Genomic DNA, 288358 nt, shown 5'->3' with positions numbered 1-288358 from the left:
TACAATTAATATTTTAAAAATTAATTGTAACATCTTAATATAAAATAAAATATAATGGTAACAAAATGCGGACACATTATAATTGCATTTATACAAAAATAACTTTGATAACAATTATATATTATTCTATTTATTGAAAAGAAAAGCAGAAAGTTTTTAAATCACAAAGAAAGGGAGAAAATATTTTACAAATATAACAATTTATCAAAAATTTTAAGAAAAAATTTCAAACTTTAATTGTGAAAACTTAAAATTGGTACACACATATAAGACTTATAAAAAGAATGTTCATTAATTAAATATTTCATGAAGTGGCATTTATGTATCATGTCTTAATAATTAGAGATTTCATTTATTGGTGATATTATTGAACAGATGGACTGAGATATGCTATTGTGTAAATAAGATATTCATAAAATCTGAAAATCATCGAAGTTTATTCCAATAGCAAAGAGCATTTAAACAGCAAAACAAATTTAAAAAAAATAATTATATTTTGCAAATAATTTAGTTTATAATGAAAACAATATTTTCCTTCCAAAAATTTTTTTGACTTATTTGTTTTGCATTTTAAAGTATGTAGAAAATTAAAATGAAAAAAAAAAAATCTTTAAAAAATACTAACTATAGAAAAGAAAAGTAATAAATAAGAAAAAAGAATTATGAAAGCCAAAACATAACACAAGTTTCAAAATGATATTCTAATTTAATTTTACAGTATAGTATATATTGTCATGTAGGTACTCTAGTGTGGAACTCAATGATACACACAAGATGTAGAGCTAAACCAATTTATTAACTTAACTCAGAACTCAGAACACAGTGACTGACAAATCTTTTGCTTTTATACTAGCAGGGAAAGTTCTAGAATACTTTTCTGGAGACAGTAAGAAAAGCCCAGAACACTTGTCTGGTAAACTAAAGAAATGTCCAGAATCTTCTGGAACATGAAATAAAGGAAAACATAAAATCAAGGAATTAAATATTTACACACACTGTGAATCGCATTGTCTCTAGCGGGATTCGAACTTACGTAAGAGAGAGTGTTATGGCCATTTGGCCATGGAGAGTCGACTGCCTCTTTTCAATGCGGCAATATATTTATGAAAAGATAAAAGTGCCATTATTGCAAAAATATTTCAATCTGCAGTAACAACATTAACCTAATAAATTAAGAGCTAAAAATACGTGCATCAACCTCATTCCAAACAATTATTTTTTTTTAAATTTTTCAGATAATGCCCTAGAGTCTCAAAATAGCAATGTGGATTCTCAATGTCAGATACTCAGGAAAGAAAATAAGAGAACTAATTTTATAGAAATAAACATAAAGACAGGCTTCTGAGGTTAGGAGCATGAGCACAAAAGGAATCTAAGGTTTTCCAAAATAGAAATGCTTTCATTTTCCTTTTTTTTTTTTTTTTTTTTTTCTCTCCCATCTGGATATATAGATATTACCGTGCAAGCTTCACTTCAACCTTTTTACTTTAGTTTTAGGTTTAGTTTACTTTAGTATTACAGTTTTGCTTTAATTTTAGATAGCAAATGCCAACATAGTAAAAAAAAAATGTTTTTCATTGTATTTATGTTGTAATGACTAATTACCTAATAGGATGTCATTTGAAACTAAATAAATCACCCATATGTATATCATCACAGTTGATCTTGGTCCTGTAAAGGAATTTGTAAAATTTGATCCAATTGTCAAACAACATTTGGATCATTATGCATATAAAAACACTTTTTTTTTTTTTTAATTTCACAGAAACACAATATCAGCTGCCTTCTACATTAGTTAAAAAAGTTATTAATATTATTAAGCAAATAATAAATTTTGTTCAATTAACTGTGCATTCCATAACTTTATTAGAATTGCATGGCATGAGTCATGAAGAAACAAATAACTATTATTTCAAAATATGTTTACATAGATGTTTATGAAAGTGACAAGAGAGAACAAGAATGAAAGAATAAATGGGTTATAAGCAAAAATTAAAAAAATATATATTAGGAAAGGAAGAGTAAGATTCGAGGAAGAGACATAACAATGGAGATTATACAAGAAGTTTATATAAAGGTATGAAAATACTTATCCTGCACAACAACAACATCCAAGGTTCTGAAGAAGATAAAATTTGAATTCAGTTCCTGGAGACATTTTGAAAAATCAACTTTCCTTTCAAATTCAAATTTTGGGACTAAATAAAGAATGTGAAATATTTTTGAAATTTCTGTGATATTATGAGATAAATTAAAAGTAAATGACAACATATCTTACTCTAAAACCATTGTCGAAATGAGATCTGAATGAGGCCTCGAATGTGTAAAATATGAAGTATCACAATTTTTTAGATATCTTTGAGAGCATTTTAGTGATATTATCATTTGCTCTTTCTTTGTAAACTGTAATTGGCAATAGCTTTTCATTAACGATCAGAATGTATGGTGACTTTTAATTCAAGTTAGAACTGATGTAGAATTCCTTTTTTGTAAATATAATTCAATTCATGCACTTTTTATGACTAAATTGTGTATTTTTTAAAACAATTTTAATATATATTACACTATAATCTGCTATTGAGAAGAAAGTAATTAATCTTTTACTGATATTTAAGAACAGTTGTAATTAAATGAGAATGATCTTTTTAAGTGTTACAAGAACTCATAAACAACTTTTGAAGAAATTACAGATAATATTGATTTATTTAAAGAAATAATATTTGTTTTCGAGTTTTGTTATTCTGGACCACAATAGAGAAATTTTAAAATATCTATTTAAAAATAATTTATTTTACTTGTACCGAAATTTTCTTTATCGTTTCGAAAATATCAATTAACACTACATCTTCAGAAAGATTTTTTCCAAGACAGAAAATAATAAAATACTTTAGATCTTACATTAATCAAGAAAAATTTACCTCCTAAGCCATTTTATCCAAAAAATCTTAAATAACTAATAAATTAAACTATGATGATTATATGGAAATACTATATGATATATGATTAATACTATATGATTATGGCATTCATGGAATTTTCCCATAAAAGATTTTGAGAAAATGAATAAAAAAACACACAAAATGTCCTTATTTACGTAAATTTATACAACTATGATTTTAATTTATTTATTAGATACTATTTCTGTGCTTAAAATATCAGCCTCATAAAAAATTTAATTATTTAAAATGTTCATGTATTCCTCAAGTCTTAATAATATCAATGCCATGAACAAGAAAATGTAATAAGTTATTGTTTTGTTACATTAAATTTGTTTCAAGGCCCCATAAGTGAAATTTTCACAACACTCTGTTTTTGTTAGTGTCGGCAACAACTAACTTCTAATATATATAATTGCCTTTCATGTTATATTTGAAAAATAAAAAGCAATCTAACTAACTACTATTAATCAAAACGAATTTTACTAAAGCTTGTCAAATAAATGTAACACAACACTACAGCAAATTCAGATACACAAAACATGTGTATGACAGCAAGTTGTTTCTATGCAGATCAACATCTAATAGCAGTTGTATCACATTCACTCATGAAAAAGTATAATGTTCATACATAAAGTTTTCGAGTTCGAGTCTGCTTTCATATAATTTATCCCATACTTCTAATCTAATCATTCTAGTACCACGGCCATCAGTTTTTTGTTGTTTAATCCTTGTTCTTGTACTTTGAAACAACTTTTTATCTTATTATTTACAAAATGAATCAGTCTTATGGAAAACAAAGAAAACTTTAACTTATTACATGAAAAAAAAAATACATAAATTATTACTGAAGATTAACAAAAACATTAATTACCATAATTGTCAGTTCGAATTTTCAGTCACAGTAACCGTACAACAACCCAAGTGTCTATCTAACACTAATCTTGATACCCTCCCCAAAAAATAGCACTAGGAATACCAAATTAAGATAGCAAAAATTAGAAAGAACATATTTTGAATTAGGAGCTTCATTTAATTCAGAATCAATATCATGAATAATGATTATTATTCATTTATCTGACATTCCAATATATAAGAGAATGTTGGATAATGAGACTCTACAGAGCCTGTATTAATAATAAAAAAAACATTTCCACTATATAATACAGTTAAAACTGTATCTTTTCTCGAAACTGTGCATTATTTATATTAACATCCCATTTTTAAAGTACAGGAGCTATTTTGAAATGCCCTAGACCTCATAATTCTAAAATGTGGTTAGATGACAAGGATGATGTACAAGCTAGAACCTCTTCGCTAAACTTTTACATCATACTAACATTCCAAATTGCTCAAGCAGATTTAAAGTCCTCCAGAACTGCTTACCTCATTTCTATAGATTAGAGGGTTTCAACACCGAAATACTCTGGCTCCAAACCTTAACCATCAAGTCAAATGATCACTGAATTAATCAGTGAAACTAATAAAATATTGAATAAAATGCAATTTGCTTTTCTAATGTTGTTAGTTTACATTAAATAAAATTAAAAACCTTTATTAAACTTGTATATAACCTGTATTATACATTAAACTTGTATTTCTATATATAATTAAATTCATTAAAAAATAATTACCTTAACAATGAAAGCTGTTGCTTAATAATAAAATGCTGGCATCATTTCCATGAAATCAAACGTGATTTGAAAGTGAAAATTTAATTTCTCTGATGAAATACAGTCGATTAAAAAAGTACAAGAGCAAAATACCATATAACAGGATTTTATTATAATATATATCTTAAAAATATAAAAGAAAAAAGAAAGTACATTGCATATTCAAAATTGCATATATTAAAAATATAAATGAAAAAGTATATTGCATATTCAAAAACACAAATCATAGTCACTAAAACAATATTCATATATAAATACAACTATTATTACAATTTATAGTAAAAGAAATCAAGACTTTATAACCTCTTGTAGGTCATTAGATACGAACTCGATTAATTTAGCACAAATTAATTTGCTGCTTTTTACTCACTCTTTGATCAGATATTTCCTTAACTCCAGTAAGTTAGAAATATTGTGTCCATCGATTTTTTTTTTTTTTTTTTTTGCTGCAAATAAATCCACACATGTTTAAAGAATTTGAGATCTTGACTATAGGCAAGAGTCTTAATGACACCAGAACAGGATCCATAATTTGCAGATATCAGCAGTATGTTTTTGGTCATTATTCTAGTAGAACATAAAAAATTTTGAGATTCCCAAATTGGTCACACTCTATTGTAAAGTGCTATTGAGAATGTCAAGGTAGACATATTTATTCATTGTACCTTTATAATGTCTAAGTTCCCCACATCAGAGCTTGCTATGCAACCACAGACTAATTGAATGCTATATCCATATTTTACAATAGATTGAAAAAATTTCATACATAAGGTTGCATTTGGCGTGCACCAACCAAACTGTATCTTTGTCATTCAATCCGGAAATGTTATATTTGCCTTCATTTACCAAAAATGATTTTCCCAAAATTCTGTTGACTGTTTTATATATATTTTAACACATGCCAATCTAGCTTTTTGATTTGTTTTGCTAATGTAGGGCTTTCTATGAGGCATTTTGTCATGATACTTATCATTTCTTAAAATATTTATGACAGTTTATGTATTTCCAGAACCTACTTTTACATTTCAGAGTCAATTTTACAGAGGCATGATCTTTGCTTATTTTCAACACCATTTGTTTTCTTGAACCAATGAATAATATTAAAAATAGTAGACTTACTGATGTTCAAGATTTGTTTTATACAAAAAATTTATTTTCCCTATAACTTATTATCAGTGTGCGCAGATCAACCAAAATATTAGTCAATGTTCCATATGCAACCTTTTTTATGGATACTTTAAAATTATAATCTAAAAGAGTGGTAGTAAATTAAATTTTGTTGGTGCTCTCTAAATTTCTTAAATGCTCATTTCAAAAGTGCCCAGTATTTTTTTGACACTTGCTTGCCCTCAAATACTATTTTAAAGGTTAAATCAAGATTTAATATTAACAAAATTTAATAGTAGATTAAATTTTAGAATATTAATTCTAAAATAGTCAATTTTCTTTATGTAGTCTACAGGGTATTACAGAATTCGAAAGACAAATTCAGAGGATTGATAGCAGGAGGATAAAGAATACCATACAACATAGGGTCCCAAACGACGTTTAGTACGTGAAAATCGCAAAAACATAGGGAGTCGGACAACTGTTGGAAACTGTAAAAAATAAATAATAATAAAAAAAATAACAAATGGTGTTTCAACAATGAATTTTTTTTTTAAGTGAAAGTACATTTTAAAAAGTTTTTTTGCATGTTGGTAACATGCGGATTTGATGATTTAGGAGGTCGTAAATTATTGAAAACGGAAAAGTAGTTTAGAACCCGTATTATCAAAAACATTAAAACTTGAAGAAAAATAAAAGCTTTAAAATGTAAGGAATTTTATATAAGCGTGTAGTGAGAGAACTGGGGAGTTTGAAAGATATTCAAGCTAAACTAAAATGGGAACCAGAAAACATCGCACCAACATCAGTACCGATATTCGCAGACAGCATTGTCAAATTCGAAAGACAAATTCAGAGCAAACATAATAGGTATTAAGTAGATGAAAAATTACCATAAAACATAGGGTCGCAGGTAATATTTATTCAGTGAAAATCTCAAATCAGACGCTGAAAAGATAATGAGTCTGGCGAAGAGAATAGCCATATGAATGCGAGGATTAGGAACAAGTTAATCGAAAATAAGCCTTCTCGTATGTAAATTTTTCATGCGTTCGAGAAAAATAAAAGCAGCGAGTAGGTATTCATTAATGAGCATTGCAGAATTGATGGTCGTTAAACTTCCTTCGCAAACAACAAGTCAGATATCACAAATATAACTAAAATGTGCTGGTGCTCTATCATGCATTAATCACATTTTCTGGCGTACAATTGTCGGTGTTTGCTACAGTAAATACGGTGGAACATGCTGGAAAGAAACGAGGTACCTTGTGCCGCTGAGGCTTTCAGGCAGAAGATACGGTACAAATAGATTTCCCAGATGTTAATATCAAACTTGTGTTGTACGTTCGACGATGTGGGAATATTCGAATGACCAAATGTTCACTTTGTTCGTGTTGAAGACACCTTCTTTTGTAAATCAGGCTTCATCCGAGAATAAAACTCTAATAGAAAAGTGTGCATCATCCGGAGTGGCATCAAGCATCCAGAGAGCGAACTCCACCCAATTTGCGATTTTCATTGAAAAGCATGATCTGCGACCTAATGTTTTCTGGTTCTTTTTAATCTACTTAATGCCTATTATCCTTGCTCTGAATTTGTCTTCCGAATTTGACAACTCTCTCTACGAAAATCGGTACTGATGTTGCAGCGATGTTTTCTGGTTCCCAGTTCAGTTTTTCAAGGATATCTTTAAAACTCCCCAGTTCTCACACTACACGCTTATATAAAATTCCTGACATTGGAAACTTGGAAAGAAGGCTGTCAGTTCAGGCGCCGTCCTCGTTATCTGACCGCGACTAAGCATTACGAGGTCCGTCCCAAAATAGCCTTAGCGTTGCTTTAAAATGGGACGTTAATATAATTATACTAAATTAAAACTATGAGACTCTTGCGATTTAATTTCTCTGACATCCATTTTTAGAAAAAAATATGGTTATATTGCATTCTAATTTATAGTATATAGATAGAAACACAGATTGTGTCATGGTAAATGAACAAGCGCATGCACTATATCAGAAGCTATGTAAAATGAATGTCGAAACAAAAGTCTTATAAAAGAAACTTTTTAGAAATAAATAATAAATAAAAAATATTCGATCTTTTCGCCAAATATCGATTTTTCAGCATAGTCCCCTACCTAAAATATTTGTTAAATAAGGATTGCAAAAACGAGCAGGAATTCAGAGGTTGTTTCGAATCCGAGGAAAATATGTGCGCGTGCTTAACAAAATTTGCTATAGTTCGGAAGCGAACAATATAGAATGCGGAAAAGATACAATGATGTTGTTTCTTAAGAAGGCGTTAGAATATATTTTGTAAATATATGTACAAATTCATTATTTTATGTAAGATATGAAAAATGCTCTTATGAAAAATGGATTGTTTAAACATTAGATCTCCCATGTATTTATTTTTCAAAATATATTTAAGCTTAAAAAACTAATGCATTTTAATAAGAAACAATTATATCTTGAATATGAATTCCCCTATCTTCATTTTTAGGCATGCGTTCTTATGGTTAAGTAATTTTTAATTAAAAATTAGTGCAAGCTAATATTACTCCCAAAAAATGAGTTTTATTCCCTCAGTTGCATGCATTAGTTTTTCTTAACCCCTTCGTATAAATAACGAGTCTGACTCGTGTATGAAATTACTAAATTTTAAATTTGCAATTAAGTGAAAATATTAAGTAATTTAAGATGCAATAATCACTTGAAAACGCATCATTACCTCATATGCCCTTATATTATTCTTGGGATTAAAATAAAAATTGTCGAGATCTGCCATCTAATAAAGAAATAAGTAAAAGCGTATGTCAAGGGGTTAATGTGCTGTATATAAATATTCTATGAATAACTATTTTAGTCATCAAGACATCTTTAACCAGTCTATTAAAAATTTAGAAGCATCTGAAATTATATAGTTTTTGCCACGAATAGCAATTGAAAGAAAAAAAAAAACAACAACAAACTATAGTTCTCCAATTACATAATCATAATATTGAATGTAGAGTCTGAAGAAGTTAGGTAGTAATTTATTTAACAAATTTAGTGCATACTTGGATAAACTCTTTTAATGTAGCTAAAAAGCTACCATACCACATTTTTTTTATCAACAATTGCCGTCGGTAATATTTTTTAATGTAATAATTGCACACTGACAAATTAGATTGGAAAAGAAAACAAATATTTTACTGTTAAATAAACTTAATTTACAGTTATGCAATTTATTTACTCCATGATTTATAATGAATTCACATAATTTGGCTACAGAAAAGTAACTCTTTTTAGCACGCATATGCATTAGAGTGTCAAAAGAAAATAGTGTTTTATTAAATTTAGTTTAACCGTTAACTAGATTATAGTCAGACAATTTTCATAGTGAAATGAATAAAATAAATTTACCAATTCGTTACCGAGGAAGAAACAATTAGATGAATAAGATGGTGATTGATTTTAGAACCTGAATTCGGATGATGAATAATGGAAAACAACTCTATCGTCCTCTTCATGACTAATATAAAAGCATTTTCTCTAATAATTTCACTGACAGGTAATCGAAGTGTTCGATGAAAACGACCCCCCCCCCCAATTTATAAAATCTTAGCCGAAGGACAAAGATTAGTCAGGAAAAATATGACGTCTTATTCACTAGCATGCTTATTAATTATTCTGCTAAATAAAATAAAAATTATATACTAAATGAAAATTTAAGTATTTAAATCAGATGACTGAGAATTTGGACGTAACATCAACCGCCGCATTGAATTCTCAGACGACTGGTCAAAATTTTTTTGGCAAAATACGACATGGCTTGTATCTTATTCACATGCCGCCTTGTCGGTTATATTGCAAAAACTAGTGCAAATTAAAAGCTTGATAAATGACATTTGAATCAAATGTCTGAAAATCTGTGGATATAGTCTTCGACATTCATAATATTCAATTAAGAGTTGGCCACCCCCAAAATTGTCGGCAGAATGCGATATCTTATTCACTTATCAGATATACTGCCAAAACTAGTGCAAATTGTAAACTAAATGAAAGACATTTCAATCAAATGTCTGAAACTTAACTCTTCGACACTCACCTCATTGAGTTCATAGCCGGCCGAACAAAAATTACCAGCAAAATGAGCATATCACCTTATCGATAGCTTATTTACTTGTTACCTTATCGGTTATATTGCCAAAAGTAGTACAAATTATAAGGTGAATGAACGACATATGACTTAGATGTCCGAAAATTTGCGAACTTAATGTATTTAACATCCAGTTCTTAGTCGGTCTAGCAAAAAGTGTCCGCAAAATACGGGATATTATTGACCTACCACCCTATCGATTATTTTGCCAAATATAATGAAAACACTTTAGCCGTTTCTTGGATATTTCGACTGTTTACAATAAATTAACTTTGAAGTGTTTTTAAATAACCATATTCGATAATGCGCCTCTCTCTACAACCGTCCTGAAGCGGTAAACACTTTTGCCGACAAAACTCTCAATCGCTCGCCGACGGGGGGGGGGGGGGCAAGAGGCTACCGATTGCCCCCCTGATATCGCTGCCTCTGTCCTGATGTATTCCTTGTTTGTTACGTAGAAACCTTTTTGTTAAGGATCAAAAACCCTCGATATTCTACGTATGAATATTTACATCGTTTGGGGAAAAATGATTGGAATGGTTAATTTGTTAGTGACCAAAATCTTCGTTATTAGAGAGAGCGCTTCTATAAGCACGCCACTCTTCTGTTATTATTGTAGTCCCAGGAAGAACATATTCATCTAAATTCTCAGCATTGTTTTAGCATTTCTATTGGTTACAGTCACAAGAAACGACTTTTTACTTGGCCCGCTCGATACCTCCAAATACCATTGCCCTGTAGTTACCCGACCTCTATTATACTTTCTTTTCTTAAAGACTTTTGTCTAACTCGATGATTTTTGGCCTTCCATCTTCAGTCAGGCCACCCTGCCTGTCATTATTACTTATTATGTAACGTACTATTATGTCTCTTATTTTTTCACTATATTCTCCGACTGTTTTTCTGCTGATATCTGTCTCATACGCCATATCTGAAAATATGCCACGTTTAATATATTTGTATATAATAATGACAACTTGTTTTAGGCTATGTTTAAAGCCATTAATAAAGGAATCCGATCTAATCGATCGGGAAGCGTTGCAAGGTTTCTTACAGTTCCAAGTAAACCCATCAACATATTTGTTTGTTTCACGAGAACCAAACGTGGATTACAAACGCATCGCTTGAACCTCATTTCATTTGCCAATAAACTAGCACGGGCCAGGAAAATAATCTGACTATTTGCATTAAAAAAAACATTTATATTATTTTCATTGATTTTATATAAATATATATATGTTCTTTTGCGTATCTTTCGTCTTCTTTTATAATTTGAACTTGTGAAACTTTTACCATTTTTTGGGAGGTAATTTTTTTTTCCAATGCGGGTTTAAAACTGCCACATACCTTTTAATTCGCCGGTCCGATGGAAAGTAAAAGAAATATTTATTTTATATCCATCTTCTTTTCTACTTTGTTAAATATCATTATTTTTTCTTTTTTTCAAAGGACTGATGATCTTTTTACTTTTTCTATTTTTGTTCTACAAAACATAAATCGACAAAAATATCAAGCACTGTCAGCTTTCAATCGGTAAAGTGTTAAAAGCGGAAGTTCTTTGTTAGTTATTGCTATAGACTGGCGCCAACAAGCGTTATCTCTTTTTCGGAAGCAAACATATGTGAATCCATTACAGATGAATTAAATCTCACATGTGGCAGACTGCGCATTTTAAACTCCAGACAGCGGCTTTTCTTATGACGCGCGTTTTAATATTTTTGATTGCGTATGGAAAGAATACGGGCATATAGCATCATTGTGAATAGTGGTGAAAGTATTAAAAGTATAGCGTAGTTAGGCTAGTGCTTGTTTGGGTTATTCGTAAAATATTTCAACCCCAAAATGTCTACTAAAAAACGTAAAGTTGATTTGGAGTGCCGTGCTTTTAATAATGAATGGTCCTGAAAATATTTTTTTTTACAGTTGTTAAAGATAAACCAGTGTGTCTCATCTGCAATGAAACTCTAGCAGTCTTCAAAGAATATAACATTTGTCGTCAATTTACATCTAAGCATAAGAATTCCAATTACGATGAAATGTCCGAATCAGAAAGAAAAAAAAAAGTTGAAAGTCTTTTTAAAAGATAATCAGGCCAACAAAATGTTTTCAAGAAGGTAAACACTATCCAAGAAGCAGCTACACATGCAAGTTACATTGTAGTATACAATATTGCTAAAAATAATAAAGCTCTGAGTGATGGGGAGTTTGTTAAACAATGCATGTTCCAAGTTTGTGATGTTTTATGTCCAGACAAGAAAAATAATTTTGAGACTGTAAGCTTATCTCGAAAAACGGTGACTTCTAGAATCGAAACCATCGATAAAAATTTGACATCACAATTATAGTCAAAGATGGGTTACTTTAAATTTTGCTTTATACATAACTATGGATGAAAGCACTGATATAAATGATACTGCTCAATTAGTATTGTTTATAAGAGGTGTCGATGAGAACTTTGAAATTACTGAGGAACTGGCGTGCATGCGTTCTTTAAAGGGAACTACAACGGGACGTGATATTTTTCGTGAATTTCAGGAAGGGCTTTTAATTATGAAAGTGCCTATAACAAATATATGTAATATTAGGACCGATGGAGCACCAAAAATGACAGGGAAAAAATCCGGATCTCTTGGACTCTTTAATCAAAACTATCCCGGGAACAATGTTGTTTTTCTACATTGTGTTATACATCAAGATGCTCTGTGTAAATCTGCATTGAATATGACACCAATGTTTGATGCAGTCGTGAAGCTTGTAAACAATATTCGATCCCGTAGGATTACTCACAGGCAATTTCGAGATTGTCTTCAGTCCGTGCAATCTGAATACTCTGATGTACTGTATTACACGAAAGTAAGGTAGTGCAAGACGTGTTTCCGAGCGAGTTTGGCAGCTGAAAGACGAAATTGCATCGTTCTTCCATGAGAAACAGTGTTCTGCGGAGTGCGCAATGTTAGAAGATACAGAAAGTCTTCCGGACTTTGAATTTTTCACAGAACTTCTTTGTCATATGAACAACTTGAATGTCAAGATGCAAGGGAAAAATCAATTTATCGACGATATCTGGGCCCATCTCAAAGCTTTTAAACTAAAACAATCTGTTTGCTGGGCAACTAGCTAAGAACGACTTTTCTCATTTCTCGAGGTTAAATTCAATACCCTCAGTAAATAAAGAAAAGCTTAAGAATTATGAAGACTGTTTAAAAAAACTGCATTTTGAGTTCGAGCCTAGATTTCAAGATTTCAGTGCCATTCAAACAGAATTGGATATTTTTTCCATGCCTTTAAACGTAAATTGTGAAGCAGTGAGCTCAGCTATGCAGCTTGAATTAATTGAGTTGCAATCTAACAATCATCTCAAGCAGTTGTTTCTAAATATGCAAAAGTTAGAGTTTTACAAATCTTTATGGAAAGTAAATTTTCCAAATTTAATATCTCACGCGAAGAAAATCAGAGCTATGTTTGCTTCATCTTATATATGTGAACAAGTGTTTTCATCTATGAACCTTAGAAAGAATAATTTCAGCAGTAGACTGGCAGATGAGCATTTAGCCTCGTTCCTTAGAATCAGTACATCTCACTTCGAACCTCAATATAAGGAACTTTTAAAAATAAAATAGAATTTCATTCATCTCTTTAACATATTTAAATTGTAGTACTTGTATATTGTTTTTCTAATTTTCAAAAATTTATCTTGGCCCACCACTTTTTTTTTTTTTTCGATTTTTGGTTCGCTAATGAAAAAGTTTGCCCATCCCTGCCCTAGATCATCAAATCCGCATGTTACCAGCATAAAAAAAGAAAAGAAAAAAAAATTAAGAATGTGCTTTCACTTAAACAACAATTATAGTTAAAACTCCATTTATTATTTTTTTAATTAATTTTTTACAGTTTCCAACAATTCTCGGACTCTATATTTTTGCGATTTTCACCTACTAAACGTTGTTTGGGACCCTATGTTGTATGGTGATTCTTTATCTTCTTGATGCCTATTATCCCTCCTATGATTTTGTCGGTCGAATTCGGCAACACCCTGTATATCAAATATTAAAGCATTTCATAATTAATTTTGTTTTTGTTTTAATGAGACTATATTCTTATAAATAGTTTTGCATGTTATGCATGCCATATGTTCCGATACTTTGAATAATTGAACATGTTAGACAAGTATTTTTAAAAAATTCTTATAACAAGATTAAAAATAATCTCGAGAATTATTTAACAGCAATAAATAAAATGTGTAGTTTTTAAAAATTATTTATAAATTCATTCTGCCAAATATTATTAAATATCAGTTGAAGGGAAAATTTATATATTAAGTGACAAACCGCTGATTATACGAAGAACAGAATGACACACAACCGCGAAAAAGGTATGAAACTGAACACAAATCTATCAAAATAAAAAAATGCTTTGGAGTAATTCCTATTAACAGAAGGGAGGCTATACATATATTTTCGAATTTCAGAGGTTTCAGCATTACTAATCTGTTGGAATACATAAAGGGAAAAAAATAAATAAATAAATAAAATTATATATATATATATATATATATAAAGCAATTTTTGCCAACACTTCTTTTTTTTCTCCATAAAATCTATTTCCGCAAACCCGTTTTCGGATCCTGGTCCCGGAACTCATCGGTCTTTTCAAGACCTGCCAAAACCGTTCACTTAGTCACTAGAGGTCTTCGGAACCGTCGCTGAGTGAACGCATAACGAGACATCCTTATTCAAATTTAAATTAGGAAGGTAAGAAATTTTCAATTTCCTATTAGCATTATGTAAAAAAATTACTTTTTTATTTATCTTCCATAAAATGCTGAAAACTTATTTCCGCATATCTATTATAAAATAAGAATTTAATATCATTAAAAAAGATATTACAGTTTTTAATTTCGATTCCGGTTGGCGATATCTTAATAGATATTCTAAATATCTCTAAGGGAAAAATAATTATATTTTAGTCATCTTCCATAAAATGCTGCATGATTAATTCACTATTGAATGATAGAAAACAGAGAAATAATGTCAGACAAAGAAGTAATTAAAATAAAATTAATCGATTATAAATATGTAAACAAACTGTATTGGAACAAGCAAAAATATTGTTCAATATCTTTAATTATATACAGTAAAGCATTATTAATTATTAATAAGACATTATTATTTTAATATTTATAACAAATTTAAGCAATATTAAAATACTTTATATGTGAGTTTCTTTTTTAAAAAAATATTGAGATCTATATTGATGTTGCTTTTCACAGTGCTAAACAACTGGAAATCAGATGGCACCTAAGAAAAGAAAATCGGATTCATCCAGGTATTTAATGTCATTCTGTTTGCATTATTTCAATTTAATATTGATATAAATATTTTGTATGGGCAACAAAGTACCATTTATACATCTTTCAAGGGACTGATGTAAAACATCATAATAAAAAATGGTATAGTTAAAAATTTCAATGAATAATTTTGATTACTACAAATTTAATACAATTAAAGTATATTTATGTGGGAATAATGATTTTTAAGTTATTCTTAGAACTAGCATATTACTATATAATATTAAAAACGATAATTATTTAACTCTTTAAAACGCCCCCTTTTTTAGTCATGGTATATTAAAATATTTTAGGACTAATATTGGTTTAAGAAAAGTAATTCATTTAGCTTAATAGATAAATTTAATTTGCTTAATTAATTATTTTGGTTAATTAATCATTAGGACACACCATTTTGTGTGAGATAAACAATTAAAGCTTCTAAATTTTTATTTTATTGAAAAATCTGTCAGAACTTTTGCCAACCTATATAATTTGACACAAATATTGATGAATTAGTGGTAAGCATGTTTCCCACACCACCAGAAAGGGTTAAAGTTATACAATTATCATAAAAGCGAGAAAAAGCAATATTTATAGTATATTTTGTGTCTTAATTACACATTTCTTTTTTTATATAAAGTTTTGTGCATGCATGTAGGCATTCAATTAAAAAAATTTCTTTAACATGTTGAAGAAATTGATTAAATATGTAACTAATGTTGTAAATATTAAACAGAACATTTAGAATCAAACAGCGTTCATTGCACCATTTTTACAAAATAAATAAGTTCAGTTTTTCAGTGGAGTTTATAAAATCTGTGCAGGAAGATGGAATAATTTTTCATTCTCTCTCTCACCTCTAATTCGTGCCAAATAAATTGACTTCTATTAATTCATTAAAAATTCCAACACCCCATGAATTAAGAAGTAATGATTGAGACAAAAAATGTGCAAATTTTAAGAATAGGAAATCTGACAAAGTTGATTATTTGAAATAAGAAAAATAAAGTAGTTTTCTATTACATTGCTTATCAATGAATCCGGACTGTGATGGAATATCAAAAACAAGAAATTTATAAACAATATTTTATGGTCTATATTTTCTATTTTCCACATCAATCTCCAGGCACAAAAATATCAACTTTGATATGTAGTATCAAAATTATTAATCTCTACCAGTTTTTGGGCTTAATTAGTTAACGGGAGGAATACATTCTTAATTTTCTTCATTATTCAACACAAAACACATTATAAAGTAAATGTTACTACAGTAGAATACTCCTGCTAGCTTGATTTCATAACCTCCTAAATATCATCTGATGATAAAAAGAAATTTTGAAAATATATGACTTGAAATTCAATTAAAAAAATCAGTTTTAATATATATATATATATATATATGTATGTATATTCAAGTCAAAAAAATTTACTAAAAAAAGATTATAATTGAAACAAAATATATTTAAAATAGTTACTTATAAGGTAAAAGATGAAAAGTCTTCATGCTATAGCGCAATAAATTTTGTTACACAAGCTTTGAAAAAGGTCATCCAAATCACAGTGGGATTGAGGTATTGGTGGCATTATTACATACAACTTTGATAATTTTTTTTCACAAATTTATGCATGTAATGAATTCATAAGCTATTTGTTTCGGTGTTTGTCCTTGTCTGGCCAAGAATGTGAAGTTTATATTGCATTAAAGGAAGCTGCAGTATTTATTAGAATTTTTCTAACATTTAATCTGACATTGTTTTCAAAATAAGATTCAATGGAATTAATCTCTTCATTAGTATATTAATTCAAATTTTCACTATTGTAACGAATGAAGAATTAATCACTGTTGTCTTTAAATTTTAAGGGCAGATAATTTTTTAATAAATAAATATGATGAAACAAAAAGACTGCAATAGAATTTTTGCGATTATTTATGATTTTAAAATGTATCTATGTAAATAAAAGAGAAGCTTTTAAATAGTTTGAACAGTTTAGAGTTGGAATAGACTGAACACATTTTTCTCAAACATTGCTTATAAATATTATGAAGCATAAGGACATTATTTATTAGAGAAGATTTAGGAAAAATTGATGAAATGGTTAATTTTTATGAGTTAAAAATATTGTTACCATACATGGTACAGATTAATTTATCTTTAGTCTCGTCTTTCCATTTTAATGAAAATATTTTATGTTTCAAAACTGTTTATTTGCCTATGAGATGCTACTCACAATACTTTATTAAATTTTGTTTCATTCTTAAAAATTATCAATGATTTCTGTAAAAATTAATTTTAGCAGGTTTTAAGGTACCAGGCTTTGGTATTGCCCTTATTTTTATAACACACTATGAAATTTAAAATTCAATATTTTGAATAATAATAGAATATTTTTCTCTGGCTTTTAACAATGAAAAAAAAACCCTATGAAACTGAGTATTTGATGAAACAGTGAAAGCAATTTGAATTTCATTATAACAATGAAATATATTAATCCTCTTGCTGTGTATCCCGAGATTTCCATGGTCAACGTAGAAGTAGCAAAATTTGCGCAACCGATGATTTTCATGGTTTTGAGCCTATTTTTATTTAAAGAATTACACAGCAAGACAATTAATGAAAATGTAGAAAAAATATACATTTTTAAAGGAAAGCTAAAAATCTGGGGGAAATTTGCCAAAATAAGTAGGTAATATTAATTTTTTTTTATTTAAGTGTTAAAAGCAGTTTTCTATAATTATCAAAAAATCTGTTAGAAACCTAAATACTCATGGCATTCTCCACCTTGCACAGAAGATATGTATAGCATAAAAACATTCGCTGTTTTGTTCATTTAATAAAAAATGTTGCAAGAAACTTTTTTGATATACTTTCTGTGGGAGCGAGGCTTACATTGTCTTATGTTATTAAATATAAACAATGCCAGTCTTGTGACAGAGCGGATTTGAATTAAACATAGTTTTGAATGCAAGTAATTTAGTAAATAAATTTTTATAAAAATTCAAAGAAAACATGAATATGAATGTAAAATATAGAAGAATTTTATACTGATATAAATTAAAACTTATTTTATGCTACCCGACATACCTAGTGTTATTAGAAATTATATAATTTCATGAAATTTTTAGTGAAGTAACAAACATCTGATTGCAATCTTTCCCCTTCAGTTTCTTGATTTGAGGAAAATTTAGCAAAACCAATGTTACAATTATCACACATTAAATCAATTCTCTATAGTTATATAGCATATATTTTATATTGGAGAAAAAATATATTTATACTCTGTTCCACCCTAACTTGGCAGTAGAGTATATTCTAGGCATGCCGAATCACAGTCGTTGTCAGGGGAACTGGGTTACTGTAAACTACATTGTTACTAGAAATGCAGATTGCTGGCGAAACTTTATCTCGCAAATTTTTCGCCAAATAGTAAATATTTATTTACTTTATTATCATTTTAAATCAGAGAATTAATTTTTTTCCTTATTTTGTCCAATATTATTGATACATTATTTTAATAAATTATTAAAATTATTTCATTTCGTTTCACCGTTTTCCAAAAGAAAATCCCAAATCTTTCAGTATTCTGTAAAGCATAATTCGGCTAATGTTTTTCGAAAAGATATCTGTATCATCGTTCACATCTTTTAAAACTTTATCTAATGTTGGGATCTCATTTCTCCGAAAAAAAGCATGGATTTTTCGTCAAATACAGGATAATGTAAAATCATCATATTAAATATGATGATTTTACATTATCCTGTATTTGACGAAAAATCCATGCTTTAAGTCTTTCCATGGTTACTTAAAGGACTGGATGCCTTTATTTCTTTTCTCAAACGGAAAACTGTTCTTAGCGAAACACTTGTAAGATGCGAAACTTTATCGACGATTTGGTTCATAGAATCTTGAGGGTTTTCTTCTCGGAATCGAGAATAAATATTTAATATGTTTCTGCGTGCTGCACTTTTTGTTGGTTTCAATCGGCGTGCACAGAGCAGTCTGTGATAACACTTTTTCAGACATTTTAGCAGTGAATAGAAATGATGAATTGAATAAATATTCAACAATCGAAACTAATAACTACTAATGTGATTAACAGTATCAAAAATATCAGCTGGTAAAAAAGCAAGAATAAAAATGTACGAGTTTTGATAATAACGGTTGTGAACTGAATGAAGCAAAGTTGGCGGAAACGTACAAGAAACACGCGCCAAATATTTGACCTTGATGACCAGTTCTAGTCAAAGTGGAATTCATTATGTCAATCGCTTGGTTTTATTCGTTCGCTTTATTTACAAAATACTTAACAGATAAGCACTTTTAACTTGAGAATAATTTTAAATAATTTCTAATAAAAAAAGGATTTCTGTAATTTATGATATTATTTGATAAATTTCTACGCATTTTTGCTATTTTAAAGTCAAAATGGATGGGGAACTCTTTTCCAACGCGGAGCGTCACATTTTCTGCCTTTTACAATATTGCCAAGTTACGGTGAAATAGAGTATGGTATTATCAGTCCACAGTATATTAATATACATACAAATACAGTACCAGACTGGGTCAGAAAATAGTTGTTATGAAAAATCAAATGAACAACAACAAAAAAAAAAAAAGTAAGTACTGAGGTTATTGCTGGAAAATAGGTATTAGTAACAGGTGCTTTAAAAAAAATAACATTTAAAGTCTGTTGAAATGAAAAAATAATAGTTCAATGATGATCAGCTACTTCTTTTATGAATCCAAAAGGTGATAATAGAGTTAATATGCTTAATTAAAACAACCACATTCTTATTTTTATAAAATGGCACAAAGAAACAGAGAGGTATAATATTTATAAAAATATTTTATGTTGCTGGTATCTTAAATTTTATTATAATTATGAAATGTAATTTTATAAAAAGACCACTATTCTAGTTCATTGAATTTCTCAAACCATATTCTGTTTGACATTAAATACGAAAAATAGGAACAATCTCGTTTAATTTATTCCAGGTGAAAGCCACAAGTGCAAATGAAAAAACTTAAAATATATGAAATACTAAATGGATTTATTTTCTCAGTGAAAATTCTAATAACTTATAAAAAGTGGTATTTTTGTTAAAATGTAATCTAACATAAAAAGGCTATGTAAAAGAAAAAGAATAACTGAACATTATATGCGTAACATTTAATATAAAAATATCATTCTTGAAAACAGTTGATAAAACCATCATGTCTTCATTGATAAACTCAAATGCAAAGCACAATGATTTTCAATAATTCTTCAACAGGAGAGAACCCACTAACCTCTTGTTATTGAATCAACTATGTACTAAAAAGCTTGAGGAAATGATTTTCTTTTTATGCACAATAATACAAGGGCACACAAAACTCAGCAAATAGAAAATATTTCAGATATCAAGCAGATTTCTCAAATAACTATACTACTAATAATAATACAGCTAAATAACAGAAATGTGCACCTTTTTCTGAGGCTCCACCACATTTGAAGTCATAGCTAAGTCAAGAATGACATTTATTGCCACAAGGTATGAGTAAGAATCTCATTTCCAAAATGCAGCTGCGCAAAGTTGCTACAATCTTTATCATTTGGATGATTTGATTTTTTAAAAAAAATTTATAAAGGACACAAACAGATGAGATTGAGTTAAAAGACTTTCTGTCCTGTTCTATATTTAAGCTTCAATTTTTTTAGAGCAGATACTGAGTAAAAAATAGATTATCATGTATACATTTTTTATCAACTTTATTTCCAAACTTTCTCTTTTTCTATGATGAATTCAGATTCGATATTAATATTCAATAGTACTATTCATGATAAAAAAATTGTTATAATGAACATCAATATAAGAAAGGCATGTTTGTCATTTCTATACATGGTTAGTATACCAAATATTACTAAATATTTCATTATCATAACATATTTTTGTTTAATAATAGTTATATGTGTAACTGCATAAGTAGTAATGCTTCCTAAAATTTAATAATATTTCACTTCGATTTGCTTTTTTAAATTACCTCTATTATTGCTGATGTGCTTCAAATACTGAAATTTAAATATCACACAAAATCAAATTTCATAATCATTGATTTTTTTCATATAAAAATTTTTTAGATTTTAATAGTTAGTAAATAATAATTTCTTATATAAATTTAATCATTTTTATTATTGTATTATATAAGAAAGTTATAAACTTGATCATTTTTATTTTTATTATTGTTTATTATCAGTGATAGCAACAAAAGTTTTTTTTAATAATTCCTAAAACAGAGAACAGAAAGAAAGAAAAAATCACTTTATTACTGATAATAGCAATGAATGATATAATACACACAAACAAACTAAACTGCTTAGATTTTTAAATGACTCTTGAAAAACAACATACAGGAAAACATGCGATTTATGATAATTAAATCTTAAGTACAAATGCTATTTTTTTCCAAAATATGATTTTTAAAGGAAAATTTTAAATTTCTTCTATAATGAATTTAAGTATTCTATTATCCAGTCCGATGCACATTCTATACGAATTTATGGATTAATTAGAGCTATATAAGAAATACTAAATAATATAAAATGTGCATTTTTTTATAGGAATCAATCAAAAAATGTGAAAAGGACGAGAAAATTCAAGGAAAAATCTTCGGAAGTAAAAACTTCTGGTAAGTTCAAAAAAATTTATTATTATTTTAATGTCCTAATTTTCATCTAAAAATTAACAATTTGCTTATAATATTCAATCTAATTTAACACAACTTTATCTTTTTTAAATATTTTTTTTTTTAGTTAAGTGATATTTAGATGATATTAAATCAATAAACTAGAATTAGTGTGTAAAATATTTAAAAAAATATAAACTATTTAAAAGTTATTAACATCAAAATACATTTATACTTGAATTAATAAATAGTTTTAAAGAATTCTATAATTAACATCATATTGGAAGAGGAATATTTGTTTCTATTAACCTAATACTAGGTGTATAATTTAACAATAAAAATAACTTGTATTAATTTATTTTATACCATGAAATACTTTTCGAGTATTCGAATTATTTAAGAGGAAATTGAACTAAAGTATTACCATATCATCTAAGATTAATATAACAATACTTGATAATTTAAAATTTTTTGAAAATTTTACTTAAAAAAATCATTTTGAATTTTAGTGAAATAATCAACAACTGTAACTTACGGTTTAACTTAAAATCTATATGCAGAACTTAAGACTTCATGATTCATATATAAGAAAATATATTTGTTAACCCATTCCTATTAAAATATTAACACATTTCTCTAATTACAGATATTTTTAAATAATACTTGCACTTCTTTGAATCCTTCATTTTTTTTTCATAAATATATTTTTTAACACGGTTTAAAAACAAAAGATTCAATGCATAATTTCCACACACACACACACACACACAAAAAAAAAAAAAAAAACCCGCGCTAAAATGACACCTAAATTTTTGAGTAAACAGTTAAAGTAGCAGTTAATTTCAAAGTTTGAGCTTTATATTCCTGCAGGGCCAATAAATTCTAGTATTATGATAAAGTTTGTCCTTTTGTTATAACTACAGACATCTACTTTATTTAAAAATTCTTTTGCAGAAAACTCGACCTCTTATTTTCAATGAAGATTTCAGAGTTAATTTCAATTTTCGTTTTAATAATTGTTTCGTGGAAATAAAATTTCTTAAAAATAAATTTTTTAAATAAAAGAAAGCCATTAAATAGAGAACTAATAAAATAGATCTCGTATGATAAACAAGAAACTTAAAATTTACAAAAACTTAACAAATTTAAAATTACAACAAACTCAAAATTTATTAGTTATCCGAAGGGCTCCAATAGCTTACATTGTCAGATACGAGAATAAATGTTCACCATTTTCTTTAGTCAAGTTAACTTATAAAAAAAACCAAAACAAGCTTAAATTACAAAAGCTTTTGCCGCTCAAAACAAAACTAAAAGAAAATAATACTATGCTAGTTAAGTGGCTACATATATAGGTGATTGTACTTAACATACTTCAACCTTTTGATTACACAAATTTTATCAAAACAATTTTTTAACTATGCTAAAATTTAACCTTAAAGTCCATTAACGTTCCCTTAAAAGTCAATTTTTGAAAGCTCAAAGTCCTTAAATCTCAAACGGCAACTTTTTAGCTCGCCCACTTCTGGCAATTATCTCCTTTAATATCTCTTGAAGAATTGTAGGGATTTATTTTCCCTGTGTGACATCTGTCTTTTTAGGACTTACTTCGGATTCTGGTTCTATTTCTAATGAATATAAGAGTTGAATCAGTCTTAGAACCTCTTCATTCGATGCCCTAACTTTAACTAGTCTGACGTTATTATCCCCCCCCCCCTGGATACAACATGACTATTCGTCCCAAAGGCCAAAATACTCTCTTCTTATCTTCGTTTTCGATTAAAACTATGTCAACAACTTTTAATTCAAAAGATGAATTTTCATTTGTTTGCTTGAGAATGAAATATCCAAGATATTCTACTCTAAAACGTTTTCTCAACTCTTCTCGAAGTTTTTGCTGATATCGTAATGTTCTTGTTAAATTTATCTTGTCTGTATGGTCAAGGTCTGGCACACCAACTTCTGGAATTTCTTGCAGGAACATTGCAGGGAGTATTGGTTTTAACTCTTTTGAATCTTCCGATGCATCAGTTGACGGTCCCGAATTAACTATAACTTCACATTCGCAAAGTAAACTCAGTATCTCTTCATAAGTTAGTGAGGCATTCTTCAAGACTTTTCTTAGTATTTTCTTAACGATTTCTATTAAACGTTCCCAGAAACCACCCCACCAGCAAGCAGAGGGTGGATTGAACTTCCACGCAATTCTTCTATTAGCTGCTTCACTTTCAATCATTTTCCAATCAATAGCTTTAAGAAGATTATTAGGTCCTGTGCAGTTCATGCCATTATGGCTATAAATTACTTGAGGACGTCCACATCTTTCAATGAATCTTTGTAAACTTAAGAGAAAGCAATCAGTAAATAGAGAAGTTATCAGTTCCAGATAAATAGCTCCGAATACAGTGCAGGTATATAAAACAAACAACGCTTTTGTCCCATCTTTAAGAAGAAGAGGGCCTGTTAAGTCTACTCCTACGACTCTGTCTTCTGGGAATGTCACAGAAACTGTTCTCATTGCTTTCGCGCTGTGTCATCTACAAACAATGCATCTAGAAATAGCTCATCTTATTGTTTTTCTTTCGTTTATGACCCAACATTTCTATCATAGATTCGTTAATAGTGGATGAAGTCCCACATGATGTAAAATCAATTGATGTTCTAGGATGATTAATTTAACTAATTTATGTATATTTAGAAATAAAATTGGATACTTAAAGTTTTCTAAATCTTTCTTCTCTGTCAATTTTGTCTTGACTCGCAAAATTCTTCTTTCATCTTTAAACATACATGGATTAACTTTTTGATATCCTTAGATGAAAAAAAGTCTAGTTGTATCAGTTTTATTATTCAATTTTATGCTCTTTCTAGCTCACGAACCTTAAGCTCTACATGTTCTCTTTTCTTTCGTGACTTTTCTACGAACCTGTACATCCACCCGATCATTCTTAAAATTTTGGTGTACTTTGAAAAGTAGCTGAAAACTCTTGAAGAAAATTCATTGACATGACTTAATACCGTTACTATTGCCTTGCGCCTTTCAGAATCAACAATCTTTGTCATCAGTTGGAGTAGAATGAGGCCATTCTTTTTCCGACAACTTCAGATACTGATGACCCTTCCACCAACGAGATTCTATTAGTTTCTTCACTGAACAAACTCTTGATGGCACGCCAGCAGAATTCTCAGTGCCTGGTACATGTCGCCACCTTGTTCGGTGTTTAAGATTTCTTATTTCTTTAACTCGATTTTTTACAAACACAGTCCATGCATCGTCGTGACTTATCCAATACAACACTGAAGTTGTCCAATAATATTCTTCAATGCCTTTGATACTTAGAGCCATTTTTACCATATGAGTAAGACGTACACCTATTTTACATGCCTTTAATTCTAGTTTAGGAATTGACATTGCTTTCAGAGGCGCGATTCTTGCTTTTGCAAGCACCAATTGCACTAAAACTTGATTTTCACTTTCACTCCTCAAGAAAATGACTGTTAAATAAGACAATTTAGATGGATCAGAGAGTGTATGAAGGCTAATCGATATACAGTTGTCCATTGACATATATCTTGGAATTTCTACCGATTTCAAACGATGAAGATCTTTGGACCACTTCATAAACTTTTCAGTTACATCTTTTGACAGCCCATCATCCCAACCGAGTTTTGAATTGCAACTTTCCTCAAGAAGTAATTTTGGATAAAATGTTATAGGACAACAAAACCCAGTTGGATCAAAAATTCTTTGTGCAAGAGAAAGTAACTTTCTTCGAGTAAATGGTTCCCTCACTTCAATACTTAAATCAAACTTCACAAAATAAAGTGTCATTTTTACGATTCCACAGCATTCCTAAGACATGAGATGTTCTGGAATTGAGGCATTGAAATCGGTAAATTCCTAATTCAAATTTAGCATTTGCCATAGCTTGTGTAGAAACTTCTATAAAATGCTAAATTTCACTTTCTGCGTCTGATGAACTGACACAGTTATCAACAGAAAACGATCTTAATAACTTTTCTGCGATTTTTTTACGTTCTTTACATGTGTTCTCCAGATGATGCCGAATGACTGCTTCAAGAATAAAAGGACTGTAGGTATTTCCGAAAACTACTCTGCGGTGTCTAAAAACTTGAATTTCTTTACTTGAACTATAATTTCACTACAGAAATAAAAAATAATCCTGTTATTCTTCGGAAATGCTTATCTGTAAAAAAGCCCTTTTTATGTCAGATATAACACCAATTCTTTTTTCTCTCTCCCTTACTAACAATGACGGTATCAATTCTTAGGTGTTAGGTCCTTTTTGAAGGTAATCATTGAGTGAAGGAAAGCCTGTCTTTCCATTTAATGCGTCGAAAACTGGTCTGACCTTAGTTGTTGAATTTTCCTTAAAAATCCCTCTGTGTGGCAAGTAGCAACCAGAATTAGCCAGTTCTTCAAGTGGCACCTTTTCAGTTATATCTTCTTTTAACCACTCCTCGAACACCATATTTTATGCATCATGTTTTCGTTTTAATTTTAATTTAGTTGTTGTCTTTCTAGTCTTCTGTTAGCCATATCTCTACACTCAGTAAGAATTTTGTAATGCACCCATGGTAATTTCACTTCATATCTTCCCTCGTCATATTTTCTTAAATTTGCCATAAAATGATCGTTTAGTGATCTAATCAATTTCACTTCTCAATTTCCATTCAAAGGGATCTTTAATGCCAATGGCTTCTAATTATCAGAGGTTTCAGATTTCTTGATTGTGAATTAAGAGGGAAGTAACTACAGCAGCAATAGAATTTTCACTACTAGTTGTTTGCAATTTTCCCATTAAAACTCATCCGAGCAATGTTTCCATAGCAAAAATGCCTGTTCTTAATTTCTGTATTTTTTTAATATAATTATTTCCAGCAAAGTCTGAGCCTATCAAAAGATCAGTCTGCGAGTTGACACAATCAACATCTGTGATATGAATTCCCTTTTCAGCTAATTTTGATATCCATGATCCTTTCTGTAGACTAGATATAGATCCACAAATATTAGGCTGATCTAAAACAGGAATTTTACAGCTAAAACCGATAAGCAAATTCTCAACATTGATTTTCTATCAGATTTCATATCAGATTTTCTTCCTCCAAACACAACGAGTGTTAATTTTCTATGAGCTTCTGATTCTAGTCCTAAGGATTCTACTGTTGATTTTAAAACTAAAACATAGGAATATTCGGATCTAGTATCGATCAAAGTTAGTAGATGAAGTTTCTTCCCTTCATGTTGAATAGCAACCACTAAAGTTTGAAGCAAAACCCTTCCTGAAGTACATGTTGATGAAAGAGTGCTACTTTCGTAATATTCTTGTTTCCACTCGACAGCGACTTTCGATTTCTTTTTAAATTCTGGACAACAAACAATGTTATACTTTCTACCACAAAATATGCATTGGACTTTGCTTTTACAATTTTTAGCTAGTTACAATTTTGTTTTCAAACTCGCAAACCAACAATTTTTATCTCTCATAATTTTCAATTTCAGGAAATAAGAGAAATTTCAGAATAAATTAACATGGACTAATTTAAGATAAAAAAATTGGAAATTAATAAAGATTTAAATTAAATTTAGAGATACCGTTACAATTTTCACTCCACGCAAGCTGCAAGCTGTTGATGTTTGTCGGGGCCCTTCGAAACACAGCCCTATCTTGTGCCCAAGGAAGAATTTAACATTTAAATGCATATTAAAAATGATACCTAAGTTTCCTTTATCTTTACATAATATAAAAATTTATTTCAACAAGGAGACTAGAGATATAAATAGACAGCTATGAGTTTTACTTTAAAAATATTATATAAACTTAGATGACCAACAATAATAACAAAAATATTAATAAAATATGTAACGTAACGTTGCCTGCAGAAGTTCAGCTGATAGTTTTTACTCGATGAGAATTGTCTCTAGGTATGTTTGTATGCGAAATCGTTTAATTATAGGAAATTTGATTCGCGAAAAGTATCAATTTAGGAATGGAATAGTGGGCTAGAGAATTGAACATATACAATAATAAAATATCAACATAATTATGATTTTATATAGAATACTTGGACATGAAAATAATGAACATGAGAATGAAAATACTCTTGTAATAAGCATTAATACTTCAATAAATGGTATAAAAATGCTTTTACGTAAGTATGAAAAGAAAAGCATTTGTCTCACTTAGTAACTAACTAGCATTTTTAATGGGTGATATTCAAAGGCCTAAAATAAGAACATCAAGAAAGGGAATGTAATTCTTCTCTTTCACTTTCCGTTTAGAAATATTTATTTCTATCAGAATAACCGGTTAAAAAAAACCCCAGAAAGAGATAGATATTAATCGGGAGGTTGACCGTATATTAACGCCTCAATAAGACTACTATGCTTTAATACTTGTTGTGATGGCACTTATCACATCGTCATCATAAAGAAAAAGAGCGTCCTTTCTAGGAATTAAATTGCCACCTTACTATATGAAATTTATTTAGCTAAATTATAATAAATAAATCCACCGAAAGTATCGACAGAAAGATGTTCATGATTGTAGGGGACACAACTTTATAAAATGTCAAATCTTTTTTTGCCTTTTCTTTTGTTTAATTGGCAAGCATCAGAATGCTTGAAAAAAAGAGCAACATCTTGGGAGAATATAATTTTAGACAGTATTCAGATTTTCCATTTTTTGAGTGCCTAAATGCCCAAATTACTCATGAGCATTTTGTGAAACTTTCCTCTTAAGAGAAAAAAGTATAATTATTTTAAACAGTTTTTGTTTTCTAGCTACAAATACATCATCAATATTTTTAAATTTAAAGTTATTCAAATTTTGTAAATTTTGATAATGTTTTATTTCTTCCAACTCCAATAAATGCACATAATGCTGGAGATATTGAGTGGTAGGATGCCTTAATAAATACCAACTTCAAAATTAGCTGTTCCCTTTAAGTATTTAATTTCATAATCAAACGTATTTAGTTTGAAACACCAAAAAAATAACTTTCCCCTGAAATATTTAACATTTTAAAGCTAAACAAGGGCAGCTTGATCAGTATGAATTATAAATTTTTCCCCATGTAAATAGTATTAAAATTTATAAAGAGCATTTACTATTGCTAAACATAACAACTCAGTTACGTAATAATTTTTATAAGGGTGTAAAATTCTTGAATGATAAGATAACAGGATTTAATTTACCAGAACTATCAGGCTGTTTTAGAACAGCTCCAATGGCTACTTGAGATGCATCACAGAAAATTAAAAATTAGGTTTATATAACTGTAGCACCGATTTAGTTATTAATTTATTTTTCAATAATTCAAAAACTTTTAAAGTATTCTTCAGTCTATTACATGGTCGATCTTTTTTTAAGAAGATTATTTAAGGGCTCTCAAAATCAAAAAAAAAAAAAAAAAAAAAAAAAAAATTAGCACAAGAAAATAATAAACTTATTTTACGCATCGACAGAACAAAAAACAAACAAAAAAAAACACCTTGAAATTGTTTTACTTTTTTTGGAGGTTGTAATTTTTTTATAGTCTTCCAATATCATGTTTATCAAGGGAAATGAATCTTTATTTGACTTCATATTAAAAAGAAATTAATTTTGCCTTCAGCAAATACACATTTACAAAATTTGAATTTAATGTTTTTTTCCCACATTCGAAAAAATCTGTTTTAAATTATCATAGTGTATTTGTAATGAATTAGAGAAAAACTACTATGGCATCAAAATAGTGACATGCAAAATTTAAAAATTTATATTTATTCGGAATTTTACGAATAGTACTATTAAATATCGCAGGTGCATTTTTAAAGCCAAATGGAATACTTGAAATTTGAATAAACCTACAGTAGTTACAAAGGCCAATTTTTGTTTATTTTATCCATGGAATTGTATGCGCCAATAACCAGATACTAGATCCAAACTTGAAAAAAAATTTAGCAGTACTTATTTCGTCTAATAAAGAATCTGTTCAAGGTAGAGGCTCTGCATCAGATTTAGAAAGAGAATTCATTTTACGATAATCAAGACAAAGACGATTTTTTTCTATTTTCATCTCTTTTACGTGCTAAAGTTACAGGAGATTACTTGTAGATTCTTTTATGAAACCTACCGTCAACAGTTGTTTTATCTGCTTATCTGTCTCAATTTTATCAGTAACAAAGGTTCTTTAAGTCCTGCGTGAAACTGGTAAATCAGGTGTTAAAAATATTCTAGGGAACTCTATTCTTATTCTGCAAAGATTATATTTATTTTTTGCAAAAACATGAGAATATTCTGATAAATAGATACTAATAACACAGAATTAGACAGTTTGTTTACAATCAGATATGAAAAAAAATTTCCTTTGAGGTATTCGCTACCTTACCTCATTATCATCAGTGTTGTTAGTATTTTCAATAAAATGCAAAGACACTGAATTATTATTAGTACTCAAGTTTGTAATAATTTTTTCATTTTGCAATATTTTATTATTATCACAATTTATAACTAATTTACATAAACTACAATCTGATGTCTCTACGATAATACATTGTAAAGGGTTTTCAAATATGTGTTACTTGACATTTTCATTTTTTTTTTATCAGTTAAATGAATATCACAGATTTGGGTTAACTGGAACGTTCCCGGAGCTTGTTTGATGCGAATTGGGTTTACATTTTCTGTCGGTAAATTAAGTTATTATTTTTTTTTTCATATTATTTGCAGATAGAGAGAGTGCATCCTATGTCAGTATCAATACTTACATTATGAAGTAAAGTATGATGGTTAGACACATTGCTCAAATTAGCTAGATGCAACAGATTAGAACAATGATTAGACTTGATAAAGACTAATAATTGTTCCCTTACTAGGCCAGTAAAAGTATTTTATTTCCATTTTGGGATTTTTTGAAGAGCTAAGAAAGAAATCTATGTATGGAGAAGCCGACTTAGCTGTTATGCGAAGATTAGTCTCAAATTTGGGTTATCGAAAACGACACACTTGGCCCAATGATAGAAATTAGAAATGCCTTGTCGAGTACAAATTCTACAGGAAGACGGTTGTTGGAAATATAAATTATGATGTTGGTGAAATCCTTGGTAACCCGAATCGTTTGAAGTGGCCTTGTTAAATTTTGATAGTTTCGCTAAAATAATATCGAGCTCGAGGTACAAAGGCAGATTGAAATCTATCAAAATTTTGCTAGGTATAAAGAATGTTATTTGTCTTGCTCTGATTAATGTTTCATTATTCCTGACAATCTTCCAATTCAGAAGGTTCTTCCATTTTTAAAACTTTAGCTGTAATTGTAAACCATTTTAAAGGAGTAGAATAGGATTTAATGATTACTAATTATTTTAATTGGATTGGAAGACTATCAGTGAGACCTTCCGGAATCAGTTCTGAATTAAGACGCAGCTATTGAGTCAAGTTTATGTTGGGAATTAAATCGGCAAAATTTTCTATATCCGATTAAATAAATCCGATTAAGTACAGAGTGGAAATCATCAAAATTATTAATACTTAAACAACACTTTATATAATGAGCTAATGCTGATTCTTTTAGAAATATGGAAGGAAATAAATTACAAGATCTCATTCTTTACAAACATAAAAAATGATTCATTGATAAGCATAATTTCGGTTGTTATTAAGGAATTCTATACTTAAAATGATGAAACATTGTTGCATAATATTTATTATTTTCATGAGATTTTATAAAATTCGACACAAAATTTGGAAATTCCGAGTTAATTTCTTATATTTTGGTATTTGTTTAATTCATATTTTAAGTTTTTTGAAAAATGTTTTTTTTTTTTATTATTTTTAGGAGGTCCGAAATCAAGAAAAATAAAGGTAAGCTAAAAGCATGTGCGCTTCTGAAATTTTTCTTTTGTCTTTTAAATGATTTTTTTGAAATTATAAGCTAATAAAATTAAAACTTTTACCTAATTGAATTAAAATTAAAATTACGAAATTTATTGTGACAAAGTGGTCACGAGCACCTCTACATCATAATTTTGAATAGCAATTATAATTTGTAAGTTTTAGGGAAAGATTAAAATTAATTTTACTAGTTTAGACGAGCGCATAAAGTTCTAACGTCATGAAAATTGGTATAATTATTTAATAAATTATTATGATATAATTATTTGAATAGAATCATAATATTTTGATTATTTATGGGGGAATAGAGAACTTTATTGCATTCAAGTTGCACGTGCCTTTCTACGGGGTCTGATTTAATTAACTATTTTTATTAATTATTTTTGAAAAAATCCAGAAAATTTCACGCGTGTAGCTAGCTCATCGTAGCTATCTGAGACCGAAACAGACATCATTTTGAAAATCTTTTATCCACCAGATTTTCAACAGAGTAGAGATTCTCAGTCTTTTTATAGACGGAAAATTAATATAAATACTATGAATAGCAGCCCGAAGTCTTTTTCTGGAGCTGGGAAGAGCAAAATCATATGCTAACAGTTGAAGTAACTCGGTAATTTTTCGAATAACTTAATTGAAGTTCTTTTAATAAATTCCGGAAATTTTTCCTACTAACGTATAAGGGCGCATTAATAATCTTCATCAGATGTTTATTTTTTTAAAATTTGAAACTTCTTAATGTTTGGGGCTGAAGTTGCCCCCCAGAAATTTGAGAGTCATTTGAATACATCAACACTGGATTTAAAATTGCTTTGTAAAGCAGATGCTTGAGCCTAACTAACTTATAGCCTCGATAACTTACTCCATGGAGCAATTAAGCTGTTGAATTTAACACGCATTACCGTAGCTTTGGTGAGGGCCGCTTTAATATGACTATTAAAGGCTAATTTTAAGTCTAAAACTAACCCTAGGCAATTATACTCTTCTACCCAGGGGAAAATTAGGATTGGGTTTAAGTCGGGCCTTTTCCATTTTTCTTAGAGAAAAGGAGGCACGTGCATTTATTAGAGCTGACTTTTATTTTCCAGCCGAAGATCCGGCACTGCAAAAGAGTCATGTATTGTTGTAGTTGTTTTGTGATTATTTGTGGACTCCTTTGCTTTGTTAGAATAGTGGTATCGTCTGCAAAAATTGTTTAGTGACTATTCCTAATTCTTGGTAAGTCGTTAACATAAATGTTAAAAGACATTGGAGAGAGCAAACTTCCTTGTGCAGGACCGCTCAGGATTGGTCAGGAAGTTGAAATTACGTTGTTTACTCGTACCCTGAAATTGCGAAAAGTTAGGCACGAGCGTAAAATTTTAACAAATTCTCACTTCCTCTGAAAAAAGAAAAAGGGGTGAAATCAACTTGATAATGTATATGATTAAAAAAAATGACATTAACAGATAGCGTATAAAATGAACCGATAAATGAATACTTTCTTTCAAAACAGAAAATTAATAGTTTTTTTTTAATATTATGATTTTTGACGATTAATGTAATATTCGAGATATACTTGATGCCAAAATGCTTCCATTGCATCATTTAAGAGCTGCTAATGTAAAACTCATTTCTTTCTCTAAAGTAATCATATAAATGCATTTCTGACATTTTTTCATAAAGACCACTAGTTTCTTTTGTGGTTCGGCTTCAGAATAATAATCCATCGTATCGATTTTATATTATAAAGTCTGAATTTTGAGAAATCTTAATAAAAAGACGAAGAATTTAGATGAAAACGTTAATAAAGTAAAAGTTTTCATATTTATACATTATTAATTTAGCTGACTTATTTTGTGATTTTCGTCAAATACTAATGTTAATTTTATTTGTACAGGAAGAAAACCTCGATGAAGTACAGAAAGTAACTTCAAGGTATTTGGTTATATATTTTATGATAACATTTTACTCAAATGGTTAGATTTGTGTAATTTAACGGTATTTTCTGTTTACTTATTTATTGCCTGTCTGATTATGTTATATTCTGTACTGACGTTTGAAATACTTGAATAACGAAATTTTACATTATTTAATGTAATTTTTCTCTTATCAAATCGGAGAAAATAATTTCTTTTTTACATTCTAGTGTTCAGATATCGTTAATTTTTCTAGTTAAACTTCTAATACTAGAAATAATAATAAGTTTATATACGCTCAGAAGTCATTAGATGAAAATTAAAATGAATTTATCAAATTTTAACGATTTAAAGAATACTCAGCATCAACATTTTAATGAAGCATAATATTTCTTTTTCAATAGTTGTAAAGTCACATATTTTTTTCAAAATTTTATTTTTCCTAAGTTTAATTATGTCCTCCAAGGATAACATCAGGAACAGTAGAAAAATTGTAGTAATCTGTTATTAAATGCAAAAAAGGCAGGAGAGAAGTATTTTCTGAAATAAATAAAGCATAGACAGATTTAAAGTAGATAGAAAATGCACTCGAATTTAAAGGACTTTTTAAAAAATGACATTTTTATAAATTTGAACTTTTTTTTAAATATAAAGGTTTTATTTTAAAGAAAATCTTATTTTTAAAAATTTTCAAATTTATGAAATATAATTAATTGTTCATTTTTTGGCAAATTCAACTCAAATTTAATTTCAGTTGCTTAAGTCCGTCTCACTTTCTTAGAACAGCACATTTTTTAATTTAAACTTAAAGATAAAACTAATATTTAAAAAGATCAAATAATAGCATCATACAAATTTTTATAGTGAACGGAATGTCACTTCACTTCCGGAAGGGAATAATCCAGGGCCTTCTCAACAAGGAATTTCAAGTGAACGTGACGATAGTAAGTAGACATTTTTTCGCTTATTTCTTTTTCTATTTTCCTTCATATAGCCTCAGTAATTTTCCTTAATATAGCTTCAGTTCTATATATTAATCAATGTAACACAAATATCTTTAGGCTACTTTTAATTAAATTTTTTCAGCGACATTTTTAAAAGAATGGCTAGAGCATCGCATAAGATAAAATGTTATACATGCAAATGGCATTAAAGCTTTAATTTTTGTAGAGTTAATGAGACCAGGATTTCTTTTTTATTAGTCAATACCAAGAATTTAAAAGCTATAAAATAACTAATCACAAATTCTAGAATCATATTTTACTGCAGAAATCTGAAAATGTATTACCATGAGTAATTTAGAACTAATTCTATTGAAGAGTAACTCTTAATGAATTTCTTTACTCCAAGGAACACTTAATAAATTAGAGAATATTCGAATGTCCATAACATTCCCATTTAACATTATAATTCTTCTTGAATTTTCAGTAATAAAATATTCATTTTTCTTTATCCTCGCAATCATCATTCTTGTGCATCTTCAGGGTACTGTAATTTGTCTTGCTATGGTGTGCAGCAAATATTTCTATATAATTAAATTTTGCTTATTTTAATAATTTTGGATAATTTAATAATTAGTTAAGATAATCCACACTTGGTAAGCGATTGAAGAAAAAAAAATTATGAAGTGTAAAGATAAAACTGTTGTATGAAATTTTTTCGTGTTTGCTTTAAAGAAAAATTTCATTGTGCGATATTTTCAATTAATTATTTTCCATCAATTATTTTTCATTTTGTTATTTACTTTTAAATTAAATACCATCGAAAAAATTTTCTTCAGTGGATAAACGCTTAAAACATCGTTTCTAATATTTGTAGTATCTTTTTCTGTTATAACTTTATGATAGAACCAGCAGAAGTGGTCTCCCCAAAACTTTCTCGCGCACTCTCTAATGAAGGTGTTATCCCAGAAAACACCTTGCATAGCATCGTCGTACAATAGTTACGTAATATCTTTGACATGAATTTATCATGTTTACTGAATCTATTTTGTCATCTTAGACGAGTTATTTCGCGACTAATCCCTGGTATGCGGATAACCGTATATGAAAATCGAATTTGTGTTCCAGATGCGTTTTTCCCAACCAATTGAAACCAAAATGTGACACAAAATTACACTTGTAGTCTTGAAATCACATATCAAGTTTGATATATTGAAGCGTTTTTGGGTATCGTTTTTAAATATTTCTAAAAGGACAGACCGGTAGACGGTCACCCCTTTTGGATTTGGCTCACAATTTAATAAATATCTAGACTATAGATTTTAATTTTATGTTTCAAATCTGATGTTATTTAACGAAAATGTGTTTTTCGAACTCATGGAGGTCTAAAATGTTTAGATTCGTCAGAATCTCGAGTTCGAATTTTTTGACGATTACTATACATACATTCTACGTATACGAGAAAGAAAAAACGGTTGCAATGTTAATGAACATGTATTACAGAAGAAAATAGGGACTGAGAGAAAAAGGAGGCAATTAAGAAATTTTCTCCCTTTAAAAAGGTGGATATAATGTTTTTTCTAGATTTTCTTCCTGGTGACAGAAAAATCTAAACAGGAAAAATGCGTTTGAATATTGACGGATTTAAATATCATGCGTACGGTTAAATAATACTAATTAAATTTATATTGTGAAAAAGTTGTGGATCAAATTTATGTTACGCAGCCCCTATACATAAAACGCCGTTGCAGATGGCAAACACTGAAGTGTTAACACTTAGAAAGACGAAAAATGTATCCTTAAAAATCAATACAATAAATCAAAAGCTATTATTCAAATTGAAATTGGTTTAGTTTAGTTTTAATATTTAAAACTAAAATAAGGGATTCAAGTCTTTGATAAATTATTCTTGATTTACATTAGAATAAATTTATTAAAAAGTGTAACTTACAAATTTAGGTTACTATGTAAAATACCTTATATTTAAAAGCTGAAATTTCGCGTCGCTATCATTTGTAGGATGTTAGAAAATATTATGATGACATAGTCTATCTAAAAATATAAATAGCATATGTTTACACAAAATATTTTGAACGAGTTAACAGTTTTTAAAATAGTGATTAGCACCTTATGTAATTAATCCTATCGTCATTGTTGTTAAAAGGCATTTATTAATACATCAACCAATAAAACTGAAAGAAGAAATTAACGTGCTATAAAAATGGCAAACCTGTTCAGATATTTTAGCTGACAGTTTGAAATGATTGGAAGTTACTCGGAAACGCTCAAATAACACGTCATCCAATAAAACTGAAGGAAGCGATTAACGTGCTATATAAAAATGACAAACTTATTCAGATATTTCAACTTATAATTTCAGATGATTGGAAACATTTAAACACGTTTTATGTTCACAACACCTACATTTTAGTATTTTTGACCCCCTCCCCTTTATTATATTTTGTATTAAAAGCAAGCGTGCTGAAAACATAATTTGGTCTTACATCAAGCGATAAAATTCTGAATTATCAAAAGTTACATGGAAAAATTGTAGATAAAAATGTTCAGTGGAGGATGATCGATGAAAAGGATATAACATGAAATCTTTGATTTAACAAAAGATAAATTCTCAGAAAATTTATGAAACGTTGATATAAGGGCATGAATAAAATGAATACTTCTTTAGTAATAAATCGATCATTTCATAGAGGGAAGTGGAGATTGTAAGAGCGATGCAAGCTTAGAGTGACAGTCGACCTTATGCGGTGAATAAAACATCGAACGTCTGCAGTCTTTAGTAATTTACGAACGCGAATTCCCTCCACGGCTAATAATTGACGAATTGAATAAAGGAAAAATCCCCGCACCTTCCTTCATCTAACAGGTTCCTGATCTAATTGCTTCAACATTTTAAACATTTTAGTATCTTTAATTAAACTGCATATAAATTATTTTAAGGATATATATATATATTTTCTTTTTGCGCAATTTATACACTTTTAATTCTCTTAATTAAAGTATATATATATATATATATATATATATATATATATATATATATATATATATATATATATATATATATATATATATATATATATATATATATATATATATATATATCACCTTTACAGTTCCAGGAAGCTCAAAAGAACCAAACTTAAAGATACAAAAAACCACTGAGAAACCAATAAGTAAGAGGAAAAGATCGGTAAGTCAAATGCATGTACATTACTGGATTTTTTTTCTTTGGCATGAATTTTTAAAAGATTGTTGATTAATACTTGTCTTTAATTGATTGCAATAAAACTAGAATCACAAATTTACGTTGTAACGTCGGCGAACAGATTTTTTCTTTTTTTGGCAAGGAAAATAAGAATTACTTTATACACAAGTAATAAATAATATCTTAATTTAATAACCCGGACCATAACTAAAGGTTATCTAACCTTGTTGCCGTCTATTATCATCTAGATGAAATTATTTCATAAGTGTAATTTTTGGGGAGTAAAAGAAATGTCAAACTAATTCTAGTAAAGATCTAAAATGTTTGAGGCTTTTGAACACTTTATTTTATAAAATATGCCGAATCGACGTCATCACGGGAGCGGAAAATCGGAGAACATTTAATTAATTTATTTTTTGAATTCAGATTTACAGTGCACGGGAGACGTTGTGCATGGTCATCGGAGATAGATTCAATGATCCTTCAAGACTTAATTGCACTAATTAGTGAAAGTAGAAAGTCTGGTGAAAGGAAATTTTAACTAGTTGTCTTCAATAAGTTGTAGCTTGAGACCGCGATAACCATACAGGCACACGAATACGTGATGGTAATAGAGAGCAGACATTCTCAAAATTCGTCACGAATGCGAAAACTTAATGAAAATTTACATGGCATGAATAGTAATTTTTTCTACATCGAACTCGGTCTAATTTTCTTCCGGTCGAAATGGATCAAAAGGAAATTAGGTGCATTGGAAATTCACGCAGATAATTAATTAGGTGCTCTCAGAGGTGCATGGGTTGCTTCGCTGTTTACTGAGAGGTTATGGCACCCAATTTATCGAAGGTAGCGATCATGAAAGACTGGGCATGAAGAATAAACCGAAAATGGAATGGTGTGAATTGCCATCACTTGAAAAGATCCATAATTCTTTTAAAACAGTGATACTATCAAATATAAGCAGTGCGGAAAATTAAATGTAATAAATGCAACAGTATTAACATTCCTTCTTTACTGTGGTAAAATTTAGTAATGTATTAAATCACAAGAGCCGAAATTAAATGCCTCCAGAACTACTTGCCTTATTGGGACTTTAAAAATGTAGTGGTCAAATAAAATTTCGAATAATGAACTGTATGAATTTCGATAATGAACTTTTTATGAAGCACAAAATCAGTTCCATAACTGAATATATAAACTTTACTTTCTTCTAAGTGCTGATGAATACTGTTTGAGGTATTTGAACTCTCAGATACATTTTAGTAGCTCTTATCAAAGGAGCAATTTGTGATGCAAGACACAATAGTTTCAACTTGTTACCCGAATATTTTCGAGTATTAACATTTTTTGACAATTTATATAACATATTTAATTTGTGTTTCACGCAAAAATATGATTAATTATTAATTCATTTTTTTAAGGTTAAACCGAAAAAATCTCCAGAAAGAAAGAAATTGCCGCGCCGACTAACTGATATGTACAAGAGGTAACTGATATTGTTAAAATATTTTAATATTTTGGTATATTTTATTTATTGCTGACATATATTATATTGATGTTGCATATATTATATTAATAATTCGATGATGTGTTACTCAACATGAAATGAAACATGCATGCATATTCAAATTTTGGAATGCATAACACCTTTTTCCTCCAACGAAAATAAGAAATGCGTTATCTTCTTTACAGTTGCCACATATCGGATAATATTTTTCTGATTTTTGATGTTTTATTCTGTTTCATACAACTATAATCATTAATTGTTGCTTGTCTCTCTTAATATAATGTTAGATAAGGTTTATTATCAAAAAATTCAAACCTTAAAAACCGATTACTTTTAGCATATTTCTTTTCAAATTAAAAATTTCGCAACAAGCATGGCACAGAATCCATGGCTGTTACTAAATGAAAAACCCACTTTATGCTTATCTGTATAAATAGTAAAATTATGGGCTCCAAATTGTAGGATTCTCATCTACAGAAGGTGTTTACACATATTTAGATCTGTTTTTGGGTCATATTATTAATGTTTAAATTGGAAGAACATTTTTTAAAATGTTCAATTTGATAGTCATTTTTTATTCTGACACTTTGAATGTCATTGCAATATAGAAGTGGAATTTCTGAGTTAAATATCGCACTTAAAACTTTTTCTTGACAATACAAGAAGCGAATTTTAACATTTTTCTCCATTCTGCTTGTTTCTAATTTTGCATTGTTAGAAACCTGTGCCATAATCATAAATCCCTTGCTGAAATTTTTTTTTTCGTTAATGGAGCCAGGTTGATACATTCTGTTTCTTCATTTACAATTCTATAAAAAGATGTTTTTTTGCTGCAGCCGTTTAGTTATTTAGTTCCATTTATCTCCGGTAAAATAGTTTTCATACAGGGTTTTACTAATTTTTTTGCGTTGAGCAGTATACCTCAGCAAAAGGCGATAAAAGTTAATTTTTGTGCTTTTTTTTAAAATTGTAAATCATGACTTATTATTTTATTTATGGTTTCTTCAGATGTACTTAAAGATTTTGTAAACGGTATCTGCGATGGCGGAGTTTAACTGGTTACCATCGATTTTGTTTAATAAATATTTGAAGCAGTACTACTTTTTTCAAACTTTCGTTTGGAGCCTTCTTTTCATGTAGAAGTAGTGACTGACGATTCTTCCATTTTTTTTAAATTAATAATATTACGTATTTTACTCACAATGATTTTAATACTAAGCATTTCACAGCATTTAATAATCATAGAATATGAATATTTCTCGTCGGAAAACTTAATAACCTATCCTTGAATTCAGAACATATTTATATTCGCATTTTCAAAGAAAAATAAATCTAAAAGTAGGAGACGATATTTCTCGTTTCAAATAATAATTTATAGTCAGAAATCTGTACTACCTAATATTCGCTTTTTAAAAATTTTCTTGTCCCATCGTTTAAAAAATGTGTAAATACCCACTATATTTTCTCTGATGAGGTGAACTATATCTACTTTCTCTTACTGACTCTATTTATTTTCATTCTCTGAGTAAGGCATAACGAGAATTTCAAAAGGCGTGAATCCCGCTACGCATACAATTCTGAGAAACACAAAGGTGGGAGAATTTAAGAATGTTAATGTAATCTCCATGTTTCATAATGCTCGTAGTAGAGCGAATAAGCACTTCTTTTCATCAGCGCATCAATCCTGGATTATCAAATAAGAAAAGTTGTCAACTTTCTCCGGGCTTCGTATAATTGGGGTAGGGGTCCCTGAAAATTTCGATATTTCCTGAGTATATTAGTTATATGTTTTCATTCAAATTACAAAGGCCATGCATTCGAAATGTTTTAACTTCAACTCAAGTAACGATTGAAATGCTAAAACATTATTTTAAAGTTTCTAAAGAATTATATTTTGCAAGTTTTATGTTGTGCTGTTTGGAAACATAAGAAACATTGCTTTATATTTTTAAATTGTTTGATTCCATTATTTAAAATAATTTAGATAGTGCTCAAAATTAGAATTTTACTATTTTCTTAAAAAGTTATTTTTATTTGAAATTTGAAATTTTGTATATGAGAAGTACTGAAACCAATTCTCTCAAAAGGGCCGTGTAATTAAATATTTCTTCAATTTATTACAAGTTTCTACATATAACTTTTTACAAAGATAATTTAGATTAATAAAAAATATTTAGGTTGGAAGTTCGAGATTGGAATAGGGTCCCTGTGATCTGTATTGTCTAAGGACAAGTAGAAGTTTTAATCTCTCCCCAAGCGCATGTTTCTTCATGGAGTCTCTTTTCTGACGAATTATATTTTTCAATATCTAGCGAATTCTATATATATATATATATATATATATATATATATATATATATATATATATATATATATATATATATATATATATATATATATATATATATATATATATATATATATATATATATATATATATATAATCTTGTTATTGCAAAATATTAATATGAAATGCGCAATTTTGTTGAAATTGACATCTTTTTTTTTTTAAATTACTCCATTATTCTGTATTACAATTTGGACAATTAAAGCATTTCCTTTTGGAATGATTTTTTCTGCCTGGTTGTTGTTAGATTTTGGTTGCTGCACCGCGTCATACGTAATTCTGAAGATAAAAACTACTTCAACGGATTCTGTGCAAAGTTTTTTTCATTTGGATAGATCACAAAAGCAAACTATTTTTTCTATAAAAATTGATCAGTTAAACATAGTTATTTGACCTATTATCAGAGCCTGACTAAGGCAGGGGCATACGGGGCAGTTGCCCTAAGCCTCCACATCAGAAGGGTGCCCCCAAATCGAATACAAAGTTTATTTTACGTTTCCTTCTTTCATGTACTTTTTTTTTCACAAAATATCAGTACAGTAAAAAATCTGTCAGTTTTATGTTAGCTTCTTCATTAATCCATAATATGAACATACACAAAAAATCCATATTTCATAGATTATTCTATACTTATGGATTTATTACGAAAATCTATACTTCGTAAATTTAGAGGGATCGACCCAAATCAGTTTTTGGCCGTGGCCCCTATTAGGCTAAGTAGAACCCTGACTATCATAAATCATGTGAAAATACATAACTTTAAAGGAAAAATCAGTTTTTGTGAAAACGTATTTCATTATTTCTCCAAGAAAGTTGGGCAATTAGAGCACTTCTTTTGCTGTTGTTGTTGCTACACCGTGCAATATGTAATTCTGAGCTGAGAATGACAACCTACATTAACGAATACTATACAAAATCGGAATTTTTTTAGAGGATACTAAATTTTTTGTATCGAAATTTATTATTGAATTCTACTTATTTTCATTATCATGAATCATGTGAGAAACAGTATTGCCGGTAGAGAAATCGGTCCAAATTTCTCGACTAAATGCAAATGTTTGCTTATCCACTCTACGTGTAGGTTCAGTTGAAAAGATGAAATATACCGAGTGTTTAAACAATGCTGAATTTTTCAAACTTGGATTCATAAACTTGGATTCATCACAGTACGTGTCAGAATTACACATGCTTAAATCTTTGTTATGGCGCTGAAAATGAGCTCAACAACTTTGTTTCACTATAGATTTTTAAAACGGAGCAATATGTTTACAGTATCGGATTTGGAAAATTAGAATCTTTATGCGAAGGGGAATAAAGTTCTTCCATGTGAATGGTTTTAAAATATAAAGCAACTTTTTCTCTTTTATTTACCAGATTACCGATTCCAATTCGTCTAGTCGAGGTAGAACAAGAGGATTCACCTGGTAAGTGTTTTTGTCCTCTTTCTATACGTAATTCATTCTTATATATATATATATATGAAATGAAATTTAATATATTTTTTTAATTATTTAAACATAAATTTAAAACTTATTTTTGATCTTCTTCATAGGACAACCGCCAAGAAAACGATTCGTGAAACAATTTATAAATTTTCCAGGTTTGTTGATATTTTTTAAAACAATTCAGATGATTCGAAATTATTACTAAAGTTAAAATTTTATTGGAATTAATTTTTCTGATTTAAAATTTAGTGACTGCTCATATTAAAAATATTATATCACTGCTGATGAGAAAATATAAAATTTTGAAATCTCTTAATAACAATAAATTATCTATTCAAAATGTAAATGATGGCATCCATCGCGTTATATGCAGTGTCTGAAAATGGACAATAATTATTTGTATGTTTATTGTTTGCAAATATATTTATTTTCCGATGAATTATATAGAATTTCTATCAAGGATTTATCTAACCTAAATAAATATATATATTTTTTTAAATTTAGCAACATATTTACTTAAAGTTACTTAAATGATTAGCAATATCCACAGGAGATTGCTGGAGAAATGATACTTGAAACAATAATCCTCGTTTGGCTTCTTGCTACGTCTGTGTTATGCAGACATGTGACATGCTAGGTCATTAATCATCTAGTCGAGAAAGAAGTTAAACGAAATATTAAATAATACTTTCCAGAATTAAAGTTTAAAATTCGGAATTCGAAGTGTATTGAGTCCCATTAGAATTACCTCCGAGGCAAATTTCATATATTTAAACTTGGAAAAAATTCCCCTGGACACCGTTTCAACGCTTTCGAATTGACTATTATAAACGAAGTTTTTTCGTTTCTTGTGATATACATGATGGTGCTTATCTTTCGCTTATTAGTTTGTGTACCTGGCACTTCTACGATTTAAAAATTAGTATTAAAATTATAGGATTATAAAAAAATCAGTATTTTCTTTTTGTCAATATCTTTTTAAAAGCATTTTTTAAAGATATATATATATATATTTTTTTTACAATTACGAAGGTCAGATTTCTTTTCAACCTCTGATAAACCATGAAAAAGTATAGAACAAGATGAAAGGAATTGCAAAATTTTGTATACAGTCACATTTATTATTCGACTAATCGCAATACAAACATTTACCATATCGATGGGTCAGGTTTATCATGCCTTCTTCAAATACAACTAGATTTCAAATTTTCAGACTTACAAGAAAAAACTATGATTAATTAATTAATAAGCACTAAGTCAGTTACAATCAATGCATTCATTGCATAAATTATAAAACATTTTTGCATTTATTTATTGTTTATATTAAATTATATAATGTATGAAATATTGTTTTGGAGATTATGTGTTAATTTTTTGTATCTCATTATTTGTTCAATCGGCATTTTAATGAGTCTGAAAAAATAATTCTTTTATCATTTATAGAAATTCCTGAAAGAAGCGTTTCCGAACAGGTAAGCTGCACGCTTCTACGTTTTCTGAAATTTTCCTTTTTTTTCTTTTAAATGATTTTATAAATAATTAGCCAATAACATTTAAGTTTTGTAGTTGATTGAATTATAAATTAAATTACGAAATATTTTTCTGGTGATCATGCACAGCTTTTTTTTTTAATTATTAACTTTTGAGCTCATGAAAACGGCCCAAAATTATTGATGAACAGATAGAATTGTAGAGAGGTGTCATATTCGGAATTAAAATATTCTTTATTTTCCAAAAATTCTAAACGGGAAAAATATAGCTGAATGCTTTCTTCAAGGATTTAAAGGGATTAAGGCTCTCTGACAGTGAAACTTTTATTCCAGATCCGGATTAGATTGCGCAGACAGTTAATCAAAATTCTGATAATTAGAGAAATGTATTTAATTTAAAAGACAATTGATGGAAATAAAATTATATTCTTATTACTATGAAATAAGAAAATAAGCTTCATCTTAAAGTTTAGGTATTTGTAGTTTCTGAATAAATAGTGGATATAAATTTATTAAATAAATGCATTAAGTTTAAAATAGATATTTTTTTGGATGAAGTTTTGAATAATACATATATTTTACTATTTAATCATGTTTGATGACATTAAAAGGCGAAGTGCGCGTGTAATCTTGCAAGTTATTTTTAAAAATAAATATGCCATTTCATTGTTTGGCTCATGTTCTTTTTTCATTTGATCTGCTCTTATAATTTCATGTTTTTTTATCTCTAAATAAGCTGCTGTATGTCAATTTTTTTTTCTTTTGTGCATCCTTATAATGCGTAAAAATTCTCAACATATCCGTAAATACGAGCCTTAGCACATTGAGGAAATTTCGAATGGCGAGCTAGGGAAATGGAGGCGGTCATTCTCCTTCAAGTCAGAAAATTACCATCCAAATATTTGCTCATCGAAAATCAACCATTCATTTTTAACCGAATCGACGTCATCGCGGTAGCGGAAAATCGGAGAACATTTTATTTATTTATTTATTGAATTCAGATAAACGATAGACGTTGTGCATGGTCATCGGAGATAGATTCAATGGTCCTTCAAGACTTAATTGCACTAAATAAAAATTATTTTAGTTTCATTCGTCTTCATTCAGCGTTCATTTGTGTTAATTTCTGATAGTTTATACCTTACTATATTTCAGTTGACTTTTCTTATTTACGTATTTTTAATTTGAGACTTGAAAAAATTCATTTAATTCTATCAAACAAGGTTTATTTCCTGAAACTTTTATGGTAAAATAAATGCATGTTAATTTCGTTTCTAAACAATTTATTGAAGATAAGACATTTTCAAAGCATGATCGTTCATTTTATGAATCGCATTATAAAAACATTTTCTATACTTGAGATATTTTTGTCACAACAGGAAGAAAGATATCTTAGAAGAACAGGTGCTAATTGTAAGAGAGACACACACACGCACAAATGCAAAACCTACTGACTCGATCTGTTTAATTTGCGAAGTATCTCTATATTTGGAGCAAAAACCAAATAAACTTTTTTTTTGTACTATAGAGTAACTGAGAATAATATTTTATTAACTTTGAAAAATAATGCTTAACTTGTTATAGTAAAATTTTCGGTATCTACATTTTAGTAATTTAAGTAACCTTTTTTTTTTTTCATTTTCCATCGAATCCTAATATTAAAATTTATTTATACAGAATCCATCTACTCGAGGAGATGAATCTACTGATGTACCAGCTTTAAGGTATTTGGTTATGTTTTATGATATCATTTTACTCATTTACTGATATAAGTTAAATGAATTTTTAAACTTTTATATCGAGATAAAATAATCATCTGTAAAAACTCTTAGAATGTAATAGTTAGATTATTCTAATTTAATTGTATTTCCTCTTTACTTATTTATTACTGGTCTAATTATGTCATATTTTATATAGAAATTTGACATACTCGAATTATCAAATTTTCCATTATTTGATGTCATTTCTCTAATATCAAATTGAAGAAAATAATTCTTTTTTATATTCTAGTGATCAGATATTATTAAAATTTTAATACTAAAAAATACAAAAAATACATTCAGAAGATACTCAATAAAAGTTGAAATCAGTTTTTGAAAATTATTGTCTTTGAAAGATCAGATTTCATATCAAAGATAATAAGGTGTGGTTAATTTTTCCCATGAAAACATTGAAATTTAAATATCAAAATTCATCAAATTAAAGAATATTCAACATTAATTTTTTAATGAATCAGAAAATTTCTTTTTGAATAGATGTAAAACCATATTTAGTTCCAAAAATTTTTATTTTTCCCAAGTTTAATTAAGTCCTGCAGGGACAACATCAAGAAAAGTAGAAAAATTTTAGTTATTCTTTATTAAACACAGAAATGCCAGAAAGAAGTATTTTCTTTAATAAGTAAAGAATAGACAGATTTAAAATAGATAGAAAATGCACTCGGATGCAAAGAACTTTTTGAAAAATGACATGCACACATAAAAATCACATTCAAAATGTGAACTCTGTCTTTTAAATATAAAGGTTTTATTTTAAAGAAAACCTTATTTTCAATAATTTTCAAAATGATGAAATATACGTTATTTTTCATTTTTCGGTAAATTCAATTCAACTTTTATTTCGGAGGCTTAAGTTCGTTTTACTTTCTTAGAACAGCACATTTTTTCCATTAAAATTAAAGATGAAATTAATATTTAAGCAGATCAAATAATTGCATAATACAAATTTTTATAGTGAAGGAAATATCACTTCACTTCCGGAAGGGAATAATCCAGGGCCTTCTCAACAAGGAATTTCAAGTGAACATGATGATAGTAAGTAGACATTTTGTCGCTTATTTCTATTTCTATTTTCCTTAATATAGCCTCAGTAAGCTATTAATCAATGTTACACGGCCATCTAGAGGCTTTTTTTATTCCAATTTTTTCCATAGACATTTTGCTGTTTAGAGTTTTAGTTTAAAGCGTTGCATACAATAAACTGTTATACATGCAAATGACATTATGTTTTTAATTTTTGTTGAGTTTATGACACCAGAATTTCGTTTTTGTTAGTCAATACTAAAAGTTTAAAAATTATCAAATAACTAATCACAAATTCTAGAATCATATTTTACTGCAGAAATCTGAAAATGTATTACCATGAGTAATTTAGAACTAATTCTATTGAAGAGTAACTCTTAATGAATTTCTTTACTCCAAGGAACACTTAATAAATTACAGAAAATTCGAATGTCCATAACATTCCCATTTGACATTATAATTCTTCTTGAATTTTCAGTAATAAAATATTCAGTTTTCTTTATCCTCGCAATCATCATTCTTGTGCATCTTCAGGGTACTGTAATTTGTCTTGCTATGGTGTGCAGCAAATATTTCTATATAATTAAATTTTGCTTATTTTAATAATTTTGGATAAGTTAATAATTAGTTAAGATAATCCACACTTGGTAAGCGATTGAAGAAAAAAAAAATTATGAAGTGTAAAGATAAAACTGTTGTATGAAATTTTTTCGTGTTTGCTTTAAAGAAAAATTTCATTGTGCGATATTTTCAATTAATTATTTTCCATCAATTATTTTTCATTTTGTTATTTACTTTTAAATTAAATACCATCGAAAAAATTTTCTTCAGTGGATAAACGCTTAAAACATCGTTTCTAATATTTGTAGTATCTTTTTCTGTTATAACTTTATGATAGAACCAGCAGAAGTGGTCTCCCCAAAACTTTCTCGCGCACTCTCTAATGAAGGTGTTATCCCAGAAAACACCTTGCATAGCATCGTCGTACAATAGTTACGTAATATCTTTGACATGAATTTATCATGTTTACTGAATCTATTTTGTCATCTTAGACGAGTTATTTCGCGACTAATCCCTGGTATGCGGATAACCGTATATGAAAATCGAATTTGTGTTCCAGATGCGTTTTTCCCAACCAATTGAAACCAAAATGTGACACAAAATTACACTTGTAGTCTTGAAATCACATATCAAGTTTGATATATTGAAGCGTTTTTGGGTATCGTTTTTAAATATTTCTAAAAGGACAGACCGGTAGACGGTCACCCCTTTTGGATTTGGCTCACAATTTAATAAATATCTAGACTATAGATTTTAATTTTATGTTTCAAATCTGATGTTATTTAACGAAAATGTGTTTTTCGAACTCATGGAGGTCTAAAATGTTTAGATTCGTCAGAATCTCGAGTTCGAATTTTTTGACGATTACTATACATACATTCTACGTATACGAGAAAGAAAAAACGGTTGCAATGTTAATGAACATGTATTACAGAAGAAAATAGGGACTGAGAGAAAAAGGAGGCAATTAAGAAATTTTCTCCCTTTAAAAAGGTGGATATAATGTTTTTTCTAGATTTTCTTCCTGGTGACAGAAAAATCTAAACAGGAAAAATGCGTTTGAATATTGACGGATTTAAATATCATGCGTACGATTAAATAATACTAATTAAATTTATATTGTGAAAAAGTTGTGGATCAAATTTATGTTACGCAGCCCCTATACATAAAACGCCGTTGCAGATGGCAAACACTGAAGTGTTAACACTTAGAAAGACGAAAAATGTATCCTTAAAAATCAATACAATAAATCAAAAGCTATTATTCAAATTGAAATTGGTTTAGTTTAGTTTTAATATTTAAAACTAAAATAAGGGATTCAAGTCTTTGATAAATTATTCTTGATTTACATTAGAATAAATTTATTAAAAAGTGTAACTTACAAATTTAGGTTACTATGTAAAATACCTTATATTTAAAAGCTGAAATTTCGCGTCGCTATAATTTGTAGGATGTTAGAAAATATTATGATGACATAGTCTATCTAAAAATATAAATAGCATATGTTTACACAAAATATTTTGAACGAGTTAACAGTTTTTAAAATAGTGATTAGCACCTTATGTAATTAATCCTATCGTCATTGTTGTTAAAAGGCATTTATTAATACATCAACCAATAAAACTGAAAGAAGAAATTAACGTGCTATAAAAATGGCAAACCTGTTCAGATATTTTAGCTGACAGTTTGAAATGATTGGAAGTTACTCGGAAAAGCTCAAATAACACGTCATCCAATAAAACTGAAGGAAGCGATTAACGTGCTATATAAAAATGACAAACTTATTCAGATATTTCAACTTATAATTTCAGATGATTGGAAACATTTAAACACGTTTTATGTTCACAACACCTACATTTTAGTATTTTTGACCCCCTCCCCTTTATTATATTTTGTATTAAAAGCAAGCGTGCTGAAAACATAATTTGGTCTTACATCAAGCGATAAAATTCTGAATTATCAAAAGTTACATGGAAAAATTGTAGATAAAAATGTTCAGTGGAGGATGATCGATGAAAAGGATATAACATGAAATCTTTGATTTAACAAAAGATAAATTCTCAGAAAATTTATGAAACGTTGATATAAGGGCATGAATAAAATGAATACTTCTTTAGTAATAAATCGATCATTTCATAGAGGGAAGTGGAGATTGTAAGAGCGATGCAAGCTTAGAGTGACAGTCGACCTTATGCGGTGAATAAAACATCGAACGTCTGCAGTCTTTAGTAATTTACGAACGCGAATTCCCTCCACGGCTAATAATTGACGAATTGAATAAAGGAAAAATCCCCGCACCTTCCTTCATCTAACAGGTTCCTGATCTAATTGCTTCAACATTTTAAACATTTTAGTATCTTTAATTAAACTGCATATAAATTATTTTAAGGATATATATATATATTTTCTTTTTGCGCAATTTATACACTTTTAATTCTCTTAATTAAAGTATATATATATATATATATATATATATATATATATTTCACCTTTACAGTTCCGGGAAGCTCAAAAGAACCAAACTTAAAGATACAAAAAACCACTGAGAAACCAATAAGTAAGAGGAAAAGATCGGTAAGTCAAATGCATGTACATTACTGGATTTTTTTTTCTTTGGCATGAATTTTTAAAAGATTGTTGATTAATACTTGTCTTTAATTGATTGCAATAAAACTAGAATCACAAATTTACGTTGTAACGTCGGCGAACAGATTTTTTCTTTTTTAGGCAAGGAAAATAAGAATTACTTTATACACAAGTAATAAATAATATCTTAATTTAATAACCCGGACCATAACTAAAGGTTATCTAACCTTGTTGCCGTCTATTATCATCTAGATGAAATTATTTCATAAGTGTAATTTTTGGGGAGTAAAAGAAATGTCAAACTAATTCTAGTAAAGATCTAAAATGTTTGAGACTTTTGAACACTTTATTTTATAAAATATGCCGAATCGACGTCATCACGGGAGCGGAAAATCGGAGAACATTTAATTAATTTATTTTTTGAATTCAGATTTACAGTGCACGGAAGACGTTGTGCATGGTCATCGGAGATAGATTCAATGATCCTTCAAGACTTAATTGCATTAATTAGTGAAAGTAGAAAGTCTGGTGAAAGGAAATTTTAACTAGTTGTCTTCAATAAGTTGTAGCTTGGGACCGCGATAACCATACAGGCACACGAATACGTGATGGTAATAGAGAGCAGACATTCTCAGAATTCGTCACAAATGCGAAAACTTAATGAAAATTTACATGGCATGAATAGTAATTTTTTCTACATCGAACTCGGTCTAATTTTCTTCCGGTCGAAATGGATCAAAAGGAAATTAGGTGCATTGGAAATTCACGCAGATAATTAATTAGGTGCTCTCAGAGGTGCATAGGTTGCTTCGCTGTTTACTGAGAGGTTATGGCACCCAATTTATCGAAGGTAGCGATCATGAAAGACTGGGCATGAAGAATAAACCGAAAATGGAATGGTGTGAATTGCCATCACTTGAAAAGATCCATAATTCTTTTAAAACAGTGATACTATCAAATATAAGCAGTGCGGACAATTAAATGTAATTAATGCAACAGTATTAACATTCCTTCTTTACTGTGGTAAAATTTAGTAATGTATTAAATCACAAGAGCCGAAATTAAATGCGTCCAGAACTACTTGCCTTATTGGGACTCTAAAAATGTAGTGGTCAAATAAAATTTCGAATAATGAACTGTATGAATTTCGATAATGAACTTTTTATGAAGCACAAAATCAGTTCCATAACTGAATATATAAACTTTACTTTCTTCTAAGTGCTGATGAATACTGTTTGAGGTATTTAAACTCTCAGATACATTTTAGTAGCTCTTATCAAAGGAGCAATTTGTGATGCAAGACACAATAGTTTCAACTTGTTACCCGAATATTTTCGAGTATTAACATTTTTTGACAATTTATATAACATATTTAATTTGTGTTTCACGCAAAAATATGATTAATTATTAATTCATTTTTTTAAGGTTAAACCGAAAAAATCTCCAGAAAGAAAGAAATTGCCGCGCCGACTAACTGATATGTACAAGAGGTAACTGATATTGTTAAAATATTTTAATATTTTGGTATATTTTATTTATTGCTGACATATATTATATTGATGTTGCATATATTATATTAATAATTCGATGATGTGTTACTCAACATGAAATGAAACATGCATGCATATTCAAATTTTGGAATGCATAACAGCTTTTTCCTCCAACGAAAATAAGAAATGCGTTATCTTCTTTACAGTTGCCACATATCGGATAATATTTTTCTGATTTTTGATGTTTTATTCTGTTTCATACAACTATAATAATTAATTGTTGCTTGTCTCTCTTAATATAATGTTAGATAAGGTTTATTATCAAAAAATTCAAACCTTAAAAACCGATTACTTTTAGCATATTTCTTTTCAAATTAAAAATTTCGCAACAAGCATGGCACAGAATCCATGGCTGTTACTAAATGAAAAACCCACTTTATGCTTATCTGTATAAATAGTAAAATTATGGGCTCCAAATTGTAAGATTCTCATCTACAGAAGGTGTTTACACATATTTAGATCTGTTTTTGGGTCATATTATTAATGTTTAAATTGGAAGAACATTTTTTAAAATGTTCAATTTGATAGTCATTTTTTATTCTGACACTTTGAATGTCATTGCAATATAGAAGTGGAATTTCGGAGTTAAATATCGCACTTAAAACTTTTTCTTAACAATACAAGAAGCGAATTTTAACATTTTTCTCCACTCTGCTTGTTTCTAATTTTGCATTGTTAGAAAACTGTGCCATAATCATAAATCCCTTGCTGAAATTTTTTTTTCGTTAATGGAGCCAGGTTGATACATTCTGTTTCTTCATTTACAATTCTATAAAAAGATGTTTTTTTGCTGCAGCCGTTTAGTTAAGTCCTAGACTTAGTCAGAGATCGCGATGTATTTCCATTTATCTCCGGTAAAATAGTTTTCATACAGGGTTTTACTAATTTTTTTGCGTTGAGCAGTATACCTCAGCAAAAGGCGATAAAAGTTAATTTTTGTGCTCTTTTTTAAAATTGTAAATCATGACTTATTATTTTATTTATGGTTTCTTCAGATGTACTTAAAGATTTTGTAAACGGTATCTGCGATGGCGGAGTTTAACTGGTTACCATCGATTTTGTTTAATAAATATTTGAAGCAGTACTACTTTTTTCAAACTTTCGTTTGGAGCCTTCTTTTCATGTAGAAGTAGTGACTGACGATTCTTCCATTTTTTTTAAATTAATAATATTACGTATTTTACTCACAATGATTTTAATACTAAGCATTTCACAGCATTTAATAATCACAGAATATGAATATTTCTCGTCGGAAAACTTAATAACCTATCCTTGAATTCAGAACATATTTATATTCGCATTTTCAAAGAAAAATAAATCTAAAAGTAGGAGACGATATTTCTCGTTTCAAATAATAATTTATAGTCAGAAATCTGTACTACCTAATATTCGCTTTTTAAAAATTTTCTTGTCCCATTGTTTAAAAAATGTGTAAATAACCACTATATTTTCTCTGATGAGGTGAACTATATCTACTTTCTCTTACTGACTCTATTTATTTTCATTCTCTGAGTAAGGCATGACGAGAATTTCAAAAGGCGTGAATCCCGCTACGCATACAATTCTGAGAAACACAAAGGTGGGAGAATTTAAGAATGTTAATGTAATCTCCATGTTTCATAATGCTCGTAGTAGAGCGAATAAGCACTTCTTTTCATCAGCGCATCAATCCTGGATTATCAAATAAGAAAAGTTGTCAACTTTCTCCGGGCTTCGTATAATTGGGGTAGGGGTCCCTGAAAATTTCGATATTTCCTGAGTATATTAGTTATATGTTTTCATTCAAATTACAAAGGCCATGCATTCGAAATGTTTTAACTTCAACTCAAGTAACGATTGAAATGCTAAAACATTATTTTAAAGTTTCTAATGAATTATATTTTGCAAGTTTTATGTTGTGCTGTTTGGAAACATAAGAAACATTGCTTTATATTTTTAAATTGTTTGATTCCATTATTTAAAATAATTTAGATAGTGCTCAAAATTAGAATTTTACTATTTTCTTAAAAAGTTATTTTTATTTGAAATTTTGTATATGAGAAGTACTGAAACCAATTCTCTCAAAAGGGTCGTGTAATTAAATATTTCTTCAATTTATTACAAGTTTCTACATATAACTTTTTACAAAGATAATTTAGATTAATAAAAAATATTTAGGTTGGAAGTTCGAGATTGGAATAGGGTCCCTGTGATCTGTATTGTCTAAGGACAAGTAGAAGTTTTAATCTCTCCCCAAGCGCATGTTTCTTCATGGAGTCTCTTTTCTGACGAATTATATTTTTCAATATCTAGCGAATTCTATATATATATATATATATATATATATATATATATATATATATATATATATATATAATCTTGTTATTGCAAAATATTAATATGAAATGCGCAATTTTGTTGAAATTGACATCTTTTTTTTTTAAATTACTCCATTATTCTGTATTACAATTTGGACAATTAAAGCATTTCCTTTTGGAATGATTTTTTCTGCCTGGTTGTTGTTAGATTTTGGTTGCTGCACCGCGTCATACGTAATTCTGAAGATAAAAACTACTTAAACGGATTCTGTGCAAAGTTTTTTTCATTTGGATAGATCACAAAAGCAAACTATTTTTTCTATAAAAATTGATCAGTTAAACATAGTTATTTGCACTATTATCAGAGCCTGACTAAGGCAGGGGCAGTTGCCCTAAGCCTCCACATCAGAAGGGTGCCCCCAAATCGAATACAAAGTTTATTTTACGTTTCCTTCTTTCATGTACTTTTTTTTTTCACAAAATATCAGTACAGTAAAAAATCTGTCAGTTTTATGTTAGCTTCTTCATTAATCCATATTTCATAGATTATTCTATACTTATGGATTTATTACGAAAATCTATACTTCGTAAATTTAGAGGGATCGGCCCAAATCAGTTTTTGGCCGTGGCCCCTATTAGGCTAAGTAGAACCCTGACTATCATAAATCATGTGAAAATACATAACTTTAAAGGAAAAATCAGTTTTTGTGAAAACGTATTTCATTATTTCTCCAAGAAAGTTGGGCAATTAGAGCACTTCTTTTGCTGTTGTTGTTGCTACACCGTGCAATATGTAATTCTGAGCTGAGAATGACAACCTACATTAACGAATACTATACAAAATCGGAATTTTTTTAGAGGATACTAAATTTTTTGTATCGAAATTTATTATTGAATTCTACTTATTTTCATTATCATGAATCATGTGAGAAACAGTATTGCCGGTAGAGAAATCGGTCCAAATTTCTCGACTAAATGCAAATGTTTGCTTATCCACTCTACGTGTAGGTTCAGTTGAAAAGATGAAATATACCGAGTGTTTAAACAATGCTGAATTTTTCAAACTTGGATTCATAAACTTGGATTCATCACAGTACGTGTCAGAATTACACATGCTTAAATCTTTGTTATGGCGCTGAAAATGAGCTCAACTACTTTGTTTCACCATAGATTTTTAAAACGGAGCAATATGTTTACAGTATCGGGTTTGGAAAATTAGAATCTTTATGCGAAGGGGAATAAAGTTCTTCCATGTGAATGGTTTTAAAATACAAAGCAACTTTTTCTCTTTTATTTACCAGATTACCGATTCCAATTCGTCTAGTCGAGGTAGAAAAAGAGGATTCATCTGGTAAGTGTTTTTGTCCTCTTTCTATACGTAATTCATTCTTTATATATATATATATATATATATATATATATATATATATATATATATATATATATATATATATATATATATATATATATATATATATATATATATATATATATGAAATGAAATTTAATATATATTTTAATTATTTAAACATAAATTTAAAACTTATTTTTGATCTTCTTCATAGGACAACCGCCAAGAAAACGATTCGTGAAACAATTTATAAATTTTCCAGGTTTGTTGATATTTTTTAAAACAATTCAGATGATTCGAAATTATTATTAAAGTTAAAATTTTATTGGAATTAATTTTTCTGATTTAAAATTTAGTGACTGCTCATATTAAAAATATTAAATCACTGCTGATGAGAAAATATAAAATTTTGAAATCTCTTAATAACAATAAATTATCTATTCAAAATGTAAATGATGGCATCCATCACGTTATATGCAGTGTCTGAAAATGGACAATAATTATTTGTATGTTTATTGTTTGCAAATATATTTATTTTCCTATGAATTATATAGAATTTCTATCAAGGATTTATCCAACCTAAATAAATAGATTTTTTTTTAGAATTTAGCAACATATTTACTTAAAGTTATTTAAATGATTAACAATATCCACAGGAAATTGCTGGAGAAATGATACTTGAAACAATAATCCTCATTTGGCTTCTTGCTACATCTGTGTTATGCAGATATGTGACATGCTAGGTCATTAATCATCTAGTCGAGAAAGAAGTTAAACGAAATATTAAATAATACATTCCAGAATTAAAGTTTAAAATTCGGAATTCGAAGTGTATTGAGTCCCATTAGAATTACCTCCGAGGCAAATTTCATATATTTAAACTTGAAAAAATTCCCCTGGACACCGCTTTCGAATTGACTTTTATAAACAAAGTTTTTTCGTTTCTTGTGATATACATGATGGTGCTTATCTTTCGCTTATTAGTTTGTGTACCTCGCGCTTCTACGATTTAAAAATTAGTATTAAAATTATAGGATTATAAAAAAATTAGTATTTTCTTTTTGTCAATATCTTTTTAAAAGCATTTTTTAAAGATATATATATATATATTTTTACAATTACGAAGGTCGGATTTCTTTTCCACCTCTGATAAACCATGAAAAAGTATAGAATAAGATGAAAGGAATTGCAAAATTTTGTATACAGTCACATTTATTATTCGCCTAATCGCAATACAAACATTTGCCATATCGATGGGTGAGGTTTATCATGCCTTCTTGAAATACAACTAGATTTCAAATTTTCAGACTTACAAGAAAAAACTATGATTAATTAATTAATAAGCACTAAGTCAGTTACAATCAATGCATTCATTGCATAAATTATAAAACATTTTTGCATATATTTATTGTTTATATTAAATTATATAATGTATGAAAAATTGTTTTGAAGATTATGTGTTAATTTTTTGTATCTCATTATTTGTTCAATCGGCATTTTAATGAGTCTGAAAAAATAATTCTTTTATCATTTATAGAAATTCCTGAAAGAAGCGTTTCCGAACAGGTAAGCTGCACGCTTCTACGTTTTCTGAAATTTTCCTTTTTTTTTCTTTTAAATGATTTTATAAATAATTACCAATAACATTTAAGTTTTTTTAGTTGATTGAATTATAAATTAAATTACGAAATATTTTTCTGGTGATCATGCACAGCTTTTTTTTAATTATTATTATTAATTTTTGAGCTCATGAAAACGGCCCAAAATTATTGATGAACATGATAGAATTGTAGAAAGGTGTCATATTCGGAATTAAAATATTCTTTATTTTCCAAAAGTTCTAAACGGGAAAAATATAGCTGAATGCTTTCTTCAAGGATTTAAAGGGATTAAGGCTCTCTGACAGTGAAACTTTTATTCCAGATCCGGATTAGATTGCGTAGACAGTTAATCAAAATTCTGATAATTAGAGAAATATATTTAATTTAGAAGACAATTGATGCAAATAAAATTATATTCTTATTACTATGAAATAAGAAAATAAGCTTTATCTTAAAGTTTAGGTATTTGTATTTTCTGAATAAATAGTGGATATAAATTTATTAAATAAATGCATTAAGTTTAAAATAGATATTTTTTTGGATGAAGTTTTGAATAATACATATATTTTACTATTTAATCATGTTTGATGACATTAAAATTCGAAGTGCGCGTGTAATCTTGCAAGTTATTTTTAAAAATAAATATGCCATTTCATTGTTTGGCTCATGTTCTTTTTTCATTTGATCTGCTCTTATAATTTCATGTTTTTTTATCTCTAAATATGCTGCTGTATGTCAATTTTTTTTTCTTTTGTGCATCCTTATAATGCGTAAAAATTCTCAACATATCCGTAAATACGAGCCTTAGCACATTGAGGAAATTTCGAATGGCGAGCTAGGGAAATGGAGGCGGTCATTCTCCTTCAAGTCAGAAAATTACCATCCAAATATTTGCTCATCGAAAATCAACCATTCATTTTTAACCGAATCGACGTCATCGCGGTAGCGGAAAATCGGAGAACATTTTATTTATTTATTTATTGAATTCAGATAAACGATAAACGTTGTGCATGGTCATCGGAGATAGATTCAATGATCCTTCAAGACTTAATTGCACTAAATAAAAATTATTTTAGTTTCATTCGTCTTCATTCAGCGTTCATTTGTGTTAATTTCTGATAGTTTATACCTTACTATATTTCAGTTGACTTTTCTTATTTACGTATTTTTAATTTGAGACTTGAAAAAATTCATTTAATTCTATCAAACAAGGTTTATTTCCTGAAACTTTTATGGTAAAATAAATGCATGTTAATTTCGTTTCTAAACAATTTATTGAAGATAAGACATTTTCAAAGCATGATCGTTCATTTTATGAATCGCATTATAAAAACATTTTCTATACTTGAGATATTTTTGTCACAACAGGAAGAAAGATATCTTAGAAGAACAGGTGCTAATTGTAAGAGAGACACACACACGCACAAATGCAAAACCTACTGACTCGATCTGTTTAATTTGCCAAGTATCTCTATATTTGGAGCAAAAACCAAATAAACTTTTTTTTTGTACTATAGAGTAACCCAGAATAATATTTTATTAACTTTGAAAATAATGCTTAACTTGTTATAGTAAAATTTTCGGTATCTACATTTTAGTAATTTAAGTAACCTTTTTTTTTTTTTTTTTTTCATTTTCCATCGAATCCTAATATTAAAATTTATTTATACAGAATCCATCTACTCGAGGAGATGAATCTACTGATGTACCAGCTTTAAGGTATTTGGTTATGTTTTATGATATCATTTTACTCATTTACTGATATAAGTTAAATGAATTTTTAAACTTTTATATCGAGATAAAATAATCATCTGTAAAAACTCTTAGAATGCAATAGTTAGATTATTCTAATTTAATTGTATTTCCTCTTTACTTATTTATTACTGGTCTAATTATGCCATATTTTATATAGAAATTTGACATACTCGAATTATCAAATTTTCCATCATTTGATGTCATTTCTCTAATATCAAATTGAAGAAAATAATTCTTTTTTATATTCTAGTGATCAGATATTATTAAAATTTTAATACTAAAAAATACAAAAAATACATTCAGAAGATACTCAATGAAAGTTGAAATCAGTTTTTGAAAATTATTGTCTTTGAAAGATCAGATTTCATATCAAAGATAATAAGGTGTGGTTAATTTTTCCCATGAAAACATTGAAATTTAAATATCAAAATTCATCAAATTAAAGAATATTCAACATTAATTTTTTAATGAATCAGAAAATTTCTTTTTGAATAGATGTAAACCATATTTAGTTCCAAAAATTTTTATTTTTCCCAAGTTTAATTAAGTCCTGCAGGGACAACATCAAGAAAAGTAGAAAAATTTTAGTTATTCTTTATTAAACACAGAAATGCCAGAAAGAAGTATTTTCTTTAATAAGTAAAGAATAGACAGATTTAAAATAGATAGAAAATGCACTCGGATGCAAAGAACTTTTTGAAAAATGACATGCACACATAAAAATCACATTCAAAATGTGAACTCTTTCTTTTAAATATAAAGGTTTTATTTTAAAGAAAACCTTATTTTCAATAATTTTCAAATTGATGAAATATATGTTATTTTTCATTTTTCGGTAAATTCAATTCAACTTTTATTTCGGAGGCTTAAGTTCGTTTTACTTTCTTAGAACAGCACATTTTTTCCATTAAAATTAAAGATGAAATTGATATTTAAGCAGATCAAATAATTGCATAATACAAATTTTTATAGTGAAGGAAATATCACTTCACTTCCGGAAGGGAATAATCCAGGGCCTTCTCAACAAGGAATTTCAAGTGAACATGATGATAGTAAGTAGACATTTTGTCGCTTATTTCTATTTCTATTTTCCTTAATATAGCCTCAGTAAGCTATTAATCAATGTTACACGGCCATCTATAGGCTGTTTTTATTCCAATTTTTTCCATAGACATTTTGCTGTTTAGAGTTTTAGTTTAAAGCGTTGCATACAATAAACTGTTATACATGCAAATGACATTATGTTTTTAATTTTTGTTGAGTTTATGACACCAGAATTTCGTTTTTGTTAGTCAATACTAAAAGTTTAAAAATTATCAAATAACTAATCAAAAATTCTAGAGTCATATTTTACTTCAAAAATCTGAAAATGCATTACCATGAATAATCTACAACTAATTAATTAAAGAGTAACTATAAATAATTTTTTATCACAAGAAGCTCTCAATAAATTAGAAAATTATTCGAATGTGTACGCGATTAAGGAATATCCATATCATTCATATTTAAAATTAAAATTCTTTCTGAATTTTCGGAAATAAAATATTAATTTTCTTTTTCCTCAAAATGATAAAAGAAAGTCATTCTGTCTAGTTTGGGCACAGTGGCACAACTTGCATTTTGATCTTCTGGGAACTGTTTTTTGTCTCTATGCTCTACAGGAAAAATTTGTGTATAATAAAACTTTGTTCTTTTTATAGATTTTTATATTTTAATAATTAGTTGCGATAGTGTACAGCTGGTAAGCGACAGTAGAATAAAAAAAAATAAGGAAGATTGAATTAAATGCTACAAAATATATCTTTCGCAGCAGAAACACTTTTAAATTCCCCTTTTAAATACATACAGTATGTTTTTTCCTGTAAATGTATGATAGGAAAAAAAAAAAAAAATAGAAATGCACTGCCCATGCGCTGTAGAAGAATCTGGACTGATAGATAAGGCTCTCTATCAAAAAGATTTTTTTTTCTCCTCTGAAAACACAGAAATGAAGATCTTTTGTATTTGCAGGCTTGATTTGCATCAAGCAAATATCAGAAGCAGTAATCAGGACTCATGGATACATTTGATTCGGCTATGTCATAGACACGACAAAAAAAAAAAAAAAGAAAGATCCTATAGACTGAGAGCTTTATAAGAAAACATACTCTTGAATGGGAACGGATTTACATATCATGGGCAAGAATAAATACATTAGTAAATAAATTCATATCCAGAACAGGCTAGAATAAATTTTTTTTGCAAAATTATACAGTTACAAAGAGTTGGAAAGTCATAAAACACAAAAGATTTAACATTTAGAATAAAATGAAAAGTGGTCACTCTTATATCCGAAACAATAAATTAAAAACTGTTATTTAGATTAAAATTTTGTTTGTTAATTTTTAAAATTTACGTAGTGCGTTCAGGGATTTGTCAAAATATCCTGAATAAATATTTTAGAAAATTATTTAATAAAATTTATTTATGAATTTAACTTCATTTGTAAATGCATTATAAAGGGTATCCCAGAATTTAAGCAAGATTTCAATTTCCGTTAATTTTGCCACCATTAGTGCAGTAAAGTTTTGTACACCCTACTAAAAACATTTTACAGCTGATAGTTTATGAGTAATAAAAATAGAGCGGTACTCTATAAACAACGTGCTAATGCAAGATTTGAATTAAATAAAGAACTCGGTTTTTTTTTCTTTTAATTGTTATATTTGAATTGAATCGCAATGTACACATGATAGAGCTACGTATGGAATAACACATAAGAGAAATGGTCTTCGAAGCATAACTTGCACGTGGCACTCTTTTGTCGAAATTTTTCATCACCATTTTACATAAATGTGGCTGAATTTCGTTCATGTATGGTTGAATTATCTCCTTTAATGCACGCATGCCTGTGGTCTTGTTGAGATAGAGCTTTTACTTCAAATTACCGCTTAAAAAGAAATCCATTGGTGTTAAATAACACGATCTAGGGAGGCAATTCTGAAATGTTCAAATTGTGCGCACCAGACTCTCTTTATTTTTGAAATATTATTCAACAATGAAAACTCGTTGTTCCATCGTGTAACACTCCATTTTTAGTAACCCTAAACTGTCAGCTGTCAAAGGACTTTTTAATAGAGTTGCTAACGCCTTACTGCACAAATGGTGGAAAATTGAATTCTCGAGTTAATTTTGGGACAACCTTTATTTGAAATCAGAAACTGCGAGTCATTATATATATGTTCAGAAATTTCATGACATCAAAATTATCAAAGGAATAAGATATGCACAGCTTAAGTTTTATGCAATATCTTGTGAACGACGGTCTTGTTTATAAAATAGTAATATCACCTTCTGCAATAGATCCCTGTTCCCATTGATGTTAAAAGGCATTTAATAATACAATTCCTAACAAACATGAGAACGAATATATACATTTAACAAAATAATTAGGTAATATATCAAGATCATCAATGACATAATATAAGATAATTTCCTCTTCTGAAAGTGTTTTAATAATAATATTTGTCTAGCCATTTTAAACGGGAAAAAAAATCATTTGTAAGTTTATGCTATTTAAAATACTATTTTATTAAAGTTACGGTTATATGTGATATTTTTTTTAATTTTTTTTGGCATATTTAGAACAATAATCAAAGATGAAATACCTATAGGCATAAAATTCAACAACTCTTTTTTAACTGTTTAAACACAAAATTTTAACATATGTTTGCTTTTCTCCATAGGACAGCAACGTGATAAAGTACTCCGAAGATTTGTTAAGCGCTACAGAAAACTTCCAGATTCGTTGCTGTTTTTTAAAACAATTGATTCGAAATTATCACTAAAATTACAATTGAATTATTATTACTTTTTCACATTTAAAGATTAAAAGTTAGCAAAACTTTATTCGTAATTTACAAATCTAGAATCGCAGCCGATGAAATTTTTTAATAACATTAAAATGAGCATTCAAAATACGAAAGAATTTGCCCATTATCCTATGTTTGATACAAAGAAAAAAAATTTATTCGTACATTCGAAACTTTATAAAAATAATATTAAAAATGGAAAAAAAAATATTGTGCAGTAATTTTTTTGCACTAACTTTTAACTTCATATGATTTAGATACATGTTTTACCAAAGCATTAAATCCCTAAATTCAGTAGAACTGGTGTTTGAAAGTTATCAGAATTCTAGTATCTCTTACAGTTGGTTTACTTCATAATTTCTTACTTTTCATAAAGCTGGAACTACAACTTAATTGTAATTCATCATACTTCATGTACTTCATTCTACTATCTCCTGAAGTCGACTTTCGTTAATTTTAAATAGAAAATCCTCGTAAATAGTAAACCACTAGACTATTTTTTTTGTGAACATATGTATCACAGAATTCTTGAAAGAAATTGTTCTTCAGTTACAATAATTTAATAGAAAATTATACTTACTTTTATCATTCAGACTACATGCTATACTCTCATTACATTTGTAAGTTCTATATTGAATATTTGGTAAATTCCAGATTGATGTTAAAAAATATAAGTTCTCAAATTGATTCGCATTGAAACTAATCTTTCCCTCGTAAGAAATATAGTTTTAAATTCGCCATTAGAAATGCTGTTCTTTTTTCACAAGATATGAAATCCTGAAAATTTTTCCAAACAATACGCGATTAAAAAGGAATCAAGATGAGTACCTGGAAATGAACTCAATTTGAAAGAAAATATCGTTTCAAATTGCATTATCCCTTCTCAAAACATTTTTAAAGTGAATTCTCACTATTACTTAATGAATTTCTGCCATGTTTCTAATAGTGTGTAAACAATCATTCAAAAAGAATTTTTCTTTGAATACAAAGAAATCTGTTAATGACATTTCTGAAATGAGTATTATTGATATTTTGAGTTCGAAATTTTGAAAACAATATAATCATTTTATTTAATTTTCTCCTTTATCCGGAATGGTGACACAGTATTCATTTAAATTCAAACATTTAAAAATTATCCTACTATACTATTTGATCAGTTTTAACAATGAATTTAACTAGAGAAGACATGAAAGAGTTGTCTGGACAGTAACAAATTAAAGAAAAATCAATTAAATACCTAGTTTTCAAGTAGATTTCTCCTTTATCATAAATTGGTAAAAGTGAAAATAATATAAAAGTATTTCTTCTTCTTGCGTACAGCCGACCACCCCGCCACCACTGAACGTAGCAGTATCGACAGGATAATATAAATGTACTGTGTTCTAAATGGAATTTATTACTTCATCTGTTTCAATTTATCTGTTTTTAATATATTTAAAATGCTCTGTTCTTTTTCAAATTGCCTTTTGTTAGTCCTTATAAATAAACTTGCAAATTGTTAACCAATTTACTCATTTTCAGTTCCCGACGTATCTGTTCCTGAAGAAGAGAAAGAAGATGATGAATAATAGAAAAAGTAGTTAAAATTTATAAAGATGTTTTTGACTTCATGTTTGAAGAAATACTCTGTTTACAACATTTTTTTATAAATAAATAAACATTATTAAGAGAAAATATGCGCTGGATGGAGTGATTTATTTTTCAATCAAGAAAGAGTAGAAAATTTTCATTTATATTCTATATTCGTTCGATATGTATATTCCGACAGTTTATAAAATTAAAGATGTTTATAAGTATTTAATACTTCAGATAATTTAATCTGAACATTACATTATGCAGTTGAGTAGCATTTCTGATAAAGTTGGTTTCGGTTTCGATTTTGGAACTCTTGCTTTCGGATTAGGTTTAATAATTCCTGTCAGTGTATTTTGTTGTGCAAATTGTGATTTATATTTGAAAGTAGCATTTCTGACAAAGTTGATTTCGGTTTCATTTTGGAATTCACAGTGGAATTATTATTAAAGGTGTCATAATTTCAATTTGAAAGTTTTTCCTGTGATTGCTAAATTAGCGGTACAAAAAGGTATAATTTGCGAGAGGTTGAATGTAAATATTATTTTCACGTATATCAACCATGCCGTTGAGTACTAAATTAAAGAAAGAGGAGTTGCGGATTATCGCGGAAGAGTTAGGGCTTTCCGTTCCTGATAATGTTAAAGTAATTCAGTCTAGGGAGATAATTGAGAAAAGAGAAGTGTTTAAAACACAAACTAAAGTAGTCCAAGGCTTAGTAGATCAAGTAATAGCCGATACTCAGTCAAAGATAGTGTAAAAAAAATGAAAAAGAAAAAATAGAAAATGAATTGAAGTTAGAACTAGAAAAGTTAAAATTGTGTCAAATAGAGAAAGAAATCGAGTTAGCAAATGCTAAAAAAGTAGGAATGACGAATATTTTACGAGCGGTTATTACGTAACCAATATCATAAAGTCACAAATACCAGTGATCAATACTTTTCAAAGAGGGGTGTGATTCAAATCCTTGATACAATCTTACTGGTGATATTTCGATTACAGATTTTGGATCACGATAGAAAGTAACAATCGATACGATATCACTGAAATTTACAAGAGCGGCGACTTCACTGGAAAGTATCAATCGATACGATCTGTCCAATGGAAGCTCTCGAACAAAACAGGAAAGGAGAAATCTGAATGGATTGAAAAGTGAACGGACCGGAATTATTGGAATTATCATATCATTAAATTGCACATCACTGAAATTTATCGGCAAGGTGACTTCACAGGAAAGTGTGATGTCGCCGTTCCACTTCATGAGAATAACCTTAACTTTCCGATATTCACATTTGATGATGCACTATTCCATACAAATCCTTTTTAATTGCTTGTGACTTGACTTTGCATATATTCCGTTTACTGCTGGCGCCATCTATTAGTAGAATATAGAACTAAAGTAAACAATATAAAGAAATGACATATATATTAAATTCAAATTTTTCAGAAAATGGTTTACTCCAATAAAGAAATTGAATGAATAGTTTTGAAAAAAATCAAATTTAAGAAGTAAGCTGAAATAGATAAATTAATTCAATCACACGTTATTTAAATTAGTAAATTAAGTATTAATTACAATTAATAAATTTTATATTTAATATTAAGTAATAATTTTTAATTAATAATATGATTGAAATAACAGATATTTGGAACAAATATTTAAAAATAACAATAGCAAAATTATTTGTTATTCAAAAAATCGTGGATTATGCATCTCTATAAAAAAGAATCATTAAATAATATTCAAAGTACTGAAATCGTAGATTCGAGTTCATCAACTATTGAATGAGAAAGCTTAATAAAGTGTATCAAAACATTAACCATTCCCGTACCTTGTAAATCGGAATCCTTTAATTTATTTTTCAACTCTTTGGAAAAAGAATTCCAAAACAAAAATGTTTCAGAAAATTTGAAAGCAGAAATTCTGTTAAATATTTTGGGTGAAAAAGTTAGTAATGTGCTAGTTTATATTAATCAAGAAGATTTAAATGATTATAAGAAAATTAAGACTTTACTTTTAAAAGAATTTGAGCGCACCCCTCAGGAATGTTTAAATAATTTTAAAAAAGCTCAAAAATTCCCATCGGAGAGTTTTGTTCAATTTGCATTCAGATTAAGTGCATCTTTTGACTACTATTGTCAGTTGCACAAAGTGAAGGATTTCCAATCTCTATGCGAGCTTATAGTTTCCGATAGAATTTTCGAAACTCTCGATCGAGAATTAATGACTCACATTGCGGTAAAACAAGGTGAAAATTATTTTAAACCCCATGAGCTCGGCAGGGAGTGTGACATTTTCTTATCATCGAAAAGTAAATGTAAAAGTGAGATAAATAGTAAGATCGCAGCAGGGGAAACAAAAAGCTTTATGTGAAATAAATCGCAAAAATTTCTAAATTGGCGTTCTGATAAAACCGTTTCTAAAGTGTTCGTGTCAGAAATAAAAAAAAATTAAGGCTTGTTATGTGTATGAATAGTGCCAATCATCCTCTTTATAGCTGTTCCCAGTTTAAGAAACTTTCTGTATGGGAAAGAGTTGATGTAGTGAAACGGAATGATTTGTGTTTCCGTTGCTTGTTACCCCATAAAATTCGTGATTGTCGCTCTGATAGAAATTGTTTTTCCGGCAAATCTCATAATCGAATGTTACATTTTAAGCGCGAGGGAAATAATAATTCTAGTTCACCGTCTGAAAGTATTGCGATTCGTGAACCCATCCCTAACGAGGATGTAGTACAGAGCCAAACGGTAAAAGAAACAGCGGCCAATACCCAGTCTAAGATAGTTGCGACGAGTTTTCAAAAGAGCCAAAGCAAAAACGTCCTTCTTAGTTCTGTTCGTGCATTGGTTAAAAATAAATATTCAGAGTTTGTGGAGGTTCGATGTTTATTGGATGTAGGAAGTTAGTCTTGTTTGTGTACGAAAGCTTGCGTAGAACGACTTCAGTTAAGATTGGAAAGAATAAATACTGTTGCATCATGTGTGAATGACGCTACTATGATGGTTAATAATTGTGTCAGAACAACTGTTGCAAATAATGATAGGAGCTTTGAGCGAGAATGGTCGATGTTAGTGGTCAACAAAATTACTGATGTTACCCCCAACAAGGTAATTAATGTAAGTATGGAGGTATTAGGGCTTCCATCCCTGGCTGATCCTAGTTTTAATATCCCAGGAAAGATATACTTACTTTTAGGAGCTGAAGTATTTATAAATTGTTGAGACCTGGACAATTCCGTGATTTGAATTCATCATTGTTGTTGCAGAATACAGTTTTCGGGTATGTTGTCAGTGGTAGTGTAGATGAGCTGAAAGAGAACAAAGTTCATTGTGGATAGATTTTAGATGTTGATTTGAATCGTACTATGAGAAAATTTTAGGAAATTAAAAATGTAAATAATGAGGTCACTAAGAGTCAGGAGGCCTTTTTGTGCGAGGAGCATTTTGTGAAAACCCATAGGAGGAATGAGGAGGGTCGGTATGTGCTTACAATGCCTTTGAAAGAGGACACCTCTTGCTTGGGACATTCAAAGGACATTGCGGTAAAAAGACTTAATTCGTTGTGGAATCGTCTGTCGAAGGATTCAGATTACTTGCCGTTATATTTAGATTTTATGAGAGAATACGAGGAGTTAGGTCACATGGAGAATGTTGATGAGACAACTGAACCATCTTCCTCTTATTATATACCACACTATGGAATCCTTCGTCCAGAAAAGCCGACCACTAAACCTCGTGTAGTTTTTAATGCATCGTCTCCTACAACTAACGGCATTAGCTTAAATGACATTCTGATGAAAGAAGTTATTGAGGACGTATTCACGACCATTACTGGTTTTCGGCGACACAAATTTGCCTTTCCCGCCGATATAGAAAAGATATATCGGCAAATACTCATTGAATCAGATCAATGCGATCTTCTGAGAATTCTATGGAAAACAAATTTTGACGCTGAGCCTACCACGTATAAGTTGAAAACTGTAACTTATGGGACGTCTTGCGCTCCCTTTCTTGCCATAAGAACTCTTAAACAATTGGCCATAGATGAAAATTCCAGATTTCTCTTGGCGTTTGAAATTCTACTGCATGACACTTACATGGATGACATAGTTAGTGGCTCTTCAACGCTAGAGGGTGCCAAGGAGTTACAGCGTCAACTTATTGAAGTTATGCAGGCAGCAGCACTGAAATTACATAAGTGGCATACCAATTTTGGGAATGAATCAAGGTCATCAGAAGATAGTTATAAATTTGATAAAGAAGAGGGAACAAAAACATTGGGAGTTTTATGGAACTCTCAGGAAGATTGTTTTGCTTTTCGAGTAGCTGTCAAGCCGAAACAGTTGTATACTAAAAGAGAAGTATTGTCAACTATTGCCCTAATATTTGACCCACTTGGCCTTCTGGGTCCGGTCATAGCTAAAGCCAAAATGATCATGCAAGAACTATGGCGTATAAACATTAATTGGAATGATGTTCTGCCTGACTCAGAATATCGAGAATGGCAACGTTTTTTAATTGCTCTCAAAGCCTAAATGAAATTCTGATTATAAAACGAGTAGTCTTTGACCAGCCAACGAGTGTAGAGCTTCATGGATTTGCAGACGCTTCAGAACGCTGGTATGGAGCAGTGGCGTATTGCAAATCAAGTGATGCACAAGGAAATACTATGATTAAATTAGTTGCTAGTAAATCCAGAGTAGCACCGATTAAAAGCTTGACGATTCCCAGGCTAGAATTGAACGCCGCAGTCTTGTTATCAAAACTTATGAAAAAAGTGATGGCAGCAATCAAAACGACAAAGACTAGTGTCTACTATTGGTCGGATTCTACTACTGTGCTTGCGTGGCTCCAGAAACAACCAATAGATTTAAAACAGTTCGTCCAAAGCATAGTAGCGACGATTCAAGAAAATACAAGTACTAAACAGTGGCATCATGTATCCTCAGAGCAAAATCCAGCTGACATCTTATCTCGAGGTATAGACCCCTAGAAACTTGTGACTTATGGTGGAATGGACCTGAATTTCTTGCTGATCATAACTACCCTAATCATCCAGTTCTTGTATCAGAAACTAATGAAGAGTTCAATGCTGAAATTAAGAACAATTCTAAAAACTTTAAAATTTTTAATATTACTGAAGGACATTTAATGTATGAATTAATTAAGCTTAGTAATAATTATATGTCTATTTTGCGTGTTCTTAGTTACATTTTTAGGTTTAGTGACAACGCCCGAAATCCACTTGGGCGTACTACAGGTCCTCTAAGCAGCAGTGAGTTGAAAAAAGCTGAGAATTTCTTGGTTAAAGGGGTGCAGCAGTAAGAATTTGCTGCAGATATTCAAAACCTGCAACTCAAAGGATTCGTTTCTCCAAACAGTAAGTTAAAACGCCTCAACCCGATTTTGGATTATGGTATTTTGAGGGTTGGAGCTGGCTAGAAAATTCAAATTTAAGTTTTGTATCAAAACATCCGTCAATCTTGCCAAAAGATAATAAATTTACTATGATTATTTTAGACTATTATCACAAGAAGCATTTGCATGTTGGTGCTTCGAATTTATTATGTATTGTTCTAGAAAAGTTTTGGCCACTAAGTGGTCGCACAATTTGTCATAAGGTAATTCTTGTGCACTGTATTGAAAATTGTCGTTTTTATTAGTTATCTTTTTAGAAGTATTTTTTAACAGTGCAATGTTTAATATTTTATTGTAATTTCTACTTTAAAATTTTATCTTTTGTGATGTGATAATAAACGTTTAGTTAAATGTTTAAAACATATCAACGGGGGGGGGGAGAGAATGTTCGCGCGCTTTTCTCCATCCCGCCTGATCACGTGACTCAATATAGTCACGTGACGCAATGTGTTGATGTATGTTTCTCTGTTCTGTTGTAATAAATGTATGTGTCCAACATGGCGTGGTTTTTTTGAGGAGTAATATAGTAGAGATAATTAACAAAATGGATGTGGTGTGAGGAGTAAATAATATGGTCCGTCGATGTGTTGTGTGAGGAGTAAACATTATGAGCGAGGATAGAACCTGGGATCTTGTGGTCTTGTTACTTGGCTTCGGACCACAAGACAAAAGTAACTTCCCGTGTTTCGTAGCTGTTGTCTGGCTTATAAGCTATCACCACAGTACTCTGCCTCCAGTGAGTCGGAGGTGAGACGAACGAAATGGCTGTTGAGTGGTGATGTATTAGCTGTTGAGTCTAATGCGCCTGTACTCATTTGAGCAGAGCCAAGCGTTCTGGCGAGTGTGTGTGGGTGAGTGGTTACTGTTGCGTCAAGTGAGTCTGACGACTTAGTGTTGCTGCGTCAAGTGAATCTGACGACTTTTGGGTTGCTGTGGGTAGATGGTGCCACAACAGCTGTATGAAGGTTCATCGTCCGAGGTCACCAATGTAGCAGATTGTTATGAGCGAGGATAGAACCTGGGACCTTGTGGTTCGCAGCCGAGTAACAAGACAAAAGTAATCACCCGTGTTTCGTAGCTATTATCTGGCTTATAAGTTTTCACCACACTATCTATGGTTTGTTTATTTATTAAGAGTGTAAAAACCAAGCTGACTCTATAAGATACTCTTATATAATTCACATAGCACATAAAATTAGTTAACACAAATTTAATATATAAGTTAAATAATTTCCACTTTTGATTTTGGTATTAAGAAATCTTTAATAAATCCGATGAGTTAAATATGATATTATCTATATTTGTTGTTCCCATACAGATAACTGAAAATTGATATATAATGAGTAAATATATATATATAATGAGTTAAAACGTTTCTGAAGTCAATCGTATTAAAACATTCTACTGGCATTCATTCTACAGGCGCCATCTATTAGTAAAAGCAGAACAAAAGTGAACATTTTAAAGAAATTACATTTTTTTTATTTCAATTTTTTCAAAAAATACTTTACTTCAATAAATAAATGGTTTTGAAAAAAATCAAATTTAAAAGTTTAGCTCAAATTGATAAATTAAGTCAATCACACCTTACTTAAATTAATAAATTAAATATTAATTATAATTAATAAATTTTATTAATAATAATAATAAATGATTTTTAATTAAAAGTGTGATGAAAATAACAGTAATATGGAACAAATATTTAAAAAATAACAATAGCAAAAATATTGGTTATTCAAAAAATCGTGCATTATGTGTCTCTATCTTCTTGCATTACTTCTGCTTGAAAATTATCCAAAACTTTAAGTACACCTTTGGAGCTACCTTTAAAATTAAGATTTGGGAGAAATATATAGCTTAGTCTCAATCCAAAATGGAGAGACACAGGGAGGACTCAATGACTTCCGACTAGAGTACTGTGTGTCCACCATTAGAACACTTCCTGCCAAATGTCTATGTTTACGGCGAGCATTATAGAAACAGGTTTCGGTAAGAAAGAACCATTTTGAATAGGAGGAATCGGACGGAAGTCTGTTTTTTTTTTTCCCTCCTCCTTTTTTGGCGTCCATTTGAAGCGATAAAAAAAGTTGCTGATAATTCGTCTTCTCGTTTTAGCCACAGTGGCATGTGTCTTTATATTCAGTTAGCTTACCTCTTTTATATTATATTAACCTTTTCTTTGGTTAATCTTAACTGCATTTCATTATTTAATAATTATTTTTCTTGTCTTTTAAATTTCACATCCTTTAAAATGTCCTTTCAATTTAAGACGGGTGAGACTTTAAAAACTTCAGCACATGAATGAATACTTGAATTATTTTCAAATTCAAAATACTTTTACATATAAACTTTTTGAAGTTAATTATGCTTCAGAAAGATTGTACATATTGAAAATAGTTCACTATAGTTTTTATGTTAAATTAGATAGATCGGTCTGTAATCGATTACCTCCGGAGAATTTGATATTAATTATTTACATAAATTTAAAAATAATGAAATGAAGACGCTTAATTTTTTGTCGTGTGTGATTCTGCTTTAGATTTCTTACTTAAATATTTTCTTACTGTGCAATCGTTAGGCATACGAATTATTCAGTTCTTCCATTTGATTTGTGTTCTTCTTTGTATACATATGGCAGGAATATCAAGATTCCGAGTATTCATATAATTTTGAATTAAGTGAATCATTTTTTGAATTTGTTTTCAAAAATTAAATGTAAGAATATAAAATATCGCCAATGTGGAGCTAAACATGTTAGCGTAAGAAACTTGAATGTATACTTCTACCTACACGAATTGAACTCTTCCTACAGTAGCCTGTTTCTTTAGCTACCGCCATAAACATAGACATTTGGCGGGAAGTGTTCTCCTGCTGGACACACAGTACATACATTACGAACCTCTTGCAGTCAAATGGCACTTAAATTCTAAAGGAGTATCAACACCTTTGGATTCACTGATAAAGTAGAACATGCCAGCACCTAAAGGCAGCATGTTAATTACTGAAAGAGAATGCATATATCTACAAACTGCAGAAGGATTTCTATACTTAGCAGAAGGATCAAGTTAGATTTGGCGTTTGCTACTATCTACACCAGTCAGTTCATTCATTGCCCTAGAAAAGAATACTAGTCTGGTGGGCAACACATACCTCGTTATATTGCACTGATTAAATGGTTGGTTGGAGTTGGATTTTAATGACACAATTGCACTGATTAAAGAGGCCAAACTAACCTTAGAAAGGATAGGAAAGAATTAAGAAATGTTCTACGATTCAAATTGAGCTGATGACAAGGTTGATCATCTATCATTAAACGGTTACATTACAATACACGTAGGAGGCGCCAACTCACTGAGCAACAAGAAGCAAAGAACAACTCTTTTTACAGTAAAAGCAGAATATCAGTCGATATGTAATGCTGCCAAGGCTGTGATTTCAAAATGTTTTCCATAAAATTCTAGGTGAACATTTCACGGTGCTTCCTCAAACAATATTTGTCAACAAACAGGGTGAACAGTCTAAGCCAAAAAACCATATTACGTGAGAACAACATGAGCATATAGAACTGAAGCATTTTTTTTCTGCGTGAAATAAGAGGAAGTGTTATAAATATTTTCATATGAGCAATCAAATTCGAACTCAGCTGAAGAGTGTGAAGAAGACAGATATGCTGAAACAGAAACTTAGATTGAGTTTAAGAAAAATCTAATCTAGAGGAAATGTTGCAGTTTTAAATTTGTGTTTATATCCCTCCTTGGTATATTTCTTAAACTATATATTGTATGACAACATTTATTACTTTTTTGCTGCTGGCATCATTAATTCATATTATTGGCATTTTTCTTCCAAACGGTGTAGTGTGTGTCTTCGTTTTTTCGTCATTAAACGTTTTAATATTAAATACTCTTCTAGGCTCTTTTTCATTCTATTGAAATAAATGCCTTCAGGGGAGAGGTCCTAGAGGGCTCAATCTTGACCTGCTGAGAGATAATCGGCCATGTCATATAGCTGAAAACTATTTACTCAAACCTTCTTACGAAATTTTATTAAACCATATTTGCTTACCATATTTTTTTTCCACCTACGAGTTTTTAAAAAGGGTGGAATATTAATTGAACAAACACCATTACTCTACAAAAAGGACGTGGAGATTATCTAACGTTTCTGGGGGGTAAGGTACTAAAAATGCATACTCTAATAATGAGTTTTGACGACCAACAGAAGAAATACCTTTAATGCGCCTTATATACATAAGTATGAATGTATCAAATGAACTAGAATTGAAGTGAAAAAAATGGAATCCTCAAATATGTTAAATAATAGTAGCTCGGATACTTCAAAATGTTTAATATAAAATAACATATATATATTTTTTTATCTATGTTTAAAACTCTGCATAACTGTAAAATGTTATATGGTTACATTGAATGTTTTTAGGAAAGTAAATAAACTCATGTTTCCAACCAGTTGACTCTTTTTCAATACATACATTTAACAGTCTGGAATTAATTGGAAGTTAGTCATTTACTGTAATTTCCTCTACTTTTATTCGTTGAGAAATAATTTTTTTACGTTATTCGAGCAAACAATCAAAGAAACATAGATTTGACAATAATTTAAAAATTGAAGTCTTAGTAATTAACATGTATTTTCATATGACATATGCGCATGTACAAATACAATAATTAATAACACTAAAACAATTTTTAATATAATATTCCTCTTTATGTTTAATACAATTTTATGTTTAGTAGTTGAATTAAAAGTTAGCATGCTTACATTCACATGATATGGGATAGATTGTTCATCGATTTCTGACATGAATTTCCAATTATTTTATTTTCTTGCTTATGATATTCAATCTAAAGAAACGTATCAAATATAGGTACACAGATATCAACCCACTAAGTTTCATTTTATAACACATTTCCATTTGGCAACACAGACAGCTTGGAGTTTATCATTCTTAATATTATATACGTTATATATTTATTCTTTCTCTGCAAAGAAAAAGTTTGATGATGAATTCTTCAACTTTGAAAATTTCAATAATAATAAGTTTTGAGATAGTCCATAACTTTATCTTAATTATTTTTATGTTTTAAATGCAATTTTATAAGCATAAAGAGATTAACATATAGAATCAAGTTTTCTATTGACCTTAGTTGAATAATTGCGACAACATTCCCAAAACAGGTGTCATCCAATTAGACAACAACAACAACAAAAAAAGCAAAATTATTATTACTAATAATAATAAAGGCAAACAGATGTACATGAATATATTTATTTTATTATTATATCTCGTTCATAATGACTCAATTACACAATTTTGAGTCATACAACAAATTACTCTCTATAAAAATAAAGCAAAAATTTATTTTTATGTTGATAAATTTTTATCATTTGAAACAGATTTTTCCTAATGCAAAATAAATATAATGTTTTTAATTTAAACATTTTAAGAAGTAGAAAAAATAAATAAATAACAGGATGAGACCTATTATTTTCTCCCATCCAAAAGCACTTATAATTTTGTTGGTAATTTTTTTTAAAACTTAAATGGATCGTTTATTTTCAGCTTTATTCATTGTCAAAGAAATATAACATTTAATAGAAGTATTAATAATTTTTAAATTTCTTGTTAATTTTCTGAGAGAAATAATCGGCTACATGTTATAAATGTAAAAGAAAATATTGAATTATTAATTTGTTAAACAAATTATTGTAATAGAAACTCATTTGTTTTATTTAATTCACAGAATTATAGAAATTACAATATTTAAAACAGTATTTTTCAAAAGTCAATGATAAAAAATTATTTACTGATATATATAAAATGAAAATTTTTTCTTGCAAATTCTCCAAAAAGGAAGCGCATTTAATTTTAAATAGCAAACATACTGAAAAAAAAGGTAAGAAATATAATCTCAACGCCTTGTACCATGATGAGAACAACAATGTAGAATTGCAATCACATTTCTAAATTCTTCTAAATGAACTAGATGCGCTTTCAAATTATCGATTAACAGAATCAAATTCAATTGTACATTTTATTAACAGATCCTGCCATAAAGAAACTTGATGGTCTTAATCCATTAGATTTGAAAGCTTGCATTCCTCAAAGAATGATAAAAAGAGATCATTAAATTGGCCAATGTATGGAAAAACAAAGAAGGATGGTCTTCAGTATGAAGCATAAATTCTACTTCAACTAGGCTCATCTTCCAGAGTTGTTCTGTTTATAGCATTGAAGATTTTGATACACAAATTGTACAGATTGGTTTGGATTAAATATATAAAACCTTTTCTCCACCCTTTTAATTTAAGCTCATGCTTTTGAAATAGCCAAGGCAGCAGAAGTGTTAATATTGACTATTTTAAATATATTTGCATTCAGGCTAAAGTAAAAAAGAACAGAATGATTGCAATTAGATTATTAATTTCATTTTTTCACATAAATATTCCTTTAGGGGATAGTAAAATTTTAACCCTCGCCCCTTAAATGAAGAAAATTAATTAAAATAAAGGCTTATGTTTTTGAATAAGAAATCACTGTTTTTAAACTTGGAAAGTAATTCTTATTTTTGTTTCTGCCATAATTTTATGAATGTATTGTTATACTATAGATTAAATTTTCAGTCTAAAATGTAAGTCAATAATTTAATTTTGTTACAATTAATATTTTAAAAATTAATTGTAACATCTTAATATAAAATAAAATATAATGGTAACAAAATGCGGACACATTATAATTGCATTTATACAAAAATAACTTTGATAACAATTATATATTATTCTATTTATTGAAAAGAAAAGCAGAAAGTTTTTAAATCACAAAGAAAGGGAGAAAATATTTTACAAATATAACAATTTATCAAAAATTTTAAGAAAAAATTTCAAACTTTAATTGTGAAAACTTAAAATTGGTACACACATATAAGACTTATAAAAAGAATGTTCATTAATTAAATATTTCATGAAGTGGCATTTATGTATCATGTCTTAATAATTAGAGATTTCATTTATTGGTGATATTATTGAACAGATGGACTGAGATATGCTATTGTGTAAATAAGATATTCATAAAATCTGAAAATCATCGAAGTTTATTCCAATAGCAAAGAGCATTTAAACAGCAAAACAAATTTAAAAAAAATAATTATATTTTGCAAATAATTTAGTTTATAATGAAAACAATATTTTCCTTCCAAAAATTTTTTTGACTTATTTGTTTTGCATTTTAAAGTATGTAGAAAATTAAAATGAAAAAAAAAAAATCTTTAAAAAATACTAACTATAGAAAAGAAAAGTAATAAATAAGAAAAAAGAATTATGAAAGCCAAAACATAACACAAGTTTCAAAATGATATTCTAATTTAATTTTACAGTATAGTATATATTGTCATGTAGGTACTCTAGTGTGGAACTCAATGATACACACAAGATGTAGAGCTAAACCAATTTATTAACTTAACTCAGAACTCAGAACACAGTGACTGACAAATCTTTTGCTTTTATACTAGCAGGGAAAGTTCTAGAATACTTTTCTGGAGACAGTAAGAAAAGCCCAGAACACTTGTCTGGTAAACTAAAGAAATGTCCAGAATCTTCTGGAACATGAAATAAAGGAAAACATAAAATCAAGGAATTAAATATTTACACACACTGTGAATCGCATTGTCTCTAGCGGGATTCGAACTTACGTAAGAGAGAGTGTTATGGCCATTTGGCCATGGAGAGTCGACTGCCTCTTTTCAATGCGGCAATATATTTATGAAAAGATAAAAGTGCCATTATTGCAAAAATATTTCAATCTGCAGTAACAACATTAACCTAATAAATTAAGAGCTAAAAATACGTGCATCAACCTCATTCCAAACAATTATTTTTTTTTAAATTTTTCAGATAATGCCCTAGAGTCTCAAAATAGCAATGTGGATTCTCAATGTCAGATACTCAGGAAAGAAAATAAGAGAACTAATTTTATAGAAATAAACATAAAGACAGGCTTCTGAGGTTAGGAGCATGAGCACAAAAGGAATCTAAGGTTTTCCAAAATAGAAATGCTTTCATTTTCCTTTTTTTTTTTTTTTTTTTTTCTCTCCCATCTGGATATATAGATATTACCGTGCAAGCTTCACTTCAACCTTTTTACTTTAGTTTTAGGTTTAGTTTACTTTAGTATTACAGTTTTGCTTTAATTTTAGATAGCAAATGCCAACATAGTAAAAAAAAAATGTTTTTCATTGTATTTATGTTGTAATGACTAATTACCTAATAGGATGTCATTTGAAACTAAATAAATCACCCATATGTATATCATCACAGTTGATCTTGGTCCTGTAAAGGAATTTGTAAAATTTGATCCAATTGTCAAACAACATTTGGATCATTATGCATATAAAAACACTTTTTTTTTTTTTTTAATTTCACAGAAACACAATATCAGCTGCCTTCTACATTAGTTAAAAAAGTTATTAATATTATTAAGCAAATAATAAATTTTGTTCAATTAACTGTGCATTCCATAACTTTATTAGAATTGCATGGCATGAGTCATGAAGAAACAAATAACTATTATTTCAAAATATGTTTACATAGATGTTTATGAAAGTGACAAGAGAGAACAAGAATGAAAGAATAAATGGGTTATAAGTAGGGATTGCAATACCGGACCAAAATTTCAATACCGGTATTCGGTATTTTTTAGATCTTAATACCGGGATACCGGTTTTAATACCGGTATTAGAAATTTTAGAAAAAGAAAGAAAACAAGGTATTTCTTTGTTTTATTTGCCAGTTTTATAAGAGAGTGTAAATATCACAAAAAATGATATGGAACTTATAAATAACAGTATATAAAGAATCACAAAAAAGTAAAAGAACAACTTATTTATTTAAATCACAAAAAAAGTGTAAATATTACTATTTAGTCTGTGGTACTATTACAGATTTTTGAAATGTGATCTTAAAAAACATGATGCATCAATTGTACTGTCATTAAAGCTGAAAAGTAATTTTGCGTAAAAATTACCAGCTGTCGAAAACGCTCTTTCGGCATCTACGCCAGTTGGTGATACTGTTAGCAATACGCGATGTACTTTTTCCAAGTATTTACCTCTAAATCCCTCATCTTCAAATAAATCAATTTCTCGTCGGATGGTTTTGGATATAGCTGATTTCTATATTGTATTTTGGTTCGTTGAATTTTTTTTTTTTTTTTTATTTATCGCTAATTCTAATTTTTGTTCAAGAGACAATTCCTTTTCACTATCAACATTAGTGTCATCATAATCTTCGATAACTGAACCGAATTCTTCTGAATGTGGATAGGTTTGTGGGTAAAAAATTGTAAGAAAATTTACTATAAACTTAATCAGATTTGAATGGATTATTTTCTTTTCTTCTTTTTCATTTTCATTTTTAAAATCATTATAATTATGTAAATACCATAAGACATTTTCTATTTCGGTATGCCTTTCTTCTGTGCGATTTTTCAATGTAATATATAATTCTTCAGATAGTGATGTGTGCTGTTCTTTCAGTGACTGCAGCATGAAATTTATTGTTGCATTAGCTGTTAATAAATTAGAATCTCTCCGACATAATGCCTCAACAGCCAGTTTTATTCGAAGTAGAGCTGATATAGTTCTAGATATTAAGTCGAATTCACTGTCTGAAAAATTAATTTGCAGGTCTAAGTCGATTATTGCTTTTTGGATTGGATTTCTAAATTTCAAAAATCGTTCCATCATTAGGAGTAAACTGTTCCAACGTGTCTTAGAATCTATTATTAACATATATTCTGTTTTATTTTCAGTTAGTATATATTTTTGTAATATGGCATTTTTTGTAGGGGAAAGTTTAAATATCTTAACAATTTCTCGAACTTTATAAATTATAGGAAGCAATTCTTGATGGGTTAATATTTCATCCTCATTAGCAATATCAACTTCCACAATTACATTGTCATTATCTTCATTGTCAATATCACTCTCACTCTTGCTCTCTTCAATGTCGGAATCCGAAGTTTCTATATCCACAATATTTGGATTCTTTTGTTCTTTACTTTTTTGGTATAATACATCTATTACTCCTAATTGAATTCCATGAGCATAGCACAATTGCTGATTTGCACCCATCAACTTTCCAACTTTTTTCATAACTGTTGCTCCAATAGACGTTATGGATACAATATATTCTTTCAAGGATAGTCCATGTTTCGCTAATTTAGATTTAAGCAATTAATTAAGCCATTAATTAGCTAATTAATTTCGCCCGTTAGGGAGACATAAAAACAAAAACGTATACTATTTTGCTATGTTGGCGATTCCTGAACATATAGTGGAGACAATTTAAAAAATTTCTATTAAATACCGAAAAACCGAAAAACCGGTATTTAAACTTGTGAATACCGGTATTACGAAATTGTAAAATGGCTCAAAATACCGGTATTCGGTATCCCGGTATACCGGTATTGCAATCCCTAGTTATAAGCAAAAATTAAAAAAATATATATTAGGAAAGGAAGAGTAAGATTCGAGGAAGAGACATAACAATGGAGATTATACAAGAAGTTTATATAAAGGTATGAAAATACTTATCCTGCACAACAACAACATCCAAGGTTCTGAAGAAGATAAAATTTGAATTCAGTTCCTGGAGACATTTTGAAAAATCAACTTTCCTTTCAAATTCAAATTTTGGGACTAAATAAAGAATGTGAAATATTTTTGAAATTTCTGTGATATTATGAGATAAATTAAAAGTAAATGACAACATATCTTACTCTAAAACCATTGTCGAAATGAGATCTGAATGAGGCCTCGAATGTGTAAAATATGAAGTATCACAATTTTTTAGATATCTTTGAGAGCATTTTAGTGATATTATCATTTGCTCTTTCTTTGTAAACTGTAATTGGCAATAGCTTTTCATTAACGATCAGAATGTATGGTGACTTTTAATTCAAGTTAGAACTGATGTAGAATTCCTTTTTTGTAAATATAATTCAATTCATGCACTTTTTATGACTAAATTGTGTATTTTTTAAAACAATTTTAATATATATTACACTATAATCTGCTATTGAGAAGAAAGTAATTAATCTTTTACTGATATTTAAGAACAGTTGTAATTAAATGAGAATGATCTTTTTAAGTGTTACAAGAACTCATAAACAACTTTTGAAGAAATTACAGATAATATTGATTTATTTAAAGAAATAATATTTGTTTTCGAGTTTTGTTATTCTGGACCACAATAGAGAAATTTTAAAATATCTATTTAAAAATAATTTATTTTACTTGTACCGAAATTTTCTTTATCGTTTCGAAAATATCAATTAACACTACATCTTCAGAAAGATTTTTTCCAAGACAGAAAATAATAAAATACTTTAGATCTTACATTAATCAAGAAAAATTTACCTCCTAAGCCATTTTATCCAAAAAATCTTAAATAACTAATAAATTAAACTATGATGATTATATGGAAATACTATATGATATATGATTAATACTATATGATTATGGCATTCATGGAATTTTCCCATAAAAGATTTTGAGAAAATGAATAAAAAAACACACAAAATGTCCTTATTTACGTAAATTTATACAACTATGATTTTAATTTATTTATTAGATACTATTTCTGTGCTTAAAATATCAGCCTCATAAAAAATTTAATTATTTAAAATGTTCATGTATTCCTCAAGTCTTAATAATATCAATGCCATGAACAAGAAAATGTAATAAGTTATTGTTTTGTTACATTAAATTTGTTTCAAGGCCCCATAAGTGAAATTTTCACAACACTCTGTTTTTGTTAGTGTCGGCAACAACTAACTTCTAATATATATAATTGCCTTTCATGTTATATTTGAAAAATAAAAAGCAATCTAACTAACTACTATTAATCAAAACGAATTTTACTAAAGCTTGTCAAATAAATGTAACACAACACTACAGCAAATTCAGATACACAAAACATGTGTATGACAGCAAGTTGTTTCTATGCAGATCAACATCTAATAGCAGTTGTATCACATTCACTCATGAAAAAGTATAATGTTCATACATAAAGTTTTCGAGTTCGAGTCTGCTTTCATATAATTTATCCCATACTTCTAATCTAATCATTCTAGTACCACGGCCATCAGTTTTTTGTTGTTTAATCCTTGTTCTTGTACTTTGAAACAACTTTTTATCTTATTATTTACAAAATGAATCAGTCTTATGGAAAACAAAGAAAACTTTAACTTATTACATGAAAAAAAAATACATAAATTATTACTGAAGATTAACAAAAACATTAATTACCATAATTGTCAGTTCGAATTTTCAGTCACAGTAACCGTACAACAACCCAAGTGTCTATCTAACACTAATCTTGATACCCTCCCCAAAAAATAGCACTAGGAATACCAAATTAAGATAGCAAAAATTAGAAAGAACATATTTTGAATTAGGAGCTTCATTTAATTCAGAATCAATATCATGAATAATGATTATTATTCATTTATCTGACATTCCAATATATAAGAGAATGTTGGATAATGAGACTCTACAGAGCATGTATTAATAATAAAAAAAACATTTCCACTATATAATACAGTTAAAACTGTATCTTTTCTCGAAACTGTGCATTATTTATATTAACATCCCATTTTTAAAGTACAGGAGCTATTTTGAAATGCCCTAGACCTCATAATTCTAAAATGTGGTTAGATGACAAGGATGATGTACAAGCTAGAACCTCTTCGCTAAACTTTTACATCATACTAACATTCCAAATTGCTCAAGCAGATTTAAAGTCCTCCAGAACTGCTTACCTCATTTCTATAGATTAGAGGGTTTCAACACCGAAATACTCTGGCTCCAAACCTTAACCATCAAGTCAAATGATCACTGAATTAATCAGTGAAACTAATAAAATATTGAATAAAATGCAATTTGCTTTTCTAATGTTGTTAGTTTACATTAAATAAAATTAAAAACCTTTATTAAACTTGTATATAACCTGTATTATACATTAAACTTGTATTTCTATATATAATTAAATTCATTAAAAAATAATTACCTTAACAATGAAAGCTGTTGCTTAATAATAAAATGCTGGCATCATTTCCATGAAATCAAACGTGATTTGAAAGTGAAAATTTAATTTCTCTGATGAAATACAGTCGATTAAAAAAGTACAAGAGCAAAATACCATATAACAGGATTTTATTATAATATATATCTTAAAAATATAAAAGAAAAAAGAAAGTACATTGCATATTCAAAATTGCATATATTAAAAATATAAATGAAAAAGTATATTGCATATTCAAAAACACAAATCATAGTCACTAAAACAATATTCATATATAAATACAACTATTATTACAATTTATAGTAAAAGAAATCAAGACTTTATAACCTCTTGTAGGTCATTAGATACGAACTCGATTAATTTAGCACAAATTAATTTGCTGCTTTTTACTCACTCTTTGATCAGATATTTCCTTAACTCCAGTAAGTTAGAAATATTGTGTCCATCGATTTTTTTTTTTTTTTTTTTTTGCTGCAAATAAATCCACACATGTTTAAAGAATTTGAGATCTTGACTATAGGCAAGAGTCTTAATGACACCAGAACAGGATCCATAATTTGCAGATATCAGCAGTATGTTTTTGGTCATTATTCTAGTAGAACATAAAAAATTTTGAGATTCCCAAATTGGTCACACTCTATTGTAAAGTGCTATTGAGAATGTCAAGGTAGACATATTTATTCATTGTACCTTTATAATGTCTAAGTTCCCCACATCAGAGCTTGCTATGCAACCACAGACTAATTGAATGCTATATCCATATTTTACAATAGATTGAAAAAATTTCATACATAAGGTTGCATTTGGCGTGCACCAACCAAACTGTATCTTTGTCATTCAATCCGGAAATGTTATATTTGCCTTCATTTACCAAAAATGATTTTCCCAAAATTCTGTTGACTGTTTTATATATATTTTAACACATGCCAATCTAGCTTTTTGATTTGTTTTGCTAATGTAGGGCTTTCTATGAGGCATTTTGTCATGATACTTATCATTTCTTAAAATATTTATGACAGTTTATGTATTTCCAGAACCTACTTTTACATTTCAGAGTCAATTTTACAGAGGCATGATCTTTGCTTATTTTCAACACCATTTGTTTTCTTGAACCAATGAATAATATTAAAAATAGTAGACTTACTGATGTTCAAGATTTGTTTTATACAAAAAATTTATTTTCCCTATAACTTATTATCAGTGTGCGCAGATCAACCAAAATATTAGTCAATGTTCCATATGCAACCTTTTTTATGGATACTTTAAAATTATAATCTAAAAGAGTGGTAGTAAATTAAATTTTGTTGGTGCTCTCTAAATTTCTTAAATGCTCATTTCAAAAGTGCCCAGTATTTTTTTGACACTTGCTTGCCCTCAAATACTATTTTAAAGGTTAAATCAAGATTTAATATTAACAAAATTTAATAGTAGATTAAATTTTAGAATATTAATTCTAAAATAGTCAATTTTCTTTATGTAGTCTACAGGGTATTACAGAATTCGAAAGACAAATTCAGAGGATTGATAGCAGGAGGATAAAGAATACCATACAACATAGGGTCCCAAACGACGTTTAGTACGTGAAAATCGCAAAAACATAGGGAGTCGGACAACTGTTGGAAACTGTAAAAAATAAATAATAATAAAAAAAATAACAAATGGTGTTTCAACAATGAATTTTTTTTTTAAGTGAAAGTACATTTTAAAAAGTTTTTTTGCATGTTGGTAACATGCGGATTTGATGATTTAGGAGGTCGTAAATTATTGAAAACGGAAAAGTAGTTTAGAACCCGTATTATCAAAAACATTAAAACTTGAAGAAAAATAAAAGCTTTAAAATGTAAGGAATTTTATATAAGCGTGTAGTGAGAGAACTGGGGAGTTTGAAAGATATTCAAGCTAAACTAAAATGGGAACCAGAAAACATCGCACCAACATCAGTACCGATATTCGCAGACAGCATTGTCAAATTCGAAAGACAAATTCAGAGCAAACATAATAGGTATTAAGTAGATGAAAAATTACCATAAAACATAGGGTCGCAGGTAATATTTATTCAGTGAAAATCTCAAATCAGACGCTGAAAAGATAATGAGTCTGGCGAAGAGAATAGCCATATGAATGCGAGGATTAGGAACAAGTTAATCGAAAATAAGCCTTCTCGTATGTAAATTTTTCATGCGTTCGAGAAAAATAAAAGCAGCGAGTAGGTATTCATTAATGAGCATTGCAGAATTGATGGTCGTTAAACTTCCTTCGCAAACAACAAGTCAGATATCACAAATATAACTAAAATGTGCTGGTGCTCTATCATGCATTAATCACATTTTCTGGCGTACAATTGTCGGTGTTTGCTACAGTAAATACGGTGGAACATGCTGGAAAGAAACGAGGTACCTTGTGCCGCTGAGGCTTTCAGGCAGAAGATACGGTACAAATAGATTTCCCAGATGTTAATATCAAACTTGTGTTGTACGTTCGACGATGTGGGAATATTCGAATGACCAAATGTTCACTTTGTTCGTGTTGAAGACACCTTCTTTTGTAAATCAGGCTTCATCCGAGAATAAAACTCTAATAGAAAAGTGTGCATCATCCGGAGTGGCATCAAGCATCCAGAGAGCGAACTCCACCCAATTTGCGATTTTCATTGAAAAGCATGATCTGCGACCTAATGTTTTCTGGTTCTTTTTAATCTACTTAATGCCTATTATCCTTGCTCTGAATTTGTCTTCCGAATTTGACAACTCTCTCTACGAAAATCGGTACTGATGTTGCAGCGATGTTTTCTGGTTCCCAGTTCAGTTTTTCAAGGATATCTTTAAAACTCCCCAGTTCTCACACTACACGCTTATATAAAATTCCTGACATTGGAAACTTGGAAAGAAGGCTGTCAGTTCAGGCGCCGTCCTCGTTATCTGACCGCGACTAAGCATTACGAGGTCCGTCCCAAAATAGCCTTAGCGTTGCTTTAAAATGGGACGTTAATATAATTATACTAAATTAAAACTATGAGACTCTTGCGATTTAATTTCTCTGACATCCATTTTTAGAAAAAAATATGGTTATATTGCATTCTAATTTATAGTATATAGATAGAAACACAGATTGTGTCATGGTAAATGAACAAGCGCATGCACTATATCAGAAGCTATGTAAAATGAATGTCGAAACAAAAGTCTTATAAAAGAAACTTTTTAGAAATAAATAATAAATAAAAAATATTCGATCTTTTCGCCAAATATCGATTTTTCAGCATAGTCCCCTACCTAAAATATTTGTTAAATAAGGATTGCAAAAACGAGCAGGAATTCAGAGGTTGTTTCGAATCCGAGGAAAATATGTGCGCGTGCTTAACAAAATTTGCTATAGTTCGGAAGCGAACAATATAGAATGCGGAAAAGATACAATGATGTTGTTTCTTAAGAAGGCGTTAGAATATATTTTGTAAATATATGTACAAATTCATTATTTTATGTAAGATATGAAAAATGCTCTTATGAAAAATGGATTGTTTAAACATTAGATCTCCCATGTATTTATTTTTCAAAATATATTTAAGCTTAAAAAACTAATGCATTTTAATAAGAAACAATTATATCTTGAATATGAATTCCCCTATCTTCATTTTTAGGCATGCGTTCTTATGGTTAAGTAATTTTTAATTAAAAATTAGTGCAAGCTAATATTACTCCCAAAAAATGAGTTTTATTCCCTCAGTTGCATGCATTAGTTTTTCTTAACCCCTTCGTATAAATAACGAGTCTGACTCGTGTATGAAATTACTAAATTTTAAATTTGCAATTAAGTGAAAATATTAAGTAATTTAAGATGCAATAATCACTTGAAAACGCATCATTACCTCATATGCCCTTATATTATTCTTGGGATTAAAATAAAAATTGTCGAGATCTGCCATCTAATAAAGAAATAAGTAAAAGCGTATGTCAAGGGGTTAATGTGCTGTATATAAATATTCTATGAATAACTATTTTAGTCATCAAGACATCTTTAACCAGTCTATTAAAAATTTAGAAGCATCTGAAATTATATAGTTTTTGCCACGAATAGCAATTGAAAGAAAAAAAAAAACAACAACAAACTATAGTTCTCCAATTACATAATCATAATATTGAATGTAGAGTCTGAAGAAGTTAGGTAGTAATTTATTTAACAAATTTAGTGCATACTTGGATAAACTCTTTTAATGTAGCTAAAAAGCTACCATACCACATTTTTTTTATCAACAATTGCCGTCGGTAATATTTTTTAATGTAATAATTGCACACTGACAAATTAGATTGGAAAAGAAAACAAATATTTTACTGTTAAATAAACTTAATTTACAGTTATGCAATTTATTTACTCCATGATTTATAATGAATTCACATAATTTGGCTACAGAAAAGTAACTCTTTTTAGCACGCATATGCATTAGAGTGTCAAAAGAAAATAGTGTTTTATTAAATTTAGTTTAACCGTTAACTAGATTATAGTCAGACAATTTTCATAGTGAAATGAATAAAATAAATTTACCAATTCGTTACCGAGGAAGAAACAATTAGATGAATAAGATGGTGATTGATTTTAGAACCTGAATTCGGATGATGAATAATGGAAAACAACTCTATCGTCCTCTTCATGACTAATATAAAAGCATTTTCTCTAATAATTTCACTGACAGGTAATCGAAGTGTTCGATGAAAACGACCCCCCCCCCCAATTTATAAAATCTTAGCCGAAGGACAAAGATTAGTCAGGAAAAATATGACGTCTTATTCACTAGCATGCTTATTAATTATTCTGCTAAATAAAATAAAAATTATATACTAAATGAAAATTTAAGTATTTAAATCAGATGACTGAGAATTTGGACGTAACATCAACCGCCGCATTGAATTCTCAGACGACTGGTCAAAATTTTTTTGGCAAAATACGACATGGCTTGTATCTTATTCACATGCCGCCTTGTCGGTTATATTGCAAAAACTAGTGCAAATTAAAAGCTTGATAAATGACATTTGAATCAAATGTCTGAAAATCTGTGGATATAGTCTTCGACATTCATAATATTCAATTAAGAGTTGGCCACCCCCAAAATTGTCGGCAGAATGCGATATCTTATTCACTTATCAGATATACTGCCAAAACTAGTGCAAATTGTAAACTAAATGAAAGACATTTCAATCAAATGTCTGAAACTTAACTCTTCGACACTCACCTCATTGAGTTCATAGCCGGCCGAACAAAAATTACCAGCAAAATGAGCATATCACCTTATCGATAGCTTATTTACTTGTTACCTTATCGGTTATATTGCCAAAAGTAGTACAAATTATAAGGTGAATGAACGACATATGACTTAGATGTCCGAAAATTTGCGAACTTAATGTATTTAACATCCAGTTCTTAGTCGGTCTAGCAAAAAGTGTCCGCAAAATACGGGATATTATTGACCTACCACCCTATCGATTATTTTGCCAAATATAATGAAAACACTTTAGCCGTTTCTTGGATATTTCGACTGTTTACAATAAATTAACTTTGAAGTGTTTTTAAATAACCATATTCGATAATGCGCCTCTCTCTACAACCGTCCTGAAGCGGTAAACACTTTTGCCGACAAAACTCTCAATCGCTCGCCGACGGGGGGGGGGGGCAAGAGGCTACCGATTGCCCCCCTGATATCGCTGCCTCTGTCCTGATGTATTCCTTGTTTGTTACGTAGAAACCTTTTTGTTAAGGATCAAAAACCCTCGATATTCTACGTATGAATATTTACATCGTTTGGGGAAAAATGATTGGAATGGTTAATTTGTTAGTGACCAAAATCTTCGTTATTAGAGAGAGCGCTTCTATAAGCACGCCACTCTTCTGTTATTATTGTAGTCCCAGGAAGAACATATTCATCTAAATTCTCAGCATTGTTTTAGCATTTCTATTGGTTACAGTCACAAGAAACGACTTTTTACTTGGCCCGCTCGATACCTCCAAATACCATTGCCCTGTAGTTACCCGACCTCTATTATACTTTCTTTTCTTAAAGACTTTTGTCTAACTCGATGATTTTTGGCCTTCCATCTTCAGTCAGGCCACCCTGCCTGTCATTATTACTTATTATGTAACGTACTATTATGTCTCTTATTTTTTCACTATATTCTCCGACTGTTTTTCTGCTGATATCTGTCTCATACGCCATATCTGAAAATATGCCATGTTTAATATATTTGTATATAATAATGACAACTTGTTTTAGGCTATGTTTAAAGCCATTAATAAAGGAATCCGATCTAATCGATCGGGAAGCGTTGCAAGGTTTCTTACAGTTCCAAGTAAACCCATCAACATATTTGTTTGTTTCACGAGAACCAAACGTGGATTACAAACGCATCGCTTGAACCTCATTTCATTTGCCAATAAACTAGCACGGGCCAGGAAAATAATCTGACTATTTGCATTAAAAAAAACATTTATATTATTTTCATTGATTTTATATAAATATATATATGTTCTTTTGCGTATCTTTCGTCTTCTTTTATAATTTGAACTTGTGAAACTTTTACCATTTTTTGGGAGGTAATTTTTTTTTCCAATGCGGGTTTAAAACTGCCACATACCTTTTAATTCGCCGGTCCGATGGAAAGTAAAAGAAATATTTATTTTATATCCATCTTCTTTTCTACTTTGTTAAATATCATTATTTTTTCTTTTTTTCAAAGGACTGATGATCTTTTTACTTTTTCTATTTTTGTTCTACAAAACATAAATCGACAAAAATATCAAGCACTGTCAGCTTTCAATCGGTAAAGTGTTAAAAGCGGAAGTTCTTTGTTAGTTATTGCTATAGACTGGCGCCAACAAGCGTTATCTCTTTTTCGGAAGCAAACATATGTGAATCCATTACAGATGAATTAAATCTCACATGTGGCAGACTGCGCATTTTAAACTCCAGACAGCGGCTTTTCTTATGACGCGCGTTTTAATATTTTTGATTGCGTATGGAAAGAATACGGGCATATAGCATCATTGTGAATAGTGGTGAAAGTATTAAAAGTATAGCGTAGTTAGGCTAGTGCTTGTTTGGGTTATTCGTAAAATATTTCAACCCCAAAATGTCTACTAAAAAACGTAAAGTTGATTTGGAGTGCCGTGCTTTTAATAATGAATGGTCCTGAAAATATTTTTTTTTACAGTTGTTAAAGATAAACCAGTGTGTCTCATCTGCAATGAAACTCTAGCAGTCTTCAAAGAATATAACATTTGTCGTCAATTTACATCTAAGCATAAGAATTCCAATTACGATGAAATGTCCGAATCAGAAAGAAAAAAAAAAGTTGAAAGTCTTTTTAAAAGATAATCAGGCCAACAAAATGTTTTCAAGAAGGTAAACACTATCCAAGAAGCAGCTACACATGCAAGTTACATTGTAGTATACAATATTGCTAAAAATAATAAAGCTCTGAGTGATGGGGAGTTTGTTAAACAATGCATGTTCCAAGTTTGTGATGTTTTATGTCCAGACAAGAAAAATAATTTTGAGACTGTAAGCTTATCTCGAAAAACGGTGACTTCTAGAATCGAAACCATCGATAAAAATTTGACATCACAATTATAGTCAAAGATGGGTTACTTTAAATTTTGCTTTATACATAACTATGGATGAAAGCACTGATATAAATGATACTGCTCAATTAGTATTGTTTATAAGAGGTGTCGATGAGAACTTTGAAATTACTGAGGAACTGGCGTGCATGCGTTCTTTAAAGGGAACTACAACGGGACGTGATATTTTTCGTGAATTTCAGGAAGGGCTTTTAATTATGAAAGTGCCTATAACAAATATATGTAATATTAGGACCGATGGAGCACCAAAAATGACAGGGAAAAAATCCGGATCTCTTGGACTCTTTAATCAAAACTATCCCGGGAACAATGTTGTTTTTCTACATTGTGTTATACATCAAGATGCTCTGTGTAAATCTGCATTGAATATGACACCAATGTTTGATGCAGTCGTGAAGCTTGTAAACAATATTCGATCCCGTAGGATTACTCACAGGCAATTTCGAGATTGTCTTCAGTCCGTGCAATCTGAATACTCTGATGTACTGTATTACACGAAAGTAAGGTAGTGCAAGACGTGTTTCCGAGCGAGTTTGGCAGCTGAAAGACGAAATTGCATCGTTCTTCCATGAGAAACAGTGTTCTGCGGAGTGCGCAATGTTAGAAGATACAGAAAGTCTTCCGGACTTTGAATTTTTCACAGAACTTCTTTGTCATATGAACAACTTGAATGTCAAGATGCAAGGGAAAAATCAATTTATCGACGATATCTGGGCCCATCTCAAAGCTTTTAAACTAAAACAATCTGTTTGCTGGGCAACTAGCTAAGAACGACTTTTCTCATTTCTCGAGGTTAAATTCAATACCCTCAGTAAATAAAGAAAAGCTTAAGAATTATGAAGACTGTTTAAAAAAACTGCATTTTGAGTTCGAGCCTAGATTTCAAGATTTCAGTGCCATTCAAACAGAATTGGATATTTTTTCCATGCCTTTAAACGTAAATTGTGAAGCAGTGAGCTCAGCTATGCAGCTTGAATTAATTGAGTTGCAATCTAACAATCATCTCAAGCAGTTGTTTCTAAATATGCAAAAGTTAGAGTTTTACAAATCTTTATGGAAAGTAAATTTTCCAAATTTAATATCTCACGCGAAGAAAATCAGAGCTATGTTTGCTTCATCTTATATATGTGAACAAGTGTTTTCATCTATGAACCTTAGAAAGAATAATTTCAGCAGTAGACTGGCAGATGAGCATTTAGCCTCGTTCCTTAGAATCAGTACATCTCACTTCGAACCTCAATATAAGGAACTTTTAAAAATAAAATAGAATTTCATTCATCTCTTTAACATATTTAAATTGTAGTACTTGTATATTGTTTTTCTAATTTTCAAAAATTTATCTTGGCCCACCACTTTTTTTTTTTTTTCGATTTTTGGTTCGCTAATGAAAAAGTTTGCCCATCCCTGCCCTAGATCATCAAATCCGCATGTTACCAGCATAAAAAAAGAAAAGAAAAAAAAATTAAGAATGTGCTTTCACTTAAACAACAATTATAGTTAAAACTCCATTTATTATTTTTTTAATTAATTTTTTACAGTTTCCAACAATTCTCGGACTCTATATTTTTGCGATTTTCACCTACTAAACGTTGTTTGGGACCCTATGTTGTATGGTGATTCTTTATCTTCTTGATGCCTATTATCCCTCCTATGATTTTGTCGGTCGAATTCGGCAACACCCTGTATATCAAATATTAAAGCATTTCATAATTAATTTTGTTTTTGTTTTAATGAGACTATATTCTTATAAATAGTTTTGCATGTTATGCATGCCATATGTTCCGATACTTTGAATAATTGAACATGTTAGACAAGTATTTTTAAAAAATTCTTATAACAAGATTAAAAATAATCTCGAGAATTATTTAACAGCAATAAATAAAATGTGTAGTTTTTAAAAATTATTTATAAATTCATTCTGCCAAATATTATTAAATATCAGTTGAAGGGAAAATTTATATATTAAGTGACAAACCGCTGATTATACGAAGAACAGAATGACACACAACCGCGAAAAAGGTATGAAACTGAACACAAATCTATCAAAATAAAAAAATGCTTTGGAGTAATTCCTATTAACAGAAGGGAGGCTATACATATATTTTCGAATTTCAGAGGTTTCAGCATTACTAATCTGTTGGAATACATAAAGGGAAAAAAATAAATAAATAAATAAAATTATATATATATATATATATATATAAAGCAATTTTTGCCAACACTTCTTTTTTTTCTCCATAAAATTTATTTCCGCAAACCCGTTTTCGGATCCTGGTCCCGGAACTCATCGGTCTTTTCAAGACCTGCCAAAACCGTTCACTTAGTCACTAGAGGTCTTCGGAACCGTCGCTGAGTGAACGCATAACGAGACATCCTTATTCAAATTTAAATTAGGAAGGTAAGAAATTTTCAATTTCCTATTAGCATTATGTAAAAAAATTACTTTTTTATTTATCTTCCATAAAATGCTGAAAACTTATTTCCGCATATCTATTATAAAATAAGAATTTAATATCATTAAAAAAGATATTACAGTTTTTAATTTCGATTCCGGTTGGCGATATCTTAATAGATATTCTAAATATCTCTAAGGGAAAAATAATTATATTTTAGTCATCTTCCATAAAATGCTGCATGATTAATTCACTATTGAATGATAGAAAACAGAGAAATAATGTCAGACAAAGAAGTAATTAAAATAAAATTAATCGATTATAAATATGTAAACAAACTGTATTGGAACAAGCAAAAATATTGTTCAATATCTTTAATTATATACAGTAAAGCATTATTAATTATTAATAAGACATTATTATTTTAATATTTATAACAAATTTAAGCAATATTAAAATACTTTATATGTGAGTTTCTTTTTTAAAAAAATATTGAGATCTATATTGATGTTGCTTTTCACAGTGCTAAACAACTGGAAATCAGATGGCACCTAAGAAAAGAAAATCGGATTCATCCAGGTATTTAATGTCATTCTGTTTGCATTATTTCAATTTAATATTGATATAAATATTTTGTATGGGCAACAAAGTACCATTTATACATCTTTCAAGGGACTGATGTAAAACATCATAATAAAAAATGGTATAGTTAAAAATTTCAATGAATAATTTTGATTACTACAAATTTAATACAATTAAAGTATATTTATGTGGGAATAATGATTTTTAAGTTATTCTTAGAACTAGCATATTACTATATAATATTAAAAACGATAATTATTTAACTCTTTAAAACGCCCCCTTTTTTAGTCATGGTATATTAAAATATTTTAGGACTAATATTGGTTTAAGAAAAGTAATTCATTTAGCTTAATAGATAAATTTAATTTGCTTAATTAATTATTTTGGTTAATTAATCATTAGGACACACCATTTTGTGTGAGATAAACAATTAAAGCTTCTAAATTTTTATTTTATTGAAAAATCTGTCAGAACTTTTGCCAACCTATATAATTTGACACAAATATTGATGAATTAGTGGTAAGCATGTTTCCCACACCACCAGAAAGGGTTAAAGTTATACAATTATCATAAAAGCGAGAAAAAGCAATATTTATAGTATATTTTGTGTCTTAATTACACATTTCTTTTTTTATATAAAGTTTTGTGCATGCATGTAGGCATTCAATTAAAAAAATTTCTTTAACATGTTGAAGAAATTGATTAAATATGTAACTAATGTTGTAAATATTAAACAGAACATTTAGAATCAAACAGCGTTCATTGCACCATTTTTACAAAATAAATAAGTTCAGTTTTTCAGTGGAGTTTATAAAATCTGTGCAGGAAGATGGAATAATTTTTCATTCTCTCTCTCACCTCTAATTCGTGCCAAATAAATTGACTTCTATTAATTCATTAAAAATTCCAACACCCCATGAATTAAGAAGTAATGATTGAGACAAAAAATGTGCAAATTTTAAGAATAGGAAATCTGACAAAGTTGATTATTTGAAATAAGAAAAATAAAGTAGTTTTCTATTACATTGCTTATCAATGAATCCGGACTGTGATGGAATATCAAAAACAAGAAATTTATAAACAATATTTTATGGTCTATATTTTCTATTTTCCACATCAATCTCCAGGCACAAAAATATCAACTTTGATATGTAGTATCAAAATTATTAATCTCTACCAGTTTTTGGGCTTAATTAGTTAACGGGAGGAATACATTCTTAATTTTCTTCATTATTCAACACAAAACACATTATAAAGTAAATGTTACTACAGTAGAATACTCCTGCTAGCTTGATTTCATAACCTCCTAAATATCATCTGATGATAAAAAGAAATTTTGAAAATATATGACTTGAAATTCAATTAAAAAAATCAGTTTTAATATATATATATATATATATATGTATGTATATTCAAGTCAAAAAAATTTACTAAAAAAAGATTATAATTGAAACAAAATATATTTAAAATAGTTACTTATAAGGTAAAAGATGAAAAGTCTTCATGCTATAGCGCAATAAATTTTGTTACACAAGCTTTGAAAAAGGTCATCCAAATCACAGTGGGATTGAGGTATTGGTGGCATTATTACATACAACTTTGATAATTTTTTTTCACAAATTTATGCATGTAATGAATTCATAAGCTATTTGTTTCGGTGTTTGTCCTTGTCTGGCCAAGAATGTGAAGTTTATATTGCATTAAAGGAAGCTGCAGTATTTATTAGAATTTTTCTAACATTTAATCTGACATTGTTTTCAAAATAAGATTCAATGGAATTAATCTCTTCATTAGTATATTAATTCAAATTTTCACTATTGTAACGAATGAAGAATTAATCACTGTTGTCTTTAAATTTTAAGGGCAGATAATTTTTTAATAAATAAATATGATGAAACAAAAAGACTGCAATAGAATTTTTGCGATTATTTATGATTTTAAAATGTATCTATGTAAATAAAAGAGAAGCTTTTAAATAGTTTGAACAGTTTAGAGTTGGAATAGACTGAACACATTTTTCTCAAACATTGCTTATAAATATTATGAAGCATAAGGACATTATTTATTAGAGAAGATTTAGGAAAAATTGATGAAATGGTTAATTTTTATGAGTTAAAAATATTGTTACCATACATGGTACAGATTAATTTATCTTTAGTCTCGTCTTTCCATTTTAATGAAAATATTTTATGTTTCAAAACTGTTTATTTGCCTATGAGATGCTACTCACAATACTTTATTAAATTTTGTTTCATTCTTAAAAATTATCAATGATTTCTGTAAAAATTAATTTTAGCAGGTTTTAAGGTACCAGGCTTTGGTATTGCCCTTATTTTTATAACACACTATGAAATTTAAAATTCAATATTTTGAATAATAATAGAATATTTTTCTCTGGCTTTTAACAATGAAAAAAAACCCCTATGAAACTGAGTATTTGATGAAACAGTGAAAGCAATTTGAATTTCATTATAACAATGAAATATATTAATCCTCTTGCTGTGTATCCCGAGATTTCCATGGTCAACGTAGAAGTAGCAAAATTTGCGCAACCGATGATTTTCATGGTTTTGAGCCTATTTTTATTTAAAGAATTACACAGCAAGACAATTAATGAAAATGTAGAAAAAATATACATTTTTAAAGGAAAGCTAAAAATCTGGGGGAAATTTGCCAAAATAAGTAGGTAATATTAATTTTTTTTTATTTAAGTGTTAAAAGCAGTTTTCTATAATTATCAAAAAATCTGTTAGAAACCTAAATACTCATGGCATTCTCCACCTTGCACAGAAGATATGTATAGCATAAAAACATTCGCTGTTTTGTTCATTTAATAAAAAATGTTGCAAGAAACTTTTTTGATATACTTTCTGTGGGAGCGAGGCTTACATTGTCTTATGTTATTAAATATAAACAATGCCAGTCTTGTGACAGAGCGGATTTGAATTAAACATAGTTTTGAATGCAAGTAATTTAGTAAATAAATTTTTATAAAAATTCAAAGAAAACATGAATATGAATGTAAAATATAGAAGAATTTTATACTGATATAAATTAAAACTTATTTTATGCTACCCGACATACCTAGTGTTATTAGAAATTATATAATTTCATGAAATTTTTAGTGAAGTAACAAACATCTGATTGCAATCTTTCCCCTTCAGTTTCTTGATTTGAGGAAAATTTAGCAAAACCAATGTTACAATTATCACACATTAAATCAATTCTCTATAGTTATATAGCATATATTTTATATTGGAGAAAAAATATATTTATACTCTGTTCCACCCTAACTTGGCAGTAGAGTATATTCTAGGCATGCCGAATCACAGTCGTTGTCAGGGGAACTGGGTTACTGTAAACTACATTGTTACTAGAAATGCAGATTGCTGGCGAAACTTTATCTCGCAAATTTTTCGCCAAATAGTAAATATTTATTTACTTTATTATCATTTTAAATCAGAGAATTAATTTTTTTCCTTATTTTGTCCAATATTATTGATACATTATTTTAATAAATTATTAAAATTATTTCATTTCGTTTCACCGTTTTCCAAAAGAAAATCCCAAATCTTTCAGTATTCTGTAAAGCATAATTCGGCTAATGTTTTTCGAAAAGATATCTGTATCATCGTTCACATCTTTTAAAACTTTATCTAATGTTGGGATCTCATTTCTCCGAAAAAAAGCATGGATTTTTCGTCAAATACAGGATAATGTAAAATCATCATATTAAATATGATGATTTTACATTATCCTGTATTTGACGAAAAATCCATGCTTTAAGTCTTTCCATGGTTACTTAAAGGACTGGATGCCTTTATTTCTTTTCTCAAACGGAAAACTGTTCTTAGCGAAACACTTGTAAGATGCGAAACTTTATCGACGATTTGGTTCATAGAATCTTGAGGGTTTTCTTCTCGGAATCGAGAATAAATATTTAATATGTTTCTGCGTGCTGCACTTTTTGTTGGTTTCAATCGGCGTGCACAGAGCAGTCTGTGATAACACTTTTTCAGACATTTTAGCAGTGAATAGAAATGATGAATTGAATAAATATTCAACAATCGAAACTAATAACTACTAATGTGATTAACAGTATCAAAAATATCAGCTGGTAAAAAAGCAAGAATAAAAATGTACGAGTTTTGATAATAACGGTTGTGAACTGAATGAAGCAAAGTTGGCGGAAACGTACAAGAAACACGCGCCAAATATTTGACCTTGATGACCAGTTCTAGTCAAAGTGGAATTCATTATGTCAATCGCTTGGTTTTATTCGTTCGCTTTATTTACAAAATACTTAACAGATAAGCACTTTTAACTTGAGAATAATTTTAAATAATTTCTAATAAAAAAAGGATTTCTGTAATTTATGATATTATTTGATAAATTTCTACGCATTTTTGCTATTTTAAAGTCAAAATGGATGGGGAACTCTTTTCCAACGCGGAGCGTCACATTTTCTGCCTTTTACAATATTGCCAAGTTACGGTGAAATAGAGTATGGTATTATCAGTCCACAGTATATTAATATACATACAAATACAGTACCAGACTGGGTCAGAAAATAGTTGTTATGAAAAATCAAATGAACAACAACAAAAAAAAAAAAAGTAAGTACTGAGGTTATTGCTGGAAAATAGGTATTAGTAACAGGTGCTTTAAAAAAAATAACATTTAAAGTCTGTTGAAATGAAAAAATAATAGTTCAATGATGATCAGCTACTTCTTTTATGAATCCAAAAGGTGATAATAGAGTTAATATGCTTAATTAAAACAACCACATTCTTATTTTTATAAAATGGCACAAAGAAACAGAGAGGTATAATATTTATAAAAATATTTTATGTTGCTGGTATCTTAAATTTTATTATAATTATGAAATGTAATTTTATAAAAAGACCACTATTCTAGTTCATTGAATTTCTCAAACCATATTCTGTTTGACATTAAATACGAAAAATAGGAACAATCTCGTTTAATTTATTCCAGGTGAAAGCCACAAGTGCAAATGAAAAAACTTAAAATATATGAAATACTAAATGGATTTATTTTCTCAGTGAAAATTCTAATAACTTATAAAAAGTGGTATTTTTGTTAAAATGTAATCTAACATAAAAAGGCTATGTAAAAGAAAAAGAATAACTGAACATTATATGCGTAACATTTAATATAAAAATATCATTCTTGAAAACAGTTGATAAAACCATCATGTCTTCATTGATAAACTCAAATGCAAAGCACAATGATTTTCAATAATTCTTCAACAGGAGAGAACCCACTAACCTCTTGTTATTGAATCAACTATGTACTAAAAAGCTTGAGGAAATGATTTTCTTTTTATGCACAATAATACAAGGGCACACAAAACTCAGCAAATAGAAAATATTTCAGATATCAAGCAGATTTCTCAAATAACTATACTACTAATAATAATACAGCTAAATAACAGAAATGTGCACCTTTTTCTGAGGCTCCACCACATTTGAAGTCATAGCTAAGTCAAGAATGACATTTATTGCCACAAGGTATGAGTAAGAATCTCATTTCCAAAATGCAGCTGCGCAAAGTTGCTACAATCTTTATCATTTGGATGATTTGATTTTTTAAAAAAAATTTATAAAGGACACAAACAGATGAGATTGAGTTAAAAGACTTTCTGTCCTGTTCTATATTTAAGCTTCAATTTTTTTAGAGCAGATACTGAGTAAAAAATAGATTATCATGTATACATTTTTTATCAACTTTATTTCCAAACTTTCTCTTTTTCTATGATGAATTCAGATTCGATATTAATATTCAATAGTACTATTCATGATAAAAAAATTGTTATAATGAACATCAATATAAGAAAGGCATGTTTGTCATTTCTATACATGGTTAGTATACCAAATATTACTAAATATTTCATTATCATAACATATTTTTGTTTAATAATAGTTATATGTGTAACTGCATAAGTAGTAATGCTTCCTAAAATTTAATAATATTTCACTTTGATTTGCTTTTTTAAATTACCTCTATTATTGCTGATGTGCTTCAAATACTGAAATTTAAATATCACACAAAATCAAATTTCATAATCATTGATTTTTTTCATATAAAAAATTTTTAGATTTTAATAGTTAGTAAATAATAATTTCTTATATAAATTTAATCATTTTTATTATTGTATTATATAAGAAAGTTATAAACTTGATCATTTTTATTTTTATTATTGTTTATTATCAGTGATAGCAACAAAAGTTTTTTTTAATAATTCCTAAAACAGAGAACAGAAAGAAAGAAAAAATCACTTTATTACTGATAATAGCAATGAATGATATAATACACACAAACAAACTAAACTGCTTAGATTTTTAAATGACTCTTGAAAAACAACATACAGGAAAACATGCGATTTATGATAATTAAATCTTAAGTACAAATGCTATTTTTTTCCAAAATATGATTTTTAAAGGAAAATTTTAAATTTCTTCTATAATGAATTTAAGTATTCTATTATCCAGTCCGATGCACATTCTATATGAATTTATGGATTAATTAGAGCTATATAAGAAATACTAAATAATATAAAATGTGCATTTTTTTATAGGAATCAATCAAAAAATGTGAAAAGGACGAGAAAATTCAAGGAAAAATCTTCGGAAGTAAAAACTTCTGGTAAGTTCAAAAAAATTTATTATTATTTTAATGTCCTAATTTTCATCTAAAAATTAACAATTTGCTTATAATATTCAATCTAATTTAACACAACTTTATCTTTTTTAAATATTTTTTTTTTTAGTTAAGTGATATTTAGATGATATTAAATCAATAAACTAGAATTAGTGTGTAAAATATTTAAAAAAATATAAACTATTTAAAAGTTATTAACATCAAAATACATTTATACTTGAATTAATAAATAGTTTTAAAGAATTCTATAATTAACATCATATTGGAAGAGGAATATTTGTTTCTATTAACCTAATACTAGGTGTATAATTTAACAATAAAAATAACTTGTATTAATTTATTTTATACCATGAAATACTTTTCGAGTATTCGAATTATTTAAGAGGAAATTGAACTAAAGTATTACCATATCATCTAAGATTAATATAACAATACTTGATAATTTAAAATTTTTTGAAAATTTTACTTAAAAAAATCATTTTGAATTTTAGTGAAATAATCAACAACTGTAACTTACGGTTTAACTTAAAATCTATATGCAGAACTTAAGACTTCATGATTCATATATAAGAAAATATATTTGTTAACCCATTCCTATTAAAATATTAACACATTTCTCTAATTACAGATATTTTTAAATAATACTTGCACTTCTTTGAATCCTTCATTTTTTTTTCATAAATATATTTTTTAACACGGTTTAAAAACAAAAGATTCAATGCATAATTTCCACACACACACACACACACACAAAAAAAAAAAAAAAAAACCCGCGCTAAAATGACACCTAAATTTTTGAGTAAACAGTTAAAGTAGCAGTTAATTTCAAAGTTTGAGCTTTATATTCCTGCAGGGCCAATAAATTCTAGTATTATGATAAAGTTTGTCCTTTTGTTATAACTACAGACATCTACTTTATTTAAAAATTCTTTTGCAGAAAACTCGACCTCTTATTTTCAATGAAGATTTCAGAGTTAATTTCAATTTTCGTTTTAATAATTGTTTCGTGGAAATAAAATTTCTTAAAAATAAATTTTTTAAATAAAAGAAAGCCATTAAATAGAGAACTAATAAAATAGATCTCGTATGATAAACAAGAAACTTAAAATTTACAAAAACTTAACAAATTTAAAATTACAACAAACTCAAAATTTATTAGTTATCCGAAGGGCTCCAATAGCTTACATTGTCAGATACGAGAATAAATGTTCACCATTTTCTTTAGTCAAGTTAACTTATAAAAAAAACCAAAACAAGCTTAAATTACAAAAGCTTTTGCCGCTCAAAACAAAACTAAAAGAAAATAATACTATGCTAGTTAAGTGGCTACATATATAGGTGATTGTACTTAACATACTTCAACCTTTTGATTACACAAATTTTATCAAAACAATTTTTTAACTATGCTAAAATTTAACCTTAAAGTCCATTAACGTTCCCTTAAAAGTCAATTTTTGAAAGCTCAAAGTCCTTAAATCTCAAACGGCAACTTTTTAGCTCGCCCACTTCTGGCAATTATCTCCTTTAATATCTCTTGAAGAATTGTAGGGATTTATTTTCCCTGTGTGACATCTGTCTTTTTAGGACTTACTTCGGATTCTGGTTCTATTTCTAATGAATATAAGAGTTGAATCAGTCTTAGAACCTCTTCATTCGATGCCCTAACTTTAACTAGTCTGACGTTATTATCCCCCCCCCCCCTGGATACAACATGACTATTCGTCCCAAAGGCCAAAATACTCTCTTCTTATCTTCGTTTTCGATTAAAACTATGTCAACAACTTTTAATTCAAAAGATGAATTTTCATTTGTTTGCTTGAGAATGAAATATCCAAGATATTCTACTCTAAAACGTTTTCTCAACTCTTCTCGAAGTTTTTGCTGATATCGTAATGTTCTTGTTAAATTTATCTTGTCTGTATGGTCAAGGTCTGGCACACCAACTTCTGGAATTTCTTGCAGGAACATTGCAGGGAGTATTGGTTTTAACTCTTTTGAATCTTCCGATGCATCAGTTGACGGTCCCGAATTAACTATAACTTCACATTCGCAAAGTAAACTCAGTATCTCTTCATAAGTTAGTGAGGCATTCTTCAAGACTTTTCTTAGTATTTTCTTAACGATTTCTATTAAACGTTCCCAGAAACCACCCCACCAGCAAGCAGAGGGTGGATTGAACTTCCACGCAATTCTTCTATTAGCTGCTTCACTTTCAATCATTTTCCAATCAATAGCTTTAAGAAGATTATTAGGTCCTGTGCAGTTCATGCCATTATGGCTATAAATTACTTGAGGACGTCCACATCTTTCAATGAATCTTTGTAAACTTAAGAGAAAGCAATCAGTAAATAGAGAAGTTATCAGTTCCAGATAAATAGCTCCGAATACAGTGCAGGTATATAAAACAAACAACGCTTTTGTCCCATCTTTAAGAAGAAGAGGGCCTGTTAAGTCTACTCCTACGACTCTGTCTTCTGGGAATGTCACAGAAACTGTTCTCATTGCTTTCGCGCTGTGTCATCTACAAACAATGCATCTAGAAATAGCTCATCTTATTGTTTTTCTTTCGTTTATGACCCAACATTTCTATCATAGATTCGTTAATAGTGGATGAAGTCCCACATGATGTAAAATCAATTGATGTTCTAGGATGATTAATTTAACTAATTTATGTATATTTAGAAATAAAATTGGATACTTAAAGTTTTCTAAATCTTTCTTCTCTGTCAATTTTGTCTTGACTCGCAAAATTCTTCTTTCATCTTTAAACATACATGGATTAACTTTTTGATATCCTTAGATGAAAAAAAGTCTAGTTGTATCAGTTTTATTATTCAATTTTATGCTCTTTCTAGCTCACGAACCTTAAGCTCTACATGTTCTCTTTTCTTTCGTGACTTTTCTACGAACCTGTACATCCACCCGATCATTCTTAAAATTTTGGTGTACTTTGAAAAGTAGCTGAAAACTCTTGAAGAAAATTCATTGACATGACTTAATACCGTTACTATTGCCTTGCGCCTTTCAGAATCAACAATCTTTGTCATCAGTTGGAGTAGAATGAGGCCATTCTTTTTCCGACAACTTCAGATACTGATGACCCTTCCACCAACGAGATTCTATTAGTTTCTTCACTGAACAAACTCTTGATGGCACGCCAGCAGAATTCTCAGTGCCTGGTACATGTCGCCACCTTGTTCGGTGTTTAAGATTTCTTATTTCTTTAACTCGATTTTTTACAAACACAGTCCATGCATCGTCGTGACTTATCCAATACAACACTGAAGTTGTCCAATAATATTCTTCAATGCCTTTGATACTTAGAGCCATTTTTACCATATGAGTAAGACGTACACCTATTTTACATGCCTTTAATTCTAGTTTAGGAATTGACATTGCTTTCAGAGGCGCGATTCTTGCTTTTGCAAGCACCAATTGCACTAAAACTTGATTTTCACTTTCACTCCTCAAGAAAATGACTGTTAAATAAGACAATTTAGATGGATCAGAGAGTGTATGAAGGCTAATCGATATACAGTTGTCCATTGACATATATCTTGGAATTTCTACCGATTTCAAACGATGAAGATCTTTGGACCACTTCATAAACTTTTCAGTTACATCTTTTGACAGCCCATCATCCCAACCGAGTTTTGAATTGCAACTTTCCTCAAGAAGTAATTTTGGATAAAATGTTATAGGACAACAAAACCCAGTTGGATCAAAAATTCTTTGTGCAAGAGAAAGTAACTTTCTTCGAGTAAATGGTTCCCTCACTTCAATACTTAAATCAAACTTCACAAAATAAAGTGTCATTTTTACGATTCCACAGCATTCCTAAGACATGAGATGTTCTGGAATTGAGGCATTGAAATCGGTAAATTCCTAATTCAAATTTAGCATTTGCCATAGCTTGTGTAGAAACTTCTATAAAATGCTAAATTTCACTTTCTGCGTCTGATGAACTGACACAGTTATCAACAGAAAACGATCTTAATAACTTTTCTGCGATTTTTTTACGTTCTTTACATGTGTTCTCCAGATGATGCCGAATGACTGCTTCAAGAATAAAAGGACTGTAGGTATTTCCGAAAACTACTCTGCGGTGTCTAAAAACTTGAATTTCTTTACTTGAACTATAATTTCACTACAGAAATAAAAAATAATCCTGTTATTCTTCGGAAATGCTTATCTGTAAAAAAGCCCTTTTTATGTCAGATATAACACCAATTCTTTTTTCTCTCTCCCTTACTAACAATGACGGTATCAATTCTTAGGTGTTAGGTCCTTTTTGAAGGTAATCATTGAGTGAAGGAAAGCCTGTCTTTCCATTTAATGCGTCGAAAACTGGTCTGACCTTAGTTGTTGAATTTTCCTTAAAAATCCCTCTGTGTGGCAAGTAGCAACCAGAATTAGCCAGTTCTTCAAGTGGCACCTTTTCAGTTATATCTTCTTTTAACCACTCCTCGAACACCATATTTTATGCATCATGTTTTCGTTTTAATTTTAATTTAGTTGTTGTCTTTCTAGTCTTCTGTTAGCCATATCTCTACACTCAGTAAGAATTTTGTAATGCACCCATGGTAATTTCACTTCATATCTTCCCTCGTCATATTTTCTTAAATTTGCCATAAAATGATCGTTTAGTGATCTAATCAATTTCACTTCTCAATTTCCATTCAAAGGGATCTTTAATGCCAATGGCTTCTAATTATCAGAGGTTTCAGATTTCTTGATTGTGAATTAAGAGGGAAGTAACTACAGCAGCAATAGAATTTTCACTACTAGTTGTTTGCAATTTTCCCATTAAAACTCATCCGAGCAATGTTTCCATAGCAAAAATGCCTGTTCTTAATTTCTGTATTTTTTTAATATAATTATTTCCAGCAAAGTCTGAGCCTATCAAAAGATCAGTCTGCGAGTTGACACAATCAACATCTGTGATATGAATTCCCTTTTCAGCTAATTTTGATATCCATGATCCTTTCTGTAGACTAGATATAGATCCACAAATATTAGGCTGATCTAAAACAGGAATTTTACAGCTAAAACCGATAAGCAAATTCTCAACATTGATTTTCTATCAGATTTCATATCAGATTTTCTTCCTCCAAACACAACGAGTGTTAATTTTCTATGAGCTTCTGATTCTAGTCCTAAGGATTCTACTGTTGATTTTAAAACTAAAACATAGGAATATTCGGATCTAGTATCGATCAAAGTTAGTAGATGAAGTTTCTTCCCTTCATGTTGAATAGCAACCACTAAAGTTTGAAGCAAAACCCTTCCTGAAGTACATGTTGATGAAAGAGTGCTACTTTCGTAATATTCTTGTTTCCACTCGACAGCGACTTTCGATTTCTTTTTAAATTCTGGACAACAAACAATGTTATACTTTCTACCACAAAATATGCATTGGACTTTGCTTTTACAATTTTTAGCTAGTTACAATTTTGTTTTCAAACTCGCAAACCAACAATTTTTATCTCTCATAATTTTCAATTTCAGGAAATAAGAGAAATTTCAGAATAAATTAACATGGACTAATTTAAGATAAAAAAATTGGAAATTAATAAAGATTTAAATTAAATTTAGAGATACCGTTACAATTTTCACTCCACGCAAGCTGCAAGCTGTTGATGTTTGTCGGGGCCCTTCGAAACACAGCCCTATCTTGTGCCCAAGGAAGAATTTAACATTTAAATGCATATTAAAAATGATACCTAAGTTTCCTTTATCTTTACATAATATAAAAATTTATTTCAACAAGGAGACTAGAGATATAAATAGACAGCTATGAGTTTTACTTTAAAAATATTATATAAACTTAGATGACCAACAATAATAACAAAAATATTAATAAAATATGTAACGTAACGTTGCCTGCAGAAGTTCAGCTGATAGTTTTTACTCGATGAGAATTGTCTCTAGGTATGTTTGTATGCGAAATCGTTTAATTATAGGAAATTTGATTCGCGAAAAGTATCAATTTAGGAATGGAATAGTGGGCTAGAGAATTGAACATATACAATAATAAAATATCAACATAATTATGATTTTATATAGAATACTTGGACATGAAAATAATGAACATGAGAATGAAAATACTCTTGTAATAAGCATTAATACTTCAATAAATGGTATAAAAATGCTTTTACGTAAGTATGAAAAGAAAAGCATTTGTCTCACTTAGTAACTAACTAGCATTTTTAATGGGTGATATTCAAAGGCCTAAAATAAGAACATCAAGAAAGGGAATGTAATTCTTCTCTTTCACTTTCCGTTTAGAAATATTTATTTCTATCAGAATAACCGGTTAAAAAAAACCCCAGAAAGAGATAGATATTAATCGGGAGGTTGACCGTATATTAACGCCTCAATAAGACTACTATGCTTTAATACTTGTTGTGATGGCACTTATCACATCGTCATCATAAAGGAAAAGAGCGTCCTTTCTAGGAATTAAATTGCCACCTTACTATATGAAATTTATTTAGCTAAATTATAATAAATAAATCCACCGAAAGTATCGACAGAAAGATGTTCATGATTGTAGGGGACACAACTTTATAAAATGTCAAATCTTTTTTTGCCTTTTCTTTTGTTTAATTGGCAAGCATCAGAATGCTTGAAAAAAAGAGCAACATCTTGGGAGAATATAATTTTAGACAGTATTCAGATTTTCCATTTTTTGAGTGCCTAAATGCCCAAATTACTCATGAGCATTTTGTGAAACTTTCCTCTTAAGAGAAAAAAGTATAATTATTTTAAACAGTTTTTGTTTTCTAGCTACAAATACATCATCAATATTTTTAAATTTAAAGTTATTCAAATTTTGTAAATTTTGATAATGTTTTATTTCTTCCAACTCCAATAAATGCACATAATGCTGGAGATATTGAGTGGTAGGATGCCTTAATAAATACCAACTTCAAAATTAGCTGTTCCCTTTAAGTATTTAATTTCATAATCAAACGTATTTAGTTTGAAACACCAAAAAAATAACTTTCCCCTGAAATATTTAACATTTTAAAGCTAAACAAGGGCAGCTTGATCAGTATGAATTATAAATTTTTCCCCATGTAAATAGTATTAAAATTTATAAAGAGCATTTACTATTGCTAAACATAACAACTCAGTTACGTAATAATTTTTATAAGGGTGTAAAATTCTTGAATGATAAGATAACAGGATTTAATTTACCAGAACTATCAGGCTGTTTTAGAACAGCTCCAATGGCTACTTGAGATGCATCACAGAAAATTAAAAATTAGGTTTATATAACTGTAGCACCGATTTAGTTATTAATTTATTTTTCAATAATTCAAAAACTTTTAAAGTATTCTTCAGTCTATTACATGGTCGATCTTTTTTTAAGAAGATTATTTAAGGGCTCTCAAAATCAAAAAAAAAAAAAAAAAAAAATTAGCACAAGAAAATAATAAACTTATTTTACGCATCGACAGAACAAAAAACAAACAAAAAAAAACACCTTGAAATTGTTTTACTTTTTTTGGAGGTTGTAATTTTTTTATAGTCTTCCAATATCATGTTTATCAAGGGAAATGAATCTTTATTTGACTTCATATTAAAAAGAAATTAATTTTGCCTTCAGCAAATACACATTTACAAAATTTGAATTTAATGTTTTTTTCCCACATTCGAAAAAATCTGTTTTAAATTATCATAGTGTATTTGTAATGAATTAGAGAAAAACTACTATGGCATCAAAATAGTGACATGCAAAATTTAAAAATTTATATTTATTCGGAATTTTACGAATAGTACTATTAAATATCGCAGGTGCATTTTTAAAGCCAAATGGAATACTTGAAATTTGAATAAACCTACAGTAGTTACAAAGGCCAATTTTTGTTTATTTTATCCATGGAATTGTATGCGCCAATAACCAGATACTAGATCCAAACTTGAAAAAAAATTTAGCAGTACTTATTTCGTCTAATAAAGAATCTGTTCAAGGTAGAGGCTCTGCATCAGATTTAGAAAGAGAATTCATTTTACGATAATCAAGACAAAGACGATTTTTTTCTATTTTCATCTCTTTTACGTGCTAAAGTTACAGGAGATTACTTGTAGATTCTTTTATGAAACCTACCGTCAACAGTTGTTTTATCTGCTTATCTGTCTCAATTTTATCAGTAACAAAGGTTCTTTAAGTCCTGCGTGAAACTGGTAAATCAGGTGTTAAAAATATTCTAGGGAACTCTATTCTTATTCTGCAAAGATTATATTTATTTTTTGCAAAAACATGAGAATATTCTGATAAATAGATACTAATAACACAGAATTAGACAGTTTGTTTACAATCAGATATGAAAAAAAATTTCCTTTGAGGTATTCGCTACCTTACCTCATTATCATCAGTGTTGTTAGTATTTTCAATAAAATGCAAAGACACTGAATTATTATTAGTACTCAAGTTTGTAATAATTTTTTCATTTTGCAATATTTTATTATTATCACAATTTATAACTAATTTACATAAACTACAATCTGATGTCTCTACGATAATACATTGTAAAGGGTTTTCAAATATGTGTTACTTGACATTTTCATTTTTTTTTTATCAGTTAAATGAATATCACAGATTTGGGTTAACTGGAACGTTCCCGGAGCTTGTTTGATGCGAATTGGGTTTACATTTTCTGTCGGTAAATTAAGTTATTATTTTTTTTTTCATATTATTTGCAGATAGAGAGAGTGCATCCTATGTCAGTATCAATACTTACATTATGAAGTAAAGTATGATGGTTAGACACATTGCTCAAATTAGCTAGATGCAACAGATTAGAACAATGATTAGACTTGATAAAGACTAATAATTGTTCCCTTACTAGGCCAGTAAAAGTATTTTATTTCCATTTTGGGATTTTTTGAAGAGCTAAGAAAGAAATCTATGTATGGAGAAGCCGACTTAGCTGTTATGCGAAGATTAGTCTCAAATTTGGGTTATCGAAAACGACACACTTGGCCCAATGATAGAAATTAGAAATGCCTTGTCGAGTACAAATTCTACAGGAAGACGGTTGTTGGAAATATAAATTATGATGTTGGTGAAATCCTTGGTAACCCGAATCGTTTGAAGTGGCCTTGTTAAATTTTGATAGTTTCGCTAAAATAATATCGAGCTCGAGGTACAAAGGCAGATTGAAATCTATCAAAATTTTGCTAGGTATAAAGAATGTTATTTGTCTTGCTCTGATTAATGTTTCATTATTCCTGACAATCTTCCAATTCAGAAGGTTCTTCCATTTTTAAAACTTTAGCTGTAATTGTAAACCATTTTAAAGGAGTAGAATAGGATTTAATGATTACTAATTATTTTAATTGGATTGGAAGACTATCAGTGAGACCTTCCGGAATCAGTTCTGAATTAAGACGCAGCTATTGAGTCAAGTTTATGTTGGGAATTAAATCGGCAAAATTTTCTATATCCGATTAAATAAATCCGATTAAGTACAGAGTGGAAATCATCAAAATTATTAATACTTAAACAACACTTTATATAATGAGCTAATGCTGATTCTTTTAGAAATATGGAAGGAAATAAATTACAAGATCTCATTCTTTACAAACATAAAAAATGATTCATTGATAAGCATAATTTCGGTTGTTATTAAGGAATTCTATACTTAAAATGATGAAACATTGTTGCATAATATTTATTATTTTCATGAGATTTTATAAAATTCGACACAAAATTTGGAAATTCCGAGTTAATTTCTTATATTTTGGTATTTGTTTAATTCATATTTTAAGTTTTTTGAAAAATGTTTTTTTTTTTTATTATTTTTAGGAGGTCCGAAATCAAGAAAAATAAAGGTAAGCTAAAAGCATGTGCGCTTCTGAAATTTTTCTTTTGTCTTTTAAATGATTTTTTTGAAATTATAAGCTAATAAAATTAAAACTTTTACCTAATTGAATTAAAATTAAAATTACGAAATTTATTGTGACAAAGTGGTCACGAGCACCTCTACATCATAATTTTGAATAGCAATTATAATTTGTAAGTTTTAGGGAAAGATTAAAATTAATTTTACTAGTTTAGACGAGCGCATAAAGTTCTAACGTCATGAAAATTGGTATAATTATTTAATAAATTATTATGATATAATTATTTGAATAGAATCATAATATTTTGATTATTTATGGGGGAATAGAGAACTTTATTGCATTCAAGTTGCACGTGCCTTTCTACGGGGTCTGATTTAATTAACTATTTTTATTAATTATTTTTGAAAAAATCCAGAAAATTTCACGCGTGTAGCTAGCTCATCGTAGCTATCTGAGACCGAAACAGACATCATTTTGAAAATCTTTTATCCACCAGATTTTCAACAGAGTAGAGATTCTCAGTCTTTTTATAGACGGAAAATTAATATAAATACTATGAATAGCAGCCCGAAGTCTTTTTCTGGAGCTGGGAAGAGCAAAATCATATGCTAACAGTTGAAGTAACTCGGTAATTTTTCGAATAACTTAATTGAAGTTCTTTTAATAAATTCCGGAAATTTTTCCTACTAACGTATAAGGGCGCATTAATAATCTTCATCAGATGTTTATTTTTTTAAAATTTGAAACTTCTTAATGTTTGGGGCTGAAGTTGCCCCCCAGAAATTTGAGAGTCATTTGAATACATCAACACTGGATTTAAAATTGCTTTGTAAAGCAGATGCTTGAGCCTAACTAACTTATAGCCTCGATAACTTACTCCATGGAGCAATTAAGCTGTTGAATTTAACACGCATTACCGTAGCTTTGGTGAGGGCCGCTTTAATATGACTATTAAAGGCTAATTTTAAGTCTAAAACTAACCCTAGGCAATTATACTCTTCTACCCAGGGGAAAATTAGGATTGGGTTTAAGTCGGGCCTTTTCCATTTTTCTTAGAGAAAAGGAGGCACGTGCATTTATTAGAGCTGACTTTTATTTTCCAGCCGAAGATCCGGCACTGCAAAAGAGTCATGTATTGTTGTAGTTGTTTTGTGATTATTTGTGGACTCCTTTGCTTTGTTAGAATAGTGGTATCGTCTGCAAAAATTGTTTAGTGACTATTCCTAATTCTTGGTAAGTCGTTAACATAAATGTTAAAAGACATTGGAGAGAGCAAACTTCCTTGTGCAGGACCGCTCAGGATTGGTCAGGAAGTTGAAATTACGTTGTTTACTCGTACCCTGAAATTGCGAAAAGTTAGGCACGAGCGTAAAATTTTAACAAATTCTCACTTCCTCTGAAAAAAGAAAAAGGGGTGAAATCAACTTGATAATGTATATGATTAAAAAAAATGACATTAACAGATAGCGTATAAAATGAACCGATAAATGAATACTTTCTTTCAAAACAGAAAATTAATAGTTTTTTTTTAATATTATGATTTTTGACGATTAATGTAATATTCGAGATATACTTGATGCCAAAATGCTTCCATTGCATCATTTAAGAGCTGCTAATGTAAAACTCATTTCTTTCTCTAAAGTAATCATATAAATGCATTTCTGACATTTTTTCATAAAGACCACTAGTTTCTTTTGTGGTTCGGCTTCAGAATAATAATCCATCGTATCGATTTTATATTATAAAGTCTGAATTTTGAGAAATCTTAATAAAAAGACGAAGAATTTAGATGAAAACGTTAATAAAGTAAAAGTTTTCATATTTATACATTATTAATTTAGCTGACTTATTTTGTGATTTTCGTCAAATACTAATGTTAATTTTATTTGTACAGGAAGAAAACCTCGATGAAGTACAGAAAGTAACTTCAAGGTATTTGGTTATATATTTTATGATAACATTTTACTCAAATGGTTAGATTTGTGTAATTTAACGGTATTTTCTGTTTACTTATTTATTGCCTGTCTGATTATGTTATATTCTGTACTGACGTTTGAAATACTTGAATAACGAAATTTTACATTATTTAATGTAATTTTTCTCTTATCAAATCGGAGAAAATAATTTCTTTTTTACATTCTAGTGTTCAGATATCGTTAATTTTTCTAGTTAAACTTCTAATACTAGAAATAATAATAAGTTTATATACGCTCAGAAGTCATTAGATGAAAATTAAAATGAATTTATCAAATTTTAACGATTTAAAGAATACTCAGCATCAACATTTTAATGAAGCATAATATTTCTTTTTCAATAGTTGTAAAGTCACATATTTTTTTCAAAATTTTATTTTTCCTAAGTTTAATTATGTCCTCCAAGGATAACATCAGGAACAGTAGAAAAATTGTAGTAATCTGTTATTAAATGCAAAAAAGGCAGGAGAGAAGTATTTTCTGAAATAAATAAAGCATAGACAGATTTAAAGTAGATAGAAAATGCACTCGAATTTAAAGGACTTTTTAAAAAATGACATTTTTATAAATTTGAACTTTTTTTTAAATATAAAGGTTTTATTTTAAAGAAAATCTTATTTTTAAAAATTTTCAAATTTATGAAATATAATTAATTGTTCATTTTTTGGCAAATTCAACTCAAATTTAATTTCAGTTGCTTAAGTCCGTCTCACTTTCTTAGAACAGCACATTTTTTAATTTAAACTTAAAGATAAAACTAATATTTAAAAAGATCAAATAATAGCATCATACAAATTTTTATAGTGAACGGAATGTCACTTCACTTCCGGAAGGGAATAATCCAGGGCCTTCTCAACAAGGAATTTCAAGTGAACGTGACGATAGTAAGTAGACATTTTTTCGCTTATTTCTTTTTCTATTTTCCTTCATATAGCCTCAGTAATTTTCCTTAATATAGCTTCAGTTCTATATATTAATCAATGTAACACAAATATCTTTAGGCTACTTTTAATTAAATTTTTTCAGCGACATTTTTAAAAGAATGGCTAGAGCATCGCATAAGATAAAATGTTATACATGCAAATGGCATTAAAGCTTTAATTTTTGTAGAGTTAATGAGACCAGGATTTCTTTTTTATTAGTCAATACCAAGAATTTAAAAGCTATAAAATAACTAATCACAAATTCTAGAATCATATTTTACTGCAGAAATCTGAAAATGTATTACCATGAGTAATTTAGAACTAATTCTATTGAAGAGTAACTCTTAATGAATTTCTTTACTCCAAGGAACACTTAATAAATTAGAGAATATTCGAATGTCCATAACATTCCCATTTAACATTATAATTCTTCTTGAATTTTCAGTAATAAAATATTCATTTTTCTTTATCCTCGCAATCATCATTCTTGTGCATCTTCAGGGTACTGTAATTTGTCTTGCTATGGTGTGCAGCAAATATTTCTATATAATTAAATTTTGCTTATTTTAATAATTTTGGATAATTTAATAATTAGTTAAGATAATCCACACTTGGTAAGCGATTGAAGAAAAAAAAATTATGAAGTGTAAAGATAAAACTGTTGTATGAAATTTTTTCGTGTTTGCTTTAAAGAAAAATTTCATTGTGCGATATTTTCAATTAATTATTTTCCATCAATTATTTTTCATTTTGTTATTTACTTTTAAATTAAATACCATCGAAAAAATTTTCTTCAGTGGATAAACGCTTAAAACATCGTTTCTAATATTTGTAGTATCTTTTTCTGTTATAACTTTATGATAGAACCAGCAGAAGTGGTCTCCCCAAAACTTTCTCGCGCACTCTCTAATGAAGGTGTTATCCCAGAAAACACCTTGCATAGCATCGTCGTACAATAGTTACGTAATATCTTTGACATGAATTTATCATGTTTACTGAATCTATTTTGTCATCTTAGACGAGTTATTTCGCGACTAATCCCTGGTATGCGGATAACCGTATATGAAAATCGAATTTGTGTTCCAGATGCGTTTTTCCCAACCAATTGAAACCAAAATGTGACACAAAATTACACTTGTAGTCTTGAAATCACATATCAAGTTTGATATATTGAAGCGTTTTTGGGTATCGTTTTTAAATATTTCTAAAAGGACAGACCGGTAGACGGTCACCCCTTTTGGATTTGGCTCACAATTTAATAAATATCTAGACTATAGATTTTAATTTTATGTTTCAAATCTGATGTTATTTAACGAAAATGTGTTTTTCGAACTCATGGAGGTCTAAAATGTTTAGATTCGTCAGAATCTCGAGTTCGAATTTTTTGACGATTACTATACATACATTCTACGTATACGAGAAAGAAAAAACGGTTGCAATGTTAATGAACATGTATTACAGAAGAAAATAGGGACTGAGAGAAAAAGGAGGCAATTAAGAAATTTTCTCCCTTTAAAAAGGTGGATATAATGTTTTTTCTAGATTTTCTTCCTGGTGACAGAAAAATCTAAACAGGAAAAATGCGTTTGAATATTGACGGATTTAAATATCATGCGTACGGTTAAATAATACTAATTAAATTTATATTGTGAAAAAGTTGTGGATCAAATTTATGTTACGCAGCCCCTATACATAAAACGCCGTTGCAGATGGCAAACACTGAAGTGTTAACACTTAGAAAGACGAAAAATGTATCCTTAAAAATCAATACAATAAATCAAAAGCTATTATTCAAATTGAAATTGGTTTAGTTTAGTTTTAATATTTAAAACTAAAATAAGGGATTCAAGTCTTTGATAAATTATTCTTGATTTACATTAGAATAAATTTATTAAAAAGTGTAACTTACAAATTTAGGTTACTATGTAAAATACCTTATATTTAAAAGCTGAAATTTCGCGTCGCTATCATTTGTAGGATGTTAGAAAATATTATGATGACATAGTCTATCTAAAAATATAAATAGCATATGTTTACACAAAATATTTTGAACGAGTTAACAGTTTTTAAAATAGTGATTAGCACCTTATGTAATTAATCCTATCGTCATTGTTGTTAAAAGGCATTTATTAATACATCAACCAATAAAACTGAAAGAAGAAATTAACGTGCTATAAAAATGGCAAACCTGTTCAGATATTTTAGCTGACAGTTTGAAATGATTGGAAGTTACTCGGAAACGCTCAAATAACACGTCATCCAATAAAACTGAAGGAAGCGATTAACGTGCTATATAAAAATGACAAACTTATTCAGATATTTCAACTTATAATTTCAGATGATTGGAAACATTTAAACACGTTTTATGTTCACAACACCTACATTTTAGTATTTTTGACCCCCTCCCCTTTATTATATTTTGTATTAAAAGCAAGCGTGCTGAAAACATAATTTGGTCTTACATCAAGCGATAAAATTCTGAATTATCAAAAGTTACATGGAAAAATTGTAGATAAAAATGTTCAGTGGAGGATGATCGATGAAAAGGATATAACATGAAATCTTTGATTTAACAAAAGATAAATTCTCAGAAAATTTATGAAACGTTGATATAAGGGCATGAATAAAATGAATACTTCTTTAGTAATAAATCGATCATTTCATAGAGGGAAGTGGAGATTGTAAGAGCGATGCAAGCTTAGAGTGACAGTCGACCTTATGCGGTGAATAAAACATCGAACGTCTGCAGTCTTTAGTAATTTACGAACGCGAATTCCCTCCACGGCTAATAATTGACGAATTGAATAAAGGAAAAATCCCCGCACCTTCCTTCATCTAACAGGTTCCTGATCTAATTGCTTCAACATTTTAAACATTTTAGTATCTTTAATTAAACTGCATATAAATTATTTTAAGGATATATATATATATTTTCTTTTTGCGCAATTTATACACTTTTAATTCTCTTAATTAAAGTATATATATATATATATATATATATATATATATATATATATATATATATATATATATATATATATATATATATATATATATATATATATATATATATATATATATCACCTTTACAGTTCCAGGAAGCTCAAAAGAACCAAACTTAAAGATACAAAAAACCACTGAGAAACCAATAAGTAAGAGGAAAAGATCGGTAAGTCAAATGCATGTACATTACTGGATTTTTTTTCTTTGGCATGAATTTTTAAAAGATTGTTGATTAATACTTGTCTTTAATTGATTGCAATAAAACTAGAATCACAAATTTACGTTGTAACGTCGGCGAACAGATTTTTTCTTTTTTTGGCAAGGAAAATAAGAATTACTTTATACACAAGTAATAAATAATATCTTAATTTAATAACCCGGACCATAACTAAAGGTTATCTAACCTTGTTGCCGTCTATTATCATCTAGATGAAATTATTTCATAAGTGTAATTTTTGGGGAGTAAAAGAAATGTCAAACTAATTCTAGTAAAGATCTAAAATGTTTGAGGCTTTTGAACACTTTATTTTATAAAATATGCCGAATCGACGTCATCACGGGAGCGGAAAATCGGAGAACATTTAATTAATTTATTTTTTGAATTCAGATTTACAGTGCACGGGAGACGTTGTGCATGGTCATCGGAGATAGATTCAATGATCCTTCAAGACTTAATTGCACTAATTAGTGAAAGTAGAAAGTCTGGTGAAAGGAAATTTTAACTAGTTGTCTTCAATAAGTTGTAGCTTGAGACCGCGATAACCATACAGGCACACGAATACGTGATGGTAATAGAGAGCAGACATTCTCAAAATTCGTCACGAATGCGAAAACTTAATGAAAATTTACATGGCATGAATAGTAATTTTTTCTACATCGAACTCGGTCTAATTTTCTTCCGGTCGAAATGGATCAAAAGGAAATTAGGTGCATTGGAAATTCACGCAGATAATTAATTAGGTGCTCTCAGAGGTGCATGGGTTGCTTCGCTGTTTACTGAGAGGTTATGGCACCCAATTTATCGAAGGTAGCGATCATGAAAGACTGGGCATGAAGAATAAACCGAAAATGGAATGGTGTGAATTGCCATCACTTGAAAAGATCCATAATTCTTTTAAAACAGTGATACTATCAAATATAAGCAGTGCGGAAAATTAAATGTAATAAATGCAACAGTATTAACATTCCTTCTTTACTGTGGTAAAATTTAGTAATGTATTAAATCACAAGAGCCGAAATTAAATGCCTCCAGAACTACTTGCCTTATTGGGACTTTAAAAATGTAGTGGTCAAATAAAATTTCGAATAATGAACTGTATGAATTTCGATAATGAACTTTTTATGAAGCACAAAATCAGTTCCATAACTGAATATATAAACTTTACTTTCTTCTAAGTGCTGATGAATACTGTTTGAGGTATTTGAACTCTCAGATACATTTTAGTAGCTCTTATCAAAGGAGCAATTTGTGATGCAAGACACAATAGTTTCAACTTGTTACCCGAATATTTTCGAGTATTAACATTTTTTGACAATTTATATAACATATTTAATTTGTGTTTCACGCAAAAATATGATTAATTATTAATTCATTTTTTTAAGGTTAAACCGAAAAAATCTCCAGAAAGAAAGAAATTGCCGCGCCGACTAACTGATATGTACAAGAGGTAACTGATATTGTTAAAATATTTTAATATTTTGGTATATTTTATTTATTGCTGACATATATTATATTGATGTTGCATATATTATATTAATAATTCGATGATGTGTTACTCAACATGAAATGAAACATGCATGCATATTCAAATTTTGGAATGCATAACACCTTTTTCCTCCAACGAAAATAAGAAATGCGTTATCTTCTTTACAGTTGCCACATATCGGATAATATTTTTCTGATTTTTGATGTTTTATTCTGTTTCATACAACTATAATCATTAATTGTTGCTTGTCTCTCTTAATATAATGTTAGATAAGGTTTATTATCAAAAAATTCAAACCTTAAAAACCGATTACTTTTAGCATATTTCTTTTCAAATTAAAAATTTCGCAACAAGCATGGCACAGAATCCATGGCTGTTACTAAATGAAAAACCCACTTTATGCTTATCTGTATAAATAGTAAAATTATGGGCTCCAAATTGTAGGATTCTCATCTACAGAAGGTGTTTACACATATTTAGATCTGTTTTTGGGTCATATTATTAATGTTTAAATTGGAAGAACATTTTTTAAAATGTTCAATTTGATAGTCATTTTTTATTCTGACACTTTGAATGTCATTGCAATATAGAAGTGGAATTTCTGAGTTAAATATCGCACTTAAAACTTTTTCTTGACAATACAAGAAGCGAATTTTAACATTTTTCTCCATTCTGCTTGTTTCTAATTTTGCATTGTTAGAAACCTGTGCCATAATCATAAATCCCTTGCTGAAATTTTTTTTTTCGTTAATGGAGCCAGGTTGATACATTCTGTTTCTTCATTTACAATTCTATAAAAAGATGTTTTTTTGCTGCAGCCGTTTAGTTATTTAGTTCCATTTATCTCCGGTAAAATAGTTTTCATACAGGGTTTTACTAATTTTTTTGCGTTGAGCAGTATACCTCAGCAAAAGGCGATAAAAGTTAATTTTTGTGCTTTTTTTTAAAATTGTAAATCATGACTTATTATTTTATTTATGGTTTCTTCAGATGTACTTAAAGATTTTGTAAACGGTATCTGCGATGGCGGAGTTTAACTGGTTACCATCGATTTTGTTTAATAAATATTTGAAGCAGTACTACTTTTTTCAAACTTTCGTTTGGAGCCTTCTTTTCATGTAGAAGTAGTGACTGACGATTCTTCCATTTTTTTTAAATTAATAATATTACGTATTTTACTCACAATGATTTTAATACTAAGCATTTCACAGCATTTAATAATCATAGAATATGAATATTTCTCGTCGGAAAACTTAATAACCTATCCTTGAATTCAGAACATATTTATATTCGCATTTTCAAAGAAAAATAAATCTAAAAGTAGGAGACGATATTTCTCGTTTCAAATAATAATTTATAGTCAGAAATCTGTACTACCTAATATTCGCTTTTTAAAAATTTTCTTGTCCCATCGTTTAAAAAATGTGTAAATACCCACTATATTTTCTCTGATGAGGTGAACTATATCTACTTTCTCTTACTGACTCTATTTATTTTCATTCTCTGAGTAAGGCATAACGAGAATTTCAAAAGGCGTGAATCCCGCTACGCATACAATTCTGAGAAACACAAAGGTGGGAGAATTTAAGAATGTTAATGTAATCTCCATGTTTCATAATGCTCGTAGTAGAGCGAATAAGCACTTCTTTTCATCAGCGCATCAATCCTGGATTATCAAATAAGAAAAGTTGTCAACTTTCTCCGGGCTTCGTATAATTGGGGTAGGGGTCCCTGAAAATTTCGATATTTCCTGAGTATATTAGTTATATGTTTTCATTCAAATTACAAAGGCCATGCATTCGAAATGTTTTAACTTCAACTCAAGTAACGATTGAAATGCTAAAACATTATTTTAAAGTTTCTAAAGAATTATATTTTGCAAGTTTTATGTTGTGCTGTTTGGAAACATAAGAAACATTGCTTTATATTTTTAAATTGTTTGATTCCATTATTTAAAATAATTTAGATAGTGCTCAAAATTAGAATTTTACTATTTTCTTAAAAAGTTATTTTTATTTGAAATTTGAAATTTTGTATATGAGAAGTACTGAAACCAATTCTCTCAAAAGGGCCGTGTAATTAAATATTTCTTCAATTTATTACAAGTTTCTACATATAACTTTTTACAAAGATAATTTAGATTAATAAAAAATATTTAGGTTGGAAGTTCGAGATTGGAATAGGGTCCCTGTGATCTGTATTGTCTAAGGACAAGTAGAAGTTTTAATCTCTCCCCAAGCGCATGTTTCTTCATGGAGTCTCTTTTCTGACGAATTATATTTTTCAATATCTAGCGAATTCTATATATATATATATATATATATATATATATATATATATATATATATATATATATATATATATATATATATATATATATATATATATATATATATATATATATATATATATATATATATATATAATCTTGTTATTGCAAAATATTAATATGAAATGCGCAATTTTGTTGAAATTGACATCTTTTTTTTTTTAAATTACTCCATTATTCTGTATTACAATTTGGACAATTAAAGCATTTCCTTTTGGAATGATTTTTTCTGCCTGGTTGTTGTTAGATTTTGGTTGCTGCACCGCGTCATACGTAATTCTGAAGATAAAAACTACTTCAACGGATTCTGTGCAAAGTTTTTTTCATTTGGATAGATCACAAAAGCAAACTATTTTTTCTATAAAAATTGATCAGTTAAACATAGTTATTTGACCTATTATCAGAGCCTGACTAAGGCAGGGGCATACGGGGCAGTTGCCCTAAGCCTCCACATCAGAAGGGTGCCCCCAAATCGAATACAAAGTTTATTTTACGTTTCCTTCTTTCATGTACTTTTTTTTTCACAAAATATCAGTACAGTAAAAAATCTGTCAGTTTTATGTTAGCTTCTTCATTAATCCATAATATGAACATACACAAAAAATCCATATTTCATAGATTATTCTATACTTATGGATTTATTACGAAAATCTATACTTCGTAAATTTAGAGGGATCGACCCAAATCAGTTTTTGGCCGTGGCCCCTATTAGGCTAAGTAGAACCCTGACTATCATAAATCATGTGAAAATACATAACTTTAAAGGAAAAATCAGTTTTTGTGAAAACGTATTTCATTATTTCTCCAAGAAAGTTGGGCAATTAGAGCACTTCTTTTGCTGTTGTTGTTGCTACACCGTGCAATATGTAATTCTGAGCTGAGAATGACAACCTACATTAACGAATACTATACAAAATCGGAATTTTTTTAGAGGATACTAAATTTTTTGTATCGAAATTTATTATTGAATTCTACTTATTTTCATTATCATGAATCATGTGAGAAACAGTATTGCCGGTAGAGAAATCGGTCCAAATTTCTCGACTAAATGCAAATGTTTGCTTATCCACTCTACGTGTAGGTTCAGTTGAAAAGATGAAATATACCGAGTGTTTAAACAATGCTGAATTTTTCAAACTTGGATTCATAAACTTGGATTCATCACAGTACGTGTCAGAATTACACATGCTTAAATCTTTGTTATGGCGCTGAAAATGAGCTCAACAACTTTGTTTCACTATAGATTTTTAAAACGGAGCAATATGTTTACAGTATCGGATTTGGAAAATTAGAATCTTTATGCGAAGGGGAATAAAGTTCTTCCATGTGAATGGTTTTAAAATATAAAGCAACTTTTTCTCTTTTATTTACCAGATTACCGATTCCAATTCGTCTAGTCGAGGTAGAACAAGAGGATTCACCTGGTAAGTGTTTTTGTCCTCTTTCTATACGTAATTCATTCTTATATATATATATATATGAAATGAAATTTAATATATTTTTTTAATTATTTAAACATAAATTTAAAACTTATTTTTGATCTTCTTCATAGGACAACCGCCAAGAAAACGATTCGTGAAACAATTTATAAATTTTCCAGGTTTGTTGATATTTTTTAAAACAATTCAGATGATTCGAAATTATTACTAAAGTTAAAATTTTATTGGAATTAATTTTTCTGATTTAAAATTTAGTGACTGCTCATATTAAAAATATTATATCACTGCTGATGAGAAAATATAAAATTTTGAAATCTCTTAATAACAATAAATTATCTATTCAAAATGTAAATGATGGCATCCATCGCGTTATATGCAGTGTCTGAAAATGGACAATAATTATTTGTATGTTTATTGTTTGCAAATATATTTATTTTCCGATGAATTATATAGAATTTCTATCAAGGATTTATCTAACCTAAATAAATATATATATTTTTTTAAATTTAGCAACATATTTACTTAAAGTTACTTAAATGATTAGCAATATCCACAGGAGATTGCTGGAGAAATGATACTTGAAACAATAATCCTCGTTTGGCTTCTTGCTACGTCTGTGTTATGCAGACATGTGACATGCTAGGTCATTAATCATCTAGTCGAGAAAGAAGTTAAACGAAATATTAAATAATACTTTCCAGAATTAAAGTTTAAAATTCGGAATTCGAAGTGTATTGAGTCCCATTAGAATTACCTCCGAGGCAAATTTCATATATTTAAACTTGGAAAAAATTCCCCTGGACACCGTTTCAACGCTTTCGAATTGACTATTATAAACGAAGTTTTTTCGTTTCTTGTGATATACATGATGGTGCTTATCTTTCGCTTATTAGTTTGTGTACCTGGCACTTCTACGATTTAAAAATTAGTATTAAAATTATAGGATTATAAAAAAATCAGTATTTTCTTTTTGTCAATATCTTTTTAAAAGCATTTTTTAAAGATATATATATATATATTTTTTTTACAATTACGAAGGTCAGATTTCTTTTCAACCTCTGATAAACCATGAAAAAGTATAGAACAAGATGAAAGGAATTGCAAAATTTTGTATACAGTCACATTTATTATTCGACTAATCGCAATACAAACATTTACCATATCGATGGGTCAGGTTTATCATGCCTTCTTCAAATACAACTAGATTTCAAATTTTCAGACTTACAAGAAAAAACTATGATTAATTAATTAATAAGCACTAAGTCAGTTACAATCAATGCATTCATTGCATAAATTATAAAACATTTTTGCATTTATTTATTGTTTATATTAAATTATATAATGTATGAAATATTGTTTTGGAGATTATGTGTTAATTTTTTGTATCTCATTATTTGTTCAATCGGCATTTTAATGAGTCTGAAAAAATAATTCTTTTATCATTTATAGAAATTCCTGAAAGAAGCGTTTCCGAACAGGTAAGCTGCACGCTTCTACGTTTTCTGAAATTTTCCTTTTTTTTCTTTTAAATGATTTTATAAATAATTAGCCAATAACATTTAAGTTTTGTAGTTGATTGAATTATAAATTAAATTACGAAATATTTTTCTGGTGATCATGCACAGCTTTTTTTTTTAATTATTAACTTTTGAGCTCATGAAAACGGCCCAAAATTATTGATGAACAGATAGAATTGTAGAGAGGTGTCATATTCGGAATTAAAATATTCTTTATTTTCCAAAAATTCTAAACGGGAAAAATATAGCTGAATGCTTTCTTCAAGGATTTAAAGGGATTAAGGCTCTCTGACAGTGAAACTTTTATTCCAGATCCGGATTAGATTGCGCAGACAGTTAATCAAAATTCTGATAATTAGAGAAATGTATTTAATTTAAAAGACAATTGATGGAAATAAAATTATATTCTTATTACTATGAAATAAGAAAATAAGCTTCATCTTAAAGTTTAGGTATTTGTAGTTTCTGAATAAATAGTGGATATAAATTTATTAAATAAATGCATTAAGTTTAAAATAGATATTTTTTTGGATGAAGTTTTGAATAATACATATATTTTACTATTTAATCATGTTTGATGACATTAAAAGGCGAAGTGCGCGTGTAATCTTGCAAGTTATTTTTAAAAATAAATATGCCATTTCATTGTTTGGCTCATGTTCTTTTTTCATTTGATCTGCTCTTATAATTTCATGTTTTTTTATCTCTAAATAAGCTGCTGTATGTCAATTTTTTTTTCTTTTGTGCATCCTTATAATGCGTAAAAATTCTCAACATATCCGTAAATACGAGCCTTAGCACATTGAGGAAATTTCGAATGGCGAGCTAGGGAAATGGAGGCGGTCATTCTCCTTCAAGTCAGAAAATTACCATCCAAATATTTGCTCATCGAAAATCAACCATTCATTTTTAACCGAATCGACGTCATCGCGGTAGCGGAAAATCGGAGAACATTTTATTTATTTATTTATTGAATTCAGATAAACGATAGACGTTGTGCATGGTCATCGGAGATAGATTCAATGGTCCTTCAAGACTTAATTGCACTAAATAAAAATTATTTTAGTTTCATTCGTCTTCATTCAGCGTTCATTTGTGTTAATTTCTGATAGTTTATACCTTACTATATTTCAGTTGACTTTTCTTATTTACGTATTTTTAATTTGAGACTTGAAAAAATTCATTTAATTCTATCAAACAAGGTTTATTTCCTGAAACTTTTATGGTAAAATAAATGCATGTTAATTTCGTTTCTAAACAATTTATTGAAGATAAGACATTTTCAAAGCATGATCGTTCATTTTATGAATCGCATTATAAAAACATTTTCTATACTTGAGATATTTTTGTCACAACAGGAAGAAAGATATCTTAGAAGAACAGGTGCTAATTGTAAGAGAGACACACACACGCACAAATGCAAAACCTACTGACTCGATCTGTTTAATTTGCGAAGTATCTCTATATTTGGAGCAAAAACCAAATAAACTTTTTTTTGTACTATAGAGTAACTGAGAATAATATTTTATTAACTTTGAAAAATAATGCTTAACTTGTTATAGTAAAATTTTCGGTATCTACATTTTAGTAATTTAAGTAACCTTTTTTTTTTTTCATTTTCCATCGAATCCTAATATTAAAATTTATTTATACAGAATCCATCTACTCGAGGAGATGAATCTACTGATGTACCAGCTTTAAGGTATTTGGTTATGTTTTATGATATCATTTTACTCATTTACTGATATAAGTTAAATGAATTTTTAAACTTTTATATCGAGATAAAATAATCATCTGTAAAAACTCTTAGAATGTAATAGTTAGATTATTCTAATTTAATTGTATTTCCTCTTTACTTATTTATTACTGGTCTAATTATGTCATATTTTATATAGAAATTTGACATACTCGAATTATCAAATTTTCCATTATTTGATGTCATTTCTCTAATATCAAATTGAAGAAAATAATTCTTTTTTATATTCTAGTGATCAGATATTATTAAAATTTTAATACTAAAAAATACAAAAAATACATTCAGAAGATACTCAATAAAAGTTGAAATCAGTTTTTGAAAATTATTGTCTTTGAAAGATCAGATTTCATATCAAAGATAATAAGGTGTGGTTAATTTTTCCCATGAAAACATTGAAATTTAAATATCAAAATTCATCAAATTAAAGAATATTCAACATTAATTTTTTAATGAATCAGAAAATTTCTTTTTGAATAGATGTAAAACCATATTTAGTTCCAAAAATTTTTATTTTTCCCAAGTTTAATTAAGTCCTGCAGGGACAACATCAAGAAAAGTAGAAAAATTTTAGTTATTCTTTATTAAACACAGAAATGCCAGAAAGAAGTATTTTCTTTAATAAGTAAAGAATAGACAGATTTAAAATAGATAGAAAATGCACTCGGATGCAAAGAACTTTTTGAAAAATGACATGCACACATAAAAATCACATTCAAAATGTGAACTCTGTCTTTTAAATATAAAGGTTTTATTTTAAAGAAAACCTTATTTTCAATAATTTTCAAAATGATGAAATATACGTTATTTTTCATTTTTCGGTAAATTCAATTCAACTTTTATTTCGGAGGCTTAAGTTCGTTTTACTTTCTTAGAACAGCACATTTTTTCCATTAAAATTAAAGATGAAATTAATATTTAAGCAGATCAAATAATTGCATAATACAAATTTTTATAGTGAAGGAAATATCACTTCACTTCCGGAAGGGAATAATCCAGGGCCTTCTCAACAAGGAATTTCAAGTGAACATGATGATAGTAAGTAGACATTTTGTCGCTTATTTCTATTTCTATTTTCCTTAATATAGCCTCAGTAAGCTATTAATCAATGTTACACGGCCATCTAGAGGCTTTTTTTATTCCAATTTTTTCCATAGACATTTTGCTGTTTAGAGTTTTAGTTTAAAGCGTTGCATACAATAAACTGTTATACATGCAAATGACATTATGTTTTTAATTTTTGTTGAGTTTATGGCACCAGAATTTCGTTTTTGTTAGTCAATACTAAAAGTTTAAAAATTATCAAATAACTAATCACAAATTCTAGAATCATATTTTACTGCAGAAATCTGAAAATGTATTACCATGAGTAATTTAGAACTAATTCTATTGAAGAGTAACTCTTAATGAATTTCTTTACTCCAAGGAACACTTAATAAATTACAGAAAATTCGAATGTCCATAACATTCCCATTTGACATTATAATTCTTCTTGAATTTTCAGTAATAAAATATTCAGTTTTCTTTATCCTCGCAATCATCATTCTTGTGCATCTTCAGGGTACTGTAATTTGTCTTGCTATGGTGTGCAGCAAATATTTCTATATAATTAAATTTTGCTTATTTTAATAATTTTGGATAAGTTAATAATTAGTTAAGATAATCCACACTTGGTAAGCGATTGAAGAAAAAAAAAATTATGAAGTGTAAAGATAAAACTGTTGTATGAAATTTTTTCGTGTTTGCTTTAAAGAAAAATTTCATTGTGCGATATTTTCAATTAATTATTTTCCATCAATTATTTTTCATTTTGTTATTTACTTTTAAATTAAATACCATCGAAAAAATTTTCTTCAGTGGATAAACGCTTAAAACATCGTTTCTAATATTTGTAGTATCTTTTTCTGTTATAACTTTATGATAGAACCAGCAGAAGTGGTCTCCCCAAAACTTTCTCGCGCACTCTCTAATGAAGGTGTTATCCCAGAAAACACCTTGCATAGCATCGTCGTACAATAGTTACGTAATATCTTTGACATGAATTTATCATGTTTACTGAATCTATTTTGTCATCTTAGACGAGTTATTTCGCGACTAATCCCTGGTATGCGGATAACCGTATATGAAAATCGAATTTGTGTTCCAGATGCGTTTTTCCCAACCAATTGAAACCAAAATGTGACACAAAATTACACTTGTAGTCTTGAAATCACATATCAAGTTTGATATATTGAAGCGTTTTTGGGTATCGTTTTTAAATATTTCTAAAAGGACAGACCGGTAGACGGTCACCCCTTTTGGATTTGGCTCACAATTTAATAAATATCTAGACTATAGATTTTAATTTTATGTTTCAAATCTGATGTTATTTAACGAAAATGTGTTTTTCGAACTCATGGAGGTCTAAAATGTTTAGATTCGTCAGAATCTCGAGTTCGAATTTTTTGACGATTACTATACATACATTCTACGTATACGAGAAAGAAAAAACGGTTGCAATGTTAATGAACATGTATTACAGAAGAAAATAGGGACTGAGAGAAAAAGGAGGCAATTAAGAAATTTTCTCCCTTTAAAAAGGTGGATATAATGTTTTTTCTAGATTTTCTTCCTGGTGACAGAAAAATCTAAACAGGAAAAATGCGTTTGAATATTGACGGATTTAAATATCATGCGTACGATTAAATAATACTAATTAAATTTATATTGTGAAAAAGTTGTGGATCAAATTTATGTTACGCAGCCCCTATACATAAAACGCCGTTGCAGATGGCAAACACTGAAGTGTTAACACTTAGAAAGACGAAAAATGTATCCTTAAAAATCAATACAATAAATCAAAAGCTATTATTCAAATTGAAATTGGTTTAGTTTAGTTTTAATATTTAAAACTAAAATAAGGGATTCAAGTCTTTGATAAATTATTCTTGATTTACATTAGAATAAATTTATTAAAAAGTGTAACTTACAAATTTAGGTTACTATGTAAAATACCTTATATTTAAAAGCTGAAATTTCGCGTCGCTATAATTTGTAGGATGTTAGAAAATATTATGATGACATAGTCTATCTAAAAATATAAATAGCATATGTTTACACAAAATATTTTGAACGAGTTAACAGTTTTTAAAATAGTGATTAGCACCTTATGTAATTAATCCTATCGTCATTGTTGTTAAAAGGCATTTATTAATACATCAACCAATAAAACTGAAAGAAGAAATTAACGTGCTATAAAAATGGCAAACCTGTTCAGATATTTTAGCTGACAGTTTGAAATGATTGGAAGTTACTCGGAAAAGCTCAAATAACACGTCATCCAATAAAACTGAAGGAAGCGATTAACGTGCTATATAAAAATGACAAACTTATTCAGATATTTCAACTTATAATTTCAGATGATTGGAAACATTTAAACACGTTTTATGTTCACAACACCTACATTTTAGTATTTTTGACCCCCTCCCCTTTATTATATTTTGTATTAAAAGCAAGCGTGCTGAAAACATAATTTGGTCTTACATCAAGCGATAAAATTCTGAATTATCAAAAGTTACATGGAAAAATTGTAGATAAAAATGTTCAGTGGAGGATGATCGATGAAAAGGATATAACATGAAATCTTTGATTTAACAAAAGATAAATTCTCAGAAAATTTATGAAACGTTGATATAAGGGCATGAATAAAATGAATACTTCTTTAGTAATAAATCGATCATTTCATAGAGGGAAGTGGAGATTGTAAGAGCGATGCAAGCTTAGAGTGACAGTCGACCTTATGCGGTGAATAAAACATCGAACGTCTGCAGTCTTTAGTAATTTACGAACGCGAATTCCCTCCACGGCTAATAATTGACGAATTGAATAAAGGAAAAATCCCCGCACCTTCCTTCATCTAACAGGTTCCTGATCTAATTGCTTCAACATTTTAAACATTTTAGTATCTTTAATTAAACTGCATATAAATTATTTTAAGGATATATATATATATTTTCTTTTTGCGCAATTTATACACTTTTAATTCTCTTAATTAAAGTATATATATATATATATATATATATATATATATTTCACCTTTACAGTTCCGGGAAGCTCAAAAGAACCAAACTTAAAGATACAAAAAACCACTGAGAAACCAATAAGTAAGAGGAAAAGATCGGTAAGTCAAATGCATGTACATTACTGGATTTTTTTTTCTTTGGCATGAATTTTTAAAAGATTGTTGATTAATACTTGTCTTTAATTGATTGCAATAAAACTAGAATCACAAATTTACGTTGTAACGTCGGCGAACAGATTTTTTCTTTTTTAGGCAAGGAAAATAAGAATTACTTTATACACAAGTAATAAATAATATCTTAATTTAATAACCCGGACCATAACTAAAGGTTATCTAACCTTGTTGCCGTCTATTATCATCTAGATGAAATTATTTCATAAGTGTAATTTTTGGGGAGTAAAAGAAATGTCAAACTAATTCTAGTAAAGATCTAAAATGTTTGAGACTTTTGAACACTTTATTTTATAAAATATGCCGAATCGACGTCATCACGGGAGCGGAAAATCGGAGAACATTTAATTAATTTATTTTTTGAATTCAGATTTACAGTGCACGGAAGACGTTGTGCATGGTCATCGGAGATAGATTCAATGATCCTTCAAGACTTAATTGCATTAATTAGTGAAAGTAGAAAGTCTGGTGAAAGGAAATTTTAACTAGTTGTCTTCAATAAGTTGTAGCTTGGGACCGCGATAACCATACAGGCACACGAATACGTGATGGTAATAGAGAGCAGACATTCTCAGAATTCGTCACAAATGCGAAAACTTAATGAAAATTTACATGGCATGAATAGTAATTTTTTCTACATCGAACTCGGTCTAATTTTCTTCCGGTCGAAATGGATCAAAAGGAAATTAGGTGCATTGGAAATTCACGCAGATAATTAATTAGGTGCTCTCAGAGGTGCATAGGTTGCTTCGCTGTTTACTGAGAGGTTATGGCACCCAATTTATCGAAGGTAGCGATCATGAAAGACTGGGCATGAAGAATAAACCGAAAATGGAATGGTGTGAATTGCCATCACTTGAAAAGATCCATAATTCTTTTAAAACAGTGATACTATCAAATATAAGCAGTGCGGACAATTAAATGTAATTAATGCAACAGTATTAACATTCCTTCTTTACTGTGGTAAAATTTAGTAATGTATTAAATCACAAGAGCCGAAATTAAATGCGTCCAGAACTACTTGCCTTATTGGGACTCTAAAAATGTAGTGGTCAAATAAAATTTCGAATAATGAACTGTATGAATTTCGATAATGAACTTTTTATGAAGCACAAAATCAGTTCCATAACTGAATATATAAACTTTACTTTCTTCTAAGTGCTGATGAATACTGTTTGAGGTATTTAAACTCTCAGATACATTTTAGTAGCTCTTATCAAAGGAGCAATTTGTGATGCAAGACACAATAGTTTCAACTTGTTACCCGAATATTTTCGAGTATTAACATTTTTTGACAATTTATATAACATATTTAATTTGTGTTTCACGCAAAAATATGATTAATTATTAATTCATTTTTTTAAGGTTAAACCGAAAAAATCTCCAGAAAGAAAGAAATTGCCGCGCCGACTAACTGATATGTACAAGAGGTAACTGATATTGTTAAAATATTTTAATATTTTGGTATATTTTATTTATTGCTGACATATATTATATTGATGTTGCATATATTATATTAATAATTCGATGATGTGTTACTCAACATGAAATGAAACATGCATGCATATTCAAATTTTGGAATGCATAACAGCTTTTTCCTCCAACGAAAATAAGAAATGCGTTATCTTCTTTACAGTTGCCACATATCGGATAGTATTTTTCTGATTTTTGATGTTTTATTCTGTTTCATACAACTATAATAATTAATTGTTGCTTGTCTCTCTTAATATAATGTTAGATAAGGTTTATTATCAAAAAATTCAAACCTTAAAAACCGATTACTTTTAGCATATTTCTTTTCAAATTAAAAATTTCGCAACAAGCATGGCACAGAATCCATGGCTGTTACTAAATGAAAAACCCACTTTATGCTTATCTGTATAAATAGTAAAATTATGGGCTCCAAATTGTAAGATTCTCATCTACAGAAGGTGTTTACACATATTTAGATCTGTTTTTGGGTCATATTATTAATGTTTAAATTGGAAGAACATTTTTTAAAATGTTCAATTTGATAGTCATTTTTTATTCTGACACTTTGAATGTCATTGCAATATAGAAGTGGAATTTCGGAGTTAAATATCGCACTTAAAACTTTTTCTTAACAATACAAGAAGCGAATTTTAACATTTTTCTCCACTCTGCTTGTTTCTAATTTTGCATTGTTAGAAAACTGTGCCATAATCATAAATCCCTTGCTGAAATTTTTTTTTCGTTAATGGAGCCAGGTTGATACATTCTGTTTCTTCATTTACAATTCTATAAAAAGATGTTTTTTTGCTGCAGCCGTTTAGTTAAGTCCTAGACTTAGTCAGAGATCGCGATGTATTTCCATTTATCTCCGGTAAAATAGTTTTCATACAGGGTTTTACTAATTTTTTTGCGTTGAGCAGTATACCTCAGCAAAAGGCGATAAAAGTTAATTTTTGTGCTCTTTTTTAAAATTGTAAATCATGACTTATTATTTTATTTATGGTTTCTTCAGATGTACTTAAAGATTTTGTAAACGGTATCTGCGATGGCGGAGTTTAACTGGTTACCATCGATTTTGTTTAATAAATATTTGAAGCAGTACTACTTTTTTCAAACTTTCGTTTGGAGCCTTCTTTTCATGTAGAAGTAGTGACTGACGATTCTTCCATTTTTTTTAAATTAATAATATTACGTATTTTACTCACAATGATTTTAATACTAAGCATTTCACAGCATTTAATAATCACAGAATATGAATATTTCTCGTCGGAAAACTTAATAACCTATCCTTGAATTCAGAACATATTTATATTCGCATTTTCAAAGAAAAATAAATCTAAAAGTAGGAGACGATATTTCTCGTTTCAAATAATAATTTATAGTCAGAAATCTGTACTACCTAATATTCGCTTTTTAAAAATTTTCTTGTCCCATTGTTTAAAAAATGTGTAAATAACCACTATATTTTCTCTGATGAGGTGAACTATATCTACTTTCTCTTACTGACTCTATTTATTTTCATTCTCTGAGTAAGGCATGACGAGAATTTCAAAAGGCGTGAATCCCGCTACGCATACAATTCTGAGAAACACAAAGGTGGGAGAATTTAAGAATGTTAATGTAATCTCCATGTTTCATAATGCTCGTAGTAGAGCGAATAAGCACTTCTTTTCATCAGCGCATCAATCCTGGATTATCAAATAAGAAAAGTTGTCAACTTTCTCCGGGCTTCGTATAATTGGGGTAGGGGTCCCTGAAAATTTCGATATTTCCTGAGTATATTAGTTATATGTTTTCATTCAAATTACAAAGGCCATGCATTCGAAATGTTTTAACTTCAACTCAAGTAACGATTGAAATGCTAAAACATTATTTTAAAGTTTCTAATGAATTATATTTTGCAAGTTTTATGTTGTGCTGTTTGGAAACATAAGAAACATTGCTTTATATTTTTAAATTGTTTGATTCCATTATTTAAAATAATTTAGATAGTGCTCAAAATTAGAATTTTACTATTTTCTTAAAAAGTTATTTTTATTTGAAATTTTGTATATGAGAAGTACTGAAACCAATTCTCTCAAAAGGGTCGTGTAATTAAATATTTCTTCAATTTATTACAAGTTTCTACATATAACTTTTTACAAAGATAATTTAGATTAATAAAAAATATTTAGGTTGGAAGTTCGAGATTGGAATAGGGTCCCTGTGATCTGTATTGTCTAAGGACAAGTAGAAGTTTTAATCTCTCCCCAAGCGCATGTTTCTTCATGGAGTCTCTTTTCTGACGAATTATATTTTTCAATATCTAGCGAATTCTATATATATATATATATATATATATATATATATATATATAATCTTGTTATTGCAAAATATTAATATGAAATGCGCAATTTTGTTGAAATTGACATCTTTTTTTTTTAAATTACTCCATTATTCTGTATTACAATTTGGACAATTAAAGCATTTCCTTTTGGAATGATTTTTTCTGCCTGGTTGTTGTTAGATTTTGGTTGCTGCACCGCGTCATACGTAATTCTGAAGATAAAAACTACTTAAACGGATTCTGTGCAAAGTTTTTTTCATTTGGATAGATCACAAAAGCAAACTATTTTTTCTATAAAAATTGATCAGTTAAACATAGTTATTTGCACTATTATCAGAGCCTGACTAAGGCAGGGGCAGTTGCCCTAAGCCTCCACATCAGAAGGGTGCCCCCAAATCGAATACAAAGTTTATTTTACGTTTCCTTCTTTCATGTACTTTTTTTTTTCACAAAATATCAGTACAGTAAAAAATCTGTCAGTTTTATGTTAGCTTCTTCATTAATCCATATTTCATAGATTATTCTATACTTATGGATTTATTACGAAAATCTATACTTCGTAAATTTAGAGGGATCGGCCCAAATCAGTTTTTGGCCGTGGCCCCTATTAGGCTAAGTAGAACCCTGACTATCATAAATCATGTGAAAATACATAACTTTAAAGGAAAAATCAGTTTTTGTGAAAACGTATTTCATTATTTCTCCAAGAAAGTTGGGCAATTAGAGCACTTCTTTTGCTGTTGTTGTTGCTACACCGTGCAATATGTAATTCTGAGCTGAGAATGACAACCTACATTAACGAATACTATACAAAATCGGAATTTTTTTAGAGGATACTAAATTTTTTGTATCGAAATTTATTATTGAATTCTACTTATTTTCATTATCATGAATCATGTGAGAAACAGTATTGCCGGTAGAGAAATCGGTCCAAATTTCTCGACTAAATGCAAATGTTTGCTTATCCACTCTACGTGTAGGTTCAGTTTAAAAGATGAAATATACCGAGTGTTTAAACAATGCTGAATTTTTCAAACTTGGATTCATAAACTTGGATTCATCACAGTACGTGTCAGAATTACACATGCTTAAATCTTTGTTATGGCGCTGAAAATGAGCTCAACTACTTTGTTTCACCATAGATTTTTAAAACGGAGCAATATGTTTACAGTATCGGGTTTGGAAAATTAGAATCTTTATGCGAAGGGGAATAAAGTTCTTCCATGTGAATGGTTTTAAAATACAAAGCAACTTTTTCTCTTTTATTTACCAGATTACCGATTCCAATTCGTCTAGTCGAGGTAGAAAAAGAGGATTCATCTGGTAAGTGTTTTTGTCCTCTTTCTATACGTAATTCATTCTTATATATATATATATATATATATATATATATATATATATATATATATATATATATATATATATATATATATATATATATATATATATATATATATATATATATATGAAATGAAATTTAATATATATTTTAATTATTTAAACATAAATTTAAAACTTATTTTTGATCTTCTTCATAGGACAACCGCCAAGAAAACGATTCGTGAAACAATTTATAAATTTTCCAGGTTTGTTGATATTTTTTAAAACAATTCAGATGATTCGAAATTATTATTAAAGTTAAAATTTTATTGGAATTAATTTTTCTGATTTAAAATTTAGTGACTGCTCATATTAAAAATATTAAATCACTGCTGATGAGAAAATATAAAATTTTGAAATCTCTTAATAACAATAAATTATCTATTCAAAATGTAAATGATGGCATCCATCACGTTATATGCAGTGTCTGAAAATGGACAATAATTATTTGTATGTTTATTGTTTGCAAATATATTTATTTTCCTATGAATTATATAGAATTTCTATCAAGGATTTATCCAACCTAAATAAATAGATTTTTTTTTAGAATTTAGCAACATATTTACTTAAAGTTATTTAAATGATTAACAATATCCACAGGAAATTGCTGGAGAAATGATACTTGAAACAATAATCCTCATTTGGCTTCTTGCTACATCTGTGTTATGCAGATATGTGACATGCTAGGTCATTAATCATCTAGTCGAGAAAGAAGTTAAACGAAATATTAAATAATACATTCCAGAATTAAAGTTTAAAATTCGGAATTCGAAGTGTATTGAGTCCCATTAGAATTACCTCCGAGGCAAATTTCATATATTTAAACTTGAAAAAATTCCCCTGGACACCGCTTTCGAATTGACTTTTATAAACAAAGTTTTTTCGTTTCTTGTGATATACATGATGGTGCTTATCTTTCGCTTATTAGTTTGTGTACCTCGCGCTTCTACGATTTAAAAATTAGTATTAAAATTATAGGATTATAAAAAAATTAGTATTTTCTTTTTGTCAATATCTTTTTAAAAGCATTTTTTAAAGATATATATATATATATTTTTACAATTACGAAGGTCGGATTTCTTTTCCACCTCTGATAAACCATGAAAAAGTATAGAATAAGATGAAAGGAATTGCAAAATTTTGTATACAGTCACATTTATTATTCGCCTAATCGCAATACAAACATTTGCCATATCGATGGGTGAGGTTTATCATGCCTTCTTGAAATACAACTAGATTTCAAATTTTCAGACTTACAAGAAAAAACTATGATTAATTAATTAATAAGCACTAAGTCAGTTACAATCAATGCATTCATTGCATAAATTATAAAACATTTTTGCATATATTTATTGTTTATATTAAATTATATAATGTATGAAAAATTGTTTTGAAGATTATGTGTTAATTTTTTGTATCTCATTATTTGTTCAATCGGCATTTTAATGAGTCTGAAAAAATAATTCTTTTATCATTTATAGAAATTCCTGAAAGAAGCGTTTCCGAACAGGTAAGCTGCACGCTTCTACGTTTTCTGAAATTTTCCTTTTTTTTTCTTTTAAATGATTTTATAAATAATTACCAATAACATTTAAGTTTTTTTAGTTGATTGAATTATAAATTAAATTACGAAATATTTTTCTGGTGATCATGCACAGCTTTTTTTTAATTATTATTATTAATTTTTGAGCTCATGAAAACGGCCCAAAATTATTGATGAACATGATAGAATTGTAGAAAGGTGTCATATTCGGAATTAAAATATTCTTTATTTTCCAAAAGTTCTAAACGGGAAAAATATAGCTGAATGCTTTCTTCAAGGATTTAAAGGGATTAAGGCTCTCTGACAGTGAAACTTTTATTCCAGATCCGGATTAGATTGCGTAGACAGTTAATCAAAATTCTGATAATTAGAGAAATATATTTAATTTAGAAGACAATTGATGCAAATAAAATTATATTCTTATTACTATGAAATAAGAAAATAAGCTTTATCTTAAAGTTTAGGTATTTGTATTTTCTGAATAAATAGTGGATATAAATTTATTAAATAAATGCATTAAGTTTAAAATAGATATTTTTTTGGATGAAGTTTTGAATAATACATATATTTTACTATTTAATCATGTTTGATGACATTAAAATTCGAAGTGCGCGTGTAATCTTGCAAGTTATTTTTAAAAATAAATATGCCATTTCATTGTTTGGCTCATGTTCTTTTTTCATTTGATCTGCTCTTATAATTTCATGTTTTTTTATCTCTAAATATGCTGCTGTATGTCAATTTTTTTTTCTTTTGTGCATCCTTATAATGCGTAAAAATTCTCAACATATCCGTAAATACGAGCCTTAGCACATTGAGGAAATTTCGAATGGCGAGCTAGGGAAATGGAGGCGGTCATTCTCCTTCAAGTCAGAAAATTACCATCCAAATATTTGCTCATCGAAAATCAACCATTCATTTTTAACCGAATCGACGTCATCGCGGTAGCGGAAAATCGGAGAACATTTTATTTATTTATTTATTGAATTCAGATAAACGATAAACGTTGTGCATGGTCATCGGAGATAGATTCAATGATCCTTCAAGACTTAATTGCACTAAATAAAAATTATTTTAGTTTCATTCGTCTTCATTCAGCGTTCATTTGTGTTAATTTCTGATAGTTTATACCTTACTATATTTCAGTTGACTTTTCTTATTTACGTATTTTTAATTTGAGACTTGAAAAAATTCATTTAATTCTATCAAACAAGGTTTATTTCCTGAAACTTTTATGGTAAAATAAATGCATGTTAATTTCGTTTCTAAACAATTTATTGAAGATAAGACATTTTCAAAGCATGATCGTTCATTTTATGAATCGCATTATAAAAACATTTTCTATACTTGAGATATTTTTGTCACAACAGGAAGAAAGATATCTTAGAAGAACAGGTGCTAATTGTAAGAGAGACACACACACGCACAAATGCAAAACCTACTGACTCGATCTGTTTAATTTGCCAAGTATCTCTATATTTGGAGCAAAAACCAAATAAACTTTTTTTTTGTACTATAGAGTAACCCAGAATAATATTTTATTAACTTTGAAAATAATGCTTAACTTGTTATAGTAAAATTTTCGGTATCTACATTTTAGTAATTTAAGTAACCTTTTTTTTTTTTTTTTTCATTTTCCATCGAATCCTAATATTAAAATTTATTTATACAGAATCCATCTACTCGAGGAGATGAATCTACTGATGTACCAGCTTTAAGGTATTTGGTTATGTTTTATGATATCATTTTACTCATTTACTGATATAAGTTAAATGAATTTTTAAACTTTTATATCGAGATAAAATAATCATCTGTAAAAACTCTTAGAATGCAATAGTTAGATTATTCTAATTTAATTGTATTTCCTCTTTACTTATTTATTACTGGTCTAATTATGCCATATTTTATATAGAAATTTGACATACTCGAATTATCAAATTTTCCATCATTTGATGTCATTTCTCTAATATCAAATTGAAGAAAATAATTCTTTTTTATATTCTAGTGATCAGATATTATTAAAATTTTAATACTAAAAAATACAAAAAATACATTCAGAAGATACTCAATAAAAGTTGAAATCAGTTTTTGAAAATTATTGTCTTTGAAAGATCAGATTTCATATCAAAGATAATAAGGTGTGGTTAATTTTTCCCATGAAAACATTGAAATTTAAATATCAAAATTCATCAAATTAAAGAATATTCAACATTAATTTTTTAATGAATCAGAAAATTTCTTTTTGAATAGATGTAAAACCATATTTAGTTCCAAAAATTTTTATTTTTCCCAAGTTTAATTAAGTCCTGCAGGGACAACATCAAGAAAAGTAGAAAAATTTTAGTTATTCTTTATTAAACACAGAAATGCCAGAAAGAAGTATTTTCTTTAATAAGTAAAGAATAGACAGATTTAAAATAGATAGAAAATGCACTCGGATGCAAAGAACTTTTTGAAAAATGACATGCACACATAAAAATCACATTCAAAATGTGAACTCTGTCTTTTAAATATAAAGGTTTTATTTTAAAGAAAACCTTATTTTCAATAATTTTCAAAATGATGAAATATACGTTATTTTTCATTTTTCGGTAAATTCAATTCAACTTTTATTTCGGAGGCTTAAGTTCGTTTTACTTTCTTAGAACAGCACATTTTTTCCATTAAAATTAAAGATGAAATTGATATTTAAGCAGATCAAATAATTGCATAATACAAATTTTTATAGTGAAGGAAATATCACTTCACTTCCGGAAGGGAATAATCCAGGGCCTTCTCAACAAGGAATTTCAAGTGAACATGATGATAGTAAGTAGACATTTTGTCGCTTATTTCTATTTCTATTTTCCTTAATATAGCCTCAGTAAGCTATTAATCAATGTTACACGGCCATCTATAGGCTGTTTTTATTCCAATTTTTTCCATAGACATTTTGCTGTTTAGAGTTTTAGTTTAAAGCGTTGCATACAATAAACTGTTATACATGCAAATGACATTATGTTTTTAATTTTTGTTGAGTTTATGACACCAGAATTTCGTTTTTGTTAGTCAATACTAAAAGTTTAAAAATTATCAAATAACTAATCAAAAATTCTAGAGTCATATTTTACTTCAAAAATCTGAAAATGCATTACCATGAATAATCTACAACTAATTAATTAAAGAGTAACTATAAATAATTTTTTATCACAAGAAGCTCTCAATAAATTAGAAAATTATTCGAATGTGTACGCGATTAAGGAATATCCATATCATTCATATTTAAAATTAAAATTCTTTCTGAATTTTCGGAAATAAAATATTAATTTTCTTTTTCCTCAAAATGATAAAAGAAAGTCATTCTGTCTAGTTTGGGCACAGTGGCACAACTTGCATTTTGATCTTCTGGGAACTGTTTTTTGTCTCTATGCTCTACAGGAAAAATTTGTGTATAATAAAACTTTGTTCTTTTTATAGATTTTTATATTTTAATAATTAGTTGCGATAGTGTACAGCTGGTAAGCGACAGTAGAATAAAAAAAAATAAGGAAGATTGAATTAAATGCTACAAAATATATCTTTCGCAGCAGAAACACTTTTAAATTCCCCTTTTAAATACATACAGTATGTTTTTTCCTGTAAATGTATGATAGGAAAAAAAAAAAAAAAATAGAAATGCACTGCCCATGCGCTGTAGAAGAATCTGGACTGATAGATAAGGCTCTCTATCAAAAAGATTTTTTTTTCTCCTCTGAAAACACAGAAATGAAGATCTTTTGTATTTGCAGGCTTGATTTGCATCAAGCAAATATCAGAAGCAGTAATCAGGACTCATGGATACATTTGATTCGGCTATGTCATAGACACGACAAAAAAAAAAAAAAAAGAAAGATCCTATAGACTGAGAGCTTTATAAGAAAACATACTCTTGAATGGGAACGGATTTACATATCATGGGCAAGAATAAATACATTAGTAAATAAATTCATATCCAGAACAGGCTAGAATAAATTTTTTTTGCAAAATTATACAGTTACAAAGAGTTGGAAAGTCATAAAACACAAAAGATTTAACATTTAGAATAAAATGAAAAGTGGTCACTCTTATATCCGAAACAATAAATTAAAAACTGTTATTTAGATTAAAATTTTGTTTGTTAATTTTTAAAATTTACGTAGTGCGTTCAGGGATTTGTCAAAATATCCTGAATAAATATTTTAGAAAATTATTTAATAAAATTTATTTATGAATTTAACTTCATTTGTAAATGCATTATAAAGGGTATCCCAGAATTTAAGCAAGATTTCAATTTCCGTTAATTTTGCCACCATTAGTGCAGTAAAGTTTTGTACACCCTACTAAAAACATTTTACAGCTGATAGTTTATGAGTAATAAAAATAGAGCGGTACTCTATAAACAACGTGCTAATGCAAGATTTGAATTAAATAAAGAACTCGGTTTTTTTTTCTTTTAATTGTTATATTTGAATTGAATCGCAATGTACACATGATAGAGCTACGTATGGAATAACACATAAGAGAAATGGTCTTCGAAGCATAACTTGCACGTGGCACTCTTTTGTCGAAATTTTTCATCACCATTTTACATAAATGTGGCTGAATTTCGTTCATGTATGGTTGAATTATCTCCTTTAATGCACGCATGCCTGTGGTCTTGTTGAGATAGAGCTTTTACTTCAAATTACCGCTTAAAAAGAAATCCATTGGTGTTAAATAACACGATCTAGGGAGGCAATTCTGAAATGTTCAAATTGTGCGCACCAGACTCTCTTTATTTTTGAAATATTATTCAACAATGAAAACTCGTTGTTCCATCGTGTAACACTCCATTTTTAGTAACCCTAAACTGTCAGCTGTCAAAGGACTTTTTAATAGAGTTGCTAACGCCTTACTGCACAAATGGTGGAAAATTGAATTCTCGAGTTAATTTTGGGACAACCTTTATTTGAAATCAGAAACTGCGAGTCATTATATATATGTTCAGAAATTTCATGACATCAAAATTATCAAAGGAATAAGATATGCACAGCTTAAGTTTTATGCAATATCTTGTGAACGACGGTCTTGTTTATAAAATAGTAATATCACCTTCTGCAATAGATCCCTGTTCCCATTGATGTTAAAAGGCATTTAATAATACAATTCCTAACAAACATGAGAACGAATATATACATTTAACAAAATAATTAGGTAATATATCAAGATCATCAATGACATAATATAAGATAATTTCCTCTTCTGAAAGTGTTTTAATAATAATATTTGTCTAGCCATTTTAAACGGGAAAAAAAATCATTTGTAAGTTTATGCTATTTAAAATACTATTTTATTAAAGTTACGGTTATATGTGATATTTTTTTTAATTTTTTTTGGCATATTTAGAACAATAATCAAAGATGAAATACCTATAGGCATAAAATTCAACAACTCTTTTTTAACTGTTTAAACACAAAATTTTAACATATGTTTGCTTTTCTCCATAGGACAGCAACGTGATAAAGTACTCCGAAGATTTGTTAAGCGCTACAGAAAACTTCCAGATTCGTTGCTGTTTTTTAAAACAATTGATTCGAAATTATCACTAAAATTACAATTGAATTATTATTACTTTTTCACATTTAAAGATTAAAAGTTAGCAAAACTTTATTCGTAATTTACAAATCTAGAATCGCAGCCGATGAAATTTTTTAATAACATTAAAATGAGCATTCAAAATACGAAAGAATTTGCCCATTATCCTATGTTTGATACAAAGAAAAAAAATTTATTCGTACATTCGAAACTTTATAAAAATAATATTAAAAATGGAAAAAAAAATATTGTGCAGTAATTTTTTTGCACTAACTTTTAACTTCATATGATTTAGATACATGTTTTACCAAAGCATTAAATCCCTAAATTCAGTAGAACTGGTGTTTGAAAGTTATCAGAATTCTAGTATCTCTTACAGTTGGTTTACTTCATAATTTCTTACTTTTCATAAAGCTGGAACTACAACTTAATTGTAATTCATCATACTTCATGTACTTCATTCTACTATCTCCTGAAGTCGACTTTCGTTAATTTTAAATAGAAAATCCTCGTAAATAGTAAACCACTAGACTATTTTTTTTGTGAACATATGTATCACAGAATTCTTGAAAGAAATTGTTCTTCAGTTACAATAATTTAATAGAAAATTATACTTACTTTTATCATTCAGACTACATGCTATACTCTCATTACATTTGTAAGTTCTATATTGAATATTTGGTAAATTCCAGATTGATGTTAAAAAATATAAGTTCTCAAATTGATTCGCATTGAAACTAATCTTTCCCTCGTAAGAAATATAGTTTTAAATTCGCCATTAGAAATGCTGTTCTTTTTTCACAAGATATGAAATCCTGAAAATTTTTCCAAACAATACGCGATTAAAAAGGAATCAAGATGAGTACCTGGAAATGAACTCAATTTGAAAGAAAATATCGTTTCAAATTGCATTATCCCTTCTCAAAACATTTTTAAAGTGAATTCTCACTATTACTTAATGAATTTCTGCCATGTTTCTAATAGTGTGTAAACAATCATTCAAAAAGAATTTTTCTTTGAATACAAAGAAATCTGTTAATGACATTTCTGAAATGAGTATTATTGATATTTTGAGTTCGAAATTTTGAAAACAATATAATCATTTTATTTAATTTTCTCCTTTATCCGGAATGGTGACACAGTATTCATTTAAATTCAAACATTTAAAAATTATCCTACTATACTATTTGATCAGTTTTAACAATGAATTTAACTAGAGAAGACATGAAAGAGTTGTCTGGACAGTAACAAATTAAAGAAAAATCAATTAAATACCTAGTTTTCAAGTAGATTTCTCCTTTATCATAAATTGGTAAAAGTGAAAATAATATAAAAGTATTTCTTCTTCTTGCGTACAGCCGACCACCCCGCCACCACTGAACGTAGCAGTATCGACAGGATAATATAAATGTACTGTGTTCTAAATGGAATTTATTACTTCATCTGTTTCAATTTATCTGTTTTTAATATATTTAAAATGCTCTGTTCTTTTTCAAATTGCCTTTTGTTAGTCCTTATAAATAAACTTGCAAATTGTTAACCAATTTACTCATTTTCAGTTCCCGACGTATCTGTTCCTGAAGAAGAGAAAGAAGATGATGAATAATAGAAAAAGTAGTTAAAATTTATAAAGATGTTTTTGACTTCATGTTTGAAGAAATACTCTGTTTACAACATTTTTTTATAAATAAATAAACATTATTAAGAGAAAATATGCGCTGGATGGAGTGATTTATTTTTCAATCAAGAAAGAGTAGAAAATTTTCATTTATATTCTATATTCGTTCGATATGTATATTCCGACAGTTTATAAAATTAAAGATGTTTATAAGTATTTAATACTTCAGATAATTTAATCTGAACATTACATTATGCAGTTGAGTAGCATTTCTGATAAAGTTGGTTTCGGTTTCGATTTTGGAACTCTTGCTTTCGGATTAGGTTTAATAATTCCTGTCAGTGTATTTTGTTGTGCAAATTGTGATTTATATTTGAAAGTAGCATTTCTGACAAAGTTGATTTCGGTTTCATTTTGGAATTCACAGTGGAATTATTATTAAAGGTGTCATAATTTCAATTTGAAAGTTTTTCCTGTGATTGCTAAATTAGCGGTACAAAAAGGTATAATTTGCGAGAGGTTGAATGTAAATATTATTTTCACGTATATCAACCATGCCGTTGAGTACTAAATTAAAGAAAGAGGAGTTGCGGATTATCGCGGAAGAGTTAGGGCTTTCCGTTCCTGATAATGTTAAAGTAATTCAGTCTAGGGAGATAATTGAGAAAAGAGAAGTGTTTAAAACACAAACTAAAGTAGTCCAAGGCTTAGTAGATCAAGTAATAGCCGATACTCAGTCAAAGATAGTGTAAAAAAAATGAAAAAGAAAAAATAGAAAATGAATTGAAGTTAGAACTAGAAAAGTTAAAATTGTGTCAAATAGAGAAAGAAATCGAGTTAGCAAATGCTAAAAAAGTAGGAATGACGAATATTTTACGAGCGGTTATTACGTAACCAATATCATAAAGTCACAAATACCAGTGATCAATACTTTTCAAAGAGGGGTGTGATTCAAATCCTTGATACAATCTTACTGGTGATATTTCGATTACAGATTTTGGATCACGATAGAAAGTAACAATCGATACGATATCACTGAAATTTACAAGAGCGGCGACTTCACTGGAAAGTATCAATCGATACGATCTGTCCAATGGAAGCTCTCGAACAAAACAGGAAAGGAGAAATCTGAATGGATTGAAAAGTGAACGGACCGGAATTATTGGAATTATCATATCATTAAATTGCACATCACTGAAATTTATCGGCAAGGTGACTTCACAGGAAAGTGTGATGTCGCCGTTCCACTTCATGAGAATAACCTTAACTTTCCGATATTCACATTTGATGATGCACTATTCCATACAAATCCTTTTTAATTGCTTGTGACTTGACTTTGCATATATTCCGTTTACTGCTGGCGCCATCTATTAGTAGAATATAGAACTAAAGTAAACAATATAAAGAAATGACATATATATTAAATTCAAATTTTTCAGAAAATGGTTTACTCCAATAAAGAAATTGAATGAATAGTTTTGAAAAAAATCAAATTTAAGAAGTAAGCTGAAATAGATAAATTAATTCAATCACACGTTATTTAAATTAGTAAATTAAGTATTAATTACAATTAATAAATTTTATATTTAATATTAAGTAATAATTTTTAATTAATAATATGATTGAAATAACAGATATTTGGAACAAATATTTAAAAATAACAATAGCAAAATTATTTGTTATTCAAAAAATCGTGGATTATGCATCTCTATAAAAAAGAATCATTAAATAATATTCAAAGTACTGAAATCGTAGATTCGAGTTCATCAACTATTGAATGAGAAAGCTTAATAAAGTGTATCAAAACATTAACCATTCCCGTACCTTGTAAATCGGAATCCTTTAATTTATTTTTCAACTCTTTGGAAAAAGAATTCCAAAACAAAAATGTTTCAGAAAATTTGAAAGCAGAAATTCTGTTAAATATTTTGGGTGAAAAAGTTAGTAATGTGCTAGTTTATATTAATCAAGAAGATTTAAATGATTATAAGAAAATTAAGACTTTACTTTTAAAAGAATTTGAGCGCACCCCTCAGGAATGTTTAAATAATTTTAAAAAAGCTCAAAAATTCCCATCGGAGAGTTTTGTTCAATTTGCATTCAGATTAAGTGCATCTTTTGACTACTATTGTCAGTTGCACAAAGTGAAGGATTTCCAATCTCTATGCGAGCTTATAGTTTCCGATAGAATTTTCGAAACTCTCGATCGAGAATTAATGACTCACATTGCGGTAAAACAAGGTGAAAATTATTTTAAACCCCATGAGCTCGGCAGGGAGTGTGACATTTTCTTATCATCGAAAAGTAAATGTAAAAGTGAGATAAATAGTAAGATCGCAGCAGGGGAAACAAAAAGCTTTATGTGAAATAAATCGCAAAAATTTCTAAATTGGCGTTCTGATAAAACCGTTTCTAAAGTGTTCGTGTCAGAAATAAAAAAAAATTAAGGCTTGTTATGTGTATGAATAGTGCCAATCATCCTCTTTATAGCTGTTCCCAGTTTAAGAAACTTTCTGTATGGGAAAGAGTTGATGTAGTGAAACGGAATGATTTGTGTTTCCGTTGCTTGTTACCCCATAAAATTCGTGATTGTCGCTCTGATAGAAATTGTTTTTCCGGCAAATCTCATAATCGAATGTTACATTTTAAGCGCGAGGGAAATAATAATTCTAGTTCACCGTCTGAAAGTATTGCGATTCGTGAACCCATCCCTAACGAGGATGTAGTACAGAGCCAAACGGTAAAAGAAACAGCGGCCAATACCCAGTCTAAGATAGTTGCGACGAGTTTTCAAAAGAGCCAAAGCAAAAACGTCCTTCTTAGTTCTGTTCGTGCATTGGTTAAAAATAAATATTCAGAGTTTGTGGAGGTTCGATGTTTATTGGATGTAGGAAGTTAGTCTTGTTTGTGTACGAAAGCTTGCGTAGAACGACTTCAGTTAAGATTGGAAAGAATAAATACTGTTGCATCATGTGTGAATGACGCTACTATGATGGTTAATAATTGTGTCAGAACAACTGTTGCAAATAATGATAGGAGCTTTGAGCGAGAATGGTCGATGTTAGTGGTCAACAAAATTACTGATGTTACCCCCAACAAGGTAATTAATGTAAGTATGGAGGTATTAGGGCTTCCATCCCTGGCTGATCCTAGTTTTAATATCCCAGGAAAGATATACTTACTTTTAGGAGCTGAAGTATTTATAAATTGTTGAGACCTGGACAATTCCGTGATTTGAATTCATCATTGTTGTTGCAGAATACAGTTTTCGGGTATGTTGTCAGTGGTAGTGTAGATGAGCTGAAAGAGAACAAAGTTCATTGTGGATAGATTTTAGATGTTGATTTGAATCGTACTATGAGAAAATTTTAGGAAATTAAAAATGTAAATAATGAGGTCACTAAGAGTCAGGAGGCCTTTTTGTGCGAGGAGCATTTTGTGAAAACCCATAGGAGGAATGAGGAGGGTCGGTATGTGCTTACAATGCCTTTGAAAGAGGACACCTCTTGCTTGGGACATTCAAAGGACATTGCGGTAAAAAGACTTAATTCGTTGTGGAATCGTCTGTCGAAGGATTCAGATTACTTGCCGTTATATTTAGATTTTATGAGAGAATACGAGGAGTTAGGTCACATGGAGAATGTTGATGAGACAACTGAACCATCTTCCTCTTATTATATACCACACTATGGAATCCTTCGTCCAGAAAAGCCGACCACTAAACCTCGTGTAGTTTTTAATGCATCGTCTCCTACAACTAACGGCATTAGCTTAAATGACATTCTGATGAAAGAAGTTATTGAGGACGTATTCACGACCATTACTGGTTTTCGGCGACACAAATTTGCCTTTCCCGCCGATATAGAAAAGATATATCGGCAAATACTCATTGAATCAGATCAATGCGATCTTCTGAGAATTCTATGGAAAACAAATTTTGACGCTGAGCCTACCACGTATAAGTTGAAAACTGTAACTTATGGGACGTCTTGCGCTCCCTTTCTTGCCATAAGAACTCTTAAACAATTGGCCATAGATGAAAATTCCAGATTTCTCTTGGCGTTTGAAATTCTACTGCATGACACTTACATGGATGACATAGTTAGTGGCTCTTCAACGCTAGAGGGTGCCAAGGAGTTACAGCGTCAACTTATTGAAGTTATGCAGGCAGCAGCACTGAAATTACATAAGTGGCATACCAATTTTGGGAATGAATCAAGGTCATCAGAAGATAGTTATAAATTTGATAAAGAAGAGGGAACAAAAACATTGGGAGTTTTATGGAACTCTCAGGAAGATTGTTTTGCTTTTCGAGTAGCTGTCAAGCCGAAACAGTTGTATACTAAAAGAGAAGTATTGTCAACTATTGCCCTAATATTTGACCCACTTGGCCTTCTGGGTCCGGTCATAGCTAAAGCCAAAATGATCATGCAAGAACTATGGCGTATAAACATTAATTGGAATGATGTTCTGCCTGACTCAGAATATCGAGAATGGCAACGTTTTTTAATTGCTCTCAAAGCCTAAATGAAATTCTGATTATAAAACGAGTAGTCTTTGACCAGCCAACGAGTGTAGAGCTTCATGGATTTGCAGACGCTTCAGAACGCTGGTATGGAGCAGTGGCGTATTGCAAATCAAGTGATGCACAAGGAAATACTATGATTAAATTAGTTGCTAGTAAATCCAGAGTAGCACCGATTAAAAGCTTGACGATTCCCAGGCTAGAATTGAACGCCGCAGTCTTGTTATCAAAACTTATGAAAAAAGTGATGGCAGCAATCAAAACGACAAAGACTAGTGTCTACTATTGGTCGGATTCTACTACTGTGCTTGCGTGGCTCCAGAAACAACCAATAGATTTAAAACAGTTCGTCCAAAGCATAGTAGCGACGATTCAAGAAAATACAAGTACTAAACAGTGGCATCATGTATCCTCAGAGCAAAATCCAGCTGACATCTTATCTCGAGGTATAGACCCCTAGAAACTTGTGACTTATGGTGGAATGGACCTGAATTTCTTGCTGATCATAACTACCCTAATCATCCAGTTCTTGTATCAGAAACTAATGAAGAGTTCAATGCTGAAATTAAGAACAATTCTAAAAACTTTAAAATTTTTAATATTACTGAAGGACATTTAATGTATGAATTAATTAAGCTTAGTAATAATTATATGTCTATTTTGCGTGTTCTTAGTTACATTTTTAGGTTTAGTGACAACGCCCGAAATCCACTTGGGCGTACTACAGGTCCTCTAAGCAGCAGTGAGTTGAAAAAAGCTGAGAATTTCTTGGTTAAAGGGGTGCAGCAGTAAGAATTTGCTGCAGATATTCAAAACCTGCAACTCAAAGGATTCGTTTCTCCAAACAGTAAGTTAAAACGCCTCAACCCGATTTTGGATTATGGTATTTTGAGGGTTGGAGCTGGCTAGAAAATTCAAATTTAAGTTTTGTATCAAAACATCCGTCAATCTTGCCAAAAGATAATAAATTTACTATGATTATTTTAGACTATTATCACAAGAAGCATTTGCATGTTGGTGCTTCGAATTTATTATGTATTGTTCTAGAAAAGTTTTGGCCACTAAGTGGTCGCACAATTTGTCATAAGGTAATTCTTGTGCACTGTATTGAAAATTGTCGTTTTTATTAGTTATCTTTTTAGAAGTATTTTTTAACAGTGCAATGTTTAATATTTTATTGTAATTTCTACGTTAAAATTTTATCTTTTGTGATGTGATAATAAACGTTTAGTTAAATGTTTAAAACATATCAACGGGGGGGGGGGGAGAGAATGTTCGCGCGCTTTTCTCCATCCCGCCTGATCACGTGACTCAATATAGTCACGTGACGCAATGTGTTGATGTATGTTTCTCTGTTCTGTTGTAATAAATGTATGTGTCCAACATGGCGTGGTTTTTTTGAGGAGTAATATAGTAGAGATAATTAACAAAATGGATGTGGTGTGAGGAGTAAATAATATGGTCCGTCGATGTGTTGTGTGAGGAGTAAACATTATGAGCGAGGATAGAACCTGGGATCTTGTGGTCTTGTTACTTGGCTTCGGACCACAAGACAAAAGTAACTTCCCGTGTTTCGTAGCTGTTGTCTGGCTTATAAGCTATCACCACAGTACTCTGCCTCCAGTGAGTCGGAGGTGAGACGAACGAAATGGCTGTTGAGTGGTGATGTATTAGCTGTTGAGTCTAATGCGCCTGTACTCATTTGAGCAGAGCCAAGCGTTCTGGCGAGTGTGTGTGGGTGAGTGGTTACTGTTGCGTCAAGTGAGTCTGACGACTTAGTGTTGCTGCGTCAAGTGAATCTGACGACTTTTGGGTTGCTGTGGGTAGATGGTGCCACAACAGCTGTATGAAGGTTCATCGTCCGAGGTCACCAATGTAGCAGATTGTTATGAGCGAGGATAGAACCTGGGACCTTGTGGTTCGCAGCCGAGTAACAAGACAAAAGTAATCACCCGTGTTTCGTAGCTATTATCTGGCTTATAAGTTTTCACCACACTATCTATGGTTTGTTTATTTATTAAGAGTGTAAAAACCAAGCTGACTCTATAAGATACTCTTATATAATTCACATAGCACATAAAATTAGTTAACACAAATTTAATATATAAGTTAAATAATTTCCACTTTTGATTTTGGTATTAAGAAATCTTTAATAAATCCGATGAGTTAAATATGATATTATCTATATTTGTTGTTCCCATACAGATAACTGAAAATTGATATATAATGAGTAAATATATATATATAATGAGTTAAAACGTTTCTGAAGTCAATCGTATTAAAACATTCTACTGGCATTCATTCTACAGGCGCCATCTATTAGTAAAAGCAGAACAAAAGTGAACATTTTAAAGAAATTACATTTTTTTTATTTCAATTTTTTCAAAAAATACTTTACTTCAATAAATAAATGGTTTTGAAAAAAATCAAATTTAAAAGTTTAGCTCAAATTGATAAATTAAGTCAATCACACCTTACTTAAATTAATAAATTAAATATTAATTATAATTAATAAATTTTATTAATAATAATAATAAATGATTTTTAATTAAAAGTGTGATGAAAATAACAGTAATATGGAACAAATATTTAAAAAATAACAATAGCAAAAATATTGGTTATTCAAAAAATCGTGCATTATGTGTCTCTATCTTCTTGCATTACTTCTGCTTGAAAATTATCCAAAACTTTAAGTACACCTTTGGAGCTACCTTTAAAATTAAGATTTGGGAGAAATATATAGCTTAGTCTCAATCCAAAATGGAGAGACACAGGGAGGACTCAATGACTTCCGACTAGAGTACTGTGTGTCCACCATTAGAACACTTCCTGCCAAATGTCTATGTTTACGGCGAGCATTATAGAAACAGGTTTCGGTAAGAAAGATCCATTTTGAATAGGAGGAATCGGACGGAAGTCTGTTTTTTTTTTTCCCTCCTCCTTTTTTGGCGTCCATTTGAAGCGATAAAAAAAGTTGCTGATAATTCGTCTTCTCGTTTTAGCCACAGTGGCATGTGTCTTTATATTCAGTTAGCTTACCTCTTTTATATTATATTAACCTTTTCTTTGGTTAATCTTAACTGCATTTCATTATTTAATAATTATTTTTCTTGTCTTTTAAATTTCACATCCTTTAAAATGTCCTTTCAATTTAAGACGGGTGAGACTTTAAAAACTTCAGCACATGAATGAATACTTGAATTATTTTCAAATTCAAAATACTTTTACATATAAACTTTTTGAAGTTAATTATGCTTCAGAAAGATTGTACATATTGAAAATAGTTCACTATAGTTTTTATGTTAAATTAGATAGATCGGTCTGTAATCGATTACCTCCGGAGAATTTGATATTAATTATTTACATAAATTTAAAAATAATGAAATGAAGACGCTTAATTTTTTGTCGTGTGTGATTCTGCTTTAGATTTCTTACTTAAATATTTTCTTACTGTGCAATCGTTAGGCATACGAATTATTCAGTTCTTCCATTTGATTTGTGTTCTTCTTTGTATACATATGGCAGGAATATCAAGATTCCGAGTATTCATATAATTTTGAATTAAGTGAATCATTTTTTGAATTTGTTTTCAAAAATTAAATGTAAGAATATAAAATATCGCCAATGTGGAGCTAAACATGTTAGCGTAAGAAACTTGAATGTATACTTCTACCTACACGAATTGAACTCTTCCTACAGTAGCCTGTTTCTTTAGCTACCGCCATAAACATAGACATTTGGCGGGAAGTGTTCTCCTGCTGGACACACAGTACATACATTACGAACCTCTTGCAGTCAAATGGCACTTAAATTCTAAAGGAGTATCAACACCTTTGGATTCACTGATAAAGTAGAACATGCCAGCACCTAAAGGCAGCATGTTAATTACTGAAAGAGAATGCATATATCTACAAACTGCAGAAGGATTTCTATACTTAGCAGAAGGATCAAGTTAGATTTGGCGTTTGCTACTATCTACACCAGTCAGTTCATTCATTGCCCTAGAAAAGAATACTAGTCTGGTGGGCAACACATACCTCGTTATATTGCACTGATTAAATGGTTGGTTGGAGTTGGATTTTAATGACACAATTGCACTGATTAAAGAGGCCAAACTAACCTTAGAAAGGATAGGAAAGAATTAAGAAATGTTCTACGATTCAAATTGAGCTGATGACAAGGTTGATCATCTATCATTAAACGGTTACATTACAATACACGTAGGAGGCGCCAACTCACTGAGCAACAAGAAGCAAAGAACAACTCTTTTTACAGTAAAAGCAGAATATCAGTCGATATGTAATGCTGCCAAGGCTGTGATTTCAAAATGTTTTCCATAAAATTCTAGGTGAACATTTCACGGTGCTTCCTCAAACAATATTTGTCAACAAACAGGGTGAACAGTCTAAGCCAAAAAACCATATTACGTGAGAACAACATGAGCATATAGAACTGAAGCATTTTTTTTCTGCGTGAAATAAGAGGAAGTGTTATAAATATTTTCATATGAGCAATCAAATTCGAACTCAGCTGAAGAGTGTGAAGAAGACAGATATGCTGAAACAGAAACTTAGATTGAGTTTAAGAAAAATCTAATCTAGAGGAAATGTTGCAGTTTTAAATTTGTGTTTATATCCCTCCTTGGTATATTTCTTAAACTATATATTGTATGACAACATTTATTACTTTTTTGCTGCTGGCATCATTAATTCATATTATTGGCATTTTTCTTCCAAACGGTGTAGTGTGTGTCTTCGTTTTTTCGTCATTAAACGTTTTAATATTAAATACTCTTCTAGGCTCTTTTTCATTCTATTGAAATAAATGCCTTCAGGGGGGAGGTCCTAGAGGGCTCAATCTTGACCTGCTGAGAGATAATCGGCCATGTCATATAGCTGAAAACTATTTACTCAAACCTTCTTACGAAATTTTATTAAACCATATTTGCTTACCATATTTTTTTTCCACCTACGAGTTTTTAAAAAGGGTGGAATATTAATTGAACAAACACCATTACTCTACAAAAAGGACGTGGAGATTATCTAACGTCTCTGGGGGGTAAGGTACTAAAAATGCATACTCTAATAATGAGTTTTGACGACCAACAGAAGAAATACCTTTAATGCGCCTTATATACATAAGTATGAATGTATCAAATGAACTAGAATTGAAGTGAAAAAAATGGAATCCTCAAATATGTTAAATAATAGTAGCTCGGATACTTCAAAATGTTTAATATAAAATAACATATATATATTTTTTTATCTATGTTTAAAACTCTGCATAACTGTAAAATGTTATATGGTTACATTGAATGTTTTTAGGAAAGTAAATAAACTCATGTTTCCAACCAGTTGACTCTTTTTCAATACATACATTTAACAGTCTGGAATTAATTGGAAGTTAGTCATTTACTGTAATTTCCTCTACTTTTATTCGTTGAGAAATAATTTTTTTACGTTATTCGAGCAAACAATCAAAGAAACATAGATTTGACAATAATTTAAAAATTGAAGTCTTAGTAATTAACATGTATTTTCATATGACATATGCGCATGTACAAATACAATAATTAATAACACTAAAACAATTTTTAATATAATATTCCTCTTTATGTTTAATACAATTTTATGTTTAGTAGTTGAATTAAAAGTTAGCATGCTTACATTCACATGATATGGGATAGATTGTTCATCGATTTCTGACATGAATTTCCAATTATTTTATTTTCTTGCTTATGATATTCAATCTAAAGAAACGTATCAAATATAGGTACACAGATATCAACCCACTAAGTTTCATTTTATAACACATTTCCATTTGGCAACACAGACAGCTTGGAGTTTATCATTCTTAATATTATATACGTTATATATTTATTCTTTCTCTGCAAAGAAAAAGTTTGATGATGAATTCTTCAACTTTGAAAATTTCAATAATAATAAGTTTTGAGATAGTCCATAACTTTATCTTAATTATTTTTATGTTTTAAATGCAATTTTATAAGCATAAAGAGATTAACATATAGAATCAAGTTTTCTATTGACCTTAGTTGAATAATTGCGACAACATTCCCAAAACAGGTGTCATCCAATTAGACAACAACAACAACAAAAAAAGCAAAATTATTATTACTAATAATAATAAAGGCAAACAGATGTACATGAATATATTTATTTTATTATTATATCTCGTTCATAATGACTCAATTACACAATTTTGAGTCATACAACAAATTACTCTCTATAAAAATAAAGCAAAAATTTATTTTTATGTTGATAAATTTTTATCATTTGAAACAGATTTTTCCTAATGCAAAATAAATATAATGTTTTTAATTTAAACATTTTAAGAAGTAGAAAAAATAAATAAATAACAGGATGAGACCTATTATTTTCTCCCATCCAAAAGCACTTATAATTTTGTTGGTAATTTTTTTTAAAACTTAAATGGATCGTTTATTTTCAGCTTTATTCATTGTCAAAGAAATATAACATTTAATAGAAGTATTAATAATTTTTAAATTTCTTGTTAATTTTCTGAGAGAAATAATCGGCTACATGTTATAAATGTAAAAGAAAATATTGAATTATTAATTTGTTAAACAAATTATTGTAATAGAAACTCATTTGTTTTATTTAATTCACAGAATTATAGAAATTACAATATTTAAAACAGTATTTTTCAAAAGTCAATGATAAAAAATTATTTACTGATATATATAAAATGAAAATTTTTTCTTGCAAATTCTCCAAAAAGGAAGCGCATTTAATTTTAAATAGCAAACATACTGAAAAAAAAGGTAAGAAATATAATCTCAACGCCTTGTACCATGATGAGAACAACAATGTAGAATTGCAATCACATTTCTAAATTCTTCTAAATGAACTAGATGCGCTTTCAAATTATCGATTAACAGAATCAAATTCAATTGTACATTTTATTAACAGATCCTGCCATAAAGAAACTTGATGGTCTTAATCCATTAGATTTGAAAGCTTGCATTCCTCAAAGAATGATAAAAAGAGATCATTAAATTGGCCAATGTATGGAAAAACAAAGAAGGATGGTCTTCAGTATGAAGCATAAATTCTACTTCAACTAGGCTCATCTTCCAGAGTTGTTCTGTTCATAGCATTGAAGATTTTGATACACAAATTGTACAGATTGGTTTGGATTAAATATATAAAACCTTTTCTCCACCCTTTTAATTTAAGCTCATGCTTTTGAAATAGCCAAGGCAGCAGAAGTGTTAATATTGACTATTTTAAATATATTTGCATTCAGGCTAAAGTAAAAAAGAACAGAATGATTGCAATTAGATTATTAATTTCATTTTTTCACATAAATATTCCTTTAGGGGATAGTAAAATTTTAACCCTCGCCCCTTAAATGAAGAAAATTAATTAAAATAAAGGCTTATGTTTTTGAATAAGAAATCACTGTTTTTAAACTTGGAAAGTAATTCTTATTTTTGTTTCTGCCATAATTTTATGAATGTATTGTTATACTATAGATTAAATTTTCAGTCTAAAATGTAAGTCAATAATTTAATTTTGTTACAATTAATATTTTAAAAATTAATTGTAACATCTTAATATAAAATAAAATATAATGGTAACAAAATGCGGACACATTATAATTGCATTTATACAAAAATAACTTTGATAACAATTATATATTATTCTATTTATTGAAAAGAAAAGCAGAAAGTTTTTAAATCACAAAGAAAGGGAGAAAATATTTTACAAATATAACAATTTATCAAAAATTTTAAGAAAAAATTTCAAACTTTAATTGTGAAAACTTAAAATTGGTACACACATATAAGACTTATAAAAAGAATGTTCATTAATTAAATATTTCATGAAGTGGCATTTATGTATCATGTCTTAATAATTAGAGATTTCATTTATTGGTGATATTATTGAACAGATGGACTGAGATATGCTATTGTGTAAATAAGATATTCATAAAATCTGAAAATCATCGAAGTTTATTCCAATAGCAAAGAGCATTTAAACAGCAAAACAAATTTAAAAAAAATAATTATATTTTGCAAATAATTTAGTTTATAATGAAAACAATATTTTCCTTCCAAAAATTTTTTTGACTTATTTGTTTTGCATTTTAAAGTATGTAGAAAATTAAAATGAAAAAAAAAAAAATCTTTAAAAAATACTAACTATAGAAAAGAAAAGTAATAAATAAGAAAAAAGAATTATGAAAGCCAAAACATAACACAAGTTTCAAAATGATATTCTAATTTAATTTTACAGTATAGTATATATTGTCATGTAGGTACTCTAGTGTGGAACTCAATGATACACACAAGATGTAGAGCTAAACCAATTTATTAACTTAACTCAGAACTCAGAACACAGTGACTGACAAATCTTTTGCTTTTATACTAGCAGGGAAAGTTCTAGAATACTTTTCTGGAGACAGTAAGAAAAGCCCAGAACACTTGTCTGGTAAACTAAAGAAATGTCCAGAATCTTCTGGAACATGAAATAAAGGAAAACATAAAATCAAGGAATTAAATATTTACACACACTGTGAATCGCATTGTCTCTAGCGGGATTCGAACTTACGTAAGAGAGAGTGTTATGGCCATTTGGCCATGGAGAGTCGACTGCCTCTTTTCAATGCGGCAATATATTTATGAAAAGATAAAAGTGCCATTATTGCAAAAATATTTCAATCTGCAGTAACAACATTAACCTAATAAATTAAGAGCTAAAAATACGTGCATCAACCTCATTCCAAACAATTATTTTTTTTTAAATTTTTCAGATAATGCCCTAGAGTCTCAAAATAGCAATGTGGATTCTCAATGTCAGATACTCAGGAAAGAAAATAAGAGAACTAATTTTATAGAAATAAACATAAAGACAGGCTTCTGAGGTTAGGAGCATGAGCACAAAAGGAATCTAAGGTTTTCCAAAATAGAAATGCTTTCATTTTCCTTTTTTTTTTTTTTTTTTTTTCTCTCCCATCTGGATATATAGATATTACCGTGCAAGCTTCACTTCAACCTTTTTACTTTAGTTTTAGGTTTAGTTTACTTTAGTATTACAGTTTTGCTTTAATTTTAGATAGCAAATGCCAACATAGTAAAAAAAAAATGTTTTTCATTGTATTTATGTTGTAATGACTAATTACCTAATAGGATGTCATTTGAAACTAAATAAATCACCCATATGTATATCATCACAGTTGATCTTGGTCCTGTAAAGGAATTTGTAAAATTTGATCCAATTGTCAAACAACATTTGGATCATTATGCATATAAAAACACTTTTTTTTTTTTTTAATTTCACAGAAACACAATATCAGCTGCCTTCTACATTAGTTAAAAAAGTTATTAATATTATTAAGCAAATAATAAATTTTGTTCAATTAACTGTGCATTCCATAACTTTATTAGAATTGCATGGCATGAGTCATGAAGAAACAAATAACTATTATTTCAAAATATGTTTACATAGATGTTTATGAAAGTGACAAGAGAGAACAAGAATGAAAGAATAAATGGGTTATAAGCAAAAATTAAAAAAATATATATTAGGAAAGGAAGAGTAAGATTCGAGGAAGAGACATAACAATGGAGATTATACAAGAAGTTTATATAAAGGTATGAAAATACTTATCCTGCACAACAACAACATCCAAGGTTCTGAAGAAGATAAAATTTGAATTCAGTTCCTGGAGACATTTTGAAAAATCAACTTTCCTTTCAAATTCAAATTTTGGGACTAAATAAAGAATGTGAAATATTTTTGAAATTTCTGTGATATTATGAGATAAATTAAAAGTAAATGACAACATATCTTACTCTAAAACCATTGTCGAAATGAGATCTGAATGAGGCCTCGAATGTGTAAAATATGAAGTATCACAATTTTTTAGATATCTTTGAGAGCATTTTAGTGATATTATCATTTGCTCTTTCTTTGTAAACTGTAATTGGCAATAGCTTTTCATTAACGATCAGAATGTATGGTGACTTTTAATTCAAGTTAGAACTGATGTAGAATTCCTTTTTTGTAAATATAATTCAATTCATGCACTTTTTATGACTAAATTGTGTATTTTTTAAAACAATTTTAATATATATTCCACTATAATCTGCTATTGAGAAGAAAGTAATTAATCTTTTACTGATATTTAAGAACAGTTGTAATTAAATGAGAATGATCTTTTTAAGTGTTACAAGAACTCATAAACAACTTTTGAAGAAATTACAGATAATATTGATTTATTTAAAGAAATAATATTTGTTTTCGAGTTTTGTTATTCTGGACCACAATAGAGAAATTTTAAAATATCTATTTAAAAATAATTTATTTTACTTGTACCGAAATTTTCTTTATCGTTTCGAAAATATCAATTAACACTACATCTTCAGAAAGATTTTTTCCAAGACAGAAAATAATAAAATACTTTAGATCTTACATTAATCAAGAAAAATTTACCTCCTAAGCCATTTTATCCAAAAAATCTTAAATAACTAATAAATTAAACTATGATGATTATATGGAAATACTATATGATATATGATTAATACTATATGATTATGGCATTCATGGAATTTTCCCATAAAAGATTTTGAGAAAATGAATAAAAAAACACACAAAATGTCCTTATTTACGTAAATTTATACAACTATGATTTTAATTTATTTATTAGATACTATTTCTGTGCTTAAAATATCAGCCTCATAAAAAATTTAATTATTTAAAATGTTCATGTATTCCTCAAGTCTTAATAATATCAATGCCATGAACAAGAAAATGTAATAAGTTATTGTTTTGTTACATTAAATTTGTTTCAAGGCCCCATAAGTGAAATTTTCACAACACTCTGTTTTTGTTAGTGTCGGCAACAACTAACTTCTAATATATATAATTGCCTTTCATGTTATATTTGAAAAATAAAAAGCAATCTAACTAACTACTATTAATCAAAACGAATTTTACTAAAGCTTGTCAAATAAATGTAACACAACACTACAGCAAATTCAGATACACAAAACATGTGTATGACAGCAAGTTGTTTCTATGCAGATCAACATCTAATAGCAGTTGTATCACATTCACTCATGAAAAAGTATAATGTTCATACATAAAGTTTTCGAGTTCGAGTCTGCTTTCATATAATTTATCCCATACTTCTAATCTAATCATTCTAGTACCACGGCCATCAGTTTTTTGTTGTTTAATCCTTGTTCTTGTACTTTGAAACAACTTTTTATCTTATTATTTACAAAATGAATCAGTCTTATGGAAAACAAAGAAAACTTTAACTTATTACATGAAAAAAAAATACATAAATTATTACTGAAGATTAACAAAAACATTAATTACCATAATTGTCAGTTCGAATTTTCAGTCACAGTAACCGTACAACAACCCAAGTGTCTATCTAACACTAATCTTGATACCCTCCCCAAAAAATAGCACTAGGAATACCAAATTAAGATAGCAAAAATTAGAAAGAACATATTTTGAATTAGGAGCTTCATTTAATTCAGAATCAATATCATGAATAATGATTATTATTCATTTATCTGACATTCCAATATATAAGAGAATGTTGGATAATGAGACTCTACAGAGCCTGTATTAATAATAAAAAAAACATTTCCACTATATAATACAGTTAAAACTGTATCTTTTCTCGAAACTGTGCATTATTTATATTAACATCCCATTTTTAAAGTACAGGAGCTATTTTGAAATGCCCTAGACCTCATAATTCTAAAATGTGGTTAGATGACAAGGATGATGTACAAGCTAGAACCTCTTCGCTAAACTTTTACATCATACTAACATTCCAAATTGCTCAAGCAGATTTAAAGTCCTCCAGAACTGCTTACCTCATTTCTATAGATTAGAGGGTTTCAACACCGAAATACTCTGGCTCCAAACCTTAACCATCAAGTCAAATGATCACTGAATTAATCAGTGAAACTAATAAAATATTGAATAAAATGCAATTTGCTTTTCTAATGTTGTTAGTTTACATTAAATAAAATTAAAAACCTTTATTAAACTTGTATATAACCTGTATTATACATTAAACTTGTATTTCTATATATAATTAAATTCATTAAAAAATAATTACCTTAACAATGAAAGCTGTTGCTTAATAATAAAATGCTGGCATCATTTCCATGAAATCAAACGTGATTTGAAAGTGAAAATTTAATTTCTCTGATGAAATACAGTCGATTAAAAAAGTACAAGAGCAAAATACCATATAACAGGATTTTATTATAATATATATCTTAAAAATATAAAAGAAAAAAGAAAGTACATTGCATATTCAAAATTGCATATATTAAAAATATAAATGAAAAAGTATATTGCATATTCAAAAACACAAATCATAGTCACTAAAACAATATTCATATATAAATACAACTATTATTACAATTTATAGTAAAAGAAATCAAGACTTTATAACCTCTTGTAGGTCATTAGATACGAACTCGATTAATTTAGCACAAATTAATTTGCTGCTTTTTACTCACTCTTTGATCAGATATTTCCTTAACTCCAGTAAGTTAGAAATATTGTGTCCATCGATTTTTTTTTTTTTTTTTTTTTGCTGCAAATAAATCCACACATGTTTAAAGAATTTGAGATCTTGACTATAGGCAAGAGTCTTAATGACACCAGAACAGGATCCATAATTTGCAGATATCAGCAGTATGTTTTTGGTCATTATTCTAGTAGAACATAAAAAATTTTGAGATTCCCAAATTGGTCACACTCTATTGTAAAGTGCTATTGAGAATGTCAAGGTAGACATATTTATTCATTGTACCTTTATAATGTCTAAGTTCCCCACATCAGAGCTTGCTATGCAACCACAGACTAATTGAATGCTATATCCATATTTTACAATAGATTGAAAAAATTTCATACATAAGGTTGCATTTGGCGTGCACCAACCAAACTGTATCTTTGTCATTCAATCCGGAAATGTTATATTTGCCTTCATTTACCAAAAATGATTTTCCCAAAATTCTGTTGACTGTTTTATATATATTTTAACACATGCCAATCTAGCTTTTTGATTTGTTTTGCTAATGTAGGGCTTTCTATGAGGCATTTTGTCATGATACTTATCATTTCTTAAAATATTTATGACAGTTTATGTATTTCCAGAACCTACTTTTACATTTCAGAGTCAATTTTACAGAGGCATGATCTTTGCTTATTTTCAACACCATTTGTTTTCTTGAACCAATGAATAATATTAAAAATAGTAGACTTACTGATGTTCAAGATTTGTTTTATACAAAAAATTTATTTTCCCTATAACTTATTATCAGTGTGCGCAGATCAACCAAAATATTAGTCAATGTTCCATATGCAACCTTTTTTATGGATACTTTAAAATTATAATCTAAAAGAGTGGTAGTAAATTAAATTTTGTTGGTGCTCTCTAAATTTCTTAAATGCTCATTTCAAAAGTGCCCAGTATTTTTTTGACACTTGCTTGCCCTCAAATACTATTTTAAAGGTTAAATCAAGATTTAATATTAACAAAATTTAATAGTAGATTAAATTTTAGAATATTAATTCTAAAATAGTCAATTTTCTTTATGTAGTCTACAGGGTATTACAGAATTCGAAAGACAAATTCAGAGGATTGATAGCAGGAGGATAAAGAATACCATACAACATAGGGTCCCAAACGACGTTTAGTACGTGAAAATCGCAAAAACATAGGGAGTCGGACAACTGTTGGAAACTGTAAAAAATAAATAATAATAAAAAAAATAACAAATGGTGTTTCAACAATGAATTTTTTTTTTAAGTGAAAGTACATTTTAAAAAGTTTTTTTGCATGTTGGTAACATGCGGATTTGATGATTTAGGAGGTCGTAAATTATTGAAAACGGAAAAGTAGTTTAGAACCCGTATTATCAAAAACATTAAAACTTGAAGAAAAATAAAAGCTTTAAAATGTAAGGAATTTTATATAAGCGTGTAGTGAGAGAACTGGGGAGTTTGAAAGATATTCAAGCTAAACTAAAATGGGAACCAGAAAACATCGCACCAACATCAGTACCGATATTCGCAGACAGCATTGTCAAATTCGAAAGACAAATTCAGAGCAAACATAATAGGTATTAAGTAGATGAAAAATTACCATAAAACATAGGGTCGCAGGTAATATTTATTCAGTGAAAATCTCAAATCAGACGCTGAAAAGATAATGAGTCTGGCGAAGAGAATAGCCATATGAATGCGAGGATTAGGAACAAGTTAATCGAAAATAAGCCTTCTCGTATGTAAATTTTTCATGCGTTCGAGAAAAATAAAAGCAGCGAGTAGGTATTCATTAATGAGCATTGCAGAATTGATGGTCGTTAAACTTCCTTCGCAAACAACAAGTCAGATATCACAAATATAACTAAAATGTGCTGGTGCTCTATCATGCATTAATCACATTTTCTGGCGTACAATTGTCGGTGTTTGCTACAGTAAATACGGTGGAACATGCTGGAAAGAAACGAGGTACCTTGTGCCGCTGAGGCTTTCAGGCAGAAGATACGGTACAAATAGATTTCCCAGATGTTAATATCAAACTTGTGTTGTACGTTCGACGATGTGGGAATATTCGAATGACCAAATGTTCACTTTGTTCGTGTTGAAGACACCTTCTTTTGTAAATCAGGCTTCATCCGAGAATAAAACTCTAATAGAAAAGTGTGCATCATCCGGAGTGGCATCAAGCATCCAGAGAGCGAACTCCACCCAATTTGCGATTTTCATTGAAAAGCATGATCTGCGACCTAATGTTTTCTGGTTCTTTTTAATCTACTTAATGCCTATTATCCTTGCTCTGAATTTGTCTTCCGAATTTGACAACTCTCTCTACGAAAATCGGTACTGATGTTGCAGCGATGTTTTCTGGTTCCCAGTTCAGTTTTTCAAGGATATCTTTAAAACTCCCCAGTTCTCACACTACACGCTTATATAAAATTCCTGACATTGAAAACTTGGAAAGAAGGCTGTCAGTTCAGGCGCCGTCCTCGTTATCTGACCGCGACTAAGCATTACGAGGTCCGTCCCAAAATAGCCTTAGCGTTGCTTTAAAATGGGACGTTAATATAATTATACTAAATTAAAACTATGAGACTCTTGCGATTTAATTTCTCTGACATCCATTTTTAGAAAAAAATATGGTTATATTGCATTCTAATTTATAGTATATAGATAGAAACACAGATTGTGTCATGGTAAATGAACAAGCGCATGCACTATATCAGAAGCTATGTAAAATGAATGTCGAAACAAAAGTCTTATAAAAGAAACTTTTTAGAAATAAATAATAAATAAAAAATATTCGATCTTTTCGCCAAATATCGATTTTTCAGCATAGTCCCCTACCTAAAATATTTGTTAAATAAGGATTGCAAAAACGAGCAGGAATTCAGAGGTTGTTTCGAATCCGAGGAAAATATGTGCGCGTGCTTAACAAAATTTGCTATAGTTCGGAAGCGAACAATATAGAATGCGGAAAAGATACAATGATGTTGTTTCTTAAGAAGGCGTTAGAATATATTTTGTAAATATATGTACAAATTCATTATTTTATGTAAGATATGAAAAATGCTCTTATGAAAAATGGATTGTTTAAACATTAGATCTCCCATGTATTTATTTTTCAAAATATATTTAAGCTTAAAAAACTAATGCATTTTAATAAGAAACAATTATATCTTGAATATGAATTCCCCTATCTTCATTTTTAGGCATGCGTTCTTATGGTTAAGTAATTTTTAATTAAAAATTAGTGCAAGCTAATATTACTCCCAAAAAATGAGTTTTATTCCCTCAGTTGCATGCATTAGTTTTTCTTAACCCCTTCGTATAAATAACGAGTCTGACTCGTGTATGAAATTACTAAATTTTAAATTTGCAATTAAGTGAAAATATTAAGTAATTTAAGATGCAATAATCACTTGAAAACGCATCATTACCTCATATGCCCTTATATTATTCTTGGGATTAAAATAAAAATTGTCGAGATCTGCCATCTAATAAAGAAATAAGTAAAAGCGTATGTCAAGGGGTTAATGTGCTGTATATAAATATTCTATGAATAACTATTTTAGTCATCAAGACATCTTTAACCAGTCTATTAAAAATTTAGAAGCATCTGAAATTATATAGTTTTTGCCACGAATAGCAATTGAAAGAAAAAAAAAAACAACAACAAACTATAGTTCTCCAATTACATAATCATAATATTGAATGTAGAGTCTGAAGAAGTTAGGTAGTAATTTATTTAACAAATTTAGTGCATACTTGGATAAACTCTTTTAATGTAGCTAAAAAGCTACCATACCACATTTTTTTTATCAACAATTGCCGTCGGTAATATTTTTTAATGTAATAATTGCACACTGACAAATTAGATTGGAAAAGAAAACAAATATTTTACTGTTAAATAAACTTAATTTACAGTTATGCAATTTATTTACTCCATGATTTATAATGAATTCACATAATTTGGCTACAGAAAAGTAACTCTTTTTAGCACGCATATGCATTAGAGTGTCAAAAGAAAATAGTGTTTTATTAAATTTAGTTTAACCGTTAACTAGATTATAGTCAGACAATTTTCATAGTGAAATGAATAAAATAAATTTACCAATTCGTTACCGAGGAAGAAACAATTAGATGAATAAGATGGTGATTGATTTTAGAACCTGAATTCGGATGATGAATAATGGAAAACAACTCTATCGTCCTCTTCATGACTAATATAAAAGCATTTTCTCTAATAATTTCACTGACAGGTAATCGAAGTGTTCGATGAAAACGACCCCCCCCCAATTTATAAAATCTTAGCCGAAGGACAAAGATTAGTCAGGAAAAATATGACGTCTTATTCACTAGCATGCTTATTAATTATTCTGCTAAATAAAATAAAAATTATATACTAAATGAAAATTTAAGTATTTAAATCAGATGACTGAGAATTTGGACGTAACATCAACCGCCGCATTGAATTCTCAGACGACTGGTCAAAATTTTTTTGGCAAAATACGACATGGCTTGTATCTTATTCACATGCCGCCTTGTCGGTTATATTGCAAAAACTAGTGCAAATTAAAAGCTTGATAAATGACATTTGAATCAAATGTCTGAAAATCTGTGGATATAGTCTTCGACATTCATAATATTCAATTAAGAGTTGGCCACCCCCAAAATTGTCGGCAGAATGCGATATCTTATTCACTTATCAGATATACTGCCAAAACTAGTGCAAATTGTAAACTAAATGAAAGACATTTCAATCAAATGTCTGAAACTTAACTCTTCGACACTCACCTCATTGAGTTCATAGCCGGCCGAACAAAAATTACCAGCAAAATGAGCATATCACCTTATCGATAGCTTATTTACTTGTTACCTTATCGGTTATATTGCCAAAAGTAGTACAAATTATAAGGTGAATGAACGACATATGACTTAGATGTCCGAAAATTTGCGAACTTAATGTATTTAACATCCAGTTCTTAGTCGGTCTAGCAAAAAGTGTCCGCAAAATACGGGATATTATTGACCTACCACCCTATCGATTATTTTGCCAAATATAATGAAAACACTTTAGCCGTTTCTTGGATATTTCGACTGTTTACAATAAATTAACTTTGAAGTGTTTTTAAATAACCATATTCGATAATGCGCCTCTCTCTACAACCGTCCTGAAGCGGTAAACACTTTTGCCGACAAAACTCTCAATCGCTCGCCGACGGGGTGGGGGGGCAAGAGGCTACCGATTGCCCCCCTGATATCGCTGCCTCTGTCCTGATGTATTCCTTGTTTGTTACGTAGAAACCTTTTTGTTAAGGATCAAAAACCCTCGATATTCTACGTATGAATATTTACATCGTTTGGGGAAAAATGATTGGAATGGTTAATTTGTTAGTGACCAAAATCTTCGTTATTAGAGAGAGCGCTTCTATAAGCACGCCACTCTTCTGTTATTATTGTAGTCCCAGGAAGAACATATTCATCTAAATTCTCAGCATTGTTTTAGCATTTCTATTGGTTACAGTCACAAGAAACGACTTTTTACTTGGCCCGCTCGATACCTCCAAATACCATTGCCCTGTAGTTACCCGACCTCTATTATACTTTCTTTTCTTAAAGACTTTTGTCTAACTCGATGATTTTTGGCCTTCCATCTTCAGTCAGGCCACCCTGCCTGTCATTATTACTTATTATGTAACGTACTATTATGTCTCTTATTTTTTCACTATATTCTCCGACTGTTTTTCTGCTGATATCTGTCTCATACGCCATATCTGAAAATATGCCACGTTTAATATATTTGTATATAATAATGACAACTTGTTTTAGGCTATGTTTAAAGCCATTAATAAAGGAATCCGATCTAATCGATCGGGAAGCGTTGCAAGGTTTCTTACAGTTCCAAGTAAACCCATCAACATATTTGTTTGTTTCACGAGAACCAAACGTGGATTACAAACGCATCGCTTGAACCTCATTTCATTTGCCAATAAACTAGCACGGGCCAGGAAAATAATCTGACTATTTGCATTAAAAAAAACATTTATATTATTTTCATTGATTTTATATAAATATATATATGTTCTTTTGCGTATCTTTCGTCTTCTTTTATAATTTGAACTTGTGAAACTTTTACCATTTTTTGGGAGGTAATTTTTTTTTCCAATGCGGGTTTAAAACTGCCACATACCTTTTAATTCGCCGGTCCGATGGAAAGTAAAAGAAATATTTATTTTATATCCATCTTCTTTTCTACTTTGTTAAATATCATTATTTTTTCTTTTTTTCAAAGGACTGATGATCTTTTTACTTTTTCTATTTTTGTTCTACAAAACATAAATCGACAAAAATATCAAGCACTGTCAGCTTTCAATCGGTAAAGTGTTAAAAGCGGAAGTTCTTTGTTAGTTATTGCTATAGACTGGCGCCAACAAGCGTTATCTCTTTTTCGGAAGCAAACATATGTGAATCCATTACAGATGAATTAAATCTCACATGTGGCAGACTGCGCATTTTAAACTCCAGACAGCGGCTTTTCTTATGACGCGCGTTTTAATATTTTTGATTGCGTATGGAAAGAATACGGGCATATAGCATCATTGTGAATAGTGGTGAAAGTATTAAAAGTATAGCGTAGTTAGGCTAGTGCTTGTTTGGGTTATTCGTAAAATATTTCAACCCCAAAATGTCTACTAAAAAACGTAAAGTTGATTTGGAGTGCCGTGCTTTTAATAATGAATGGTCCTGAAAATATTTTTTTTTACAGTTGTTAAAGATAAACCAGTGTGTCTCATCTGCAATGAAACTCTAGCAGTCTTCAAAGAATATAACATTTGTCGTCAATTTACATCTAAGCATAAGAATTCCAATTACGATGAAATGTCCGAATCAGAAAGAAAAAAAAAAGTTGAAAGTCTTTTTAAAAGATAATCAGGCCAACAAAATGTTTTCAAGAAGGTAAACACTATCCAAGAAGCAGCTACACATGCAAGTTACATTGTAGTATACAATATTGCTAAAAATAATAAAGCTCTGAGTGATGGGGAGTTTGTTAAACAATGCATGTTCCAAGTTTGTGATGTTTTATGTCCAGACAAGAAAAATAATTTTGAGACTGTAAGCTTATCTCGAAAAACGGTGACTTCTAGAATCGAAACCATCGATAAAAATTTGACATCACAATTATAGTCAAAGATGGGTTACTTTAAATTTTGCTTTATACATAACTATGGATGAAAGCACTGATATAAATGATACTGCTCAATTAGTATTGTTTATAAGAGGTGTCGATGAGAACTTTGAAATTACTGAGGAACTGGCGTGCATGCGTTCTTTAAAGGGAACTACAACGGGACGTGATATTTTTCGTGAATTTCAGGAAGGGCTTTTAATTATGAAAGTGCCTATAACAAATATATGTAATATTAGGACCGATGGAGCACCAAAAATGACAGGGAAAAAATCCGGATCTCTTGGACTCTTTAATCAAAACTATCCCGGGAACAATGTTGTTTTTCTACATTGTGTTATACATCAAGATGCTCTGTGTAAATCTGCATTGAATATGACACCAATGTTTGATGCAGTCGTGAAGCTTGTAAACAATATTCGATCCCGTAGGATTACTCACAGGCAATTTCGAGATTGTCTTCAGTCCGTGCAATCTGAATACTCTGATGTACTGTATTACACGAAAGTAAGGTAGTGCAAGACGTGTTTCCGAGCGAGTTTGGCAGCTGAAAGACGAAATTGCATCGTTCTTCCATGAGAAACAGTGTTCTGCGGAGTGCGCAATGTTAGAAGATACAGAAAGTCTTCCGGACTTTGAATTTTTCACAGAACTTCTTTGTCATATGAACAACTTGAATGTCAAGATGCAAGGGAAAAATCAATTTATCGACGATATCTGGGCCCATCTCAAAGCTTTTAAACTAAAACAATCTGTTTGCTGGGCAACTAGCTAAGAACGACTTTTCTCATTTCTCGAGGTTAAATTCAATACCCTCAGTAAATAAAGAAAAGCTTAAGAATTATGAAGACTGTTTAAAAAAACTGCATTTTGAGTTCGAGCCTAGATTTCAAGATTTCAGTGCCATTCAAACAGAATTGGATATTTTTTCCATGCCTTTAAACGTAAATTGTGAAGCAGTGAGCTCAGCTATGCAGCTTGAATTAATTGAGTTGCAATCTAACAATCATCTCAAGCAGTTGTTTCTAAATATGCAAAAGTTAGAGTTTTACAAATCTTTATGGAAAGTAAATTTTCCAAATTTAATATCTCACGCGAAGAAAATCAGAGCTATGTTTGCTTCATCTTATATATGTGAACAAGTGTTTTCATCTATGAACCTTAGAAAGAATAATTTCAGCAGTAGACTGGCAGATGAGCATTTAGCCTCGTTCCTTAGAATCAGTACATCTCACTTCGAACCTCAATATAAGGAACTTTTAAAAATAAAATAGAATTTCATTCATCTCTTTAACATATTTAAATTGTAGTACTTGTATATTGTTTTTCTAATTTTCAAAAATTTATCTTGGCCCACCACTTTTTTTTTTTTTTCGATTTTTGGTTCGCTAATGAAAAAGTTTGCCCATCCCTGCCCTAGATCATCAAATCCGCATGTTACCAGCATAAAAAAAGAAAAGAAAAAAAAATTAAGAATGTGCTTTCACTTAAACAACAATTATAGTTAAAACTCCATTTATTATTTTTTTAATTAATTTTTTACAGTTTCCAACAATTCTCGGACTCTATATTTTTGCGATTTTCACCTACTAAACGTTGTTTGGGACCCTATGTTGTATGGTGATTCTTTATCTTCTTGATGCCTATTATCCCTCCTATGATTTTGTCGGTCGAATTCGGCAACACCCTGTATATCAAATATTAAAGCATTTCATAATTAATTTTGTTTTTGTTTTAATGAGACTATATTCTTATAAATAGTTTTGCATGTTATGCATGCCATATGTTCCGATACTTTGAATAATTGAACATGTTAGACAAGTATTTTTAAAAAATTCTTATAACAAGATTAAAAATAATCTCGAGAATTATTTAACAGCAATAAATAAAATGTGTAGTTTTTAAAAATTATTTATAAATTCATTCTGCCAAATATTATTAAATATCAGTTGAAGGGAAAATTTATATATTAAGTGACAAACCGCTGATTATACGAAGAACAGAATGACACACAACCGCGAAAAAGGTATGAAACTGAACACAAATCTATCAAAATAAAAAAATGCTTTGGAGTAATTCCTATTAACAGAAGGGAGGCTATACATATATTTTCGAATTTCAGAGGTTTCAGCATTACTAATCTGTTGGAATACATAAAGGGAAAAAAATAAATAAATAAATAAAATTATATATATATATATATATATATAAAGCAATTTTTGCCAACACTTCTTTTTTTTCTCCATAAAATCTATTTCCGCAAACCCGTTTTCGGATCCTGGTCCCGGAACTCATCGGTCTTTTCAAGACCTGCCAAAACCGTTCACTTAGTCACTAGAGGTCTTCGGAACCGTCGCTGAGTGAACGCATAACGAGACATCCTTATTCAAATTTAAATTAGGAAGGTAAGAAATTTTCAATTTCCTATTAGCATTATGTAAAAAAATTACTTTTTTATTTATCTTCCATAAAATGCTGAAAACTTATTTCCGCATATCTATTATAAAATAAGAATTTAATATCATTAAAAAAGATATTACAGTTTTTAATTTCGATTCCGGTTGGCGATATCTTAATAGATATTCTAAATATCTCTAAGGGAAAAATAATTATATTTTAGTCATCTTCCATAAAATGCTGCATGATTAATTCACTATTGAATGATAGAAAACAGAGAAATAATGTCAGACAAAGAAGTAATTAAAATAAAATTAATCGATTATAAATATGTAAACAAACTGTATTGGAACAAGCAAAAATATTGTTCAATATCTTTAATTATATACAGTAAAGCATTATTAATTATTAATAAGACATTATTATTTTAATATTTATAACAAATTTAAGCAATATTAAAATACTTTATATGTGAGTTTCTTTTTTAAAAAAATATTGAGATCTATATTGATGTTGCTTTTCACAGTGCTAAACAACTGGAAATCAGATGGCACCTAAGAAAAGAAAATCGGATTCATCCAGGTATTTAATGTCATTCTGTTTGCATTATTTCAATTTAATATTGATATAAATATTTTGTATGGGCAACAAAGTACCATTTATACATCTTTCAAGGGACTGATGTAAAACATCATAATAAAAAATGGTATAGTTAAAAATTTCAATGAATAATTTTGATTACTACAAATTTAATACAATTAAAGTATATTTATGTGGGAATAATGATTTTTAAGTTATTCTTAGAACTAGCATATTACTATATAATATTAAAAACGATAATTATTTAACTCTTTAAAACGCCCCCTTTTTTAGTCATGGTATATTAAAATATTTTAGGACTAATATTGGTTTAAGAAAAGTAATTCATTTAGCTTAATAGATAAATTTAATTTGCTTAATTAATTATTTTGGTTAATTAATCATTAGGACACACCATTTTGTGTGAGATAAACAATTAAAGCTTCTAAATTTTTATTTTATTGAAAAATCTGTCAGAACTTTTGCCAACCTATATAATTTGACACAAATATTGATGAATTAGTGGTAAGCATGTTTCCCACACCACCAGAAAGGGTTAAAGTTATACAATTATCATAAAAGCGAGAAAAAGCAATATTTATAGTATATTTTGTGTCTTAATTACACATTTCTTTTTTTATATAAAGTTTTGTGCATGCATGTAGGCATTCAATTAAAAAAATTTCTTTAACATGTTGAAGAAATTGATTAAATATGTAACTAATGTTGTAAATATTAAACAGAACATTTAGAATCAAACAGCGTTCATTGCACCATTTTTACAAAATAAATAAGTTCAGTTTTTCAGTGGAGTTTATAAAATCTGTGCAGGAAGATGGAATAATTTTTCATTCTCTCTCTCACCTCTAATTCGTGCCAAATAAATTGACTTCTATTAATTCATTAAAAATTCCAACACCCCATGAATTAAGAAGTAATGATTGAGACAAAAAATGTGCAAATTTTAAGAATAGGAAATCTGACAAAGTTGATTATTTGAAATAAGAAAAATAAAGTAGTTTTCTATTACATTGCTTATCAATGAATCCGGACTGTGATGGAATATCAAAAACAAGAAATTTATAAACAATATTTTATGGTCTATATTTTCTATTTTCCACATCAATCTCCAGGCACAAAAATATCAACTTTGATATGTAGTATCAAAATTATTAATCTCTACCAGTTTTTGGGCTTAATTAGTTAACGGGAGGAATACATTCTTAATTTTCTTCATTATTCAACACAAAACACATTATAAAGTAAATGTTACTACAGTAGAATACTCCTGCTAGCTTGATTTCATAACCTCCTAAATATCATCTGATGATAAAAAGAAATTTTGAAAATATATGACTTGAAATTCAATTAAAAAAATCAGTTTTAATATATATATATATATATATATATGTATGTATATTCAAGTCAAAAAAATTTACTAAAAAAAGATTATAATTGAAACAAAATATATTTAAAATAGTTACTTATAAGGTAAAAGATGAAAAGTCTTCATGCTATAGCGCAATAAATTTTGTTACACAAGCTTTGAAAAAGGTCATCCAAATCACAGTGGGATTGAGGTATTGGTGGCATTATTACATACAACTTTGATAATTTTTTTTCACAAATTTATGCATGTAATGAATTCATAAGCTATTTGTTTCGGTGTTTGTCCTTGTCTGGCCAAGAATGTGAAGTTTATATTGCATTAAAGGAAGCTGCAGTATTTATTAGAATTTTTCTAACATTTAATCTGACATTGTTTTCAAAATAAGATTCAATGGAATTAATCTCTTCATTAGTATATTAATTCAAATTTTCACTATTGTAACGAATGAAGAATTAATCACTGTTGTCTTTAAATTTTAAGGGCAGATAATTTTTTAATAAATAAATATGATGAAACAAAAAGACTGCAATAGAATTTTTGCGATTATTTATGATTTTAAAATGTATCTATGTAAATAAAAGAGAAGCTTTTAAATAGTTTGAACAGTTTAGAGTTGGAATAGACTGAACACATTTTTCTCAAACATTGCTTATAAATATTATGAAGCATAAGGACATTATTTATTAGAGAAGATTTAGGAAAAATTGATGAAATGGTTAATTTTTATGAGTTAAAAATATTGTTACCATACATGGTACAGATTAATTTATCTTTAGTCTCGTCTTTCCATTTTAATGAAAATATTTTATGTTTCAAAACTGTTTATTTGCCTATGAGATGCTACTCACAATACTTTATTAAATTTTGTTTCATTCTTAAAAATTATCAATGATTTCTGTAAAAATTAATTTTAGCAGGTTTTAAGGTACCAGGCTTTGGTATTGCCCTTATTTTTATAACACACTATGAAATTTAAAATTCAATATTTTGAATAATAATAGAATATTTTTCTCTGGCTTTTAACAATGAAAAAAAACCCCTATGAAACTGAGTATTTGATGAAACAGTGAAAGCAATTTGAATTTCATTATAACAATGAAATATATTAATCCTCTTGCTGTGTATCCCGAGATTTCCATGGTCAACGTAGAAGTAGCAAAATTTGCGCAACCGATGATTTTCATGGTTTTGAGCCTATTTTTATTTAAAGAATTACACAGCAAGACAATTAATGAAAATGTAGAAAAAATATACATTTTTAAAGGAAAGCTAAAAATCTGGGGGAAATTTGCCAAAATAAGTAGGTAATATTAATTTTTTTTTATTTAAGTGTTAAAAGCAGTTTTCTATAATTATCAAAAAATCTGTTAGAAACCTAAATACTCATGGCATTCTCCACCTTGCACAGAAGATATGTATAGCATAAAAACATTCGCTGTTTTGTTCATTTAATAAAAAATGTTGCAAGAAACTTTTTTGATATACTTTCTGTGGGAGCGAGGCTTACATTGTCTTATGTTATTAAATATAAACAATGCCAGTCTTGTGACAGAGCGGATTTGAATTAAACATAGTTTTGAATGCAAGTAATTTAGTAAATAAATTTTTATAAAAATTCAAAGAAAACATGAATATGAATGTAAAATATAGAAGAATTTTATACTGATATAAATTAAAACTTATTTTATGCTACCCGACATACCTAGTGTTATTAGAAATTATATAATTTCATGAAATTTTTAGTGAAGTAACAAACATCTGATTGCAATCTTTCCCCTTCAGTTTCTTGATTTGAGGAAAATTTAGCAAAACCAATGTTACAATTATCACACATTAAATCAATTCTCTATAGTTATATAGCATATATTTTATATTGGAGAAAAAATATATTTATACTCTGTTCCACCCTAACTTGGCAGTAGAGTATATTCTAGGCATGCCGAATCACAGTCGTTGTCAGGGGAACTGGGTTACTGTAAACTACATTGTTACTAGAAATGCAGATTGCTGGCGAAACTTTATCTCGCAAATTTTTCGCCAAATAGTAAATATTTATTTACTTTATTATCATTTTAAATCAGAGAATTAATTTTTTTCCTTATTTTGTCCAATATTATTGATACATTATTTTAATAAATTATTAAAATTATTTCATTTCGTTTCACCGTTTTCCAAAAGAAAATCCCAAATCTTTCAGTATTCTGTAAAGCATAATTCGGCTAATGTTTTTCGAAAAGATATCTGTATCATCGTTCACATCTTTTAAAACTTTATCTAATGTTGGGATCTCATTTCTCCGAAAAAAAGCATGGATTTTTCGTCAAATACAGGATAATGTAAAATCATCATATTAAATATGATGATTTTACATTATCCTGTATTTGACGAAAAATCCATGCTTTAAGTCTTTCCATGGTTACTTAAAGGACTGGATGCCTTTATTTCTTTTCTCAAACGGAAAACTGTTCTTAGCGAAACACTTGTAAGATGCGAAACTTTATCGACGATTTGGTTCATAGAATCTTGAGGGTTTTCTTCTCGGAATCGAGAATAAATATTTAATATGTTTCTGCGTGCTGCACTTTTTGTTGGTTTCAATCGGCGTGCACAGAGCAGTCTGTGATAACACTTTTTCAGACATTTTAGCAGTGAATAGAAATGATGAATTGAATAAATATTCAACAATCGAAACTAATAACTACTAATGTGATTAACAGTATCAAAAATATCAGCTGGTAAAAAAGCAAGAATAAAAATGTACGAGTTTTGATAATAACGGTTGTGAACTGAATGAAGCAAAGTTGGCGGAAACGTACAAGAAACACGCGCCAAATATTTGACCTTGATGACCAGTTCTAGTCAAAGTGGAATTCATTATGTCAATCGCTTGGTTTTATTCGTTCGCTTTATTTACAAAATACTTAACAGATAAGCACTTTTAACTTGAGAATAATTTTAAATAATTTCTAATAAAAAAAGGATTTCTGTAATTTATGATATTATTTGATAAATTTCTACGCATTTTTGCTATTTTAAAGTCAAAATGGATGGGGAACTCTTTTCCAACGCGGAGCGTCACATTTTCTGCCTTTTACAATATTGCCAAGTTAGGGTGAAATAGAGTATGGTATTATCAGTCCACAGTATATTAATATACATACAAATACAGTACCAGACTGGGTCAGAAAATAGTTGTTATGAAAAATCAAATGAACAACAACAAAAAAAAAAAAAGTAAGTACTGAGGTTATTGCTGGAAAATAGGTATTAGTAACAGGTGCTTTAAAAAAAATAACATTTAAAGTCTGTTGAAATGAAAAAATAATAGTTCAATGATGATCAGCTACTTCTTTTATGAATCCAAAAGGTGATAATAGAGTTAATATGCTTAATTAAAACAACCACATTCTTATTTTTATAAAATGGCACAAAGAAACAGAGAGGTATAATATTTATAAAAATATTTTATGTTGCTGGTATCTTAAATTTTATTATAATTATGAAATGTAATTTTATAAAAAGACCACTATTCTAGTTCATTGAATTTCTCAAACCATATTCTGTTTGACATTAAATACGAAAAATAGGAACAATCTCGTTTAATTTATTCCAGGTGAAAGCCACAAGTGCAAATGAAAAAACTTAAAATATATGAAATACTAAATGGATTTATTTTCTCAGTGAAAATTCTAATAACTTATAAAAAGTGGTATTTTTGTTAAAATGTAATCTAACATAAAAAGGCTATGTAAAAGAAAAAGAATAACTGAACATTATATGCGTAACATTTAATATAAAAATATCATTCTTGAAAACAGTTGATAAAACCATCATGTCTTCATTGATAAACTCAAATGCAAAGCACAATGATTTTCAATAATTCTTCAACAGGAGAGAACCCACTAACCTCTTGTTATTGAATCAACTATGTACTAAAAAGCTTGAGGAAATGATTTTCTTTTTATGCACAATAATACAAGGGCACACAAAACTCAGCAAATAGAAAATATTTCAGATATCAAGCAGATTTCTCAAATAACTATACTACTAATAATAATACAGCTAAATAACAGAAATGTGCACCTTTTTCTGAGGCTCCACCACATTTGAAGTCATAGCTAAGTCAAGAATGACATTTATTGCCACAAGGTATGAGTAAGAATCTCATTTCCAAAATGCAGCTGCGCAAAGTTGCTACAATCTTTATCATTTGGATGATTTGATTTTTTAAAAAAAATTTATAAAGGACACAAACAGATGAGATTGAGTTAAAAGACTTTCTGTCCTGTTCTATATTTAAGCTTCAATTTTTTTAGAGCAGATACTGAGTAAAAAATAGATTATCATGTATACATTTTTTATCAACTTTATTTCCAAACTTTCTCTTTTTCTATGATGAATTCAGATTCGATATTAATATTCAATAGTACTATTCATGATAAAAAAATTGTTATAATGAACATCAATATAAGAAAGGCATGTTTGTCATTTCTATACATGGTTAGTATACCAAATATTACTAAATATTTCATTATCATAACATATTTTTGTTTAATAATAGTTATATGTGTAACTGCATAAGTAGTAATGCTTCCTAAAATTTAATAATATTTCACTTCGATTTGCTTTTTTAAATTACCTCTATTATTGCTGATGTGCTTCAAATACTGAAATTTAAATATCACACAAAATCAAATTTCATAATCATTGATTTTTTTCATATAAAAAATTTTTAGATTTTAATAGTTAGTAAATAATAATTTCTTATATAAATTTAATCATTTTTATTATTGTATTATATAAGAAAGTTATAAACTTGATCATTTTTATTTTTATTATTGTTTATTATCAGTGATAGCAACAAAAGTTTTTTTTAATAATTCCTAAAACAGAGAACAGAAAGAAAGAAAAAATCACTTTATTACTGATAATAGCAATGAATGATATAATACACACAAACAAACTAAACTGCTTAGATTTTTAAATGACTCTTGAAAAACAACATACAGGAAAACATGCGATTTATGATAATTAAATCTTAAGTACAAATGCTATTTTTTTCCAAAATATGATTTTTAAAGGAAAATTTTAAATTTCTTCTATAATGAATTTAAGTATTCTATTATCCAGTCCGATGCACATTCTATACGAATTTATGGATTAATTAGAGCTATATAAGAAATACTAAATAATATAAAATGTGCATTTTTTTATAGGAATCAATCAAAAAATGTGAAAAGGACGAGAAAATTCAAGGAAAAATCTTCGGAAGTAAAAACTTCTGGTAAGTTCAAAAAAATTTATTATTATTTTAATGTCCTAATTTTCATCTAAAAATTAACAATTTGCTTATAATATTCAATCTAATTTAACACAACTTTATCTTTTTTAAATATTTTTTTTTTTAGTTAAGTGATATTTAGATGATATTAAATCAATAAACTAGAATTAGTGTGTAAAATATTTAAAAAAATATAAACTATTTAAAAGTTATTAACATCAAAATACATTTATACTTGAATTAATAAATAGTTTTAAAGAATTCTATAATTAACATCATATTGGAAGAGGAATATTTGTTTCTATTAACCTAATACTAGGTGTATAATTTAACAATAAAAATAACTTGTATTAATTTATTTTATACCATGAAATACTTTTCGAGTATTCGAATTATTTAAGAGGAAATTGAACTAAAGTATTACCATATCATCTAAGATTAATATAACAATACTTGATAATTTAAAATTTTTTGAAAATTTTACTTAAAAAAATCATTTTGAATTTTAGTGAAATAATCAACAACTGTAACTTACGGTTTAACTTAAAATCTATATGCAGAACTTAAGACTTCATGATTCATATATAAGAAAATATATTTGTTAACCCATTCCTATTAAAATATTAACACATTTCTCTAATTACAGATATTTTTAAATAATACTTGCACTTCTTTGAATCCTTCATTTTTTTTTCATAAATATATTTTTTAACACGGTTTAAAAACAAAAGATTCAATGCATAATTTCCACACACACACACACACACACAAAAAAAAAAAAAAAAAACCCGCGCTAAAATGACACCTAAATTTTTGAGTAAACAGTTAAAGTAGCAGTTAATTTCAAAGTTTGAGCTTTATATTCCTGCAGGGCCAATAAATTCTAGTATTATGATAAAGTTTGTCCTTTTGTTATAACTACAGACATCTACTTTATTTAAAAATTCTTTTGCAGAAAACTCGACCTCTTATTTTCAATGAAGATTTCAGAGTTAATTTCAATTTTCGTTTTAATAATTGTTTCGTGGAAATAAAATTTCTTAAAAATAAATTTTTTAAATAAAAGAAAGCCATTAAATAGAGAACTAATAAAATAGATCTCGTATGATAAACAAGAAACTTAAAATTTACAAAAACTTAACAAATTTAAAATTACAACAAACTCAAAATTTATTAGTTATCCGAAGGGCTCCAATAGCTTACATTGTCAGATACGAGAATAAATGTTCACCATTTTCTTTAGTCAAGTTAACTTATAAAAAAAACCAAAACAAGCTTAAATTACAAAAGCTTTTGCCGCTCAAAACAAAACTAAAAGAAAATAATACTATGCTAGTTAAGTGGCTACATATATAGGTGATTGTACTTAACATACTTCAACCTTTTGATTACACAAATTTTATCAAAACAATTTTTTAACTATGCTAAAATTTAACCTTAAAGTCCATTAACGTTCCCTTAAAAGTCAATTTTTGAAAGCTCAAAGTCCTTAAATCTCAAACGGCAACTTTTTAGCTCGCCCACTTCTGGCAATTATCTCCTTTAATATCTCTTGAAGAATTGTAGGGATTTATTTTCCCTGTGTGACATCTGTCTTTTTAGGACTTACTTCGGATTCTGGTTCTATTTCTAATGAATATAAGAGTTGAATCAGTCTTAGAACCTCTTCATTCGATGCCCTAACTTTAACTAGTCTGACGTTATTATCCCCCCCCCCCCTGGATACAACATGACTATTCGTCCCAAAGGCCAAAATACTCTCTTCTTATCTTCGTTTTCGATTAAAACTATGTCAACAACTTTTAATTCAAAAGATGAATTTTCATTTGTTTGCTTGAGAATGAAATATCCAAGATATTCTACTCTAAAACGTTTTCTCAACTCTTCTCGAAGTTTTTGCTGATATCGTAATGTTCTTGTTAAATTTATCTTGTCTGTATGGTCAAGGTCTGGCACACCAACTTCTGGAATTTCTTGCAGGAACATTGCAGGGAGTATTGGTTTTAACTCTTTTGAATCTTCCGATGCATCAGTTGACGGTCCCGAATTAACTATAACTTCACATTCGCAAAGTAAACTCAGTATCTCTTCATAAGTTAGTGAGGCATTCTTCAAGACTTTTCTTAGTATTTTCTTAACGATTTCTATTAAACGTTCCCAGAAACCACCCCACCAGCAAGCAGAGGGTGGATTGAACTTCCACGCAATTCTTCTATTAGCTGCTTCACTTTCAATCATTTTCCAATCAATAGCTTTAAGAAGATTATTAGGTCCTGTGCAGTTCATGCCATTATGGCTATAAATTACTTGAGGACGTCCACATCTTTCAATGAATCTTTGTAAACTTAAGAGAAAGCAATCAGTAAATAGAGAAGTTATCAGTTCCAGATAAATAGCTCCGAATACAGTGCAGGTATATAAAACAAACAACGCTTTTGTCCCATCTTTAAGAAGAAGAGGGCCTGTTAAGTCTACTCCTACGACTCTGTCTTCTGGGAATGTCACAGAAACTGTTCTCATTGCTTTCGCGCTGTGTCATCTACAAACAATGCATCTAGAAATAGCTCATCTTATTGTTTTTCTTTCGTTTATGACCCAACATTTCTATCATAGATTCGTTAATAGTGGATGAAGTCCCACATGATGTAAAATCAATTGATGTTCTAGGATGATTAATTTAACTAATTTATGTATATTTAGAAATAAAATTGGATACTTAAAGTTTTCTAAATCTTTCTTCTCTGTCAATTTTGTCTTGACTCGCAAAATTCTTCTTTCATCTTTAAACATACATGGATTAACTTTTTGATATCCTTAGATGAAAAAAAGTCTAGTTGTATCAGTTTTATTATTCAATTTTATGCTCTTTCTAGCTCACGAACCTTAAGCTCTACATGTTCTCTTTTCTTTCGTGACTTTTCTACGAACCTGTACATCCACCCGATCATTCTTAAAATTTTGGTGTACTTTGAAAAGTAGCTGAAAACTCTTGAAGAAAATTCATTGACATGACTTAATACCGTTACTATTGCCTTGCGCCTTTCAGAATCAACAATCTTTGTCATCAGTTGGAGTAGAATGAGGCCATTCTTTTTCCGACAACTTCAGATACTGATGACCCTTCCACCAACGAGATTCTATTAGTTTCTTCACTGAACAAACTCTTGATGGCACGCCAGCAGAATTCTCAGTGCCTGGTACATGTCGCCACCTTGTTCGGTGTTTAAGATTTCTTATTTCTTTAACTCGATTTTTTACAAACACAGTCCATGCATCGTCGTGACTTATCCAATACAACACTGAAGTTGTCCAATAATATTCTTCAATGCCTTTGATACTTAGAGCCATTTTTACCATATGAGTAAGACGTACACCTATTTTACATGCCTTTAATTCTAGTTTAGGAATTGACATTGCTTTCAGAGGCGCGATTCTTGCTTTTGCAAGCACCAATTGCACTAAAACTTGATTTTCACTTTCACTCCTCAAGAAAATGACTGTTAAATAAGACAATTTAGATGGATCAGAGAGTGTATGAAGGCTAATCGATATACAGTTGTCCATTGACATATATCTTGGAATTTCTACCGATTTCAAACGATGAAGATCTTTGGACCACTTCATAAACTTTTCAGTTACATCTTTTGACAGCCCATCATCCCAACCGAGTTTTGAATTGCAACTTTCCTCAAGAAGTAATTTTGGATAAAATGTTATAGGACAACAAAACCCAGTTGGATCAAAAATTCTTTGTGCAAGAGAAAGTAACTTTCTTCGAGTAAATGGTTCCCTCACTTCAATACTTAAATCAAACTTCACAAAATAAAGTGTCATTTTTACGATTCCACAGCATTCCTAAGACATGAGATGTTCTGGAATTGAGGCATTGAAATCGGTAAATTCCTAATTCAAATTTAGCATTTGCCATAGCTTGTGTAGAAACTTCTATAAAATGCTAAATTTCACTTTCTGCGTCTGATGAACTGACACAGTTATCAACAGAAAACGATCTTAATAACTTTTCTGCGATTTTTTTACGTTCTTTACATGTGTTCTCCAGATGATGCCGAATGACTGCTTCAAGAATAAAAGGACTGTAGGTATTTCCGAAAACTACTCTGCGGTGTCTAAAAACTTGAATTTCTTTACTTGAACTATAATTTCACTACAGAAATAAAAAATAATCCTGTTATTCTTCGGAAATGCTTATCTGTAAAAAAGCCCTTTTTATGTCAGATATAACACCAATTCTTTTTTCTCTCTCCCTTACTAACAATGACGGTATCAATTCTTAGGTGTTAGGTCCTTTTTGAAGGTAATCATTGAGTGAAGGAAAGCCTGTCTTTCCATTTAATGCGTCGAAAACTGGTCTGACCTTAGTTGTTGAATTTTCCTTAAAAATCCCTCTGTGTGGCAAGTAGCAACCAGAATTAGCCAGTTCTTCAAGTGGCACCTTTTCAGTTATATCTTCTTTTAACCACTCCTCGAACACCATATTTTATGCATCATGTTTTCGTTTTAATTTTAATTTAGTTGTTGTCTTTCTAGTCTTCTGTTAGCCATATCTCTACACTCAGTAAGAATTTTGTAATGCACCCATGGTAATTTCACTTCATATCTTCCCTCGTCATATTTTCTTAAATTTGCCATAAAATGATCGTTTAGTGATCTAATCAATTTCACTTCTCAATTTCCATTCAAAGGGATCTTTAATGCCAATGGCTTCTAATTATCAGAGGTTTCAGATTTCTTGATTGTGAATTAAGAGGGAAGTAACTACAGCAGCAATAGAATTTTCACTACTAGTTGTTTGCAATTTTCCCATTAAAACTCATCCGAGCAATGTTTCCATAGCAAAAATGCCTGTTCTTAATTTCTGTATTTTTTTAATATAATTATTTCCAGCAAAGTCTGAGCCTATCAAAAGATCAGTCTGCGAGTTGACACAATCAACATCTGTGATATGAATTCCCTTTTCAGCTAATTTTGATATCCATGATCCTTTCTGTAGACTAGATATAGATCCACAAATATTAGGCTGATCTAAAACAGGAATTTTACAGCTAAAACCGATAAGCAAATTCTCAACATTGATTTTCTATCAGATTTCATATCAGATTTTCTTCCTCCAAACACAACGAGTGTTAATTTTCTATGAGCTTCTGATTCTAGTCCTAAGGATTCTACTGTTGATTTTAAAACTAAAACATAGGAATATTCGGATCTAGTATCGATCAAAGTTAGTAGATGAAGTTTCTTCCCTTCATGTTGAATAGCAACCACTAAAGTTTGAAGCAAAACCCTTCCTGAAGTACATGTTGATGAAAGAGTGCTACTTTCGTAATATTCTTGTTTCCACTCGACAGCGACTTTCGATTTCTTTTTAAATTCTGGACAACAAACAATGTTATACTTTCTACCACAAAATATGCATTGGACTTTGCTTTTACAATTTTTAGCTAGTTACAATTTTGTTTTCAAACTCGCAAACCAACAATTTTTATCTCTCATAATTTTCAATTTCAGGAAATAAGAGAAATTTCAGAATAAATTAACATGGACTAATTTAAGATAAAAAAATTGGAAATTAATAAAGATTTAAATTAAATTTAGAGATACCGTTACAATTTTCACTCCACGCAAGCTGCAAGCTGTTGATGTTTGTCGGGGCCCTTCGAAACACAGCCCTATCTTGTGCCCAAGGAAGAATTTAACATTTAAATGCATATTAAAAATGATACCTAAGTTTCCTTTATCTTTACATAATATAAAAATTTATTTCAACAAGGAGACTAGAGATATAAATAGACAGCTATGAGTTTTACTTTAAAAATATTATATAAACTTAGATGACCAACAATAATAACAAAAATATTAATAAAATATGTAACGTAACGTTGCCTGCAGAAGTTCAGCTGATAGTTTTTACTCGATGAGAATTGTCTCTAGGTATGTTTGTATGCGAAATCGTTTAATTATAGGAAATTTGATTCGCGAAAAGTATCAATTTAGGAATGGAATAGTGGGCTAGAGAATTGAACATATACAATAATAAAATATCAACATAATTATGATTTTATATAGAATACTTGGACATGAAAATAATGAACATGAGAATGAAAATACTCTTGTAATAAGCATTAATACTTCAATAAATGGTATAAAAATGCTTTTACGTAAGTATGAAAAGAAAAGCATTTGTCTCACTTAGTAACTAACTAGCATTTTTAATGGGTGATATTCAAAGGCCTAAAATAAGAACATCAAGAAAGGGAATGTAATTCTTCTCTTTCACTTTCCGTTTAGAAATATTTATTTCTATCAGAATAACCGGTTAAAAAAAACCCCAGAAAGAGATAGATATTAATCGGGAGGTTGACCGTATATTAACGCCTCAATAAGACTACTATGCTTTAATACTTGTTGTGATGGCACTTATCACATCGTCATCATAAAGGAAAAGAGCGTCCTTTCTAGGAATTAAATTGCCACCTTACTATATGAAATTTATTTAGCTAAATTATAATAAATAAATCCACCGAAAGTATCGACAGAAAGATGTTCATGATTGTAGGGGACACAACTTTATAAAATGTCAAATCTTTTTTTGCCTTTTCTTTTGTTTAATTGGCAAGCATCAGAATGCTTGAAAAAAAGAGCAACATCTTGGGAGAATATAATTTTAGACAGTATTCAGATTTTCCATTTTTTGAGTGCCTAAATGCCCAAATTACTCATGAGCATTTTGTGAAACTTTCCTCTTAAGAGAAAAAAGTATAATTATTTTAAACAGTTTTTGTTTTCTAGCTACAAATACATCATCAATATTTTTAAATTTAAAGTTATTCAAATTTTGTAAATTTTGATAATGTTTTATTTCTTCCAACTCCAATAAATGCACATAATGCTGGAGATATTGAGTGGTAGGATGCCTTAATAAATACCAACTTCAAAATTAGCTGTTCCCTTTAAGTATTTAATTTCATAATCAAACGTATTTAGTTTGAAACACCAAAAAAATAACTTTCCCCTGAAATATTTAACATTTTAAAGCTAAACAAGGGCAGCTTGATCAGTATGAATTATAAATTTTTCCCCATGTAAATAGTATTAAAATTTATAAAGAGCATTTACTATTGCTAAACATAACAACTCAGTTACGTAATAATTTTTATAAGGGTGTAAAATTCTTGAATGATAAGATAACAGGATTTAATTTACCAGAACTATCAGGCTGTTTTAGAACAGCTCCAATGGCTACTTGAGATGCATCACAGAAAATTAAAAATTAGGTTTATATAACTGTAGCACCGATTTAGTTATTAATTTATTTTTCAATAATTCAAAAACTTTTAAAGTATTCTTCAGTCTATTACATGGTCGATCTTTTTTTAAGAAGATTATTTAAGGGCTCTCAAAATCAAAAAAAAAAAAAAAAAAAAATTAGCACAAGAAAATAATAAACTTATTTTACGCATCGACAGAACAAAAAACAAACAAAAAAAAACACCTTGAAATTGTTTTACTTTTTTTGGAGGTTGTAATTTTTTTATAGTCTTCCAATATCATGTTTATCAAGGGAAATGAATCTTTATTTGACTTCATATTAAAAAGAAATTAATTTTGCCTTCAGCAAATACACATTTACAAAATTTGAATTTAATGTTTTTTTCCCACATTCGAAAAAATCTGTTTTAAATTATCATAGTGTATTTGTAATGAATTAGAGAAAAACTACTATGGCATCAAAATAGTGACATGCAAAATTTAAAAATTTATATTTATTCGGAATTTTACGAATAGTACTATTAAATATCGCAGGTGCATTTTTAAAGCCAAATGGAATACTTGAAATTTGAATAAACCTACAGTAGTTACAAAGGCCAATTTTTGTTTATTTTATCCATGGAATTGTATGCGCCAATAACCAGATACTAGATCCAAACTTGAAAAAAAATTTAGCAGTACTTATTTCGTCTAATAAAGAATCTGTTCAAGGTAGAGGCTCTGCATCAGATTTAGAAAGAGAATTCATTTTACGATAATCAAGACAAAGACGATTTTTTTCTATTTTCATCTCTTTTACGTGCTAAAGTTACAGGAGATTACTTGTAGATTCTTTTATGAAACCTACCGTCAACAGTTGTTTTATCTGCTTATCTGTCTCAATTTTATCAGTAACAAAGGTTCTTTAAGTCCTGCGTGAAACTGGTAAATCAGGTGTTAAAAATATTCTAGGGAACTCTATTCTTATTCTGCAAAGATTATATTTATTTTTTGCAAAAACATGAGAATATTCTGATAAATAGATACTAATAACACAGAATTAGACAGTTTGTTTACAATCAGATATGAAAAAAAATTTCCTTTGAGGTATTCGCTACCTTACCTCATTATCATCAGTGTTGTTAGTATTTTCAATAAAATGCAAAGACACTGAATTATTATTAGTACTCAAGTTTGTAATAATTTTTTCATTTTGCAATATTTTATTATTATCACAATTTATAACTAATTTACATAAACTACAATCTGATGTCTCTACGATAATACATTGTAAAGGGTTTTCAAATATGTGTTACTTGACATTTTCATTTTTTTTTTATCAGTTAAATGAATATCACAGATTTGGGTTAACTGGAACGTTCCCGGAGCTTGTTTGATGCGAATTGGGTTTACATTTTCTGTCGGTAAATTAAGTTATTATTTTTTTTTTCATATTATTTGCAGATAGAGAGAGTGCATCCTATGTCAGTATCAATACTTACATTATGAAGTAAAGTATGATGGTTAGACACATTGCTCAAATTAGCTAGATGCAACAGATTAGAACAATGATTAGACTTGATAAAGACTAATAATTGTTCCCTTACTAGGCCAGTAAAAGTATTTTATTTCCATTTTGGGATTTTTTGAAGAGCTAAGAAAGAAATCTATGTATGGAGAAGCCGACTTAGCTGTTATGCGAAGATTAGTCTCAAATTTGGGTTATCGAAAACGACACACTTGGCCCAATGATAGAAATTAGAAATGCCTTGTCGAGTACAAATTCTACAGGAAGACGGTTGTTGGAAATATAAATTATGATGTTGGTGAAATCCTTGGTAACCCGAATCGTTTGAAGTGGCCTTGTTAAATTTTGATAGTTTCGCTAAAATAATATCGAGCTCGAGGTACAAAGGCAGATTGAAATCTATCAAAATTTTGCTAGGTATAAAGAATGTTATTTGTCTTGCTCTGATTAATGTTTCATTATTCCTGACAATCTTCCAATTCAGAAGGTTCTTCCATTTTTAAAACTTTAGCTGTAATTGTAAACCATTTTAAAGGAGTAGAATAGGATTTAATGATTACTAATTATTTTAATTGGATTGGAAGACTATCAGTGAGACCTTCCGGAATCAGTTCTGAATTAAGACGCAGCTATTGAGTCAAGTTTATGTTGGGAATTAAATCGGCAAAATTTTCTATATCCGATTAAATAAATCCGATTAAGTACAGAGTGGAAATCATCAAAATTATTAATACTTAAACAACACTTTATATAATGAGCTAATGCTGATTCTTTTAGAAATATGGAAGGAAATAAATTACAAGATCTCATTCTTTACAAACATAAAAAATGATTCATTGATAAGCATAATTTCGGTTGTTATTAAGGAATTCTATACTTAAAATGATGAAACATTGTTGCATAATATTTATTATTTTCATGAGATTTTATAAAATTCGACACAAAATTTGGAAATTCCGAGTTAATTTCTTATATTTTGGTATTTGTTTAATTCATATTTTAAGTTTTTTGAAAAATGTTTTTTTTTTTTATTATTTTTAGGAGGTCCGAAATCAAGAAAAATAAAGGTAAGCTAAAAGCATGTGCGCTTCTGAAATTTTTCTTTTGTCTTTTAAATGATTTTTTTGAAATTATAAGCTAATAAAATTAAAACTTTTACCTAATTGAATTAAAATTAAAATTACGAAATTTATTGTGACAAAGTGGTCACGAGCACCTCTACATCATAATTTTGAATAGCAATTATAATTTGTAAGTTTTAGGGAAAGATTAAAATTAATTTTACTAGTTTAGACGAGCGCATAAAGTTCTAACGTCATGAAAATTGGTATAATTATTTAATAAATTATTATGATATAATTATTTGAATAGAATCATAATATTTTGATTATTTATGGGGGAATAGAGAACTTTATTGCATTCAAGTTGCACGTGCCTTTCTACGGGGTCTGATTTAATTAACTATTTTTATTAATTATTTTTGAAAAAATCCAGAAAATTTCACGCGTGTAGCTAGCTCATCGTAGCTATCTGAGACCGAAACAGACATCATTTTGAAAATCTTTTATCCACCAGATTTTCAACAGAGTAGAGATTCTCAGTCTTTTTATAGACGGAAAATTAATATAAATACTATGAATAGCAGCCCGAAGTCTTTTTCTGGAGCTGGGAAGAGCAAAATCATATGCTAACAGTTGAAGTAACTCGGTAATTTTTCGAATAACTTAATTGAAGTTCTTTTAATAAATTCCGGAAATTTTTCCTACTAACGTATAAGGGCGCATTAATAATCTTCATCAGATGTTTATTTTTTTAAAATTTGAAACTTCTTAATGTTTGGGGCTGAAGTTGCCCCCCAGAAATTTGAGAGTCATTTGAATACATCAACACTGGATTTAAAATTGCTTTGTAAAGCAGATGCTTGAGCCTAACTAACTTATAGCCTCGATAACTTACTCCATGGAGCAATTAAGCTGTTGAATTTAACACGCATTACCGTAGCTTTGGTGAGGGCCGCTTTAATATGACTATTAAAGGCTAATTTTAAGTCTAAAACTAACCCTAGGCAATTATACTCTTCTACCCAGGGGAAAATTAGGATTGGGTTTAAGTCGGGCCTTTTCCATTTTTCTTAGAGAAAAGGAGGCACGTGCATTTATTAGAGCTGACTTTTATTTTCCAGCCGAAGATCCGGCACTGCAAAAGAGTCATGTATTGTTGTAGTTGTTTTGTGATTATTTGTGGACTCCTTTGCTTTGTTAGAATAGTGGTATCGTCTGCAAAAATTGTTTAGTGACTATTCCTAATTCTTGGTAAGTCGTTAACATAAATGTTAAAAGACATTGGAGAGAGCAAACTTCCTTGTGCAGGACCGCTCAGGATTGGTCAGGAAGTTGAAATTACGTTGTTTACTCGTACCCTGAAATTGCGAAAAGTTAGGCACGAGCGTAAAATTTTAACAAATTCTCACTTCCTCTGAAAAAAGAAAAAGGGGTGAAATCAACTTGATAATGTATATGATTAAAAAAAATGACATTAACAGATAGCGTATAAAATGAACCGATAAATGAATACTTTCTTTCAAAACAGAAAATTAATAGTTTTTTTTTAATATTATGATTTTTGACGATTAATGTAATATTCGAGATATACTTGATGCCAAAATGCTTCCATTGCATCATTTAAGAGCTGCTAATGTAAAACTCATTTCTTTCTCTAAAGTAATCATATAAATGCATTTCTGACATTTTTTCATAAAGACCACTAGTTTCTTTTGTGGTTCGGCTTCAGAATAATAATCCATCGTATCGATTTTATATTATAAAGTCTGAATTTTGAGAAATCTTAATAAAAAGACGAAGAATTTAGATGAAAACGTTAATAAAGTAAAAGTTTTCATATTTATACATTATTAATTTAGCTGACTTATTTTGTGATTTTCGTCAAATACTAATGTTAATTTTATTTGTACAGGAAGAAAACCTCGATGAAGTACAGAAAGTAACTTCAAGGTATTTGGTTATATATTTTATGATAACATTTTACTCAAATGGTTAGATTTGTGTAATTTAACGGTATTTTCTGTTTACTTATTTATTGCCTGTCTGATTATGTTATATTCTGTACTGACGTTTGAAATACTTGAATAACGAAATTTTACATTATTTAATGTAATTTTTCTCTTATCAAATCGGAGAAAATAATTTCTTTTTTACATTCTAGTGTTCAGATATCGTTAATTTTTCTAGTTAAACTTCTAATACTAGAAATAATAATAAGTTTATATACGCTCAGAAGTCATTAGATGAAAATTAAAATGAATTTATCAAATTTTAACGATTTAAAGAATACTCAGCATCAACATTTTAATGAAGCATAATATTTCTTTTTCAATAGTTGTAAAGTCACATATTTTTTTCAAAATTTTATTTTTCCTAAGTTTAATTATGTCCTCCAAGGATAACATCAGGAACAGTAGAAAAATTGTAGTAATCTGTTATTAAATGCAAAAAAGGCAGGAGAGAAGTATTTTCTGAAATAAATAAAGCATAGACAGATTTAAAGTAGATAGAAAATGCACTCGAATTTAAAGGACTTTTTAAAAAATGACATTTTTATAAATTTGAACTTTTTTTTAAATATAAAGGTTTTATTTTAAAGAAAATCTTATTTTTAAAAATTTTCAAATTTATGAAATATAATTAATTGTTCATTTTTTGGCAAATTCAACTCAAATTTAATTTCAGTTGCTTAAGTCCGTCTCACTTTCTTAGAACAGCACATTTTTTAATTTAAACTTAAAGATAAAACTAATATTTAAAAAGATCAAATAATAGCATCATACAAATTTTTATAGTGAACGGAATGTCACTTCACTTCCGGAAGGGAATAATCCAGGGCCTTCTCAACAAGGAATTTCAAGTGAACGTGACGATAGTAAGTAGACATTTTTTCGCTTATTTCTTTTTCTATTTTCCTTCATATAGCCTCAGTAATTTTCCTTAATATAGCTTCAGTTCTATATATTAATCAATGTAACACAAATATCTTTAGGCTACTTTTAATTAAATTTTTTCAGCGACATTTTTAAAAGAATGGCTAGAGCATCGCATAAGATAAAATGTTATACATGCAAATGGCATTAAAGCTTTAATTTTTGTAGAGTTAATGAGACCAGGATTTCTTTTTTATTAGTCAATACCAAGAATTTAAAAGCTATAAAATAACTAATCACAAATTCTAGAATCATATTTTACTGCAGAAATCTGAAAATGTATTACCATGAGTAATTTAGAACTAATTCTATTGAAGAGTAACTCTTAATGAATTTCTTTACTCCAAGGAACACTTAATAAATTAGAGAATATTCGAATGTCCATAACATTCCCATTTAACATTATAATTCTTCTTGAATTTTCAGTAATAAAATATTCATTTTTCTTTATCCTCGCAATCATCATTCTTGTGCATCTTCAGGGTACTGTAATTTGTCTTGCTATGGTGTGCAGCAAATATTTCTATATAATTAAATTTTGCTTATTTTAATAATTTTGGATAATTTAATAATTAGTTAAGATAATCCACACTTGGTAAGCGATTGAAGAAAAAAAAATTATGAAGTGTAAAGATAAAACTGTTGTATGAAATTTTTTCGTGTTTGCTTTAAAGAAAAATTTCATTGTGCGATATTTTCAATTAATTATTTTCCATCAATTATTTTTCATTTTGTTATTTACTTTTAAATTAAATACCATCGAAAAAATTTTCTTCAGTGGATAAACGCTTAAAACATCGTTTCTAATATTTGTAGTATCTTTTTCTGTTATAACTTTATGATAGAACCAGCAGAAGTGGTCTCCCCAAAACTTTCTCGCGCACTCTCTAATGAAGGTGTTATCCCAGAAAACACCTTGCATAGCATCGTCGTACAATAGTTACGTAATATCTTTGACATGAATTTATCATGTTTACTGAATCTATTTTGTCATCTTAGACGAGTTATTTCGCGACTAATCCCTGGTATGCGGATAACCGTATATGAAAATCGAATTTGTGTTCCAGATGCGTTTTTCCCAACCAATTGAAACCAAAATGTGACACAAAATTACACTTGTAGTCTTGAAATCACATATCAAGTTTGATATATTGAAGCGTTTTTGGGTATCGTTTTTAAATATTTCTAAAAGGACAGACCGGTAGACGGTCACCCCTTTTGGATTTGGCTCACAATTTAATAAATATCTAGACTATAGATTTTAATTTTATGTTTCAAATCTGATGTTATTTAACGAAAATGTGTTTTTCGAACTCATGGAGGTCTAAAATGTTTAGATTCGTCAGAATCTCGAGTTCGAATTTTTTGACGATTACTATACATACATTCTACGTATACGAGAAAGAAAAAACGGTTGCAATGTTAATGAACATGTATTACAGAAGAAAATAGGGACTGAGAGAAAAAGGAGGCAATTAAGAAATTTTCTCCCTTTAAAAAGGTGGATATAATGTTTTTTCTAGATTTTCTTCCTGGTGACAGAAAAATCTAAACAGGAAAAATGCGTTTGAATATTGACGGATTTAAATATCATGCGTACGGTTAAATAATACTAATTAAATTTATATTGTGAAAAAGTTGTGGATCAAATTTATGTTACGCAGCCCCTATACATAAAACGCCGTTGCAGATGGCAAACACTGAAGTGTTAACACTTAGAAAGACGAAAAATGTATCCTTAAAAATCAATACAATAAATCAAAAGCTATTATTCAAATTGAAATTGGTTTAGTTTAGTTTTAATATTTAAAACTAAAATAAGGGATTCAAGTCTTTGATAAATTATTCTTGATTTACATTAGAATAAATTTATTAAAAAGTGTAACTTACAAATTTAGGTTACTATGTAAAATACCTTATATTTAAAAGCTGAAATTTCGCGTCGCTATCATTTGTAGGATGTTAGAAAATATTATGATGACATAGTCTATCTAAAAATATAAATAGCATATGTTTACACAAAATATTTTGAACGAGTTAACAGTTTTTAAAATAGTGATTAGCACCTTATGTAATTAATCCTATCGTCATTGTTGTTAAAAGGCATTTATTAATACATCAACCAATAAAACTGAAAGAAGAAATTAACGTGCTATAAAAATGGCAAACCTGTTCAGATATTTTAGCTGACAGTTTGAAATGATTGGAAGTTACTCGGAAACGCTCAAATAACACGTCATCCAATAAAACTGAAGGAAGCGATTAACGTGCTATATAAAAATGACAAACTTATTCAGATATTTCAACTTATAATTTCAGATGATTGGAAACATTTAAACACGTTTTATGTTCACAACACCTACATTTTAGTATTTTTGACCCCCTCCCCTTTATTATATTTTGTATTAAAAGCAAGCGTGCTGAAAACATAATTTGGTCTTACATCAAGCGATAAAATTCTGAATTATCAAAAGTTACATGGAAAAATTGTAGATAAAAATGTTCAGTGGAGGATGATCGATGAAAAGGATATAACATGAAATCTTTGATTTAACAAAAGATAAATTCTCAGAAAATTTATGAAACGTTGATATAAGGGCATGAATAAAATGAATACTTCTTTAGTAATAAATCGATCATTTCATAGAGGGAAGTGGAGATTGTAAGAGCGATGCAAGCTTAGAGTGACAGTCGACCTTATGCGGTGAATAAAACATCGAACGTCTGCAGTCTTTAGTAATTTACGAACGCGAATTCCCTCCACGGCTAATAATTGACGAATTGAATAAAGGAAAAATCCCCGCACCTTCCTTCATCTAACAGGTTCCTGATCTAATTGCTTCAACATTTTAAACATTTTAGTATCTTTAATTAAACTGCATATAAATTATTTTAAGGATATATATATATATTTTCTTTTTGCGCAATTTATACACTTTTAATTCTCTTAATTAAAGTATATATATATATATATATATATATATATATATATATATATATATATATATATATATATATATATATATATATATATATATATATATATATATCACCTTTACAGTTCCAGGAAGCTCAAAAGAACCAAACTTAAAGATACAAAAAACCACTGAGAAACCAATAAGTAAGAGGAAAAGATCGGTAAGTCAAATGCATGTACATTACTGGATTTTTTTTCTTTGGCATGAATTTTTAAAAGATTGTTGATTAATACTTGTCTTTAATTGATTGCAATAAAACTAGAATCACAAATTTACGTTGTAACGTCGGCGAACAGATTTTTTCTTTTTTAGGCAAGGAAAATAAGAATTACTTTATACACAAGTAATAAATAATATCTTAATTTAATAACCCGGACCATAACTAAAGGTGATCTAACCTTGTTGCCGTCTATTATCATCTAGATGAAATTATTTCATAAGTGTAATTTTTGGGGAGTAAAAGAAATGTCAAACTAATTCTAGTAAAGATCTAAAATGTTTGAGGCTTTTGAACACTTTATTTTATAAAATATGCCGAATCGACGTCATCACGGGAGCGGAAAATCGGAGAACATTTAATTAATTTATTTTTTGAATTCAGATTTACAGTGCACGGGAGACGTTGTGCATGGTCATCGGAGATAGATTCAATGATCCTTCAAGACTTAATTGCACTAATTAGTGAAAGTAGAAAGTCTGGTGAAAGGAAATTTTAACTAGTTGTCTTCAATAAGTTGTAGCTTGGGACCGCGATAACCATACAGGCACACGAATACGTGATGGTAATAGAGAGCAGACATTCTCAAAATTCGTCACGAATGCGAAAACTTAATGAAAATTTACATGGCATGAATAGTAATTTTTTCTACATCGAACTCGGTCTAATTTTCTTCCGGTCGAAATGGATCAAAAGGAAATTAGGTGCATTGGAAATTCACGCAGATAATTAATTAGGTGCTCTCAGAGGTGCATGGGTTGCTTCGCTGTTTACTGAGAGGTTATGGCACCCAATTTATCGAAGGTAGCGATCATGAAAGACTGGGCATGAAGAATAAACCGAAAATGGAATGGTGTGAATTGCCATCACTTGAAAAGATCCATAATTCTTTTAAAACAGTGATACTATCAAATATAAGCAGTGCGGAAAATTAAATGTAATAAATGCAACAGTATTAACATTCCTTCTTTACTGTGGTAAAATTTAGTAATGTATTAAATCACAAGAGCCGAAATTAAATGCCTCCAGAACTACTTGCCTTATTGGGACTTTAAAAATGTAGTGGTCAAATAAAATTTCGAATAATGAACTGTATGAATTTCGATAATGAACTTTTTATGAAGCACAAAATCAGTTCCATAACTGAATATATAAACTTTACTTTCTTCTAAGTGCTGATGAATACTGTTTGAGGTATTTGAACTCTCAGATACATTTTAGTAGCTCTTATCAAAGGAGCAATTTGTGATGCAAGACACAATAGTTTCAACTTGTTACCCGAATATTTTCGAGTATTAACATTTTTTGACAATTTATATAACATATTTAATTTGTGTTTCACGCAAAAATATGATTAATTATTAATTCATTTTTTTAAGGTTAAACCGAAAAAATCTCCAGAAAGAAAGAAATTGCCGCGCCGACTAACTGATATGTACAAGAGGTAACTGATATTGTTAAAATATTTTAATATTTTGGTATATTTTATTTATTGCTGACATATATTATATTGATGTTGCATATATTATATTAATAATTCGATGATGTGTTACTCAACATGAAATGAAACATGCATGCATATTCAAATTTTGGAATGCATAACACCTTTTTCCTCCAACGAAAATAAGAAATGCGTTATCTTCTTTACAGTTGCCACATATCGGATAATATTTTTCTGATTTTTGATGTTTTATTCTGTTTCATACAACTATAATCATTAATTGTTGCTTGTCTCTCTTAATATAATGTTAGATAAGGTTTATTATCAAAAAATTCAAACCTTAAAAACCGATTACTTTTAGCATATTTCTTTTCAAATTAAAAATTTCGCAACAAGCATGGCACAGAATCCATGGCTGTTACTAAATGAAAAACCCACTTTATGCTTATCTGTATAAATAGTAAAATTATGGGCTCCAAATTGTAGGATTCTCATCTACAGAAGGTGTTTACACATATTTAGATCTGTTTTTGGGTCATATTATTAATGTTTAAATTGGAAGAACATTTTTTAAAATGTTCAATTTGATAGTCATTTTTTATTCTGACACTTTGAATGTCATTGCAATATAGAAGTGGAATTTCTGAGTTAAATATCGCACTTAAAACTTTTTCTTGACAATACAAGAAGCGAATTTTAACATTTTTCTCCATTCTGCTTGTTTCTAATTTTGCATTGTTAGAAACCTGTGCCATAATCATAAATCCCTTGCTGAAATTTTTTTTTTCGTTAATGGAGCCAGGTTGATACATTCTGTTTCTTCATTTACAATTCTATAAAAAGATGTTTTTTTGCTGCAGCCGTTTAGTTATTTAGTTCCATTTATCTCCGGTAAAATAGTTTTCATACAGGGTTTTACTAATTTTTTTGCGTTGAGCAGTATACCTCAGCAAAAGGCGATAAAAGTTAATTTTTGTGCTTTTTTTTAAAATTGTAAATCATGACTTATTATTTTATTTATGGTTTCTTCAGATGTACTTAAAGATTTTGTAAACGGTATCTGCGATGGCGGAGTTTAACTGGTTACCATCGATTTTGTTTAATAAATATTTGAAGCAGTACTACTTTTTTCAAACTTTCGTTTGGAGCCTTCTTTTCATGTAGAAGTAGTGACTGACGATTCTTCCATTTTTTTTAAATTAATAATATTACGTATTTTACTCACAATGATTTTAATACTAAGCATTTCACAGCATTTAATAATCATAGAATATGAATATTTCTCGTCGGAAAACTTAATAACCTATCCTTGAATTCAGAACATATTTATATTCGCATTTTCAAAGAAAAATAAATCTAAAAGTAGGAGACGATATTTCTCGTTTCAAATAATAATTTATAGTCAGAAATCTGTACTACCTAATATTCGCTTTTTAAAAATTTTCTTGTCCCATCGTTTAAAAAATGTGTAAATACCCACTATATTTTCTCTGATGAGGTGAACTATATCTACTTTCTCTTACTGACTCTATTTATTTTCATTCTCTGAGTAAGGCATAACGAGAATTTCAAAAGGCGTGAATCCCGCTACGCATACAATTCTGAGAAACACAAAGGTGGGAGAATTTAAGAATGTTAATGTAATCTCCATGTTTCATAATGCTCGTAGTAGAGCGAATAAGCACTTCTTTTCATCAGCGCATCAATCCTGGATTATCAAATAAGAAAAGTTGTCAACTTTCTCCGGGCTTCGTATAATTGGGGTAGGGGTCCCTGAAAATTTCGATATTTCCTGAGTATATTAGTTATATGTTTTCATTCAAATTACAAAGGCCATGCATTCGAAATGTTTTAACTTCAACTCAAGTAACGATTGAAATGCTAAAACATTATTTTAAAGTTTCTAAAGAATTATATTTTGCAAGTTTTATGTTGTGCTGTTTGGAAACATAAGAAACATTGCTTTATATTTTTAAATTGTTTGATTCCATTATTTAAAATAATTTAGATAGTGCTCAAAATTAGAATTTTACTATTTTCTTAAAAAGTTATTTTTATTTGAAATTTGAAATTTTGTATATGAGAAGTACTGAAACCAATTCTCTCAAAAGGGCCGTGTAATTAAATATTTCTTCAATTTATTACAAGTTTCTACATATAACTTTTTACAAAGATAATTTAGATTAATAAAAAATATTTAGGTTGGAAGTTCGAGATTGGAATAGGGTCCCTGTGATCTGTATTGTCTAAGGACAAGTAGAAGTTTTAATCTCTCCCCAAGCGCATGTTTCTTCATGGAGTCTCTTTTCTGACGAATTATATTTTTCAATATCTAGCGAATTCTATATATATATATATATATATATATATATATATATATATATATATATATAATCTTGTTATTGCAAAATATTAATATGAAATGCGCAATTTTGTTGAAATTGACATCTTTTTTTTTTTAAATTACTCCATTATTCTGTATTACAATTTGGACAATTAAAGCATTTCCTTTTGGAATGATTTTTTCTGCCTGGTTGTTGTTAGATTTTGGTTGCTGCACCGCGTCATACGTAATTCTGAAGATAAAAACTACTTCAACGGATTCTGTGCAAAGTTTTTTTCATTTGGATAGATCACAAAAGCAAACTATTTTTTCTATAAAAATTGATCAGTTAAACATAGTTATTTGACCTATTATCAGAGCCTGACTAAGGCAGGGGCATACGGGGCAGTTGCCCTAAGCCTCCACATCAGAAGGGTGCCCCCAAATCGAATACAAAGTTTATTTTACGTTTCCTTCTTTCATGTACTTTTTTTTTCACAAAATATCAGTACAGTAAAAAATCTGTCAGTTTTATGTTAGCTTCTTCATTAATCCATAATATGAACATACACAAAAAATCCATATTTCATAGATTATTCTATACTTATGGATTTATTACGAAAATCTATACTTCGTAAATTTAGAGGGATCGACCCAAATCAGTTTTTGGCCGTGGCCCCTATTAGGCTAAGTAGAACCCTGACTATCATAAATCATGTGAAAATACATAACTTTAAAGGAAAAATCAGTTTTTGTGAAAACGTATTTCATTATTTCTCCAAGAAAGTTGGGCAATTAGAGCACTTCTTTTGCTGTTGTTGTTGCTACACCGTGCAATATGTAATTCTGAGCTGAGAATGACAACCTACATTAACGAATACTATACAAAATCGGAATTTTTTTAGAGGATACTAAATTTTTTGTATCGAAATTTATTATTGAATTCTACTTATTTTCATTATCATGAATCATGTGAGAAACAGTATTGCCGGTAGAGAAATCGGTCCAAATTTCTCGACTAAATGCAAATGTTTGCTTATCCACTCTACGTGTAGGTTCAGTTGAAAAGATGAAATATACCGAGTGTTTAAACAATGCTGAATTTTTCAAACTTGGATTCATAAACTTGGATTCATCACAGTACGTGTCAGAATTACACATGCTTAAATCTTTGTTATGGCGCTGAAAATGAGCTCAACAACTTTGTTTCACTATAGATTTTTAAAACGGAGCAATATGTTTACAGTATCGGATTTGGAAAATTAGAATCTTTATGCGAAGGGGAATAAAGTTCTTCCATGTGAATGGTTTTAAAATATAAAGCAACTTTTTCTCTTTTATTTACCAGATTACCGATTCCAATTCGTCTAGTCGAGGTAGAACAAGAGGATTCACCTGGTAAGTGTTTTTGTCCTCTTTCTATACGTAATTCATTCTTATATATATATATATATGAAATGAAATTTAATATATTTTTTTAATTATTTAAACATAAATTTAAAACTTATTTTTGATCTTCTTCATAGGACAACCGCCAAGAAAACGATTCGTGAAACAATTTATAAATTTTCCAGGTTTGTTGATATTTTTTAAAACAATTCAGATGATTCGAAATTATTACTAAAGTTAAAATTTTATTGGAATTAATTTTTCTGATTTAAAATTTAGTGACTGCTCATATTAAAAATATTATATCACTGCTGATGAGAAAATATAAAATTTTGAAATCTCTTAATAACAATAAATTATCTATTCAAAATGTAAATGATGGCATCCATCGCGTTATATGCAGTGTCTGAAAATGGACAATAATTATTTGTATGTTTATTGTTTGCAAATATATTTATTTTCCGATGAATTATATAGAATTTCTATCAAGGATTTATCTAACCTAAATAAATATATATATTTTTTTAAATTTAGCAACATATTTACTTAAAGTTACTTAAATGATTAGCAATATCCACAGGAGATTGCTGGAGAAATGATACTTGAAACAATAATCCTCGTTTGGCTTCTTGCTACGTCTGTGTTATGCAGACATGTGACATGCTAGGTCATTAATCATCTAGTCGAGAAAGAAGTTAAACGAAATATTAAATAATACTTTCCAGAATTAAAGTTTAAAATTCGGAATTCGAAGTGTATTGAGTCCCATTAGAATTACCTCCGAGGCAAATTTCATATATTTAAACTTGGAAAAAATTCCCCTGGACACCGTTTCAACGCTTTCGAATTGACTATTATAAACGAAGTTTTTTCGTTTCTTGTGATATACATGATGGTGCTTATCTTTCGCTTATTAGTTTGTGTACCTGGCACTTCTACGATTTAAAAATTAGTATTAAAATTATAGGATTATAAAAAAATCAGTATTTTCTTTTTGTCAATATCTTTTTAAAAGCATTTTTTAAAGATATATATATATATATTTTTTTTACAATTACGAAGGTCAGATTTCTTTTCAACCTCTGATAAACCATGAAAAAGTATAGAACAAGATGAAAGGAATTGCAAAATTTTGTATACAGTCACATTTATTATTCGACTAATCGCAATACAAACATTTACCATATCGATGGGTCAGGTTTATCATGCCTTCTTCAAATACAACTAGATTTCAAATTTTCAGACTTACAAGAAAAAACTATGATTAATTAATTAATAAGCACTAAGTCAGTTACAATCAATGCATTCATTGCATAAATTATAAAACATTTTTGCATTTATTTATTGTTTATATTAAATTATATAATGTATGAAATATTGTTTTGGAGATTATGTGTTAATTTTTTGTATCTCATTATTTGTTCAATCGGCATTTTAATGAGTCTGAAAAAATAATTCTTTTATCATTTATAGAAATTCCTGAAAGAAGCGTTTCCGAACAGGTAAGCTGCACGCTTCTACGTTTTCTGAAATTTTCCTTTTTTTTCTTTTAAATGATTTTATAAATAATTAGCCAATAACATTTAAGTTTTGTAGTTGATTGAATTATAAATTAAATTACGAAATATTTTTCTGGTGATCATGCACAGCTTTTTTTTTTAATTATTAACTTTTGAGCTCATGAAAACGGCCCAAAATTATTGATGAACAGATAGAATTGTAGAGAGGTGTCATATTCGGAATTAAAATATTCTTTATTTTCCAAAAATTCTAAACGGGAAAAATATAGCTGAATGCTTTCTTCAAGGATTTAAAGGGATTAAGGCTCTCTGACAGTGAAACTTTTATTCCAGATCCGGATTAGATTGCGCAGACAGTTAATCAAAATTCTGATAATTAGAGAAATGTATTTAATTTAAAAGACAATTGATGGAAATAAAATTATATTCTTATTACTATGAAATAAGAAAATAAGCTTCATCTTAAAGTTTAGGTATTTGTAGTTTCTGAATAAATAGTGGATATAAATTTATTAAATAAATGCATTAAGTTTAAAATAGATATTTTTTTGGATGAAGTTTTGAATAATACATATATTTTACTATTTAATCATGTTTGATGACATTAAAAGGCGAAGTGCGCGTGTAATCTTGCAAGTTATTTTTAAAAATAAATATGCCATTTCATTGTTTGGCTCATGTTCTTTTTTCATTTGATCTGCTCTTATAATTTCATGTTTTTTTATCTCTAAATAAGCTGCTGTATGTCAATTTTTTTTTCTTTTGTGCATCCTTATAATGCGTAAAAATTCTCAACATATCCGTAAATACGAGCCTTAGCACATTGAGGAAATTTCGAATGGCGAGCTAGGGAAATGGAGGCGGTCATTCTCCTTCAAGTCAGAAAATTACCATCCAAATATTTGCTCATCGAAAATCAACCATTCATTTTTAACCGAATCGACGTCATCGCGGTAGCGGAAAATCGGAGAACATTTTATTTATTTATTTATTGAATTCAGATAAACGATAGACGTTGTGCATGGTCATCGGAGATAGATTCAATGGTCCTTCAAGACTTAATTGCACTAAATAAAAATTATTTTAGTTTCATTCGTCTTCATTCAGCGTTCATTTGTGTTAATTTCTGATAGTTTATACCTTACTATATTTCAGTTGACTTTTCTTATTTACGTATTTTTAATTTGAGACTTGAAAAAATTCATTTAATTCTATCAAACAAGGTTTATTTCCTGAAACTTTTATGGTAAAATAAATGCATGTTAATTTCGTTTCTAAACAATTTATTGAAGATAAGACATTTTCAAAGCATGATCGTTCATTTTATGAATCGCATTATAAAAACATTTTCTATACTTGAGATATTTTTGTCACAACAGGAAGAAAGATATCTTAGAAGAACAGGTGCTAATTGTAAGAGAGACACACACACGCACAAATGCAAAACCTACTGACTCGATCTGTTTAATTTGCGAAGTATCTCTATATTTGGAGCAAAAACCAAATAAACTTTTTTTTGTACTATAGAGTAACTGAGAATAATATTTTATTAACTTTGAAAAATAATGCTTAACTTGTTATAGTAAAATTTTCGGTATCTACATTTTAGTAATTTAAGTAACCTTTTTTTTTTTTCATTTTCCATCGAATCCTAATATTAAAATTTATTTATACAGAATCCATCTACTCGAGGAGATGAATCTACTGATGTACCAGCTTTAAGGTATTTGGTTATGTTTTATGATATCATTTTACTCATTTACTGATATAAGTTAAATGAATTTTTAAACTTTTATATCGAGATAAAATAATCATCTGTAAAAACTCTTAGAATGTAATAGTTAGATTATTCTAATTTAATTGTATTTCCTCTTTACTTATTTATTACTGGTCTAATTATGTCATATTTTATATAGAAATTTGACATACTCGAATTATCAAATTTTCCATTATTTGATGTCATTTCTCTAATATCAAATTGAAGAAAATAATTCTTTTTTATATTCTAGTGATCAGATATTATTAAAATTTTAATACTAAAAAATACAAAAAATACATTCAGAAGATACTCAATAAAAGTTGAAATCAGTTTTTGAAAATTATTGTCTTTGAAAGATCAGATTTCATATCAAAGATAATAAGGTGTGGTTAATTTTTCCCATGAAAACATTGAAATTTAAATATCAAAATTCATCAAATTAAAGAATATTCAACATTAATTTTTTAATGAATCAGAAAATTTCTTTTTGAATAGATGTAAAACCATATTTAGTTCCAAAAATTTTTATTTTTCCCAAGTTTAATTAAGTCCTGCAGGGACAACATCAAGAAAAGTAGAAAAATTTTAGTTATTCTTTATTAAACACAGAAATGCCAGAAAGAAGTATTTTCTTTAATAAGTAAAGAATAGACAGATTTAAAATAGATAGAAAATGCACTCGGATGCAAAGAACTTTTTGAAAAATGACATGCACACATAAAAATCACATTCAAAATGTGAACTCTGTCTTTTAAATATAAAGGTTTTATTTTAAAGAAAACCTTATTTTCAATAATTTTCAAAATGATGAAATATACGTTATTTTTCATTTTTCGGTAAATTCAATTCAACTTTTATTTCGGAGGCTTAAGTTCGTTTTACTTTCTTAGAACAGCACATTTTTTCCATTAAAATTAAAGATGAAATTAATATTTAAGCAGATCAAATAATTGCATAATACAAATTTTTATAGTGAAGGAAATATCACTTCACTTCCGGAAGGGAATAATCCAGGGCCTTCTCAACAAGGAATTTCAAGTGAACATGATGATAGTAAGTAGACATTTTGTCGCTTATTTCTATTTCTATTTTCCTTAATATAGCCTCAGTAAGCTATTAATCAATGTTACACGGCCATCTAGAGGCTTTTTTTATTCCAATTTTTTCCATAGACATTTTGCTGTTTAGAGTTTTAGTTTAAAGCGTTGCATACAATAAACTGTTATACATGCAAATGACATTATGTTTTTAATTTTTGTTGAGTTTATGACACCAGAATTTCGTTTTTGTTAGTCAATACTAAAAGTTTAAAAATTATCAAATAACTAATCACAAATTCTAGAATCATATTTTACTGCAGAAATCTGAAAATGTATTACCATGAGTAATTTAGAACTAATTCTATTGAAGAGTAACTCTTAATGAATTTCTTTACTCCAAGGAACACTTAATAAATTACAGAAAATTCGAATGTCCATAACATTCCCATTTGACATTATAATTCTTCTTGAATTTTCAGTAATAAAATATTCAGTTTTCTTTATCCTCGCAATCATCATTCTTGTGCATCTTCAGGGTACTGTAATTTGTCTTGCTATGGTGTGCAGCAAATATTTCTATATAATTAAATTTTGCTTATTTTAATAATTTTGGATAAGTTAATAATTAGTTAAGATAATCCACACTTGGTAAGCGATTGAAGAAAAAAAAAATTATGAAGTGTAAAGATAAAACTGTTGTATGAAATTTTTTCGTGTTTGCTTTAAAGAAAAATTTCATTGTGCGATATTTTCAATTAATTATTTTCCATCAATTATTTTTCATTTTGTTATTTACTTTTAAATTAAATACCATCGAAAAAATTTTCTTCAGTGGATAAACGCTTAAAACATCGTTTCTAATATTTGTAGTATCTTTTTCTGTTATAACTTTATGATAGAACCAGCAGAAGTGGTCTCCCCAAAACTTTCTCGCGCACTCTCTAATGAAGGTGTTATTCCAGAAAACACCTTGCATAGCATCGTCGTACAATAGTTACGTAATATCTTTGACATGAATTTATCATGTTTACTGAATCTATTTTGTCATCTTAGACGAGTTATTTCGCGACTAATCCCTGGTATGCGGATAACCGTATATGAAAATCGAATTTGTGTTCCAGATGCGTTTTTCCGAACCAATTGAAACCAAAATGTGACACAAAATTACACTTGTAGTCTTGAAATCACATATCAAGTTTGATATATTGAAGCGTTTTTGGGTATCGTTTTTAAATATTTCTAAAAGGACAGACCGGTAGACGGTCACCCCTTTTGGATTTGGCTCACAATTTAATAAATATCTAGACTATAGATTTTAATTTTATGTTTCAAATCCGATGTTATTTAACGAAAATGTGTTTTTCGAACTCATGGAGGTCTAAAATGTTTAGATTCGTCAGAATCTCGAGTTCGAATTTTTTGACGATTACTATACATACATTCTACGTATACGAGAAAGAAAAAACGGTTGCAATGTTAATGAACATGTATTACAGAAGAAAATAGGGACTGAGAGAAAAAGGAGGCAATTAAGAAATTTTCTCCCTTTAAAAAGGTGGATATAATGTTTTTTCTAGATTTTCTTCCTGGTGACAGAAAAATCTAAACAGGAAAAATGCGTTTGAATATTGACGGATTTAAATATCATGCGTACGGTTAAATAATACTAATTAAATTTATATTGTGAAAAAGTTGTGGATCAAATTTATGTTACGCAGCCCCTATACATAAAACGCCGTTGCAGATGGCAAACACTGAAGTGTTAACACTTAGAAAGACGAAAAATGTATCCTTAAAAATCAATACAATAAATCAAAAGCTATTATTCAAATTGAAATTGGTTTAGTTTAGTTTTAATATTTAAAACTAAAATAAGGGATTCAAGTCTTTGATAAATTATTCTTGATTTACATTAGAATAAATTTATTAAAAAGTGTAACTTACAAATTTAGGTTACTATGTAAAATACCTTATATTTAAAAGCTGAAATTTCGCGTCGCTATAATTTGTAGGATGTTAGAAAATATTATGATGACATAGTCTATCTAAAAATATAAATAGCATATGTTTACACAAAATATTTTGAACGAGTTAACAGTTTTTAAAATAGTGATTAGCACCTTATGTAATTAATCCTATCGTCATTGTTGTTAAAAGGCATTTATTAATACATCAACCAATAAAACTGAAAGAAGAAATTAACGTGCTATAAAAATGGCAAACCTGTTCAGATATTTTAGCTGACAGTTTGAAATGATTGGAAGTTACTCGGAAAAGCTCAAATAACACGTCATCCAATAAAACTGAAGGAAGCGATTAACGTGCTATATAAAAATGACAAACTTATTCAGATATTTCAACTTATAATTTCAGATGATTGGAAACATTTAAACACGTTTTATGTTCACAACACCTACATTTTAGTATTTTTGACCCCCTCCCCTTTATTATATTTTGTATTAAAAGCAAGCGTGCTGAAAACATAATTTGGTCTTACATCAAGCGATAAAATTCTGAATTATCAAAAGTTACATGGAAAAATTGTAGATAAAAATGTTCAGTGGAGGATGATCGATGAAAAGGATATAACATGAAATCTTTGATTTAACAAAAGATAAATTCTCAGAAAATTTATGAAACGTTGATATAAGGGCATGAATAAAATGAATACTTCTTTAGTAATAAATCGATCATTTCATAGAGGGAAGTGGAGATTGTAAGAGCGATGCAAGCTTAGAGTGACAGTCGACCTTATGCGGTGAATAAAACATCGAACGTCTGCAGTCTTTAGTAATTTACGAACGCGAATTCCCTCCACGGCTAATAATTGACGAATTGAATAAAGGAAAAATCCCCGCACCTTCCTTCATCTAACAGGTTCCTGATCTAATTGCTTCAACATTTTAAACATTTTAGTATCTTTAATTAAACTGCATATAAATTATTTTAAGGATATATATATATATTTTCTTTTTGCGCAATTTATACACTTTTAATTCTCTTAATTAAAGTATATATATATATATATATATATATATATATATATATATATTTCACCTTTACAGTTCCGGGAAGCTCAAAAGAACCAAACTTAAAGATACAAAAAACCACTGAGAAACCAATAAGTAAGAGGAAAAGATCGGTAAGTCAAATGCATGTACATTACTGGATTTTTTTTTCTTTGGCATGAATTTTTAAAAGATTGTTGATTAATACTTGTCTTTAATTGATTGCAATAAAACTAGAATCACAAATTTACGTTGTAACGTCGGCGAACAGATTTTTTCTTTTTTAGGCAAGGAAAATAAGAATTACTTTATACACAAGTAATAAATAATATCTTAATTTAATAACCCGGACCATAACTAAAGGTTATCTAACCTTGTTGCCGTCTATTATCATCTAGATGAAATTATTTCATAAGTGTAATTTTTGGGGAGTAAAAGAAATGTCAAACTAATTCTAGTAAAGATCTAAAATGTTTGAGACTTTTGAACACTTTATTTTATAAAATATGCCGAATCGACGTCATCACGGGAGCGGAAAATCGGAGAACATTTAATTAATTTATTTTTTGAATTCAGATTTACAGTGCACGGAAGACGTTGTGCATGGTCATCGGAGATAGATTCAATGATCCTTCAAGACTTAATTGCATTAATTAGTGAAAGTAGAAAGTCTGGTGAAAGGAAATTTTAACTAGTTGTCTTCAATAAGTTGTAGCTTGGGACCGCGATAACCATACAGGCACACGAATACGTGATGGTAATAGAGAGCAGACATTCTCAGAATTCGTCACAAATGCGAAAACTTAATGAAAATTTACATGGCATGAATAGTAATTTTTTCTACATCGAACTCGGTCTAATTTTCTTCCGGTCGAAATGGATCAAAAGGAAATTAGGTGCATTGGAAATTCACGCAGATAATTAATTAGGTGCTCTCAGAGGTGCATAGGTTGCTTCGCTGTTTACTGAGAGGTTATGGCACCCAATTTATCGAAGGTAGCGATCATGAAAGACTGGGCATGAAGAATAAACCGAAAATGGAATGGTGTGAATTGCCATCACTTGAAAAGATCCATAATTCTTTTAAAACAGTGATACTATCAAATATAAGCAGTGCGGACAATTAAATGTAATTAATGCAACAGTATTAACATTCCTTCTTTACTGTGGTAAAATTTAGTAATGTATTAAATCACAAGAGCCGAAATTAAATGCGTCCAGAACTACTTGCCTTATTGGGACTCTAAAAATGTAGTGGTCAAATAAAATTTCGAATAATGAACTGTATGAATTTCGATAATGAACTTTTTATGAAGCACAAAATCAGTTCCATAACTGAATATATAAACTTTACTTTCTTCTAAGTGCTGATGAATACTGTTTGAGGTATTTAAACTCTCAGATACATTTTAGTAGCTCTTATCAAAGGAGCAATTTGTGATGCAAGACACAATAGTTTCAACTTGTTACCCGAATATTTTCGAGTATTAACATTTTTTGACAATTTATATAACATATTTAATTTGTGTTTCACGCAAAAATATGATTAATTATTAATTCATTTTTTTAAGGTTAAACCGAAAAAATCTCCAGAAAGAAAGAAATTGCCGCGCCGACTAACTGATATGTACAAGAGGTAACTGATATTGTTAAAATATTTTAATATTTTGGTATATTTTATTTATTGCTGACATATATTATATTGATGTTGCATATATTATATTAATAATTCGATGATGTGTTACTCAACATGAAATGAAACATGCATGCATATTCAAATTTTGGAATGCATAACAGCTTTTTCCTCCAACGAAAATAAGAAATGCGTTATCTTCTTTACAGTTGCCACATATCGGATAGTATTTTTCTGATTTTTGATGTTTTATTCTGTTTCATACAACTATAATAATTAATTGTTGCTTGTCTCTCTTAATATAATGTTAGATAAGGTTTATTATCAAAAAATTCAAACCTTAAAAACCGATTACTTTTAGCATATTTCTTTTCAAATTAAAAATTTCGCAACAAGCATGGCACAGAATCCATGGCTGTTACTAAATGAAAAACCCACTTTATGCTTATCTGTATAAATAGTAAAATTATGGGCTCCAAATTGTAAGATTCTCATCTACAGAAGGTGTTTACACATATTTAGATCTGTTTTTGGGTCATATTATTAATGTTTAAATTGGAAGAACATTTTTTAAAATGTTCAATTTGATAGTCATTTTTTATTCTGACACTTTGAATGTCATTGCAATATAGAAGTGGAATTTCGGAGTTAAATATCGCACTTAAAACTTTTTCTTAACAATACAAGAAGCGAATTTTAACATTTTTCTCCACTCTGCTTGTTTCTAATTTTGCATTGTTAGAAAACTGTGCCATAATCATAAATCCCTTGCTGAAATTTTTTTTTCGTTAATGGAGCCAGGTTGATACATTCTGTTTCTTCATTTACAATTCTATAAAAAGATGTTTTTTTGCTGCAGCCGTTTAGTTAAGTCCTAGACTTAGTCAGAGATCGCGATGTATTTCCATTTATCTCCGGTAAAATAGTTTTCATACAGGGTTTTACTAATTTTTTTGCGTTGAGCAGTATACCTCAGCAAAAGGCGATAAAAGTTAATTTTTGTGCTCTTTTTTAAAATTGTAAATCATGACTTATTATTTTATTTATGGTTTCTTCAGATGTACTTAAAGATTTTGTAAACGGTATCTGCGATGGCGGAGTTTAACTGGTTACCATCGATTTTGTTTAATAAATATTTGAAGCAGTACTACTTTTTTCAAACTTTCGTTTGGAGCCTTCTTTTCATGTAGAAGTAGTGACTGACGATTCTTCCATTTTTTTTAAATTAATAATATTACGTATTTTACTCACAATGATTTTAATACTAAGCATTTCACAGCATTTAATAATCACAGAATATGAATATTTCTCGTCGGAAAACTTAATAACCTATCCTTGAATTCAGAACATATTTATATTCGCATTTTCAAAGAAAAATAAATCTAAAAGTAGGAGACGATATTTCTCGTTTCAAATAATAATTTATAGTCAGAAATCTGTACTACCTAATATTCGCTTTTTAAAAATTTTCTTGTCCCATTGTTTAAAAAATGTGTAAATAACCACTATATTTTCTCTGATGAGGTGAACTATATCTACTTTCTCTTACTGACTCTATTTATTTTCATTCTCTGAGTAAGGCATGACGAGAATTTCAAAAGGCGTGAATCCCGCTACGCATACAATTCTGAGAAACACAAAGGTGGGAGAATTTAAGAATGTTAATGTAATCTCCATGTTTCATAATGCTCGTAGTAGAGCGAATAAGCACTTCTTTTCATCAGCGCATCAATCCTGGATTATCAAATAAGAAAAGTTGTCAACTTTCTCCGGGCTTCGTATAATTGGGGTAGGGGTCCCTGAAAATTTCGATATTTCCTGAGTATATTAGTTATATGTTTTCATTCAAATTACAAAGGCCATGCATTCGAAATGTTTTAACTTCAACTCAAGTAACGATTGAAATGCTAAAACATTATTTTAAAGTTTCTAATGAATTATATTTTGCAAGTTTTATGTTGTGCTGTTTGGAAACATAAGAAACATTGCTTTATATTTTTAAATTGTTTGATTCCATTATTTAAAATAATTTAGATAGTGCTCAAAATTAGAATTTTACTATTTTCTTAAAAAGTTATTTTTATTTGAAATTTTGTATATGAGAAGTACTGAAACCAATTCTCTCAAAAGGGTCGTGTAATTAAATATTTCTTCAATTTATTACAAGTTTCTACATATAACTTTTTACAAAGATAATTTAGATTAATAAAAAATATTTAGGTTGGAAGTTCGAGATTGGAATAGGGTCCCTGTGATCTGTATTGTCTAAGGACAAGTAGAAGTTTTAATCTCTCCCCAAGCGCATGTTTCTTCATGGAGTCTCTTTTCTGACGAATTATATTTTTCAATATCTAGCGAATTCTATATATATATATATATATATATATATATATATATATATAATCTTGTTATTGCAAAATATTAATATGAAATGCGCAATTTTGTTGAAATTGACATCTTTTTTTTTTAAATTACTCCATTATTCTGTATTACAATTTGGACAATTAAAGCATTTCCTTTTGGAATGATTTTTTCTGCCTGGTTGTTGTTAGATTTTGGTTGCTGCACCGCGTCATACGTAATTCTGAAGATAAAAACTACTTAAACGGATTCTGTGCAAAGTTTTTTTCATTTGGATAGATCACAAAAGCAAACTATTTTTTCTATAAAAATTGATCAGTTAAACATAGTTATTTGCACTATTATCAGAGCCTGACTAAGGCAGGGGCAGTTGCCCTAAGCCTCCACATCAGAAGGGTGCCCCCAAATCGAATACAAAGTTTATTTTACGTTTCCTTCTTTCATGTACTTTTTTTTTTCACAAAATATCAGTACAGTAAAAAATCTGTCAGTTTTATGTTAGCTTCTTCATTAATCCATATTTCATAGATTATTCTATACTTATGGATTTATTACGAAAATCTATACTTCGTAAATTTAGAGGGATCGGCCCAAATCAGTTTTTGGCCGTGGCCCCTATTAGGCTAAGTAGAACCCTGACTATCATAAATCATGTGAAAATACATAACTTTAAAGGAAAAATCAGTTTTTGTGAAAACGTATTTCATTATTTCTCCAAGAAAGTTGGGCAATTAGAGCACTTCTTTTGCTGTTGTTGTTGCTACACCGTGCAATATGTAATTCTGAGCTGAGAATGACAACCTACATTAACGAATACTATACAAAATCGGAATTTTTTTAGAGGATACTAAATTTTTTGTATCGAAATTTATTATTGAATTCTACTTATTTTCATTATCATGAATCATGTGAGAAACAGTATTGCCGGTAGAGAAATCGGTCCAAATTTCTCGACTAAATGCAAATGTTTGCTTATCCACTCTACGTGTAGGTTCAGTTTAAAAGATGAAATATACCGAGTGTTTAAACAATGCTGAATTTTTCAAACTTGGATTCATAAACTTGGATTCATCACAGTACGTGTCAGAATTACACATGCTTAAATCTTTGTTATGGCGCTGAAAATGAGCTCAACTACTTTGTTTCACCATAGATTTTTAAAACGGAGCAATATGTTTACAGTATCGGGTTTGGAAAATTAGAATCTTTATGCGAAGGGGAATAAAGTTCTTCCATGTGAATGGTTTTAAAATACAAAGCAACTTTTTCTCTTTTATTTACCAGATTACCGATTCCAATTCGTCTAGTCGAGGTAGAAAAAGAGGATTCATCTGGTAAGTGTTTTTGTCCTCTTTCTATACGTAATTCATTCTTTATATATATATATATATATATATATATATATATATATATATATATATATATATATATATATATATATATATATATGAAATGAAATTTAATATATATTTTAATTATTTAAACATAAATTTAAAACTTATTTTTGATCTTCTTCATAGGACAACCGCCAAGAAAACGATTCGTGAAACAATTTATAAATTTTCCAGGTTTGTTGATATTTTTTAAAACAATTCAGATGATTCGAAATTATTATTAAAGTTAAAATTTTATTGGAATTAATTTTTCTGATTTAAAATTTAGTGACTGCTCATATTAAAAATATTAAATCACTGCTGATGAGAAAATATAAAATTTTGAAATCTCTTAATAACAATAAATTATCTATTCAAAATGTAAATGATGGCATCCATCACGTTATATGCAGTGTCTGAAAATGGACAATAATTATTTGTATGTTTATTGTTTGCAAATATATTTATTTTCCTATGAATTATATAGAATTTCTATCAAGGATTTATCCAACCTAAATAAATAGATTTTTTTTTAGAATTTAGCAACATATTTACTTAAAGTTATTTAAATGATTAACAATATCCACAGGAAATTGCTGGAGAAATGATACTTGAAACAATAATCCTCATTTGGCTTCTTGCTACATCTGTGTTATGCAGATATGTGACATGCTAGGTCATTAATCATCTAGTCGAGAAAGAAGTTAAACGAAATATTAAATAATACATTCCAGAATTAAAGTTTAAAATTCGGAATTCGAAGTGTATTGAGTCCCATTAGAATTACCTCCGAGGCAAATTTCATATATTTAAACTTGAAAAAATTCCCCTGGACACCGCTTTCGAATTGACTTTTATAAACAAAGTTTTTTCGTTTCTTGTGATATACATGATGGTGCTTATCTTTCGCTTATTAGTTTGTGTACCTCGCGCTTCTACGATTTAAAAATTAGTATTAAAATTATAGGATTATAAAAAAATTAGTATTTTCTTTTTGTCAATATCTTTTTAAAAGCATTTTTTAAAGATATATATATATATATTTTTACAATTACGAAGGTCGGATTTCTTTTCCACCTCTGATAAACCATGAAAAAGTATAGAATAAGATGAAAGGAATTGCAAAATTTTGTATACAGTCACATTTATTATTCGCCTAATCGCAATACAAACATTTGCCATATCGATGGGTGAGGTTTATCATGCCTTCTTGAAATACAACTAGATTTCAAATTTTCAGACTTACAAGAAAAAACTATGATTAATTAATTAATAAGCACTAAGTCAGTTACAATCAATGCATTCATTGCATAAATTATAAAACATTTTTGCATATATTTATTGTTTATATTAAATTATATAATGTATGAAAAATTGTTTTGAAGATTATGTGTTAATTTTTTGTATCTCATTATTTGTTCAATCGGCATTTTAATGAGTCTGAAAAAATAATTCTTTTATCATTTATAGAAATTCCTGAAAGAAGCGTTTCCGAACAGGTAAGCTGCACGCTTCTACGTTTTCTGAAATTTTCCTTTTTTTTTCTTTTAAATGATTTTATAAATAATTACCAATAACATTTAAGTTTTTTTAGTTGATTGAATTATAAATTAAATTACGAAATATTTTTCTGGTGATCATGCACAGCTTTTTTTTAATTATTATTATTAATTTTTGAGCTCATGAAAACGGCCCAAAATTATTGATGAACATGATAGAATTGTAGAAAGGTGTCATATTCGGAATTAAAATATTCTTTATTTTCCAAAAGTTCTAAACGGGAAAAATATAGCTGAATGCTTTCTTCAAGGATTTAAAGGGATTAAGGCTCTCTGACAGTGAAACTTTTATTCCAGATCCGGATTAGATTGCGTAGACAGTTAATCAAAATTCTGATAATTAGAGAAATATATTTAATTTAGAAGACAATTGATGCAAATAAAATTATATTCTTATTACTATGAAATAAGAAAATAAGCTTTATCTTAAAGTTTAGGTATTTGTATTTTCTGAATAAATAGTGGATATAAATTTATTAAATAAATGCATTAAGTTTAAAATAGATATTTTTTTGGATGAAGTTTTGAATAATACATATATTTTACTATTTAATCATGTTTGATGACATTAAAATTCGAAGTGCGCGTGTAATCTTGCAAGTTATTTTTAAAAATAAATATGCCATTTCATTGTTTGGCTCATGTTCTTTTTTCATTTGATCTGCTCTTATAATTTCATGTTTTTTTATCTCTAAATATGCTGCTGTATGTCAATTTTTTTTTCTTTTGTGCATCCTTATAATGCGTAAAAATTCTCAACATATCCGTAAATACGAGCCTTAGCACATTGAGGAAATTTCGAATGGCGAGCTAGGGAAATGGAGGCGGTCATTCTCCTTCAAGTCAGAAAATTACCATCCAAATATTTGCTCATCGAAAATCAACCATTCATTTTTAACCGAATCGACGTCATCGCGGTAGCGGAAAATCGGAGAACATTTTATTTATTTATTTATTGAATTCAGATAAACGATAAACGTTGTGCATGGTCATCGGAGATAGATTCAATGATCCTTCAAGACTTAATTGCACTAAATAAAAATTATTTTAGTTTCATTCGTCTTCATTCAGCGTTCATTTGTGTTAATTTCTGATAGTTTATACCTTACTATATTTCAGTTGACTTTTCTTATTTACGTATTTTTAATTTGAGACTTGAAAAAATTCATTTAATTCTATCAAACAAGGTTTATTTCCTGAAACTTTTATGGTAAAATAAATGCATGTTAATTTCGTTTCTAAACAATTTATTGAAGATAAGACATTTTCAAAGCATGATCGTTCATTTTATGAATCGCATTATAAAAACATTTTCTATACTTGAGATATTTTTGTCACAACAGGAAGAAAGATATCTTAGAAGAACAGGTGCTAATTGTAAGAGAGACACACACACGCACAAATGCAAAACCTACTGACTCGATCTGTTTAATTTGCCAAGTATCTCTATATTTGGAGCAAAAACCAAATAAACTTTTTTTTTGTACTATAGAGTAACCCAGAATAATATTTTATTAACTTTGAAAATAATGCTTAACTTGTTATAGTAAAATTTTCGGTATCTACATTTTAGTAATTTAAGTAACCTTTTTTTTTTTTTTTTTCATTTTCCATCGAATCCTAATATTAAAATTTATTTATACAGAATCCATCTACTCGAGGAGATGAATCTACTGATGTACCAGCTTTAAGGTATTTGGTTATGTTTTATGATATCATTTTACTCATTTACTGATATAAGTTAAATGAATTTTTAAACTTTTATATCGAGATAAAATAATCATCTGTAAAAACTCTTAGAATGCAATAGTTAGATTATTCTAATTTAATTGTATTTCCTCTTTACTTATTTATTACTGGTCTAATTATGCCATATTTTATATAGAAATTTGACATACTCGAATTATCAAATTTTCCATCATTTGATGTCATTTCTCTAATATCAAATTGAAGAAAATAATTCTTTTTTATATTCTAGTGATCAGATATTATTAAAATTTTAATACTAAAAAATACAAAAAATACATTCAGAAGATACTCAATGAAAGTTGAAATCAGTTTTTGAAAATTATTGTCTTTGAAAGATCAGATTTCATATCAAAGATAATAAGGTGTGGTTAATTTTTCCCATGAAAACATTGAAATTTAAATATCAAAATTCATCAAATTAAAGAATATTCAACATTAATTTTTTAATGAATCAGAAAATTTCTTTTTGAATAGATGTAAACCATATTTAGTTCCAAAAATTTTTATTTTTCCCAAGTTTAATTAAGTCCTGCAGGGACAACATCAAGAAAAGTAGAAAAATTTTAGTTATTCTTTATTAAACACAGAAATGCCAGAAAGAAGTATTTTCTTTAATAAGTAAAGAATAGACAGATTTAAAATAGATAGAAAATGCACTCGGATGCAAAGAACTTTTTGAAAAATGACATGCACACATAAAAATCACATTCAAAATGTGAACTCTTTCTTTTAAATATAAAGGTTTTATTTTAAAGAAAACCTTATTTTCAATAATTTTCAAATTGATGAAATATATGTTATTTTTCATTTTTCGGTAAATTCAATTCAACTTTTATTTCGGAGGCTTAAGTTCGTTTTACTTTCTTAGAACAGCACATTTTTTCCATTAAAATTAAAGATGAAATTGATATTTAAGCAGATCAAATAATTGCATAATACAAATTTTTATAGTGAAGGAAATATCACTTCACTTCCGGAAGGGAATAATCCAGGGCCTTCTCAACAAGGAATTTCAAGTGAACATGATGATAGTAAGTAGACATTTTGTCGCTTATTTCTATTTCTATTTTCCTTAATATAGCCTCAGTAAGCTATTAATCAATGTTACACGGCCATCTATAGGCTGTTTTTATTCCAATTTTTTCCATAGACATTTTGCTGTTTAGAGTTTTAGTTTAAAGCGTTGCATACAATAAACTGTTATACATGCAAATGACATTATGTTTTTAATTTTTGTTGAGTTTATGACACCAGAATTTCGTTTTTGTTAGTCAATACTAAAAGTTTAAAAATTATCAAATAACTAATCAAAAATTCTAGAGTCATATTTTACTTCAAAAATCTGAAAATGCATTACCATGAATAATCTACAACTAATTAATTAAAGAGTAACTATAAATAATTTTTTATCACAAGAAGCTCTCAATAAATTAGAAAATTATTCGAATGTGTACGCGATTAAGGAATATCCATATCATTCATATTTAAAATTAAAATTCTTTCTGAATTTTCGGAAATAAAATATTAATTTTCTTTTTCCTCAAAATGATAAAAGAAAGTCATTCTGTCTAGTTTGGGCACAGTGGCACAACTTGCATTTTGATCTTCTGGGAACTGTTTTTTGTCTCTATGCTCTACAGGAAAAATTTGTGTATAATAAAACTTTGTTCTTTTTATAGATTTTTATATTTTAATAATTAGTTGCGATAGTGTACAGCTGGTAAGCGACAGTAGAATAAAAAAAAATAAGGAAGATTGAATTAAATGCTACAAAATATATCTTTCGCAGCAGAAACACTTTTAAATTCCCCTTTTAAATACATACAGTATGTTTTTTCCTGTAAATGTATGATAGGAAAAAAAAAAAAAAATAGAAATGCACTGCCCATGCGCTGTAGAAGAATCTGGACTGATAGATAAGGCTCTCTATCAAAAAGATTTTTTTTTCTCCTCTGAAAACACAGAAATGAAGATCTTTTGTATTTGCAGGCTTGATTTGCATCAAGCAAATATCAGAAGCAGTAATCAGGACTCATGGATACATTTGATTCGGCTATGTCATAGACACGACAAAAAAAAAAAAAAAGAAAGATCCTATAGACTGAGAGCTTTATAAGAAAACATACTCTTGAATGGGAACGGATTTACATATCATGGGCAAGAATAAATACATTAGTAAATAAATTCATATCCAGAACAGGCTAGAATAAATTTTTTTTGCAAAATTATACAGTTACAAAGAGTTGGAAAGTCATAAAACACAAAAGATTTAACATTTAGAATAAAATGAAAAGTGGTCACTCTTATATCCGAAACAATAAATTAAAAACTGTTATTTAGATTAAAATTTTGTTTGTTAATTTTTAAAATTTACGTAGTGCGTTCAGGGATTTGTCAAAATATCCTGAATAAATATTTTAGAAAATTATTTAATAAAATTTATTTATGAATTTAACTTCATTTGTAAATGCATTATAAAGGGTATCCCAGAATTTAAGCAAGATTTCAATTTCCGTTAATTTTGCCACCATTAGTGCAGTAAAGTTTTGTACACCCTACTAAAAACATTTTACAGCTGATAGTTTATGAGTAATAAAAATAGAGCGGTACTCTATAAACAACGTGCTAATGCAAGATTTGAATTAAATAAAGAACTCGGTTTTTTTTTCTTTTAATTGTTATATTTGAATTGAATCGCAATGTACACATGATAGAGCTACGTATGGAATAACACATAAGAGAAATGGTCTTCGAAGCATAACTTGCACGTGGCACTCTTTTGTCGAAATTTTTCATCACCATTTTACATAAATGTGGCTGAATTTCGTTCATGTATGGTTGAATTATCTCCTTTAATGCACGCATGCCTGTGGTCTTGTTGAGATAGAGCTTTTACTTCAAATTACCGCTTAAAAAGAAATCCATTGGTGTTAAATAACACGATCTAGGGAGGCAATTCTGAAATGTTCAAATTGTGCGCACCAGACTCTCTTTATTTTTGAAATATTATTCAACAATGAAAACTCGTTGTTCCATCGTGTAACACTCCATTTTTAGTAACCCTAAACTGTCAGCTGTCAAAGGACTTTTTAATAGAGTTGCTAACGCCTTACTGCACAAATGGTGGAAAATTGAATTCTCGAGTTAATTTTGGGACAACCTTTATTTGAAATCAGAAACTGCGAGTCATTATATATATGTTCAGAAATTTCATGACATCAAAATTATCAAAGGAATAAGATATGCACAGCTTAAGTTTTATGCAATATCTTGTGAACGACGGTCTTGTTTATAAAATAGTAATATCACCTTCTGCAATAGATCCCTGTTCCCATTGATGTTAAAAGGCATTTAATAATACAATTCCTAACAAACATGAGAACGAATATATACATTTAACAAAATAATTAGGTAATATATCAAGATCATCAATGACATAATATAAGATAATTTCCTCTTCTGAAAGTGTTTTAATAATAATATTTGTCTAGCCATTTTAAACGGGAAAAAAAATCATTTGTAAGTTTATGCTATTTAAAATACTATTTTATTAAAGTTACGGTTATATGTGATATTTTTTTTAATTTTTTTTGGCATATTTAGAACAATAATCAAAGATGAAATACCTATAGGCATAAAATTCAACAACTCTTTTTTAACTGTTTAAACACAAAATTTTAACATATGTTTGCTTTTCTCCATAGGACAGCAACGTGATAAAGTACTCCGAAGATTTGTTAAGCGCTACAGAAAACTTCCAGATTCGTTGCTGTTTTTTAAAACAATTGATTCGAAATTATCACTAAAATTACAATTGAATTATTATTACTTTTTCACATTTAAAGATTAAAAGTTAGCAAAACTTTATTCGTAATTTACAAATCTAGAATCGCAGCCGATGAAATTTTTTAATAACATTAAAATGAGCATTCAAAATACGAAAGAATTTGCCCATTATCCTATGTTTGATACAAAGAAAAAAAATTTATTCGTACATTCGAAACTTTATAAAAATAATATTAAAAATGGAAAAAAAAATATTGTGCAGTAATTTTTTTGCACTAACTTTTAACTTCATATGATTTAGATACATGTTTTACCAAAGCATTAAATCCCTAAATTCAGTAGAACTGGTGTTTGAAAGTTATCAGAATTCTAGTATCTCTTACAGTTGGTTTACTTCATAATTTCTTACTTTTCATAAAGCTGGAACTACAACTTAATTGTAATTCATCATACTTCATGTACTTCATTCTACTATCTCCTGAAGTCGACTTTCGTTAATTTTAAATAGAAAATCCTCGTAAATAGTAAACCACTAGACTATTTTTTTTGTGAACATATGTATCACAGAATTCTTGAAAGAAATTGTTCTTCAGTTACAATAATTTAATAGAAAATTATACTTACTTTTATCATTCAGACTACATGCTATACTCTCATTACATTTGTAAGTTCTATATTGAATATTTGGTAAATTCCAGATTGATGTTAAAAAATATAAGTTCTCAAATTGATTCGCATTGAAACTAATCTTTCCCTCGTAAGAAATATAGTTTTAAATTCGCCATTAGAAATGCTGTTCTTTTTTCACAAGATATGAAATCCTGAAAATTTTTCCAAACAATACGCGATTAAAAAGGAATCAAGATGAGTACCTGGAAATGAACTCAATTTGAAAGAAAATATCGTTTCAAATTGCATTATCCCTTCTCAAAACATTTTTAAAGTGAATTCTCACTATTACTTAATGAATTTCTGCCATGTTTCTAATAGTGTGTAAACAATCATTCAAAAAGAATTTTTCTTTGAATACAAAGAAATCTGTTAATGACATTTCTGAAATGAGTATTATTGATATTTTGAGTTCGAAATTTTGAAAACAATATAATCATTTTATTTAATTTTCTCCTTTATCCGGAATGGTGACACAGTATTCATTTAAATTCAAACATTTAAAAATTATCCTACTATACTATTTGATCAGTTTTAACAATGAATTTAACTAGAGAAGACATGAAAGAGTTGTCTGGACAGTAACAAATTAAAGAAAAATCAATTAAATACCTAGTTTTCAAGTAGATTTCTCCTTTATCATAAATTGGTAAAAGTGAAAATAATATAAAAGTATTTCTTCTTCTTGCGTACAGCCGACCACCCCGCCACCACTGAACGTAGCAGTATCGACAGGATAATATAAATGTACTGTGTTCTAAATGGAATTTATTACTTCATCTGTTTCAATTTATCTGTTTTTAATATATTTAAAATGCTCTGTTCTTTTTCAAATTGCCTTTTGTTAGTCCTTATAAATAAACTTGCAAATTGTTAACCAATTTACTCATTTTCAGTTCCCGACGTATCTGTTCCTGAAGAAGAGAAAGAAGATGATGAATAATAGAAAAAGTAGTTAAAATTTATAAAGATGTTTTTGACTTCATGTTTGAAGAAATACTCTGTTTACAACATTTTTTTATAAATAAATAAACATTATTAAGAGAAAATATGCGCTGGATGGAGTGATTTATTTTTCAATCAAGAAAGAGTAGAAAATTTTCATTTATATTCTATATTCGTTCGATATGTATATTCCGACAGTTTATAAAATTAAAGATGTTTATAAGTATTTAATACTTCAGATAATTTAATCTGAACATTACATTATGCAGTTGAGTAGCATTTCTGATAAAGTTGGTTTCGGTTTCGATTTTGGAACTCTTGCTTTCGGATTAGGTTTAATAATTCCTGTCAGTGTATTTTGTTGTGCAAATTGTGATTTATATTTGAAAGTAGCATTTCTGACAAAGTTGATTTCGGTTTCATTTTGGAATTCACAGTGGAATTATTATTAAAGGTGTCATAATTTCAATTTGAAAGTTTTTCCTGTGATTGCTAAATTAGCGGTACAAAAAGGTATAATTTGCGAGAGGTTGAATGTAAATATTATTTTCACGTATATCAACCATGCCGTTGAGTACTAAATTAAAGAAAGAGGAGTTGCGGATTATCGCGGAAGAGTTAGGGCTTTCCGTTCCTGATAATGTTAAAGTAATTCAGTCTAGGGAGATAATTGAGAAAAGAGAAGTGTTTAAAACACAAACTAAAGTAGTCCAAGGCTTAGTAGATCAAGTAATAGCCGATACTCAGTCAAAGATAGTGTAAAAAAAATGAAAAAGAAAAAATAGAAAATGAATTGAAGTTAGAACTAGAAAAGTTAAAATTGTGTCAAATAGAGAAAGAAATCGAGTTAGCAAATGCTAAAAAAGTAGGAATGACGAATATTTTACGAGCGGTTATTACGTAACCAATATCATAAAGTCACAAATACCAGTGATCAATACTTTTCAAAGAGGGGTGTGATTCAAATCCTTGATACAATCTTACTGGTGATATTTCGATTACAGATTTTGGATCACGATAGAAAGTAACAATCGATACGATATCACTGAAATTTACAAGAGCGGCGACTTCACTGGAAAGTATCAATCGATACGATCTGTCCAATGGAAGCTCTCGAACAAAACAGGAAAGGAGAAATCTGAATGGATTGAAAAGTGAACGGACCGGAATTATTGGAATTATCATATCATTAAATTGCACATCACTGAAATTTATCGGCAAGGTGACTTCACAGGAAAGTGTGATGTCGCCGTTCCACTTCATGAGAATAACCTTAACTTTCCGATATTCACATTTGATGATGCACTATTCCATACAAATCCTTTTTAATTGCTTGTGACTTGACTTTGCATATATTCCGTTTACTGCTGGCGCCATCTATTAGTAGAATATAGAACTAAAGTAAACAATATAAAGAAATGACATATATATTAAATTCAAATTTTTCAGAAAATGGTTTACTCCAATAAAGAAATTGAATGAATAGTTTTGAAAAAAATCAAATTTAAGAAGTAAGCTGAAATAGATAAATTAATTCAATCACACGTTATTTAAATTAGTAAATTAAGTATTAATTACAATTAATAAATTTTATATTTAATATTAAGTAATAATTTTTAATTAATAATATGATTGAAATAACAGATATTTGGAACAAATATTTAAAAATAACAATAGCAAAATTATTTGTTATTCAAAAAATCGTGGATTATGCATCTCTATAAAAAAGAATCATTAAATAATATTCAAAGTACTGAAATCGTAGATTCGAGTTCATCAACTATTGAATGAGAAAGCTTAATAAAGTGTATCAAAACATTAACCATTCCCGTACCTTGTAAATCGGAATCCTTTAATTTATTTTTCAACTCTTTGGAAAAAGAATTCCAAAACAAAAATGTTTCAGAAAATTTGAAAGCAGAAATTCTGTTAAATATTTTGGGTGAAAAAGTTAGTAATGTGCTAGTTTATATTAATCAAGAAGATTTAAATGATTATAAGAAAATTAAGACTTTACTTTTAAAAGAATTTGAGCGCACCCCTCAGGAATGTTTAAATAATTTTAAAAAAGCTCAAAAATTCCCATCGGAGAGTTTTGTTCAATTTGCATTCAGATTAAGTGCATCTTTTGACTACTATTGTCAGTTGCACAAAGTGAAGGATTTCCAATCTCTATGCGAGCTTATAGTTTCCGATAGAATTTTCGAAACTCTCGATCGAGAATTAATGACTCACATTGCGGTAAAACAAGGTGAAAATTATTTTAAACCCCATGAGCTCGGCAGGGAGTGTGACATTTTCTTATCATCGAAAAGTAAATGTAAAAGTGAGATAAATAGTAAGATCGCAGCAGGGGAAACAAAAAGCTTTATGTGAAATAAATCGCAAAAATTTCTAAATTGGCGTTCTGATAAAACCGTTTCTAAAGTGTTCGTGTCAGAAATAAAAAAAAATTAAGGCTTGTTATGTGTATGAATAGTGCCAATCATCCTCTTTATAGCTGTTCCCAGTTTAAGAAACTTTCTGTATGGGAAAGAGTTGATGTAGTGAAACGGAATGATTTGTGTTTCCGTTGCTTGTTACCCCATAAAATTCGTGATTGTCGCTCTGATAGAAATTGTTTTTCCGGCAAATCTCATAATCGAATGTTACATTTTAAGCGCGAGGGAAATAATAATTCTAGTTCACCGTCTGAAAGTATTGCGATTCGTGAACCCATCCATAACGAGGATGTAGTACAGAGCCAAACGGTAAAAGAAACAGCGGCCAATACCCAGTCTAAGATAGTTGCGACGAGTTTTCAAAAGAGCCAAAGCAAAAACGTCCTTCTTAGTTCTGTTCGTGCATTGGTTAAAAATAAATATTCAGAGTTTGTGGAGGTTCGATGTTTATTGGATGTAGGAAGTTAGTCTTGTTTGTGTACGAAAGCTTGCGTAGAACGACTTCAGTTAAGATTGGAAAGAATAAATACTGTTGCATCATGTGTGAATGACGCTACTATGATGGTTAATAATTGTGTCAGAACAACTGTTGCAAATAATGATAGGAGCTTTGAGCGAGAATGGTCGATGTTAGTGGTCAACAAAATTACTGATGTTACCCCCAACAAGGTAATTAATGTAAGTATGGAGGTATTAGGGCTTCCATCCCTGGCTGATCCTAGTTTTAATATCCCAGGAAAGATATACTTACTTTTAGGAGCTGAAGTATTTATAAATTGTTGAGACCTGGACAATTCCGTGATTTGAATTCATCATTGTTGTTGCAGAATACAGTTTTCGGGTATGTTGTCAGTGGTAGTGTAGATGAGCTGAAAGAGAACAAAGTTCATTGTGGATAGATTTTAGATGTTGATTTGAATCGTACTATGAGAAAATTTTAGGAAATTAAAAATGTAAATAATGAGGTCACTAAGAGTCAGGAGGCCTTTTTGTGCGAGGAGCATTTTGTGAAAACCCATAGGAGGAATGAGGAGGGTCGGTATGTGCTTACAATGCCTTTGAAAGAGGACACCTCTTGCTTGGGACATTCAAAGGACATTGCGGTAAAAAGACTTAATTCGTTGTGGAATCGTCTGTCGAAGGATTCAGATTACTTGCCGTTATATTTAGATTTTATGAGAGAATACGAGGAGTTAGGTCACATGGAGAATGTTGATGAGACAACTGAACCATCTTCCTCTTATTATATACCACACTATGGAATCCTTCGTCCAGAAAAGCCGACCACTAAACCTCGTGTAGTTTTTAATGCATCGTCTCCTACAACTAACGGCATTAGCTTAAATGACATTCTGATGAAAGAAGTTATTGAGGACGTATTCACGACCATTACTGGTTTTCGGCGACACAAATTTGCCTTTCCCGCCGATATAGAAAAGATATATCGGCAAATACTCATTGAATCAGATCAATGCGATCTTCTGAGAATTCTATGGAAAACAAATTTTGACGCTGAGCCTACCACGTATAAGTTGAAAACTGTAACTTATGGGACGTCTTGCGCTCCCTTTCTTGCCATAAGAACTCTTAAACAATTGGCCATAGATGAAAATTCCAGATTTCTCTTGGCGTTTGAAATTCTACTGCATGACACTTACATGGATGACATAGTTAGTGGCTCTTCAACGCTAGAGGGTGCCAAGGAGTTACAGCGTCAACTTATTGAAGTTATGCAGGCAGCAGCACTGAAATTACATAAGTGGCATACCAATTTTGGGAATGAATCAAGGTCATCAGAAGATAGTTATAAATTTGATAAAGAAGAGGGAACAAAAACATTGGGAGTTTTATGGAACTCTCAGGAAGATTGTTTTGCTTTTCGAGTAGCTGTCAAGCCGAAACAGTTGTATACTAAAAGAGAAGTATTGTCAACTATTGCCCTAATATTTGACCCACTTGGCCTTCTGGGTCCGGTCATAGCTAAAGCCAAAATGATCATGCAAGAACTATGGCGTATAAACATTAATTGGAATGATGTTCTGCCTGACTCAGAATATCGAGAATGGCAACGTTTTTTAATTGCTCTCAAAGCCTAAATGAAATTCTGATTATAAAACGAGTAGTCTTTGACCAGCCAACGAGTGTAGAGCTTCATGGATTTGCAGACGCTTCAGAACGCTGGTATGGAGCAGTGGCGTATTGCAAATCAAGTGATGCACAAGGAAATACTATGATTAAATTAGTTGCTAGTAAATCCAGAGTAGCACCGATTAAAAGCTTGACGATTCCCAGGCTAGAATTGAACGCCGCAGTCTTGTTATCAAAACTTATGAAAAAAGTGATGGCAGCAATCAAAACGACAAAGACTAGTGTCTACTATTGGTCGGATTCTACTACTGTGCTTGCGTGGCTCCAGAAACAACCAATAGATTTAAAACAGTTCGTCCAAAGCATAGTAGCGACGATTCAAGAAAATACAAGTACTAAACAGTGGCATCATGTATCCTCAGAGCAAAATCCAGCTGACATCTTATCTCGAGGTATAGACCCCTAGAAACTTGTGACTTATGGTGGAATGGACCTGAATTTCTTGCTGATCATAACTACCCTAATCATCCAGTTCTTGTATCAGAAACTAATGAAGAGTTCAATGCTGAAATTAAGAACAATTCTAAAAACTTTAAAATTTTTAATATTACTGAAGGACATTTAATGTATGAATTAATTAAGCTTAGTAATAATTATATGTCTATTTTGCGTGTTCTTAGTTACATTTTTAGGTTTAGTGACAACGCCCGAAATCCACTTGGGCGTACTACAGGTCCTCTAAGCAGCAGTGAGTTGAAAAAAGCTGAGAATTTCTTGGTTAAAGGGGTGCAGCAGTAAGAATTTGCTGCAGATATTCAAAACCTGCAACTCAAAGGATTCGTTTCTCCAAACAGTAAGTTAAAACGCCTCAACCCGATTTTGGATTATGGTATTTTGAGGGTTGGAGCTGGCTAGAAAATTCAAATTTAAGTTTTGTATCAAAACATCCGTCAATCTTGCCAAAAGATAATAAATTTACTATGATTATTTTAGACTATTATCACAAGAAGCATTTGCATGTTGGTGCTTCGAATTTATTATGTATTGTTCTAGAAAAGTTTTGGCCACTAAGTGGTCGCACAATTTGTCATAAGGTAATTCTTGTGCACTGTATTGAAAATTGTCGTTTTTATTAGTTATCTTTTTAGAAGTATTTTTTAACAGTGCAATGTTTAATATTTTATTGTAATTTCTACGTTAAAATTTTATCTTTTGTGATGTGATAATAAACGTTTAGTTAAATGTTTAAAACATATCAACGGGGGGGGGGGAGAGAATGTTCGCGCGCTTTTCTCCATCCCGCCTGATCACGTGACTCAATATAGTCACGTGACGCAATGTGTTGATGTATGTTTCTCTGTTCTGTTGTAATAAATGTATGTGTCCAACATGGCGTGGTTTTTTTGAGGAGTAATATAGTAGAGATAATTAACAAAATGGATGTGGTGTGAGGAGTAAATAATATGGTCCGTCGATGTGTTGTGTGAGGAGTAAACATTATGAGCGAGGATAGAACCTGGGATCTTGTGGTCTTGTTACTTGGCTTCGGACCACAAGACAAAAGTAACTTCCCGTGTTTCGTAGCTGTTGTCTGGCTTATAAGCTATCACCACAGTACTCTGCCTCCAGTGAGTCGGAGGTGAGACGAACGAAATGGCTGTTGAGTGGTGATGTATTAGCTGTTGAGTCTAATGCGCCTGTACTCATTTGAGCAGAGCCAAGCGTTCTGGCGAGTGTGTGTGGGTGAGTGGTTACTGTTGCGTCAAGTAAGTCTGACGACTTAGTGTTGCTGCGTCAAGTGAATCTGACGACTTTTGGGTTGCTGTGGGTAGATGGTGCCACAACAGCTGTATGAAGGTTCATCGTCCGAGGTCACCAATGTAGCAGATTGTTATGAGCGAGGATAGAACCTGGGACCTTGTGGTTCGCAGCCGAGTAACAAGACAAAAGTAATCACCCGTGTTTCGTAGCTATTATCTGGCTTATAAGTTTTCACCACACTATCTATGGTTTGTTTATTTATTAAGAGTGTAAAAACCAAGCTGACTCTATAAGATACTCTTATATAATTCACATAGCACATAAAATTAGTTAACACAAATTTAATATATAAGTTAAATAATTTCCACTTTTGATTTTGGTATTAAGAAATCTTTAATAAATCCGATGAGTTAAATATGATATTATCTATATTTGTTGTTCCCATACAGATAACTGAAAATTGATATATAATGAGTAAATATATATATATAATGAGTTAAAACGTTTCTGAAGTCAATCGTATTAAAACATTCTACTGGCATTCATTCTACAGGCGCCATCTATTAGTAAAAGCAGAACAAAAGTGAACATTTTAAAGAAATTACATTTTTTTTATTTCAATTTTTTCAAAAAATACTTTACTTCAATAAATAAATGGTTTTGAAAAAAATCAAATTTAAAAGTTTAGCTCAAATTGATAAATTAAGTCAATCACACCTTACTTAAATTAATAAATTAAATATTAATTATAATTAATAAATTTTATTAATAATAATAATAAATGATTTTTAATTAAAAGTGTGATGAAAATAACAGTAATATGGAACAAATATTTAAAAAATAACAATAGCAAAAATATTGGTTATTCAAAAAATCGTGCATTATGTGTCTCTATCTTCTTGCATTACTTCTGCTTGAAAATTATCCAAAACTTTAAGTACACCTTTGGAGCTACCTTTAAAATTAAGATTTGGGAGAAATATATAGCTTAGTCTCAATCCAAAATGGAGAGACACAGGGAGGACTCAATGACTTCCGACTAGAGTACTGTGTGTCCACCATTAGAACACTTCCTGCCAAATGTCTATGTTTACGGCGAGCATTATAGAAACAGGTTTCGGTAAGAAAGATCCATTTTGAATAGGAGGAATCGGACGGAAGTCTGTTTTTTTTTTTCCCTCCTCCTTTTTTGGCGTCCATTTGAAGCGATAAAAAAAGTTGCTGATAATTCGTCTTCTCGTTTTAGCCACAGTGGCATGTGTCTTTATATTCAGTTAGCTTACCTCTTTTATATTATATTAACCTTTTCTTTGGTTAATCTTAACTGCATTTCATTATTTAATAATTATTTTTCTTGTCTTTTAAATTTCACATCCTTTAAAATGTCCTTTCAATTTAAGACGGGTGAGACTTTAAAAACTTCAGCACATGAATGAATACTTGAATTATTTTCAAATTCAAAATACTTTTACATATAAACTTTTTGAAGTTAATTATGCTTCAGAAAGATTGTACATATTGAAAATAGTTCACTATAGTTTTTATGTTAAATTAGATAGATCGGTCTGTAATCGATTACCTCCGGAGAATTTGATATTAATTATTTACATAAATTTAAAAATAATGAAATGAAGACGCTTAATTTTTTGTCGTGTGTGATTCTGCTTTAGATTTCTTACTTAAATATTTTCTTACTGTGCAATCGTTAGGCATACGAATTATTCAGTTCTTCCATTTGATTTGTGTTCTTCTTTGTATACATATGGCAGGAATATCAAGATTCCGAGTATTCATATAATTTTGAATTAAGTGAATCATTTTTTGAATTTGTTTTCAAAAATTAAATGTAAGAATATAAAATATCGCCAATGTGGAGCTAAACATGTTAGCGTAAGAAACTTGAATGTATACTTCTACCTACACGAATTGAACTCTTCCTACAGTAGCCTGTTTCTTTAGCTACCGCCATAAACATAGACATTTGGCGGGAAGTGTTCTCCTGCTGGACACACAGTACATACATTACGAACCTCTTGCAGTCAAATGGCACTTAAATTCTAAAGGAGTATCAACACCTTTGGATTCACTGATAAAGTAGAACATGCCAGCACCTAAAGGCAGCATGTTAATTACTGAAAGAGAATGCATATATCTACAAACTGCAGAAGGATTTCTATACTTAGCAGAAGGATCAAGTTAGATTTGGCGTTTGCTACTATCTACACCAGTCAGTTCATTCATTGCCCTAGAAAAGAATACTAGTCTGGTGGGCAACACATACCTCGTTATATTGCACTGATTAAATGGTTGGTTGGAGTTGGATTTTAATGACACAATTGCACTGATTAAAGAGGCCAAACTAACCTTAGAAAGGATAGGAAAGAATTAAGAAATGTTCTACGATTCAAATTGAGCTGATGACAAGGTTGATCATCTATCATTAAACGGTTACATTACAATACACGTAGGAGGCGCCAACTCACTGAGCAACAAGAAGCAAAGAACAACTCTTTTTACAGTAAAAGCAGAATATCAGTCGATATGTAATGCTGCCAAGGCTGTGATTTCAAAATGTTTTCCATAAAATTCTAGGTGAACATTTCACGGTGCTTCCTCAAACAATATTTGTCAACAAACAGGGTGAACAGTCTAAGCCAAAAAACCATATTACGTGAGAACAACATGAGCATATAGAACTGAAGCATTTTTTTTCTGCGTGAAATAAGAGGAAGTGTTATAAATATTTTCATATGAGCAATCAAATTCGAACTCAGCTGAAGAGTGTGAAGAAGACAGATATGCTGAAACAGAAACTTAGATTGAGTTTAAGAAAAATCTAATCTAGAGGAAATGTTGCAGTTTTAAATTTGTGTTTATATCCCTCCTTGGTATATTTCTTAAACTATATATTGTATGACAACATTTATTACTTTTTTGCTGCTGGCATCATTAATTCATATTATTGGCATTTTTCTTCCAAACGGTGTAGTGTGTGTCTTCGTTTTTTCGTCATTAAACGTTTTAATATTAAATACTCTTCTAGGCTCTTTTTCATTCTATTGAAATAAATGCCTTCAGGGGAGAGGTCCTAGAGGGCTCAATCTTGACCTGCTGAGAGATAATCGGCCATGTCATATAGCTGAAAACTATTTACTCAAACCTTCTTACGAAATTTTATTAAACCATATTTGCTTACCATATTTTTTTTCCACCTACGAGTTTTTAAAAAGGGTGGAATATTAATTGAACAAACACCATTACTCTACAAAAAGGACGTGGAGATTATCTAACGTCTCTGGGGGGTAAGGTACTAAAAATGCATACTCTAATAATGAGTTTTGACGACCAACAGAAGAAATACCTTTAATGCGCCTTATATACATAAGTATGAATGTATCAAATGAACTAGAATTGAAGTGAAAAAAATGGAATCCTCAAATATGTTAAATAATAGTAGCTCGGATACTTCAAAATGTTTAATATAAAATAACATATATATATTTTTTTATCTATGTTTAAAACTCTGCATAACTGTAAAATGTTATATGGTTACATTGAATGTTTTTAGGAAAGTAAATAAACTCATGTTTCCAACCAGTTGACTCTTTTTCAATACATACATTTAACAGTCTGGAATTAATTGGAAGTTAGTCATTTACTGTAATTTCCTCTACTTTTATTCGTTGAGAAATAATTTTTTTACGTTATTCGAGCAAACAATCAAAGAAACATAGATTTGACAATAATTTAAAAATTGAAGTCTTAGTAATTAACATGTATTTTCATATGACATATGCGCATGTACAAATACAATAATTAATAACACTAAAACAATTTTTAATATAATATTCCTCTTTATGTTTAATACAATTTTATGTTTAGTAGTTGAATTAAAAGTTAGCATGCTTACATTCACATGATATGGGATAGATTGTTCATCGATTTCTGACATGAATTTCCAATTATTTTATTTTCTTGCTTATGATATTCAATCTAAAGAAACGTATCAAATATAGGTACACAGATATCAACCCACTAAGTTTCATTTTATAACACATTTCCATTTGGCAACACAGACAGCTTGGAGTTTATCATTCTTAATATTATATACGTTATATATTTATTCTTTCTCTGCAAAGAAAAAGTTTGATGATGAATTCTTCAACTTTGAAAATTTCAATAATAATAAGTTTTGAGATAGTCCATAACTTTATCTTAATTATTTTTATGTTTTAAATGCAATTTTATAAGCATAAAGAGATTAACATATAGAATCAAGTTTTCTATTGACCTTAGTTGAATAATTGCGACAACATTCCCAAAACAGGTGTCATCCAATTAGACAACAACAACAACAAAAAAAGCAAAATTATTATTACTAATAATAATAAAGGCAAACAGATGTACATGAATATATTTATTTTATTATTATATCTCGTTCATAATGACTCAATTACACAATTTTGAGTCATACAACAAATTACTCTCTATAAAAATAAAGCAAAAATTTATTTTTATGTTGATAAATTTTTATCATTTGAAACAGATTTTTCCTAATGCAAAATAAATATAATGTTTTTAATTTAAACATTTTAAGAAGTAGAAAAAATAAATAAATAACAGGATGAGACCTATTATTTTCTCCCATCCAAAAGCACTTATAATTTTGTTGGTAATTTTTTTTAAAACTTAAATGGATCGTTTATTTTCAGCTTTATTCATTGTCAAAGAAATATAACATTTAATAGAAGTATTAATAATTTTTAAATTTCTTGTTAATTTTCTGAGAGAAATAATCGGCTACATGTTATAAATGTAAAAGAAAATATTGAATTATTAATTTGTTAAACAAATTATTGTAATAGAAACTCATTTGTTTTATTTAATTCACAGAATTATAGAAATTACAATATTTAAAACAGTATTTTTCAAAAGTCAATGATAAAAAATTATTTACTGATATATATAAAATGAAAATTTTTTCTTGCAAATTCTCCAAAAAGGAAGCGCATTTAATTTTAAATAGCAAACATACTGAAAAAAAAGGTAAGAAATATAATCTCAACGCCTTGTACCATGATGAGAACAACAATGTAGAATTGCAATCACATTTCTAAATTCTTCTAAATGAACTAGATGCGCTTTCAAATTATCGATTAACAGAATCAAATTCAATTGTACATTTTATTAACAGATCCTGCCATAAAGAAACTTGATGGTCTTAATCCATTAGATTTGAAAGCTTGCATTCCTCAAAGAATGATAAAAAGAGATCATTAAATTGGCCAATGTATGGAAAAACAAAGAAGGATGGTCTTCAGTATGAAGCATAAATTCTACTTCAACTAGGCTCATCTTCCAGAGTTGTTCTGTTCATAGCATTGAAGATTTTGATACACAAATTGTACAGATTGGTTTGGATTAAATATATAAAACCTTTTCTCCACCCTTTTAATTTAAGCTCATGCTTTTGAAATAGCCAAGGCAGCAGAAGTGTTAATATTGACTATTTTAAATATATTTGCATTCAGGCTAAAGTAAAAAAGAACAGAATGATTGCAATTAGATTATTAATTTCATTTTTTCACATAAATATTCCTTTAGGGGATAGTAAAATTTTAACCCTCGCCCCTTAAATGAAGAAAATTAATTAAAATAAAGGCTTATGTTTTTGAATAAGAAATCACTGTTTTTAAACTTGGAAAGTAATTCTTATTTTTGTTTCTGCCATAATTTTATGAATGTATTGTTATACTATAGATTAAATTTTCAGTCTAAAATGTAAGTCAATAATTTAATTTTGTTACAATTAATATTTTAAAAATTAATTGTAACATCTTAATATAAAATAAAATATAATGGTAACAAAATGCGGACACATTATAATTGCATTTATACAAAAATAACTTTGATAACAATTATATATTATTCTATTTATTGAAAAGAAAAGCAGAAAGTTTTTAAATCACAAAGAAAGGGAGAAAATATTTTACAAATATAACAATTTATCAAAAATTTTAAGAAAAAATTTCAAACTTTAATTGTGAAAACTTAAAATTGGTACACACATATAAGACTTATAAAAAGAATGTTCATTAATTAAATATTTCATGAAGTGGCATTTATGTATCATGTCTTAATAATTAGAGATTTCATTTATTGGTGATATTATTGAACAGATGGACTGAGATATGCTATTGTGTAAATAAGATATTCATAAAATCTGAAAATCATCGAAGTTTATTCCAATAGCAAAGAGCATTTAAACAGCAAAACAAATTTAAAAAAAATAATTATATTTTGCAAATAATTTAGTTTATAATGAAAACAATATTTTCCTTCCAAAAATTTTTTTGACTTATTTGTTTTGCATTTTAAAGTATGTAGAAAATTAAAATGAAAAAAAAAAAAAAATCTTTAAAAAATACTAACTATAGAAAAGAAAAGTAATAAATAAGAAAAAAGAATTATGAAAGCCAAAACATAACACAAGTTTCAAAATGATATTCTAATTTAATTTTACAGTATAGTATATATTGTCATGTAGGTACTCTAGTGTGGAACTCAATGATACACACAAGATGTAGAGCTAAACCAATTTATTAACTTAACTCAGAACTCAGAACACAGTGACTGACAAATCTTTTGCTTTTATACTAGCAGGGAAAGTTCTAGAATACTTTTCTGGAGACAGTAAGAAAAGCCCAGAACACTTGTCTGGTAAACTAAAGAAATGTCCAGAATCTTCTGGAACATGAAATAAAGGAAAACATAAAATCAAGGAATTAAATATTTACACACACTGTGAATCGCATTGTCTCTAGCGGGATTCGAACTTACGTAAGAGAGAGTGTTATGGCCATTTGGCCATGGAGAGTCGACTGCCTCTTTTCAATGCGGCAATATATTTATGAAAAGATAAAAGTGCCATTATTGCAAAAATATTTCAATCTGCAGTAACAACATTAACCTAATAAATTAAGAGCTAAAAATACGTGCATCAACCTCATTCCAAACAATTATTTTTTTTTAAATTTTTCAGATAATGCCCTAGAGTCTCAAAATAGCAATGTGGATTCTCAATGTCAGATACTCAGGAAAGAAAATAAGAGAACTAATTTTATAGAAATAAACATAAAGACAGGCTTCTGAGGTTAGGAGCATGAGCACAAAAGGAATCTAAGGTTTTCCAAAATAGAAATGCTTTCATTTTCCTTTTTTTTTTTTTTTTTTTTTCTCTCCCATCTGGATATATAGATATTACCGTGCAAGCTTCACTTCAACCTTTTTACTTTAGTTTTAGGTTTAGTTTACTTTAGTATTACAGTTTTGCTTTAATTTTAGATAGCAAATGCCAACATAGTAAAAAAAAAATGTTTTTCATTGTATTTATGTTGTAATGACTAATTACCTAATAGGATGTCATTTGAAACTAAATAAATCACCCATATGTATATCATCACAGTTGATCTTGGTCCTGTAAAGGAATTTGTAAAATTTGATCCAATTGTCAAACAACATTTGGATCATTATGCATATAAAAACACTTTTTTTTTTTTTAATTTCACAGAAACACAATATCAGCTGCCTTCTACATTAGTTAAAAAAGTTATTAATATTATTAAGCAAATAATAAATTTTGTTCAATTAACTGTGCATTCCATAACTTTATTAGAATTGCATGGCATGAGTCATGAAGAAACAAATAACTATTATTTCAAAATATGTTTACATAGATGTTTATGAAAGTGACAAGAGAGAACAAGAATGAAAGAATAAATGGGTTATAAGCAAAAATTAAAAAAATATATATTAGGAAAGGAAGAGTAAGATTCGAGGAAGAGACATAACAATGGAGATTATACAAGAAGTTTATATAAAGGTATGAAAATACTTATCCTGCACAACAACAACATCCAAGGTTCTGAAGAAGATAAAATTTGAATTCAGTTCCTGGAGACATTTTGAAAAATCAACTTTCCTTTCAAATTCAAATTTTGGGACTAAATAAAGAATGTGAAATATTTTTGAAATTTCTGTGATATTATGAGATAAATTAAAAGTAAATGACAACATATCTTACTCTAAAACCATTGTCGAAATGAGATCTGAATGAGGCCTCGAATGTGTAAAATATGAAGTATCACAATTTTTTAGATATCTTTGAGAGCATTTTAGTGATATTATCATTTGCTCTTTCTTTGTAAACTGTAATTGGCAATAGCTTTTCATTAACGATCAGAATGTATGGTGACTTTTAATTCAAGTTAGAACTGATGTAGAATTCCTTTTTTGTAAATATAATTCAATTCATGCACTTTTTATGACTAAATTGTGTATTTTTTAAAACAATTTTAATATATATTACACTATAATCTGCTATTGAGAAGAAAGTAATTAATCTTTTACTGATATTTAAGAACAGTTGTAATTAAATGAGAATGATCTTTTTAAGTGTTACAAGAACTCATAAACAACTTTTGAAGAAATTACAGATAATATTGATTTATTTAAAGAAATAATATTTGTTTTCGAGTTTTGTTATTCTGGACCACAATAGAGAAATTTTAAAATATCTATTTAAAAATAATTTATTTTACTTGTACCGAAATTTTCTTTATCGTTTCGAAAATATCAATTAACACTACATCTTCAGAAAGATTTTTTCCAAGACAGAAAATAATAAAATACTTTAGATCTTACATTAATCAAGAAAAATTTACCTCCTAAGCCATTTTATCCAAAAAATCTTAAATAACTAATAAATTAAACTATGATGATTATATGGAAATACTATATGATATATGATTAATACTATATGATTATGGCATTCATGGAATTTTCCCATAAAAGATTTTGAGAAAATGAATAAAAAAACACACAAAATGTCCTTATTTACGTAAATTTATACAACTATGATTTTAATTTATTTATTAGATACTATTTCTGTGCTTAAAATATCAGCCTCATAAAAAATTTAATTATTTAAAATGTTCATGTATTCCTCAAGTCTTAATAATATCAATGCCATGAACAAGAAAATGTAATAAGTTATTGTTTTGTTACATTAAATTTGTTTCAAGGCCCCATAAGTGAAATTTTCACAACACTCTGTTTTTGTTAGTGTCGGCAACAACTAACTTCTAATATATATAATTGCCTTTCATGTTATATTTGAAAAATAAAAAGCAATCTAACTAACTACTATTAATCAAAACGAATTTTACTAAAGCTTGTCAAATAAATGTAACACAACACTACAGCAAATTCAGATACACAAAACATGTGTATGACAGCAAGTTGTTTCTATGCAGATCAACATCTAATAGCAGTTGTATCACATTCACTCATGAAAAAGTATAATGTTCATACATAAAGTTTTCGAGTTCGAGTCTGCTTTCATATAATTTATCCCATACTTCTAATCTAATCATTCTAGTACCACGGCCATCAGTTTTTTGTTGTTTAATCCTTGTTCTTGTACTTTGAAACAACTTTTTATCTTATTATTTACAAAATGAATCAGTCTTATGGAAAACAAAGAAAACTTTAACTTATTACATGAAAAAAAAATACATAAATTATTACTGAAGATTAACAAAAACATTAATTACCATAATTGTCAGTTCGAATTTTCAGTCACAGTAACCGTACAACAACCCAAGTGTCTATCTAACACTAATCTTGATACCCTCCCCAAAAAATAGCACTAGGAATACCAAATTAAGATAGCAAAAATTAGAAAGAACATATTTTGAATTAGGAGCTTCATTTAATTCAGAATCAATATCATGAATAATGATTATTATTCATTTATCTGACATTCCAATATATAAGAGAATGTTGGATAATGAGACTCTACAGAGCCTGTATTAATAATAAAAAAAACATTTCCACTATATAATACAGTTAAAACTGTATCTTTTCTCGAAACTGTGCATTATTTATATTAACATCCCATTTTTAAAGTACAGGAGCTATTTTGAAATGCCCTAGACCTCATAATTCTAAAATGTGGTTAGATGACAAGGATGATGTACAAGCTAGAACCTCTTCGCTAAACTTTTACATCATACTAACATTCCAAATTGCTCAAGCAGATTTAAAGTCCTCCAGAACTGCTTACCTCATTTCTATAGATTAGAGGGTTTCAACACCGAAATACTCTGGCTCCAAACCTTAACCATCAAGTCAAATGATCACTGAATTAATCAGTGAAACTAATAAAATATTGAATAAAATGCAATTTGCTTTTCTAATGTTGTTAGTTTACATTAAATAAAATTAAAAACCTTTATTAAACTTGTATATAACCTGTATTATACATTAAACTTGTATTTCTATATATAATTAAATTCATTAAAAAATAATTACCTTAACAATGAAAGCTGTTGCTTAATAATAAAATGCTGGCATCATTTCCATGAAATCAAACGTGATTTGAAAGTGAAAATTTAATTTCTCTGATGAAATACAGTCGATTAAAAAAGTACAAGAGCAAAATACCATATAACAGGATTTTATTATAATATATATCTTAAAAATATAAAAGAAAAAAGAAAGTACATTGCATATTCAAAATTGCATATATTAAAAATATAAATGAAAAAGTATATTGCATATTCAAAAACACAAATCATAGTCACTAAAACAATATTCATATATAAATACAACTATTATTACAATTTATAGTAAAAGAAATCAAGACTTTATAACCTCTTGTAGGTCATTAGATACGAACTCGATTAATTTAGCACAAATTAATTTGCTGCTTTTTACTCACTCTTTGATCAGATATTTCCTTAACTCCAGTAAGTTAGAAATATTGTGTCCATCGATTTTTTTTTTTTTTTTTTTTGCTGCAAATAAATCCACACATGTTTAAAGAATTTGAGATCTTGACTATAGGCAAGAGTCTTAATGACACCAGAACAGGATCCATAATTTGCAGATATCAGCAGTATGTTTTTGGTCATTATTCTAGTAGAACATAAAAAATTTTGAGATTCCCAAATTGGTCACACTCTATTGTAAAGTGCTATTGAGAATGTCAAGGTAGACATATTTATTCATTGTACCTTTATAATGTCTAAGTTCCCCACATCAGAGCTTGCTATGCAACCACAGACTAATTGAATGCTATATCCATATTTTACAATAGATTGAAAAAATTTCATACATAAGGTTGCATTTGGCGTGCACCAACCAAACTGTATCTTTGTCATTCAATCCGGAAATGTTATATTTGCCTTCATTTACCAAAAATGATTTTCCCAAAATTCTGTTGACTGTTTTATATATATTTTAACACATGCCAATCTAGCTTTTTGATTTGTTTTGCTAATGTAGGGCTTTCTATGAGGCATTTTGTCATGATACTTATCATTTCTTAAAATATTTATGACAGTTTATGTATTTCCAGAACCTACTTTTACATTTCAGAGTCAATTTTACAGAGGCATGATCTTTGCTTATTTTCAACACCATTTGTTTTCTTGAACCAATGAATAATATTAAAAATAGTAGACTTACTGATGTTCAAGATTTGTTTTATACAAAAAATTTATTTTCCCTATAACTTATTATCAGTGTGCGCAGATCAACCAAAATATTAGTCAATGTTCCATATGCAACCTTTTTTATGGATACTTTAAAATTATAATCTAAAAGAGTGGTAGTAAATTAAATTTTGTTGGTGCTCTCTAAATTTCTTAAATGCTCATTTCAAAAGTGCCCAGTATTTTTTTGACACTTGCTTGCCCTCAAATACTATTTTAAAGGTTAAATCAAGATTTAATATTAACAAAATTTAATAGTAGATTAAATTTTAGAATATTAATTCTAAAATAGTCAATTTTCTTTATGTAGTCTACAGGGTATTACAGAATTCGAAAGACAAATTCAGAGGATTGATAGCAGGAGGATAAAGAATACCATACAACATAGGGTCCCAAACGACATTTAGTACGTGAAAATCGCAAAAACATAGGGAGTCGGACAACTGTTGGAAACTGTAAAAAATAAATAATAATAAAAAAAAATAACAAATGGTGTTTCAACAATGAATTTTTTTTTTAAGTGAAAGTACATTTTAAAAAGTTTTTTTGCATGTTGGTAACATGCGGATTTGATGATTTAGGAGGTCGTAAATTATTGAAAACGGAAAAGTAGTTTAGAACCCGTATTATCAAAAACATTAAAACTTGAAGAAAAATAAAAGCTTTAAAATGTAAGGAATTTTATATAAGCGTGTAGTGAGAGAACTGGGGAGTTTGAAAGATATTCAAGCTAAACTAAAATTGGAACCAGAAAACATCGCACCAACATCAGTACCGATATTCGCAGACAGCATTGTCAAATTCGAAAGACAAATTCAGAGCAAACATAATAGGTATTAAGTAGATGAAAAATTACCATAAAACATAGGGTCGAAGGTAATATTTATTCAGTGAAAATCTCAAATCAGACGCTGAAAAGATAATGAGTCTGGCGAAGAGAATAGCCATATGAATGCGAGGATTAGGAACAAGTTCATCGAAAATAAGCCTTCTCGTATGTAAATTTTTCATGCGTTCGAGAAAAATAAAAGCAGCGAGTAGGTATTCATTAATGAGCATTGCAGAATTGATGGTCGTTAAACTTCCTTCGCAAACAACAAGTCAGATATCACAAATATAACTAAAATGTGCTGGTGCTCTATCATGCATTAATCACATTTTCTGGCGTACAATTGTCGGTGTTTGCTACAGTAAATACGGAGGAACATGCTGGAAAGAAACGAGGTACTTTGTGCCGCTGAGGCTTTCAGGCAGAAGATACGGTACAAATAGATTTACCAGATGTTAATATCAAACTTGTGTTGTACGTTCGACGATGTGGGAATATTCGAATGACCAAATGTTCACTTTGTTCGTGTTGAAGACACCTTCTTTTGTAAATCAGGCTTCATCCGAGAATAAAACTCTAATAGAAAAGTGTGCATCATCCGGAGTGGCATCAAGCATCCAGAGAGCGAACTCCACCCAATTTGCGATTTTCATTGAAAAGCATGATCTGCGACCTAATGTTTTCTGGTTCTTTTTAATCTACTTAATGCCTATTATCCTTGCTCTGAATTTGTCTTCCGAATTTGACAACTCTCTCTACGAAAATCGGTACTGATGTTGCAGCGATGTTTTCTGGTTCCCAGTTCAGTTTTTCAAGGATATCTTTAAAACTCCCCAGTTCTCACACTACACGCTTATATAAAATTCCTGACATTTTAAAGCTTTTATTTTTCTTCAAGTTTTAATGTTTTTGCAAATATGGGTTCTAAACTACTTTTCCGTTTTCAATAATTTACGACCCCCTAGATCAGGGATGGTCAAACTACGGCCCGCGGATAGAATTTTAATTGGTATGTGGCCGTTTTAAGTCCGCATTGGAAAAAAAAAAAAAATTTGCCCAAAAAGTGCGTAAGAAAACGACACAGCAAAAAAACAGTGCACAAACATTAATGATTTATTTTTAGCAAATTAAGTAACATATTAAATCTTTTGTTTTTACTTATCCTAAATTCCCAAATAAATTGCATCAAGTAGTCAAAATACTGATTCTGATGCAGAGGCCTCACGTTCGAGAGCCGCTTTCACCGAAGAACTGACATGCAAGCGGGCATGTTGCATTCTAAATTCATCGGAGCTAAACGTCCTCCCACTGGTGTGGTGTGGAAACTTGGAAAGAAGGCTGTCAGTTCAGGCGCCGTCCTCGTTATCTGACCGCGACTCAGCATTACGAGGTCCGTCCCAAAATAGCCTTAGCGTTGCTTTAAAATGGGACGTTAATATAATTATACTAAATTAAAACTATGAGACCCTTGCGATTTAATTTCTCTGACATCCATTTTTAGAAAAAAATATGGTTATATTGCATTCTAATTTATAGTATATAGATAGAAACACAGATTGTGTCATGGTAAATGAACAAGCGCATGCACTATATCAGAAGCTATGTAAAATGAATGTCGAAACAAAAGTCTTATAAAAGAAACTTTTTAGAAATAAATAATAAATAAAAAATATTCGATCTTTTCGCCAAATATCGATTTTTCAGCATAGTCCCCTACCTAAAATATTTGTTAAATAAGGATTGCAAAAACGAGCAGGAATTCAGAGGTTGTTTCGAATCCGAGGAAAATATGTGCGCGTGCTTAACAAAATTTGCTATAGTTCGGAAGCGAACAATATAGAATGCGGAAAAGATACAATGATGTTGTTTCTTAAGAAGGCTTTAGAATATATTTTGTAAATATATGTACAAATTCATTATTTTATGTAAGATATGAAAAATACTCTTATGAAAAATGGATTGTTTAAACATTAGATCTCCCATGTATTTATTTTTCAAAATATATTTAAGCTTAAAAAACTAATGCATTTTAATAAGAAACAATTATATCTTGAATATGAATTCCCCTATCTTCATTTTTAGGCATGCGTTCTTATGGTTAAGTAATTTTTAATTAAAAATTAGTGCAAGCTAATATTACTCCCAAAAAATGAGTTTTATTCCCTCAGTTGCATGCATTAGTTTTTCTTAACCCCTTCGTATAAATAACGAGTCTGACTCGTGTATGAAATTACTAAATTTTAAATTTGCAATTAAGTGAAAATATTAAGTAATTTAAGATGCAATAATCACTTGAAAACGCATCATTACCTCATATGTCCTTATATTATTCTTGGGATTAAAATAAAAATTGTCGAGATCTGCCATCTAATAAAGAAATAAGTAAAAGCGTATGTCAAGGGGTTAATGTGCTGTATATAAATATTCTATGAATAACTATTTTAGTCATCAAGACATCTTTAACCAGTCTATTAAAAATTTAGAAGCATCTGAAATTATATAGTTTTTGCCACGAATAGCAATTGAAAGAAAAAAAACAACAACAAACTATAGTTCTCCAATTACATAATCATAATATTGAATGTAGAGTCTGAAGAAGTTAGGTAGTAATTTATTTAACAAATTTAGTGCATACTTGGATAAACTCTTTTAATGTAGCTAAAAAGCTACCATACCACATTTTTTTTATCAACAATTGCAGTCGGTAATATTTTTTAATGTAATAATTGCAAACTGACAAATTAGATTGGAAAAGAAAACAAATATTTTACTGTTAAATAAACTTAATTTACAGTTATGCAATTTATTTACTCCATGATTTATAATGAATTCACATAATTTGGCTACAGAAAAGTAACTCTTTTTAGCACGCATATGCATTAGAGTGTCAAAAGAAAATAGTGTTTTATTAAATTTAGTTTAACCGTTAACTAGATTATAGTCAGACAATTTTCATAGTGAAATGAATAAAATAAATTTACCAATTCGTTACCGAGGAAGAAACAATTAGATGAATAAGATGGTGATTGATTTTAGAACCTGAATTCGGATGATGAATAATGGAAAACAACTCTATCGTCCTCTTCATGACTAATATAAAAGCATTTTCTCTAATAATTTCACTGACAGGTAATCGAAGTGTTCGATGAAAACGACCCCCCCCCTTCCCAATTTATAAAATCTTAGCCGAAGGACAAAGATTAGTCAGGAAAAATATGACGTCTTATTCACTAGCATGCTTATTAATTATTCTGCTAAATAAAATAAAAATTATATACTAAATGAACATTATAGTATTTAAATCAGATAACTGAGAATTTGGACGTAACATCAACCGCCGCATTGAATTCTCAGACGACTGGTCAAAATTTTTTTGGCAAAATACGACATGGCTTGTATCTTATTCACATGCCGCCTTGTCGGTTATATTGCAAAAACTAGTGCAAATTAAAAGCTTGATAAATGACAATTGAATCAAATGTCTGAAAATCGGTGGATATAGTCTTCGACATTCATAATATTCACTTAAGAGTTGGCCATCCCCAAAATTGTCGGCAGAATGCGATATCTTATTCACTTATCAGATATACTGCCAAAACTAGTGCAAATTGTAAACTAAATGAAAGACATTTCAATCAAATATCTGAAACTTAACTCTTCGACACTCACCTCATTGAGTTCATAGCCGGCCGAACAAAAATTACCAGCAAAATGAGCATATCACCTTATCGATAGCTTATTTACTTGTTACCTTATCGGTTATATTGCCAAAAGTAGTACAAATTATAAGGTGAATGAACGACATATGACTTAGATGTCCGAAAATTTGCGAACTTAATGTATTTAACATCCAGTTCTTAGTCGGTCTAGCAAAAAGTGTCCGCAAAATACGGGATATTATTGACCTACCACCCTATCGATTATTTTGCCAAATATAATGAAAACACTTTAGCCGTTTCTTGGATATTTCGACTGTTTACAATAAATTAACTTTGAAGTGTTTTTAAATAACCATATTCGATAATGCGCCTCTCTCTACAACCGTCCTGAAGCGGTAAACACTTTTGCCGACAAAACTCTCAATCGCTCGCCGACGGGGGGGGGGGCAAGAGGCTACCGATTGCCCCCCTGATATCGCTGCCTCTGTCCTGATGTATTCCTTGTTTGTTATGTAGAAACCTTTTTGTTAAGGATCAAAAACCCTCGATATTCTACGTATGAATATTTACATCGTTTGGGGAAAAATGATTGGAATGGTTAAATGATTGGAATGGTTAATTTGTTAGTGACCAAAATCTTCGTTATTAGAGAGAGCGCTTCTATAAGCACGCCACTCTTCTGTTATTATTGTAGTCCCAGGAAGAACATATTCATCTAAATTCTCAGCATTGTTTTAGCATTTCTATTGGTTACAGTCACAAGAAACGGCTTTTTACTTGGCCCGCTCGATACCTCCAAATACCATTGCCCTGTAGTTACCCGACCTCTATTATACTTTCTTTTCTTAAAGACTTTTGTCTAACTCGATGATTTTTGGCCTTCCATCTTCAGTCAGGCCACCCTGCCTGTCATTATTACTTATTATGTAACGTACTATTACGTCTCTTATTTTTTCACTATATTCTCCGACTGTTTTTCTGCTGATATCTGTCTCATACGCCATATCTGAAAATATGCCACGTTTAATATATTTGTATATAATAATGACAACTTGTTTTAGGCTATGTTTAAAGCCTTTAATAAAGGAATCCGATCTAATCGATCGGGAAGCGTTGCAAGGTTTCTTACAGTTCCAAGTAAACCCATCAACATATTTGTTTGTTTCACGAGAACCAAACGTGGATTACAAACGCATCGCTTGCACCTCATTTCATTTGCCAATAAACTAGCACGGGCCAGGAAAATAATCTGACTATTTGCATTAAAAAAAAACATTTATATTATTTTCATTGATTTTATATAAATATATATATGTTCTTTTGCGTATCTTTCGTCTTCTTTTATAATTTGAACTTGTGAAACTTTTACCATTTTTTGGGAGGTAATTTTTTTTTCCAATGCGGGTTTAAAACTGCCACATACCTTTTAATTCGCCGGTCCGATGGAAAGTAAAAGAAATATTTATTTTATATCCATCTTCTTTTCTACTTTGTTAAATATCATTATTTTTTCTTTTTTTCAAAGGACTGATGATCTTTTTACTTTTTCTATTTTTGTTCTACAAAACATAAATCGACAAAAATATCAAGCACTGTCAGCTTTCAATCGGTAAAGTGTTAAAAGCGGAAGTTCTTTGTTAGTTATTGCTATAGACTGGCGCCAACAAGCGTTATCTCTTTTTCGGAAGCAAACATATGTGAATCCATTATAGATGAATTAAACCTCACATGTGGCAGACTGCGCATTTTAAACTCCAGACAGCGGCTTTTCTTAAGACGCGCGTTTTAATATTTTTGATTGCGTATGGAAAGAATACGGGCATATAGCATCATTGTGAATAGTGGTGAAAGTATTAAAAGTATAGCGTAGTTAGGCTAGTGCTTGTTTGGGTTATTCGTAAAATATTTCAACCCCAAAATGTCTACTAAAAAACGTAAAGTTGATTTGGAGTGCCGTGCTTTTAATAATGAATGGTCCTGAAAATATTTTTTTTTACAGTTGTTAAAGATAAACCAGTGTGTCTCATCTGCAATGAAACTCTAGCAGTCTTCAAAGAATATAACATTTGTCGTCAATTTACATCTAAGCATAAGAATTCCAATTACGATGAAATGTCCGAATCAGAAAGAAAAAAAAAAGTTGAAAGTCTTTTTAAAAGATAATCAGGCCAACAAAATGTTTTCAAGAAGGTAAACACTATCCAAGAAGCAGCTACACATGCAAGTTACATTGTAGTATACAATATTGCTAAAAATAATAAAGCTCTGAGTGATGGGGAGTTTGTTAAACAATGCATGTTCCAAGTTTGTGATGTTTTATGTCCAGACAAGAAAAATAATTTTGAGACTGTAAGCTTATCTCGAAAAACGGTGACTTCTAGAATCGAAACCATCGATAAAAATTTGACATCACAATTATAGTCAAAGATGGGTTACTTTAAATTTTGCTTTATACATAACTATGGATGAAAGCACTGATATAAATGATACTGCTCAATTAGTATTGTTTATAAGAGGTGTCGATGAGAACTTTGAAATTACTGAGGAACTGGCGTGCATGCGTTCTTTAAAGGGAACTACAACGGGACGTGATATTTTTCGTGAATTTCAGGAAGGGCTTTTAATTATGAAAGTGCCTATAACAAATATATGTAATATTAGGACCGATGGAGCACCAAAAATGACAGGGAAAAAATCCGGATCTCTTGGACTCTTTAATCAAAACTATCCCGGGAACAATGTTGTTTTTCTACATTGTGTTATACATCAAGATGCTCTGTGTAAATCTGCATTGAATATGACACCAATGTTTGATGCAGTCGTGAAGCTTGTAAACAATATTCGATCCCGTAGGATTACTCACAGGCAATTTCGAGATTGTCTTCAGTCCGTGCAATCTGAATACTCTGATGTACTGTATTACAAGAAAGTAAGGTAGTGCAAGACGTGTTTCCGAGCGAGTTTGGCAGCTGAAAGACGAAATTGCATCATTCTTCCATGAGAAACAGTGTTCTGCGGAGTGCGAAATGTTAGAAGATACAGAAAGTCTTCCGGACTTTGAATTTTTCACAGAACTTCTTTGTCATATGAACAACTTGAATGTCAAGATGCAAGGGAAAAATCAATTTATCGACGATATCTGGGCCCATCTCAAAGCTTTTAAACTAAAACAATCTGTTTTCTGGGCAACTAGCTAAGAACGACTTTTCTCATTTCTCGAGGTTAAATTCAATACCCTCAGTAAATAAAGAAAAGCTTAAGAATTATGAAGACTGTTTAAAAAAACTGCATTTTGAGTTCGAGCCTAGATTTCAAGATTTCAGTGCCATTCAAACAGAATTGGATATTTTTTCCATGCCTTTAAACGTAAATTGTGAAGCAGTGAGCTCAGCTATGCAGCTTGAATTAATTGAGTTGCAATCTAACAATCATCTCAAGCAGTTGTTTCTAAATATGCAAAAGTTAGAGTTTTACAAATCTTTATGGAAAGTAAATTTTCCAAATTTAATATCTCACGCGAAGAAAATCAGAGCTATGTTTGCTTCATCTTATATATGTCAACAAGTGTTTTCATCTATGAACCTTAGAAAGAATAATTTCAGCAGTAGACTGGCAGATGAGCATTTAGCCTCGTTCCTTAGAATCAGTACATCTCACTTCGAATCTCAATATAAGGAACTTTTAAAAATAAAATAGAATTTCATTCATAAGTTACCAGCATAAAAAAAGAAAAGAAAAAAAAATTAAGAATGTGCTTTCACTTAAACAACAATTATAGTTAAAACTCCATTTATTATTTTTTAAATTAATTTTTTACAGTTTCCAACAATTCTCGGACTCTATATTTTTGCGATTTTCACCTACTAAACGTTGTTTGGGACCCTATGTTGTATGGTGATTCTTTATCTTCTTGATGCCTATTATCCCTCCTATGATTTTGTCGGTCGAATTCGGCAACACCCTGTATATCAAATATTAAAGCATTTCATAATTAATTTTGTTTTTGTTTTAATGAGACTATATTCTTATAAATAGTTTTGCATGTTATGCATGCCATATGTTCCGATATTTTGAATAATTGAACATGTTATACAAGTATTTTTAAAAAATTCTTATAACAAGATTATTTTTAATCTCGAGAATTATTTAACAGCAATAAATAAAATGTGTAGTTTTTAAAAATTATTTATAAATTCATTCTGCCAAATATTATTAAATATCAGTTGAAGGGAAAATTTATATATTAAGTGACAAACCGCTGATTATACGAAGAACAGAATGACACACAACCGCGAAAAAGGTATGAAACTGAACACAAATCTATCAAAATAAAAAAATGCTTTGGAGTAATTCCTATTAACAGAAGGGAGGCTATACATATATTTTCGAATTTCAGAGGTTTCAGCATTACTAATCTGTTGGAATACATAAAGGGAAATAAGTAAATAAATAAATAAAATTATATATATATATATAAAGCAATTTTTGCCAACACTTCTTTTTTTTCTCCATAAAATCTATTTCCGCAAACCCGTTTTCGGATCCTGGTCCCGGAACAGTGCAGCAACTCATCGGTCTTTTCAAGACCTGACAAAACTAGTCACTAGAGGTCTTCGGAACCGTCGCTGAGTGAACGCATAACGAGACATCCTTATTCAAATTTAAATTAGGAAGGTAAGAAATTTTCAATTTCCTATTAGCATTATGTAAAAAAATTACTTTTTTATTTATCTTCCATAAAATGCTGAAAACTTATTTCCGCATATCTATTATAAAATAAGAATTTAATATCATTAAAAAAGATATTACAGTTTTTAATTTCGATTCCGGTTGGCGATATCTTAATAGATATTCTAAATATCTCTAAGGGAAAAATAATTATATTTTAGTCATCTTCCATAAAATGCTGCATGATTAATTCACTATTGAATGATAGAAAACAGAGAAATAATGTCAGACAAAGAAGTAATTAAAATAAAATTAATCGATTATAAATATGTAAACAAACTGTATTGGAACAAGCAAAAATATTGTTCAATATCTTTAATTATATACAGTAAAGCATTATTAATTATTAATAAGACATTATTATTTTAATATTTATAACAAATTTAAGCAATATTAAAATACTTTATATGTGAGTTTCTTTTTTAAAAAAATATTGAGATCTATATTGATGTTGCTTTTCACAGTGCTAAACAACTGGAAATCAGATGGCACCTAAGAAAAGAAAATCGGATTCATCCAGGTATTTAATGTCATTCTGTTTGCATTATTTCAATTTAATATTGATATAAATATTTTGTATGGGCAACAAAGTACCATTTATACATCTTTCAAGGGACTGATGTAAAACATCATAATAAAAAATGGTACAGTAAAAAATTTCAATGAATAATTTTGATTACTACAAATTTAATACAATTAAAGTATATTTATGTGGGAATAATGATTTTTAAGTTATTCTTAGAACTAGCATATTACTATATAATATTAAAAACGATAATTATTTAACTCTTTAAAACGCCCCCTTTTTTAGTCATGGTATATTAAAATATTTTAGGACTAATATTGGTTTAAGAAAAGTAATTCATTTAGCTTAATAGATAAATTTAATTTGCTTAATTAATTATTTTGGTTAATTAATCATTAGGACACACCATTTTGTGTGAGATAAACAATTAAAGTTTCTAAATTTTTATTTTATTGAAAAATCTGTCAGAACTTTTGCCAACCTATATAATTTGACACAAATATTGATGAATTAGTGGTAAGCATGTTTCCCACACCACCAGAAAGGGTTAAAGTTATACAATTATCATAAAAGCGAGAAAAAGCAATATTTATAGTATATTTTGTGTCTTAATTACACATTTCTTTTTTTTATATAAAGTTTTGTGCATGCATGTAGGCATTCAATTAAAAAAATTTCTTTAACATGTTGAAGAAATTGATTAAATATGTAACTAATGTTGTAAATATTAAACAGAACATTTAGAATCAAACAGCATTCATTGCACCATTTTTACAAAATAAATAAGTTCAGTTTTTCAGTGGAGTTTATAAAATCTGTGCAGGAAGATGGAATAATTTTTCATTCTCTCTCTCACCTCTAATTCGTGCCAAATAAATTGACTTCTATTAATTCATTAAAAATTCCAACACCCCATGAATTAAGAAGTAATGATTGAGACAAAAAATGTGCAAATTTTAAGAATAGGAAATCTGACAAAGTTGATTATTTGAAATAAGAAAAATAAAGTAGTTTTCTATTACATTGCTTATCAATGAATCCGGACTGTGATGGAATATCAAAAACAAGAAATTTATAAACAATATTTTATGGTCTATATTTTCTATTTTCCACATCAATCTCCAGGCACAAAAATATCAACTTTGATATGTAGTATCAAAATTATTAATCTCTACCAGTTTTTGGGCTTAATTAGTTAATGGGAGGAATACATTCTTAATTTTCTTCATTATTCAACACAAAACACATTATAAAGTAAATGTTACTACAGTAGAATACTCCTGCTAGCTTGATTTCATAACCTTCTAAATATCATCTGATGATAAAAAGAAATTTTGAAAATATATGACTTGAAATTCAATTAAAAAAATCAGTTTTAATATATATATATATATATATATATATATATATATATATATATATATATGTATGTATGTATATTCAAGTCAAAAAAATTTACTAAAAAAAGATTATAATTGAAACAAAATATATTTAAAATAGTTACTTATAAGGTAAAAGATGAAAAGTCTTCATGCTATAACGCAATAAATTTTGTTACACAAGCTTTGAAAAAGGTCATCCAAATCACAGTGGGATTGAGGTATTGGTGGCATTATTACATACAACTTTGATAATTTTTTTTTCACAAATTTATGCATGTAATGAATTCATAAGCTATTTGTTTCGGTGTTTGTCCTTGTCTGGCCAAGAATGTGAAGTTTATATTGCATTAAAGGAAGCTGCAGTATTTATTAGAATTTTTCTAACATTTAATCTGACATTGTTTTTAAAATAAGATTCAATGGAATTAATCTCTTCATTAGTATATTAATTCAAATTTTCACTATTGTAACGAATGAAGAATTAATCACTGTTGTCTTTAAATTTTAAGGGCAGATAATTTTTTAATAAATAAATAAATAAATATGATGAAACAAAAAGACTGCAATAGAATTTTTGCGATTATTTATGATTTTAAAATGTATCTATGTAAATAAAAGAGAAGCTTTTAAATAGTTTGAACAGTTTAGAGTTGGAATAGACTGAACACATTTTTCTCAAACATTGCTTATAAATATTATGAAGCATAAGGACATTATTTATTAGAGAAGATTTAGGAAAAATTGATGAAATGGTTAATTTTTATGAGTTAAAAATATTGTTACCATACATGGTACAGATTAATTTATCTTTAGTCTCGTCTTTCCATTTTAATGAAAATATTTTATGTTTCAAAACTGTTTATTTGCCTATGAGATGCTACTCACAATACTTTATTAAATTTTGTTTCATTCTTAAAAATTATCAATGATTTCTGTAAAAATTAATTTTAGCAGGTTTTAAGGTACCAGGCTTTGGTATTGCCCTTATTTTTATAACACACTATGAAATTTAAAATTCAATATTTTGAATAATAATAGAATATTTTTCTCTGGCTTTTAACAATGAAAAAAAACCCCTATGAAACTGAGTATTTGATGAAACAGTGAAAGCAATTTGAATTTCATTATAACAATGAAATATATTAATCCTCTTGCTGTGTATCCCGAGATTTCCATGGTCAATGTAGAAGTAGCAAAATTTGCGCAACCGATGATTTTCACGGTTTTGAGCCTATTTTTATTTAAAGAATTACACAGCAAGACAATTAATGAAAATGTAGAAAAAATATACATTTTTAAAGGAAAGCTAAAAATCTGGGGGAAATTTGCCAAAATAAGTAGGTAATATTAATTTTTTTTTATTTAAGTGTTAAAAGCAGTTTCCTATAATTATCAAAAAATCTGTTAGAAACCTAAATACTCATGGCATTCTCCACCTTGCACAGAAGATATGTATAGCATAAAAACATTCGCTGTTTTGTTCATTTAATAAAAAATGTTGCAAGAAACTTTTTTGATATACTTTCTGTGGGAGCGAGGCTTACATTGTCTTATGTTATTAAATATAAACAATGCCAGTCTTGTGACAGAGCGGATTTGAATTAAACATAGTTTTGAATGCAAGTAATTTAGTAAATAAATTTTTATAAAAATTCAAAGAAAACATGAATATGAAGGTAAAATATAGAAGAATTTTATACTGATATAAATTAAAACTTATTTTATGCTACCCGACATACCTAGTGTTATTAGAAATTATATAATTTCATGAAATTTTTAGTGAAGTAACAAACATCTGATTGCAATCTTTCCCCTTCAGTTTCGTGATTTGAGGAAAATTTAGCAAAACAAATGTTACAATTATCACACATTAAATCAATTCTCTATAGTTATATAGCATATATTTTATATTGGAGAAAAAATATATTTATACTCTGTTCCACCCTAACTTGGCAGTAGAGTATATTCTAGGCATGCCGAATAACAGTCGTTGTCAGGGAAACTGGGTTACTGTAAACTACATAGTTACTAGAAATGCAGATCGCTGGCGAAACTTTATCTCGCAAATTTTTCGCCAAATAGTAAATATTTATTTACTTTATTATCATTTTAAATCAGAGAATTAATTTTTTTTCTTATTTTGTCCAATATTATTGATACATTATTTTAATAAATTATTAAAATTATTTCATTTCGTTTCACCGTTTTCCAAAAGAAAATCCCAAATCTTTCAGTATTCTGTAAAGCATAATTCGGCTAATGTTTTTCGAAAAGATATCTGTATCATCGTTCACATCTTTTAAAACTTTATCTAATGTTGGGATCTCATTTCTCCGAAAAAAAGCATGGATTTTTCGTCAAATACAGGATAATGTAAAATCATCATATTAAATATGATGATTTTACATTATCCTGTATTTGACGAAAAATCCATGCTTTAAGTCTTTCCATGGTTACTTAAAGGACTGGATGCCTTTATTTCTTTTCTCAAACGGAAAACTGTTCTTAGCGAAACACTTGTAAGATGCGAAACTTTATCGACGATTTGGTTCATAGAATCTTGAGGGTTTTCTTCTCGGAATCGAGAATAAATATTTAATATGTTTCTGCGTGCTGCACTTTTTGTTGGTTCAATCGGCGTGTACAGAGCAGTCTGTGATAACACTTTTTCAGACATTTTAGCAGTGAATAGAAATGATGAATTGAATAAATATTCAACAATCGAAACTAATAACTACTAATGTGATTAACAGTATCAAAAATATCAGCTGGTAAAAAAGCATGAATAAAAATGTACGAGTTTTGATAATAACGGTTGTGAACTGAATGAAGCAAACTTGGCGGAAACGTACAAGAAACACGCGCCAAATATTTGACCTTGATGACCAGTTCTAGTCAAAGTGGAATTCATTATGTCAATCGCTTGGTTTTATTCGTTCGCTTTATTTACAAAATACTTAACAGATAAGCACTTTTAACTTGAGAATAATTTTAAATAATTTCTAATAAAAAAAGGATTTCTGTAATTTATGATATTATTTGATAAATTTCTGCGCATTTTAGCTATTTTAAAGTCAAAATGGATGGGGAACTCTTTTCCAACGCGGAGCGTCACATTTTCTGCCTTTTACAATATTGCCAAGTTAGGGTGAAATAGAGTATAGTATTATCAGTCCACAGTATATTAATATACATACAAATACAGTACCAGACTGGGTCAGAAAATAGTTGTTATAAAAAATCAAATGAACAAAAAAAAAAAAAAAAAAAAGTAAGTACTGAGGTTATTGCTGGAAAATAGGTATTAGTAACAGGTGCTTTAAAAAAAATAACATTTAAAGTCTGTTGAAATGAAAAAATAATAGTTCAATGATGATCAGCTACTTCTTTTATGAATCCACAAGGTGATAATAGAGTTAATATGCTTAATTAAAACAACCACATTCTTATTTTTATAAAATGGCACAAAGAAACAGAGAGGTATAATATTTATAAAAATATTTTATGTTGCTGGTATCTTAAATTTTATTATAATTATGAAATGTAATTTTATAAAAAGACCACTATTCTAGTTCATTGAATTTCTCAAACCATATTCTGTTTGACATTAAATACGAAAAATAGGAACAATCTCGTTTAATTTATTCCAGGTGAAAGCCACAAGTGCAAATGAAAAAACTTAAAATATATGAAATACTAAATGGATTTATTTTCTCAGTGAAAATTCTAATAACTTATAAAAAGTGGTATTTTTGTTAAAATGTAATCTAACATAAAAAGGCTATGTAAAAGACAAAGAATAACTGAACATTATATGCGTAACATTTAATATAAAAATATCATTCTTGAAAACAGTTGATAAAACCATCATGTCTTCATTGATAAACTCAAATGCAAAGCACAATGATTTTCAATAATTCTTCAACAGGAGAGAACCCACTAACCTCTTGTTATTGAATCAACTATGTACTAAAAAGCTTGAGGAAATGATTTTCTTTTTATGCACAATAATACAAGGGCACACAAAACTCAGCAAATAGAAAATATTTCAGATATCAAGGAGATTTCTCAAATAACTATACTACTAATAATAATACAGCTAAATAACAGAAATGTGCACCTTTTTCTGAGGCTCCACCACATTTGAAGTCATAGCTAAGTCAAGAATGACATTTATTGCCACAAGGTATGAGTAAGAATCTCATTTCCAAAATGCAGCTGCGCAAAGTTGCTACAATCTTTATCATTTGGATGATTTGATTTTTTAAAAAAAATTTATAAAGGACACAAACAGATGAGATTGAGTTAAAAGACTTTCTGTCCTGTTCTATATTTAAGCTTCAATTTTTTTAGAGCAGATACTGAGTAAAAAATAGATTATCATGTATACATTTTTTATCAACTTTATTTCCAAACTTTCTCTTTTTCTATGATGAATTCAGATTCGATATTAATATTCAATACTACTATTCATGATAAAAAAATTGTTATAATGAACACCAATATAAGAAAGGCATGTTTGTCATTTCTATACATGGTTAGTATACCAAATATTACTAAATATTTCATTATCATAACATATTTTTGTTTAATAATAATTATATGTGTAACTGCATAAGTAGTAATGCTTCCTAAAATTTAATAATATTTCACTTCGATTTGCTTTTTTAAATTACCTCTATTATTGCTGATGTGCTTCAAATACTGAAATTTAAATATCACACAAAATCAAATTTCATAATTTCATAATCATTGATTTTTTTCATATAAAAAATTTTTAGATTTTAATAGTTAGTAAATAATAATTTCTTATATAAATTTAATCATTTTTATTATTGTATTATATAAGAAAGTTATAAACTTGATCATTTTTATTTTTATTATTGTTTATTATCAGTGATAGCAACAAAAGTTTTTTTTAATAATTCCTAAAACAGAGAACAGAAAGAAAGAAAAAATCACTTTATTACTGATAATAGCAATGAATGATATAATACACACAAACAAACTAAACTGCTTAGATTTTTAAATGACTCTTGAAAAACAACATACAGGAAAACATGCGATTTATGATAATTAAATCTTAAGCACAAATGCTATTTTTTTCCAAAATATGATTTTTAAAGGAAAATTTTAAATTTCTTCTATAATGAATTTAAGTATTCTATTATCCAGTCCGATGCACATTCTATATGAATTTATGGATTAATTAGAGCTATATAAGAAATACTAAATAATATAAAATGTGCATTTTTTTATAGGAATCAATCAAAAAATGTAAAAAGGACGAGAAAATTCAAGGAAAAATCTTCGGAAGTAAAAACTTCTGGTAAGTTCAAAAAAATTTATTATTATTTTAATGTCCTAATTTTCATCTAAAAATTAAAAATTTGCTTATAATATTCAATCTAATTTAACACAACTTTATCTTTTTTAAATATTTTTTTTTTTAGTTAAGTGATATTTAGATGATATTAAATCAATAAACTAGAATTAGTGTGTAAAATATTTAAAAAAATATAAACTATTTAAAAGTTATTAACATCAAAATACATTTATACTTGAATTAATAAATAGTTTTAAAGAATTCTATAATTAACATCATATTGGAAGAGGAATATTTGTTTCTATTAACCTAATACTAGGTGTATAATTTAACAATAAAAATAACTTGTATTAATTTATTTTATACCATGCAATACTTTTCGAGTATTCGAATTATTTAAGAGGAAATTGAACTAAAGTATTACCATATCATCTAAGATTAATATAACAATACTTGATAATTTAAAATTTTTTGAAAATTTTACTTAAAAAAATCATTTCGAATTTTAGTGAAATAATCAACAACTGTAACTTACGGTTTAACTTAAAATCTATATGCAGAACTTAAGACTTCATGATTCATATATAAGAAAATATATTTGTTAACCCATTCCTATTAAAATATTAACACATTTCTCTAATTACAGATATTTTTAAATAATACTTGCACTTCTTTGAATCCTTCATTTTTTTTTTCATAAATATATTTTTTAACACGGTTTAAAAACAAAAGATTCAATGCATAATTTCCACACACAAAAAAAAAAAAAAAAAAAAAAAAAAAAAACCCGCGCTAAAATGACACCTAAATTTTTGAGTAAACAGTTAAAGTAGCAGTTAATTTCAAAGTTTGAGCTTTATATTCCTGCAGGGCCAATAAATTCTAGTATTATGATAAAGTTTGTCCTTTTGTTATAACTACAGACATCTACTTTATTTAAAAATTCTTTTGCAGAAAACTCGACCTCTTATTTTCAATGAAGATTTCAGAGTTAATTTCAATTTTCGTTTTAATAATTGTTTCGTGGAAATAAAATTTCTTAAAAATAAATTTTTTAAATAAAAGAAAGCCATTAAATAGAGAACTAATAAAATAGATCTCGTATGATAAACAAGAAACTTAAAATTTACAAAAACTTAACAAATTTAAAATTACAACAAACTCAAAATTTATTAGTTATCCGAAGGGCTCCAATAGCTTACATTGTCAGATACGAGAATAAATGTTCACCATTTTCTTTAGTCAAGTTAACTTATAAAAAAACCCAAAACAAGCTTAAATTACAAAAGCTTTTGCCGCTCAAAACAAAACTAAAAGAAAATAATACTATGCTAGTTAAGTGGCTACATATATAGGTGATTGTACTTAACATACTTCAACCTTTTGATTACACAAATTTTATCAAAACAATTTTTTAACTATGCTAAAATTTAACCTTAAAGTCCATTAACGTTCCCTTAAAAGTCAATTTTTGAAAGCTCAAAGTCCTTAAATCTCAAACGGCAACTTTTTAGCTCGCCCACTTCTGGCAATTATCTCCTTTAATATCTCTTGAAGAATTGTAGGGATTTATTTTCCCTGTGTGACATCTGTCTTTTTAGGACTTACTTCGGATTCTGGTTCTATTTCTAATGAATATAAGAGTTGAATCAGTCTTAGAACCTCTTCATTCGATGCCCTAACTTTAACTAGTCTGACGTTATTATCCCCCCCCCCCTGGATACAACATGACTATTCGTCCCAAAGGCCAAAATACTCTCTTCTTATCTTCGTTTTCGATTAAAACTATGTCAACAACTTTTAATTCAAAAGATGAATTTTCATTTGTTTGCTTGAGAATGAAATATCCAAGATATTCTACTCTAAAACGTTTTCTCAACTCTTCTCGAAGTTTTTGCTGATATCGTAATGTTCTTGTTAAATTTATCTTGTCTGTATGGTCAAGGTCTGGCACACCAACTTCTGGAATTTCTTGCAGGAACATTGCAGGGAGTATTGGTTTTAACTCTTTTGAATCTTCCGATGCATCAGTTGACGGTCCCGAATTAACTATAACTTCACATTCGCAAAGTAAACTCAGTATCTCTTCATAAGTTAGTGAGGCATTCTTCAAGACTTTTCTTAGTATTTTCTTAACGATTTCTATTAAACGTTCCCAGAAACCACCCCACGAGCAAGCAGAGGGTGGATTGAACTTCCACGCAATTCTTCTATTAGCTGCTTCACTTTCAATCATTTTCCAATCAATAGCTTTAAGAAGATTATTAGGTCCTGTGCAGTTCATGCCATTATGGCTATAAATTACTTGAGGACGTCCACATCTTTCAATGAATCTTTGTAAACTTAAGAGAAAGCAATCAGTAAATAGAGAAGTTATCAGTTCCAGATAAATAGCTCCGAATACAGTGCAGGTATATAAAACAAACAACGCTTTTGTCCCATCTTTAAGAAGAAGAGGGCCTGTTAAGTCTACTCCTACGACTCTGTCTTCTGGGAATGTCACAGAAACTGTTCTCATTGCTTTCGCGCTGTGTCATCTACAAACAATGCATCTAGAAATAGCTCATCTTATTGTTTTTCTTTCGTTTATGACCCAACATTTCTATCATAGATTCGTTAATAGTGGATGAAGTCCCACATGATGTAAAATCAATTGATGTTCTAGGATGATTAATTTAACTAATTTATGTATATTTAGAAATAAAATTGGATACTTAAAGTTTTCTAAATCTTTCTTCTCTGTCAATTTTGTCTTGACTCGCAAAATTCTTCTTTCATCTTTAAACATACATGGATTAACTTTTTGATATCCTTAGATGAAAAAAAGTCTAGTTGTATCAGTTTTATTATTCAATTTTATGCTCTTTCTAGCTCACGAACCTTAAGCTCTACATGTTCTCTTTTCTTTCGTGACTTTTCTACGAACCTGTACATCCACCCGATCATTCTTAAAATTTTGGTGTACTTTGAAAAGTAGCTGAAAACTCTTGAAGAAAATTCATTGACATGACTTAATACCGTTACTATTGCCTTGCGCCTTTCAGAATCAACAATCTTTGTCATCAGTTGGAGTAGAATGAGGCCATTCTTTTTCCGACAACTTCAGATACTGATGACCCTTCCACCAACGAGATTCTATTAGTTTCTTCACTGAACAAACTCTTGATGGCACGCCAGCAGAATTCTCAGTGCCTGGTACATGTCGCCACCTTGTTCGGTGTTTAAGATTTCTTATTTCTTTAACTCGATTTTTTACAAACACAGTCCATGCATCGTCGTGACTTATCCAATACAACACTGAAGTTGTCCAATAATATTCTTCAATGCCTTTGATACTTAGAGCCATTTTTACCATATGAGTAAGACGTACACCTATTTTACATGCCTTTAATTCTAGTTTAGGAATTGACATTGCTTTCAGAGGCGCGATTCTTGCTTTTGCAAGCACCAATTGCACTAAAACTTGATTTTCACTTTCACTCCTCAAGAAAATGACTGTTAAATAAGACAATTTAGATGGATCAGAGAGTGTATGAAGGCTAATCGATATACAGTTGTCCATTGACATATATCTTGGAATTTCTACCAATTTCAAACGATGAAGATCTTTGGACCACTTCATAAACTTTTCAGTTACATCTTTTGACAGCCCATCATCCCAACCGAGTTTTGAATTGCAGCTTTCCTCAAGAAGTAATTTTGGATAAAATGTTATAGGACAACAAAACCCAGTTGGATCAAAAATTCTTTGTGCAATAGAAAGTAACTTTCTTCGAGTAAATGGTTCCCTCACTTCAATACTTAAATCAAACTTCACAAAATAAAGTGTCATTTTTACGATTCCACAGCATTGCTAAGACATGAGATGTTCTGGAATTGAGGCATTGAAATCGGTAAATTCCTAATTCAAATTTAGCATTTGCCATAGCTTGTGTAGAAACTTCTATAAAATGCTAAATTTCACTTTCTGCGTCTGATGAACTGACACAGTTATCAACGGAAAACGATCTTAATAACTTTTCTGCGATTTTTTTACGTTCTTTACATGTGTTCTCCAGATGATGCCGAATGACTGCTTCAAGAATAAAAGGACTGTAGGTATTTCCGAAAACTACTCTGCGGTGTCTAAAAACTTGAATTTCTTTACTTGAACTATAATTTCACTACAGAAATAAAAAATAATCCTGTTATTCTTCGGAAATGCTTATCTGTAAAAAAGCCCTTTTTATGTCAGATATAACACCAATTCTTTTTTCTCTCTCCCTTACTAACAATGACGGTATCAATTCTTAGGTGTTAGGTCCTTTTTGAAGGTAATCATTGAGTGAAGGAAAGCCTGTCTTTCCATTTAATGCGTCGAAAACTGGTCTGACCTTAGTTGTTGAATTTTCCTTAAAAATCCCTCTATGTGGCAAGTAGCAACCAGAATTAGCCAGTTCTTCAAGTGGCACCTTTTCAGTTATATCTTCTTTTAACCACTCCTCGAACACCATATTTTATGCATCATGTTTTCGTTTTAATTTTAATTTAGTTGTTGTCTTTCTAGTCTTCTGTTAGCCATACCTCTACACTCAGTAAGAATTTTGTAATGCACCCATGGTAATTTCACTTCATATCTTCCCTCGTCATATTTTCTTAAATTTGCCATAAAATGATCGTTTAGTGATCTAATCAATTTCACTTCTCAATTTCCATTCAAAGGGATCTTTAATGCCAATGGCTTCTAATTATCAGGGGTTTCAGATTTCTTGATTGTGAATTAAGAGGGAAGTAACTACAGCAGCAATAGAATTTTCACTACTAGTTGTTTGCAATTTTCCCATTAAAACTCATCCGAGCAATGTTTCCATAGCAAAAATGCCTGTTCTTAATTTCTGTATTTTTTTAATATAATTATTTCCAGCAAAGTCTGAGCCTATCAAAAGATCAGTCTGCGAGTTGACACAATCAACATCTGTGATATGAATTCCCTTTTCAGCTAATTCTGATATCCATGATCCTTTCTGTAGACTAGATATAGATCCACAAATATTAGGCTGATCTAAAACAGGAATTTTACAGCTAAAACCGATAAGCAAATTCTCAACATTGATTTTCTATCAGATTTCATATCAGATTTTCTTCCTCCAAACACAACGAGTGTTAATTTTCTATGAGCTTCTGATTCTAGTCCTTAGGATTCTACTGTTGATTTTAAAACTAAAACATAGGAATATTCGGATCTAGTATCGATCAAAGTTAGTAGATGAAGTTTCTTCCCTTCATGTTGAATAGCAACCACTAAAGTTTGAAGCAAAACCCTTCCTGAAGTACATGTTGATGAAAGAGTGCTACTTTCGTAATATTCTTGTTTCCACTCGACAGCGACTTTCGATTTCTTTTTAAATTCTGGACAACAAACAATGTTATACTTTCTACCACAAAATATGCATTGGACTTAGCTTTTACAATTTTTAGCTAGTTACAATTTTGTTTTCAAACTCGCAAACCAACAATTTTTATCTCTCATAATTTTCAATTTCAGGAAATAAGAGAAATTTCAGAATAAATTAACATGGACTAATTTAAGATAAAAAAATTGGAAATTAATAAAGATTTAAATTAAATTTAGAGATACCGTTACAATTTTCACTCCACGAAAGCTGCAAGCTGTAGATGTTTGTCGGGGCCCTTCAAAACACAGCCCTATCTTGTGCCCAAGGAAGAATTTAACATTTAAATGCATATTAAAAATGATACCTAAGTTTCCTTTATCTTTACATAATATAAAAATTTATTTCAACAAGGAGACTAGAGATATAAATAGACAGCTATGAGTTTTACTTTAAAAATATTATATAAACTTAGATGACAAACAATAATAACAAAAATATTAATAAAATATGTAACGTAACGTTGCCTGCAGAAGTTCAGCTGATAGTTTTTACTCGATGAGAATTGTCTCTAGGTATGTTTGTATACGAAATCGTTTAATTATAGGAAATTTGATTCGCGAAAAGTATCAATTTAGGAATGGAATAGTGGGCTAGAGAATTGAACATATACAATAATAAAATATCAACATAATTATGATTTTATATAGAATACTTGGACATGAAAATAATGAACATGAGAATGAAAATATTCTTGTAATAAGCATTAATACTTCAATAAATGGTATAAAAATGCTTTTACGTAAGTATGAAAAGAAAAGCATTTGTCTCACTTAGTAACTAACTAGCATTTTTAATGGGTGATATTAAAAGGCCTAAAATAAGAACATCAAGAAAGGGAATGTAATTCTTCTCTTTCACTTTACGTTTAGAAATATTTATTTCTATCAGAATAACCGGTTTAAAAAAAACCCAGAAAGAGATAGATATTAATCGGGAGGTTGACCGTATATTAACGCCTCAATAAGACTACTATGCTTTAATACTTGTTGTGATGGCACTTATCACATCGTCATCATAAAGGAAAAGAGCGTCCTTTCTAGGAATTAAATTGCCACCTTACTATATGAAATTTATTTAGCTAAATTATAATAAATAAATCCACCGAAAGTATCGACAGAAAGATGCTCAAGATTGTAGGGGACACAACTTTATAAAATGTCAAATCTTTTTTTGCCTTTTCTTTTGTTTAATTGGCAAGCATCAGAATGCTTGAAAAAAAGAGCAACATCTTGGGAGAATATAATTTTAGACAGTATTCAGATTTTCCATTTTTTGAGTGCCTAAATGCCCTAATTACTCATGAGCATTTTGTGAAACTTTCCTCTTAAGAGAAAAAAGTATAATTATTTTAAACAGTTTTTGTTTTCTAGCTACAAATACATCATCAATATTTTTAAATTTAAAGTTATTCAAATTTTGTAAATTTTGATAATGTTTTATTTCTTCCAACTCCAATAAATGCACATAATGCTGGAGATATTGAGTGGTAGGATGCCTTAATAAATACCAACTTCAAAATTAGCTGTTCCCTTTAAGTATTTAATTTCATAATCAAACGTATTTAGTTTGAAACACCAAAAAAATAACTTTCCCCTGAAATATTTAACATTTTAAAGCTAAACAAGGGCAGCTTGATCAGTATGAATTATAAATTTTTCCCCATGTAAATAGTATTAAAATTTATAAAGAGCATTTACTATTGCTAAACATAACAACTCAGTTACGTAATAATTTTTATAAGGGTGTAAAATTCTTGAATGATAATATAACAGGATTTAATTTACCAGAACTATCAGGCTGTTTTAGAACAGCTCCAATGGCTACTTGAGATACATCACAGAAAATTAGAAATTAGGTTTATATAACTGTAGCACCGATTTAGTAATTAATTTATTTTTCAATAATTCAAAAACTTTTAAAGTATTCTTCAGTCTATTACATGGTCGATCTTTTTTTAAGAAGATTATTTAAGGGCTCTCAAAATCAAAAAAAAAAAAAAAAAAAAATTAACACAAGAAAATAATAAACTTATTTTACGCATCGACAGAACAAAAAACAAACAAAAAAAAAAACACCTTGAAATTGTTTTACTTTTTTTGGAGGTTGTAATTTTTTTATAGTCTTCCAATATCATGTTTATCAAGGGAAATGAATCTTTATATGACTTCATATTAAAAAGAAATTAATTTTGCCATCAGCAAATACACATTTACAAAATTTGAATTTAATGTTTTTTTCCCACATTCGGAAAATCTGTTTTAAATGATCATAGTGTATTTGTAATGAATTAGAGAAAAACTACTATGGCATCAAAATAGTGACATGCAAAATTTAAAAATTTATATTTATTCAGAATTTTACGAATAGTACTATTAAATATCGCAGGTGCATTTTTAAAGCCAAATGGAATACTTGAAATTTGAATAAACCTACAGTAGTTACAAAGGCCAATTTATGTTTATTTTATCCATGGAATTGTATGCGCCAATAACCAGATACTAGATCCAAACTTGAAAAAAATTTTAGCAGTACTTATTTCGTCTAATAAAGAATCTGTTCAAGGTAGAGGCTCTGCATCAGATTTAGAGAGAGAATTCATTTTACGATAATCAAGACAAAGACGATTTTTTTCTATTTTCATCTCTTTTACGTGCTAAAGTTACAGGAGATTACTTGTAGATTCTTTTATGAAACCTACCGTCAACAGTTGTTTTATCTGCTTATCTGTCTCAATTTTATCAGTAACAAAGGTTCTTTAAGTCCTGCGTGAAACTGGTAAATCAGGTGTTAAAAATATTCTAGGGAACTCTATTCTTATTCTGCAAAGATTATATTTATTTTTTGCAAAAACATGAGAATATTCTGATAAATAGATACTAATAACACAGAATTAGACAGTTTGTTTACAATCAGATATGAAAAAAAATTTCCTTTGAGGTATTCGCTACCTTATCCTCATTATCATCAGCGTTGTTAGTATTTTCAATAAAATGCAAAGACACTGAATTATTATTAGTACTCAAGTTTGTAATAATTTTTTCATTTTGCAATATTTTATTATTATCACAATTTATAACTAATTTACATAAACTACAATCTGATGTCTCTAAGATAATACATTGTAAAGGGTTTTCAAATATGTGTTACTTGACATTTTCATTTTTTTTTTATCAGTTAAATGAATATCACAGATTTGGGTTAACTGGAACGTTCCCGGAGCTTGTTTGATGCGAATTGGGTTTACATTTTCTGTCGGTAAATTAAGTTATTATTTTTTTTTTTTTCATATTATTTGCAGATAGAGAGAGTGCATCCTATGTCAGTATCAATACTTACATTATGAAGTAAAGTATGATGGTTAGACACATTGCTCAAATTAGCTAGATGCAACAGATTAGAACAATGATTAGACTTGATAAAGACTAATAATTGTTCCCTTACTAGGCCAGTAAAAGTATTTTATTTCCATTTTGGGATTTTTTGAAGAGCTAAGAAAGAAATCTATGTATGGAGAAGCCGACTTAGCTGTTATGCGAAGATTAGTCTCAAATTTGGGTTATCGAAAACGACACACTTGGCCCAATGATAGAAATTAGAAATGCCTTGTCGAGTACAAATTCTACAGGAAGACGGTTGTTGGAAATATAAATTATGATGTTGGTGAAATCCTTGGTAACCCGAATCGTTTGAAGTGGCCTTGTTAAATTTTGATAGTTTCGCTAAAATAATATCGAGCTCGAGGTACAAAGGCAGATTGAAATCTATCAAAATTTTGCTAGGTATAAAGAATGTTATTTGTCTTGCTCTGATTAATGTTTCATTATTCCTGACAATCTTCCAATTCAGAAGGTTCTTCCATTTTTAAAACTTTAGCTGTAATTGTAAACCATTTTAAAGGAGTAGAATAGGATTTAATGATTACTAATTATTTTAATTGGATTGGAAGACTATCAGTGAGACCTTCCGGAATCAGTTCTGAATTAAGACGCAGCTATTGAGTCAAGTTTATGTTGGGAATTAAATCGGCAAAATTTTCTATATCCGATTAAATAAATCCGATTAAGTACAGAGTGGAAATCATCAAAATTATTAATACTTAAACAACACTTTATATAATGAGCTAATGCTGATTCTTTTAGAAATATGGAAGGAAATAAATTACAAGATCTCATTCTTTACAAACATAAAAAATGATTCATTGATAAGCATAATTTCGGTTGTTATTAAGGAATTCTATACTTAAAATGATGAAACATTGTTGCATAATATTTATTATTTTCATGAGATTTTATAAAATTCGACACAAAATTTGGAAATTCCGAGTTAATTTCTTATATTTTGGTATTTGTTTAATTCATATTTTAAGTTTTTTGAAAAATGTTTTTTTTTTATTATTTTTAGGAGGTCCGAAATCAAGAAAAATAAAGGTAAGCTAAAAGCATGTGCGCTTCTGAAATTTTTCTTTTGTCTTTTAAATGATTTTTTTGAAATTATAAGCTAATAAAATTAAAACTTTTACCTAATTGAATTAAAATTAAAATTACGAAATTTATTGTGACAAAGTGGTCACGAGCACCTCTACATCATAATTTTGAATAGCAATTATAATTTGTAAGTTTTAGGGAAAGATTAAAATTAATTTTACTAGTTTAGACGAGCGCATAAAGTTCTAACGTCATGAAAATTGGTATAATTATTTAATAAATTATTATGATATAATTATTTGAATAGAATCATAATATTTTGATTATTTATGGGGGAATAGAGAACTTTATTGCATTCAAGTTGCACGTGCCTTTCTACGGGGTCTGATTTAATTAACTATTTTCATTAATTATTTTTGAAAAAATCCAGAAAATTTCACGCGTATAGCTAGCTCATCGTAGCTATCTGAGACCGAAACAGACATCATTTTGAAAATCTTTAATCCACCAGATTTTCAACAGAGTAGAGATTCTCAGTCTTTTTATAGACGGAAAATTAATATAAATACTATGAACAGCAGCCCGAAGTCTTTTTCTGGAGCTGGGAAGAGCAAAATCATATGCTAACAGTTGAAGTAACTCGGTAATTTTTCGTATAACTTAATTGAAGTTCTTTTAATAAATTCCGGAAATTTTCCTACTAACATATAAGGGCGCATTAATAATCTTCATCAGATGTTTATTTTTTTAAAATTTGCAACTTCTTAATGTTTGGGACTGAAGTTGCCCCCCAGAAATTTGAGAGTCATTTGAATACATCAACACTGGATTTAAAATTGCTTTGTAAAGCAGATGCTTGAGCCTAACTAACTTATAGCCTCGATAACTTACTCCATGGAGCAATTAAGCTGTTGAATTTAACACGCATTACCGTAGCTTTGGTGAGGGCCGCTTTAATATGACTATTAAAGGCTAATTTTAAGTCTAAAACTAACCCTAGGCAATTATACTCTTCTACCCAGGGGAAAATTAGGATTGGATTTAAGTCGGGCCTTTTCCATTTTTCTTAGAGAAAAGGAGGCACGTGCATTTATTAGAGCTGACTTTTATTTTCCAGCCCAAGATCCGGCACTGCAAAAGTGTCATGTATTGTTGTAGTTGTTTTGTGATTATTTGTGGACTCCTTTGCTTTGTTAGAATAGTGGTATCGTCTGCAAAAATTGTTTAGTGACTATTCCTAATTCTTGGTAAGTCGTTAACATAAATGTTAAAAGACATTGGAGAGAGCAAACTTCCTTGTGCAGGACCGCTCAGGATTGGTCAGGAAGTTGAAATTACGTTGTTTACTCGTACCCTGAAATTGCGAAAAGTTAGGCACGAGCGTAAAATTTTAACAAATTCTCACTTCCTCTGAAAAAAGAAAAAGGGGTGAAATCAACTTGGTAATGTATATGATTAAAAAAAATGACATTAACAGATAGCGTATAAAATGAACCGATAAATGAATACTTTCTTTCAAAACAGAAAATTAATAGTTTTTTTTTTAATATTATGATTTCTGACGATTAATGTAATATTCGAGATATACTTGATGCCAAAATGCTTCCATTGCATCATTTAAGAGCTGCTAATGTAAAACTCATTTCTTTCTCTAAAGTAATCATATAAATGCATTTCTGACATTTTTTCATAAAGACCACTAGTTTCTTTTGTGGTTCGGCTTCAGAATAATAATCTATCGTATCGATTTTATATTATAAAGTCTGAATTTTGAGAAATCTTAATAAAAAGACGAAGAATTTAGATGAAAACGTTTATAAAGTAAAAGTTTTGATATTTATACATTATTAATTTAGCTGACTTATTTTGTGATTTTCGTCAAATACTAATGTTAATTTTATTTGTACAGGAAGAAAACCTCGATGAAGTACAGAAAGTAACTTCAAGGTATTTGGTTATATATTTTATGATAACATTTTACTCAAATGGTTAGATTTGTGTAATTTAACGGTATTTTCTGTTTACTTATTTATTGCCTGTCTGATTATGTTATATTCTGTACTGACGTTTGAAATACTTGAATAACGAAATTTTACATTATTTAATGTAATTTTTCTCTTATCAAATCGGAGAAAATAATTTCTTTTTTACATTCTAGTGTTCAGATATTGTTAATTTTTCTAGTTAAACTTCTAATACTAGAAATAATAATAAGTTTATATACGCTCAGAAGTCATTAGATGAAAATTAAAATGAATTTATTAAATTTTAACGATTTAAAGAATACTCAGCATCAACATTTTAATGAAGCATAATATTTCTTTTTCAATAGTTGTAAAGTCACATATTTTTTTCAAAATTTTATTTTTCCTAAGTTTAATTATGTCCTCCAAGGATAACATCAGGAACAGTAGAAAAATTGTAGTAATCTGTTATTAAATGCAGAAAAGGCAGGAGAGAAGTATTTTCTGAAATAAATAAATCATAGACAGATTTAAAGTAGATAGAAAATGCACTCGAATTTAAAGGACTTTTTAAAAAATGACATTTTTATAAATTTGAACTTTTTTTTAAATATAAAGGTTTTATTTTAAAGAAAATTTTATTTTTAAAAATTTTCAAATTTATGAAATATAATTAATTGTTCATTTTTTGGCAAATTCAACTCAAATTTAATTTCAGTTGCTTAAGTCCGTCTCACTTTCTTAGAACAGCACATTTTTTAATTTAAACTTAAAGATAAAACTAATATTTAAAAAGATCAAATAATAGCATCATACAAATTTTTATAGTGAACGGAATGTCACTTCACTTCCGGAAGGGAATAATCCAGGGCCTTCTCAACAAGGAATTTCAAGTGAACGTGACGATAGTAAGTAGACATTTTTTCGCTTATTTCTATTTCTATTTTCCTTCATATAGCCTCAGTAATTTTCCTTAATATAGCTTCAGTTCTATATATTAATCAATGTAACACAAATATCTTTAGGCTACTTTTAATTAAATTTTTTCAGCGACATTTTTAAAAGAATGGCTAGAGCATCGCATAAGATAAACTGTTATACATGCAAATGACATTAAAGCTTTAATTTTTGTAGAGTTAATGAGACCAGGATTTCTTTTTTTATTAGTCAATACCAAGAATTTAAAAGCTATCAAATAACTAATCACAAATTCTAGAATCATATTTTACTGCAGAAATCTGAAAATGTATTACCATGAGTAATTTAGAACTAATTCTATTGAAGAGTAACTCTTAATGAATTTCTTTACTCCAAGGAAGACTTAATAAATTAGAGAATATTCGAATGTCCATAACATTCCCATTTAACATTATAATTCTTCTTGAATTTTCAGTAATAAAATATTCATTTTTCTTTATCCTCGCAATCATCATTCTTGTGCATCTTCAGGGTACTGTAATTTGTCTTGCTATGGTGTGCAGCAAATATTTCTATATAATTAAATTTTGCTTATTTTAATAATTTTGAATAATTTAATAATTAGTTAAGATAATCCACACTTGGTAAGCGATTGAAGAATGAAAAATTATGAAGTGTAAAGATAAAACTGTTGTATGAAATTTTTTCGTGTTTGCTTTAAAGAAAAATTTCATTGTGCGATATTTTCAATTAATTATTTTCCATCAATTATTTTTCATTTTGTTATTTACTTTTAAATTAAATACCATCGAAAAAATTTTCTTCAGTGGATAAACGCTTAAAACATCGTTTCTAATATTTGTAATATCTTTTTCTGTTATAACTTTATGATAGAACCAGCAGAAGTGGTCTCCCCAAAACTTTCTCGCGCACTCTCTAATGAAGGTGTTATCCCAGAAAACACCTTGCATAGCATCGTCGTACAATAGTTACGTAATATCTTTGACATGAATTTATCATGTTTACTGAATCTATTTTGTCATCTTAGACGAGTTATTTCGCGACTAATCCCTGGTATGCGGATAACCGTATATGAAAATCGAATTTGTGTTCCAAATGCGTTTTTCCCAACCAATTGAAACCAAAATGTGACACAAAATTACACTTGTAGTCTTGAAATCACATATCCAGTTTGATATATTGAAGCGTTTTTGGGTATCGTTTTTAAATATTTCTAAAAGGACAGACCGGTAGACGGTCACCCCTTTTGGATTTGGCTCACAATTTAATAAATATCTAGACTATAGATTTTAATTTTATGTTTCAAATCCGATGTTATTTAACGAAAATGTGTTTTTCGAACTCATGGAGGTCTAAAATGTTTAGATTCGTCAGAATCTCGAGTTCGAATTTTTTGACGATTACTATACATACATTCTACGTATACGAGAAAGAAAAAACGGTTGCAATGTTAATGAACATGTATTACAGAAGAAAATAGGGACTGAGAGAAAAAGGAGGCAATTAAGAAATTTTCTCCCTTTAAAAAGGTGGATATAATGTTTTTTCTAGATTTTCTTCCTGGTGACAGAAAAATCTAAACAGGAAAAATGCGTTTGAATATTGACGGATTTAAATATCATGCGTACGGTTAAATAATACTAATTAAATTTATATTGTGAAAAAGTTGTGGATCAAATTTATGTTACGCAGCCCCTATACATAAAACGCCGTTGCAGATGGCAAACACTGAAGTGTTAACACTTAGAAAGACGAAAAATGTATCCTTAAAAATCAATACAATAAATCAAAAGCTATTATTCAAATTGAAATTGGTTTAGTTTAGTTATAATATTTAAAACTAAAATAAGGGATTCAAGTCTTTGATAAATTATTCTTGATTTACATTAGAATAAATTTATTAAAAAGTGTAACTTACAAATTTAGGTTACTATGTAAAATACCTTATATTTAAAAGCTGAAATTTCGCGTCTCTATCATTTGTAGGATGTTAGAAAATATTACGATGACATAGTCTATCTAAAAATATAAATAGCATATGTTTACACAAAATATTTTGAACGAGTTAACAGTTTTTAAAATAGTGATTAGCACCTAATGTAATTAATCCTATCGTCATTGTTGTTAAAAGGCATTTATTAATACATCAACCAATAAAACTGAAAGAAGAAATTAACGTGCTATAAAAATGGCAAACCTGTTCAGATATTTTAGCTGACAGTTTGAAATGATTGGAAGTTACTCGGAAAAGCTCAAATAACACGTCATCCAATAAAACTGAAGGAAGCGATTAACGTGCTATATAAAAATGACAAACTTATTCAGATATTTCAACTTATAATTTCAGATGATTGGAAACATTTAAACACGTTTTATGTTCACAACACCTACATTTTAGTATTTTTGACCCCCTCCCCTTTATTATATTTTGTATTAAAAGCAAGCGTGCTGAAAACATAATTTGGTCTTACATCAAGCGATAAAATTCTGAATTATCAAAAGTTACATGGAAAAATTGTAGATAAAAATGTTCAGTGGAGGATGATCGATGAAAAGGATATAACATGAAATCTTTGATTTAACAAAAGATAAATTCTCAGAAAATTTATGAAACGTTGATATAAGGGCATGAATAAAATGAATACTTCTTTAGTAATAAATCGATCATTTCATAGAGGGAAGTGGAGATTGTAAGAGCGATGCAAGCTTAGAGTGACAGTCGACCTTATGCGGTGAATAAAACATCGAACGTCTGCAGTCTTTAGTAATTTACGAACGCGAATTCCCTCCACGGCTAATAATTGACGAATTGAATAAAGGAAAAATCCCCGCACATTCCTTCATCTAACAGGTTCCTGATCTAATTGCTTCAACATTTTAAACATTTTAGTATCTTTAATTAAACTGCATATAAATTATTTTAAGGATATATATATATATTTTCTTTTTGCGCAATTTATACACTTTTAATTCTCTTAATTAAAGTATATATATATATATATTTCACCTTTACAGTTCCGGGAAGCTCAAAAGAACAAAACTTAAAGATACAAAAAACCACTGAGAAACCAATAAGTAAGAGGAAAAGATCGGTAAGACAAATGCATGTACATTACTGGATTTTTTTTTCTTTGGCATGAATTTTTAAAAGATTGTTGATTAATACTTGTCTTTAATTGATTGCAATAAAACTAGAATCACAAATTTACGTTGTAACGTCGGCGAACAGATTTTTTCTTTTTTAGGCAAGGAAAATAAGAATTACTTTATACACAAGTAATAAATAATATCTTAATTTAATAACCCGGACCATAACTAAAGGTTATCTAACCTTGTTGCCGTCTATTATCATCTAGATGAAATTATTTCATAAGTGTAATTTTTGGGGAGTAAAAGAAATGTCAAACTAATTCTAGTAAAGATCTAAAATGTTTGAGGCTTTTGAACACTTTATTTTATAAAATATGCCGAATCGACGTCATCACGGGAGCAGAAAATCGGACAACATTTAATTAATTTATTTTTTGAATTCAGATTTACAGTGCACGGGAGACGTTGTGCATGGTCATCGGAGATAGATTCAATGATCCTTCAAGACTTAATTGCATTAATTAGTGAAAGTAGAAAGTCTGGTGAAAGGAAATTTTAACTAGTTGTCTTCAATAAGTTGTAGCTTGGGAAAGCGATAACCATACAGGCACACGAATACGTAATGGTAATAGAGAGCAGACATTCTCAGAATTCGTCGCGAATGCGAAAACTTAATGAAAATTTACATGGCATGAATAGTAATTTTTTCTACATCGAACTCGGTCTAATTTTCTTCCTGTCGAAATGGATCAAAAGGAAATTAGGTGCATTGGAAATTCACGCAGATAGTTAATTAGGTGCTCTCAGAGGTGCATAGGTTGCTTCGCTGTTTACTGAGAGGTTATGGCACCCAATTTATCGAAAGTAGCGATCATGAAAGACTGGGCATGAAGAATAAACCGAAAATGGAATGGTGTGAATTGCCATCACTTGAAAAGATCCATAATTCTTTTAAAACAGTGATACTATCAAATATAAGCAGTGCGGACAATTAAATGTAATTAATGCAACAGTATTAACATTCCTTCTTTACTGTGGTAAAATTTAGTAATGTATTAAATCACGAGAGCCGAAATTAAATGCCTCCAGAACTACTTGCCTTATTGGGACTTTAAAAATGTAGTGGTCAAATAAAATTTCGAATAATGAACTGTATGAATTTCGATAATGAACTTTTTATGAAGCACAAAATCAGTTCCATAACTGAATATATAAACTTTACTTTCTTCTAAGTGCTGATGAATACTGTTTGAGGTATTTGAACTCTCAGATACATTTTAGTAGCACTTATCAAGGGAGCAATTTGTGATGCAAGACACAATAGTTTCAATACCCGAATATTTTCGAGTATTAACATTTTTTGACAATTTATATAACATATTTAATTTGTGTTTCACGCAAAAATATGATTAATTATTAATTCATTTTTTTAAGGTTAAACCGAAAAAATCTCCAGAAAGAAAGAAATTGCCGCGCCGACTAACTGATATGTACAACAGGTAACTGATATTGTTAAAATATTTTAATATTTTGGTATATTTTATTTATTGCTGACATATATTATATTGATGTTGCATATATTATATTAATAATTCGATGATGTGTTACTCAACATGAAATGAAACATGCATGCATATTCAAATTTTGGAATGCATAACACTTTTTTCCTCCAACGAAAATAAGAAATGCGTTATCTTCTTTACAGTTGCCACATATCGGATAATATTTTTCTGATTTTTGATGTTTTATTCTGTTTCATACAACTATAATCATTAATTGTTGCTTGTCTCTCTTAATATAATGTTAGATAAGGTTTATTATCAAAAAATTCAAACCTTAAAAACCGATTACTTTTAGCATATTTCTTTTCAAATTAAAAATTTCGCAACAAGCATGGCACAGAATCCATGGCTGTTACTAAATGAAAAACCCACTTTATGCTTATCTGTATAAATAGTAAAATTATGGGCTCCAAATTGTAGGATTCTCATCTACAGAAGGTGTTTACACATATTTAGATCTGTTTTTGTTTCATATTATTAATGTTTAAATTGGAAGAACATTTTTTAAAATGTTCAATTTGATAGTCATTTTTTATTCTGACACTTTGAATGTCATTGCAATATAGAAGTGGAATTTCGGAGTTAAATATCGCACTTAAAACTTTTTCTTGACAATACAAGAAGCGAATTTTAAAATTTTTCTGCACTCTGCTTGTTTCTAATTTTGCATTGTTAGAAACCTGTGCCATAATCATAAATCCCTTGCTGAAATTTTTTTTTCGTTAATGGAGCCAGGTTGATACATTCTGTTTCTTCATTTACAATTCTATAAAAAGATGTTTTTTTGCTGCAGCCGTTTAGTTAAGTCCTAGACTTAGTCAGAGATCGCGATGTATTTCCATTTATCTCCGGTAAAATAGTTTTCATACAGGGTTTTACTAATTTTTTTGCGTTGAGCAGTATACCTCAGCAAAAGGCGATAAAAGTTAATTTTTGTGCTTTTTTTTAAAATTGTAAATCATGACTTATTATTTTATTTATGGTTTCTTCAGATGTACTTAGAGATTTTGTAAACGGTATCTGCGATGGCGGAGTTTAACTGGTTACCATCGATTTTGTTTAATAAATATTTGAAGCAGTACTACTTTTTTCAAACTTTCGTTTGGAGCCTTCTTTTCATGTAGAAGTAGTGACTGACGATTCTTCCATTTTTTTAAAATTAATAATATTACGTATTTTACTCACAATGATTTTAATACTAAGCATTTCACAGCATTTAATAATCATAGAATATGAATATTTCTCGTCGGAAAACTTAATAACCTATCCTTGAATTCAGAACATATTTATATTCGCATTTTCAAAGAAAAATAAATCTAAATGTAGGAGACGATATTTCTCGTTTCAAATAATAATTTATAGTCAGAAATCTGTACTACCTAATATTCGCTTTTTAAAAATTTTCTTGTCCCATCGTTTAAAAAATGTGTAAATACCCACTATATTTTCTCTGATGAGGTGAACTATATCTACTTTCTCTTACTGACTCTATTTATTTTCATTCTCTGAGTAAGGCATAACGAGAATTTCAAAAGGCGTGAATCCCGCTACGCATACAATTCTGAGAAACACAAAGGTGGGAGAATTTAAGAATGTTAATGTAATCTCCATGTTTCATAATGCTCGTAGTAGGGCGAATAAGCACTTCTTTTCATCAGCGCATCAATCCTGGATTATCAAATAAGAAAAGTTGTCAAATTTCTCCGGGCTTCGTATAATTGGGGTAGGGGTCCCTGAAAATTTCGATATTTCCTGAGTATATTAGTTATATGTTTTCATTCAAATTACAAAGGCCATGCATTCGAAATGTTTTAACTTCAACTCAAGTAACGATTGAAATGCTAAAACATTATTTTAAAGTTTCTAATGAATTATATTTTGCAAGTTTTATGTTGTGCTGTTTGGAAACATAAGAAACATTGCTTTATATTTTTAAATTGTTTGATTCCATTATTTAAAATAATTTAGATAGTGCTCAAAATTAGAATTTTACTATTTTCTTAAAAAGTTATTTTTATTTGAAATTTTGTATATGAGAAGTACTGAAACCAATTCTCTCAAAAGGGCCGTGTAATTAAATATTTCTTCAATTTATTACAAGTTTCTACATATAACTTTTTACAAAGATAATTTAGATTAATAAAAAATATTTAGGTTGGAAGTTCGAGATTGGAATAGGGTCCCTGTGATCTGTATTGTCTAAGGACAAGTAGAAGTTTTAATCTCTCCCCAAGCGCATGTTTCTTCATGGAGTCTCTTTTCTGACGAATTATATTTTTCAATATCTAGCGAATTCTATATATATATATATATATATATATATATATATATATATATATATATATATATATATATATATATATATATATATATATATATATATATATATATATATAATCTTGCTATTGCAAAATATTAATATGAAATGCGCAATTTTGTTGAAATTGACATCTTTTTTTTTTTAAATTACTCCATTATTCTGTATTACAATTTGGACAATTAAAGCATTTCCTTTTGGAATGATTTTTTCTGCCTGGTTGTTGTTAGATTTTGGTTGCTGCACCGCGTCATACGTAATTCTGAAGATAAAAACTACTTAAACGGATTCTGTGCAAAGTTTTTTTCATTTGGATAGATCACAAAAGCAAACTATTTTTTCTATAAAAATTGATCAGTTAAACATAGTTATTTGCACTATTATCAGAGCCTGACTAAGGCAGGGGCATACGGGGCAGTTGCCCTAAGCCTCCACATCAGAAGGGTGCCCCCAAATCGAATACAAAGTTTATTTTACGTTTCCTTCTTTCATGTACTTTTTTTTCACAAAATATCAGTACAGTAAAAAATCTGTCAGTTTTATGTTAGCTTCTTCATTAATCCATATTTCATAGATTATTCTATACTTATGGATTTATTACGAAAATCTATACTTCGTAAATTTAGAAGGATCGGCCCAAATCAGTTTTAGGCCGTGGCCCCTATTAGGCTAAGTCGAACCCTGACTATCATAAATCATGTGAAAATACATAACTTTAAAGGAAAAATCAGTTTTTGTGAAAACGTATTTCATTATTTCTCCAAGAAAGTTGGGCAATTAGAGCACTTCTTTTGCTGTTGTTGTTGCTACACCATGCAATATGTAATTCTGAGCTGAGAATGACAACCTACATTAACGAATACTATACAAAATCGGAATTTTTTTAGAGGATACTAAATTTTTTGTATCGAAATTTATTATTGAATTCTACTTATTTTCATTATCATGAATCATGTGAGAAACAGTATTGTCGGTAGAGAAATCGGTCCAAATTTCTCGACTAAATGCAAATGTTTGCTTATCCACTCTACGTGTAGGTTCAGTTGAAAAGATGAAATATACCGAGTGTTTAAACAATGCTAAATTTTTCAAACTTGGATTCATAAACTTGGATTCATCACAGTACGTGTCAGAATTACACATGCTTAAATCTTTGTTATGGCGCTGAAAATGAGCTCAACTACTTTGTTTCACCATAGATTTTTAAAACGGAGCAATATGTTTACAGTATCGGGTTTGGAAAATTAGAATCTTTATGCGAAGGGGAATAAAGTTCTTCCATGTGAATGGTTTTAAAATACAAAGCAACTTTTTCTCTTTTATTTACCAGATTACCGATTCCAATTCGTCTAGTCGAGATAGAAAAAGAGGATTCACCTGGTAAGTGTTTTTGTCCTTTTTCTATACGTAATTCATTCTTTATATATATATATATATATGAAATGAAATTTAATATATTTTTTTAATTATTTAAACATAAATTTAAAACTTATTTTTGATCTTCTTCATAGGACAACCGCCAAGAAAAAGATTCGTGAAACAATTTATAAATTTTCCAGGTTTGTTGATATTTTTTAAAACAATTCAGATGATTCGAAATTATTACTAAAGTTAAAATTTTATTGGAATTAATTTTTCTGATTTAAAATTTAGTGACTGCTCATATTAAAAATATTAAATCACTGCTGATGAGAAAATATAAAATTTTGAAATCTCTTAATAACAATAAATTATCTATTCAAAATGTAAATGATGGCATCCATCACGTTATATGCAGTGTCTGAAAATGGACAATAATTATTTGTATGTTTATTGTTTGCAAATATATTTATTTTCCTATGAATTATATAGAATTTCTATCAAGGATTTATCCAACCTAAATAAATAGATTTTTTTTTTTAGAATTTAGCAACATATTTACTTAAAGTTATTTAAATGATTAGCAATATCCACAGGAAATTGCTGGAGAAATGATACTTGAAACAATAATCCTCATTTGGCTTCTTGCTACATCTGTGTTATGCAGATATGTGACATGCTAGGTCATTAATCATCTAGTCGAGAAAGAAATTAAACGAAATATTAAATAATACATTCCAGAATTAAAGTTTAAAATTCGGAATTCGAAGTGTATTGAGTCCCATTAGAATTACCTCCGAGGCAAATTTCATATATTTAAACTTGAAAAAATTCCCCTGGACACCGCTTTCGAATTGACTTTTATAAACAAAGTTTTTTCGTTTCTTGTGATATACATGATGGTGCTTATCTTTCGCTTATTAGTTTGTGTACCTCGCACTTCTACGATTTAAAAATTAGTATTAAAATTATAGGATTATAAAAAAATTAGTATTTTCTTTTTGTCAATATCTTTTTAAAAGCATTTTTTAAAGATATATATATATATTTTTTTTACAATTACGGAGGTCGGATTTCTTTTCCACCTCTGATAAACCATGAAAAAGTATAGAATAAGATGAAAGGAATTGCAAAATTTTGTATACAGTCACATTTATTATTCGACTAATCGCAATACAAACATTTGCCATATCGATGGGTGAGGTTTATCATGCCTTCTTGAAATACAACTAGATTTCAAATTTTCAGACTTACAAGAAAAAACTATGATTAATTAATTAATAAGCACTAAGTCAGTTAGAATCAATGCATTCATTGCATAAATTATAAAACATTTTTGCATATATTTATTGTTTATATTAAATTATATAATGTATGAAAAATTGTTTTGAAGATTATGTGTTAATTTTTTGTATCTCATTATTTGTTCAATCGGCATTTTAATGAGTCTGAAAAAATAATTCTTTTATCATTTATAGAAATTCCTGAAAGAAGCGTTTCCGAACAGGTAAGCTGCACGCTTCTACGTTTTCTGAAATTTTCCTTTTTTTTCTTTTAAATGATTTTATAAATAATTACCAATAACATTTAAGTTTTTTTAGTTGATTGAATTATAAATTAAATTACGAAATATTTTTCTGGTGATCATGCACAGCTTTTTTTTTTATTATTATTATTAATTTTTGAGCTCATGAAAACGGCCCAAAATTATTGATGAACATGATAGAATTGTAGAAAGGTGTCATATTCGGAATTAAAATATTCTTTATTTTCCAAAAATTCTAAACGGGAAAAATATAGCTGAATGCTTTCTTCAAGGATTTAAAGGGATTAAGGCTCTCTGACAGTGAAACGTTTATTCCAGATCCGGATTAGATTGCGTAGACAGTTAATCAAAATTCTGATAATTAGAGAAATATATTTAATTTAAAAGACAATTGATGCAAATAATTACTATGAAATAAGAAAATAAGCTTTATCTTAAAGTTTAGGTATTTGTATTTTCTGAATAAATAGTGGATATAAATTTATTAAATAAATGCATTAAGTTTAAAATAGATATTTTTTTGGATGAAGTTTTGAATAATACATATATTTTACTATTTAATCATGTTTGATGACATTAAAATTCGAAGTGCGCGTGTAATCTTGCAAGTTATTTTTAAAAATAAATATGCCATTTCATTGTTTGGCTCATGTTCTTTTTTCATTTGATCTGCTCTTATAATTTCATGTTTTTTTATCTCTCAATATGCTGCTGTATGTCAATTTTTTTTTTCTTTTGTGCATCCTTATAATGCGTAAAAATTCTCAACATATCAGTAAATACGAGCCTTAGCACATTGAGGAAATTTCGAATGGCGAGCTAGGGAAATGGAGGCGGTCATTCTCCTTCAAGTCAGAAAATTACCATCCAAATATTTGCTCATCGAAAATCAACCATTCATTTTTAACCGAATCGACGTCATCGCGGGAGCGGAAAATCGGAGAACATTTTATTTATTCATTTATTGAATTCAGATAAACGATAAACGTTGTGCATGGTCATCGGAGATAGATTCAATGATCCTTCAAGACTTAATTGCACTAAATAAAAATTATTTTAGTTTCATTCGTCTTCATTCAGCGTTCATTTGTGTTAATTTCTGATAGTTTATACCTTACTATATTTCAGTTGACTTTTCTTATTTACGTATTTTTAATTTGAGACTTGAAAAAATTCATTTAATTCTATCAAACAAGGTTTATTTCCTGAAACTTTTATGGTAAAATAAATGCATGTTAATTTCGTTTCTAAACAATTTATTGAAGATAAGACATTTTCAAAGCATGATCGTTCATTTTATGAATCGCATTATAAAAACATTTTCTATACTTGAGATATTTTTGTCACAACAGGAAGAAAGATATCTTAGAAGAACAGGTGCTAATTGTAAGAGAGACACACACACGCACAAATGCAAAACCTACTGACTCGATCTGTTTAATTTGCCAAGTATCTCTATATTTGGAGCAAAAACCAAATAAACTTTTTTTTTGTACTATAGAGTAACTGAGAATAATATTTTATTAACTTTGAAAAATAATGCTTAACTTGTTATAGTAAAATTTTCGGTATCTACATTTTAGTAATTTAAGTAACCTTTTTTTTTTTTTCATTTTCCATCGAATCCTAATATTAAAATTTATTTATACAGAATCCATCTACTCGAGGAGATGAATCTACTGATGTACCAGCTTTAAGGTATTTGGTTATGTTTTATGATATCATTTTACTCATTTACTGATATAAGTTAAATGAATTTTTAAACTTTTATATCGAGATAAAATAATCATCTGCAAAAACTCTTAGAATGTAATAGTTAGATTATTCTAATTTAATTGTATTTCCTCTTTACTTATTTATTACTGGTCTAATTATGTCATATTTTATATAGAAATTTGACATACTCGAATTATCAAATTTTCCATTATTTGATGTCATTTCTCTAATATCAAATTGAAGAAAATAATTCTTTTTTATATTCTAGTGATCAGATATTATTAAAATTTTAATACTAAAAAATACAAAAAATACATTCAGAAGATACTCAATAAAAGTTGAAATCAGTTTTTGAAAATTATTGTCTTTGAAAGATCAGATTTCATATCAAAGATAATAAGGTGTGGTTAATTTTTCCCATGAAAACATTGAAATTTTAATATCAAAATTCATCAAATTAAAGAATATTCAACATTAATTTTTTAATGAATCAGAAAATTTCTTTTTGAATAGATGTAAAACCATATTTAGTTCCAAAAATTTTTATTTTTCCCAAGTTTAATTAAGTCCTGCAGGGACAACATCAAGAAAAGTAGAAAAATTTTAGTTATTCTTTATTAAACACAGAAATGCCAGAAAGAAGTATTTTCTTTAATAAGTAAAGAATAGACAGATTTAAAATAGATAGAAAATGCACTCGGATGCAAAGAATTTTTTGAAAAATGACATGCACACATAAAAATCACATTCAAAATGTGAACTCTTTCTTTCAAATATAAAGGTTTTATTTTAAAGAAAACCTTATTTTCAATAATTTTTAAATTGATGAAATATACGTTATTTTTCATTTTTCGGTAAATTCAATTCAACTTTTATTTCGGAGGCTTAAGTTTGTTTTACTTTCTTAGAACAGCACATTTTTTTCCATTAAAATTAAAGATGAAATTGATATTTAAGCAGATCAAATAATTGCATAATACAAATTTTTATAGTGAAGGAAATATCACTTCACTTCCGGAAGGGAATAATCCAGGGCCTTCTCAACAAGGAATTTCAAGTGAACATGATGATAGTAAGTAGACATTTTGTCGCTTATTTCTATTTCTATTTTCCTTAATATAGCCTCAGTAAGCTATTAATCAATGTTACACGGCCATCTATAGGCTGTTTTTATTCCAATTTTTTCCATAGACATTTTGCTGTTTAGAGTTTTAGTTTAAAGCGTTGCATACAATAAACTGTTATACATGCAAATGACATTATGTTTTTAATTTTTGTTGAGTTTATGACACCAGAATTTCGTTTTTGTTAGTCAATACTAAAAGTTTAAAAATTATCAAATAACTAATCAAAAATTCTAGAGTCATATTTTACAAAAAAAATCTGAAAATGCATTACCATGAATAATCTACAACTAATTAATTAAAGAGTAACTATAAATAATTTTTTATCACAAGAAGCTCTCAATAAATTAGAAAATTATTCGAATGTGTACGCGATTAAGGAATATCCATATCATTCATATTTAAAATTAAAATTATTGCTGAATTTTCGGAAATAAAATATTAATTTTCTTTTTCCTCAAAATGATAAAAGAAAGTCATTCTGTCTAGTTTGGGCACAGTGGCACAACTTGCATTTTGATCTTCTGGGAACTGTTTTTTGTCTCTATGCTCTACAGGAAAAATTTGTGTATAATAAAACTTTGTTCTTTTTATAGATTTTTATATTTTAATAATTAGTTGCGATAGTGTACAGCTGGTAAGCGACAGTAGAATAAAAAAAAATAAGGAAGATTGAATTAAATGCTACAAAATATATCTTTCGCAGCAGAAACACTTTTAAATTCCCCTTTTAAATACATACAGTATGTTTTTTCCTGTAAATGTATGATAGGAAAGAAAAAAAAGAAAAAAAAATAGAAATGCACTGCCCATGCGCTGTAGAAGAATCTGGACTGATAGATAAGGCTCTCTATCAAAAAGATTTTTTTTTCTCCTCTGAAAACACAGAAATGAAGATCTTTTGTATTTGCAGGCTTGATTTGCATCAAGCAAATTGCAGAAGCAGTAATCAGGACTCATGGATACATTTGATTCGGCTATGTCATAGACACGACAAAGAAAAAAGAAAGATCCTAAAGACTGAGAGCTTTATAAGAAAACATACTCTTGAATGGGAACGGAATTACATATCATGAGCAAGAATAAATACATTAGTAAATAAATTCATATCCAGAACAGGCTAGAATAAATTTTTTTGGCAAAATTATACAGTTACAAGGAGTTGAAAAGTCATAAAACACAAAAGATTTAACATTTAGAATAAGATGAAAAGTGGTCACTCTTATATCTGAAACAATAAATTAAAAACTGTTATTTAGATTAAAATTTTGTTTGTTAATTTTTAAAATTTACGTAGTGCGTTCAGGGATTTGTCAAAATATCCTGAATACATATTTTAGAAAATTATTTAATAAACTTTATTTATGAATTTAACTTAATTTGTAAATGCATTATAAAGGGTATCCCAAAATTTAAGCAAGATTTCAATTTCCGTTAATTTTGCCACCATTAGTGCAGCAAAGTTTTGTACACCCTACTAAAAACATTTTACAGCTGATAGTTTATGAGTAATAAAAATAGAGCGGTACTCTATAAACAACGTGCTAATGCAAGATTTGAATTAAATAAAGAACTCGGTTTTTTTTTCTTTTAATTGTTATATTTGAATTGAATCGCAATGTACACATGATAGAGCTATGTATGGAATAACACATAAGAGAAATGGTCTTCGAGGCATAACTTGCACGTGACACTCTTTTGTCGAAATTTTTCATCACCATTTTACATAAATGTGGATGAATTTCGTTCATGTATGGTTGAATTATCTCCTTTAATGCACGAATGCCTGTGGGCTTGTTGGGATAGAGCTTTTACTTGAAATTACTGCTTAAAAAGAATTGAATATAACGTTGATATAAGGGCATGAATAAAATGAATACTTCTTTAGAAATAAATCGATCATTTCATAGAGGGAAGTGGAGATTGTAAGAGCGATGCAAGCTTAGAGTGACAGTCGACCTTATGCGGTGAATAAAACATCGAACGTCTGCAGTCTTTAGTAATTTACGAACGCGAATTCCCTCCACGGCTAATAATTGACTAAAGGAAAAATCCCCTCATCTTCCTTCATCTAACAGGTTCCTGATCTAATTGCTTCAACATTTTAAACATTTTAGTATCTTTAATCAAACTGCATATAAATTATTTTAAGGATATATATATATATTTTCTTTTTGCGCAATTTATACACTTTTAATTCTCTTAATTAAAGTATATATATATATATATTTCACCTTTACAGTTCCGGGAAGCTCAAAAGAACAAAACTTAAAGATACAAAAAACCACTGAGAAACCAATAAGTAAGAGGAAAAGATCGGTAAGTCAAACGCATGTACATTACTGAATTTTTTTTTCTTTGGCATGAATTTTTAAAAGATTGTTGATTAATACTTGTCTTTAATTGATTGCAATAAAACTAGAATCACAAATTTACGTTGTAACGTCGGCGAACAGATTTTTTCTTTTTTAGGCAAGGAAAATAAGAATTACTTTATACACAAGTAATAAATAATATCTTAATTTAATAACCCGGACCATAACTAAAGGTTATCTAACCTTGTTGCCGTCTATTATCATCTAGATGAAATTATTTCATAAGTGTAATTTTTGGGGAGTAAAAGAAATGTCAAACTAATTCTAGTAAAGATCTAAAATGTTTGAGACTTTTGAACACTTTATTTTATAAAATATGCCGAATCGACGTCATCACGGGAGCGGAAAATCGGAGAACATTTAATTAATTTATTTTTTGAATTCAGATTTACAGTGCACGGAAGACGTTGTGCATGGTCATCGGAGATAGATTCAATGATCCTTCAAGACTTAATTGCATTAATTAGTGAAAGTAGAAAGTCTGGTGAAAGGAAATTTTAACTAGTTGTCTTCAATAAGTTGTAGCTTGGGACCGCGATAACCATACAGGCACACGAATACGTGATGGTAATAGAGAGCAGACATTCTCAGAATTCGTCGCGAATGCGAAAACTTAATGAAAATTTACATGGCATGAATAGTAATTTTTTCTACATCGAGCTCGGTCTAATTTTCTTCCTGTCGAAATGGATCAAAAGGAAATTAGGTGCATTGGAAATTCACGCAGATAGTTAATTAGGTGCTCTCAGAGGTGCATAGGTTGCTTCGCTGTTTACTGAGAGGTTATGGCACACAATTTATCGAAAGTAGCGATCATGAAAGACTGGGCATGAAGAATAAACCGAAAATGGAATGGTGTGAATTGCCATCACTTGAAAAGATCCATAATTCTTTTAAAACAGTGATACTATCAAATATAAGCAGTGCGGACAATTAAATGTAATTAATGCAACAGTATTAACATTCCTTCTTTACTGTGGTAAAATTTAGTAATGTATTAAATCACAAGAGCCGAAATTAAATGCCTCCAGAACTACTTGCCTTATTGGGACTTTAAAAATGTAGTGGTCAAATAGAATTTCGATAATGAACTTTTTATGAAGCACAAAATCAGTTCCATAACTGAATATATAAACTTTACTTTCTTCTAAGTGCTGATGAATACTGTTTGAGGTATTTGAACTCTCAGATACATTTTAGTAGCACTTATCAACGGAGCAATTTGTGATGCAAGACACAATAGTTTCAATACCCGAATATTTTCGAGTATTAACATTTTTTGACAATTTATATAACATATTTAATTTGTGTTTCACGCAAAAATATGATTAATTATTAATTCATTTTTTTAAGGTTAAACCGAAAAAATCTCCAGAAAGAAAGAAATTGCCGCGCCGACTAACTGATATGTACAACAGGTAACTGATATTGTTAAAATATTTTAATATTTTGGTATATTTTATTTATTGCTGACATATATTATATTGATGTTGCATATATTATATTAATAATTCGATGATGTGTTACTCAACATGAAATGAAACATGCATGCATATTCAAATTTTGGAATGCATAACACCTTTTTCCTCCAACGAAAATAAGAAATGCGTTATCTTCTTTACAGTTGCCACATATCGGATAATATTTTTCTGATTTTTGATGTTTTATTCTGTTTCATACAACTATAATCATTAATTGTTGCTTGTCTCTCTTAATATAATGTTAGATAAGGTTTATTATCAAAAAATTCAAACCTTAAAAACCGATTACTTTTAGCATATTTCTTTTCAAATTAAAAATTTCGCAACAAGCATGGCACAGAATCCATGGCTGTTACTAAATGAAAAACCCACTTTATGCTTATCTGTATAAATAGTAAAATTATGGGCTCCAAATTGTAGGATTCTCATCTACAGAAGGTGTTTACACATATTTAGATCTGTTTTCGGGTCATATTATTAATGTTTAAATTGGAAGAACATTTTTTTAAAATGTTCAATTTGATAGTCATTTTTTATTCTGACACTTTGAAGGATTTTGAAAATTATTGTCTTTGAAAGATCAGATTTCATATCAAAGATAATAAGGTGTGGTTAATTTTTCCCATGAAAACATTGAAATTTTAATATCAAAATTCATCAAATTAAAGAATATTCAACATTAATTTTTTAATGAATCAGAAAATTTCTTTTTGAATAGATGTAAAACCATATTTAGTTCCAAAAATTTTTATTTTTCCCAAGTTTAATTAAGTCCTGCAGGGACAACATCAAGAAAAGTAGAAAAATTTTAGTTATTCTTTATTAAACACAGAAATGCCAGAAAGAAGTATTTTCTTTAATAAGTAAAGAATAGACAGATTTAAAATAGATAGAAAATGCACTCGGATGCAAAGAACTTTTTGAAAAATGACATGCACACATAAAAATCACATTCAAAATGTGAACTCTGTCTTTTAAATATAAAGGTTTTATTTTAAAGAAAACCTTATTTTCAATAATTTTCAAAATGATGAAATATATGTTATTTTTCATTTTTCGGTAAATTCAATTCAACTTTTATTTCGGAGGCTTAAGTTTGTTTTACTTTCTTAGAACAGCACATTTTTTCCATTAAAATTAAAGATGAAATTGATATTTAAGCAGATCAAATAATTGCATAATACAAATTTTTATAGTGAAGGAAATATCACTTCACTTCCGGAAGGGAATAATCCAGGGCCTTCTCAACAAGGAATTTCAAGTGAACATGATGATAGTAAGTAGACATTTTGTCGCTTATTTCTATTTCTATTTTCCTTAATATAGCCTCAGTAAGCTATTAATCAATGTTACACGGCCATCTATAGGCTGTTTTTATTCCAATTTTTTCCATAGACATTTTGCTGTTTAGAGTTTTAGTTTAAAGCGTTGCATACAATAAACTGTTATACATGCAAATGACATTATGTTTTTAATTTTTGTTGAGTTTATGACACCAGAATTTCGTTTTTGTTAGTCAATACTAAGAGTTTAAAAATTATCAAATAACTAATCAAAAATTCTAGAGTCATATTTTACTTCAAAAATCTGAAAATGTATTACCATGAGTAATTTAGAACTAATTCTATTGAAGAGTAACTCTTAATGAATTTCTTTACTCCAAGGAACACTTAATAAATTACAGAATATTCGAATGTCCATAACATTCCCATTTAACATTATAATTCTTCTTGAATTTTCAGTAATAAAATATTCAGTTTTCTTTATCCTCGCAATCATCATTCTTGTGCATCTTCAGGGTACTGTAATTTGGCTTGCTATGGTGTGCAGCAAATATTTCTATATAATTAAATTTTGCTTATTTTAATAATTTTGGATAATTTAATAATTAGTTAAGATAATCCACACTTGGTAAGCGATTGAAGAAAAAAAAATTATGAAGTGTAAAGATAAAACTGTTGTATGAAATTTTTTCGTGTTTGCTTTAAAGAAAAATTTCATTGTGCGATATTTTCAATTAATTATTTTCCATCAATTATTTTTCATTTTGTTATTTACTTTTAAATTAAATACCATCGAAAAAATTTTCTTCAGTGGATAAACGCTTAAAACATCGTTTCTAATATTTGTAATATCTTTTTCTGTTATAACTTTATGATAGAACCAGCAGAAGTGGTCTCCCCAAAACTTTCTCGCGCACTCTCTAATGAAGGTGTTATCCCAGAAAACACCTTGCATAGCATCGTCGTACAATAGTTACGTAATATCTTTGACATGAATTTATCATGTTTACTGAATCTATTTTGTCATCTTAGACGAGTTATTTCGCGAGTAATCCCTGGTATGCGGATAACCGTATATGAAAATCGAATTTGTGTTCCAGATGCGTTTTTCCCAACCAATTGAAACCAAAATGTGACACAAAATTACACTTGTAGTCTTGAAATCACATATCCAGTTTGATATATTGAAGCGTTTTTGGGTATCGTTTTTAAATATTTCTAAAAGGACAGACCGGTAGACGGTCACCCCTTTTGGATTTGGCTCACAATTTAATAAATATCTAGACTATAGATTTTAATTTTATGTTTCAAATCCGATGTTATTTAACGAAAATGTGTTTTTCGAACTCATGGAGGTCTAAAATGTTTAGATTCGTCAGAATCTCGAGTTCGAATTTTTTGACGATTATTATACATACATTCTACGTATACGAGAAAGAAAAAACGGTTGCAATGTTAATGAACATGTATTACAGAAGAAAATAGGGACTGAGAGAAAAAAGAGGCAATTAAGAAATTTTCTCTCTTTAAAAAGGTGGATATAATGTTTTTTCTAGATTTTCTTCCTGGTGACAGAAAAATCTAAACAGGAAAAATGCGTTTGAATATTGACGGATTTAAATATCATGCGTACGGTTAAATAATACTAATTAAATTTATATTGTGAAAAAGTTGTGGATCAAATTTATGTTACGCAGCCCCTATACATAAAACGCCGTTGCAGATGGCAAACACTGAAGTGTTAACACTTAGAAAGACGAAAAATGTATCCTTAAAAATCAATACAATAAATCAAAAGCTATTATTCAAATTGAAATTGGTTTAGTTTAGTTATAATATTTAAAACTAAAATAAGGGATTCAAGTCTTTGATAAATTATTCTTGATTTACATTAGAATAAATTTATTAAAAAGTGTAACTTACAAATTTAGGTTACTATGTAAAATACCTTATATTTAAAAGCTGAAATTTCGCGTCTCTATCATTTGTAGGATGTTAGAAAATATTACGATGACATAGTCTATCTAAAAATATAAATAGCATATGTTTACACAAAATATTTTGAACGAGTTAACAGTTTTTAAAATAGTGATTAGCACCTAATGTAATTAATCCTATCGTCATTGTTGTTAAAAGGCATTTATTAATACATAAACCAATAAAACTGAAAGAAGAAATTAACGTGCTATAAAAATGGCAAACCTGTTCAGATATTTTAGCTGACAGTTTGAAATGATTGGAAGTTACTCGGAAAAGCTCAAATAACACGTCATCCAATAAAACTGAAGGAAGCGATTAACGTGCTATATAAAAATGACAAACTTATTCAGATATTTCAACTTATAATTTCAGATGATTGGAAACATTTAAACACGTTTTATGTTCACAACACCTACATTTTAGTATTTTTGACCCCCTCCCCTTTATTATATTTTGTATTAAAAGCAAGCGTGCTGAAAACATAATTTGGTCTTACATCAAGCGATAAAATTCTGAATTATCAAAAGTTACATGGAAAAATTGTAGATAAAAATGTTCAGTGGAGGATGATCGATGAAAAGGATATAACATGAAATCTTTGATTTAACAAAAGATAAATTCTCAGAAAATTTATGAAACGTTGATATAAGGGCATGAATAAAATGAATACTTCTTTAGTAATAAATCGATCATTTCATAGAGGGAAGTGGAGATTGTAAGAGCGATGCAAGCTTAGAGTGACAGTCGACCTTATGCGGTGAATAAAACATCGAACGTCTGCAGTCTTTAGTAATTTACGAACGCGAATTCCCTCCACGGCTAATAATTGACGAATTGAATAAAGGAAAAATCCCCGCACATTCCTTCATCTAACAGGTTCCTGATCTAATTGCTTCAACATTTTAAACATTTTAGTATCTTTAATCAAACTGCATATAAATTATTTTAAGGATATATATATATATTTTCTTTTTGCGCAATTTATACACTTTTAATTCTCTTAATTAAAGTATATATATATATATATATTTCACCTTTACAGTTCCGGGAAGCTCAAAAGAACAAAACTTAAAGATACAAAAAACCACTGAGAAACCAATAAGTAAGAGGAAAAGATCGGTAAGTCAAACGCATGTACATTACTGAATTTTTTTTTCTTTGGCATGAATTTTTAAAAGATTGTTGATTAATACTTGTCTTTAATTGATTGCAATAAAACTAGAATCACAAATTTACGTTGTAACGTCGGCGAACAGATTTTTTCTTTTTTAGGCAAGGAAAATAAGAATTACTTTATACACAAGTAATAAATAATATCTTAATTTAATAACCCGGACCATAACTAAAGGTGATCTAACCTTGTTGCCGTCTATTATCATCTAGATGAAATTATTTCATAAGTGTAATTTTTGGGGAGTAAAAGAAATGTCAAACTAATTCTAGTAAAGATCTAAAATGTTTGAGACTTTTGAACACTTTATTTTATAAAATATGCCGAATCGACGTCATCACGGGAGCGGAAAATCGGAGAACATTTAATTAATTTATTTTTTGAATTCAGATTTACAGTGCACGGGAGACGTTGTGCATGGTCATCGGAGATAGATTCAATGATCCTTCAAGACTTAATTGCACTAATTAGTGAAAGTAGAAAGTCTGGTGAAAGGAAATTTTAACTAGTTGTCTTCAATAAGTTGTAGCTTGGGACCGCGATAACCATACAGGCACACGAATACGTGATGGTAATAGAGAGCAGACATTCTCAAAATTCGTCACGAATGCGAAAACTTAATGAAAATTTACATGGCATGAATAGTAATTTTTTCTACATCGAACTCGGTCTAATTTTCTTCCGGTCGAAATTGATCAAAAGGAAATTAGGTGCATTGGAAATTCACGCAGATAATTAATTAGGTGCTCTCAGAGGTGCATGGGTTGCTTCGCTGTTTACTGAGAGGTTATGGCACCCAATTTATCGAAGGTAGCGATCATGAAAGACTGGGCATGAAGAATAAACCGAAAATGGAATGGTGTGAATTGCCA

General features: G+C 29.0%; 6 protein-coding genes across 6 annotated transcripts; all 6 read left to right on the top strand.

Annotated features, from left to right (window-relative positions):
* The first annotated feature begins 14544 nt into the window (after positions 1 to 14544).
* Positions 14545 to 64515, top strand: LOC129959265 (uncharacterized). The gene is made up of 10 exons (XM_056072088.1): positions 14545 to 14607; positions 15126 to 15181; positions 21783 to 21850; positions 31688 to 31713; positions 33620 to 33657; positions 34503 to 34582; positions 50454 to 50530; positions 59014 to 59060; positions 60069 to 60148; positions 64469 to 64515. The coding sequence occupies exons 2-10, from the start codon at positions 15147 to 15149 to the stop codon at positions 64513 to 64515; spliced, it is 498 nt and encodes a 165-aa protein (XP_055928063.1). The 5' UTR covers positions 14545 to 14607; positions 15126 to 15146.
* Positions 64516 to 69188: 4673 nt separating this feature from the next.
* On the top strand, positions 69189 to 69512 carry LOC129959264 (uncharacterized). The gene has a single exon (XM_056072086.1). It carries the CDS (start codon positions 69189 to 69191, stop codon positions 69510 to 69512), a length of 324 nt encoding a protein of 107 aa, XP_055928061.1.
* Positions 69513 to 92993: 23481 nt separating this feature from the next.
* LOC129959263 (uncharacterized) lies at positions 92994 to 142942 on the top strand. Its single transcript, XM_056072085.1, has 10 exons — positions 92994 to 93056; positions 93575 to 93630; positions 100232 to 100299; positions 110132 to 110157; positions 112064 to 112101; positions 112947 to 113026; positions 128895 to 128971; positions 137438 to 137484; positions 138494 to 138573; positions 142896 to 142942. Exons 2-10 carry the CDS (start codon positions 93596 to 93598, stop codon positions 142940 to 142942), a joined length of 498 nt encoding a protein of 165 aa, XP_055928060.1. The 5' UTR covers positions 92994 to 93056; positions 93575 to 93595.
* Positions 142943 to 147615: 4673 nt separating this feature from the next.
* LOC129959262 (uncharacterized) lies at positions 147616 to 147939 on the top strand. The gene has a single exon (XM_056072084.1). The coding sequence runs from the start codon at positions 147616 to 147618 to the stop codon at positions 147937 to 147939; it is 324 nt and encodes a 107-aa protein (XP_055928059.1).
* Positions 147940 to 169579: 21640 nt separating this feature from the next.
* On the top strand, positions 169580 to 219420 carry LOC129959261 (uncharacterized). The gene is made up of 10 exons (XM_056072083.1): positions 169580 to 169642; positions 170161 to 170216; positions 176820 to 176887; positions 186720 to 186745; positions 188652 to 188689; positions 189535 to 189614; positions 205405 to 205481; positions 213919 to 213965; positions 214974 to 215053; positions 219374 to 219420. The coding sequence occupies exons 2-10, from the start codon at positions 170182 to 170184 to the stop codon at positions 219418 to 219420; spliced, it is 498 nt and encodes a 165-aa protein (XP_055928058.1). The 5' UTR covers positions 169580 to 169642; positions 170161 to 170181.
* A 4673-nt stretch (positions 219421 to 224093) lies between these two features.
* On the top strand, positions 224094 to 224417 carry LOC129959260 (uncharacterized). The gene has a single exon (XM_056072082.1). It carries the CDS (start codon positions 224094 to 224096, stop codon positions 224415 to 224417), a length of 324 nt encoding a protein of 107 aa, XP_055928057.1.
* The last annotated feature ends 63941 nt before the right edge of the window (positions 224418 to 288358 follow it).

Source organism: Argiope bruennichi, chromosome X1 (assembly GCF_947563725.1).
Source record: "Argiope bruennichi chromosome X1, qqArgBrue1.1, whole genome shotgun sequence".
NCBI lineage: Eukaryota > Metazoa > Arthropoda > Arachnida > Araneae > Araneidae > Argiope > Argiope bruennichi.
Note: the sequence above shows the minus strand (reverse complement) of the source record. Positions and strands in the feature narration are given on the sequence as shown.

Excerpts from the sequence above, each read along its gene's own strand:
- LOC129959265 (XM_056072088.1), top strand. The coding sequence starts at position 15,147 with ATGGCACCTAAGAAAAGAAAATCGGATTCATCCAG. Across the intron at positions 15,182-21,782 it reads AGAAAATCGGATTCATCCAG|GAATCAATCAAAAAATGTGA; the intron begins GTATTTAATGTC and ends ATTTTTTTATAG. Across the intron at positions 50,531-59,013 it reads TAAGTAAGAGGAAAAGATCG|AATCCATCTACTCGAGGAGA; the intron begins GTAAGTCAAATG and ends TTATTTATACAG.
- LOC129959264 (XM_056072086.1), top strand. The coding sequence starts at position 69,189 with ATGATTAAATTAGTTGCTAGTAAATCCAGAGTAGCACCGATTAAAAGC.
- LOC129959263 (XM_056072085.1), top strand. The coding sequence starts at position 93,596 with ATGGCACCTAAGAAAAGAAAATCGGATTCATCCAG. Across the intron at positions 110,158-112,063 it reads CGAAATCAAGAAAAATAAAG|GAAGAAAACCTCGATGAAGT; the intron begins GTAAGCTAAAAG and ends TTATTTGTACAG. Across the intron at positions 112,102-112,946 it reads GTACAGAAAGTAACTTCAAG|TGAACGGAATGTCACTTCAC; the intron begins GTATTTGGTTAT and ends AAATTTTTATAG.
- LOC129959262 (XM_056072084.1), top strand. The coding sequence starts at position 147,616 with ATGATTAAATTAGTTGCTAGTAAATCCAGAGTAGCACCGATTAAAAGC.
- LOC129959261 (XM_056072083.1), top strand. The coding sequence starts at position 170,182 with ATGGCACCTAAGAAAAGAAAATCGGATTCATCCAG. Across the intron at positions 186,746-188,651 it reads CGAAATCAAGAAAAATAAAG|GAAGAAAACCTCGATGAAGT; the intron begins GTAAGCTAAAAG and ends TTATTTGTACAG. Across the intron at positions 189,615-205,404 it reads TTCAAGTGAACGTGACGATA|TTCCGGGAAGCTCAAAAGAA; the intron begins GTAAGTAGACAT and ends TCACCTTTACAG.
- LOC129959260 (XM_056072082.1), top strand. The coding sequence starts at position 224,094 with ATGATTAAATTAGTTGCTAGTAAATCCAGAGTAGCACCGATTAAAAGC.